Source organism: Oryza glaberrima, chromosome 1 (assembly GCF_000147395.1).
Source record: "Oryza glaberrima chromosome 1, OglaRS2, whole genome shotgun sequence".
Taxonomy (NCBI): domain Eukaryota; kingdom Viridiplantae; phylum Streptophyta; class Magnoliopsida; order Poales; family Poaceae; genus Oryza; species Oryza glaberrima.
In genome coordinates this window covers 27530180-27798725 of record NC_068326.1, presented here as the reverse complement: position 1 = coordinate 27798725, position 268546 = coordinate 27530180, and the positions used below count along the sequence as shown (strand labels likewise).

The 268546-nt window shown below is 42.7% G+C and overlaps 33 protein-coding genes, 2 long non-coding RNA genes, 3 other non-coding genes and 1 pseudogene across 60 annotated transcripts; 12 read left to right on the top strand and 27 right to left on the bottom strand.

Moving 5' to 3' along the window:
- The first annotated feature begins 4446 nt into the window (after positions 1-4446).
- Positions 4447-5843, top strand: LOC127752713 (uncharacterized). The gene is made up of 2 exons (XM_052278147.1): positions 4447-4833; positions 5619-5843. Exons 1-2 carry the CDS (start codon positions 4744-4746, stop codon positions 5841-5843), a joined length of 315 nt encoding a protein of 104 aa, XP_052134107.1. The 5' UTR covers positions 4447-4743.
- Positions 5844-11507: 5664 nt separating this feature from the next.
- Positions 11508-14187, bottom strand: LOC127754505 (uncharacterized). 3 transcript variants are annotated; one of them, XM_052281071.1, is made up of 4 exons: positions 13819-14186; positions 13446-13709; positions 12221-13289; positions 11508-12098 (listed from the first exon to the last, which is right to left on the bottom strand). In XM_052281071.1, the coding sequence occupies exons 1-4, from the start codon at positions 13985-13987 to the stop codon at positions 11768-11770; spliced, it is 1833 nt and encodes a 610-aa protein (XP_052137031.1). In that variant the 5' UTR covers positions 13988-14186; the 3' UTR covers positions 11508-11767. The 3 variants fall into 3 exon arrangements, with proteins under 3 accessions (XP_052137031.1, XP_052137533.1, XP_052136342.1); XM_052281573.1 differs by having other exon boundaries at positions 13602-13709; positions 13819-14183; XM_052280382.1 differs by having other exon boundaries at positions 12221-13709; positions 13819-14187.
- A 16009-nt stretch (positions 14188-30196) lies between these two features.
- On the top strand, positions 30197-32694 carry LOC127760601 (MADS-box transcription factor 32). Its single transcript, XM_052284882.1, has 7 exons — positions 30197-30555; positions 30673-30739; positions 30862-30923; positions 30995-31136; positions 31282-31323; positions 32279-32354; positions 32442-32694. Exons 1-7 carry the CDS (start codon positions 30365-30367, stop codon positions 32450-32452), a joined length of 591 nt encoding a protein of 196 aa, XP_052140842.1. The 5' UTR covers positions 30197-30364; the 3' UTR covers positions 32453-32694.
- Positions 32695-36958: 4264 nt separating this feature from the next.
- LOC127756321 (non-classical arabinogalactan protein 30-like) lies at positions 36959-38180 on the top strand. The gene is made up of 2 exons (XM_052281695.1): positions 36959-37347; positions 37436-38180. The coding sequence occupies exons 1-2, from the start codon at positions 37008-37010 to the stop codon at positions 37747-37749; spliced, it is 654 nt and encodes a 217-aa protein (XP_052137655.1). The 5' UTR covers positions 36959-37007; the 3' UTR covers positions 37750-38180.
- An 8445-nt stretch (positions 38181-46625) lies between these two features.
- Positions 46626-47575, top strand: LOC127784656 (non-classical arabinogalactan protein 30-like). Its single transcript, XM_052312001.1, has 2 exons — positions 46626-46919; positions 47018-47575. The coding sequence occupies exons 1-2, from the start codon at positions 46715-46717 to the stop codon at positions 47320-47322; spliced, it is 510 nt and encodes a 169-aa protein (XP_052167961.1). The 5' UTR covers positions 46626-46714; the 3' UTR covers positions 47323-47575.
- Positions 47576-47683: 108 nt separating this feature from the next.
- Positions 47684-52775, bottom strand: LOC127784610 (protein SPA1-RELATED 4-like). Of its 2 annotated transcripts, XM_052311950.1 has the most exons (7): positions 52147-52775; positions 51888-52045; positions 50097-51039; positions 49872-50018; positions 49432-49743; positions 48732-48791; positions 47684-48205 (listed from the first exon to the last, which is right to left on the bottom strand). In XM_052311950.1, the coding sequence occupies exons 1-7, from the start codon at positions 52738-52740 to the stop codon at positions 48017-48019; spliced, it is 2403 nt and encodes an 800-aa protein (XP_052167910.1). In that variant the 5' UTR covers positions 52741-52775; the 3' UTR covers positions 47684-48016. The 2 variants fall into 2 exon arrangements, with proteins under 2 accessions (XP_052167910.1, XP_052167919.1); XM_052311959.1 differs by lacking the exons at positions 47684-48205; positions 48732-48791 and having other exon boundaries at positions 49461-49743; positions 49849-50018.
- A 1761-nt stretch (positions 52776-54536) lies between these two features.
- LOC127784622 (ultraviolet-B receptor UVR8) lies at positions 54537-60052 on the bottom strand. 3 transcript variants are annotated; one of them, XM_052311976.1, is made up of 6 exons: positions 59714-60052; positions 59445-59606; positions 58189-58224; positions 57958-58085; positions 56557-57847; positions 54537-55007 (listed from the first exon to the last, which is right to left on the bottom strand). In XM_052311976.1, exons 1-5 carry the CDS (start codon positions 59769-59771, stop codon positions 56558-56560), a joined length of 1674 nt encoding a protein of 557 aa, XP_052167936.1. In that variant the 5' UTR covers positions 59772-60052; the 3' UTR covers positions 54537-55007; position 56557. The 3 variants fall into 3 exon arrangements, with proteins under 3 accessions (XP_052167936.1, XP_052167934.1, XP_052167929.1); XM_052311974.1 differs by having other exon boundaries at positions 54538-55011; XM_052311969.1 differs by lacking the exon at positions 54537-55007 and having other exon boundaries at positions 56383-57847; positions 59714-60050.
- A 128-nt stretch (positions 60053-60180) lies between these two features.
- Positions 60181-69101, bottom strand: LOC127784647 (CASP-like protein 3A1). Its single transcript, XM_052311995.1, has 3 exons — positions 68714-69101; positions 68484-68619; positions 60181-60625 (listed from the first exon to the last, which is right to left on the bottom strand). The coding sequence occupies exons 1-3, from the start codon at positions 68974-68976 to the stop codon at positions 60410-60412; spliced, it is 615 nt and encodes a 204-aa protein (XP_052167955.1). The 5' UTR covers positions 68977-69101; the 3' UTR covers positions 60181-60409.
- On the top strand, positions 60635-62171 carry LOC127784639 (uncharacterized). The gene has a single exon (XM_052311985.1). It carries the CDS (start codon positions 60636-60638, stop codon positions 62169-62171), a length of 1536 nt encoding a protein of 511 aa, XP_052167945.1. The 5' UTR covers position 60635.
- Positions 69102-84240: 15139 nt separating the features above from the next.
- Positions 84241-85627, bottom strand: LOC127771116 (lachrymatory-factor synthase-like). Its single transcript, XM_052296946.1, has one exon. It carries the CDS (start codon positions 85303-85305, stop codon positions 84637-84639), a length of 669 nt encoding a protein of 222 aa, XP_052152906.1. The 5' UTR covers positions 85306-85627; the 3' UTR covers positions 84241-84636.
- Positions 85628-87786: 2159 nt separating this feature from the next.
- TRNAK-CUU (transfer RNA lysine (anticodon CUU)) lies at positions 87787-87859 on the bottom strand. Its single transcript has one exon. It is a non-coding gene; the product is annotated as a tRNA-Lys (tRNA).
- Positions 87860-88036: 177 nt separating this feature from the next.
- On the bottom strand, positions 88037-97168 carry LOC127752617 (ABC transporter G family member 38). The gene is made up of 23 exons (XM_052278056.1): positions 96798-97168; positions 96477-96686; positions 96278-96362; positions 95689-95848; positions 95521-95597; positions 95333-95380; positions 94771-94861; positions 94361-94662; positions 93870-94151; positions 93353-93669; positions 93091-93251; positions 92699-92808; positions 92462-92612; positions 91786-91926; positions 91507-91676; positions 90547-90879; positions 90093-90383; positions 89925-90008; positions 89609-89742; positions 89189-89416; positions 88918-89089; positions 88487-88741; positions 88037-88399 (listed from the first exon to the last, which is right to left on the bottom strand). The coding sequence occupies exons 1-23, from the start codon at positions 97166-97168 to the stop codon at positions 88130-88132; spliced, it is 4443 nt and encodes a 1480-aa protein (XP_052134016.1). The 3' UTR covers positions 88037-88129.
- Positions 97169-104556: 7388 nt separating this feature from the next.
- On the bottom strand, positions 104557-104629 carry TRNAF-GAA (transfer RNA phenylalanine (anticodon GAA)). Its single transcript has one exon. It is a non-coding gene; the product is annotated as a tRNA-Phe (tRNA).
- Positions 104630-111027: 6398 nt separating this feature from the next.
- On the top strand, positions 111028-113929 carry LOC127759964 (uncharacterized). The gene is made up of 3 exons (XR_008015032.1): positions 111028-111114; positions 111232-111484; positions 112524-113929. It is a non-coding gene; the product is annotated as an uncharacterized LOC127759964 (long non-coding RNA).
- Positions 113930-119688: 5759 nt separating this feature from the next.
- On the top strand, positions 119689-125657 carry LOC127775195 (putative ABC transporter B family member 8). Its single transcript, XM_052301521.1, has 9 exons — positions 119689-120073; positions 120238-120292; positions 120392-120570; positions 121756-122213; positions 122306-122846; positions 122929-123108; positions 123210-124490; positions 124620-125026; positions 125125-125657. The coding sequence occupies exons 1-9, from the start codon at positions 119822-119824 to the stop codon at positions 125474-125476; spliced, it is 3705 nt and encodes a 1234-aa protein (XP_052157481.1). The 5' UTR covers positions 119689-119821; the 3' UTR covers positions 125477-125657.
- Positions 124278-129903, bottom strand: LOC127775203 (B3 domain-containing protein Os03g0120900). 4 transcript variants are annotated; one of them, XM_052301548.1, is made up of 7 exons: positions 129479-129903; positions 128182-128583; positions 127402-127714; positions 126936-127328; positions 125795-126852; positions 125668-125686; positions 124321-124412 (listed from the first exon to the last, which is right to left on the bottom strand). In XM_052301548.1, the coding sequence occupies exons 1-5, from the start codon at positions 129542-129544 to the stop codon at positions 125867-125869; spliced, it is 2160 nt and encodes a 719-aa protein (XP_052157508.1). In that variant the 5' UTR covers positions 129545-129903; the 3' UTR covers positions 124321-124412; positions 125668-125686; positions 125795-125866. The 4 variants fall into 4 exon arrangements, with proteins under 4 accessions (XP_052157500.1, XP_052157492.1, XP_052157508.1 ...); XM_052301540.1 differs by lacking the exon at positions 125668-125686 and having other exon boundaries at positions 124278-124416; XM_052301532.1 differs by lacking the exon at positions 125668-125686 and having other exon boundaries at positions 124280-124412.
- A 1050-nt stretch (positions 129904-130953) lies between these two features.
- On the bottom strand, positions 130954-134724 carry LOC127763230 (ribose-phosphate pyrophosphokinase 3, chloroplastic). The gene is made up of 7 exons (XM_052287876.1): positions 134324-134724; positions 133236-133551; positions 133057-133152; positions 132897-132965; positions 132669-132797; positions 132411-132510; positions 130954-131358 (listed from the first exon to the last, which is right to left on the bottom strand). Exons 1-7 carry the CDS (start codon positions 134689-134691, stop codon positions 131225-131227), a joined length of 1212 nt encoding a protein of 403 aa, XP_052143836.1. The 5' UTR covers positions 134692-134724; the 3' UTR covers positions 130954-131224.
- A 696-nt stretch (positions 134725-135420) lies between these two features.
- On the bottom strand, positions 135421-142354 carry LOC127770083 (B3 domain-containing protein Os01g0723500). The gene is made up of 4 exons (XM_052296073.1): positions 141905-142354; positions 141131-141608; positions 136777-137120; positions 135421-136662 (listed from the first exon to the last, which is right to left on the bottom strand). Exons 1-4 carry the CDS (start codon positions 142001-142003, stop codon positions 136366-136368), a joined length of 1218 nt encoding a protein of 405 aa, XP_052152033.1. The 5' UTR covers positions 142004-142354; the 3' UTR covers positions 135421-136365.
- Positions 142355-143783: 1429 nt separating this feature from the next.
- On the bottom strand, positions 143784-149415 carry LOC127777664 (NADP-dependent malic enzyme). 2 transcript variants are annotated; one of them, XM_052304277.1, is made up of 20 exons: positions 149274-149406; positions 148765-149045; positions 148076-148196; positions 147917-147991; positions 147677-147828; positions 147497-147602; positions 147342-147407; positions 147168-147263; positions 147011-147082; positions 146773-146856; positions 146499-146597; positions 145815-145862; positions 145656-145709; positions 145460-145558; positions 145285-145374; positions 145115-145192; positions 144922-144996; positions 144739-144829; positions 144285-144413; positions 143784-144194 (listed from the first exon to the last, which is right to left on the bottom strand). In XM_052304277.1, exons 1-20 carry the CDS (start codon positions 149301-149303, stop codon positions 144106-144108), a joined length of 1935 nt encoding a protein of 644 aa, XP_052160237.1. In that variant the 5' UTR covers positions 149304-149406; the 3' UTR covers positions 143784-144105. The 2 variants fall into 2 exon arrangements, with proteins under 2 accessions (XP_052160237.1, XP_052160244.1); XM_052304284.1 differs by lacking the exon at positions 148765-149045 and having other exon boundaries at positions 149274-149415.
- A 6385-nt stretch (positions 149416-155800) lies between these two features.
- Positions 155801-157633, top strand: LOC127760889 (40S ribosomal protein S24-1-like). Its single transcript, XM_052285198.1, has 5 exons — positions 155801-155983; positions 156082-156123; positions 156211-156381; positions 157163-157249; positions 157343-157633. Exons 1-5 carry the CDS (start codon positions 155900-155902, stop codon positions 157373-157375), a joined length of 417 nt encoding a protein of 138 aa, XP_052141158.1. The 5' UTR covers positions 155801-155899; the 3' UTR covers positions 157376-157633.
- A 70-nt stretch (positions 157634-157703) lies between these two features.
- Positions 157704-160026, bottom strand: LOC127760864 (senescence/dehydration-associated protein At4g35985, chloroplastic-like). The gene is made up of 5 exons (XM_052285189.1): positions 159257-160026; positions 159035-159177; positions 158781-158947; positions 158549-158633; positions 157704-158370 (listed from the first exon to the last, which is right to left on the bottom strand). The coding sequence occupies exons 1-5, from the start codon at positions 159863-159865 to the stop codon at positions 158211-158213; spliced, it is 1164 nt and encodes a 387-aa protein (XP_052141149.1). The 5' UTR covers positions 159866-160026; the 3' UTR covers positions 157704-158210.
- Positions 160027-164286: 4260 nt separating this feature from the next.
- Positions 164287-167494, top strand: LOC127760838 (elongation factor 2-like). The gene is made up of 4 exons (XM_052285152.1): positions 164287-164330; positions 164436-164535; positions 164666-165078; positions 165161-167494. The coding sequence occupies exons 2-4, from the start codon at positions 164445-164447 to the stop codon at positions 167216-167218; spliced, it is 2562 nt and encodes an 853-aa protein (XP_052141112.1). The 5' UTR covers positions 164287-164330; positions 164436-164444; the 3' UTR covers positions 167219-167494.
- A 5833-nt stretch (positions 167495-173327) lies between these two features.
- On the bottom strand, positions 173328-175259 carry LOC127760873 (putative 4-hydroxy-4-methyl-2-oxoglutarate aldolase 2). Its single transcript, XM_052285197.1, has 2 exons — positions 175022-175259; positions 173328-173993 (listed from the first exon to the last, which is right to left on the bottom strand). The coding sequence occupies exon 2, from the start codon at positions 173978-173980 to the stop codon at positions 173474-173476; it is 507 nt and encodes a 168-aa protein (XP_052141157.1). The 5' UTR covers positions 173981-173993; positions 175022-175259; the 3' UTR covers positions 173328-173473.
- Positions 175260-175789: 530 nt separating this feature from the next.
- LOC127760841 (hexokinase-9) lies at positions 175790-179686 on the bottom strand. The gene is made up of 9 exons (XM_052285165.1): positions 179349-179686; positions 178459-178609; positions 178183-178365; positions 177910-177984; positions 177627-177782; positions 177310-177408; positions 177112-177242; positions 176545-176626; positions 175790-176470 (listed from the first exon to the last, which is right to left on the bottom strand). The coding sequence occupies exons 1-9, from the start codon at positions 179624-179626 to the stop codon at positions 176117-176119; spliced, it is 1509 nt and encodes a 502-aa protein (XP_052141125.1). The 5' UTR covers positions 179627-179686; the 3' UTR covers positions 175790-176116.
- A 9262-nt stretch (positions 179687-188948) lies between these two features.
- Positions 188949-190745, bottom strand: LOC127757004 (transcription repressor MYB5-like). Its single transcript, XM_052282404.1, has 3 exons — positions 190454-190745; positions 190002-190131; positions 188949-189893 (listed from the first exon to the last, which is right to left on the bottom strand). The coding sequence occupies exons 1-3, from the start codon at positions 190587-190589 to the stop codon at positions 189263-189265; spliced, it is 897 nt and encodes a 298-aa protein (XP_052138364.1). The 5' UTR covers positions 190590-190745; the 3' UTR covers positions 188949-189262.
- Positions 190746-199826: 9081 nt separating this feature from the next.
- Positions 199827-199899, bottom strand: TRNAV-UAC (transfer RNA valine (anticodon UAC)). The gene has a single exon. It is a non-coding gene; the product is annotated as a tRNA-Val (tRNA).
- Positions 199900-200125: 226 nt separating this feature from the next.
- Positions 200126-204871, bottom strand: LOC127760868 (probable acyl-[acyl-carrier-protein]--UDP-N-acetylglucosamine O-acyltransferase, mitochondrial). The gene is made up of 11 exons (XM_052285192.1): positions 204652-204871; positions 204453-204538; positions 204048-204172; positions 203471-203579; positions 203198-203290; positions 203004-203120; positions 202836-202919; positions 202070-202174; positions 201467-201553; positions 201226-201390; positions 200126-200809 (listed from the first exon to the last, which is right to left on the bottom strand). Exons 1-10 carry the CDS (start codon positions 204713-204715, stop codon positions 201277-201279), a joined length of 984 nt encoding a protein of 327 aa, XP_052141152.1. The 5' UTR covers positions 204716-204871; the 3' UTR covers positions 200126-200809; positions 201226-201276.
- A 4063-nt stretch (positions 204872-208934) lies between these two features.
- Positions 208935-212316, top strand: LOC127754761 (RGG repeats nuclear RNA binding protein A-like). The gene is made up of 6 exons (XM_052280334.1): positions 208935-209370; positions 209736-210120; positions 210206-210344; positions 211259-211417; positions 211504-211560; positions 211874-212316. The coding sequence occupies exons 1-6, from the start codon at positions 209166-209168 to the stop codon at positions 212069-212071; spliced, it is 1143 nt and encodes a 380-aa protein (XP_052136294.1). The 5' UTR covers positions 208935-209165; the 3' UTR covers positions 212072-212316.
- Positions 212317-214528: 2212 nt separating this feature from the next.
- LOC127780672 (putative disease resistance protein RGA3) lies at positions 214529-227828 on the bottom strand. 3 transcript variants are annotated; one of them, XM_052307610.1, is made up of 2 exons: positions 227508-227828; positions 214529-216243 (listed from the first exon to the last, which is right to left on the bottom strand). In XM_052307610.1, the coding sequence occupies exon 2, from the start codon at positions 216206-216208 to the stop codon at positions 214742-214744; it is 1467 nt and encodes a 488-aa protein (XP_052163570.1). In that variant the 5' UTR covers positions 216209-216243; positions 227508-227828; the 3' UTR covers positions 214529-214741. The 3 variants fall into 3 exon arrangements, with proteins under 3 accessions (XP_052163570.1, XP_052163580.1, XP_052163588.1); XM_052307620.1 differs by lacking the exon at positions 227508-227828 and having other exon boundaries at positions 214529-215835; positions 215981-216063; XM_052307628.1 differs by lacking the exon at positions 227508-227828 and having other exon boundaries at positions 215350-215514; positions 215594-216265.
- On the top strand, positions 221212-224021 carry LOC127780717 (uncharacterized). Its single transcript, XR_008018816.1, has 2 exons — positions 221212-222283; positions 223679-224021. It is a non-coding gene; the product is annotated as an uncharacterized LOC127780717 (long non-coding RNA).
- Positions 224636-227511, bottom strand: LOC127780689 (disease resistance protein RGA2-like). 5 transcript variants are annotated; one of them, XM_052307661.1, is made up of 3 exons: positions 227369-227511; positions 226253-226390; positions 224636-226161 (listed from the first exon to the last, which is right to left on the bottom strand). In XM_052307661.1, exon 3 carries the CDS (start codon positions 226104-226106, stop codon positions 224922-224924), a length of 1185 nt encoding a protein of 394 aa, XP_052163621.1. In that variant the 5' UTR covers positions 226107-226161; positions 226253-226390; positions 227369-227511; the 3' UTR covers positions 224636-224921. The 5 variants fall into 5 exon arrangements, with proteins under 5 accessions (XP_052163621.1, XP_052163609.1, XP_052163600.1 ...); XM_052307649.1 differs by having other exon boundaries at positions 224636-226390; positions 227364-227511; XM_052307640.1 differs by having other exon boundaries at positions 224636-226390.
- Positions 227829-227941: 113 nt separating the features above from the next.
- Positions 227942-228922, top strand: LOC127761333 (ribulose bisphosphate carboxylase large chain-like; annotated as a pseudogene).
- On the bottom strand, positions 228888-230781 carry LOC127761325 (putative disease resistance protein RGA3). Its single transcript, XM_052285601.1, has one exon. It carries the CDS (start codon positions 230641-230643, stop codon positions 229120-229122), a length of 1524 nt encoding a protein of 507 aa, XP_052141561.1. The 5' UTR covers positions 230644-230781; the 3' UTR covers positions 228888-229119.
- A 2380-nt stretch (positions 230782-233161) lies between these two features.
- Positions 233162-234803, bottom strand: LOC127760179 (putative disease resistance protein RGA3). The gene has a single exon (XM_052284398.1). It carries the CDS (start codon positions 234801-234803, stop codon positions 233301-233303), a length of 1503 nt encoding a protein of 500 aa, XP_052140358.1. The 3' UTR covers positions 233162-233300.
- A 5374-nt stretch (positions 234804-240177) lies between these two features.
- LOC127760284 (putative disease resistance protein RGA3) lies at positions 240178-241850 on the bottom strand. The gene has a single exon (XM_052284516.1). The coding sequence runs from the start codon at positions 241848-241850 to the stop codon at positions 240321-240323; it is 1530 nt and encodes a 509-aa protein (XP_052140476.1). The 3' UTR covers positions 240178-240320.
- A 2177-nt stretch (positions 241851-244027) lies between these two features.
- On the bottom strand, positions 244028-247779 carry LOC127761875 (putative disease resistance protein RGA3). 2 transcript variants are annotated; one of them, XM_052286213.1, is made up of 4 exons: positions 247425-247779; positions 246427-246687; positions 245497-245737; positions 244109-245286 (listed from the first exon to the last, which is right to left on the bottom strand). In XM_052286213.1, the coding sequence occupies exons 3-4, from the start codon at positions 245568-245570 to the stop codon at positions 244263-244265; spliced, it is 1098 nt and encodes a 365-aa protein (XP_052142173.1). In that variant the 5' UTR covers positions 245571-245737; positions 246427-246687; positions 247425-247779; the 3' UTR covers positions 244109-244262. The 2 variants fall into 2 exon arrangements, 1 of the variants encoding a protein (XP_052142173.1); XR_008015324.1 differs by lacking the exons at positions 244109-245286; positions 245497-245737 and adding an exon at positions 244028-244097 and having other exon boundaries at positions 247425-247760.
- A 1746-nt stretch (positions 247780-249525) lies between these two features.
- Positions 249526-255581, bottom strand: LOC127778200 (uncharacterized). Of its 7 annotated transcripts, none has more exons than XM_052304804.1 (3): positions 255317-255581; positions 251332-252545; positions 249526-251196 (listed from the first exon to the last, which is right to left on the bottom strand). In XM_052304804.1, exon 3 carries the CDS (start codon positions 251180-251182, stop codon positions 249716-249718), a length of 1467 nt encoding a protein of 488 aa, XP_052160764.1. In that variant the 5' UTR covers positions 251183-251196; positions 251332-252545; positions 255317-255581; the 3' UTR covers positions 249526-249715. The 7 variants fall into 7 exon arrangements, 4 of the variants coding, with proteins under 4 accessions (XP_052160764.1, XP_052160765.1, XP_052160767.1 ...); XM_052304805.1 differs by having other exon boundaries at positions 251332-252157; XM_052304807.1 differs by having other exon boundaries at positions 251332-252151.
- A 4849-nt stretch (positions 255582-260430) lies between these two features.
- LOC127764135 (probable disease resistance RPP8-like protein 2) lies at positions 260431-263130 on the bottom strand. Its single transcript, XM_052288968.1, has one exon. It carries the CDS (start codon positions 262201-262203, stop codon positions 260725-260727), a length of 1479 nt encoding a protein of 492 aa, XP_052144928.1. The 5' UTR covers positions 262204-263130; the 3' UTR covers positions 260431-260724.
- A 3499-nt stretch (positions 263131-266629) lies between these two features.
- LOC127764208 (probable serine acetyltransferase 1) lies at positions 266630-267900 on the bottom strand. Its single transcript, XM_052289061.1, has one exon. The coding sequence runs from the start codon at positions 267827-267829 to the stop codon at positions 266918-266920; it is 912 nt and encodes a 303-aa protein (XP_052145021.1). The 5' UTR covers positions 267830-267900; the 3' UTR covers positions 266630-266917.
- Positions 267901-268546: the final 646 nt, after the last annotated feature.

Genomic DNA, 268546 nt, shown 5'->3' with positions numbered 1-268546 from the left:
TGTCCTAAAATGTTTGCTACGTTACCTCCGTTCTAAAATACTACAAATTCATTTTCAGTAAACTATTCTAGTGTTGTTTTCCCTTAAAAAAAATTTCACCTATCTCACACATAACAATAAAAACAAAAAAAAAACTATAATGCACCTACTTTATCAAATACTAATGCAAATATTTTTTGCTTTATATACTCTTAATACTACTGTTTTTTTACTTTCACGAACATTGATACCATAGTTATTTTAAAAACATATTTTGGAACAAATAAAATAAGCTAAAAAATAAACTTATTATGATACAGTAGGTGATATTTAGTTTTTTATTTGAAAGAAGCTAAAAATAAACTTATTTTAAGATAGAGATAGTAGCTAAGATTGTGGTTCGTGTGTATGTAACTATAGGCTCCGTTGCTGGTCCTGTAGGATTTAATGGAGACTGAACTTGGATTTTTACCGTACCAGGGACCAATGTGGGCAAAATGCTGCCAAGCGTACCCGTGCATCTAGCCTAGCCTGTTACCAAACTGCCCCCACCGATATCAATGGATAACGGTGACGATCTGTGGAGTGTGGACATCACTAGCCGGGGCCAGCGTCAACAGTGAATAACAGCTGATGGGAAGATCAGTAGAGCAGGTACAAAATAAGCTGACTAGTCAAGCTTCAAAATATGACACATCATTTAATTTCTATATGGAGGAGAGAGAACTTAGGAGAGAGAAATAAGCCGACGCTTATTTTACTGTCCGGTTACAGCGTAGCTTTTCACACATTTTGTGGGGCCAACCTAACACCACCCAATCACGTGATGGACTGATCTAGTAAAAACTGAGCTTTTAGTATTAGCTGCACTATTTGACATGGGCCGTTTTACCGTCCGTTGTTAGCTGTATTATTGACTTTGCTCTAGTAGTCATGTCGTTTCAGCTTGCTAGTACTTCAAGCAGGACTCGGTACTTTTCTCCACTTTTAACAGTACACCTAATGTCCTAACACCTAAACATCCTCGCTTGTGTAGTTGTGTTAGTAGGAGTACCTAGGAGTACCATATACTCCTTGACAGCATCCGCAAACTTATGCCGTGATGAAGGAAAGGATGGAGCAGATGTAAAGGATATCTGTGGCTTTTTTGTAGCGGAAGTGCGGAGCTCTGTAGTCTGTACTCCCGTAATTTAAGATGATGAGTACACGTAGCTCACAAACAGAGTCTGTTCCTGTAATAAATTGATACTAGTACAGTAGTACTGTATTGAATTCATGAATCGCTCCTTTTTCGACACCTCAAACGATGACTTTGGCGTGCACATTACTTGGTGATCTGTTACCTCACCGCACTTGTACGAGAGTGAGGCCAGAGCTCCACAAACCTGCAGCAGATGTTGTCGTGGCGCGCCCATGAAATGGGCCGGCGGTGACAACGCATGCATGCGCGCAATACAGGTGGAGTACATCAAAAGATAACAACCACGGTTTGACATTCTGATGGGGGTCAATTTGCCAAAAGGAAATCCAAGTAAAAAATCATCCACTGATCTGATTCGGCACCGGAGCTTTTCGATGGTTGCGCTTGCGCGCATTGATGATTGCGTGAGCAACAAACTACAAGGGGACGACTGGTTTGTAACGACGCTAGTAGTACATTCTTCAGTTCTTTCGAACAGGGAAAACCCAATACAGGATGCAGCTCGTCGGTTGACACTTGTCTTTTCTTTTGAACCTCAGCTGGTTCTGTCTGCAGGTCAGTTGCATCTGTAACACTTGATTTTTGAATTATCGCCTGCTTGTAGCCGTAGAAAAAAATAATTTTTAAATTTAAGTTTAGAGTTATATTCTCTTTGTCTTAAATAATTTATTTTTCACATATCCTACACATTAAAAAAACTAGAATATCACCACTTTATCAATCCCGATGAAATTACCCTCTCCGTCCTAAAATATAATAATCTAGTCACATACGCCCTCTGTCCCAAATATAACATATCGATTCATAGTACTGTGTCACATTCCTCCAAACCCTTATCATATTATGGGACGGATGGAGTATTAGACATGCTATATGCCCTGTTTAGTTCACACCAAACTTCCCCCAATCTCTAAACTTTCCATTAGATCACATCACATCCAAAACTTTCCTATTCACATAAACTCCCAACTTTTTTTCCAAACTACCAAACTTCTCCCCAAACTTCGGAACTAAACACAGCCATAGTTCAATGAATCAACTCCATATTTAGATTTGTAGTACTAGTAAAAGTCTAATCTATGCCTACATTAGTATTACTCTCTCCATTTCAGAATATAATAACCTAGGATTATTTAAAAGTCAACTTGTTTTAGGATAAATAGGAGGACCAAAAATAAAATTATTCTAGAACAGAGAGTGTATTAGTGTATTTTTCATTACTAGCTATATTTAGTTATTAAGCCAGAAACAATTCAAATACATATAAAAAATTACCTATAATTTTTTTGGTTGTTTCATTATCTTAGCTCATTAGCCGTACCTCAATCTCTAGCCTTCCTCCAAAGTCTGAACTCGGAAGTGTCGATCTATGGACTATAGGAGGTACAGTACGTCTATGGTCCCGCTCTCTGAACTGTCCTGAGCTGCGAAAGGAGAAGCTTTTGTCAAAGCTAATGGGAACGAATTGCCAACAGATCGATCAGAAACAAGGATGCCTCAGATTTTCAGTGCGTCGTACATCCAGTCCAGCAAGTGGGCTCTTTCATTCGAAGTCGTGAATCAACCGAATGTCAAACCAGGGGGACACAAATGCGTGCGATCCATATCTGAGCTGAGCTTGAGCTTCTGACGAATAAATGCAGACGATTTATACGGTTGTTGCGCGAGGGCTCTCGCACCGGCCGGCCGTATAGCCGTATTGAATTGCCACCGCAACCCAACTACGACGCCTGTAAGCTGAATGGGGACTACGTATAGTCTTCAATCGAACCATTGGCTGTTGCAACTTGTAAACTTTCACTACTGACGGATGCATTTTGATATGGTAAACACTAAACTACGTGCTAGTTTTCCCCTTAAGTCGCACGCATGCACGAATGGCCTAATTGTTTGGCAGGAGGCCCGGAGGAAAAACAATGTTTGGCAGGAAGGAGATTTACATCTCTGGCCGTTGGGCTTCAATAAAGATCAAAGATGGATATGACCTGTATGAGAACTCTAGTAGTGCGCCTGGCCGGTTCAACAGTTTGGTACCGTCAAGGCGTCAACCAAAGTGGCTGTCAAGAAATCTAGCTGAAGTGAATGGATGGAGTACATTCTTACTGGCTGCACGCGCGGCACTTTGCTGCATCGTGTAATATTGGGCTAGAAAGCTAACCAGCCCAAGAGTGGAATTGGGTTTGGGCTACACAGGCCCGCGTAAACTCATGCATAATAAGTCCACTTTTATTCCCTCGAAATGTAGGTGTAATCTAATTCGTATCATTTATAAAAATATATTGATCCCACTATTAAATTGGACAAGTTTACTCAATCAAATCTATAGAAAAAAAAACAACATCCACAAAAAACTAGTTCCATTAAATCTGTTTCTATAGTATGTTTATTTTGTGTTTGAAATGTTACTATGTTTTCTATAGATTTGATCAAATATAAAGAAATTTGACTATAAGAAAAGGAAAAACATCTTGTAATATTAAACAGAGGAAGTATGATATAAAATTATCTATATTTTTTTACTTGAAATCCTTTTTAGAAAATTGGAATAGTCGACATGCTAGCTATGTTTGCCGTTAATTATATCACACTACCTACTACTACACAGTAAAATACCCATGCTCTGCTATAGGTAAAAGAAAATATATAACGATTTGTCATAGATAGAAAAATATTTCTTATTAGTATTGTTTGTTTGTTTACTTGTTTAAATACATGGTATTTATTTGATTCAAATAAATATTAGAGTATTGCATAATATTTTTTTTTCAAGAGATAGATTCATAAATTTTTTTAAGAGGTTGGAACTCTTGCTAAGTTTTCTCTAAAATCTCTATTTGGTACAATCCTAATGATTTTTCAAGAAAGCTTTAAAGTTTTTTTTATAGGAATTCAATCCTTTAAAAATCTTTTATTCCAAAAGAGCCCTTATCAAGAGGATTATGTGACATTTGCATTGATCCGACATCCATTGTTCACTAACCTGTCCACCGGACGACGGGGAACGGGGGAAGGCTGATAGAGCTTATTAGCTCCGCCGCCGCCGCCGCCACCGTACCTCGGACTGTCGGACACTAGGGTTTATCACAGCATTTTTAGCATCTCAGGCGCGAATCGATGGAGACCAGAGCATTGCTGGGACCCTCCGGCGTCCGACAGCACGACGGCGCGCGGCCAATCCATGGTCCGCTACGGCGGGAGCAGCGGCGATGGGAGGGGAGGAGTCCGAGGAGCTGACGTCGGCGTACGCCAGCGAGACGCCAGCCACTCCATGGTCAGCTACTCCGGGAGCAGCGGCGACGGGAGCAGAGGAGGGAATGTGATTCTACGCGGTCACCTTGAACCCGCGCTTCGTAAGTGAATCCGTGAAGGTGTTGGAGACAGACTTGGAATCGGAGAGGCGTGCGCGTAATTCTTCGTTAGTGTTCGGAATCGGAGAGTTCTCCATCTCACATATTCCCCAACGAAGCCGCCGTAGCGCGCATTTGTAAGATCTGCAAGAAGCTCTCGCCGCCTTACCGAGGAGAGCAAGACAGGGAATCTCTAGGCAATCTCACAAGGATTAGATGGAGCTTCCCAAGCCCGTCGATTTTGAGAAAGGGGCAGAAACAAAACCAACCGAATTCGTCGATCTTGAGAAAGTCCAGGATCCCCCTTCCTAATTTCTAGCTGTAATCCTGCCTCCCTGACTGATGTTTTTGGATCGAAGGCTACGGCCCGCTTTTTATTTCAATCCCTGTCTGATGTGTCTCACCCAGCACGAATTTTTTGGTGTCCCTATCTGGTAAAACTGTTCGATTCAATACAAACTGATTGCGGGCAGTTTGGCACCGAGCAATCTTTCCAACAGTCGGTTAAAATTTGGACCTTTCTTATTTTCCAAACTAATAATCACATAAAATTCAAGCTGAACTTTGCATTGCCAAATCCATGCGGCAAGATCTGCTAAGTTTTGGCCATTTCAAATAGAGAAACAAGCCAAATTTGGTCTCGTTTGGACATCAAACCAAATAGCTATTTTGTTTTAGCAGTGTGCCAGTGTCGTGCTTCTATAGTATATAATATTTGTATTCGTATCTGACAGAAGTCAATCAGTATTACCATAACGGAACCACTGATTCTGTCTAGGTTTGTTTCAGAAACCTATTTTGTATAAATCAACCCAATTTTGAGTCTTAGTTACCGATGTCTTATTGCTCACCATGCTGAAAATTTTCACCACCAATGCAGCAAATTCCTAGGTATACATAGAACTTTACTTTCATGTCACTCAACTACTCAGCCTTATTTCTACAAAACAAATCAAATGTATTGGTTTTTTTTGTTTATCCACTACAAACAGCTATTGAATCCAGCCATTACACCATAATATCATTTTTTTCACCCGCTGAAACTTATTTCCACTTACTAACCTTTTTCTGGTTGATATTTGTTTTTGCAGAAAATTAGCATGGTGATAATATTGGCAGTGTATATTGTTCTTGTAATCATTTGTTTCAAGGGTATGTCGGTCTGGGCAGCTGTTGGAACAACCATCTTTATCACGCCTTCCTACATACTGATGCTAAAGACAATACCATATTTAAGAGACGTCTCCATGGAAAGGTTTGCATCGCACCCTGCAGCTGGTAGAGATGGCAGCAATCTACAATCTGGAAATGTGTAAATCCATCAAACAAGGGGCACTGTACAGTAGAAAGGGCACCTTCTCTATTAAGGTGCCCGACTAGTCCTACAAGTCCTATATTATGGCTTTTTAGTAGTGCGCCATAATAGAAGTTTGAGTTCTATAAAGAACTAGATTCCTCTCTAGTGTCAGCTTGCACTGTAATTGTTACCCTTCGCTAGAATAGTGCTATGTTTATGCATAAGGTGTTATGCCCAGCTAGTTTTTTTATAGTTACGTTGATACCTTGTTTGTTCCCTGCAAAGAAATGTCTCAGTTTTGTGTTTGCAACGTTATATGGTTTTGGGATCTGCTCTGGTTCATTCCCAGCTCTATCCATTGCCTCGGCCGGCGCTCGTTACTTTTGGTTATTTGTTGCTACAGATTCTTCGAACTTACCACGCGAGTGGTGGGACTGTGTAGTATGCACATTTTTTTTTCAAAACAAATCTAGTACAATCTAATTGAGCATTTGAGTTGATCGCTGTTGGCTGTTGTGGCCTTTATGCTTGTCATTTTGATTTCCGCAGTGCTATCAGCCTGTTATCGAACCATTGGCTGTTGCAAACTTGCAGTACGTGCACTATGCTATTGATTGTTGTATTTTGATACGGTAAACAACGCGCTAGTTTTTCCCTCGGCCAAAAAATTTTAATACTGTTTGCCAGGAAACCGGCGAAAAAATTGTTTGGTAGGAGACTGATATATCTGGCTTCTGGGCTCCAAGAAATATCAAATACACTCTCCGTTCTAATTTAGGTGCAGCTATAATTTTCCTGCACAACTTTGACCGTCTGTCTAATTTGAAAAATTTTTGAAAAAAAAATTAAAACATAAGTTTCGTATAAATTACTATTTTATGTTTTATCATCTTATAATAATAAAAATACTAAAAATTTTTTCAAATAAGACGGATTATCAAAATTGGGCACGAAAATTTATGGTTGCACTTAAAATGGAATGGAGGGAGTATATAGATGGCCATGTGGGGCCGCCCGGCACTGCACGGCCTGGGCTGAGGCTTGTCGGGCCGGCACGGCCCAACCGACGCACTGGGCCGTGCCGTGCAAGCCCACGTGCCGCACTCACGACGCAGGCAGGGCCCAACACGCCTCGGAATAAGTCTAATTTCCCTCCCTCCAATTGGGTGGTGACATATATATATATAGCTAAAAAAGTCTATTTTACCTCCCTCTTCTTTGGGCTGTGGTATATAAATAGCTAATAAGTCTATTTAAGATCCCAATTCTTTGGACAACATTTATATGTCTATTTTTAGTCCCTATACTTTGTGTGCCGGCCGGCCCGACAGCGTGCCGGCGGGGAAGCCCAGGCACGGCCCAGCGATCAGGCCGGGCTGGCACGGGCCCGACCCAAGTCGGGCCATGCTGTGCTTGGGCCAGGCCAAAAAGTCATGCCATGGGTCGGGCCTTCGGGCCTCGGGCCTTATGGCCATCTATAGAGTATATAGATACGAGTTGTGGGCGGAGCTAGAAAAAAAATATCATTGGGCCACTCTTCACATACCATGGTGCAAATGCTTAATTCTAAGAGTGATTTATTAGTTCTAAGCATATTAAGTAGTGTAATTAGCAAAAAAAACATTAGTGTCCAGAGTATTTATGTCTTGTCAAGAAGCAGAGCAAGCCATAAGTAGTCTAGCCGAGGCGTCTAGCTGGGCCTATAGATGTCCATATGGCCCGAGGCCCGACGGCCCAGCCCAAGGCACGGTAATTTGGTTCGGTCCAAGCACGGCACGGCCCGACTAGGGTCGTGCCCGTGCCGGCCTAGCCCGACAATCGTGCCGTGCCTGGGCCTCTTCCCTCGGCACGATAGGCCGGCATAGCCCGGCACGATGGAAGAAAAATAATAGAGGGACCCAAAATATACTTAATCAACCATATAAGGCAAGGCCCAAAGAGAAGAGGAATACAAAATAGACTTATTTTCCAGCAATATAGACATAGCCCAAATAGTTGAGGGACGAACAATATACCTATTCTGTGGAGAAGCACGATGGGCTGTCGTGCCTTTGGGCCGGCCCGGCACGACCAGAGTCTTATTGGGCCGTGCCTAAGTCGTATGTGCAGCCCGTGGGCTAGCGCGGCACGACCCGACGTGTATGTTGGGCCATGCCGGCCCAAATGGCCTCGGCCAGGCACAGTCATGCCTGGGCTGTGCCGGGGCGGGCGGCCCATTTGGAATCTATAGCTAGGCCTGGCCTAGCATCTCTATCTTCGCTAGCGCTGCTACCTATTCCTTCCGCTTCAGCAGGAAAAGACGTCATGCCCTTTTTAGAATAGCTTAAAATTCTAAGCCCCATTCTATCTTTCAACTTTAAATTATAACTTCTACGTTTTTCGTTAGTAGACTTCCCAAACTACCAAAGGGGTTGTTTTTTTGCAAGAAAAATTTTTATAGAAGTTGCTTTAAAAAAATAAAAATAAATCATTTTTTAAGTTTATAATAATAATTATTGATTAATTATCTGCTAATGGTCTGTCTTTTTTCACGTGCTACGAAAACTAATCTCTGACTGCATTTGTTGAACGCAGCCTAAGAACCAGTTGTTTGATAACAAGTTTCTATAAATCTAAAAAACGGAGAAAGCTAGCTTCTAATTTATTTTCTAAATTCGATAATTACAATTTCTGATATATATAGGAGAAATCTAGAAGTCCTAGTGAGGAAAGACTTAAAAGTCATACTAGGGAACTAATCATAATAGTCAAGTTCTATTAGGAAACTTATTTGAATATATTGCAAGCCTAAAATTCAGATCACATATTTAACAGGCCTCTACCCCTTTCACTACTACAGAAATCCCCTTAGGTGTCGGTTTTCCCAACCGGCATCACGAGGGCGGTACTGATGTGAAAATCAAATAAGTGCCGGATCTGGTGTTGGTTTAGAACCGACACCTTTGAGGCTCCACGAATAAAAAAAAAAAGCTGGTTCGATGCATCGGCTCGACGCGAGCTGATGCACCGAGCCGAGTAGCTTCCCTTCACCCCGATCAATCCAAGAAATCCAAAAACATTCAAGAACACTAAGTCAATAGTCACATACCGATTCCACTTGGAATCGAATCAATCACACTTTGCACCCCTAAAATAAACCACAATCATCATCACATAATCACAAAAGGAATCATGGAATCACAACATCAAAGAACTTCCAAGAACTTCACTCCCGCCGGCGTTGGATCTGCCCTCGGCCGCCGTCACCGCTGACGGATCCACCCATGGCGGCTACCACCACCGCAACAGCCGCCAGATCCACTCGCGGCTACCACCAGCGCTTAATCTGCCATGGGAGGGTGGCGAGAGGGGTTGGAGGGAGCCGTCGCCACAACCAGATCCACCCACAGCTGCCATATTCGTGCTACCGCCTCCAGTCCAGCTGCCGCACGCCGCTGCCACCTCCATCCCGTTGCTACCGCGGAAGAGGGTGTTAGGAAAGGGCGTTACCGCGGGTGTGGAGGACACTGCTACCGGCTCGCGGGTGGGGAGGAGAGGTAGAAAGAGAGAGAGTCGCAAGAGAGGGGGAGAGAGAGTCACGGGTGAGGAGATAAGGACAGGTGTGACCGGATAAGACACAGTTGGCTCGGCTCGATTTTTTCGGATGTTGGCTTTCTAAAAAGCCCTGGACATATAATTTATTATAATAGGTGTTGGTGTTTTATAACCGGCACCTACAGTAAACTAAACTAAAGATGTCGGATTTTTTTATAAAAACTGGTATTTATAGTATTGATGATGGTTTTTCTTTAGAACGGCACCTATTTCTTTATAAAGGTGCCGGTTCGTGCTGACATGCACTCCTATCGGTGGCAAGGGCACTGTAGGTGTCGATTTTACCACTTCCGATACCTATAGAGCCGACATGTATTAGGTGTTCTACGGAACCGGATCTTTGACGTTGGGAAAACTACGCCAGAAGCCAGAGGGCAGTAGCTCTTCGATCCATAGGCCCCCAAGCATCCAACGCTCCTGATGAATAGCGCAATGTGGTCCTCATTTGCAGCTGCTCTCGTTTGCTCGTGAGGGGGAAATATCGGCAACGCCGGGTGCCGCTACTTGCTCGCCATCGTCCACCACGTCACTGGCTTTGTTCGCTCGCGAAGGGAAAAATGGGTGTCGCGGAGCCACTACTCGCTCGTCACCGTCCACCGCGTCGCCGACTACTACTCCTCTCTCGTTGCCATTCATCACGCTGTCGGCTGCAGCGTCTCTCTAGCTTGCCGCTGCTGTTTGGGCACCGCAGTTCGCCATCGTGCCCGGCCATGGCCACTCCTGGCTGCTCTACAGATTGCAGGTTCATCAACACTTGTGCATGCGTCTGGCTTCTGCACCAGGCATGAAGCTGCCGTCGATTCGTTCCCTGCATAGGTGTGTAGCTCACCAACATCAATGGTGGAAACTACACTTTCTTGCCGACCATGTTGAAGAGTGACTAGCATGGTGTGGTTGTTGGACCTGGCAGGCGGCGTCCTCGGCGATGAGACCAAGCAGGCGGAGGCGGCGGCGGCGACGACGACTGAATGGTCTTCTGGGTCGAAGCTGGAGAACGAACTGGCGCTACGAACGATTGGTGCCGTCAGATGCGCTACGAACAGTGATCCCGCATTAGACGTCCCTCTGACGTAGGATCTCGTTCCGTGTTCTATGGTAGTCTTATCACCGTCTCTAGCCTTGAAACCTCAATCCTAATATGAAGGAAGCCTACCGAGGCTTGCAGAAGACATCGCCGTTACAAGTTCTCACTTTTCACCGTCTCCTCTCGGTGATCATTTGCAGCACAGGACAGAGCTGATCCTGTGTGAACGGCATTATGAGTCTGCTACAGTAACTACTGCATGGCACAGTAGTACAATTCCTGTCAATACAGAGATTTTGTGTGTGTTTAGTTCACGTTAAAATTAAAAGTTTGATTAAAATTGGAACGATGTGATGAAAAAGTTGAAAGTTTGTGTGTGTAAGAAAGTTTTGATGTGATGGAAAAGTTGGAAGTTTGAAGAAAAAGTTGGGAACTAGGCCCGGTTTAAATCCCACCCAAAAATTTTTACCCTGCCACATCGAACGTTTGGACGTATGCATGGAGTATTAAATGTGGACGGAAAAAACCAACATAGTTTGCATGTAAATTACGAGACGAATCTTTTAAGCCTAATTACGCCATGATTTGACAATATGGTGCTAAAGTAAACATTTGCTAATGACGAATTAATGAGGCTTAATAAATTCGTCTAGCAGTTTACATGCGGATTATGTAATTTGTTTTATTATTAGCCTACGTTTAATACTTTAAATGTGTGTTGGTATATCCGATGTGACACGCCAAAAATTTTCACCTCTGGATCTAAACACACCCTAAACAACCAAACTCTTTGGTAGTGTAGCCAACCAAACTCTTTGGTAGTGTAGCGATGTAATCTAAACCGTTAGATTGTGATCATGTGGTTAGGAGTTGCTCAAATGCACATAACTGCTCATTCTCAACATTCTCTACATAGTTTCGAGTATTCAAATCTCAATGTATATGGTTTCGAGTATTGAACCCTATGGAAGAGCTGAGTAAATTGAAAGATGCCAGTAGTTCATAGAACTAGAAATACTAGAACACGTCTGATGCTTAACGCCACAAGTACATACTGAATTAAAAGGCCACAGAGAACACTCCTGTAGTCATTCCGTGCGGCCATGCGCTCTAAAAGGATAACAAAACATACGTACTTAACTCTCCTATAGTTATTCCAGAGGCCATCCGCTCTAGATCAAACATAATGCAAAGTTGCAAACACGCCGGATTACTCCAAACCCCACCCCGACATGAACCTGCACGCATGCTCGCGTGTGCATCGCATCGAATCCGCCTCACGTGGCGAGTACGTTCAAGTACAGAGGATCGAGAGGCCGCCTAGCCTAACGCATGACGTGGCCTTCGTTGGCCTTCTTGAAGAGCTGCGCCTGAGCCGCGGCGGCGTGGTCGCCTCCTGAGCTGAGCGCGGCGCTGAACGCGTCCTTCACCTGCTGCGTGGTGAAGGGGAACCTGCTGTTCACCATGGAGTTGAGAAGCGACGCCGTGCCCTCGCGGTAGAGCTCGCCCACGCCGTCGGCGCGCGTGTTCGCCAGCGCCTCCGGCACGGTCAGGTCGTGTCCGAACGGCGCCGCGGCGGTCGGCCCGAACAGCCGCGCCATCGGGCACCAGAACCCGAACAGGCCCCATATCACGCCCGGGTGCGACAGCCAGTATCTGCAATCAGACAGAACGCACACGACACGTGCGCTAGATTAGTAAATGCACCTGATATACTCCATATTATGCACGACGTACGTGTGGATATGCGCGGCGCTAAGGTTGACGAAGTAACGTACGAGCACGGGAAGGGTGCCGTGTTGGGGTCGAAGGGCGTCGGGGTGGTGCTCGACGGCGGCGTGGGCACCAGCGGGGAGTAGGGGCTCGACGGGGTGCTGATCGGAACGTCCGGAGTCGGCGTGTAGCCGCCGGTGGAAGGGGAGGGAGGGTAGTAGCCTCCGCCGGTGCCCGGTGTGGATGGCGAGGTGCCGATGGACGGCGTGGGCGGGTAGTACCCTCCACCCGGTGTTGTCGGGGAAGTGTCACTGGATGGCGAGGGCGGCGCGTCGCATGGCGTGGGTGAGGATGAGCAGCCACCACCCGGTGTGCTCGGGGAGGTGCCGCTGGATGGCGATGGCGGGACGTTGCCAATGGTGGGCGCGGGCGGGTAGTTGCCGCCACCAGGTGTCGTCGGGGAGGTGTCACTTGAAGGGGAGGGCGGCGCATTGCACGGCGTGGAAGGAGAATAGCCTCCACCCGGCGTGGTTGGGGAGGTGCCACTTGAAGGCGACGGCGGCGCACTGCATGGCGTGGACGGAGAGTAGCCTCCACTACCTGGCGTGGATGGGGAGGTGCCACTGGCCGGCGAGGGAGGCACGTCGCCGACGGATGGCGTGGGCGGGTAGTAGCCTCCACCTGGCGTGGTCGGGGACGTGCCACTGGACGGCGAGGGCGGCGTGTCGCATGGCGTGGACGGGGAGCCTCCGCCCGGTGTGGTCGGAGAGGTGTCGCTGGACGGCGAGGGTGGCACGTCGCCAATGGACGGCGTGGGCGGGTAGTAGCTTCCACCCGGTGTGGTCGGAGAGGTGCCACTCGACGGCGCGGGCGGCGTGCCGCACGGCGTGGGAGTGGAGCATCCACCCGGTGTAGTGGGAGAGCTGCCACTGGACGGCGAGGGCGGCGTGTCGCTCGGTGTCGGCGTGTAGCCTCCACCTCCACCCGGCGTTGTTGGGGAGCTGCCACTGGACGGCGAGGGCGGCGTGTCGCTCGGCGTCGGCGTGTAGCCTCCACCTCCACCCGGCGTTGTCGGAGAGGTGTCACTGGACGGCGAAGGCGGCGCGTCGCTCGGCGTCGGCGTGTAGCCTCCACCTCCACCTGGCGTTGTCGGAGAGGTGTCACTAGAAGGCGAGGGCGGCGCGTCGCTCGGCGTCGGCGTGTAGCCTCCACCTCCACCCGGCGTTGTCGGAGAGGTGTCACTGGACGGCGAGGGCGGAGTGTCACTCGGTGTCGGCGAGTAGCCTCCACCTCCTCCCGGCGTTGTCGGGGACGTGTCACTGGACGGTGAAGGTGGCGCGTCGCACGGCGTGGGTGAGGACGAGCAGCCGCCACCCGGAGTGCTCGGCGAGGTGTCACTGGACGGAGAGGGTGGCGTGTCGCTCGGCGTCGGCGTGTAGCCTCCACCTCCTCCCGGCGTTGTCGGAGAGGTTCCAATGGACGGCGAGGGTGGGTTGTAGCCTCCACCACCTCCCTGTGGCGGCGTCGGCGCGCAGGGCGGAGCCTTGTGCGAATCTGCATGGGAAACACGTACACGCACGAACATTACGTCGTACGTTTGACCAGTTGACGTAACCGAGCAGTAGCAAGATAAGATATGGAAGAGACTGGGTAATGTACGAACGACTGGGACTAGAAGAGTGGTGCTGGCCAGTAGGACCGGGCGTGTAGTAGTCCTTCCGGCCACCGAACGCCCCGCCGATGACGTCGACGAGGCTACGCGCCGCGGCGGCCGGCGCCACAAGAAGGCAGAAAGCGGACACGACCGCGAGAGCCTTAGCCATCGGCACCATTTCGCGACTGCTTGCTGATCTGATGGGATCGCGAGCTGAAGCTTGAAGTGGCAGCCCGCGTGCTGGTGGCCTTTATATGAAAAGCTCCCATGTTATGCTTTGCCTTCCATTCCATGCACAACGGCACACAACTCTCCGCAGGACACGCACATGTTACAAACTTACAGCAGCGATCGATGGCACTACGATGCTTGCACGGTTACACCGGCCATGCCCAAGCGTAAATGCGCTGTGAAGGAGGTTAGTTGGGCGGCCTGTGTACCTGCTTACACTCAGCTCATTAAATACGATGGGCCGGCGTGGCGTCGAGTTACACTGGGCCTGCACAGTACGCTGCAAATCCCACGATTGCCAGCTAGCAGCGAAAATCGCGCACACAAGCAGAAATACAGTAACCTTTTCCTTCCAGGTGCATGACGACACGAGGCTGCACTGCACTGCACTCTCTTTACTGATCGATCCGGAGGCCGGCGTTGCGTGTCAGCTAGGTAGCCATCTCGGGGCGTCGTGTCGGCACGGCGCTGCCCATCGCCGCGAAGAGCGGAGCGGGACGCTGGGACATGGTGATGGGCTCATTTTTGCTACGCGCAGTGTGTGCTCAGTGGTGTTAATGTTGTTTCCTCACCTGCTTCCTCCCTTAAATGAACAGCAACATTGCTTTGGTCTTCTCCGATACATGTACAGGCTCTCGTCTTCAACACACTCATGGGTCATGGCTCGTGAGTTCATATCTGCTATAGTTCATGCATTCTTTGTTTCACCTACCATTGGTCTGCTCTCATAATTCGCATACATAGGAATGGCATGTACCTGGATCAACCACGCGTCGTTCAGCAGTGCCATGCCACGCAGACGGCAGACACCGACAATGTACTTGGCTACTGGCCATTATTCAAGATTTCAAGTTGTGGTAGAAATTTATGATCGTTGCGCAGAGGTTGTTTCCCGAAAGTATCCATTCTTGTACCCCATAATATGTAGTGTATATATTATATAGTATATATTTGCTCGACCTGGCCGGTGGACCGATCTTGTGGACATGTACTTCACTTAATTTCCTTCTTAACTGATTGGTAGACTTTCCAATTTTCCTTTTTAAAAAAATCGCATATCGTCCGCTACTTGACTTGAGAGCATCACCAACAGTCTACATATCTGATTCCCAAAACTGATTTTAAGGGATTTTAATCTAAAAAATTGCTCTAACAGGTCCCCTAATCTTCTACCCGAGTTTTGGAGTTCCCTTCTCTCGATTCATCACTCCGTTTATATGCGGGCGTGCATTCTCGCGAAAGTCGCTCCCAATCTCGCACTCCCGCCTCTCTCCTCCCGTTCCTGCACGTGGGAGATAGCGATTTTTCTGCGCGTGGAAGAAAAAAACTTTTAAGTTTTAGGGAATGAATTTAGGCTATCTATTGGAGGGGGGGAGTTTTTTCCCTTCCTTTTTTCAGTTTAGGAAACCAAAAACAATTTTTTGAGGGAAGATTATAGATAATCTGTTGGTGATGCTCTCAGACCAGTTGGTATTTCATTGGGTAACAAAGTTTTTTTTCCCTGAAATACTTGCTGACCTACTGACCTGATTGTATTTTTGCTACTAGCTTGGTCGCTATATTAACATGTGTCAGTTAGTCGGCATTGTCAATACTCTATACAGATTGATCACACGAAAGAAATTTAATATACCCCGAAACTTCAGGATACAAGAACCGATATACCAGGTGAAAAGATGTAGAATTACCACACTGTAAAATACAAAACAGTACTGACGATGGTTAAATCCAGTCCTGTACAAAGAATTGTGCTTCAAACTGCACCGCTCTTTCATACTTTCAGTTTCAGCAGTACGCTGTTGCTTACAGTCCTCAAATACTCGTCATGTCTCACATAGCGATTGTTCAAGAACCACGATTAGACAGTCTTGAACAGGTTAATAAATGAGACTACTATAGTAGAACCTAATATGAGCTCTTTATATTAATTAATACCACTAGAGACTACTCCCTCTGATTCTATATTAATTGACGTTTTGAATAAGGTTGAGATTAAACTTTTATAACTTTGCCCATCAATAACTTTAAAAATATTTAGTTTAAAAAAACTAGAAAAACATATATATATATATATATATATATATATATATATATATATATATATATATATATATATATATATATATTTGTCTTTCAAAACACTATAATAAAAGTAAACATGCATTTATTTATTGTATATATTGTAATAGAAAAATAAGGTTAAAGATATATCTTGTAGAGCGTGTCATTGTCCAAAGCGTCAATTAAAATAAAACCGGAGGGAGTATCCTCCTACAATAGTAGAGACAAGAAGATTTCTAAACCATTAATGCATAAATATTTTTTTATTATATTTCTTTTCTTTTCTCCACCCTCATGCAATAAATTTTCCGTTAATAAATGCTAAGAGTCGATTATGAGCCGTTGTCATGCGTAGCAACGATGTTTCTCCTTTCTTCTCTCTTTTTCTTTCACGTCACCAAATTTACTTACGTGATAACAAAGAGAGCCTACTATTAAACACCATTATATGTGCCCTAATATCCACAACCAAAAAGAGCGCCAAACCTGTCCACGAAACGAATCATATCGCCCAAATCGAATACACACGCCGAGAAGAAGGAACTCACCGGCCCAATGCAAAACGTACTCCCACGGCCCAAATGCAACGTAGCAACGAGCCCAACCAAGTAGCCCAAATGCGATATTGGAGTACTATAGAATATAGAAATAAGTCCACTTCAACTCCCTTAAAGTGACGGGAATTTAATCCATGACCCTCAACCACAAAATTGGAAAGGATGACTCCCTGAACTATTGAAACCAGTGCAATTTAATTCCCTCGGAGATTTTGGAGGACTGTTTGGCTGACGTGGTGGCGTTGACCTAGTCTTCGTCCCACGTGGCGCTTATATAGTATTAGAATTAAAATAAATATTTATGGGACCCATTTGTCATTCACACACTAGCCGTGTCAATGGCACCCAGCTAGTTTTATTTGGAGAAATTGCTGGCAGTGGCTTCGTAGTACTACCTCCCAAAATTTTGTTGTTTAGGATAGGATTTTGTTCATACTAAATAATAAATCTGGACAGTGCATCCAGATTAGCAGGGGCGGATTGGAGGGCGCCCGGGGGGGCCTTGAGACGCGGTGGTCCAGCGCCTGCGCTGCCACGCTGCCGGGGAGGTGGCGTGCCGCTCTTCAACGAGGCGCTGCGAGGGCGCAAGGTGGCAAGGCAGGCAGGCAGCAAGCCAAAAACTGGTTGTGATTGTGATTGAAACTCTAATACTAATAGACAAGTATAAGATTGTGTCTCAATAGTTCAAGTTCAATGAGGTTGTGATTGATACTTATAATTGTTTTCTATATCTATACATCTTTAGATTGTCTAACATGTCAAAAAGAACATTGCTCGCGTATCTATTATATTATTAAGACAGCTCGAAAAGAAGGCACCACGTTCGCTGTGGAGGCTAGAAATTCCCACATTAATCGGAGAAAAAAAAAGAGTCCAAGTAGAAATACAATCTGAAAAATAACTGAAATTTGGAATTAAAAATAAGCAATATTGAAAGAGGAGTCCATATAAGAACCCAATACGTGATTAATTAAAATTCAGAATAATAAATAAATAAATTTCTGAAATTAGAAGAAAAGAAAAAAAGAGAGTTCGAGTAGGAATACAAATTTAAAATTACTAAATAGATTTACTGTACAAAAGATAATCATATTAATCTAATTATGGATCATACCATCCGTACTAGGAGTCCTTGTCCATTTAGAAAAATCAATTGCAGAACTATACAGTATAGAGTTCTAAACCAACATACATTCCCGCACATATATAAGGTGGAGATACCAGGCCAGCACGCTTAGGCTGCAGCAGTAGAAAAATAATACAGTGCCCTCATTTCATACAAGTCCATATATAAGAACCCAATACGAGATTAATTAAAATTTAAAATAAAAAATAAAATAAAACCCGAAATTAGAAATAAGAAAATAAAAAGAAGAGTTCAACTTGAAATGCAATTTAAAAGGAACTGAAATTCGTAATAAAAAATAAAGACTATTTAAAGAATACACCATCTAGAATACATAACGAGATTAATTAAAATTCCAAATAATTAATAGAATAAATTCTGAAAATAGAGTAAAACAACTAGGAATATAATTTATAAATAAAATCTATCGGAACGAAAAATATGGAAATTTCAAAAAAAAATCATCTAGAACACAACGATGATAAATGATAATAAATATCGAAGAAGTAATAGGGTTGTAAAGGGTTGTAAAGGAGTAGAGTGGTGACAGTTGATGAGACATCTAAAAACTATTAACAAAACCCCATATAGAATCCCAATGATAATTAAAAGGAGTGACGACGGACATGCCGTTAAGCAGAATGGTCACGACGGTTGGCGGGATTTCCAAAAAATTAAAAAATAAACCTCAATGATAATCACATTCGATTTTAAAATCTCAAATATAATAAAGAGTGGGAAGAAGCGGACGAGCCGTAGAAGAGTACAAACAGTTTGGTGGGACTCTAGAAAGTAAAAATTAAACTCAAACGATAATTATGTTCGATTATTAAAATCCCAATGACAATAAAGAGAGGAAGCAGCGGATGAGCCATAGAGAAGTATATTGGCAGCTTTTAACGGGAGTTCTAAAAATAAAAAAAATTAAACCCAATGAGACAATAAACTAAAAAAACTATAAGATCCAATTTTTAAAGGTTAAAAGGAGAATGAATATAAGCCATGGTAGATCGAACAAACAAATAAAGAAAGGGTGACAAAAAAAAGTAAGGGGTAACAACTGATATGACTTTTATAAAAGTTACAACATTAGAAATACGGGAATGATATGGTTTGGTCTTTCAAAGTCTTAAGACAATGAAATATCTATTGAATAAATTATAAGTAAAATCATATTAAAAATAGATAATTTTGTATGGGTGCTAGCCGCGCAATTGCGCGGGCCACCCAGCTAGTTATTCTAATTCTAGTTCAAGCAACAAAAAAGTCAGTGATCCTGCACCTAGTAACGAGTGTTTAATTCAACCAAAGAGACCTCGGGCAGAGTTTAGTCTAAATTATTTGAATTGAAAATAAGTCTGTTTCAATCATTCATTAATTTGCCTTTTTCTTTGTATAGATTACTACTCATGAAGAATAATAGGCGATTGGGCATGACATGTCATCTAATCGACATTGGTTTGGTATGGACAAAATTATCGACGTATCATTAATTCAATGTATGTGTACTTTAAACTAGATATTTAGCCAATTTACACGTGATACATGTTTTGATTTATGTTGGATTGCTGCGTATTTTGTTCCGCCTCCACTACTATATTTTCCTGATCCACCCCTGCAGACTAGTTATCTTAGAATAAGTGACATCCTATCCTGATAACAATATTTTGAGACAGATGAACACTACTACTACTCCACTACACTGCTATCAGAAAACAACTCAATTATTCCACGTAGGTGACGATGTCTACAACTCTACGCTCTACAGTGCCCCCCGGACCAGAACCATGATCCTTGAGTAGCTAGTTATCCTAGTCCGACGTTATGGGCTGAGAGCCTGTGATAGAGATGAGCCGGAGCCGTCCGTCCACAAGATGCAGGGAGGATAGGTCGTGTCAGGTGCAGTCCTCGCGTCGCCATCAGTCACAGTAGTGGCCGGGAGCTAGGAGCTAGCCAGAACCAGTGCTGCACCTGCACAGCTGAGAGAGCTCGACTCGTCGTCGTCTTCCGGTCTTTCCCCTGTAAAGCTAGTGCTAGCAAGGGCCACGGCAGGAAGCTACAGTAGGTAGCTAGCCTGTGAGGAAAGGAGCCACCAGCCCACCATGACGCCGCTTCTGGCTGGCTTCTCACCGGTACTACTCAGTACTCACCACCCATGCCCGGGTAACCCGGCCGAATCCTACAAAATCCCATGGAAAGACACCCGTGGGGGGCGTTGATCAGCGGAAGGTCGCGCCATCAGTTTTCGGTCCTCTAGTCTCTCCTCTCTCATCAGCCTCCTTTGTGCTCTTATTTAAACCGTTCATCTCATTTAATTGTAAAGTTTGGATCTATCTATCTATCTATCTATCTATCTATTATATTATTAAAACAGCTTTGAAAGGAGTCACCACGTTCGCTGTGGGGGCTAGAAATTCCCACATTAATCGGAGAAAAAGAAAAAAAATAAAAGGAGAGTTCAAGTAGAAATACAATCTAAAAATAACTGAAATTTGGAATTAAAAATAAGCAATATTGAAAGAAGTTTCCATATAAGAACCAATACGAGATTAATCAAATTTCGAAATAAAAATAAAATAAAATCCAAAATTAGAAAAAAAGTCCAAGTAGAAATACAATTTAAAAAAAAGCTGAAATTCGGAATTAAAAATAAGCAATATTGAAAGAAATTTCCATATAAGAACCCAATACGAGATTAATCAAAATTAAAAACAAAAATAAAATAAAATCCAAAATTAGAAAAGAAAAGGATAGTCCAAGTAGGAATACAATTGTAAAATAGAAGAAATTCGGAATTAAAAATAAGGAATATTAAAAGAAGAGTCCATATAAGAACCCAATATGAGATTAACTAAAATTGGGAATAAAAATAAAAATAAAATCCGAAATTGGAAAAAAAAAGAAGAGTTCAAGTAGGAATATAATTTAAAAATAGCTGAAATTCGGAATTAAAAATAAGTAATATTGAAAGAAGTTTCCATATAAGAACCAAATACGAGATTAATCAAAATTCGAAATAAAAATAAAATAAAATCCAAAATTAGAAAAGAAAAGGATAGTCCAACGAGAGTCCAAGTAGAAATACAATCTAAAAATAGCTGAAATTCGGAATTAAAAATAAGCAATATTGAAAGAAGTTTCCATATAAGAATCCAATACGAGATTAATCAAAATTTGAAATAAAAATAAAATAAAATCCAAAATTAGAAAAAAAAGAGTCCAAGTAGAAATAAAATTATAAAAAAAGCTGAAATTCGAAATTAAAAATAAGCAATATTGAAAGAAATTTCCATATAAGAACCCAATACGAGATTAATCAAAATTGAAAATAAAAATAAAATAAAATCCAAAATTAGAAAAGAAAAGGTTAGTCCAAGTAGGAATACAATTGTAAAATAGCTGAAATTCGGAAATAAAAATAAAGAATATTAAAAGAAGAGTCCATATAAGAACCCAATATGAGATTAATTAAAATTGGAATAAAAATAAAAATAAAATCCAAAATTAGCAAAAAAAAAAGAAGAGTTCAAATAGGAATACAATTCAAAATTAGCTGAAATTCGGAATTAAAAATAAGCAATATTGAAAGAAGAATCCATAGAAGAACCCAATACGAGATTAATTAAAAATCAAAATAAAAAAATAATATCCAAAATTAGAAAAATTAAAAGAGAGTTCAAGTAGGAATACAAGTTTGAAACAACTAAAATTAAAAATAAAAAATAAAAATATTAAATAACACAATACGATATTAATTAAAATTTGAAAAAAATTCTGAAATTAGAAAAAGAAAAATAAGATTTCAATTAGGAATACAATTTATAAATAACTAAAATTTGTGATAAAAATAAAGACTATTGAAAGAAAAGACCATCTAAAACACATGACGAGATAAATTAAGTAATAGGCCTATAAAAGAGTAGAGTGGTGGCGGTTGATACGACATATAAAAACTGTTAATAAAACACCAAATAGAATCGTAATGACGATTAAAAGGAGGGACGACAGGTAGGCCGTGAAGCAAACGAGCAAGGCGATTGCCGGGACTTCTAGGAAGTAAAAATATTCGATGTTTAAAATCTCAATGACAATAAAAAGGAGAAGCAGCGGGCGGGGTGTATAGGAGTATAGTTGCATAGCAGCCGACGGTTGACGGGACTTCTAGAAAATAAAAAATGAATTCCAACGATATTTATGTTCGATTTTTAGAATCACAATGACAGTAAAGAGTAGGCGGCGGATGGGCCGTAGAGGAGCATAGTGGCATTGTTTGACGAGACTTCTAAAAATATAAAAAATAAAACCCAACAAGACAATAAACTCTAAAAACTATAAAGTTTAATTTTTAAAGGTTCGGAACTTCTAGAAAGTAAAAAAAATAATGATAATCATGTTCGTTTTTAAAATCTTAATGACAATAAAGAAGGGAGGCAACGGGCGAGCTGTAGAGAAGTATAGTGGCAAAGCCGCTTACAGTTTGGCGGGACTTCTAGAAAGTAAAAAATGAACCCAAATGATAATTATGTTCGATTTTTAAAATCTCAATGACAATAAAGAGAAAAGACAGTGGATGGGCCACAAATATAATGGCAACGTTTGACGGGACGTCTAGAAATTATAAAAACGAATCCCAACATGACAATAAATTCTAAAACTAAAAGATCCAATTTTTAAAGGTTCCAAAGTGAATGAATAGAAATAGTGGTAGATTGAACAAGCAAATAAAGAAGGAGATGACATAAAGGGTAGCAACTGGTGTGACTTTTAAAACTATATAATTAGAAACACGGGGATGATAAGGTTTGGTCTTTCAAACTCTTAAGACAATGAGATAGCTATTTAATAAATTTTAAGTAAAATCATACTAAAAAATATATGATTTTGTTTGGGTGCTAGCCGCGCAATTGCGCGGGCCACCCAGCTAGTTATATTATTAAAACAACTTTGAAAGGAGACACCACGTTCGCTGTGGGGGCTAGAAATTCCCACATTAATCGGAGAAAAAGAAAAAAAAAGAAAATAAGAGTCCAAGTATAAATACAATCTAAAAATAGCTGAAATTCGGAATTAAAAATAAGCAATATAGAAAAGAGTTTTCATATAACAACCCAATACGAGATTAATACCAATTCGAAATAAAAATAAAATAAAATCCGAAATTATAAAATAAAAGGAGAGTCCAAGTAAGAATACAATTTAAAAATAGCTGAAATTCGGAATTAAAAATAAGAAATATTGAGAGAAGAGTCCATATAAGAACCCAATACGAGATTAGTTAATATTCGGAATAAAAATAAAAAAACTCGAAATTAGCAAAAAGAAAAAAACTTAAAATAGGAATACAATTTAAAATCAACTGAAATACGAAATTAAAAATAAGTAATAGCGAAAGAAGAATCCATATAAGAAACCAATATGAGATTAATTAAAATTCAGAATAAAAAATATTCAAAATTAGTAAAAAAAATAAAAGAGAGTTCAACTGAAATTCAAAACATAAAAAAAAATAAAAGTATTAAAAAACACTATACGGTATTAATTAAAAAATAAATTAGAAAAAGAAAAAAAAGATTTCAATTAGGAATAGTGGTGGCAGTTGATACGATATATAAAAATTGTTAGTAAAACACCAAATAGAATCCTAATGATGATTAAAAGGAGGGACGAGCAAGACGGTTGCCGGGGCTTCTAGAAAGTAAAAAAAAAACCCAATTGATAAACATATTCGATTTTTAAAATCTCAATGAGAATAAAAAGGAGAAGCAGCGTGCAGGGTGTATAGGAGTATAGTTGCAGAGCCGCCGACGGTTAGCAGACTTTTAGAAAATAAAAAATAAATTCCAACGATAGTTATGTTCGATTTTAGAATCCCAATGAAAATAAAGAATAGGCGGCAGATGGGCCGTAGAGGTGTATAGTGGCATCGTTTGACGGGACTTCTGAAACTATAAAAAATGAAACCCAACAAGACAATAAACTCTAAAAACTACAAGGTCCAATTTTTAAAGGTTCGGAACTTCTAAAAAGTAAAAATAAAACAATGATAATCATGATGCATTTTAAAATCTCAAAGGAGGCAGCGGGCGAGCCATAAAGGAGTACAATGGCAAAGCCGCTAACGGTTTGGCGGGACTTATAGAAAGTAAAAAAATGAACCCGGACGATAATTATGTTCGATTTGTAAAATCCCAATGACAATAAAGAGAAAAGAGAGTGGACGGGCCTTAGAGGAGTATAATGGCAGCGTTTGACGGGACTTCTAGAAATTATAAAAACGAAACCCAACGAGATAATAAACTCAAGAAGCTATAAGATCCAATTTTAAGAGGTTTCAAGGAGAATGAATAGAAATAGTGGTAGACCGAGGAAACAAAAGAAGGATATGACAGAAGTAAGGGGTAGCAGCTGGTGTGACTTTTCAAAACTATATAATTAGACATACGAGGATAGCTATTTAATAAATCTTAAGTAAAATCATACTGAAAAATATATGATTTTGTTTGGGTGCTAGCTGCGCGATTGCGCGGGGCAAAAGGAGGCACCACGTTTGTTGTGGGGGTTAGAAATTCCCACATTAGAGCATAATACAATTTAAAAATAGCTGAAATTCAGAATTAAAAATAAGCAATATTGAAAGAAGTTTTCAAATAAGAACCCAATACGAGATTAATCAAAATTCGAAATAAAAATAAAATAAAATCCAAAATTAGAAAAGGAAAGGAGAGTCCAAGTAGGAAAACAATTTAAAAATAGCTGAAATTCGGAATTAAAAATAAGGAATATTAAAAGAAGGGTCCATATAAAAACCCAATACGAGATTAATTAAAATTTGAAATAAAAATAAAAATAAATCCAAAATTAGCAAAAGAAAATAAAAGAAGAGCTCAAGTAGGAATACAATTTAAAATTACCTGAAATTCGGAATTAAAAATAAGCAATATTGAAAGAAGAATCCATATAAGAACCCAATACGAGATAAAAAAAATAAAATAATATCAAAAATTAGAAAAAACAAAAAAATAAAATAATATCAAAAATTAGAAAAATAAAAGGAGAGTTCAAGTAGAAATACAATTTTGAAACAACTGAAATTGAAAATAAAAAATTAAAACATTAAAAGAACACGATACGGTATTAACTATTTTTTTAAAAAAATAAATTCTGAAATTAGAAAAAGAAAAATAATATTTCAATTAGGAATACAATTTATAAATAACTAAAATTTGTAATAAAAATAAAGACTATTGAAAGAAAAGACCATCTAAAACGCATAACGAGATAAATTAAGTAACATGCCTATAAAGGAGTAGAGTGGTGGCGATTGATACAACATATAAAAGTTGTTAATAAAACACCAAATAGAATCCTAATGACGATTAAAAGGGGGGACTTCAGGTAGACCGTGAAGCAAACAAGTAAGACGGTTGATGGGACTTCTACAAAGAAAAAAAAAAACCATTGATAATCATATTCGAATTTTAAAATCTCAATGACAATAAAAAGGAGAAGCAGTGGGCGGGGTGTATAAGAGTATAGTTGTAGAGCCGCCGGCGGTTGACGGGACTTCTAGAAAATAAAAAATGAATTCCAACGATAGTTATGTTCGATTTTTAGAATCACAATGACAATAAAGAGTAGGTGACGGATGGGCTGTAGAGGGGCATAGTGGCATCATTTGATGGCACTTCTAAAAATTATAAAAAATGAAACTATAAGTCCAATTTTTAAAGGTTCAGAACTTCTAAAAAGTAAAAAAAACAATGATAATCATGTTTGATTTTAAAAATCTCAATGACAATAAAGAAGGGAGGCAGCGGGTGAGCCGTAGAGGAGTACAATGGCAAAGCTGCTGATGGTTTGGCAGGACTTCTAGAAAGTAAAAATGAACCCAAACGACAATTATGTTCGATTTTTTAAATCTCAATGACAATAAAGAGAAGAGACAGTGGACGTGCTGTAGAGGAGTATAATGGCAACGTTTGATGGGGGCATCTAGAAATTATAAAAAGAAACCCAACATGACAATAAACTCTAAAAACTATAAAATCCAATTTTTAAAGGTTCCAAGAAGAATAAATAAAAATAGTGATAGATCGAGCAAGCAAATAAAGAACGAGATGACATAAGGGGTAGCAACTGGTGTGATTTTAAAACTATATAATTAGAAACAAGAGAATGATAAGGTTTGGTTTTTCAAAATCTTAAGACAATGAGATAGCTATTTAATAAATTTTAAGTAAAATCGTACTAAAAGATATGATTTTGTTTGGGTGCTAGCCACGCAATTGCGTGGGCCACCCAGCTAGTTATAGTATTAAAACAGCTTTGAAAGGAGGCACCACGTTCGCTGTGGGGGCTAGAAATTCCCACATTAATCGGAGAAAAAGAAAAAAAAGAAAAGGTGAATCCAAGTACAAATACAATCTAAAAATAGCTAAAATTCGGAATTAAAAATAAGCTATATTGAAAGAAGTTTCCATATAAGAACCCAATACGAGATTAATACAAATTCGAAATAAAAATAAAATAAAATCTGAAATTTGAAAATAAAAGAAGAGTCCAAGTAGGAATACAATTTACAAATAGCTGAAATTCGGAATTAAAAATAAGGAATATTGAGAGAAGAGTCCATATAAGAACCCAATACGAGATTAGTTAATGTTCGGAATAAAAATAAAAAAAACCAAAATTAGCAAATAGAAAAGAAAAGTTAAAGTAGGAATATAATTTTGAAACAACTAAAATTCAAAAAAAAATATTAAAAGAACACTATACGGTATTAATTAAAATTTGAAAAAAAATAAATTCTGAAATTAGAAAAAGAAAAAAGATTTCAATTAGGGATATAATTTATAAATAACAAAAAATGATGATAAAAAATAAAGACTATTAAAAAAAGACCATCTAAAACACATGACGAGATAAATTAAGTAACATGCCTATAAAAGATTAGAGTGGTAGCAGTTGATACGACATATAAAAACTGTTAGTAAAACACCAAATAGAATCCTAATGATGATTAAAACACCAAATAGCAAGATGGTTGCCGGGACTCCTAGAAAGTAAAAAAAACCCCATTGATAATCATATTTGATTTTTAAAATCTCAATGAGAATAAAAAGGAGAAGCAGCGTGTGGGGTGTATAGGAGTACAGTTGCAGAGGCACCGACGGTTGACGGGACTTGTATAAAATACAAAATGAATTACAACGATAGTTATGTTCGATTTTTAGAATCCCAAAGAAGAATAGGTGGCGGATGGGCCGTAGAGGTGTATAGTGGCATTGTTTGATGGGTCTTCTAAAAATTATAAAAAAATGAAACCCAACAATACAATAAACTCTAAAAACTACAAGGTCCAATTTTTAAAGGTTCGGAACTTCTAAAAAGTAAAAAAGACAATGATAATCATGATCGACTTTAAAATCTTAATAACAATAAGGAAGGGAGGCAACGGACGAGCCATAAAGGAGTACAATGGCAAAGCCGCTGACGGTACCCGAACAATAATTATGTTCAATTTATAAAATCCCAATGACAATAAAGAGAAAAGAGAGTAGACAGGACGTAAAGGAGTATAATGGCAGCGTTTGACGGGACTTCTAGAAATTATAAAAACGAAACTCAACGAGATAATAAACTCAAAAAACTATATATAAGTTCCAATTTTTAGAGGTTTAAAGGAGAATGAATAGAAATAGTGATAGACCGAGCAAACAAATAAGAAGGATATGAGAGAAGTAAGGGGTAGCAGCTGGTGTGACTTTTAAAAATTATATAATTAGAAATACGAGGATAGCTATTTAATAAATCTTAAGTAAAATCATACTGAAAATTATATGATTTTGTTTGGCTACTAGCCGCGCAATTGCGTGGGTCACACAGCTAGTTTATATTATCACACCAATTAACGTTAATAGAAATGTGGAGGGATATTACTGTCAAAATAGGTGCAGAGAATATAATCATCATTTAACAGTAACTAAATCTTCTTTTCTCTTTTTTTTTTTGCTTTTTCGATGAATATTGAGCAATCCCAATGTAATGGATGATCGTAGATCGATTTAGTTAGAAAAAAACATAAATAACAAATTAACTTCTAATCATTGTATTAGTAAATTACTAATTTACACTTAATAATATTGGTATTATAATACTAACAGTAGACAAAAATATGTTTTTTATACGTGTGTGTCTATACCTTTTAATGTGTAAAAACGAAAAATACTAAAAAAAAAGGAGAAAAAAGAGGAAAAACTGCCACGTGCCCTCTTTCCCCGCGCCCTTCCGCCGTCTCCTTTCCACGCGTGTCATGCGGCTGAGCTGCGTGGGGGGAGTGCGCGCGGATATCTGTCCTTAGAGCATCCCCAGCAGCTCCTCTATCCGGTCCTCCATCCTCTTTTTGGCGCATGGAGGTGAAAAACAACGCTCCAGCAGACCTTCCATCACACACGCCATTTTTAGAGGACCTCCAAACCGCGTCCTTCCCAAGCTAAATATGGAGGTTCTCTCCCCTCACACCATCCTCAACTGCCGACCTCGTGCCACCATATGAACTGCATTCCGTGGGAGAGAGGAGGTGCATACCGGATTTGGAGGTGGAGATCGCCAGAGTAGAGGTGGAGAGGCAGCAGATCTGGTAGTGAGGTCGCCGCCGTCCCCGTCGCTCGGGGTCTCCGCCGGCACTGCCGCTCTTCTGACCCCACCGCCCCTCTGCCCCACCGCTCCTTTGTTGCCCCTCTGCTGCCCGCGCCACTCCTCTGACCCCGCCGCCCCTCTGCCCCGCCGACCGCCACCCCTCCGCCGCTCGCGCCGCCCCTTCGCAGAGACTGGGTGGTGGTGGCGACGGGCCATCGGCGGGAGGAGGAGGGAGATGGACCCGCCGGCCACCCCTCCGGTCGGCCCTCGTCCTCCCCGTCCTCTCGGCGCCGGCGGTAGAGAAGAGAGAAAGGCAGGGAGATCGGCGGTGGAGAAGAGAGAAAGGTGGGGAGTGAAGAGATAAAGGTGGGAAATTTTGTTAGAGTGGTGATACATATGTGGTAGTTGTAAAAATTAGTAAAATATAGGATATAATATGGATGATCTGTTGGAATGAAAAATAATATAGAGTAGGAATTTTTTTGGATGACTATCTAAATAAGAGTATGGAAGATGGAATTTAGATGAGCTGTTGAGGATGCTCTTATCAATTTTGCACCCAGGTGTGCTCAATTATTCACCCCCTCAGACCTACCGAAACGGAGTATAGCAAATAGTATACGACTATACTTAATACTGAGTGTGCTTAGGAACTGAAAAACGTATTTATGTTCTATGTGAAAATGTAACGGTCTACACGTACAGTGGCATAGCTCTGTTTAGTTACCAAAATAAAAATTTTCACGTTGTCACATCGAATGTTTGGACACATGCATATAGTATTAAATTTAGAAAAAAACCAATTACACAGATTGCGTGTAAAATTGCAAGATGAATTTTTTAAGCTTACTTGCGCCATGATTTGAAAATATGGTATTACAGTAAATATTTGTTAATGATGGATTAATTAGGCTTAATAAATTCATCTCGCAGTTTTCTGGCGAAATCCGTAATCTGGCGAAATCCGTAATTTGTTTTATTATTAGACTAAATTTAATATTTTAAATGTGTGTCCGTATGTTCGATGTGACAAACAAACTTAAAATTTTCCTCAATTAAAACTTTTGGATGTCACATCAAACGTTTGATCGGATGTCGAAAGGGGTTTTCGGACACGAATAAAAAAAGTAATTTCATAACTCGCCTGGAAACCGCGAAACGAATCTTTTGAGCCTAATTAAGCTGTCATTAGCACATATGGGTTACTGTAGCACTTATGGCTAATCATGGACTAATTATGCTCAAAAGATTCGTCTCATGATTTACATGTAAACCGTGCATTTAGTTTTTTTTATTTATATTTAATGCTTCATACATGCATCCAAAAATTCGATGTGATGTTTTTGTGAAAAGTTTTTGAAAAATAAACGGGGCCTAAACAAGGCCATACTGGGATGGCTCTTCAGCGCGCTTGAGGGGCTTTGAGCCGATAGATAGTTTCGAAACCAACAAAATGCAGTAGAAGTACTCTCGAGCTATAGTCGCGACGTGCTGCCCCGCAGGAGTACAGTAGTAGTACAACGTAAGCGGGAGCAACAGACTCCCCCCCTGCAACCCACTGTGCCTGTGCCCTCGACGCGTCTCCGTCGCTTTGGCAAATGTCACGTACATATTACCGTCTCAGGCTCTCAGCCATGCTCCCTACCACCCCTGCAGCGAAGCAAAAGCCACGCACGCGGCGCCTGACATGTAACAGGACTAGACCATCTTGTCCATTTCCCGCACCCCCTCCTCTCCTCTTCCTCCATCTGCCTCTTTAAAACAGTAAAAATAACCGTGCATCCCCTGGGCAAAATCTCTCCCATACATACACTACAGCGGCGAACCTTTCCTTATTCTCGCAACGCCTCGGTAACGGGCAGCGCCTGCTCCGCGCCGCGGTTGCGAGTTCGGGAAGGCGGCCGGAGTCGCGGGGAGGAGAGGGAGGATTCGATCGGCCAGAATGGGGAGGGGGCGCAGCGAGATAAAGAGGATAGAGAACCCCACGCAGCGGCAGTCCACCTTCTACAAGCGCAGGGACGGCCTGTTCAAGAAGGCAAGGGAGCTCGCCGTCCTCTGCGACGCCGACCTCCTCCTCCTCCTCTTCTCCGCCTCCGGCAAGCTCTACCACTTCCTCTCCCCCACCGTCCCCTCGTAAGCTGCCCTGCCACACATCCGCTTGTCGATCCGTCACGTATGTATATGCGCGCGCGCTGTCTCCTGACATTGTTGGTTAATCCACGTTTCGTTGCTGCTTCTTTCTTGGCGCAGCGTGAGGGAGTTTGTCGAGAGGTACGAGGCCACCACGCACACCAAGGTTTGGGCAGATATCAGGCAGGTACGTAGCACGTAGTACAACGCAACGCGCGTAGTAATCAGTTGTTTGAGCGTTTTCTCACCAGTAAATAAACGTGCGCCGTTTTTTTTTTTTCTCTTCCTTGGCACCGCGCATGCATGTAGGAGAGGCGCGCCGAGCTGGAGAAGGTGGGCAGCATGTGCGACCTCCTGGAGAAACAGCTGAGGTAAGCAACTCGATGCGAGCTGATCGATGTCACTCGTCATGATATCGTGTGTGCTTTTGTGTTTTTGGCAGGTTCATGACGGTGGACGACGGCGAGGAGTACACGGTGCCGTCGCTGGAGGCGCTGGAGCACAATCTGGAGGCCGCCATGCGCAAGGTGCGCTCCGAGAAGGACCGCAAGATCGGAGGCGAGATCTGCTACCTCCAGAACATTGTACGTCTTTCGTAAACACGGCCCACTTCTGATACGATTCATACCTGTGCCGTCAGGACACTTGTACAGATTTACAGATTGCGTTGTGAACCGAGACCAAACATCACTAGTAATATACATGTGTTTTTCGATTATCTGCGTGCAGATTAGGGGGCGACAAGAGGAGCGGTACGGGCTGTGCGACAAGGTAAAGAATATAATCATTCTGGCTATTTATCAAGTTGTACTATCTTCGTTTGTTAGTCAGTTCATTATCATCGTCATCATCAATTTTTCCTTTCAAATGGTCAAAAAGAAATCTTGTGTAAATGTTCTTCATAGGCAAATGTTGACAGATGATAGGCAAACACTCGTGAGAAACATAGCACTTGGCAGCAATTTCATATAAGTATTGAACCCACAAGTGCAAAGAAAGACATTGATCCAAACAGGTAGCTAAGTTCTTTGGTGTTCTTGGTCCTGTAGTTTTGCCTTCAGATCTTAATTCATCTCTAAATTAGAGATAAACAAGCAAATACTAGCCTATAAGAATGGTTAGCTGAGAAATCATTGGTTTATTTTAGTTGACGGATCAAGATACATAGCTTTCCCTCCAAAAATAAAAATAAGACAGAAAATAGATCGAAAAACCATGGTAGATTTGTCTTAAATTTATTCCCCTTTTGTTGCTGTGCCTGGATATTTGGTTCTCTTTTTCAGACTATAGGATACAGTATAAAGATAGACGCAAGTATAGGACTATAGAAGCACCATTCAGAGGAAGCGTGCATGCCCTACTCATGGTACTACATACACAGGCACAGTAGACCGATGCTAGACAAGAGCAGTGCTCCATTACAAGGCATAAAGAGACACAAAGTATACTAACCTAGAACATATAGACCCTTTCATGGAACTCCTTTACCATGGAAGTGGAATAGCTTTCAGTTCGTGAAAGCAACTGCATCAACCTACATGAAACTATGCAGGGTAGCTCATGAAGCCTACCTACAGTGGCCGCTAGTAGCTTACTATTGGGTTACGTGGGTAGAGAAAGTGACCAAAACTTTTTGTTTGATTTCTCAAACCCTCCTTTTTGTTTCTTTCTGAGATTTTGAAATGCTTCAGTATTTTAGATGTTGCTCTGTAATTTTCCTGCACAGATTGCTCATGCACAGACTCTGAAGGATGTGGAATGTGGATCCACCTCACTAAGCAATGGCTTGGACCTTAAACTGGGTTAGTCATACGACTGAATCATGTACCTTATGTATGAATTGGGTGATCCGATTGTATTTGTACCTTACAAACCTCGGTCTTATGCAGGGTTCAACTAGGAACAGATGGACGCTTGACGTTCAGATTTCCTTTATTGCTGCTTAGAGCCAGTGTTCTATTATGAAAGATTATGCTGAACTTTTCCGGGGTTGTAACTTGAAAAGAAAGCACTATATCTAGAAGTGTTTGCGGCAAGAGCTCATCTTTTGTTTCCTGATCTCATGGGAACTCTCTGCACGGCGTCATGTATTAGGCGAATATTAGCATCACATCGGAAACTACTGAATATTACCTTCGTCAATCTTGTTTTCACTTTAGACAAAAAGAAAAGGAAAAAGAACAAAAAGAAATCCAGACCGAAGGAAAATCAGTGAGAGATCTCAGCAGAAAATTGCTCGTCTCCACGGACTCAAAGAAGCAACGACAAACAAAACGATAAGAGCAACGAGGAGCTCAGCAAGAACGTAGCGATATAGAGATTATAAATCACATCTCAAAGATCATACTCAAATCTCATCATTGCTCCAAATCGTTGCAAATCAATCTGAAAAAACGGCAAGAGAGGTAAAATCACGCTAAGCAATAGAGCCATCCAAAGCAAAAGGAGGAAACAAAAAAAACGCCACAACGACGGGAGAGAATGGGGAGGCTGCGCAATGCCCTTCCGGATTCACTAGTCGCCCCCGGGCTTTTAAGAGCCGCAATCCTACAAACGGCGGGGCGAAAACCCTAGGCCGCTGAATCGATGACCGTCTGATCAACCGTTGATGGACAAGATTTCGTATCCTTGCACCAAGCCTTAACTGGGCCAAGCCCATCTTCAATAGCCAAATCTAGGCCTCAGTGGCTTCCTCTGAAAAAGGAATAAGTTCACCAGAGGTCCCTCAATTTAACAGCGAGATTTTTTAGGTCCCTTAACCAAAAAACATAAATGTGTATATCTAAACTCACACAAACTGTTCACTCAAGATCTTATGGTAATATATAGGTGGTTTCGTTAACCTGGCACCCTGGTCTTCTTTTTTTTCTTCTCTTTTGTTCTCCTTCTCTTCTCTTTTCTGTCTTCTCTTCTTCAGTGAGGGAGCCGGTGCTCGCCCGCCACACTACCCCGCCCCTCTGCTCCTCCCGTGCCCGGAGCCGTTGCCGATGCTCCGTCCGACGAGGGGGATCACAACAACAACAACAACATTGCCGCGGCCATAGCCGGTGGTGGGGGTGAGAAGAGGATCACACCGGCGCCTGCGTCCTCCACGTCGCCGTCCCTATCGGCTTCCTCCGATAGCTCGTCCGACTACCACGAGGATGCTCCTTCCACGGCGCCGCAGCCCAACTTCTGCAGCCATCTAAAGCGTTGACGGCGGCCGCGGTATGGCTCGTCGCATTCGGGTCCGTGTCCCTGGCTGGGAGGATGCGCATCATGGAGGTGGGACTCACCGTGCGGCAGCGACGGCGGTGACAAGCGCGCCACGATGCAGACCCACCGTGGCTACCGACCGACGGCTCGCGGGCGCTGCTCCCTTTACCTCCCTTCACCGTGGCGATGGGGCGGAGGCGGCTGAGGCGTACGGAGGTGCCTCAGAGGTGGAGGCGGCTCCTCCGCTCTCGGGAGCGGCGGCGGCTGAAGGGGCAGGCACCGCCCGCCCTTCGCATCGGGCAATCTGGAGGTGGAGGTGGCTTCCCTGCCCTCGGGAGCGGTGGCGACTGAGGGGGCAGGCATCGTACGCCGCCGCGCTCGAGATCCCTGGGCAGAGGGAGATGGGGGACGGGTCGTGGAGGTCAGGAGCACTGTCGGTGCCGACGGCCCGGATTTGCCGGTGCTCACCATCAACGCCAGCACCACGCGGAGCGGAAGACGCGGCCCGACCACCGCCTTGCTCGCACCATCGTCTCCGTCTCTCCAGTGACGCTCTACCTGAGCCACCACTTTGACTACGGCGGCGGCGGCGATAGCAAGGACGCCACGGCGGGCGAGCGACGGCTCTCTCACTGAAGAAGAGAATAGAAAAGAGAGAAAAGAGAAGAAAAAAATTTGTAGCTGACATATGGGCCCCACATACTTTTTAAAAAAAAATTCTAACTAGGATGCCACGTCAGCGAAACCACCCATATATACTACAATTGGACCTTGAGTGCACGGTTTGTGTGAGTTTAGGGTTACACATTTTTGGTTTTGTGGTTAAGTGAACTCAAAAAATCTCGCTGTTAAGTTGAGGGACCTCTGATGAACTTATTCCTATGAAAAACTTTAAATCTTTGACGGGCCGAAAACCAGTACTCTCTTGATTCCAGACAGGCTGAGGTTGCATACCAAGTTGATGTTTTGGGGTTATTTTGGGCTATTTCTGATTGGCGGTTGTTTTCAACTTGTTCAATGCAACAAGTTGAGAACAAACATTACTAGTGTTTGGAGGAAGAACATAAGTTATGATTGGGAAAATTTCATGATTTCCCAATCAGAATTTAAGTTCTCCCTCCAAACACTACTAGTGTTGCGGCCCTAGGGCTAATGGTTAGGATTTCGCTGTGAGCATTAGACACTAGGGTTGAACACTAGTACCGAGGGTTTGAGCTTAGATGGATGACTGAGAGATGACAAACCAACGGTGGGGCAGCAAACATGGGAGGGTGGCAACTGGAAAGGCGGTTGCGGCACCACTAAAGCTATGGGGTTGGAGAAGGCCAGTAAGCGGCGTCACTGGTAGAGATGCATTACTGTGAGGGGTTAGGAGGCGGGGATAATGATGGCGTCATTGGCGAAGACGTACGCAAATAACTATGAGAGCAAGAGCATCTTGTTGCCATTCAGATAAGTAAGTACTCCCTTCGGGCTGATCATTTTTAAAATATTTATCTTTTAAATATAGTGACTACATGTATTGATTAGTCTTAAAAAGTACTTTAATAAAATCATATATTTGTTAACAGTTTTATACGTATTATAATGAAAAATAGTGGTCAAAGTTGTTTTTTGAAAACCGTGTTCTTGTCCAAAACGACTAGTATTATCAAACCGGAGGGAATAGGAGCACTCGTGACAGGGGACGGGGAGAAAATGGGCATGGCGAAGGCCAGTTTGAGCAGGTCTTGGTGGTGCCGCTAGCATAAGTCGGTGATCGGGTTAGAGTGTGACAGTGCGAGCAGGTGTCACGGGGAAGAAGAGGATAAAATGTTATTGTATGATCATGACTCATGGTGTAATCTGATCGTAAAAAGTCTCTAAAAAGAATGACTGAATTTGTACCAAGGAATAGATAACCCCTAGATTTTATTATTGGCATGCATTTTCATAGCGTGCGTACAAACGTACATTTATTTATATGCACCATCAGACGTTAATGCACTCTGATATTGTTATATGCATTGTCAATTATACTTTTTTTCTTTAACCACGTGAGGGGGAAAAGTTTAGTACGAAAGTGGAAGGGAGATAAGAGTGAAGTGCATTATCAGTCCGTAATCTCCCGGTCGAGTGGTAATCACGGTCGGTCTGTAATTTGGTCTCCTTTCCTGGTGTGCGCTACATGTGGACAAGGCAGGCAACGCATGATCGCTACCTGCACGGCTGCACCTGCACCGCACTGGATGCAAAATCCCGTTGCGCTCCTTTGTCGGTGGAGGCAAAACGCGAAGCTGCAGAGTTTGAGAGTTGTCAAATGTATTTTCCCACGCTGCATACAGAGTGGCTGCACGCAGCTGGAACATCTCTGGCTCTCTGCCGCGGAAGACCTTCTATCGCTCAGTTCTCCGGCGTCAGACTCAGACTGACAAGTGACAAGCAGAGCGCATCTCAGTACGCGCCGTGAAACGGTCAGCGCTGCGATCGATGGTGAGGCCTCTCGTCCGCCGCAGATCCGATCGGTAGCAATAGCACATATCACCTGACGCAGTAAACCGGAATCTGATGCAGCAAGTTGCGGCAGATTAACCCCAGCTCCCCATACAGGCAGGATTTCATATTACCTGGACTAATGGTGCATTTATCGCTCGCGACTAAACAATCGGCCGGGACGCGAGGCTGCCGCCGGTGTAAGGCGCAGTCATCATTACCCGTGAAGTCAAACCAGGTCGCGCCCCCCGCTCAAAACCACGTAACCGCGCGCATCCTCACGAACGGGTCGATCTCGCTTCACCGAGAACGCGACACTTGTTCAGAAAACTCATCTTGACACGCTTCCCAAATCTAGGAAGGGAAGTGATGAAGTGAACCGAGAAGAACGTTTATATTACCTGATGCAATTTGGAGCTCTTTGGGCGTTTCATTTGGAACTTTGGATCACACGCTGAGGCATCCAATTGAACGGAAACTTTTTTACGGTCCTAGTATGTTGTTGTACAGCTGCCAAGAAGGCAGGACTGTAACTTTCCCAATGCACTCGTCCCCTGTAATACATCACCGGGCTCCCCAGGCTACTCTCGTAGACGGGAAACGCATTAACTGTGAACGGAATCTGATTTAGCCGGGCTGTTTGTTTGGTCAAACTGCAAATTAGTAAAAGGCCAAGTCGAGACCCAGATCGCCCTATAAATTAGCCGGTGCCGGAGCAACGCTGATCACACACTGCAACTTAACTAAAATTAGCGCCAAGCAAAAGAAAGTCAAGGAGTTCAGCAAAGATGAGGAGCCACACAGCCGTAGTCTGCTCGGCACTGCTCGTGCTTGCCGCTGCATTGCTGCTCCCAGCGCACCATGCGATGGCCGAGGACGTCGTCTCGAGCAGAGACAACACGGCCAGGGTGCCGTCATCTTCGCCGTCCGCTGCTACGGCCACGGCGCCGGCACCGTCGCCCTACACCGACACGGCCATGGCGCCGGCCCCGTCGTCCTCCAACGACACGGCCGTAGAGCCGGTGGCCCCGCCGCCGCTGCCGTTCATCATCGTGGAGGGCGTGGTCTACTGCAAAACGTGCAAGTCGAGGGGCTACAGCAGCGACATGGACGCGTCACCTCTCCCAGGTGCGCATCCAGGATCCTCTTCTCCCTCTGTCCCCCATTGCTACACATTTCTTTTCTTTTTTTCTGACCGTGTCGTGGTGCGGTGCAGGCGCGACGGCGCAGCTGGTGTGCTACGGGAAGAAGGTGGTGAACGTGACGGGGACGGTGACGGACGCGAACGGCTACTTCCTGGTGATGTTCTACGACCTGCGCAACTTCAACCCGCGCACCTGCAAGGTGTTCCTGGGCTCGTCGCCGACGTCGCTGTGCGACAAGCCCGTCTACCCGCCAAACAAGTGGATCGGCCTCTCGCTCCTCAAGGAGACCAGGACCGTCCCGCCCGTCGGCCTGCAGGCCATCTACTGCCCCACCAGCGTCCTCTTCTACGGCCCCGCCAACGCCGGCCAGTGCCCCTCCGGCTAACCAGCTGGCTCTAGCTACTCCGGCAGCTCATGGCCGGCCGTTACGCCGGCGACCGGGCATGCGGCACGCGCGCCGAGGTGCGTGACTGCGCGGGATCGATCGATCGATCAAGGAAGGAATAATTAAAGTAGGCAACTAGACATACGTATTGTCAACGTGTGTCATGGTGTTCCACTTGCAGTAGCGACTAGGTAGCGAGACTGTGTGTGTACGTTCAGTTCTAGTTTGAGAGGTAGCGCGGCTGTGATGTTTCGATCGCTTGTTGTCAGTGTAGCATTGGTGGTTTCTCCATTGGTTCTCTGTTCAAACTTGTATGATTTGTCCGCTTGCAAATTTTGCAAATTTTTTAAGACGTTGAAATCTAGGCCATCCGGTTCACTCGATCCAAAGTTCCAAACACTGGCCACTGGAACTCTGGAAAGTAGGAATCTTACAAGTCGTCGTCCATGGATCTGTAAGCCTCTGATTGCACACATTGCTAGAGCCTGGAGGGAAATGGTTACTCTGCCAATGGACTATATAATGCAGCCTCTGACCACTTGATCTTAATCACAGTTGCAGATAGTACTACTACTATACACCTTCCGGAATGTATCAGTAATATCCTATGTGAATGTAATTATTTCGTCACTGTTTATTTAGAACAGAGAGAGGTGGCAACGCCAGGTTCAGTAACAAAACCAAAACAGAGTACACTCTGGAACGCTGCAGTATAGATGTCCAGTTTTACGTCCGGCTTTGACGCTAAATATTGGGTGCTGTGCAAAAAAAAAAAGCAAAATGAACGAGTAATTCACAGCAAAGAGAGCATTATAGTATGTTCACATTGACCAATTCAGTTCTTGCAAGAATTGGAAAATAGTCTTGCATTCTGTTGGTTGATTTTATCAGCTAATGCCGGTTAGTTAGGATAAGGTTAAAATTCCACCGGTTTTTCTAACCTAACAAGAAACAAACTAAGAGATAAATCTGTTTTGTGTGATCGGTAAAAAATAGATTCGAATTTTAGATTGAGATAAACCCCCGAGCCCCACCAGTGTCGCTATATAAAGAAAGAGAAGGATGGAGGCTGCGTGACGACTCAATTCTCTCCAACCCTAAACTCTAAATCAATCGCCCGATCGATTAGACACTAGAAGGGGTTCGTGAGGTATCTCACAACAGAAGAAGAAAAAAGAAAAGCAATGGCTTCATCTCAGGTCAGTTAGATCAATTAATTTCTGCATGAGCAGAAGGTGATCATGTTTAGGCTAAGATTCAATTAATTAATTGGATTAAATTCCAACATTGTGGTATCAGAGCCTAATCTTAGCCACTTGATCCCATCATCCCTGATTGAAGCCACTGTGCCAATGAAGTGATGAACCCTAATCTGTTAAGCCCGGCATGATGCCATGATTAATCTGTTAAGCCCCTTATTCTGTTTATTAGTTCTTAAAGTTGCTTTGTGTTGAGCATTATGTCATATTTAAGTTAATTAGATCGAATTAGGGTTCATGCTTAAGTAAATCATAGCTTCGGCTAGAAATCAGTAAGGGAAGGAGAAATTCAATCAGAGAGAGATTTTTTTTCTCTCGAATTTTACTAAGCGGAGAACGAATGAGATAAACCAGATTGAAACTCTCGTTGTTCCCAACTCATAAACCCTAGGTTCTTATCATATAAGAACAGTGGATTAAGAAGTAAATTGGGGAAAACAGGGGATAAACTAGATTGAAATTCCCCACTGTTAAGCAAAAGGGAATAAACAAGATTGAAATTTCCCGGAATCCCCAATAAGCCAGATCCAATCGGCCTAAAATCCCCAAATGAGGAACCCTAATTTTTTGGGGGGAAGAACCCTAAGTCACAAATACCAGAATTAAATCCAAATTCAAGTCAAAATTAGGTTTGAGTTTGGGTTAATTACTGGATTTAGACCCCCTAAGCTTGCCGCAGCTCTCCGGTCTCCTCGGGGCCGCGCCGGTTGACCGCCGTGCGCGCGCCGCCTTGGAGCTCGTCTCTCCACCGTCCCTCACCGAGGACGGGAAGCGTCGGCTTGGCGGCTGCCTTCGGGCTCCGCACCCCCGTTGACGAGGTCCGGCCGCATAGACGCTTGCCGTCGCTAGTGCGCCGCCTCGCCGGACCGCCGACGCCGTAGCACACGGCTTGGCGCCGTCCTTGGGTGCGCCCCCCAGCCAGCCGAGGTGGAGCCGCTGCGGCGCTCGCCGCCGCACGCGCGCGCCGCCTCGCCGGACCGCCGTCACAACATCGCCGCCGATTCACTCGCTCGCTTGCCGAACGCCGAATCAGGAAGAGAAGGGGACAAGAATGAGCTAGGGTTAGGGTTTACACCCATTCCCCGTGGCACGCGATTTCTTCGGCGCGGGCGAAATCTTGGCCGTTCGTTTGATCAGACGGCCGTCCTCGCTCCCGCGTCGGGCCATCGCCGTTAATGGGCCGAGCCGATCTGGGCTGCGGCCACCTCAGCGCCGCGCACACATAAGTGAGCCGGTCCATTTTGGGCCGGCCTCACCAATAAGAGTGGGCTCTTATTAATTTTAATCTTAAGCCCGCGAATTTAATGTTTTATTTATTTTCAGAAATTTATTTATGTGCTTTCTTAGCCATTTAAAATTTCTGGAAATTATGATCAATTATTTGGTCAGTCAGAAAGAAATTAATGATATGATATTATATTTGACCAACGTTAATATGATTTCATGTCAATATTTATTAAGGTTATTATTTCCTTAAGCCATTTAATTTATCCCTAGTTAAATGGAAATTTAACTAGAAAGTATTTATGATTTCATGTCAACATCATTATGATGGTCATTGCCTTAGTAACTTAATTATTTATAGTCGAATGGAACCAACGAGAAATTCGACTAGAAAGTATTAAGATCTGAAGTTATATTTAACCCACGTTATTATAATTGCATGACAATTATAATTTTTATTCCTTATTTATTTTCTACCAAATGGTGATATAATTAAGGAATTAATTTTAAGATTATTCATAATTATTTATGACCAATGGTGCTTTGACTATGAAATTCTAAGTTTATTTTGCATACGATTGATTAAGCTATGGTAAACTAATTATATGCAATCAACAATTCTTATTATTTAAGATCAGTTGCAATACTGAGTAAATTATTTCTAGATAAATGGAACCAACGGGAAGTTTATCTACAAAGAAAGATGATTTCATTAAGATTGTTATTTCCTTAATTATTTTCTGCCCAACGGTGATGTAATTAAGGGAAGAAATCTAAGTATTGTCAATCATTATTTTAATTTTCTCTGTCATTTTGGCCTTAATGGTGATATGACTTAGAATTTTATTTATGCCATTAGTGCATTAATTCCTTTTATCACTTCTACCTTACGGTGATGTGATCGAGGATATAATCTATCAGTAATCTTAATTCCTTTACCATTTCTGCCCAACGGTGATATGGCTAAGGATTTTAATTTTAATTCTATAGCATCACTAATGGCGTCATTTCCTAATCATTTCTACCGTATGGTGATTTGATTTGGGATTTTAAATTATTTACTTTATCACTTCTACCTATTGGTGATGTGACTTAAGACATTAATGTTTATTCCCTAATCATTTCTGCCCAACGGTGACTTGATTTTGGATTATAAGTAATTCCTTCATTTTGTCTCTGCCCAACGGTGATACAAAGCGAAATAAAGATTAAGTTATTATTGTGTAAGTTAATGTACTATTGTACGTAATTTGCACAAGCAACCACAATAATAGTGCCACTTAATTTTATTATCAGTTAAAGTCTATGAAATTATTATTATTTTTCCTCATTGACTTAACGGAGCCTAAGGCCTATTTGAGTATGACTTAGCATTAACAAAGGATCCCTTGTGGCTCCCGCAGCTAATGTCACTAATGTTTCCTAAACTCAAGAGGCATCTTTAGCCTGGGAGAAGGCCAATATAATGCTATGTTTTGCATGTCACTCACAAATATTGAGATTATCATCCCTGTTAGTGTTAGGGGAGAATTTTGAGCATGACATTGTGAAATTGTATCTAGCAAACGTTGAGATGAACTTTAGAAGTTTGTCAAAACAAATGCTTAGTACAATTTTAGTGCCTATGCACATTTGCCGCCATAATTTAAAAGGTAGCACAAGAAATAAATCACATGGCATGCAAACTTTGTGAGATGGATATCGTACATTTCATATGCGCCACTTGTCCATTTCATATGATTCTTCTCCCATTAGACTACGGTCATTTTCAGAGTTGTAATACTAAGACAAAGTGGACCATAATTGACTTGGTTCATCATTCTGCAAATCAATAAGAAATATAGAAGACTAAGAGGCAAACTAAGTAAGATCCTTTTAATCTTGTCATTTGATGGAAAAGATGAAGCTATACTATGGGGTTGTAGCAACTCCAAATTTAATAATAATAAAGCTCACTTTCCTCGCAAGGGGAAATAAAGTTGCCTCTATGTCCTATGTATGCTACTCTTGAAATTTCCTTGTGTAAGTTCTTTGCAAGAAATAGGGACATGCTTAATGTCCTGATTCAATAAAGTAGTTAAATAAGAAGATTAAGGGCATTATTTTGGGTTGAATCATTATGAGACGTTGTCGAAATTATGGCCTTATTATTCGGCCACATTTCTAGGGGAGAATGGACGTCTCATTAAGGTCGAGACACTTCACCCTTAGAAATTTCTGACATCTATTATTACTTAGATGATAATTCACTAAGTAAAATTAAGTGATTTAAGTTTATGAAAAATAAGATATTATGCTTCCATTAAATAAATAATACAATCAGTGGGAGCTCATCAAGAGCTCTAATAAGAGAAGATTATTCTACCTCATTTATGACTCATAGCTCCATTATGTGGATGCTAGAAATTTGTATCTCTTAATTTGTGACTTACACAATTAAATATACATAACATAACTTGAGGGTTTTGTTATGGAAATACAAGTCATATATAGGGTACAGACTTAAGAAATCCATTTGTGGACTTAATCAAACATTGATGATGTTTTAAATTCCGCTGCGTCATTAGTGAACTAATCTTAAATAAGAATGAGGAGAATAATTATTCTATAATGATGGAAGTAAGACGTCATTGAAATTGTGTCATTGTCGCTTATGTCACATACCTAGGGGAGTTTGGAACGTCTCATGAGAGAGATATTATTTCCCTTAGATTTTAATGGTGTTGTATAGCTTTAAGTGAAAATTTCACGAAGTTAAGAGATTAGCCAACAAATGATTTTTTATGGCTATGTTACCCATAAGCGACCTCCGATTTCCTTTAAGAAATTTAAGACACTAATGCTAAAATCATGATTGAAGTTATGAGATCGGATTATGGTGGTAAACACTAAATAAAGCTTGTTCACCTTATAAGACATTAAAAATAAGCATTCATCCAAATGGTTTTTGAACCATGTAAGAATAAATTGATATGGATGAACAAAATAAAACATTAAAGTGTTCATCTAAATGGTTTTCGAACCATGTAAGGATAATTGAGATTGATGAATAAAATAAAGAATTTAGTAGAAGTTTCTAAATGAGTCAAAATAGTGGGCCATTTAAGTGGGTTAATGAAATTAAGCCCGACTCTGATGAAAATTTCGAATAATTCAAGTGAGGTGGATAGCTGTATGGAAATTAAAGGTGGGAATTTCACATCAGTACTCCATACTAATGACATTTTATTGTCAAGCAATACATATTGCCTTTAGAAATTAAAGGAAATTTTTCCACGAATTATTTTGGTCTGAAGGAGTACTGGGCTTATATCAGTAAGTCATATATTGACATAAAGAAATAATTTCAGAGAATTCAGTTAAAGATTAGTCAAGCTGAAATTAAGTTATAAAGATAATCATTTATGATTCAGCTGACAGAAGCTTGAGATTAGCTCAAATCTGGATGCATACAGATTTGGCATACATTTTACTGAGAATCTTGACAGTATTAATTAAATCCAGACTAGACCACTGGTATTAAGAATGTTTTGTATTATTTGCAAAGCAATCTTAAGTAACATGCTCATATTTCTAAGGTCCAATGATCTCAGAAGTTTAGAGACATTTCGACACTTATTTTGTGAGATGTGTGGATATATATAAAGATTATTAAGTTAACTAAGATTAAGCTATGTCCACACATAGGGGAGCAATAACCATGGAAAAGCTCCAAAAATAATCTCTTACTGCATAATCGAAGATGCAGTTTAGATTTTAAAGCATGTTATAATTAATCATAAGAATATTTCCCAGAACTAAGAGTGGTAAATAGCGCTCATAAACCACTCAAAAGGTGTAAACCACCCAAAATATACTGTGTTATAAGTTGTGCACTGATTAAACACAGTTTTCTATTCTAGTAGCAACATGTTATGTGTTTTCTGCCTAACACATTGATATAGTTGTGAAAGATATGTCCCAGGATTGAATTATTATTAAGCTAAGCTTTTGCTCATGGATCCATACTCTAAAGGCTCATAAAGTTAAGATTAATTAAGATATGTTCTGGCCAGTACATGCATAAATAATAGCCTCACTAAGATCCTGGATGAGGGGGACTTAATTTTTCAATCAACACCCACTAAATTAAGCTTGAGTTTATTTGGGTACTATAGTAAACTATAGGTCTTGTTGTCTCGGTGATGCATAATGTTGTTGAAGACATATTGCCTTGGGGAGCTAGTTTATGTGATAAACTCGTCAGTTAGTCTCAAAATCAAGGGGAGAATGTTGGTTGATTTTATCGGCTAATGCCGGTTAGTTAGGATAAGGTTAAAATCCCACCGGTTTTCCTATCCTAACAAGAAACAAACTAAGAGATAAATCTGTTTTGTGTGATCGGTACAAAATAGATTCGAATTTTAGATTGAGATAAACCCCCGAGCCCCACCAGTGTCGCTATATAAAGAAAGAGAAGGATGGAGACTGCGTGACGACTCAACTCTCTCTAACCCTAAACCCTAAATCAATCGCCCGATCGATTAGACACTGAAAGGGATTTGTGAGGTATCTCACAACAGAAGAAGAAAAAAAGAAAAGCAATGGCTTCATCTCAGGTCAGTTAGATCAATTAATTTCCACATGAGCAGAAGGTGATCATGTTTAGGCTAAGATTCAATTAATTAATTGGATTAAATTCCAACACATACCAAATGAGGTCGAATACTCTACTTAAGCATGCATTTTGTGACGACTGACTAGTAAGTATATTCGGAATTTTCCAGCACCTTTATGCTCCGTCTGCATTTTGGCCTGTTTACTATAGCCACTAATCACTCTTCAGAATACAAGAGTCAGAGCTGCCCTTGGATGTTGAGATACAGAGTACTGAGAGTAGCGTGAATAGTTAATAAGTACTACCACCCTCCCATGAACAGTACCGTGTTTAGATTCATTAATATCTATATAAATATAAATAAATGCTAGAAAGTCTTATAACCTGAAACGGAGAGAGTAATAATTAAATCGTCTTAGTATTCTCTCACCATTAAACAAAAGAGTTTCACTGATAAGTGATGACAGAGCACTTAGGGCCAAGTAGTTGCTAACTTGCTGATGTCCTTGTCCATGGCTTTGATGGGCCATGGACAAGGGCAGGAGGCGTGGGAACTGGGCCACTGGACGGACGGTTTGCTTTGGTCTTGTCATTACCGGCCCAAGCAAACGCCCATCACAGCCCAAGAAAACCAAGAAAGCAGTTTCGAACTTTGGCAGAACGGTTATGCAACGTGAATCTTCAGGAATGGAACATGCCGGTGTTTTGTTGGTTAATCCTTTCCATCCATGACAAACTGTTGGCCGGCAGGGATACGCGCGCACACATGACGAAGTTTCCGTGTATACGATGTCGCGCGCGGCTGAAATTGTTTGGGTTTTGACCTGCGTTGCGTGCGTGCGTGTGTCGTGGGGCGGCGATCGATGATAGATGTACCGTGAGGACGCCATCCATCAAACAAATCAAGAAGAAGAAAGACATCCCTTTGCATGCAAATTAAAGTATCCGCGCCCCTTTTATGCTAGCTGGAGCAAAAGCGGAAGCGAATTCATCATGCGTGCATGATGAACCGTAGCTGCGTTGCTAGATGCCGTGCCTGCTGATTTTGTGCTCTAGGTGGTTCTCTGATGTTTAAGCATCAGCTTGAATTCTGAACAAACAAATCCGTGCGGAGTTCAAGAAATGACTTAATTAGAAAACCTCTTTGGAGCACCCAGATTTTTTTAAAGAAGCTAGTCTAGATTTATTGCATTGACATAGATAGCATGCATGGCTTCTCCTAGCTTGCTTAATTGCAGTGGTTCACTCAACATTTTATTTTTTCGAACGAACGTTCACTCAACACTTAATGTTACGATAATCTGTTACTTGTATGGGGCTCAAACTGTTCTCATTTTGTCAAAAGAAAAAAAAACTCTTTTGTTTGGTCTGTTCATGCATGGTTAATTTGCAGGCTGCAAATTTGCCTGGTAATTAATTTGTCGAAAATGGTTAATGCATCATGTTCCACACCACTTGATGCATCGGCCAATCGATCGACCAGGTCGTACTAACCAGTCCACAACATGATTAACCTGGGCCGGCCTCTAGATTATGCTAACATTTTGAACAAGTGGATGTACTCTGTGCCTATCAAAACAAGTAATTCGATCAACATTATCCATTTTAACGAGTGCAAGCGGCGCTACCCGGAATCCGGATGCGCGCAGGTAGCTTGCAACACCGAAAAGGCCACGTACATGCACGTGATGAGCTCCGTTTCCCCCATATAAGCGATACACGCATCATCATCATCATCATCCGTACAAAACGGTATCTAGCCTAGCTAGCTGATCGGCCCACCTACAAAGCCTATAAATTGCGCCATCTTTGCTCATCCTTTCCATTATCATTGCGACGTACTAAATTAATATAAGTATAGAGCTTCATCATTTGACAAACAACAATGGCTAGGTTCGCGGGATCCCTTCAGCTGTACTGCCTCTCCGTCCTGCTCGTGATCCTCACCCAGCTTGGAGGAGGCTCTGCCATGGGGCTCCCCCGGCCGCCACCCAACGTGAACTTCACCATCGGCGTCGAGGGCGCTGTCTGGTGCAAGACCTGCCGCTACGCCGGCTACGTCAAGTCCAAGGACGCCTCGCCCCTCCCAAGTATAGTACTCGTACCACCACCACCACCCACCTGCGCTCGATGGCCTCGTTTTGGCCGCTGAAAAATAACGTGTGCCTTTTGCTGCGTGCGTGCGCAGATGCGGCGGCGCTGCTGCGGTGCAGGCGGGGGAAGTGGGCGCTGTCGGTGTGGGGCGCGACGGACGCGCGCGGCTACTTCCTGATCCAGACGGGGACGCAGGTGGCGGCGTTCACGAGCAAGGACTGCAGGGTGTACGTGCCGCGGTCGCCGTCGCGTGCGGCGTGCGGCGTGGCGCTCCAGCCTGGGCGGAAGACGGGTTCGCCGCTCAAGTTCCGCAGGTTCGTGGCGCTCCCCGACGGGCTGCAAGGGCGCTACTCCGCCGGCAACTTCGTCTTCGGCCCGCGAGACCCCAAGAAATGCTGACTTTCTGATTAGCGGTAACGTGTTTGGGACTTTGGGGCTGGGGGTGGTGAGGCTGTGCACTTCGAATTCTACAACTTGGTCACAGTTTGTGTGTGGCGTGTGCCCGGTGGATCGACGTGGACGTGCATTTCCGCATCCAGCAAATAATGATGATAAAAAAGTGTTGGACGTAGCCCCAGACCTAGTGTGTTGTGTTTAGTTCCTTTCAAACTTCCAAAAATTTCGTCGTATCAAATGTTTCGATATATACATGGAGCATTAAATGTGTACGAAAAAAACCAATGTGGTTCTTAAAAAGAAATAAGGGAAACGATCAATTGAAAGGGCACTAAAAGTTCATATTTCAAAACAAGAATAGCAATGACTGAAGCTTGGATTGATTGCCTATACAAGTATACCTCAAACCAATGATGTACAAAACCCCTCTTGGATCCCCAGCGTCACAAATACTTTCCCTATTTATGCTACGTTTTCTATCTAATCCTATGCTAACTCTGGTACAGCTACCACTCTGTCCTATCAACCTCCTAACTCCAACTCTAATAAAGTTACATCGCGCCCTATAGACCTCTCTGCATTTGAAGGCAAACTTCCAATGCACTATGCCAGCCCCGGGCACGCGCATTCCCTTGGTGTCAAGTCAGTTCATTTCTATTGGAAACTGGACGCGCACAAGCTGCCCATTTGTGCACGGTCAGTCCATTTCTAAGATTTTAATGTTCCCGCTGGAATTAGCAGAAAGAAGCGTTGAGGACTGCCCTCTCCAACACACGCATGAAATGAACTGTGATGGATCGTCAATCTCCTGGCCTGATATTGGGTCTGTGACACTGAATTTATATGCCAAGACTGGCATTGGAAATGCTTTGTGGTAGACAAAAACCTGAAGTAAAACGAGATGGAAAGGAAAGTTAGATATTTGAATTAATATTAAACCCCAAGCAAGAATATACAGGCACGTATGGTATAAAAAATAATTTCTATGCCTATGTTTTCAAACCAAATTTCATCTTACGGCACAAAATACCTTGCGCACTAAGGTAAGTGAGCCAAAATATTCCTTCACATGAATTCGGCAAACATTAATTCAACTGTTACATAGAAAATGCAGGTTACAAAACAACAAAAAAAAAATCATTTTCCATGACGCCCTCATCTTAATACCTGATTTCTTTCATCTCAATATTGGTTTCTGAGAGATGCATGGAATTGAAATTTAAGCACAAAGGCATGCAAAGAAATGGCCAAACTATCTATCAATAATAAACAGCAGCATGCTTGCAACAAAGTTTACTGCATTAGGGCAACTCCAATGATTAGCTTTGCACAAAAGCTGGTGTCGCTGTATGACATTGAAATTAACCTTCAAATAGTCGGCAGAGAATTTGGTGGAAACTTAGAAAACATACCTCATTTGTCTCTGAGCCAGTAGCAATGTAACCATCAGATATAGAAAGTCCAACAAAATTCTGTTCAACAGGTTCAAGAAATAACTAAATTAAGCATAAAACAAAGTATTCTTTTGCCTGAAAGCAACTAAAGGAATATGAAGAAAGGGCTATACTAGAATCTTAATCTCGAAAATCAAGTGTCATTCTCAAAAAAGCAGGCAAGTGGCCTTAATCATATCTTTCTAGCCAGCCCAGACAGTGTTTAGGTGCTCGGTGAACCCGTCCGCCTAACCATTTGGCCACTTATCAATGATTAGGCACTAGAGGATGCCCTGCTGCTCCCTCAACTACCACCTAGTACCTTGGTAAACACATTTTGCTTGGGGTACTACCACCTATAAGGCATGTTGAAAATTTTAATACTACCAAAGTTGGAGAGCAAATTTTGTGCAGGTGCACAAGAACTAATTAGGGATTACACTGAAGCTTTATGACATGTAATTCAAAGACTGAACATATATAACAACAACATGCTGAGGGAATAAGGTGGTAACTAGGTGCACAGAAAACTGACAAAATGAATAACAATTTAGGGTTGTGCAAAAGCTACATTTACACAGGATGATTGTTATATTAGATAAAAAAGAACCATATCCAGAACAATACCCCGAGAAAGGTTTATGCAACGTAACAAAAAAGGTATGCAGGATATTCTAACCTTAGTGTTTGTATGACCTGTAAATGTCTGAAGCGGACTGTCAATTATCCTTGCCTGACTCATGGACAAGTCCCAGAGCTTCAAGGAGTTGTCAGTAGATGCGGACACTATAGTTGATGCATCCACATACTTAACATAGCTAACTGTTTTTGTGTGGCCAATTAACGTACAATAAGGAGCTCGTATGTTTCGAAGATCATAGCAGTAAATTTTGTGATCTGCTGATCCAATTGCAATGGAACGAGCAGAATCAGGTTGAAACTGCACAGAGCATACATTTGCTCTTGTTCTGATAGTGCCAACACTCCCAGCCTGCAAAGTTCATGAAAAAGTGTTACCATAGCAGAGGCAAGTTAGTCTACTATTGCAGACATAAGCTCGATAACCATGTTATCGGTAGTTCAAAAGCTGACATACACCAGGTGCAAGAATAAAATTGCCTGATTCATATTCCACAGCTTCACTGAACCATCATCACTCCCGCTAACCAATTTTGTTGGGTCCGCAAGTGAGAAGTCCACCGACCACACACGCCTCTCATGTTCCCTCATTTCAACAAAAACTTGGCTCCTAGTAACATCCCAAACCTGAAAAAAGGGGGATATTTAATAATGGCCATTTCATCAAATGCAAATCTGAAAAATGTTCCTTAGAAGTGAGCATACCTGTACAATACCTTCAAAGTCGCTAGATGCTATATGGCTCTTCATGTAGCTGTTCCAGCAAATACAACTTAATTTTGATCTATTAGACATCTCAACCACAGGATAGTGAATATCACGATGTTCATTTACAATCATATTATATTCAAACACTTTTATCTTCTTATTTACACCAGCAGTTGCAAAGAACTCTTTATCCCGGTCGAAGCCTACAGAGCATACTAAGTTTGATGAGTTCAGCAGATCACATTGCTTCAGTTCTGCCTTAACTTTCAACTTACTGAACGATAAGTAACTACACAATCCCTCAAGAAAAGAGTTCATCCAACCTCTTTGCTTTGTACCATAATGCCCTTCCAAAGCAAAATCATCTATTGAACTTCCCTCAGTCACAACAGGTGACCCAGTAGTCCTTTTCACGACTTGATGGCAACTGCTTACAGGATTCCCAACTTGCCTTGCCAACTTGGATCTTGTGAGAAAGTATGCTGTTTCAAGTTTTTTGAAGTTCTTCATCAGTCTGGAGCTTTTAGACAACACACTTTCCTGGATCAGCACAGATGATGGAACTGTTCCCGAACATTCTTCAAGACTACGATTCTGTTCCTCCATATCAACAGCTGGTAGCTCAGGTCGGAAACGCTTTCTGGATCCACAATCACTCTGATCTTCAACTGTTTCAGAGCACACCTCTTTATCCAACTCAAATGAGAAGTTTCCACACTGCCCCAGAGCTGACTGCTGGTGCGCTTCATTGATGTCAGAAGAGAGAAATGCAACTGTGTCCTGCAAATTGTCTGCTATATCTTGCTTTCTTCTCTGTAGTTGGAGAAGAAAATCCAGCAGTAATTCTTGTTCTTCTATCTCTTCGCGTAACCGAAGTGCTGCTTCACGCTCCTCCAGACTATTTCTTGACCGATTAAGGAACTCACTTTGTAGCACATCACTGTCAAACAAAAAGAAGAATACAGCCTCACCCACTGGGAAAAAAGAAGAAGGGCTTTTTATGGTTTTCATAATTAACCTACCAGTCCACAACTTAACTAAATGTTGTCGCGTTCTTAAAACAAATCCTAACTTAAATTCAGCAAAAGAAAGGGAGTATCAAGAAACATGACATATTGACATGAATGGCAATTGGCAATTAGTGGCACTTCTTTTGTTACTTCAGAAAATTAGTGGTGTCGTGTGCAAAAAAAAAAAAAAAATCCAAACAAATGAATACATTGCATATATAAAAAGAGGGACAGAACCATGCAGGCACATACTTCAATTGTAACAAAGCTAATTTCTTTTATGTAATTAAAAATGAAGTACAAGTACCCATGAAGCTATGATTCTTGAGTATTTAAAATTGGATTAACATGTTCTAATCGTGCAATCGCATGCGTGCTTGGCTAGTTATTTTATCCTTTTCTATTATTACATAAGTTTTCACATGCATTACCAATCTAGACTTGATCTAATGACAGTGCTAGTGAATATTACAGAGCATTGCATCTGCTGAGATATATACTTAGTCATTTACAGATAACCTTCCCTAGCTCCTTGCCAGCAGTAATGGCCTAATCCTTATTCCCTTTTTATCAGACCAAAATATCATAATAGTTTTATCATGCAGTGTACGATCTTAAGCTATCTTCACTAGTAGGAAACAAATGCAGTGCCAACTTGTCGGAGAAGTATACTAGTAGGAATAATAAAGTACTACTTCCTGCTGCCCAAAACGAGAAACATACAGCTTCTAGTTCTAGTGTTAATTTTATCGCGCATATGGGCAGATGACACACGCACCTCATCTTCGGTCGGGTCTCCGGCACAGGGTGCATCAACAACTGACAGAATGATGCTTCCTTGGGCCACTTGAGCAGCAGCTGTGGAGGCAAGACGCGGTGCCGTAGGTTCGCCATTGCTCGCATCTTCTCCTCCATCGTCTCGAACGTACAGAACAACTGAAACAACAGCCGTAGACATAAAATCAGCGATGAGCTGAGCCGATGACAAGCAGTGCATGCGGAGAACTAACAGCGCATTTGATCTCAAGCACCCGCACCTCGAACAAGAGCACTCCTAACCTATACACGTCGGAGGCGAAAGTAGCGCCGCCGCGGTCGTCGGCCTCCTCGGGGCTGGTGTACCAGGTGAGCTCCATCGCCAGCACGCTCCTCAGCGGGAACGTCTTCCCGCCGCGGTCCTCCCCACCGCTGGCGCCGTCCCGTCGCCGCCGAGGAGGCGAGGATTCCGGGTCGGCCTCCTCCGAGCCGTCGGAGCCGGAGCAGGAGCCCGAGACGTCGGAGCCGGAGGCGGACTCGATGAACGCGACGCGGGCGAAGGGCGGCGACACGACGAAGCAGGAAGGGCGCGCGCTGCCGACGGCCACCCCCTGCGCGTGCGCGATGGCCACCGACTCCGCCACCTGGCGGAACACGTGCAGGCACTCCGGCGCCTCCACCGCCCGCCCTGGCCGGTCCAGCCACTCCCGCAGGCTCACCTCACCCCCGTCCTCCCCGCCTCTCCTCCCTCCACCACCACCACCTCCTGTTCCTCCTCCTCCTCCTCCTCCTCCTCCTCCTCCGCGTCGTCCACCCTCCTCCCCTTCCCCCCACCGCCGCCCGCCCGCGACGGCGTCGACACGGGAGCCCTCCATACCCGCCGCGCACCCACCCACCCACCCAACCCACCCAGGCTACCCCATGGCCAGATCACCTCCGATTCGGCGCGCCCTCCGCCTCCACCCGCTGCTGCCGAGACACCATCCAGGCTCCGAATGGCAGAGCAAAGCACTCCACTCCAAGCAAGGAGATAAGGATCTGGAGAGCCGCGGCAGCGACCTGACCTGAACCCCTGAACTTGGTGGCAAGAGGGAGACGAGGCGACGCGAGAGGAACACAGTAGCGGCGAGCAGCGAGCCACACAAACCCGCTTTAAAATCGCGGGGCCTTCGCTGCTTTAATTTCTCGCCCAGCTTCGGTAGCCGCCTCCCAGCCGCACAAACCCCCTCCCCGCCACACCACCACACCTTACCCTCGAACCGAGCAAGCAGCACAGACAGCACAGGTTACTAGTAGTTCCAACTCTTCAATGCACAGCGACCAGCAAAGCTCTCCCCTGAAAACTGCCTAGCTACCGCCACAGCCCACAGACCACACTGCTCCTCTGCTCCTACTATGCACCAAAACTCACCGGAAAGCTCCAAAAGCGCGCGCGGAGAGATATAGACGACACGAAACAACGACTCTTGACGCCACATACAACACGTCCCCCCCTTGCTCATCATCACCACGGGAAAGAAAAGGGAGGAGAAGGCGATGGAGTAGGCGCGGCCACTGGCCACCAGCTAGTGCACGCCGCTACCACACCACACACGCCATTATGCTAGCTACTTCTCCCTTCTCCGGCGGTACACCTTCATTCATTTTATTTTAAATATAGTCGTGGATTTTCGTGTTTAATGTTTAATTTTTTTATTTAAATATTTTATAGAAAATATAAAAATAACCATATATAAAATATTGTTCATGTTTTATCATTAAATAAAAGGACTACCCTGTTGCCAGTATTCAACACTCGCAGGCGATTCCGAAGAAGATTTGCGCCGAACACGAGGGCGGAAAAAACGAAAGCATCGCGGAGTAAAAATTAACAGCTGAGCTGACCCGAATGACGTGGAGCTACCAATAATGGAAACGGCCGGGCCGCCGAAGACACGGAGACCCGGACGCCCGTCTGTTGACCGCCCACCGTCGATGACAGCTCGGCCCGCGCCTCCAGGGTGGCCCACTTGTCAGTGACCTTCTAGCACCTCGTTGCGCGTGAGAAACCAGCGGGGTAGGAGCGGATTAGGAAAGCCGCTTGGTTTATCCAAGAGAGTGGCGACTTGCTGGCCTTTTTGTTTAATAACCACTCACTCCGGCGTGTACGGTGTGCAGTGTTGATTAGCCAGCGGAGTGTTGAAACCCAACTTAAATTACCCATCGATCGGGTGACGGGTCACTGCCGGTGGGGCCGGCGTAACGCACGCCACTCATGGGCCCACCTGTCAGGAGCGCTGGGCCGGCGAGCAGCTAGCGCGCGCCTTTCGGACTCGTCTTCGCAGCGGGATACGTGGCGCGACGGGGGCCGCACGTCAGGGTTGGGGGCTTCGAGGTGGCTCCCATGCACGAGCCACGTATCTACGTTTAAATAAGATAACGTACGGTTTAAAATATGGCGTGCAGGGGGAGCAGATGAACAGGGCATTCGGCGTGAGTTCTTCGAGCTCGTGGGTTCATGTACCTCACGTACTTACCCTTACCCGTGCTCGGGATTAGATTAGTTTAATCGCGATCTTTGACAGAAGGTACTTACTAGTTTAATCTTCTGCCGGCTTATGCAAATTGCTGGGTGACAGGGTGAGTGGACTGGACAGTCAATCATACTGGGTCGTAGTACTGCCCTCCCAGTGGATCGGGCCGGACAGGCCGGCCGGGGCCCGTTGTGCCACGTGAACTGAACAGTGGCGCCGCGCGAGCGGGTCAAAAGGCGGAGCCGAGTAGCCGACTGGCGACGGCCACTGGCTCGGGGAGCAAGCGCATGACACGTCGGCACAAGTGGGGTGGGCGTGTATCGGTGGATGATTTGGGGCTGAGACTTTTCAAAAATGTTGGAACTACGGGGTAACGGAGTAGAATTTAGATCACTCACGTCGGCCCTACAAGGGAGAGCGATGCAGCGTTGGATCTGAATTAGATCACCAGGCCACCAGGGTCCGCACAAGACAGCAGGGGGAAATGGGGGCCCAAGCAATTCCATGATCTTCTTCTTTTTTTTTTTTTGGAGATCTTCTATGGACTTGAACCCTTCCAGCCGATTAGTTACTCAGATGATGGCAGCATACTGAATTACTGATACCCCTCGTGCCGCAACGATACGCCCCTAACTTTAAAAAACGAGCTGTTCAGGAGCTGATATAAGACCATTTATATGAACTTTACACGTTTTTTTTATTATAGAGATTGTGCTTGTCTCACTACGTAATTTCTACATCAAGAATGAACACATATCATCAGAAATTCGCATCAGATTTAGCAACGTATTTCCAATAAACGAAGGAAAGCACATGATAGAAATCATACTAGGATTACATTGTACATTAACAGTGTTACGTAAAATATTACTCCCTCCGTCCCAAAATATAAGTATTTATAAGTATTTTTAGACTCTGACAGTCTCCAAGATGCTAATTTTTATAAGTATTTTTAGACTCTGACAGTCTCCAAGATGCTACTTTAACTAACAATATCTAAAAATAAGATATTTTAAATAGAAAGAATTATATATTATGATAGTTTGTTTAATAATAAATCTAGTAACATCAATTGTACATAATTGATATTTGTTACTTTTTTTTGCTATTAATAGTCAAAGTTAAAAATGTTTGACTCGTCACAATGCTAAAAATGTTTATATTTTGGGACGGAGGGAGCACTACTTAGGGAGGATATCTGATGCTCTACCGGATAACTCCAGATCCCTCCAAGTTAATAATACTTGTCGTGTTGGATAAGTGTACACGGTTTTAAAAAAATATCAATCATTTTATTAAGTATTTTGTAGACTAATCCATACATATAATCTTTAGATTTAAGACAAATATTTTATAAATTATTTGTGATTGAAAGATTTTAAAATTTAGCCTTAGTCTTGTCCAAAACAATAAGTATTATTAACTTGGAAAGAGTAGTACCCAAGCACCTAAAACTCACTCTTGAGACATGGAAAATTTTGAATAAAAGTTAATAACATGCATCTACAATAGCACGAAATTTCCAATCCAAGTTTTATCTGCATGTCGAGAACGCCTGAATTGGTTCACTTGAAGATTTAACATCGAAAAGCACTGCCGATTTATCTAGGCTTAGACTGTCTCCAACAAGTGACCCATAAGGGCACCCAAACCCAAAATGGGTCTCCGATAGTACTATTTCAGCCTCCAACAGAGTACCTATACAGAAGACCCATTTTGCGTGCTATAAGAGGCATAACCTAAATTTGAGTATCCTCTCTCCTGAAGACCTATTTGCAGTAAGGGTTCTCTTTTAGGTCTTATTGTTAGAGAAGACAAAAATAGATATTGAACTCTTTGACTGTAGCGCTATGCAAACGTGAAATGGGTCTTGTATTTTGGGTTTCATTGTTGGAGATAGCCTTATAAGTTCCTGCTGTTACACTACCATACCATATTGCACATGTTTGACAACGGATAAATAATATATTTCATGGAAACAAGAGAGGCTACATAATGACGGAGTGACCATAACTGATAAGTTTACCAAAATGGTTAGATTATTTTGTATTATAATTTAACTTTGATAAAAGAACAAGCTGGCAGCATCAGAGCTTATTACAATTTTAATGCACAAAATTTGATAGATGCTGCACAACAGGAATTACAATTTGGTGATTAATCATCTAATTTACTGACCTCATGGGGTTTGTCTCCCTGAAGAGAGCGAAACAATGCACTCTTGGACCATTTCCTGGACTCTTCTCTTCAAAAGCTTATCCTTCACACCAGAAAGCATGCTGCGGTAGAAGATCTCCAGGCGATTGAGTTCATCAGTACCTGCTGTATCCAAGATGTTCTCAAATTCCTTTCTAATATCAAAGACAGGAGATTCTTGAAGGGAACGTGGAAGTGTTCGTTCATCTAGAGGTTTACGAAATATTGAAATGTGAAGTATGTTGGCATATCTCTCCATAAGTGTCAGTTTTGACCGAAGAAACTCCAGCTCTTCTGAGGCAGCAGATAGCTTTTGTTCCAACTCAGCGCTATTCCGGTCATTCACTCCCGATGTTGATGCCTGTGCTCTATCCTCATGAATTTCTTGGAAGTTCTCATCAAGAGGAGGCCACATCACAACACATGGTATGTAACTGTCAGCAGTCTGGTTTCTCCCAAGCACACCACTGCGGCCTCTGCCCCAAGCCCACATCCTATACCCATCACCAGCAACAAGAACAGTGTGAGCAGCTCCACAAGTGACCTGCACTGCACCAAGAAATTTGAACCCATTTGTCTCAGGAGACTGAACTCTTATCGGGCGTAGAGCATCCCCTGAATCAACTCCTGAAAAGCTGGCATCAGGGCACAACCCAAGACCTCTCTCCATTCCCCAGCACCAAACCTCTCCATCAGAAGAAACTACAGTTGTATGGAACAATCCACAATCAAGAGAAATAAGGAAGGAACCAGTTGGCAAGCCATCAACAGGTTGAGGAGAGCAAATGGTGGCAGTGGTCCCATGGCCAAGCTGCCCATTATCACCAAGGCCAAACGTCCAGCAACGAGATTCAAGATCCACGTCGAAAGACTTCTTATTGGTAAGGACAGCGGTGTGCCAAGCTCCGCAGGCAATTTCATACACCTCCCAAGAAGATCCTTCGCTAAAAGCTGAGATAAGCACAGGACGGGATCTACTTTCCTTGTCACCTAGACCCAACTGGCCATGGTTGTTATTGCCCCAGGCATAACAAACAAGGTCACCTCCTGTATAGGTCTCTCCAGCACTGACTGCAGCTACGACATGCTCATTACCACAGGCAACCTTAACAACAGTGTGACCATGGAAATCCCACACAGGTAGTGGGACACAGCTAGGTGCTATACAAAACTCTCCAGCATCAGTCTGCTGCGGGCAATTTCCCCACATCCACATAGCTCCCAGAGTGTCTATGGCAAATGACATCATGCCCCCAGCTTTAACAGAAGACAACTGCAACAAAACATACAGCAGGATTGGTTAAGCACAAAGATGAACTTTTAAGTAGTATTACAAGTTTGCAGCTTTGGTTGTTCTTATAAGAAAGGGTGATCTATTTGTACCTTCAATGAAGACTGTGTGCTACTGTTCTGTGCTTCAGACTGCAGCGTTTCAGGTGAACCCAAATCTTGAAAACGCTCAACCAAACATGGGAAAAGAGAATTCTCTTCCCCGTAGCCAAGCTGACCATCCGTTAAATAGTCAAGAAAGAACATAACAGGCGCTGACTTGGATATTAGTAGAATGGTTTCAAGTCGCCAAAGCTCAAATTACATAAACTTTGTGAAGGATACAGATGTTGTAACCCCATGACCAGAGCGAACCTTCATCTGCAATGTTGGACAATATTCAGAACAAAGCTTATATGTATTAATTACATATAGGTAACGCATTTGATTAACATTTTGGCTAAGAAACCATTTACAGTTAAAACTAGTAACCTGAAGGAAAATTATGTATTATTTTTTCTTACTGAACTCTTAGTAACACTGATGTCTAGATTTTCTTTAACTTCCATCTAGTTAAATCAAACAGTTGAGATCATTGTTTGTAAGAGTTTTGCTTTGATCTAAACTGAACTATTCATTTGCCCATTATTTGCCATTGATGTCACAACGACATGTGAGCTATATGTTAATTTGTTTTAGATAAGGCCATAAGGGAAGTGACAAGCTCCCAGCCTTTGCATCATCTAAGGATGCACACAGCCATTACATCACCAAATGCTAAGCAATTATATAAGTTAGTGAAATAATGAGTCTCGAAGAAGGGATTGGGCAAATTCAATGCTATACAGTATGGGAAAGCGTAATAAAATACAGTGTTCTTTGCAATGAACAATTTGTCGATTTCACTTATTAAGCAGTTCAACCATTCCAAGCAAATTCAGGGGAAAACTCATACCATATCAAAAAGGCCCGTAGTAACAGCACAAAAATTCAAGGGAACGGAAATGTTCGCATGGTCTGTGCATATTGTACAGGAATAACCCCACATACCAAATGCTCGTCAGGGATCAGGACCATAGGAGCCGCAAAGTACAGCACCGGTGAATCTAATCTACTCTCTCCATTTCAGGTTATAAGACGTTTTGACTTTGGTCAAAGTCAAATTGTTTTAAGTTTGACTAAGCTTGTAGAAAAAAATAATAGCATTTTTAACCCAAAACAAATTTATTATGAAAATATATTCAAATATTGATTTAATAAAACTAATTTGGTATTGTAAACATTACTATATTTGTCTATAAACCTAGTCAAACTTAAATTAATTTGACTTTGATCAAAATCAAAACGTTTTATAACCTAATTTCAGAGAGAGTAACTACCAGTAGATTGCACTAGAAAATTATGCACGCATTGGGCATTTGGGCCACAGCAACTCAGTAAACTAAAATTCAAGTTACCAGTGGCTAGTCGGTTACTCGGGTGGGCGCTCTCCACAAACCGCAAATCATAATTCTGCAACTACTTCAGTACTTTCAAACTACAGTTGCCTACACAGCCGCACAGAATGCTATCACGAAGCGAATGAAAGCAAAAGCACTAACCGTCCAGCGCAAGGCTGTGGTAGGCGCCGGATGCGACGGCCACGAACCTGGGCCGCGGCCTCCCGCCGGCGGCGACCACGGTGGGCACGTGCTCGTCGGCCTCGCGCCCGGTCCCGAGGCGGCCGAACATGCCCCGTCCCCACGAGTACACCTCACCGTCACCTGCAACGCACGCACGCCCAGCAAAACCCACAAAAGCCACGCTCTCAGATCCCGAATCCCGCCGATGCCTCGATAATTCGCCCCGGGAGCAAAGCGAGCGCCGTTACCGGTGAGGGCGAGCGTGTGGGCCTCGCCGGCGGCCACGGCGACCACCTTGGGCGGCATCTGCGGCGGCAGCGGGGAGCAGCGGTGGAGTGGACGAGAGGGCAGATGAGGAGGAGTGGGAGGAAGAGGAGGGCACGAGTACAACTGGAGGCATTACCGCGAGAGCAAGGCGGTAAAATGAGCAGCGGAAGCGAAGGCGATAAGGACTCGAGAGAGTCGGTGTGCAGCACGGCAAGTCACCGCTTGCGGAGGAGCTCGTCGACGTCGACATTGACTTCATCCCGCTTTTCCCCCAAGAATGATCCGGGAGATGGCTTTGGGACGCGTGTCGCGGCGCTGCATCACCGGAAAAAGAGGTGGTTGGAACTTAGAATTGGCAGGTGTGCTGCTGATGGTGCGAGTCGCTAGTGAGATTTGGACAAGTTTGGGGAGTACATTACTCCTGGATGTAGAGTTGTAGACACTGGCAACCAATTCAGATATCTGATGAACTACTACACATTCTGCATCTAGGAAATGTTGTGCATTGCAGCGAGAGGGGATTCCTTTGTACAAGCAGCAAACGTCATATGTTCTACTAAGTTCTAACACATTTTGGGTTCAGTTGATTATCTCACATACCCACGGTGCAAGTACATACAGCACCCTGCACCCTGATGGTTCCACAAAGGAAAAGGAATTACGACCTTCTCAAACTCTCACATAGTTGACAGCCAGATGACATCGATCACAGCAGATGCCGCAAGGAAGATGCAACTGAGAAAGGCACACGCGATGGAGGCCGCTGACAAGTCGCAGAAACGTGGCAGTGGCTTGCAGAAGTTGGGGAGCGCCGTGTGCCGGATGCCGGTGCGGTTCAGATTCGCGACTGCCGCCGCTGCTGATCCAGCACTCATCATTGCATATGCGAAGATCTGCACGCGAATGAAAAACAGCAGAAGTCAGATGTTAATCTTGCATTCCACGGGAAATGTCAGGCCAAAGCCAAATGTTCAGCTGTTATTTGTTGAACTAAAGAAAGTTGTGTGGTTGCAATGGGAATGGAAAGTAAAGCAGCTTAATGACAAAGAGTTTTTAATCAACTTTCCATCGGATGATGTGAGAAGTAAAATATCCACTTGCAAGAGCTTTGATTTTGAGACCTCTCTAATCAAGGCTAGTGTGGTGGAGACAGGTATGACAGAAGAGGCTGTTGATGAGCTAGTTGCTGTTTGGGTCAAAGTATATGGCATACCAAAGATTGCTAGGAATGAGGATGCTATTAAGTCCATTGCTGAGTTGGTGGGGGAATTTGAAGCTCTAGATGGTGCTAGTATCAGAAGAGATGGTCCAATCAGAGTGAGAGTTGCTTGTAAGGACCCTAGGGAATTACACTTCGGGATGCATGTCTATATCAACAAAGTGGGATACTTAATCAGATGGGAGCCAGAAGGGTATTCGTCTATTGAGAATAGACCAATTCACCCTGATGACGATGACAAAGATGACAAAGACGAGAATGACGGCAATGAAGACATGAATGTTGATGAGGATTACAAGATGCAAAGCCCTACTAGAGGTAGACAGAACCAGAATACAGGTGCTTCATCAAGGGGTGGACACTCTGCGCCACCTGCTTACAAAGGCAAGGAATATAAGGGTGGTTATGTCAAGAAGATTGCCTCTAAGAAAACCTCTACTATCTCATCCTCAGAACTGGTTTTGGAGAAAGAAAAAAAGAAAGAGTTAGTGTCACTACAGCAGGAACCAATGCACACAGAGTCAACTGAGCTGGTGTTGTGGGAGAAAAAGATGGAGATAGTCCCTATGGAACAAGAATCCCAGGAAATTGACTTCTCTCTATCTGCTCCTCTGCACTCTCAAGAGAAGGAGTTTTCTGGGCAGATTGATGCTGCTTTGTGGGATGATGAGTTGGAGAAATGTGCAATACCTACTGATTCAGATATAGAAAGACTAAGAGAGGAAGAAGACAAGGAGGAAGAAATCAGTTTTCAAGAGGTTTCACACAGAAAGAAAGGGAAGAGCAAATCAACAGAACCTGCAATCTCATCTAGGATGAGCCTCAGGAATAGAGAGATGGCAACCATTCCAGTCACTAAGAGAGCTGAGATCCTAACACAGAAGAAGAACTTGGAGACACCAGGTAACAACTCAAATCCTTTTGCAATTTTCCAACTTATTGATGCAGCTGAGTTGAATGCTATAGCGGTAGCTGCTAATATTAATCTAGGTAATAGTGATGCTGAAATAAATTCTAACATTGAGACACTTAGAGCTAAGGAGTTAGTGCAGGCCTCTCTAGCTGCAGCCAGATGGAAAATAGAATCTGAGGAAAAAGAGTTGAAAGAGAAACAGTTAGAGGAGATGGTCAATAAAGAGATATCACAAATAGAGGAGAACCCTGATGAGGTTCCTGCGCATAAGAAGAGAGATGGTACCAAAAAAACAAAGAAAAAATGAAAATTCTTTTTTGGAATGCAAGAAGGTTAGGGGGCAAACCTAGGAAAAGACAGCTGAAAGAGTTGATATATGAGAGGGGTCTCGATATTGTTTGCATACAAGAGACTAAGAAAGAGAGTTTTAATAGTAGAGAGCTGAATTCTTACCAAGGGGCAAAAGAGTTCTTTTGGTGCTGGAAAGCATCCAGAGGGGCGTCAGGAGGTATTCTTATAGGAGTTAATCAAGAGGTTGCAGAGGTTACTAATACACATGTAGGGGCTTATTTCCTGAGTTGTGAGATAAAATGCAAGAGAGATAATGAATCCTGGGAAGTGATTTCTGTTTATGGTCCAGTTGACAACAGTTTGAGAGATAGTTTTCTAGAGGAGTTAAATTGGCATTTACAATTCAGACAGCTCCCTGTGGTTGTAGGAGGAGATTTTAACTTGTATAGATTTGCTAGTGAGAAATCAAACAATAACTTAGATTTTAGGTCCATGGAGAAGTTTAATTCTTTCATTGCTAACTTAGAATTAAGAGAGCTGTTTAGAAGTGGTCCCACATTTACATGGACTAACAAACAAGAGATTCCTGTTCAAGTGGTCTTAGATAGAGTACTGGTCAGCACAGATTGGGATGACAAGTTCCCTACCTCTCTTCTTTCCTCTATCTTGAGAGTTGGTTCTGATCACACCCCACTCCTTTTAGATACTAATGAGCTAGATGTGAAGAGGTGTAGTTATTTCAAATTTGAGTCAGCATGGCTGATCCAAGAAAACTTTGTGGAGATGGTGAGATTGAAGATGACCCCCAGAGATGACTCTTACATTTTAGAATACTGGAACAAAAAACTGGTTGCTCTGAGGAGATTTTTAAAAGGCTGGTGGATAAATGTACAAAGAGATGCTAGGATTAAGAAGGTAGTGCTGAAAAATCAGTTAGAAGAATGGGACTTGCAGGCTGAACAAAGAGATTTGTCATGTGAAGAATGGAATGAGAGATATGCAAAAGAGACTGAACTTGAACATATATATGAGTTGGAGGAGCTCTTATGGCATAAAAGAGGTGGAGGCCAATGGTTACTGGAGGGAGATAGAAACACGGAATTTTTCCACAGAGTTGCTAATGGTAGAAGAAGGAAATGCACTATTGTTTCATTAGAAGAGGATGGACGCTTGATAACTAATAAAGATGAACTCTCTGATCACATTGTGGGTTACTATAAAGAGCTGTTTAGAGCTGATACTCCATCTAACATACACTTATCTCAAGGGGTTTGGGAGGAGAGTTTTTCACTTACTAATGATGAGAAGCTAAATCTCATCAGACCTTTTACTAGAGTAGAGCTGGACAAAGTGATCAGAGAAGCCAAGACTAATACTGCACCTGGCCCTGATGGGTTCAATGTACACTTTTATAGAACCTTTTGGGCTGAAGTGAGAGAGGACTTATTTGAGATGCTCATTCTCCTCTACAATGGGGAACTTGATCTAAAGAGATTGAACTTTGGTGTGATATCTTTGATTCCCAAGAAAAGTGACCCTTCTGACATTAGACACTTCAGACCTATATGTGTGCTGAATGACTGTTTTAAATTCATTAGTAAAGTGGTTACCAATAGATTCACAGAGGTGGCCAACTCCGTGATCTCACCCACACAAACAGCTTTCATTCCAGGAAGGTTTATTTTGGAGGGATGTGTGATTGTTCATGAGGTGCTGCATGAGTTAAAACTTAGGAGCGATAAAGGGATCATTTGGAAACTAGATTTTGAGAAAGCATATGATAGAGTGTCCTGGAATTTCCTCTTTGAAGTCATGGAGAGGAAGGGTTTCCCAGATAGATGGCTGAAATGGGTGGAAGCTTGTGTCACTGGGGGTAAAGTGTGTGTCAACATAAATGGGGAGAGAAGTAATTTTTTTAGAACGTATAGGGGTTTGAGACAGGGGGATCCCCTCTCCCCATTGCTGTTTAATATGGTTAGTGATGCTCTGGCAGTTATGCTTGACAAAGCTAAAGGTAATGGTGTTTTGACTGGTTTAGTCCCTGAAATCTTTCCTGGGGTTATCACTCACCTACAATATGCTGATGATACTGTGGTGTTTATTCCTTTTGATGAAAATCAAATCCTAGCAACTAAATTTATCTTATACTGTTTTGAGGATATGGCTGGTATGAAAATCAATTACCATAAAAGCGAGGTGTTCACTGTGGGGTTGGAAAAAGAGGAAACAGATAGAGTTGCGCTCAGATGTTGAACTGCCCTGTAGGTGCTTTTCCCATAAAATACCTAGCCCTTCCAATTAGCCCAAAAAAATTCTTAACCATGATTTTGATTTTCTGGGACAGAAATTGGAAAAGAGATTGGGAACTTGGGAAGCAAATACACTTTCACATGCTGGCAGAGATGTCCAAATTAATGCTTGCTTATCATCCATCCCCTCCTATGCAATGGGCTTCTACCAATTACCTGAAGGTATTCATAAGAGGTTTGACTCTATTAGAGGGAGGTATTACTGGGCTGGAAACAAAAAAAGAGGGAAATACCATATGGTGAAGTGGGATGACATGGCTTTTCCTAAGGATTTTGGTGGGCTAGGATTCACTGAAACCAGGAAGATGAATGCTGCCTTAATTGCTAAATGGATCATGAAACTGGAATCTGAGGACCATAGCCCATGTATAGAGTTGCTGAGGAGGAAGCATTTACAGAATAGTGGGGTGTTTCAAGTTAACCTAGGGGACTGCTCTCAATTTTGGAAGGGGGTTCTCAATTCCAGGAAATGGTTCATTTTGGGGGCTGAATGGAAGCTAGGTAAAGGTGATCATATTTCTTTTTGGCATGATTTTTGGGTTGGGTCATGTCCTCTGAAAGTGAGATTTTATAGGATCTTTGAGATCAGTAACCAACAAGACATTCTGGTTAGAGAGGTGATAAAGGAAGGACATAACTGCTTATCCTTTAGAAGGTCTTTTGGTCCAGATGAAGTAGAGGAGTGGAATGAGTTGAGAACTGTTATTTTAAATACTAAGTTGGAAGATAGGCAAGATCTGCTCTGTTGGGGCCTCAATTCAAACAAGAGTTTTACTACGAAATCTATGTATAGAGCTATGTGTTTTAGAGGGATTGTTGATAAGGAGATGGAGAAAATTTGGAAAGCGCCATGTCCAATGAAAATCAAACATTTCTTATGGCTGGCTCACAGAGATCGTATTCAATCTGCTGAACAATTGCAAAAGAAAGGATGGGGGGGGGGGATGTTAATTGTGGCCTATGTGGAGATTTTGAGTCTACTAATCACATCCTTTTTGTATGCCCTATGGCTCGCTTTGTGTGGTGTTGGTGCAGAGATGTTCTGAACTGGCCTTACCCTCCTAAAAATCTTGATGAGTTTTTTCTCTTATGCAACCACAGCTCTGCATTTATTAATGATAGATTACATATTATGTTGCTGGCTGCCATTTGCTGGTGTTTGTGGCTGACAAGAAATAACATGGTTTTCAGGAAAACCCTGCTTTACTCACCACTAACTTTGCCGTTTCAAATTATTTCTCTGTTTGTTGCAGTGGAGGAAACTCTGTCGTGCTGAGGAAGAAGGGAAACTGGAACAATTTGCTGAAAAGATGAAGGAGCTGACCTTTAATCTGAAACCGAGAAGAACTGGAGTAGGGTGAATTAGTTTTTCTGTTGCTTTCCCTTTTGAGTTGTGCTATCCTCCTTCCCAGGCCAGTGTGTGGCCATCTGAACTTGCACTATATTGTAAGCTGGTTTCCCCAGCGCTACCACTTTAGCTTTCAGTAAAAAGCCGGGTCCCTAAGGACCTTTTGTCTAAAAAAAAAAACTAAAGAAAGTTATCATCTTGTAAAGCCTCAACTGCCGAGATTATATTTTACTCCTTGGAACGATGCGTTAGTCTGAGATTGGACAAAAGGTTACACCTAAGAACAATTTTGGAAGCAAACACAAGCTCGAGGACAAAGAAAACTCAAATCCAGTCCTAGCATCTTAGTCCACTGCTATGAATTATGAACACTGATTACATGGTTCGATGTTAGGTGGGGTACATTCGAATTCCCGTAGCCACTTGTATGTGATTTGTGAGATGTTATGATGATAATAAACGATAGTATGTTCCGACAAAATAATACTTCTCTATTTCATATTACAAGACATTTTGACTTTTTTCTAGTCAAACTTTTAAGAGTTTGACCAAGTTTACAAAAACATAGCAATATTATCAACGCAAAATAAATATACTATCAAAATATATCCAATATTAGATTTAATTAAACTAATTTGGTGTTATAGATGTTGCTATATTTTTCTATAAATTTAACCAAACTTAAGAAAAGTTTGATTAAAAAATATCAAAGCATCTCTAATATGAAACAGAGGGAGTATGTAAATGCTCGAAACATACGATGCATCGATTTTACCTGCAGGACCTATCTCTAACAGGGCCACACTACACAAATACAGTGCTTACTAGGTAGTTCCCCGCGCTTTGCTGTGAGGATTATTAAGCAATTCTCAATATTTACTTTTACAATCAAGCTAAGAGCAAAAAGAAAAAAAAAGAAACATTAGGATTTATCAGTCAAATGATGCCCATGCTTCAGTGTGAAACATATTGACAAGTATATGTTAAATATTTTAAAAGTGATAGATAGATTTGTTAAAATATTATACAAATGATATGAGGGGTGATGATTGGATATGCTTGCATTTTGATTTGTAGAATTAAATAAATTGTAGATCATGTTGTATGCTTGCATGAAACTAAATATGTAATTATTGCTAGTGGGTGATGATGTGGCATAGTTGCATGTTGAGTTTTAGACTTAGGTGGTGTTTGGGAAGGAGGGACTAAACTTTAGTCCCTCTCACAGAAATTTTAGTTCCTATGGGAGGGACTTATGCTTTTGTGAGAGACACTAAAGTATAGTCCCTCCTTCCCAAACACCACCTTAGTGGGCTTTAACTTTATAGAAAGAATAGATAAGCAAGACGCTTCTAATGACAGATACTGCACAAGATTTGGACATGGAAGCACAAAATTCCAGTACAACAACATGTCAATCCCTCTGTGCCCACTTTTTGGAAGAAGATTCATATATTACATTTGGTGCCTTAGAAAAAAAAATCCTGAAAGAGCTACGTCACATTTATGCATTTTACCATGGAAAATCCATTCACAAAAACATTAAGTGGAGGTGCCCTCAAGAAATTGTGTAAAATGCTTGAGCTCTGTGTACTCAGGCTCAAGTGTCATCACTCTCATCAGCTATCAACTGACAACTGCTACGAGGTTTTGGAACAAAAGACCATTGTTGTGCATCAAACTTTTTATTTTTGCACAAACTGTGTAGAACCAAAAAAAAAAAATCCCAAGAACATTTTCTATAAGAGGTTAGGACCACTATCTTGCACAAATATGGTTGTTTTTCTCTTTGCTTAGTTGCCTGTTAGGTATGGAGTTTGCTTAAGAAGTTCCCGACAGTATTCTGTTCTTGCAAATCCCAGCTCTTTTGGTGCTTAGGGATTTGCTTGGTTTTGGCTCTATCACAACAAAACCACATATTATATATCTGTAGAAGTATTGTTCAAATATTGCAAGTCTGTTTCAAATACGAATCCCACAAAAACACAAGAAATAATTTATCCTAAATGAAGTGATTATATTCCGCATATTTCTTGCATATATTAGGTTATCAAGTTCAATCATCTAGAAAGGATTGCAATTCCATATGTAAGTCCACAACCAGATGCACAAGAATCAGAATAATTCCAATGATTTCTTATGGCTTGGGGAAAAACAGTAAATCTAAACCAAGTTGCAGAAAGTATTTTGATGTAGCATGCATATGGACGTGGCAAGTTGACAACAAGAAGATTAAATAAACTGTTCCAAGATACCACTTGCCAGCAAGAACTTGCTCATCTTTTATTAGAACTAACCCCAAACACCCAATCAATACTGCCTATACTAGTACTGGTTACTGACTGTTCCATAAAATACAAAGAGGAATCCTGAACGGGTCATTGATGTACCACAAGAAACATGAAAATAAAGAGTATAAAATATGCAATCTAGCAAGCATCACAGCATAAAAAACCAAGGCAACCTATTCGTCATTGCAAAATCAGATCAAAATGGGCAGGAGCAGACCCACCAATTGGGCGAAGTAGGCCAACCCCCATACCTACTCTACCGGTGCCAGCGAACACCCCCTACTCTACCGGTGCCGGCGACCCCCCCATCCTGCGGCCGTGGCAAGCGCCGGTGATTTCAGAGAGTTAAGATCAAGCCAAATGGACAAGCATTGACGAACCTGATCACCAGTAAACAGAAGCCAGGCATAGTTCCTGGATTGAACCACAGGGGCATTCTTCACGGCCTTGTGTGCAGTCAATAAAAGTTGAGCGAGACAGTAGGCAGCTGAAACTGCAGACATCCCAACCAAGTATCTGAAATCCCGAACAACACCATCAGAAAATCAGAACGACTCAGTACTCTGTATGAGCTTAACACATTTCGAAATAGAGCAGCTTTGATACTTACTCTAGGGAATCAGAGAAAGACCAATTGGCATAAAGCGGGATCTCGATGCCGAAGATCTTGAGACTACCCCGCTGCTTGGCAGAGATCATTAGAGCCATTGAGAGCACTGCCATCACCAGGGCAACAGCTCTAGTTGCCACCATGACGACGCCTAGCCGTGGCCATCTTGGTATGGCAGGTCGCTCCAGCACTTCCTTGTTCCCCATCGCTGGGATCTGTATGCCAACCTCCGAGCCATTCCGGCCGTTGCCAATGGAGCCCATCAGTGTTGCTCCTGGTTAAGGCTTTCTGTTGTTCCTAATAGAGGGTTTTGGCTAGGCTGTTCTTATTTTAGCATGGGGATGCAACAGAAGGGGAAGTTGGAGAATTCTAGTGATAACAAGATGTATGCGTAAGAACCCATGTTATACTATCCTCTATGATGCACCCGTGAGTGCTTTCTATACTACTCCCTCCGTCTCGAAAAAAAGACAAACCCTGAGTTTCCGTGTCCAACTTTAACTGTCCGTCTTATATGAAATTTTTTTATAATTCATATTTTCATTGTTGTTAGATGATAAACATAATTAATATTTTATGTGTGACTTGTTTTTTTAATTTTTTTATAATTTTTTCAAATAAGACAGACAGTCAAACATTATACACGGAAACCTCCTCTTCTTCTTCTTCTTCTCTCTTTTTTTTTTTTTTTTTTTTTTTTTTTTTTACTACGGAGACAGTACTTGACAGCAGTGGGTACCAGGCCATGCTTTGCCAAAAGCTGCACGGCTTTCGAGCTACTCAAGACCTGTGTATTGTTTTTTACTGCGAAGAAAGGATTGCTACTGACGACAGCACTCATCGCTAAGTGCCACGAGAATGCGTAATTTGCTCATTCAAAAGATTATTAGTCTGGAGTAACCAACTAACTACAGTCAAAACAAAATCATGTGAGATTCTGTGGATAGCTACTGTTGTGTGTGCTGCCAAATGCAATGGAAGAGATAGGGGAAGGCAATAGAAGACTGAATATTTTACAGTCAGATGTGGTTTGTTCTCTGAGGTAAAATATGCTTGTCCAAATCTTAACCTAAGATTTATTCTTTTTTTTTTTTGCGGGGAACCTAAGATTTATTCAATGTGGACATTTTACTAAAAGATTTAATATCTCACACACTGCAGAATATTCTATTAGTACTAGAATTTGATGGAACATATCTCTAGCAGTGGACAGAAACATAACATATTAATCTAATTTGAGTAAATCAAGTGTTGAAAGAATTGTAAAAAATGATATAGCTGTCATATACAGCATTTGAAACAAGCAGCAAGCGCCTAATGAAGGATAACTGTTATCTGCCACTAGTTAAAAGTATTATTCATGTAACTAATTTTCATTCCATAAAAATCAGCTATATCATGACTATGTCTATATTATCCAAAGGAACTAATCAATTTAACCTACCACACATCTTATGCCAGTAAATTAGACTATCATAATTTTGATGCGCCATCTATACTATCAGCAATTGAAAATGGCACCATAACGACAATAGGCATAAGATTAATTACTTATTGATTTCATAAAATAACATTTGTCTACTAGTTACTGCAAATGAATCAATGAGACAGAACAAACTTCAACTGCAATCCCTTTGTAGATTTATAGGCTACAGCTGACAGACTTCGCCATTTTCCTCACTGTCATCCTCCTCCTCACCCTCTCCACACCACACCAGATCCTGGCAACAGCCTATACGTTTGAAAGCACCACATAAACCCCATCGTTCCATCGCTCGGCCTCTAGGTACTCTCTGCCGCTCACTGCCCAACTCTAACATTCTCATGTCTTTCACATGCACCAAGCAATGTTCCCCATATCACCACATTTGCCTCCATTAGCATTCTTTGCTCCATCAAAGCATGTGCCTCATCCACCTGCCCAACTTTACCAAGCATATCCATCACACATGACACAGCCATAGTGTTCAACAGTTAGTACAACTCTGATATCCCCGGGTTCCATCCGCTTCAACAAACTCATCCCCGTATCCACCAACCCTCCATGCATACAAGCAAAGAGCACGGTCATCATTGTCACTATTTGGTGGCACCCTTCCCTCGGCATTTCATCAAACATGTTCACTGCATCCTGCTCCTCACCATGTGTAGCAATCACAGTAATCATGGTTGTCCACAATGAGGCATTCCGACAGGCATACACTCAGAATACTCTTCTTGCAAGATCCACTTGGCATACTGTGAAACCATGTGTGGTTATAGTTCTTTTGTGATGGAAAATTGACAAGTCCCGGAAGTGCAAGATGTGCGTGGACTAACATTGGCCAGGTTGCGATATCTGTGCCAAGACAACGGTTGTTTGGTTCATGTGTGTGCAGGTGATCGATGTCAATCTTGGTCAACGGCGGATCGGGACTAGACTCAGGGAGGAGTTGAGGTCCAGAACGATCAAGGATGCCGGGTGACAAGATTGGACACAAGGTTGCACAGGGTGGATGGACACCGTGTGAGAAGGTCTTTGCAACAGGTTTCGCAAGGTCAAGTGCAAGTGCCGGGATTCGCGAAGAAAGCTGACGGAGGAAAGGAGCAAGCAGTGCTACAGTACCTGTGGTACTGTAGCATGCAGCCAATGAGGAAAGTGCACGTGCATGCACTTGGTTGGAAGACTTGGTCAAGCAAGCTAGCATGCGAGCTGTGCATTAGCTTGAGCAGTGCATGCATGCACGAGGTGATGTGCATGTGTGCTGTGATTGGTTGGCAGGGAGGCCACCAATCCATCGTGATCATGGGCTCGGCCAGGATGCCACACGGCTGGACCGGACTGGCCCAGTCCAAGATGGAGCAGGACAGCATGATCCAAGCAACGACGGCCCAGCTTGGCAAGCAAGGGCGTCAAGGCAGGAGGTTTCGGCGACGGCGCGCGTGAGGGACACGTGGCAGGCGCGGACTCGACCGCGCGCTCTCACGCGGGAGATCGACTACTCACGGGACCCACGCTAAATTCGGACGCGCAAGGGAGGAGAAGGCGCGCGCGGGAATTGGTGAGGGCGCTCTCCAAGACGACGTGGCGCTTACTGGTTCGATGCGGAGGAGTCCCGCGTGGGACCCACGCGGTTTCGCGAGCGCGCGCGGGGCAAGGCACGGTCTTGCGTGGCCGCGTGGCGGTTTCCTGTTGGTGCAAGTGATGAGCACGCGGATCCGCACAGCGTGGGGAGCTCGGATCGACTACGTGGCAGCAATCTGCACTACTTCCTTTGAGTCTAAGGAACAGCGGATGGTTAAGATCAAGTCCAGGGTAGGGTTTCACCCTAGGGATATTTGAGACAATGTCTTAGGGGTCTTAGGCTATAAATAGAGAGATGGATGCAAGGGTGGAGGTTGCTCCTTTTGTAATCCTTTTGAGATGCTCGGTGAGAGAGTTTCGGTGTGAGTTTGGAGTGTGTTTGTCCGAGAGATTTTAAGTTTGTGTTAATATTCCTCTGAAGGTGTATGTTTGCTCCTAGTTGAGCGGTTATTTTGCATCACCTATGAATGAAATGATTTGAAGGATTTCGTTTTTGCCTTGTTCATTTAAATTCCGCTTGCAATTTGAACTTTGCGATGATGAGTTTTGCTATCTCCTCCTCACCTCTCTTCTAGTTTCGGGAATTCTTTTTCTCTTCCTCTTCTAGTTTCGGGAATTCCTTCTCTCTTCTTTTTTAATCCGGCTTCTCTAATAGCTGCGGTTCTAGTAAGGATTTTGAGAAATCCAGCTTGATGAGTATTTTCGGGGGCAAGATTTGAATTGCTATATTCACCCCCTCCTCTATAGCTGTTCTTGGTCTTTCACATACATATCGACCAATGCATTGGATAGCGTCACGTCAAGGCGTCCTGTCGATGACATTGCAGCACGCACCTATACAACTGCTCCATAAAACGAATATCCCCTACAGAACAGCACGCTGATTGCGACCCTGACCATGGTCAGATCATCTGGCAGCACGAGTATGCCATACCTTCGCAGATCGAGAAACAAGGCCAACGCCTCCCTTGACTCCCCAACTTGAGAGAGACCATGGCGTTCCACGAACCCAGGCCCCGGTGGGGGTTTTCATCGAACACCCTGCATGCAGGATCCAGGTCGAGAGCCTTCGCTTAGTAGCTGATGAGCGCGCTCTCAGTGAGGGGGTGGCGCGCAGCGCGCTAGCCCACCCTTGACGGCGGCGGCGTGTAGTTGTCGGCAAAGGTTGGCGTCTCGGCCTGAGCCGCGGCCTTGAGCGCCAGCGGGAGCCGGGAAGGTGTAGGCGCGTAGCGGTCGGGGGAAGGCGCCATGGTGGGGCATGAGCGTGGAAACGCGGAGGGACTCAGCTTCGGTGACTTAGCATAGGCAAGTCACAACGTGACATACCATGCATCTCGGGCATCCAGAATGAATCCAACGGAGATGGCGTTTGAGCCCGCACGCAGGCAAAAAGAATCTCTGTTTCAACCTAACAGGAGGCCCGCACGCGCACAGGACGCACTTAGCCTCGTCCTCGTCCGTGTACGCCGGCGCAGCCTGAGACAGACTCAACTTCGCCTCGCCCTCAGGTCCGCGTACGCCGGCGCTTCACCTCGCCCTTGTCGGCCGCTCCCGCGAAGCCAGCCGGGAGGCGCGCCGCCGCGACCGGAGAGGCGCTAGGCCGCCCTGCCCTACCGCCGCGACCGGGGGTGCATGGAGGCGGCCGGCCGCCGGGCCTGACGGCACGGTGGTGCCGGCGGGCGGCCGCTCAGCCCGAAAAAATTGCTCATTCTCATTTCATGCACAAAATTGCTCTCCTTGGATTTTGTCAACCAAAACACAATCCATCCATGTCGTATCAAGAAATGAAGAAGACATACGGGCTTGTTTGCAACGCATGAATTCGTACTAGGAATTTTGCAGGAATATCGCATAAAAACAGCTCCAGAGATGTCCTACCACCATTGATCAGGGCGACCATGCACAGGAACTACTGACCATGAAATTTCACGATAGCACTACAGCAACGACGACACTCCATTCAGCATCATCAGAGAGAGATTCAGAGCAACATTGCTGCATAGGACAACTGATCATAACAAGACATGAAACCTCCCACCTAGAATGAACTAAGGCTGCGTTCGTTTGTGTGAGATAGGGTGAGAAAACACCTCGTTTTCCACGCGCACGCTTCCCAAACTACTAAACGGTGTGTTTTTTTGCAAAAATTTTCTATAGGAAAGTTGCTTTAAAAAATCATATTAATCCATTTTTGAAATTTAAAATAGTTTATACTCAATAAATCATGCGCTAATGGCTCACCTCGTTTTGCGTATCTTCCCAATCTTCTCAATCCCCTATCTCTCAGACTCACCCTAAAAATTTAGGGCAGAGATAACGAAAAGGAGGAAATGGCAGCACAACTCATGTCCAGTATAAACCAGATAATACCATAAGTCCATTCTAGACTTCAAACCTGAACAAATCATGGATCTGGGCAACATCTCAAAAAAATTTAGAAAATATCATCAGAAGTTACTGATTCATTCATTCAAATTACAGCATATATGAGTCATACAACCAAATTACTCTCAAGATTACAGAATCAATTTGCCCAATCTCACAAAGCCAAACAATAACAATTCACTTCCAATTAGGAGTTTGCATCATCCCAGGTGGCAGGGCATTTCCACAAACACCTCGCGAGCATGGGAAAAGGTGCGGTGTTCTCCACAAACTCAACCGCCAATAACTCCTACCCTGGACGAAGCCGGGCGGCGGTGTCACCTCTCGCTAGCGACGAAGTGGGCAGCCGACCTGTGCGGGCTCTGGATGCGGGCTCGGACGCCGAAATCCATCGTGGAGTCGAGGTTGCCGAAATCGGGACGTGTGGCGTGGCAGGAGCAGTGCGGTCTCCTCCACACGCCGGGCTCGGGCTGCGCAGCCACCCACCTGCACCACCGCGTTGTTAGGCTCGGCGGCCGGCCGCCTCCACGCAACCCCGGTCGCGGCGGTAGGGCAGGACGGCCTAGCACCTCTCCGGTTGCGGCGGCGCGCCTCCCAGCTGACTCGCGGTGGTGGTCGGACGAGGGCGAGGTGAAGCGCCGGCGTACGCGGACCTGAGGGCGAGGAGAAGTTGAGTCTATCTCAGGCTGCGCCGGCGTACGCAAATGAGGGCGAGGCTAAGCGCATCTTGTGCGCGTGCGGGTCTCTTGTTAGGCTGAAACGGAGATTTTTTTTGCCTGTGTGCGGGCCCGAGCGCCATCTCCATTGGATTCATTCTGGACGCCCGAGATGCATGGTATGTTATGCTGTGACTTGCCTACGCTAAGGGTGAATTTGAGAGGAGGGGAAAAGAGAATATTAGGAAGATACGGAAAACGAGGTGAGCCATTAGTACATGATTAATTAAGTATAAACTATTTTAAATTTCAAAAATGGATTGATATGATTTTTTAAAGCAACTTTCATATAGAAAATTTTTACAAAAAATACACCGTTTAGTAGTTCGGGAAGCGTGCGCGTGGAAAACGAAACAAACTAACTCACAAACTCCTCCTGCCGAACGCTCCCTAAGTCATCGAAGCTGAGTCCGGTACGGAGGCAGGAGGAGATCGGGTATTTGGGCCAGGCGGGATCGCGACGCGAGGACAGAGGCAGCTTGATCCGATCCCCCCCCGCTCGGCCTTGACGCCATCACACCATTCTCCAGCCCGCCTAGCACCACAATGTAACCATGGTGACTACAATAAAGTGTAGATATGTAGAGAGATGATGGTGGTATGGCTATAGACTCGTAGCGGCTAGGAGCTATATTGGTTTTTTTAGAAAATGGAATGAAACATCCCGGCCTTTGCTCAAAAGAGCTGCAGCCAATTATTATAATCTATCACTCTAAAATAGTGTAGTCCAAAATAAAGCGAAACACACCAAACCAAAATAAAAGAAAACCAAACATGACAAGGAGAATATTATTCCAGTCTATTGGTGAATCTCCATCCATAATTAGCAAAAAGTTGCATAACATCGTTTCAAGCTTACGACATGCAACAATTAGGAATTCTCCATCTTCATCACATTTTCGTAATTGTGCCCACTACCGGAGCTAATATGTTGCCCTGAAAATTACCTGCATATAGGAAACATATGGTGATTTATCAAGAACCCTATCATTACTGCTCAACCATAGAGCCCAACATAAGGCAGAGGCTCCAACAAGTATAAGTTTACTCTTTTTCTTGTCAACCCCCAAAAGCCAACCATCAAAAATATCATATATGCTACTAGAAAGGTATAGTCCAAAAGAGAACTGAACTGTTCTCCAAATAAACTTTGCATAATGATATTCCATAAAATAAATGTTGAATAGTATCATTTTTCATACAGAAAAACATTTTAGACTACCATTCCAATTTCGTCTTGCCAAATTGTCCTTGGTTAACACCACCCCTTTAAGTAAATACCACATAAATATCTTGATCTTAAGCAGCAACTTAAGCTTCTAATAATCTTATTTCTGTCAATGTAACCATTATTAATTAGAGATAAGTACATTGACCTAACAGAAAAACCAACCACTCTGATGATAACTCCATCTAAAACAATCGGAAGAGTTATTCAACTGGATATGAACAATAGAAACACACAATTCATGTCAATATGTTAGATTCTGACCAACTAAAACTATGCTAAAAGAAATGTTAAGCGGAACAGAACCTATAACACTAGCAATAGAAGAACTTCTCCTTCTAACAATAGCATATAAAGATGGATATTTATCTCTAAAGACCAAGTTTCCTAACCATTTATCTTCCCAAAATCTTATTTGTTCCCTATTATTCACAATCCAAGAACACATACTTAAGAAAGTATTTTGACTTTCATGAGTCCTGACCAAAAATGAGAATCACATTGTTTCCTATCAACTTGAGTTATAAACTTATTATAAAGATACTTTCTCTTCAATAAGTCTTGCCAAACACCATTCTCGTTTATTAACTTATACAACCACTTACTCAAAAGGCATTTATTTTGAATCTCTAGATTAAGTACCCCAAACCATCCTGGTCTTCGGGTTGGCAAATAATATCCCATCTAGTAAGTCCAGGAGCTATATTGGTTGGGGAGAAGCGCCCATAATCAGAGCCCCGGGGATGTAGGTTTCGGCTGAAACTCGTTAACAAATATCATGTGTTCCTATGTCGTCATCTGGCATGTCTTGAGTGATCAATGACTGAAACGATCGGAAAGGGTAGTCGTCGTTCTCCTATATCGACTATCTTTTATGACATAAAATAATACTTCGGGTGTCCATTAGTTAATACGTTTTATTTTGCTGCCCTTCAGCAAAAGAAGCGTTTCCTGTACACTAGTATAAGTTGTTTTGTAGTGATCAGAATGCTTAAATGCTTAGCTGCAGATGGGAACGCAGGGGACGATGAAAAATCTGTTGAGGACAACATACACGTTGGAAATTTGAACGGAGAGGTACCCTCTCTCTTTCTCCCTTCAAAAGTCAAAACTTGCTATTTCAAAAAAAAAAAAAAAAAACAATAGCCTGTCATACTCTGGTTACCGAACTTATTGATCTATTGGATGAGTGGTGCTATCTAGGCAGAAGTTTGTTGAACCTCAAGAGAAAAGAGGTCAACAAACTGGAACTCCTAACGATTATATAGAGCTTGATCTTCCTGTTATGCCTTCCACATAACCTGTTGGCTTAACTGCTTTGAATGAAGTACAGAACATGATCAAATTTCTGATGCTATTATTCACATTTCTGAGTATGTTCAGTACTGTGTTGAAGAAGGTAAAGAAACTGAATACGAGACATGTTCCACGACCTCTACTACGGAAATAGGTATTTTCTGTACCCTTTATTATAACAGATAAGTTGTGTAGTTATCCGAATACTTAATTTTTTATCTGCGGATGTGAAATATAGTCAAATTAGTTTATAATATTTATAGACAAATAATTGAATATATTTATAAATACCAAATTAGTTTCATTAAATCAATAATTGAATACATTTTCATAATAAATTTGTCTTGAGTTGAAAATGTTATTATTTTTTCTATAAACTTAGTCAAACTTAAAGCAGTTTGATTTTGACCAAAGTCAAAACGTCTTATAACCTGAAACGGAGGGAGTACTAGTTTGAAAGCTTGTGGATAAGATTTTTTTTATTTTGAAAGGAGGGCAAAAGCTTTGGCTTATATATTAATAGAGTGGGTAAAAATTATACAAAGTATATACAGGGCCAATCTAAGAAAACCAGCCCACAAGAAGGAAAGCTCGTTAGGTGATATCTCCTAAAATTCCAAACTCCTATAGCCTAGTCGCTCCGGCTTTGACCCAAGCTCTACCTTCTTCTTTGATCTTTGCAAGAATTGAGGCCGGGGTTGAGGCTGTGCTTCGAAAGATCCTTGCATTACGATCCCCCAGATCTCCCAAGTGACTAGCATCAGTAGTGTTTGCAGAGGGACTCTTGGGGTGTTGGGGGACTCGACAACGAGATTCCACCGATGTTCGATCGAGGGGCAATCATTTCATTTGCCCATTTGGAGGTCCATGTGCGTCCATATCTGGATTTCCGCCCAAATCCTCTTAGTAACCCTACATTTGGCCAGGAGGTGAAGTGTTAGATTCGTCGTTTGTGCAGCACAGGGGGCATACCTTTTGATTGAACTTGTGGATAAGATTGAACTTCAAGTTGAAGGTCATTTCAGTGGTTATGAATTGCAGCTAGCACTGTACTACTGCCACTGCTGCTCGTTTAGACAACTACATTCTGGAACAGCTTATGTGGTCAGATAGTTCGATCATCAAGAATGCATTCTGACTTGAAGAAAATTTCAATGTTCAAGTGTGATTTTCTGTGAGCAACAAAAACTTTTTTTTGCCCGAATGACTGAACGAGATCATCCAAAATGTCACTAAGATTTATCGGTCGAGGCAACTGAGGGATCTTTTTGCGGCGGCAGCGTGTAAGGGGAGGATAGGCCGAGGCGCAGATCGCAGGAGGCTCTCGTCGGAGCAGGACTCGAGCCATGCCGCGGCGAGGTTGGCGTCGCGTACTTGGGCTATGGCTGCTCCCAAGGGCTAAAGCCTCAAGCTTATCCATGGCTGATTCAATACAGCCTGATTGGCAACTCAAACAAGAACGGAGGTCAGAGGCTCACAGGGCACAGGCACAGCAATACAGCATTGCCAAGAAAGACGCGCGCCAAGAAGAAAGCCCCCGACGAACAGCGGCAAGGGATATGCTGCTGCAGTCGTGTTCCGGTCGGCAGCTTGGGGCCCCACTGTCCAGCGGCCAGACGGACCGCATCACGTTGGTTTTCAACGGAATCGGATACGTGATTACGTTGCTTGCCGATTCGAACTTTATCACGCTCGCCTCGCTACAAAAGATCTTCATGCACCGCGCGCCTGTACGTAGGCCGTAAATACAAATCATCAGTCAAATCGAAGTACAGCTCAAACCCTGCAGTACGTGTTGTTAATTACGTCGTCTTCACACACCGGTGGACGAACCCTTTTTAATAACAGTTCACAACCCCTATATTCCCGGTTATACAACCGGGACTACGAATCCGGAACTAAAGATGCATATTTTTAGTCCCGGTTAGTGTTAAAAACCGGGACTAAAGATTTAGTCCCGGTTAGAATTAACAACCGGGACTAATGTTTTTTTTTCTTTTTTTTCCTGCTTTCATGATTTCGAGCACCACCATTCATATTATCCACGAATCATTTTAACACCACAGATCATTCGCAAAATCCCCAAATACATCAAGCTACATTTTTATCCCCAAATACATCACAGATCAATCACAAAATCCCCAAATACATCAAGCTGCATTTTTATCCCCAAATACATCACAAATCATTCGCAAAATCACAAAAACATCTCTACAAATTCATTCACACATCACACAGATCAGAAAAAAATCGACATCGCACAGATCGGCTGCACATATCACACAGATTAGGAAAAAAAACCACATCACAGAGATCGGGCGCCGGCCGTCCGCCGCCTCACCGGCCTCCCGCCAGCCGCCTCGGGCTCCGCCGCCGCCTGGGGAGCGCCGCCGCACCGGGAGCACCGCCACCCGCCGCCTCGCGGCCCGCCCGGGGAGCGCCGCCTCACGGGCCTCGCCGCCCGCCTGCTCGGCCGCCTACCGCCTCGCGGGCCTCGCCGGACTCGCCCGCCCGGCCGCGCGCCACCTCGCGGGCCTCGCCCGCCCGGCTGCCCGCCGCCTCGCGGGCCTCGCTAGACTCGCCTCGCCGGCCGCCCGCCGCCTCGCTAGACTCGCCTCGCCTGCCGCCTGCTCGGCTGCCCGCCTCCCTGCCGCTGCCGCTCGGCCTCACGTGGTAGGAGGAGGAGGAGGAAGAGAAGAGAAGGGGGAGGAAGGTGAGAGGAGAATGGATGGAGGAGGTTGAGGCTGAGAGGGATAAGCTAGCTAGCGAAGGGATGGAGAGGACGGTGGGATCGAAGGGATAAGGGATAATTAATGAGAGGGGAGAGGACGGTGGACTGGTGCGCGCGGCTCAGTTGATTTTTTGGTCCCGGTTGGTATAAACAACCGGGAGTAAAGATCTATTTTTAGTCCTGGTTGGTAACTATTTTTAGTCCCGGTTGTTTATACCAACCGGGACTAAAAATGAGCTGGGAACTAACTCGACCCGACAACTTTTTGAACCGGGACTAAAAATGATCTTTAGTCCCGGTTAATGTTACCAACCGGGACTAAAGGTCAAAAAGTTTTTAACCGGGACTAAAAACATCTTTAGTCCCGGTTTCTATTCGAACCGGGACTATTGTAAATTTTGGGTAACCGAGTAAAGATGGTTTCTCTACCACTGACATCTGATTACGGTCCCGTACTTGTTACCATGGCGACAACGGCGCCGCCGCCGCCGCTGACCGTCGGGGAGGCGTGGCCGGACGTGTCCTCCGACATGCTGTGGTTGCGCTTCGGCGCTGTGCCATGCATGATAATAATCTGCTGCTTGGGCCTTGTGCTCCCCGACCCTCGTTTCTTCCTCGCCGTCCCGTGGCGGCTGCCGCTGCTGATCTCGTGGGCCGTCTACATGTCGCTGGTCTCCTCCGTCCAGACGTACACGACCCTGTTCCTGCCGCTCACGCCGGCGCCCCTGCATGAGGCCATCGACAACGTCGGATACGCTGGGATCGGCGGCGCTCTCGGGGCCATCTACAGCATCGTCTTGCCCCTGGGGGCAACCTGTACTTGTGGAGAAACCATTTTTAATCGATCGACCAAAATTTATAATAGTCCCGGTTTCATTAAAAACCGGGACTAAAAATGATTTTTAGTCACGGTTTATAAGAACAATAGGACTAGATGATCTTTATTCCCGGTTTGTATTAAAAATCATCTTTAGTATTTTTAGTCCTAGTTGGTTCCATGTCAGACTGTGTCAGGCGTCTAGGATCTTTAGTCCCGGTTTGTAACACCAACCGGGACTAAAGATCACTTTAGTCCCGGTTGGTGTTACAAACCGGGAATAAAAATCAACACGTACTATATAATCCCTATTACTTATGCTCTTCTCTCGTCCACGCAACAAACTCTATCTCTTTCTTTCTTTCTTCCTCTCTAACTCCTGCCTTATCTCTTTCTTCCTTCCTCTCTTTTTTCTTTTGGATCGAGCGAGATCGAGGGCTGGCCGGGCGGCGGGCGGCACGGCCGACGTGGCAGCGGCCGGCGCGGCGGTGGCCTGCGCGGCAGCGGCGCGCAGGGCGGCGTGATGGCGGGCAGCGCCGCGCGGCGGTGGCCGGCTAGCGCGGAGAGGAGGCGACAGCGGCCGGCCGAGCGGTGCCTCTGTGGTTTTTTTCTCTTTTTTTTAGAATTTGTGATTTATTGCATGATTCTGTGATGTATTTGATTTGTGTGCGATGTGAATTTGTGATGTATTTGCGATGAATTTTGTAGAACTTGTGATGTAATTTGATTTGCGTAATTTTTTTTTAGGATTTGCGATGTATTTGATTTATGTGTATAAGTAACTTAAAGATTTGTGATGTGGATTTGGGATGTTAATTTGATTTGGGATTTGGGGATATGCATGCCACTTGATTGGGGAGAAAATAAAAAAGAAAAAAAAGAAAAGAGGACCATCTGTACTGCTATTATTCCCTCTTTAGTTCCGGTTGGTAACTCCAACCGGGACTAAAGATCCCTATCTTTAGTCCCGGTTGGTGTTACCGGGACTAAAGATCGATCTTTAGTCCTGGTAACACCAATCAGGACTAAAGATATTTCACCCGGGACTAGAGATAGCGATTTTTAATCCCGAATTCGTAGTCTAGGTTGGACAATCGGGACTAAAGGGGGTTACGAACTGGGACTTAGAAAAGCACTTCTCCACCAGTGCTGGTAGCGATGGCCTTCACTTGCGTCAATGCCGTGTTCATCGTCGTCACACTCGTGCTCTGGGCATTCCTCGTCGGAAGGTACAGCCGGCCGGCGCCGGAACATCGATCACACTCCACGTCCACATCCAGATCCGCCGAAGAAATCACATGGCGTGACATACATTGTGTGTACGCCGAAACGACACAGGTGAAGGCACGTAGAAATTCCATGGCGTGACATACATTGTGTTCACATATATATATATATATATATATATATATATATATATATATATATATATATATATATATATATATATATATATAATATAGTTTATCATTCGATCGAGGAGATATCTCCCGTTTCTTATAAGTCAGTTATCAACTTTTTTTAAAAAAAATAACAAGATAGATTAATACAAGATATATATGTATACATAAGTACTATTCTCAGATATTTACACACTGCTGGAGAACTGATATTTGCTGGGTCAACCCAAAACCACAATAGTCCCAGTTTCAAAAACGAACCGGGACTAAAAATGATCTTTAGCCCCGGTTGAAAACCCCACAGCCATTCTATGATCTTTAGTCCCAGTTCATTCCCTGTCACAGGCATGTCAGCGGGCCGAGTATCAACCGGGACTAAACATCACCACTTTAGATCATCTAGATTTTTGCTCTTGGTTGGTATTTACCAACCGGAACTAAAATTCAACACGTAGTATATAATCCCTAGCACTTATCCTCTCCTCCACAATCGCAACCACTTCCTCACACAGATCGATCCTCCCCTTTCCTCCCGGCGGGGCCACAGGCGGCGGCAGCCGGCAGCCGGCGTTGTTTTCTCTTTTTTTTTTTTGATATTTTGTGATTCACTGAGATGTATAATTTTGTGATTCATTGTACGGATCTGAGATGTATAATCTGTGATGTATTTGATTTGTGTTTAGAAGTAACTTTAAGATTTGTGATATGGATTTGGGATGTTACTTTGATTTGGGGATTTGGGGTTTGATTTGGGATATGCATGCCACTCGATTCAGGAGAAAATAAAAAAAGAAAAGAAAAAAAGAAAATGGACCATTAGGACTGCTGGGAGAAAATAAAAAAGAAAAAAAAGAGAAAAGGAGACCATCTGGACTGCCGCTACCCTCTTTTTAGTTCCGGTTAGTAACACCTTATTACCAACCGGGATCTTTAGTCCGGTTATTTCAACCGGGACTAAAAATAGGTATCTTAAGTCCTGGATTCCTACTTCCGGTTGAAAACCCGGGACTAAAGGAGATTACCAACCAGGAGTAAAAAATATTTCTCCACCAATGACATCAGACAGTTTTTTTTTTCCATGATGATTCTCGATGCTAAGCCATCTGAAGATAACCTAGAATGTATAGGTTTTGGCCGCGCTCTTCTCGGCTTTTCAACAGATATGAGCAGCATATGAGATGTTATAAGTGACACAAGCCTTTTTACCATTGGGCCAACAGGTACACTATCTTGCATAATTATGTCCATTATATATAAACAGATAAACATGACTATATGAGTCCATTGGCATGTATTCTGATCAACGTATGGCCAATTATCGTTGGCTTGAAATAGGATTCTGATTGGCGTGCGGCCCATTGCAGTTAGGGGTGTAGATTGGTAAAACTTTTAAACAAAAAATTATTTTTGTAAATATTTTAATAAATAAAATTAAAAATTAAAAAAATTCAACTAACTTCTGTGTGTATCCCATTATGGTTGGCCCAGAATAGCAGAAATGCACTAGCGAGCTCGTATCTTTCTTTGTGAGGCTGCGAGTAGTTAAAAGTGGTGGATGCTGGGCTAACATAGTAATTCGGGCCCAATGCGAAACATAAAATGATACTCTATATTTAGAAAATATTAAAAACAAGAGAGCAAATTTTGCAGCTAAATAATAAATTACGTCAATGGTTGTGGCGTCGGTAGGAAAAAATAAGTGCTTTCTGATCTGGTTATTTAATTTTCTTTACCAAGTAAAAAAATAAAATATTTAGTATGTGAGTATGTTTTTTTTTAAGTATGTGAGTACGTGTTGTATCGTTGTTATAAACTATATTTATTTATGGTTACCATAATTATTATCTAACATTTATCGAACCCAAAGAAAACAAATATCCAGTAGGTTAAGAAAAGTGGAACTTTTGAAAAATACAATAACTACAATCGAAAATATATTAAAACACGGTGGCTTGTATTGAAATGTGGGAATTTCGGGACCCTTAATTTTGAGGAGCCTATACGGTTGATCAATTGGCACATGGCCATGAACGGCCCTGGGTGGATGTTATGGACGAAACGGAGTTGACTTGCTGTGGACAAAGTTGTTCCGTGGCGAGAGGAAGGCAACACTTTGGAAGGGGAAATGGGAAATGGACGATTCCGTTTTCACGGAGATCAAACCCATCGCACGAGTTTTTTCTTGCTATTTCATGGTGATGGATGTGCGACGTGCATAGAACACAGCGAAAGCAGCAAAGGAGAGCTCGCAATCTTTCAAAGCAAGAGCGTCATCCTGGCATCCTGCTAATTCCGCGACATGATCTCCTCCTCGAGCCTCCTGGCGACGCCGCGCGCGAGCTCGTCGAGGAACCCCACGAACCCTTCCAGCGTCCAGCCCCGCACCGGGTCGGCCTCGAACGACCACGCGACGGCGCACCCGGCCGGGTCGGGCTCCACCCGGAGCGTGGCCGCGTACCGGCCGAACCCCTTGTTGGTCTCCACCACCTCGTAGCTGTACCGCCGCGCGACTGGGTCGAACTCGACCAGCCTCTCCTTGGACCACCCGGCCACAGCCTCCGCCGCCTTGTTCACCGGGCCGGCACAGTAGCGGACGCACCCGGGCTGGCCCTCGGCGCCCTCCACCCTTCGGCACGTCTGCACAGAGGGTACCCACCGGTGGAGGGAGCAGAAGTCCCCGAGCAGCGCCCACGCCTGGTCCGGCGTCGGCCCCTCCACCGCGGCGCGAACCGACCCGTGCCACGCCGCCGAGACTGCTTCCTCCTTCCCGTCGTCAGCCATGGACGCCGCCGGGTGACCGGAGCCGTGTGCTTCGGCTGCTGCTGCTGCTTGTTGCATCGTGCCGGTGGAAAATGGAGATTGGACATTGGAGACCTCTGACTGTTCTTGCTTTATGCTTGACCTTGACCGAGTGTTTAGCGTGAAGCCATATGTGACACGTGTATCCGTGTGCATTTCGTCGTCGAATGCACTGTTTTGCTTGGCGTGACACTGTGACAGCGCTGGATCGAGAGAGTCGAGACGAGATCTTGGGGAGAAGCTTTGTACTTTTGTGGTGTAGCCGTCACCCAGTCCAAAGAGATGTGATCGTTTTGTATCATTGTGTGTGTGTGGAGTGTACAAGGTGCTTCAGCCCGTGCCCCTAGCGATGGCCGTCTCCTTTTCCGTCAGCGTCGTCCCTCTGCAGACCCCCCCCCCCACTCCCCCAGCTCCTTTTCGCACAGGCGCTGGTGGAAGGAACCCGTTGTGTTGGTACGGGTACTTGAGGCGACCCCCCCCCCCCCCCCCCCCCCCCCCCGCAAGCGAGGATTTCCTCTTCCACCCCTCTCCCCTCTCCTCCTTGGTGACACCGATGGAGCTCCTCGTCGCGCTCAGTCACGGTCGCCAGCGACGGGAGAGAGGTGTGGCTCCGACGGCGGCGGCGAGAGGGAGAGGGAGGCGTGGCGGGAGAAGGAGAGGGAGAGGCGAGAGGCGGCGACGACCTGGGACGGTGCTGGGATGCCAAATCCGCGGCGGGGGCGACGGATCTGCAGCGAAGTAGGCGGCTCTCGTCTCCCTTGCCGACGGAGCTTCGTCCGTTCGCCTCGAGCTCGCCGAGTCCGCCGCCTCAAGCTCACCATCCGCCGCCTCGAGCGCGAGGGCTTGCCGTCCGCCGCCTCAAGCTCGCCGCGCGCTCACCGTCCGCCAACTCGATGCGGCGCGGCTGACGCCGCTCCATCCGCCGGGGGGCCAGATCCGGCCACAGCGGCGCCGGATCTACCGCCTCCGGGGGTCGCCGCTGCCACCTTCCACGGGAGAGAGAGAGAGAGAGGGAGAGAGTGGTGGGAGAGAGAGCGGCGACGGCGACTCGGTGCGCTCTCGCGTGCGTGCGTGTGAGAAAGACAGTTAGAGAGGGGGGAGGGGGAAGAGAAGGGTAGAATAGGAAAGAGATGAAGAGGAGAGAAATGGGTTTTTTTGGTTGGGACACTCATTAGGCTAAGGTGAGTACTCTTAGAGTACTTTTAGTTAGTGAGGGTATTCTGTAAGTGTCTCACATCATGGATGCCCTAACGGTGATTGGGGCACTCAGGCAGGCACATGTAATGTGATGTTATGCTTTCCAGCAGGGAAGAGGAATCAATGGACGCCACGTTGAACTTTCCTGCTCTGATTTTGGCTGCTTCCGGGCGTAGGAAAAAACAAAAAGGCATATTGCCATGTGCATGCCAGAATGCGTAACTTGTTTGGTTCACGTAATTTTTGTCTATCCTAGTTAACAAAAAATAAACTAAAATTCACTTTAAACCTAAAAATAAAAGCTATTTCATCTAATTGAACTAAAATAGACCAATCATTACGCATAAACAAATCATGCCCGTTCTAGTTTGACCAAGTAAGAATAATGTTTATTCCATGGTATTACTGTGATTTGTTCTAGTTTTTATGTCAACAGGTCAACTAATTATGGACAAATTTCTTTTCCACTAACTAGCATGGCGCAGATTGTGCGGCTACTATCTTTATTTTCTCTCTTACATAATATCATATTATTTTTCTATATTTCATTATTAAAATATATTGAAATGGTAACATGATTCTAAATTTTGTGCTTACCTAACCAAACTAACCAAATTGAATTGTATATACGTGATAGTCATTAATTATATTTTAATTCGAGTTATTTTTAAATTATATTTCTATGTGAACCATAGACACCTCTTCCAATATTATGTGTTTCTTAATTCCGAATTTTTGTTATTTATAAATTTTATTCATACTTAGACTCTAAATTCTTCATTCAATATTTATTATTTTAAATTATGAATTCCAGTTAATTATATATTGTACTCACATATGGACTTTGGACTCTTATTTCAATATTCCTTATCTTCTAATTTCAAATTTCCATTATTTTTAAATTTATTTCTATGAACTTTAGACTCTTCTTTTAATATTCATTATTTTTCAATTCTAATTTTTCATTATTTCTAATTGTTATTTCTAAGTTGAATTCTTATATGGACTCTAGAATCTTCCTCCAATATTCTTTTTTTAAAAAAAAATTAATTTTAGTAATTTCAAAATTGTATTTACTCCTGACTCTACTTTTAAATCCCTTAATTTTATTGTTTTCTATTTTCGAATTTTAGTTAGTTCTAAATTTCCACATGGACTCTAGACTCTTATTCCAGATATCTTTTTTTTATTTTAATTTGTCGTTATTTTTTCCTAAATAGCTATGGTGATTGGTAAACAATCAATGTAAAATTTGTCAGACTAATTTCAGATAAAAAAGAGTGATGCTCTTATTCCAATTATCTTATTTTTTTTAATTTTTCGTTAATTTTTTTCCTAAATAGCTATGGTGATTGGTAAACAATCTGATGTAAAAATTTGTCAGATTAATTTCAGATAAAAAAAAGAGTGAAAAAAAAAGAGTGATAAAAAACCAGAATTCGCCCACCGTGGGGCTCGAACCCACGACCACAAGGTTAAGAGCCTTGCGCTCTACCGACTGAGCTAGACGGGCTTGCACATCTCGTAAATTAAGGAATACTATATATACGACACGAAAACAAAAGACAGTACCCTTGAATTTTTGTTATAAATTTGTCTCCTTATCTTGTCTTTGCACGTTCACTTACATAAACTGATGTAGGAGAGATTAAGCAGGGGACTGGTTGCATTAGCTTCAGCCACGCATTCGTGCAATCAATAAGATAGAATATATACCTGGGTGAAAACTAGCGTTACATCTTACATGTGAACTGCAACACACAGCAATACATGGGAGGATTTTCTATCTCTGCTGGAAATTTAAGGTTCTGATGGAGTAAGCATATGTAAAAGCGAAGAAGACAGTAAAGCCAGCCAGCACTGCAGCCACGACGCCCATGAAGTCCGGGTCATAGCCAAAATAGTCCTTGATGAAAGGTCTGACTTGCTGATCAGATTGTCCAGGGACCGTGATAAAATCCTCCACATCTCCGTACTGTGACACAATAAGGCCGTATACTGTCCATGCCACTGGACAAAGCCAATAGTACCAAACCCACCATTTTGGGATTTTCTGCAGAAACATACAAAACCAGATCAACCTACAGAAATTGTACAGAAAAAGGTTTAGAGCTTAAATATAGACAATTAAGGGACTTACCGGTCTTGGGATGAAGAATCCTGAAAAGAGATTGAAAAGGGTGTAAAAGGCAGCACCCAATATGGAAGCAACCTGAAGGTTTGGTGATACGGAGACGTTCATCATGCCATAGTAAGTGAAATAGAGGAAGGTGAAGAATGAAACATAGAAGAACCAGAAGAATTTTGCTGGTGTCCATTGGAACGACATCATTGGGTAGACAATAAGTGTGTAAATGACAGTCTCAACGAACACATACGGTATCTCCACAACAACCTGACAAAAATTCAACAGATTGGTTATAAAAAGTTACTTATATATTGAAATGAATTTATATCTCATTTCTACTACATGATTGTGACCTTCTGTTGCAAAGTTTCCATAATATTCCATTGGTCTGACATTTTTAAGGTGTTCTGGGTTCAGTTGAGATACAAAGTAATATCACTGACCTGAGCTAGAGCATATGGTATAGCCGAGTACATTCCAGCTGCCCGCTCTCTGTAAAATACAGTCCTTTCCACAGCAACAACGGGTTGAACAGTTACAGAATTCTCAAAACCAACAAACAAGACGGCAGCATACATTGATCCAATGATGACCAAGAGATCTTTTGAACTCTCCCTGCATCAAATAAGAAACATTTAAGGAACCAGTGATAGGTATTCATGAAAATATTCAATGACTCTGCGGATAATAACTTAGCCTGATAAAAGTACATACATCTTGTGACCAACCCTCCAAAATATAGTCCCCAACATTAAAGCAGTAAATAATGCAAAGAAAATCCTGACAAGGTTATAATCAGGGCTTCTCCAGTAAGTCCACCATTGTTTCCAGAGGCAGAGCTTGAACTGATTAAAGGTGCTCTGCGAGTATTGACTAGGGAAGTAGAGGTCATCGGAACCAGGAGGTGGATTGCTCAGTTCTTTTACCAATGCTTTGGTTCGCCTGAAAATAATTAGCCATAGAAAAAAGGTCGCAGTTATCTAAATGCCTTAAGAGTTAAAGATGCAAGAGAGTAAGCCCATTTTTCGCTTCAATTGCATGATCTAAACTTCAAGGTTGACAGTGCATGCTAACAATATAATGCTGCCTCCACTCCTGGAAGAAATTGAATTGTGGAAAGAACACTGCACTTACTGGTGCATAGTCGATGACCTGTAATATTCAGCAAAATCAATTTCCAATCGAACTTCTGATGCAGCTGAGCTTACATCCAGCATCCATGTAGCTGGGTTGCGATTCTCTTCGATCTTTGGGACTCCAGGAATTGCCTAGTTTGATAAAGCGGGCAAAAAAATGAACATTTCGAGATGCAGGCTTCACAAAGAAGGAACTTGAAATCATATCATATACATGTAATTGCAGAGTCTCTTACAAGGTACCACCACAAGATTATAGGGGAATTTAAGCTATGGGGATAAGTGAAATTTAGTTTGGGTGTCAGACCACAAACCTCAAAGTACTCAACAACTTTATGAGAATTTGTACCCAATGGTCCAGAATATATAACCTGGCCTCCTCTTTTTAGTAGCAACAACTGCATGGTGAAAAATCAAGATCTTCAATTAACAAAGAGCAGTAAAGCAGTAATTTTGAAAATAATGTATACAGTAGACTATACCTCATCAAAAGCTTCAAAAATGTCAATGCTTGGTTGATGAATAGTGCATACAACGGTTCTTCCAGTATTGACAGTGTTACGTACAGTTCTCATAACAATAGCAGCCGCTCTTGCATCAAGACCAGAAGTTGGTTCATCCATAAAGATAATTGAGGGGTTTGCCACAAGCTCTACAGCGATTGTCAGCCTCTTTCTTTGTTCTGTTGACAGCCCATTCACACCAGGGAGGCCCACAATAGCATCTTTCAGACCAGTAAGCTCAACCAGTTCCATAACTTCATCCACAAAGATCTACATACAAAGGTCCACCTTAATCAACTTATCCATCCCTCATTAAAAAAAGGAAATGTTCATTCAAGATTTTATCGCAGTAAAGTTAGTAGCATAAAACTCACTGCATATTGACACAAGTTGATAGTTGATATTGTAAGAAGGGCATAACACAAGAACAAACCTTCTTTTCTTGATCATTGACCTCCTTAGGCAGGCGCAGGAAAGCAGAGAAAAGTAGGGACTCCCTTACAGTAATCTGTGGGGAGTGGATGTCATTTTGCTCACAGTAGCCTGATATTCTAGCAAATGTTGCTTGGTTCTTTGGGTAACCCGATATATAGATTTCCCCTTCAATATATCCACCTGTCTTTCTCCCAGATAAGACATCCATGAGGGTAGTCTTTCCAGCCCCACTAACACCCATAAGAGCAGTCAGAACACCAGGTCGAAAAGCTCCAGATATCCCTGACAGCAGTTGAAGCTTATCGGCAGTTACTCCCTGACTCTTCATTTCCTGACATACTCACAGTTTGGAAAATAAGATTACAGGTTATGAAAATTAACGTCACTACACCACATGAAAAGTTTGAGTTCAGGAATATATGTATCCTGCACACTCAAAAAACAGTAGCATAAAAATATGTTAACTCGCAACACCAAACCTCTACAAACTACTACTCCCTCTATTCCATATTGTAAGGTGTTTGAGTTTCGTCATAAGTCAAAATTCCCTAACTTTGACCAAGTTTATAGAAAAATATATTAACATCTACAATACCAAATAAATATGTTATAAATACATATTTCACTGTGGATTTAATGAATTAATTTGATGTTGAAGATGTTAGTACATTTTTCTACAAACTTAGTCAAAGCTAAAGAAGTTTGACTTACGACAACTAAAACGCCTTACAATATGAAACAGAGGTAGTAACTACACTCAAGCATTAGCTGATAAGCTCAAGGATACAATGCGAGGAGGTGTTTCTCCAAGAAGCCAGTATTAAAGAATAAGAAATCCAAATGTAAACAAAGGTTTTAGTTATTGCATGATATGGAATGTCCGTGGTCACAATAACTATATGAAACAGAAATGCAGGTCAGAAAAGGAAGAACAATGAATAGGGATAAACATACACACCAAAGGCATATCAACATAGTAATTTATCTCATTAAAGGACATGTAGAGCGGTTCAAATGGAAGAACCATCCCTCTTCCTGGAGCAGTTCTGCCAGCAGCATTAATGTATGAGTGCGACCTATCAGAAGTGTTTGCGGAATATCCACGCAATTGTTGAATCACCTTATCCACTAGAAACAGTTGAAAACATCATTTCAGAGAGAGTGCTAACGACAAAAAGGTATATTTATGAGAACATGAGGAAGAGAGAATATGATGACAAATCAGAAATATGCTTACGGGTGATAATTGAGTTCGGGGATACAGGTTCTGGTGTTTCAACTGTAATTATCTGTTTTATATGTGCCTTGTTTTTTCCTTCCTGAATGTTCTCCTGACTATCGGTTTCTTCAGGGAGGATGGATTGTGGTTTTCCAACAGCTAATTCAAGGAATAGAATAAATGGCCGTTACAAAATGTCAAAAATATGTCATTGAAATTGAAGGACAATACCTATTTATCACAGACATTGGATATATTATACGTATCAAATGTATTTATTTACAGCTGATAAGAAAGGACAAAATGACCAAAACATTCTTTTTAGGTATATAGCTGGAGAGAAGTATCTAAAAAAAGAAGTGTGCTAATGAAAGAAATACTTCCCAAGAACTGTAAAAGAAATAAAAAATGGAATCAAGAATCCAGAATTTAATTGGGCTTGCAGAATACAATCTTATAATTTGGGCATCTATGATTTTAAATTTATGAAGTTAAAAGTTTTAGATTTTCAATATCTACATGAATCAATATTTGGAATTGCAGAGAACATTCATACAAAGGCACTATATATGTAATACTATACTAATTGCACTACCTGCTCACTTGAAAAGGCCAATCGGCGAAGTTAAGGAAATAATCTGTTGTCAGATGCAACTCATAACAGGTTATTACTAAGTACAGTGTAGCTACTTACGGTTCAGGTACATAAGTGATAGCGAGAATAACACGTTGAACAGAATGGTGAACCCTAGAAGGGCGCCAGTTGCAATCCAGTACCATTCCTTATTGGTGAAGACACCTGAATTTTCTAGAACTGCCACTCCCAATCTCTTTCCATCAGGTACCTTGATACACAATCAGAAAGTCAAGAAGACAAGAACCACTATTACCTGCAGGAACAGAATAATAAGATGATCAAGAGTCAACTTACAAATTTGTCCATCCACCTTGGAGAATGCATTTCATTGGAAGAAAAGGCAATGTATGCATAAGTAAGGGGTGAACACCAGTAAGCCCACACCCACCATTTAGGGATTGCATCTGTAACAATCAGAATTTGAATGGTTCAAATTCAAGTAACACGTGAAATGACTAATATTCTAATTTACAGTGATCATTTCAACAGCCACCTCAATATTAAACATTGACAAGTGTCCACTATAAAAAAGTTACTAAAATGTTCTTTGCAGCAAGAGTACTAATATTTGTGTTTCATTTCAAAAGGTATCTCCCTTTTCTGATTTTTAAGAATCACCACATCTCCTTATACCCATGGTACCATTGCAAAGACAACCATATGTGTCTGAAAATATGAGCGGCTACCTTTTGGTAGGATGAATCCTCCAAGCACAAACATGATCAGAACTGCAAGAGACCCTGCAGTGTTCGTTACCACAACAGTCCTGCATAACCCAGCGGTGACTCTGAACAGTCCTGCAGCCATCTGCTGAAGCATGAAGACTACAAGCAGGTGTTTGAAGAACCTAAGGCAAGATGAACATCGGGATGTTAAGGGCAGAGAGAAATCATATAAATTCGAAATGGTATAGAACTTTAGTAGATTTGAATCACTCAGAAGGAGCACCTGCTAGCTTCAGGGGCAAACCCCATGGTGTAGTAGGTTATTGCAACCCAAATTATCGACTCAAACAGGGAGCTAGGGATTCTCACGAGAACATTTGGAAGTGCAAAAGTCCATGGCCTATAAAACAGGAAGTCCCTATGTTTGTAGAATACCGGGAGCCTTGCCAGAGTTAAAGATAAATCAGCAAAACCACTGAACATATTAGTTATCATAACAAAAATAAGGGCTCCTATATAGATTTGGCCATCGCCCTCATCTCTTGTGTTGAGCTGGGTCCGCAAGAAAACTGTTGATGCTATCAATGCAACTAGGATTCCCTTCAAAAGAAAGGAGACAAAATTAGATATGAACTCAAACGCCTTAGTCCTCTACTGTGGACAGTAAAGATTTTTTTTTTATTTCACTAAATGATGGCACAACTATATGATTAAATAGTTTAGATCATTCCACTACTATATACAGTAGAAAAGACACAATTCCTTCATTTAAAGCTATCAAGGATGTTGAGTCTAGATACCTGAACTGTTTTGAAAATGTAGACAAATGAATTCCGCTTCATGAGAAGCCATTCCTTGGAGCACGAGGTCTTGAGAAGCTCCAAAGTAGAAACAGACTGCTTGGAGAATACCAGAGCAGACTTGTGGATTTTCCCCTTGTTGAAAGGAACAGAAAGCTGCTTTTTTAGGCTCTTCCCCATGTGAAATTTCTTAAACTTTGCAACAAATTCAGGTACTGATACGTAGCGATAAGGTTTCTCGCTCTGTATCCAGTACTGCTCCTGATCTTTCTTTGATGTAACCTGCATAAATTACCATTTTTTATCAGAATAACTGCATTAGTGCCTAATAGCATCTCTATTGGTCATATCTTGGACATTTCAGTTTGTTAAAAAAAATCATGGACATTTACTTATAAAGGACCATTGCTTTGCAACAGGCTTAATATAGTAGGAGTTGGGAGTTTGTACTGACTTCACAACAAATAATTTTTTGGGAAAAAAAAACGAACCTCCTGCAAGAAGTCAGCAACACCTTTCCTCTCGGGGCAGCGGAACCCACACCTCTCGAAGAACTCAAGCACATGCTCCCGGGGGCCCTGGTACACGATCTGCCCCTCGGAGAGTAGCATGACGTCGTCGAAGAGCTCGAAGATCTCCGGCGCGGGCTGCAGCAGCGACACCAGGACGGTGGCCTCGCCCATGTGGACGATCTGCTGGATGCACCTGATGATCTGGAAGGTGGTGGAGCTGTCCAGGCCGGTGGATATCTCGTCCATGAACAAGACCTTGGTCGGGCCGACCAGCATCTCCGCTGCCATCATCCACAGCCGATTTCAGCCAAAGGATCGGAGGGGCGAACGACATCAAAAGCTGAGGCGGGGTGGAAGGAGGCACCCCGCGCGCGCGAGGGCCTACGTACCTGTGGTGAGGCGCTTCTTCTGGCCGCCGGAGATGCCGCGCCGCAGCTCGTCGCCGACGATGACGTCGGCGCACATGTCCAGCCCGAGGATCTGCACACACCGGCGCCATCAGATTCATCCGATCCAGCTGCGTCGCGATCCGCAAGGGAAGCGAGACGAGACGAGCAGCGAGCTCTCCCCTTCCTCTCTGCGGCAAACAATCGAACGCCTCGCCTGCAACTTCCTCACTCCCTCCTGTAGAATTCGCGCTCTGCTCTAGCTGAAGCGTGGAACGGTGGAATCAACCAAACGCCAACGCTCTAGTTCTTCTGTGTGGCTATCAGCTATGTAAGATGGGCTTTATTAGGCCGTAAGTGGGCTGCTAGCTATCCATTAGGGCCAAATATATGGGCTACGTAGGTGAATGTGGCCTTGTTTCCGTTCACTCTCTTATCTCTTCTGAGTTTATAGGCCAACCAGTTCATCGATTAAGCATATTTAGTACGGAGTAAGAAAAAATTTCACAGAAAAAAAAGAGAGGTTAATTCCTGTAGGAAAAGAGGATGGGAACCTGATACGTACCCTGAGAATGTAATCTGTCTGGAGAGTGCTCCCCTCAACTGAAGTAGCCTACACATCGAGCAAAAGAATTCCAGACCTCGTCACTTCGTCAGTATGAACGAAATACACAATATAATCAGGTAGTCCAGGGTTGAAATATGAAAATGGTGAATTGGTCTGTGAAAAGGATGAAACAAAGAACTGCACACCTTCATGAACAGGTCGACTTCTGGATCTGGGTATATGCCCAGCTGCCTCTCCTTCTTCGCGAGCTCCTTGAGCAACTCTGCACGCGCACTCGTATGTACGGGAGACGGGTTACGTACGTACGAATATTTCCAGTATTTTGCCACGTCGAAAGGGCGATCGCGACTCACCATATCTCTGGCCAACCCCCTGACACTTGGCGGAGAAGTCGAGCGTCTCCTTGACGGTCATCTCGCCAGCGTGGACGTCGTGCTGGCTGATGTACGCCGCCGTCTTCTGCGGCACGAACTCGTCCAGCCCGTAGCCGTTGTACGTCACCTCACCGCTCGTCTGCATACGCCGACGTCACCAGGTTAGTATTGGAAAGTCGGCTGTGTTCTTCTCTCAACTTTCCCAACCTCTACACTTTCATTTTTCACACGCATTTTTTCTAAACTACTAGATGATGTTTTTTTAAAAATATTCTATAGAAAAGTTGGTTTAAAAAATATATTAATCTATTTATAAAAAAATTAGCTAATACTACTCCGTCAAAAAAAAATCCAATTCAAGCAATGAATCTGGTCATCTGGTCACACATGTTCAGATTTATTACTAGGATTGGTCTCTTTTTTTTAAAAAAAAACGGATGGAGTATTTAATTAATTATGTACTAATCTTTTGCTTTATTTTTTATGCCGGGAGGCAAGGTTATCAAGTCAATCGACATAATGGTTGCATGGGTCAAAAGATCGATGACGAGATCATGTATATATTCACCTCAAGAGTTGGGTCGAGCTTGCCGGCCAGGGCCAGCAAGAGCGTCGTCTTGCCGGAAGAAGGTGGGCCCAGCAGAAGCGTCATCCTGTGTGCGAGTATACGATTACAATTTGTAGCTCAGTTCGTCGAACATGTGGCTGTGTCGAGGCTTGTAGTTCAGCTCGTCGATCGTAATTCGTATGCGTGTAGGTATACGTACCTGGACGGCCTGACGATGCCCGAGACGTCCTTGAGGATGTGGAGGGCCTTCCTCTTGGCGAAGTTGAGGCCGACGAGGCCCAGCAGAGACTCGCCCACGTCCCGCGACACGTTCGCCAGCGTCGGCAGCGCGCGCGTCCCGACGTGGCACTCCGCCTGCACGTTCACGTTCCTGAACCTCACCTCCACCGTCGGCATCTGGATCCCCGCCCTACCAACAACGATCGAGCAGAATCAATCAATCACAAGGCTCGAGCCGTGGCGTCCATGGCCATTTTCACTCGATCGGGTGGTTGTTGGTTCGTTTTTTTTTTTCTTTTACCGGTCGATGCGGGCGCGGAGCTTCTTGAGGAAGCGCTCGTTGTCCTCCTCGGCGACGTGGAACACGCGCTCCACGAAGGCCTGACGCTGCGCGAGCTCCAGCGTGCGCACGTCCACCTCCCGGTGCGCGTACCACCTGCGGCCGCGGCCCACGGCGCCGACGCCGACGCCGCTGCTGTCCGCGTCCGCCCGCATGAGGCCCGTGCGGAGGCGGTCGAACGACGGGAGCCGCTCCAGCGCGGCCCACCGCAGCGCCTCCTCGTCGTCGACCTCGTCGGCCGCGCTGGGGCGTCGCGACGACGCGCCGGAGAAGTAGGCGCTCACGTCCGGGCTCGCCGGCATGCTCTGCAGGCTCCGGCTCAGGATCTCCATGACGACGGCGCCGTCGTGTCGGGCTGCGTGTGCGTGCACCGCCTCGGCTCCGGCTGCCTCCTCTTGTACGTGCTGCGGGTCAGCCATGCTTGCACGGACGTGCATGGATTTTGGTCAGTGGCCGCCAGTGTGGTGTCAAACATGCGCGACAAAACTCGCGTTTGGTTACAACATGCCGGCAGGTTAAATAGCCTGGAGCTAGCCATTTGTCTCCTTTGATGTGGATGGATCACAAGGAATTTTGCAAGGGTTAGTTTAGTGTCTGGCTCTCCTAACTGAAATGCAGTGCCGAAACTGAGTGATATGTTCAAGAACATGAAGTTGGCACATAGTTATTTTTGGCATTTTTGCTTGACAGCTCTGATACACCAGTGCACGCACGGACGCACCCAGTGAACTCTGAAGCTTAGAATACTTGTGCTGCGTTCAGTGAGATTCTTCGAAGGGAACAAACGAGTGCAAGAAAGCCAAATGGTAAGGCCTAAGCATCTTGGCATAATCGCGGAGAAATATTCCAGAGTCTCATCTCGGTGTCATCACTGAATTCCTGGCTGATTGGAGCATTCCCTCTGAAGCTTTCAACGCATTGGATGAAACATTTAGCATGTATAAGCGGCCGGCATGCGTATGTAAGCCTGATCGGCGACAAAAGAGAATCAGATGGAGCAGCCTGAAACAATATTCCCTATATCTGTTGGAGATTGGTGCTCTGCGAGACTGGGTTTTTTGGAAAGCGGCGGTGAAAGAGTAAGAGATCAATCTCCTATTATGTACATCCACGATGTGACCCAACTTCCATATAATGTCCCTCGACTTTGTCTTCGAGCTTTTATTCCTCAATCCACTTATTCGTTCCCTTCTTTCATATACCTCCCCACCAATAGATAGAGACAAATGGGAATAACCGAACCACGTCTACAAAATGCCAGTACCATGCAGCTGCTTCAAAGCCAACGTGATGCTTCTTGGTCAGATGACCAAGATATTGGCGAATACCACATACGATCAAGAAAAGAGTACATATAATCACATGAAAACCATGAAAGCTGGTTTTTTCTTTCGGTTTCATTGATAGCAGAAGAGTACGCTAGCTAGCGGAGCCTGAAAACGCTTGCTTGCGCCATTCAGGTCGCTTAGTTAGGTATTTGAATCAGCTGGAACGATGTCTCGGAACTCTTCAAGGAGAGGTTTCAGCTCTGCGGGGACTTCGAGGTCTTTGTTTTGAGGGGCAGATTGAGATTGAGGAAAGGAAGTTAACTAAGTTTTTGAATCACTGACTCAGGCCCATTGTCGAATCCTACTCAGCCGAAAAAGGGGGTACTTATTTATGGCGGAACGGGCACGATCCTCAGTCAGTAGTGAATGAGTCCGACTCGAGTTCGTGAGTCAAAGGCGTGGCAAGAGAGCGAGTTCGACTCGCGAATGACCCGCAAGTGAAGGACCGATCCTTTAACGCTAGTACTGTTGCGAGACTGGTACTTGGGGGCTCACGAGCTTTTTTCTTCAAATCCAAAAACTTTCTCCTTTTTTATACATAGGTCGTCGATTCGGCATTGGATAAAAAAGGGCAGGGTGCCCCTTCTAGTAAATAGTTCAAACCATTTTATCGATATGAGTGTTCTATATCAGATAAATTCTACATTAGCGGGGCCGATAGAGCATATTCCGGACAAGTTGGTTCGATTCGCGGAACGAAAGACCAAGGAAAGGAAGAAGAATGCACCAAAATGCAGGTGCTGCACAGTACCTCATCAGATCACACGAAAGGTATTGGAATTGTGCAATTGCTTAGGGGCAAGAACTTTCTGATAACTGGTGCAACTGGTTTTCTTGTAAAAGGTGACAGCTTCTCTGAATCTTAGCATTTGATTTTGTTCTCCCATCAGTGTGTGCTATCATTATATGACTTGCATTCGAGGGTAGTGTTAAGCAACTTCCGGATATGATCGATAGGTTTCACCGTCAAGCAAAGCAAATAGGAGAAAGAAGAGAAGACAGCAAGCACAGACTGGCATCAAGGAGTCCAAAGCATCGGTTGCTTCTACTGAGTCCAAAGCATCGGTTGCTTCCACTTGTTTGTTCCTCTTTTCCTCTCTGTTTCAGATGTCAACCCAATCTCTGATTCAAGTCCATAGCCTCGATGCTGTAGAGATTGCGTAGTTCGCCGGCTCCCCATCCTTAAGCAAACACACCTTCCTTTTAGCCAGGGTCATTGAAATTTCATCTTACTTGATCCTTCTAAATCAGCTTCAACTTGAATAGTCTAGATTTACGAGATTCTTCCTTCTATTCTCACAAAGGGGGTTCATTTTAGGTATGAAAGGGAAGGATTTGCTTTGTTCAGGGAGATAGCATCGCGAAAGAGAATTTTAATTTTGTACTACTTCAGTCAATTAGGCTATATGATCAGTCCATTGTGGAATGTATGGTCACAGAATAGACTCATCCCCCGGCTTATAGTATGCAGCTTGGAAGGCCTTGGATTCACACGTCTAGTGCTGCCCCGTCTTCTCCGCATCAAAGAGTAAAGTATGCTGTTGAGGTGGTAAAAAATCGACTTTGTTTGTCACTAAACCTGCAGCATTCCCGTATATTGAAGCCGCTGAAGAAGCTATTGAGACTTCCTTCCAGTCACTCGAAATTTGGAATGCTAATTCTGTTTCTGAGAAAATTCTATTGCTTCATCCGACCCGGGGAAATTGCCAAAGCATTTGACGATTGACACATTGCAATATAAAGGACTAGTAAAAAAAATCCTGGATAGGAAGTGGGTCGGTGTCAAAATAAATGAGTTGGGAGTCCCGAGCGCACCCTTCCATCCCAAGCGTCCTTCCTTTTTTTTTCCCGGTTCACCACCCACTCATTAAAGTGGCTACGTCCGGGGGGCTTACTTATCGACCACATACCCACTATTCTTTCCCGACGCCTCCTTTCTCTTGCTTGATGGAATAGTTCAATGCCCGAGCTCCTGCTTTGCTTGCATTCTTCACCGGCGCTCGCCAGATGTATCACTCATCCCGAAAATAAGGCAAGGAGTCTGCAGTTTGCTATAATCATTACGGGAATGAATCGCATATGTTGGTTTAGAATTGCTCGGGAATTCATTGATAGTGACTTTTTTCAGTTCTAGGGGTGTCTCTGCTTTTCAACAACTCATAGAAAGTTTAGTTTTCGTTATTCAACGAAAAAGTACTTTTTTTGAATATCATATTTAGTACTCTTTCTTTATAAAGAAACGATTGGTTCGGAGCTGGGCATATTCACTTAATAGAAAAAGAAAAAGCATAGATAAACGTTTTTGGTCTTATTCTTATTGTGCGCCTTGTGAGCATGTTTGTATCCGCGCCCCAGTTGTACACCCCCTTCGTTCGGAGAACCTTTGTTGATTCTGAACTTCGTTCGCAAAGCGTCCTTTTAACGGGCCAGCCCTTTTTAATGCGCCGCTTGACCCTGTTTTGAAAATGAGCTTTGCTCTTTTGGGCGTTGGGCGCTCCCGTGGTTCGCGAGAAGGAAAAAGGACTAATCTTTTGTTACATCTGGCACGAGATGAAAAAGAGAGAGCTTCGTCTATCGATGAACAGCAGATTGACGGAGCTCTTGGCATTGCTTTGTTTTTCTCTTCTTTCCTATCAGCGAGTCGGGAGGAAACTTCGGAAAGAAAGCCTACTGGTTGTCCCCCTGGCGGTGCCCGGGCGGGTGACAGATGCTAGGGGGAATAAAAAGACTGGGGCCTCCGCAGGTTGTTTGGGGTAAATAAAAGGGCGGTCTCGTCTTTCTCGATATGCTGCTGAAGCAACTGCAGAACATGTCGGGCGATCCGCCAGAAAGATGGGTTTAAAGTCAGTTGTCATGAAAGTGAAAGGATCTACTTATTTCCAGAAAAAGAAGAAAGTGATCTTGAGCTATAAAAGGGTTAGTCCTGTTGTTAGGGAGAGTTAGCGGTGTTTCCACCGGTGTCACGTGTACGGGGATACGTGTATTGAGAAAAAAGGCCCAGAAGGCCTGTTTTCGAAGCTAGAGCATAGGTTTAGTGAGGTTTAGGTACTTTGACACCTAAACAGGAGTTTACTCACGAAAGTCAGAGGCTGCATCATCAAAGGGGTATAGAAATAATTGCGAACATAAAGGGACTAGGTCAAACCTGCGAAATAGAGAAGGCCTACAAGGGGTACTTCTCTTAACAGAAATGCGCTAGAACACCGGCTCCTCTGGAGGCCATACAAGAAGGATCCTTAATTCATTGCAAGATTATTCTCTCTAAAAAACTTTCTCCCTCGAAGCTAAAGACTAGATTGAAGTAGCAACATCAGAGAAAGGAGAGCTTTTCTTCACACAAATCCCGCGATCAACGAGTTCATCGAGTGGATGGCACCACTCGACCGGGATTTTGGTCTTTCTGCACCATATTTAGATCTTCCCTTTCTACGATCCGGAATTCCTAGTAAATCCTTGACTCCTCGAATATGATGGGATTTCACACGTGGCGAATCTTTCACTCTACCTCCTCTGTTGGAGAGTGCGGACTACTAGGTAAGAAGTGTGGCACCGTGCTTCCCTCCTCCCTCCTCGTCAATGCTCCAGCTGTGAACGCCGTGCCCGTGACGCCTTCCTCCATGATGCCGGCGACCCGCGCTTTGCGCTGCACCTCCGATCCGCGCCACCCCGGCCGGATCTGGACGGCTGGCGTCACGGTGGTGGCTAACGGTGGCGGCTGGACGGTGGTGGCTGGACGGGGGTGTCCGTGGCGGTGGCGGTGGCGATGGTGGCTGACGGTGGCGGCTGGCGACGGTGGTGGCTGTGGTAGTGGCGGTGGCGGCTGTCGACGATGGTACCTATGGCGGCGATGGTTGAAGGCCATCATCCGGCTGACGGTGCGTCGTCGTCGGCGGCGGTATGTGGAGGCTAGGAAGGGGTCTGGCGGCGGGGAAGGAGGAGTCCGGGTGCGGGCGCGCCGTCGACGGTGGGAACAACTGTGGGCGGTGGCCTTGGCCGAATCGCTGAAGGGACAATGTTGTTGACCGACGACGATCCTTCTTGTGCGGATTGGTGGTGTGGGTTTGGATAGGGAATCGCGGGCGAAAGCCTTGCCGAGCCATTTGGCTGGTTAACAACGGCGACGCCGTTTGGCGTCGTTCCCCTCCTTGGAGGTGTTGTTTTAACATACCCCTTTCCTTTCCCTACCATATTCTCCAGGTGAAAACCTTGCTTCGGTTCTAAACGAGCGGTGGCGGCGATCCACGTCGCATCCTCCTTGGGGGCACCGCTTTGGAGAAACCTCTTCGTGCAAGGATATTGTCATTGGTCTATGCATTGGATTCGAACTTCAGTCCTAGGCCTTGACGAGGCCTTCTAGCTCCATATTTTGTTTTACTTTTCTCAGTTTGGGTCCTCTCTTCTCTTGTTTGGTGTGTTCAACTTGTCTTGAACTACAGTCTCTTCTAGAGTGGATCTTTATAATAATTGGCTGTAGTTCTTTTTGAGCAAAGGCCGGGATATTATATTCTATTATCTAAAAGAGAAGTGTGGCACAGCTGTGGCATGATAATGATTTTGATCGTGCATTGAACTACCCCACAACAGCACCCCTACCCCACAAACAGCACACACAGTTACAATAATGGATAATTTCGTTTCTACCCCTGTTTTAATGTCAAATATTGATTTTGCTCCTACTTTTTAGGGTTTTCGTTTTTCCCTCACTTTTTTGAACCGAAAGAGGCGTTTGCCCCTAGTTTAGATAGAAGTGAGTGAGACCGGGCTTATGGAATTAAATAAATAGAGAAAAAAAGGAAATAAACATTTTTCATATTGTTGATGGACTCTTTTACCCCTAGGAAATATCCAATAGGGAAACTATTCCAGCCTCTCATGAAAACCCCATCCGACGACATTCGGTAGCGCGGTAGGCAACGGCGAGTAGGCGTCGACGGGTGGCGGTGAGCGGGCATCGGCAGGCGGCGCTTCGGCGCAGACCCCTCCCGCCGGCGAGCAGGAGTGGCCCTACGCGGGATAGGTGACTGGGAGAGGGCGCGACAACGGGGTGAGGAGGCTTGGAGGCGGCGGTGGGGAGGGGGTTAGGTGGCGACCAAGAGGGAGCTTGAAGGCGGCGGCGGGCAGAGAGATTAGAGGCGGTGGCAACGACTTTGCGTGAGTGAGGAGGCGACGACGGCAGTCAGGCGACAGCGGCTCAGCGCGGAGAGGAGGCGATGGTGGCGACAACGGCGGCGGCAACGGCTCGACGTTGGGAGGAGGCGGTGGTGGCGACGCGGCGTGGGGAGGAGGCGACGGTGACGGCCCAGCTAGGGGGCGACGACGGCGGCTCAACACGGGGAGGAGGTGGCGGTGGCGACTCGGCATGGAGAGCAGGCGACAGCGGCAGCCCGACCAGGGGTGACGGCAGTGGCGGCCAAGATGCAGAGAGGAGGAGGCGGTGGCGGCGGCCAAGAGGCGGCGACTTATAGCAATATGACATTTTGTTTTGCCAAATTTTGTTTTTTTTTTCAACATTTGTCCAGATTTATCACATTTGAATGTCAAATTTTGAAACAATATTTTTACATTTGTCCAGATTTATCAAATTTTGGAACAATATTTTTTTTTGATATTATGTCAAAATTGTCATATTTGTAAAAAAAAATTGATTTACGAAAATCGCCAGATACGCTATAGGGTAAATACAGAACTAATGAACAAAATAGGGGAAAATGTGTAACAACACAGTGAGGCTATGGATGTCTTTTTGTCAAAGATTTAATATGTCCATCCAAAGTAGGGGGCAAAACTTAGTTTCGTTTAAAAAAAAAGGCAAAAACGAAAATCTTAAAAAGTAGTGGCAAAACCAATATTAGACATGAAAGTAGGGGTAAGAATGAAATTGCCCTTACAATAAAGTGTTGAGTTCGAGTTCTCAGCTTCGCAATAATGTCCGTACCTGAGAAACAATGAATGAAAACGAAAGTTACACCTGAGAATGAAAAATGTAAAATTCATCGATCAATTGCAAACCTGAGAAACAATGAATGAAAACGAAATATACACCTCCTGAGAATGGAAAACGTAAATTTCAGAGATTAATTGCAAACCTGAGAGTCTTGTATAAATTCAAATTCAGAGATCAATTGCAAACCTGAGATGGAAAACGTAAATTTCAGAGATTAATAACCTGATAGTCTTATGTAAATTCAAATTCAGAGATCAATTGCAAACCTGACAGTGAAAATTATATAAATTCAGACAGAGATCAATTGCAAACCTGAGATGGAAAACGTAAATTTCAGAGATTAATTGCAAACCTGAGTCTTATGTAAATTCAAATTCAGAGATCAATTGCAAACCTGAGAGTGAAAATTATATAAATTCAGACATCAAATCGCAAAAAGGAAATAAAGTGCGGTGAGCGTGGATCGAACACGCGACCTTCAGATCTTCAGTCTGACGCTCTCCCAACTGAGCTATCCCCGCATTTGTTCAAAAGGTTCGAACACATTTAATCAAAAAGGTGTGCAAGCCTACTATTTGGCAAAGTTTTGACATTTTTTTCTTGCTCTTCGAATACCCGTTAAACTAATCTAACAAAAAAATCCATTTTACTCCTTCAAAATATTTATTTGGATCACTTAGGCCCCTTTGGACTCAGAATTTGGACCGAGCTTATGTTCGGCACGAAAAAAAAGCCATGTCATTAGCAAGTGATTAATTAAAGCATTAACAACAATAAACTTAAAAACATAATTTATTTGATTTTTAAAGAAAATTATTTTTTTCATAAAACGTACCATTAGCAATTCAGGAAACACGCTAACGGAAAATGAGGAAGTTGTTGTTTTGAGTTGGTGAAAAGAACTCAGTCTTAACCTGTATTTTTTTGAGTCATTTTACTCTTTAAACTATTGAAATTGTCCACTTTTTACTCCTTCATACTACCTCCGTCTCAAAATAAGTGTAGCCGTAGATATCCGTGCCCAATGTTTGACCATCCGTCTTATTTAAAACATTTGTGAAAAATTTAAAAATATTTAGTCATGCATAAAGTACTATTCATGTTTTATCATCTAATAGCAATAAAAATACTAATCATAAAAAATTTTCAAATAAGACGAACGGTCAAATGTTGAACATGAATAGTGCAAAACTGCACTTATTTTAGGACGGATGGAGTAGTATTTCATTCCTTTTATTTATACAAGTCACATTTTAAGATGATATTTTTTTTAAGCCGTGGATGTTACCATTATCAAAGTTCAAAACGGTTTCTTCCTTTTTCATGAAGGTTTGCTTAAACTTTAAAATCTCGATGTTTAAGTCAATCTTAGATGCTTTCCCAAACCTACAATCAGTGATAAAAAAATTCAAAAAATGTTGAGACATAAGCTATAATTCATCTACCAGCTATAATCCTAGCAAATTCCAATGCAAACTATGACTAATATAGAGGAAAAAAAGAACTGAAATACCATTAGGGAGTTAAGTAAACCTTTTAGGTGTAAAATGAGTAAAAAATAGTTTAGAGGTTAAGGGCTCCAACAAAATAGTTTGATGGAGTAACAAGTGATTTATTTCTAATCTAAAACAATTAAAATAAGAAATAGAATTTCGCTTGAATTCAATATCCTGCAACAGAAATTTTAGGGAGAAGCGTGAAAAGCGTCATTTCTAAGGGGTCGTCTAGATTAATGTCATTTCAAACCATTTCATTTTTGATAAAATTAACAAAGATATACATTTATTTAGTTTTTTACCAAACTTTAATGAATATATAAAAAATCATGCTAAAACTTGGTAATTTTGATATTGTCAAAATTTGGTAAAGCTTATTTTGGCTAGCAGCCTTTAAGTCAGCAGGATGCTGAAGGCCTCTGTGCAATTCGACCGCAGAAGCACGGCCTACAAAAAGCCCAAAAGACCGAGAGACCAGAAGACTTCTTCGGTTAATCCACTACATCCGGCCCAACCATTGCCACGGACTCACACTCACCCGTCCGCCGAAAGCCTAATCCTCGCTCCCGCCGTCGCGCGGCGTCCGCTTGACGGCGGTTTTAATTTGCGCACGTACCACGGCAGCCGCCGCGCGGCCGCGGCAGATATCCGGGGACCGTGGCCGTGGCCGTGGCCACCGGGATCACGCGCGGTCTCGCGGAGATCGTCGCGGACTCGCGGTGCGCGGTGACGCCGGGATCGCGACGACACCGGGCCGCCCGTAGTGCGCGGCGGCGGCTGAGGCATGCAGCGAGGGGGACGGCGCCGTGGCGTATGATTCATCCTCCCGCAAACCTGCCACGCACTACGCAAAAGGTAAGGAGCTCTAAACCAATCGCTATTAACGCACTGATGGTTCTCGTGCCTTCGTGCGTGCGAACGTGCCAGTTTTATACATTAGTTAAATTTAATGTTTACGCACGAGTTTAATCTGCGCCGATGGGGAGATATCTGGTGTCTTAAGGCTCATGTACCTGTAGTCAACTAGTCACTCTACTGCTTTTCTTTTTAATCTACTTCGAGAAAGGTGGTCTGACCCCAGATAGTAGCTAGGTAGTATATTTGTAAGCAGTTTTACCTTTATTTTGTTTGAATGGGTAGGGATTAGGGAGCATCAGGGGCACTACTCATTCATCCACTTTAGTTCTATGAAAAGTGGGGAAATGATATGATGGTATCAAGGTGGAGTAGGAGTGTTGTCAATTAGCTCCTACCTAGGAATCACATTTTCAGATACTCTACTATACTACTAGCTAATAACCAGCAAAAATATATAATGAGTGCAAAATGTGCCAACTTTGAGCGTGTTTCACAAAGTATATTAGAAAGGATTAGTGTGCGACTTGCTACCACATACTAGCCTTTTCTGCCTCTTTAGGAATAGGGACATACTGTAGTAGCCACCATATGAAAGATTCAGTCTTACTACTATCTTCTATGGGCCCTTGGTCTTTAAGAAAAACTTCTGCTAGGAAAAGGAAGAAGACATGCCCATACATTTAGTGCGTGTATTGGTATCTAAACTAACTAGCTAGATTTTGCATCTACCTCAGCATTGCATAGAACTGCTATATGGATTACTACGTTTTGGTAGGTGCGCTATCTTAATCTCTTTTTTAAGAGATAATATGAATCTCTGTTTGAGCAGGTACTATCTTTAGTCTTTCTATTAATTCTGAACTATTTGAAAAACGTGATCAGCTGAATCAAGAAAATAAGCACAGAGTAGCTTATGGCCTACTGAAACCGTTATATATCCTATAAATTTGAACTCTCTTTATTCTTTCATGTCTACTTTGTGACTACGTCCTATTCTACTTTTAGTTAGTACGGTTTATCGATATTTTAGGTTTGTTGGTTCAACAACTGAATTGGAAGGAATCACCGGATACGTACGTACACGAGGTCCCAATAACTAAACTCTAGCTTAATTGTGTATTCAGTTTTTCTATATAGTTCAGTTGTAATCCTCATGATAGGATCGAGTTGGAGTGGTCCTGTTTATTCCCATTCTAAATTCAAGTTGCCCGGCCGGAGTGGCATGGCCATGCTACCACACAAAGTGGGCAAATCTAATTGAATCTCTTTAAACGATTAGGCTTTTAAGCTTTTCTATACGTTTCTAAAGCACTGCAATTTGCAACTCATGCATGCATGAAAGGCAAAAAAAAAAAAAGCAGTACATGTACAGATTCAGAGCAACTGGATATCAAATAGTATATGTTCTGCCCTTTTAAAGCTGTTATGTCTACGTACAGCTCGTTTTCGTTCCGTCCTGAATTCCGTGCTTTTACACCAGATACGTACTCTTATTCAGAGCATGTTTGCCATGTTGCTTAATTTATGCTCTGTTGCATCATAAAGCACAAATCACTTTGATTATCTTTGGCTATGTTGGCTATCGAAGAAATTTCGTAGTTGTTCGTATACTGGTATCATAAACATATACATAAATATCGTACAGCTACTGACCTCAACAATGACTTGTTGTGATCGCTTTAGTCTAGCTTTTGCTGGCTATTTTCTGCACTGTGGCATGCTGCTCTTTGCCTTGGTTGGAAGGAATGCGCATGGTTCATGCATACAACGTTGTTCAAGAGTCCATCTCACTTTATTTTTTCTTTGGAACGACCGAGACTATTCAGATCAGTTCATTGCTGAATGGGTTTGAGAATTTAATAATTTGTTTGCAACGGAAGAATTTGAAGGAATTATGAAGGATTTGCGTTTTTGTTTTTTTGCTACTACAAAAAGTATCAGTATTGCAAATTGGCAACGCCATTCAAATGGTTGAGATGTGTTCAAGAAAGGGTATCTGACATGATAGACACGCATTTGTGTGTGCAAGACTGATGAACATATGAAGTAATTTGGTTTGTTAGGATGACTTCCAAGTCAGGGAAAAAGGAGGCGGCATCTTTTGGCTTTTGGACCATACTTATCACAGTCCTGTGACGATATATACAAAGGAACAAACATACCATACAAGAAAATAATGTTTGTTTCGAAAAAAGATCAATCGTTTTCTGGAAATGGAGAAGAAAAGAAAAAGGAATCATAAAAGCGAAGGACGGGTTATCTCTAAAGCACATATGTACGTGCCACAGCGTCCACCAACGCACAAAGGAAGAAGGCGAGATTCTTCGTCTCAACAAAAAAGCTGATGTCTACACAAGAACTAAGCCAGATCTTTTGATTACTAATCATATTTTGAATAACATTTCGTATTCTTTTTAGAATTTTGATTTTGACAGCTGGAGGCAGCTATACATAGAAAATCAAAGTACTAAACTATAATCCCAGAAAAAAAAAGTAATAAATTATAATACGACAACAAGCTAAAACACATTTACGCAGCGTTCGAGAGGGTGAGAGTGAGTTTGTTTCGTTTTCCGCGCACACGTTTCCCAAACTACTAAACGGTGCGTTTTTTTAAAAAATTTTCTATAGGAAAGTTGCTTTAAAAAATCATATTAATCCATTTTTAAAATTTAAAATAGTTAATACTCAATTAATGATGAGCTAATAGCTCACCTCGTTTTGCGTATCTTCCCAATCTCCTCAATTCCCTTCTCCTCAAACACACCTTTATTCAACAAAAGCACGTATTTCTGCCTCTAGATAAAAATTATATTAATTTACACCCACCATATAAGTTTATGCATCGTGGATGCAAATTACTCTTTCTTTAATCCAGAGGAGCCCCTATGGTTATTCACATAGGGTAAGGATAGAGGTAAAATAAATGGTTACTCTCTATTAATTGTTCTGTTTGGTAAGAGGTGGACGGAGGGTTTTGAAGATGGGGAGTATTTTGGAAATTTCCTTGCTATAAACACCCTGTGGGTACTCTAGAAGCAACTATATTTTTTTAACAAAATTTAAATGCTAGAAGTAATTATATTTTGGGACGGAGGGAATAACAAACTATTGCTCCTATTTGTCATCCGTCCATAGTTTAGAACGGCTTTGTAAAGCGTTTTCTCGTGCTGACAGAGTGATTATGTGCAAGCAAAGATGCTTATATTCATATTACCATAATATTATTTATTTTAGATTTACCATTAGTAATGGCCGGCTCTCCCACTGATTCGGTTCAAGTCAAATATCCCTCATTTGCGATTTATTCGCACAAAAATGAAAGGAGTAAATAAGAGCACCTAATTCCAGAGCGTAAGCAAAAGGGGAAAAAAGGAGAGAAAATCTCACCACGCGCATTTCTCTAATTCCCATAATATTTATTTTAAGATAACGGAAGTGACGAACAATTCCCTAACATTGGAGATGAGCTAGATACTCCACATAACACTTCCAAGAACGTAAAAACACGAGGCATCAATCTCAAATACAATAATCGGGGTAATTAAAGATAGGGTGGATCTGCTCTCACCAGAGCGTTTCATGCGACTTCGGCATGGCGTGTTCACTCCCGCTATTATCCACGTCGTCCGGTTTCTCCTTCGGGTCACTGGGGTGTGGACCAACATAAAACTGTTTACGACGGCAATCGACTGCTCTGTGCCGCTTGACCCCGTGGCTGACGAGTGGGCCTAATTCTTCTCAATCGACCTTTCTTTGATGGGTATAGGCGCGGGCCTGTAAAGAACGGCTGCTATGCCGGCCCCTCGTGCCTGTAAAAAGCTGCTTTGGTGCCTTCTTATTTGGTTCGATGGGCCTGGTCCAGGGTGCATAGAGAATAAGTGGGCAAGAAAATAATATGCTCTCTATGGACCGGGAGCACACATAGCGATGTGCCTATTTACCCGCATACTCCTTGCCCCACCGTCCGAGCTGTTGGAGCCACTGTGTATTTGATAAAGAGAGTTACCACTGACATTTGGGCTCCCCTATTGGTATGGTCCCACCGATCAGCCAGTAATTGTCGTTGCCCATTGGGTGGATTTACCCTATGTGTTTTGCGCGCCCAATGGGAAATCGACATTGGGTATAGGCGCGGGCCTGTAAAGAACGGCTGCTATGCCGGCCACTCGTGCCTGTAAAAAGCTGCTTTGGTGCCTTCTTATTTGGTTTGATGGGCCTGGTCCAAGGTGCATAGAGAATAAGTAGGCAAGAAAATAATATGTTCTCTATGGACCGGGAGCACACATAGCGATGTGCCTGTTTACCCGCATACTCCTTGCCCCACCGTCCGAGCTGTTGGAGCCACTGTGTATTTGATAAAGAGCGTTACCGCCGACATTTGGGCTCCCCTATTGGTATGGTCCCACTGATCAGCCAGTAATTGCTGTTGCCCATTGGGTGGATTTACCCTATGTGTTTTGCGCGCCCAATGGGAAATCGACAATAGTTTCTCCGTTTCCCCGTAGTGCTCTGGAACCCATTAATGCCACCGAATGCCCTTCTCTCCTTTTCCCCTTTCTTTAGTTCTTTTCTCCTTTTCAGTGTGTGAAGTGTTCAGAGTGCTACAAGCATTATCCATTTCACTCTTTGGTTCCTATGAAGATGGCTAGGTAAATTTCTCCATGCGCGTGATGTTCTCAGCATTCTTGTGCAATGTGTGAGTGTCCTTAGCTTATGCGTGTTTTTATATCGATGTGTCTTATGCATTCGTCGTCACCTTCATATAGGAATCAGGCTTGACGTCACCTACAGATCGCCCGTAAAGCAAAAGGTAGGGCCTGGTTGGTTCCTTGCACTCATTCGTGAGCTTTGATGGTAGGCTTACTCCTCTTCATGGCGCCCCGGCGCAGTGATCGAGGCAGCGAAGTCGTGCCTCGATCCCCAAGACATCGTCCGAAGCCGTGCCTCCGGCAACAACACCTCAAGCGCTTGAGGTCAATGCCGGTTATCAGCGCTCGGCGCTTTTAGTTATTTTCTCATGTGAGTAACAACCTCTCCTCTATTGTCAGTTACTTGCCATGCATGGTATCCCTGGTTCTGACTGCTTACCAACCATCTCAGCCACTATCTCAAATTACTACCTCTAATGATAGGATTTTTCATCCATATTACCCCTGGCTCTGATTGCTTGCCACTTTCTCAAGCATAATCTCAAATTGCTAGCTCTAATGATACGATTTTGCGTCCAAGTAGTTATTTTATGGCCTACCCAAATATCTACCAGGATTCACCAGTGTTATGAGGGATTCTGCATTTTGGTACAGTAGTCGGATGAGATCAGCAGAAAGTGAATCAACTATATGCTTCCTTGAAAAGAAAATCTCCCAGTTTTTGTACGCTGAAGCTTCATCTGTTATGTGTTAATTACATAAAAGGAAGTGACTGCTAGGAGCCACACAAGCTGTGGCGGGCAAACTAATACACTTTTGAGCTGTGAGCCAGTGATGCTAGATTGATTGAATATATGTGGAGAAAACTGCCCACAATATGTATTTTAGAACTAGCTGACAACATGCTGACATTACCAACTAATTTCTATCATGGTAGCACCGTGGTCAGGACAGAGCTTTGGAGTTTTTAGGTCCCCTCTATGTAGCAACAAGTGCAATGCAAAATTTGAAGGTTCACGTCCACTTTAGATTTCAGGTCGGTTTGAGGTTGTGTCATTTGTGTGCCATGAGGTTGAGCACCCACCACCTTGCCTAGGAGATGCAACTTACTTTTTTCCTGAGTCATGTCTTTTATATCAAGCTAACTCTGTTAAAATTATCATCCTCATTGACTAATGCAAAAGCAGATTACCAGATTTGGATCTACATTACAATTGTGTTTCTGTGTTAAAAGGATAAAAATTGCTAATATTTATCTTTCTTTCTAGTTTGCCTTCTACTCTAATTGGTATGTGAAATGGTTGTTAATAGACAATGGAATCTTTTTTTTTTGAGAGAAATAAGTGTAATCTGATTATAAATGTGAATATCAAATCTGATGACTCCTTTTGTTTTGTCCACGTAAAAAGGATCGGCTACTACCATAGAAGGTGCTCAAGTTTGTCAAAATTCCAGGAGTTTCTTGAAGTTGATTTTTGGTTATCTATCAACCTTGTGGCTTTGCTTTCTCATGTTATACTGTGCTAAGCAGCTGCATTGCAGTTCAAGATGTATTATTTTATACACAATCTTTGGAAATGTTTGAATTGCCACTTAGATTCAGTTTTCCTTGAATGCCATGACTAAATGCATGTCTTTAAATATAGCGGGGTATCACTGCTTAGTTGCCAGACAAGAACAAATAACTAACAATAGAACTTGCTGCACTGATTATTATCTCATCTTCCTATTTTGTTTGATATTAGTTTTTTCCTTTCTAAATTAATGGACAAGAGGAACAAAACCAAAGTCAGGAGTTCTTTTTTGTTTACTCTGTTTTTCTATATCAAATTTAAGTGACAATGCTGTGACACTTCTTACCGACAATATGTACTATAAAATGATTAGAAAACCTATCAATTGACCTCCATGACTATCTTTGTACTTAATATTACTCTAAATGGGATATTAAAAGGCAATGATGATTTGCTCTATTTTTTTCTCAAGATTTGAATGAAAGTGAAGTTATATACAATTATAGATATGGTAACATACCCTATAATATCTTAATAGAGCTTTGTGAAGCCTATGCCTAATGTTTGTTGAAATAATCTACCATATTCATGTTTTGCCTACTTGCCCGTTGGCTATGTGACTCTTATTGTCTAGACTACTACCCTTCACACTGGTTAAATTGGTCAGAATTTTGCTTTGCTTTAGATGCTCTTAGCAACTATCGCATAGTCATGTTATTTGCTTTTCTTTGAATACTATTCAATGCTCTCCTATAATTATATGTAAGCTACATAGCTTTTGATGAACGGTAGGGTGCTGCGAAGCGTGCCTAAAGTTCTAGTGTGACCCTTAAGACCGAGATAGATCTTTCGATCGATCTGTGGCGCCTCTGCTTTTGTTCTTTGGGATAGTGCTGACTTTGCCGTTGCCAACCGCGCGCTGAACAGTGAAAAGCAGGCAAACACAGACTAATGGAGGACCCGGCCTACAAAGATGAGAAACTCAGAAACAAAAGCATTGATTCTCCCATGAAGACTGGCTGAAAATTGTGATCAAATCGTAGCTCCATCTCCGCCTGAAGAAACACGTACGTCGCCATAGTGGCAAGCAGATTTCACCGAGGCAAATCTCGCTGCTCCTGCTGGATTGGTTGTCGTAATGTAGTTGTTTTGACTGTCAGGAGAAGTGTGTGCCAGGTTGCTGCCCCTACTGTTATTAGGATTGTTCGGTTCTTACTTTCCTGTCTTTAATTTACTACAGTCGTAATGTCTCATCTGCTCCTTTTATCCATTGGAAAACAAAATAAAGGAAGAGTTGAAGATCGGCCACCTTTTGTTTGTTTTAAGGGTTTAATACTCCGACATAATGTGGTGGTGTTGGTAATGATTTTTTTAAGCTAACGTCTATGCACAGAAAATTTTCGTGCACACCAACTAGCAAATGTCATAGAAAATTTTAGAAAAAATTAAACACATACTTTCAATGGTATTACATCTACGTGTAAAATTTTATCTTCAAATTCATTACATTTTAGTTGTAACAAAAAAGACAAAATTCTTATAGATTTTTACTCTTATAACTGTCAGCTTTTTCATTTTTTTTACGGCTAAAATATAATGAATTTTAATATGAGATTTTGCATATATGTGTAATACTATTATAAGTAAATACCTATTCTTTTATAGAACTTTTCGTGACATCTGTTAATTGGTGTGCATGGAGTGTGTATAGGATATATTCTTTAGATTATCATGTCTTTATTTTAACAGAAGTTACAACCACTCATTAAAATGTTCAACTAAGTGCAAATGGGGTTACTAATAAAAGATGACAAGAAAACAATCTTAAACCACACTAACATAAAAAAAAGGAGATATGTTATTTAAGAAGCAATCCTATTCGTAAAAATCGTCATTCGAAATTAGCAAAGATCTGTATGACGTTGTCTCCGATGTTGTATATGATAACTTGAACTTATCCGATGAAGGAATTTGGCACAACCATTGGACACGCCCCGCTTGTGTTGGTAATATTCGGAAAAAAGAAGAAGAAATGAACAGCAGTACAGCACAATCCGCTGTGACGCCAAATCAAGGATAAGAAGGCAATATCTTCTGCTGGATTTCTACCAAAAAACAAATTAAAGGCTTTACCAAAACCCAGTGGCGTATGGCCCTCCATGCAACCAAAAGCTGCCATGTTTTAGCTTTAGTGCACTGTTGCACATCCCCTTTTTTTTATTTTTCCCTTTGAGAGATATTTCATGATCTTACAAATCATTTTCCTTTTCCAATCTCTGTACAAACTCAGAAGTGCTTCTTCTTTGCTTTACAGAACCATGAATTGTCAGTCACACATTATTATTACCAAGCATATTTATTTAGGATTTGCAGACTGTTGTCTTATATTAAGCATATAGTGCGTGCTGTTCATTTCAATCCTCCGCTTTTTTTATATACTAAGCCGTTACTTTTGAACATATATTTCATTCTACTTCTATCTTATTAAAACAATTGTGTAATTATCATTTATTTTGTTGTGGCTTATTTTAATTAGGGCACCAATAATGTAAGCTACCGAGTTGACCATTAGTGTGGGACTAGATTACACGCAGTAGTAGAAGACACACTTCATATTGCTTATATATGCGAGGGTGGGAATAAGGTGAGATCCACATGTTAAAAAACCGGTCGGCAAGAGCAACGGTTGGGTGGATCAATGGCCACATCCTTTTCTCCTATTTTTTTTTATTTCACTATGTCAAGAAATATTGTGTTTGCTCTCGATAGTAATGCTACAACCTGGTATTACTTACATACCACTCTTACAAGGTACGATGACATCCAATGCTTAATTACTACCTAATTTCTTATAGGGCTTGTTCAGATAAGTGTCATTTATAACATATCGGTTTTTTATAAAATTGATAAATATATGGATGGATTTAGTTTGTTACCAAACATTGATAATGCATAGTGAATTTTGGCAGCAACACATTAGTCAAAATTTGGTAATGTTGTCAATTTACCAAAATTTTAGCATTGCCAAAATATGTAAAGGTTCATTTTCGCAGTAATCTGAACATGCCCATAATATTGTGGGTGCCCTTAAATGTAACTTTAAGCATGATATATTTTTTTCATATTTGAAAAAAATAATAAGACAAATTGTCAAATGCATAACTAAAAGTTTCATATATTAAAGGGAAAATTGCCTATATAGCCCCCCTAAATTTTGATTGAAAGTTTATCTAGCACGCTAACTTTAAAAGCCGATATTTAATTATCTAAACTTTACAATACGGTATTACGTCCTCAGGTGATTTTGGACGGTGGTTTTACGTATTTGGAAACTTAAATGGGCGATTTTGAATTACTCTTATAGCATGTTTATATATCGTCAATCATCAGTCATCAATTTATACTCTATATTAATTTGTCATGCTAGTATTATATCCTCAATTTTTAAAAAGGTAAAAAAATTGGAAGGTTTAGGTAGACATTTCAATAAATATATGTCCAAATCATATGCCACCTAGTCAAACTCATCCAATATATATTCAAATTTAATAAAAACCACTTTTCAAAACCATCTTACGGTGTTGGAGGAATGATATTGTATGGTTTGAGGGGTTGAATGTCCGGTTTGAAAGTTTGGGGTGCTATATCGATGGACTTTCGATTATAGTGTAAGGGCAGCATTTAGACTTTTTCGTATATTAAAAATGGCGGGAGCAAATCTCGGAGCATGCGTGTAATTGATTAGTAAATCCTTATCAAAAGAATGCGATTAGTAAATAGATGATATGATAAAAACCTAAGTATGTGAACCACGACCTCGTAACTTCTTTAATTCGAAGGATGCACTAGCAAAATTAATGAAATTTTTAACTGCATCAGATCGATGATCTGGTCATGATTGAGTAATTGATATGACAGCCTTCTTTCCTTCATCCCTTTTGAAGTGCCCTCCAAAGCAGCTAATTGCATATACTAGAAGAGCTTTGCAGTCCTTTTCAAGAATATAGAATATGGAAAAGAAACAATAAAGCTAAAGCAAGTCTTTCTCTTAACATAGCATGTCACTGCACGCTTGCTCTGTCAAATGTTAGTTGCTTTTGAATTTTGAGACTCGAGAGAAGTCACAGTTGCTAGTGTACAGCCTATCTCGAAATACATTAGATTGCCGCAAAATTCAAACACGCTCACACACACACACCACCACCAACAACATATAACAGCAACGGCAACAACAAAATAATTAGCTCATGGTGGCCAACATACCTAATTAGTTGATCACTAACCTATTTCCAATAGCCAAGAGGTGATATATGGTGCTTATTCTTGCTTTCTTGTACGTGGTTAATTAGGTTATCATGCCAATTGACCGAATGCATGTGTCAAACGGACTTACCACCATGTACTATTACAGTCCATCATTATATAGAATTATAGACTTGCACAGTTGCACTCTGCAGAAATATATAGCTATATATTGACGAGTCTATGATGAACAATTTGATTAAATTTGACGTTTTTAAAAGATTAAGTACATGGTATCTAGTTGTTGACTAGAGTATGCATGTGCATAAATTACAAAGTAAACTACGGTCAGTTTAATTATGGCACATGCTCAATTGAACCCAGGGAAGCAGGGAGCATGGTTCTTTGTGTAGTCTGCATGTGTACGTCGTAATAGGTTTAGCATTAGATTGTACTCATGCTCTTAAATGGGCATTATTTTAGTACCATCCTCAAAAAATCTTTACTACAAAAGTAGCCTCATTTATTTCATTTCGATCTACAGTGAGATAAAAGAAGATTGTACGGCTTGAAAACTTTGTAGCATATATCATCTAGTAGTATATTATTTGTCAGGTTACCCACTCGTACAAAACAATATTCATAACAAAGATGAATAGATAGATGATTGGTAACACGACAAAACAATGTTCTAAAAAAACACGACAAAACAAAGAACAACATGAGAATAATGAAATGGTTAGCTTTTGTGCAATTGGAGGCTCAACAATTCTTTTGATGAAGATATATGCCCTTCGTTTGCGTGCTTCTACATGTTGTCACGAATTATGATGAGCACCTGTCGAATCCAGATGCAATTTGTTTATAAACAATTTGGACCTTGGTCGGACAAAAAAGCCATGAACAGAGGCTCTTCTCAGTGGAAGCAAATTCAGCAATGCTAGCTACCAGTCTACCACTTGATTAGTTGATTTACATGGAGACCCAGCTGATCCTATCATGGAATAAACAAATCAGCACGTGCAAATCATCGAAGAGTATAGTTTACTTCTTATTATTACTCCTACAGCCTAAGTGATTAGAACATACTAGTAGTTGATAATTTGACCAGTGACATCTGGAGACCATAGTGTTGTACAGTGTACACGGTTTTAATTTCTTAATGCAGCTACATACCCTTCCTTGAAGCTGCATCCTCTAGCAGTATTAGCTAGTGAATGTAGCCAATAATTAATGCATAACTATGTCCTGATTCCTTAAGCAATCCAGAAGACAAACTAACATACTAACACGTTGCTATTTTAATCATGCATGGCTGCGAAAGTTTACTGTACCAGAAATATAAAACTGGACAGATCATCTTCACTAAGATTCCTGGCGATCTAGCAACGTGGTAGCATGGTATTGTTTTTGTGTGTCTGGAGTGAGAAGAAATTGATTCAGATTGACTGACCAGTCTAGTGTGTATTCAGAAATTCAGACATCAGGGACGTATAATATGAATAGACATGTGTAGTACTGACTTAGACCACCGTCATTTCTAATGCCCTAGCAAACAAAGAAGCTATATACCAGTTGCTTTCGATGTACATCATGTACATGTTGAAACTTGCAGCTACAAGCTATCAGAGAATTCATCAGTGGGTTGGGTAAAGAAGCAAATATTGTTTAAAGTAAAATTATTTTGTAAACATAAAGTGCTTTCAATAAGATTTTGTGCTAGCTTTTACGTCCCACCCTTTTGTGATTAGTCTACTCGATGACCGGCATGATTACATTGCTATTTCCAAATGACAAGCTAGCTAGCGCTATCTTTTCTTGATTAGTCTACTCGATTAGCGGCAGCATCACTTGCAAATGATAAGCTATCTGCACGCAACACTTTTCATTCATGGTAAGTGTGCATGATGCATGTATATGCTTTGAAGGTTAGTATAAGTTGTGCAGATTAAAATTATGTGCAGTCAAACACTAATCTCCAAAAATTCCGTGTTAGTGGTCAAACATTTTTAGGTTTTTCCATAAATCTCCTAACATATATACACAAAATTTAATCTGGTATTTAGCATACTTCCCATGAGATATAAACAGCAATATAAAATTTAAGAAGTCAAATGTTTTTACTTTTTAGTAGGCAGAAACAGAATGTAGAAAATGATGTATTAGAATGATTATTTGATCTCAAGTTGTACATCAGTGATAATGAATAGAAAATGAATTTAACATTTAGGAGTAGCAGAAGAAAAATATCCTAACTGGTCAATAATTGAAGTATATGTGTTACACTAATTATAATTCACCGAGGAATTAAATACTAGATAGGGTTGAAAACACAGCTCCTTTGTCTTGTCAACTTTACCTCCCAAAAAGCAACGTCACTAATTAACTGATCAGTTACCAACCCTGTACTTTTATCATAGACAAAAACCAGCCAAAAACACTACCATACCACCGGCCGCTAGCTCCAATTGGCATCAAAAGTCTAACATGATTAAAGATAAGGTACACATATATCTACTAACAAAGCATTACGGAGCACATAATGGAAAATTAAAAGTTAAAAAAACCGCTGTTAATATTATACGCATAAACAAAGTCATCAGCCGCCTCACTGGCCAAGCCAATGGCATCTCTAGTTGCCTCTCAACTTTGGTCACATGCTTTGAATTCCAACTCATCATCGACCCTTATGTTGCAATGTGATGCAGTGTGCACCCTCATCATGCATGCAAAGCCAACAAGACAAGGAGAAGAAAAAAAAAAGCATGCGTGTGTTAGTGATATGTTACTACTATATAAACCCCTAGCATAGAGTGCCAAAGGCCATTGCAGCAGCAGCAGCACAAATCAAGTGATCCGTAGTTGCTGCTTCTTCGAATTCTCCTCTCAATTCAACCTGCCTCGATCTCGCTCTCGCTCTCGCTCTCTACCCGAGTGCACCATTAAGGAGGATGAGTGCCGCGGCGACCACCGGCGGCGGCGGCGAGCGGCGGAGCCTCCGTGGCATGTTCAAGTTCGCGGACCGGGTGGACGTGCTGCTCATGGCGCTGGGCACGCTGGGTGCCATCGGCGACGGGTGCTCGACCAACCTGCTCCTCATCTTCGCCAGCGACGTGATGAACTCGCTCGGGTACGCGCGCGCCGGCGCCCACGGCGGCGCCGCCGCCGCCACCGGCGTGGACTTCATGCGCGAGGTCGAGAAGGTTCGTCGTCACACAGTCACACTCGCGGTCTAGTGAATTCGTCGATCACCTTGTCTGCACAGAACACACACGCATGCATGTATATTTGTACACTCGCCCGATCGAGCAACATTTCTGTCTAACTTTTTGCTGCTCTTTCTTTTTTTGACGTCCTGTGCGTGCAGTCTTGTCTGAATTTCGTGTACCTGGCGTTCGCGGTGCTGGCAGTGGCGTTTATGGGTAAAAAAAAAAAAGAAAAGAACATCACTTACTGCCTGCTAATTAATCACACGTACGGATGCATTTACCTAAATCATGTGGCTTAATTTGTTTTTGCAGAGGGGTATTGCTGGAGCAGGACGAGCGAGAGGCAGGTGCTGAGGATCAGGTACCTGTACCTGCAGGCCATACTGCGGCAGGAGGTGGGCTTCTTCGACTCGCAGGAGGCCACCACCTCGGAGATCATCAACAGCATCTCCAAGGACGCCTCGCTCATTCAGGAAGTTCTCAGTGAGAAGGTTAGTTAATCTCTGATCCGGCCTTTCACTTTACTCTATCTGTTCCTTAGTATAAGGATTTTTACGTTGTTTTGCAAATTTTAAGATGTAAGGGGAATTTTTTTTTTCTTTCAGTAAGCTCAGTGGTCAAATTTTAAATTTCAAATTGCTTGGATTCCTCGCCTAAATACCTGATTGGTTGAAAATGCTGTGATTTCCATGCATTGAAATTAGTGTTACAGAAATGTTTATATCGTGTAAAAATTTTAATTCTAAATGTGTCTATATTTAAGAACAGAGGAAGTAATTAATCTCCATCACAGTAGTAACTTAAGCCCCATTTGACCCGGACTTACGTTTTGTCTGTCTGACCCCATGCCTTAATTTGTATATGTTTTGTTTGTCAACGACCCTATGCTTCAGTCTATAAGTAAACACAAGTACAGTACTTACTTGGAAGTTTATTCCTTCTGTAGTATAGAACTTCTACCACTATTTTTTTAAGACGAAGGGGATGGCACGTGCAGAGCGATGCAGGTCTCCCTGTGCCGGTGTGAGAGATATGCTAGTCCTAGATTTATAGGTCGTCACTGAATCAGCAGTGAATCAAATAGTTTGACTAATGATACCTGGTCATGAAAACAATTAAACTGTAAGAAGTCTTAATTTGTTGATCTACACCTCACTTGATTTGGAATCCAGCATCATGAGGGATACTATTTTATTTGCAACAACTGTCATGACAATAATGCACTTATAGACTACACAAATTGTAGGATCACATGCATTTGTTTTTTTCTCTCACAAACGTAACGTAAAAGAATATGGACACCTTGAGCCCATGATGAGTTTCTTATATATTTATGCAAAGACAAAATGATTGCATAATAATATACGAACAGTATCCTAGTAATTCTGACGGGAGCAGATAACAAGGCAAAATATTCAGGTTGTGGCGTTATTCACAAGTTCAGTAATCGATATGGGATTGGTAATTAATGAAACACCGAAGCAGCAAAAAACAGTTGAGGAAATTAAGACAATTATAATTAGACATTGCAAAGTTAACGGAAAACACATTGGAAAAGAAAAGGTTAATTACCTACAGCATGATTCAGCGTTGAGGATTTGTTATTCAAGAATAAATAACAGCAGAGAACTGAACTGATTTTTTCTCTTTGCTTCCATTTTTTTCATCTGGAACAGGTTCCACTCTTTCTGATGCACTCTACAGTTTTCATCTCTGGGCTGGCATTCTCCACATATTTCTCCTGGAGGCTGGCTCTGGTTTCTTTTCCTCTGGTCCTGCTCCTGATAATTCCAGGGCTCATCTACGGCAAGTATCTCCTGTACCTCTCCCGACAATCGCGCCACGAGTACACAAACGCAAACTCGTTGGTTGAGCAAGCTCTTGGCTCTATCAAGACTGTCTACTCTTTCACTGCTGAGAAAAGGATAATCCAGAGATACACAGCAGTTCTTGACAAGACGATCAAGCTGGGGATTAGACAAGGTATTGCGAAAGGTTTGGCTGTCGGATTCACGGGCCTTTCCTTCGCCATCTGGGCTTTCCTCGCTTGGTACGGCAGTAGACTGGTGATGTACCATCATGAAAGCGGAGGAAGGATATATGCTGCAGGGATTTCCTTCGTTTTGGGCGGCCTGTATGTTCTTCTGTTCTCTCTTCCCTTTTGAACTCATGAATCCATTTGGTAGACAGAAGATTAAACATGACCATACTACTAAAATTTTGCAGATCCCTTGGAATGGCACTCCCTGAACTGAAGCATTTCACAGAAGCGTCGGTTGCTGCCACAAGAATTCTCGATCGGATAAACCGTGTGCCAGAGATAAATGCTGATGACCCCAAGGGACTTATTTTGGATCAAGTCCGGGGAGAGCTTCAGTTCGAGTCTGTCCGCTTTGTTTACCCATCGAGGCCTAACATGACGGTCCTCAAAGACTTCAACCTCCAGATTCCTGCTGGGCAAACTGTTGCCTTGGTTGGATCCAGTGGCAGCGGCAAGTCAACCGCAATAGCATTGGTTCAACGGTTCTATGATGCCACTGAAGGAACTGTCAAGGTTGACGGTGTCAACATTAAAGAACTCCAGCTCAAGTGGATCAGGAGCAAGATGGGGCTTGTCAGCCAAGATCATGCACTCTTCGGTACATCCATAAAAGAGAACATCTTGTTTGGCAAACCAGATGCAACAATGGATGAACTCTATGCAGCAGCCATGACAGCAAATGCTCACAACTTCATAAGGGGGCTTCCTGAGGAATATGAGACTAAGGTATGTGCATCACAAGGAAACAAGTATTATGGCACCTATCCCTGTGTCTGATGCTCTATGGTTGCATGCCCTGCCCTTGCAGATTGGCGAGCGTGGAGCACTGCTATCTGGTGGCCAGAAGCAACGTATTGCCATTGCACGGGCAGTCATCAAGAACCCGGCTATACTTTTGCTCGATGAAGCCACAAGTGCACTTGATTCAGAATCAGAAAAGCTGGTGCAGCATGCACTTGACCAAGCATCTATGGGAAGAACAACACTGGTAAACATCGTCACCACCTCCACTGCCCTACTTTACAATGCTAAGATTAATTGTACAATTGTTTGGCACCGTGGCGCTGATTATACATTTAAATTGATCAGGTAGTAGCTCATAAGCTTTCCACAGTGAAGAATGCCGATCAGATTGCAGTGGTTGATGGGGGCACTATAGCTGAAATTGGCACACACGATGAACTGATTAATAAGGGTGGCCCATATTCACGACTTGTGAAACTGCAGAAGATGGTGAGCTACATCGATCAAGAAGGTGGTGACCAATTTAGGGCCTCTTCAGTGGCAAGGACCAGTACCAGCCGTCTCAGTATGTCCAGAGCAAGTCCAATGCCACTTACACCAGGTATTTCAAAGGAAACCGATTCCTCTGTTTCTCCCCCGGCACCATCTTTCTCCAGGCTTCTTGCGATGAATGCACCAGAGTGGAGACAAGCAGTCATAGGAAGTCTCTCTGCTTTGGTATATGGTTCCTTGCAGCCCATCTATGCTATAACCATCGGAGGAATGATTGCTGCATTTTTTGTTCAAGATCTCAATGAGATGAATGCAATTATCAGCCGCTATGCCTTGATTTTCTGCTCATTGTCGGTGATATCCATTGTTGTTAATCTACTTCAACATTACAATTTTGCTTACATGGGAGAGCATCTAGTAAGGCGTATCAGAGTCCAAGTACTTGAAAAGATCTTAACCTTTGAGGCAGCATGGTTTGATGAAGAAACTAATTCAAGTGGTTCACTGTGCTCTCGGCTTAGCAATGAGGCTTCTCTTGTCAAAACCCTTGTTGCAGATAGAATTTCCCTACTGCTTCAGACAGCTTCTGGAATTATAATTGCAGTGACAATGGGCCTTATAGTAGCTTGGAAACTTGCTCTTGTCATGATCGCTGTACAGCCAACTACGATGATATGCTACTATGCCAAAAAGATAGTTCTCTCAAATGTGTCAAGGGACTTAGCAAAGGCTCAGCACCAAAGTACTCAGATTGCTATAGAAGCTGTTTACAACCACAGGATGGTGACCTCTTTTGGATGCTCATCAAAGGTTCTTCAGCTCTTTGAGCATACACAAGAGGAACCACTGAAGAGAGCAAGGAAGAAATCATGGGTGGCCGGGATCACCACTGGACTGTCACCTTGCCTTTCATTCTTGTCATGGGCTCTTGACTTCTGGTATGGTGGGAAATTGGCACAATCTGGGGAGATCTCCGCAGGTGATGTCTTCAAAACATTTTTTGTCTTGGTGAGTACAGGAAAGTTGATTGCTGATGCTGGCAGCATGACATCCGACCTGGCTAAGGGAGCAAATGCAGTTGCTTCAGTGTTTGAGGTGCTAGACAGGAAATCTATCTCTCCACAAAATTCACAGGTATCATATATTCATGACCACTTTCATGAGCATTGTATAAAATATTAGAAAAGAGATCGGCAGCCTAGCTAAATAATGACCTTGTTGTGCTAGATTGTATAAGAATAAAATAACACAGCTAAATTGCAGGTGGAAAAGGACAATCAGAAGAACAAAATACAAGGAAGGATAGAGTTCAAAAGGGTAGATTTTGCATATCCGACAAGACCACAATGCCTTATCCTGCAGGATTTTAGCTTGGATGTGAAAGCAGGAACAAGTATTGGTCTTGTTGGGAGAAGCGGCTGTGGAAAATCTACCATCATTGGTTTGATCCAGAGGTTCTATGATGTTGACAGAGGGGCTGTAAAGGTTGATGGTATGGATGTGAGGGAGATGGATATCCTTTGGTATCGAGGATTTACAGCCCTTGTTAGCCAGGAGCCTGCAATATTTTCTGGTAGTGTCAGGGACAACATTGCTTTTGGTAAACCAGAAGCTGATGAAGACGAGATCGTGGAAGCTGCTAAAGCTGCAAATGCACATGAATTCATATCGTAAGTTCTTCAAGTTTTCCTTTCCAAATATACAGTGCAGCAATGTTCCTGTTAAATGAATTCCAGTTATGAATGTACTAAAGTATATTCTTTTTCAGATCTCTAAAGGACGGATATCATACTGACTGTGGTGAGCATGGATTACAACTATCAGGAGGGCAAAAGCAACGAATTGCAATTGCGAGGGCAATAATCCGGAATCCAGCAATACTTCTACTTGACGAAGCAACAAGTGCTCTCGATGCACAGTCAGAGCAAGTTGTGCAGGAAGCCCTTGATAGAATCATGTCAGGAAGGACTACAATTGTGGTGGCACATCGACTGAACACAATCAAGAATGTAGATTCGATTGCCTTCTTAGGAGAGGGTAAGGTAGTGGAACGTGGTACTTATCCACACCTCATGAGTAAGAAAGGAGCATTCTACAACCTAGCGGCTCTTCAGAAATAAACTGCTTGTATAATGTAAAGTACTGCCATAAGTGACATGACAACTTAATATAGCATAATATCAGTGCCACTTAACAAGTTTTGGGGTAATTTCTTCTTCTTCTGTCATCAGAAGATGTATCTTACCTAGAACTTGTCTTTCAAGAGGTCTAAGATATGAATAAATGCAAACTAGTACATAACTGGACTCACCTATCAGATAGCATAGTTTCTGCAAAACAAACCAATATGTCCATTAATGGCCCTATTGTATTTCTGCTTCTGCTATGTTGCTTTACATATTATGGGTTAAAACTTTCAAGATAACAAAAAGGATTACCATAATGTAGAATGCCGTCAATAGAAGAACTACTTGCAACCGAACATGATCATGACATCACCATTCTGGTCATTAATGGAAAGTGATGTTTAGGAGGCTTTCCTTAGACAGTTCAATTTCCTTGGTCATGTTATCCATCTCTACCTTCACCAATGCCTCTATATCAATTGATCCAACTTCAGTGGAAGTTAGCTGAACTTTAACTTCAGCAAGAGTTTGCTCATAACCCTTCATAACTTCCTTAATCCTTAATCTTTCCATTAAAGACTTCTGAAATACACTCTCATGCTCAGCAACTTGATGAGCCAATTTCTGCATTTCATCCTTCTTCATCTCCAACGACTGCTGCAAGCCAGTTATCTCATCCTGAAGATTGTGCAATTTCTTCTTCTTATCATGCAGCATTGAGAAAGCAATATTATCATCACTCGTTGCTTTCTTGTAATCTAACTCCAATGAGGTATATGTAGTTTCTACTTCTTTGAGCTGCCACTTCAAATGAACCTTCAGCTTTGCAGAAAACTCTTCCTTCCGCATCTCCGAGTTAAAATTGTGCATCTCCTTGATTTTTCTAGCATGTTCCAGTAACGCATTCACTATCCTTTGAGCATCCCTATCCTTAAGACAACAATTCCATTTAAAAATTTCTTTCTGCACAACAACTGTAATTACATCAGCAGTCAGTAGGTCTGAAGGATGATTTCGGATGATTCCCTGAACATGTGAGATGGTCTTCATGAAATTGTCTCGTTGGATATCAAGTAAAACTTTCTCAAGAGGGTTGACATGTTCAGCGGGCTTCCATGTCAAAGATAACTCGTTTATTCTCAAACATGCTGGCACCTCACAACTGGCTGGCGATGACTTGATGCAACCTCTCCTTGTGAATGACTCAGAGGTCTCCACCGCATTTCTTTCTATTTGCTCTTCATCAGTTTCTTTATTATTGACTTGATCTAAATTCCCTTCATTTTCTCCTTGATTATGTTGAGGCTCTTCACATAAATCCACCTCACCATGTGCTGGTTTAACTTTCTTAGAGTCTTGAAATAATGAACCTGAAATGAAACAAACAGATTTAACTACAAACTACAATATCAATCATTACACAATACTTCTAACAAGAGGAGCCTAAGAATACCACTGTCTGTTTTATCGTGGCATAAACATGCTTGCTCTGATCTGCTCTCTGCCTGATATATCATGCTGGCTGGTGATGGTTGTCGCTCTTCGGATCTTTCTTTCAATGTATTCTCTGCACTGTCATGAGAATTATTCTGGCGTGCCAGTCTTGGTGATCTTCGTGGAGTTTCAGGACTACAAAATGAACCTCGCTTCCTTCTCTTTTTCTGAGAAAAATTACATAAATCATGCTCATCAACTAGCCTACACTTCTTTGTTGTCAAGTCACATTGCAGTGGTTGGTTAGACAACTTAGGTTCCTCAAGGCTGCACTTCCTACTCTCAAGTATTGGAGAAGAACAATAATCATCTGGAGGGAAGAACTTTCGTAGTTTCCTCTTTACAATATCAACTGAAATACAGAAGGATGTGTTGTCAATGCTAGCAGTGCAAGAATGACAGAAGACGAGGCGATAAAAACTTACATTGAAAATGAAGTTTGTGCTTCAGAAACAGGTTCTGAATTTGCGGTTTGCCCCTACATATGTCAAAGTCTTCTGCCACCGCATCCACATTCCATTTATAGAAAACAAGCATTGCACAGAATAATTCAACTGTCACTTTGTCAACATCCAATATGCTCATTACTTCAGCTATCGCATTAGCTTTATCATCCTCCATTGGCCCGTTCAGTGATAAGTGTTCATCTAACCCATCTTTCGAGCCGCATACTTCATGTTGATCAGGGAAACTTTGTGGTGAAATAAGCTCATGGCCTTGAGTTGTCCTTTGCAATACCTAAAAGTTGTATAAAATTTTCAGTTCGAGACAACATCACTACTAAGGTACAAACCAACAATTTTATAATTCATATCCTGCCTGTTCCCAAGGTGGAACTTATTAAACGGAAAAAATCAAGTTAGAAATAGTCATTTCAAAACGTCAAACCTCCTAAAGTTACTTGAAATAATTGTTCTGCACCTTAAGATTCCCAAGTGAACAGTAGTTTTATTGTGTTTTTAGAGAGTCAGGTATTCTGGTATTCCATATTGATTCTAACAGACTTGAAAAATCAAATGTAAAGCTATTTTCAAACAAAGTGATTCCATATGAACTACGTATAGGCAAAAAAAATAGTTTCAAAAAAAAATTTAGTTTCAAAAAAAATACAGGCAAAAAAAACGACCTGTATGAAACTGATTTAATTATTTGAGATTACACTATAATATTACCTCATAACGGATCCATTTGTTATCTCAACCTACCTGTGAATGACTAGGCGTGAGACTGTTGGCTGCCTCTGTTAGTCTATCACCATCCCGACCCCTCTTAGTACAGCAGAATATATCACATGGAAGTTTTCCTTGTGGACTTCCTGAAGACCGAATTACTTTCTCACAAGCATTCAGACCAAATGGCAAAACCATGAAATGCATGTTATCATCATATCTGAAGAGAAGGAACTCATATTCCCTCAAAGAATTGTCCTCCACAAACTTAGCCCATCCAGTGGTCAGAAATACATGGCCATCAAGTTTCTCTAGCTCAACAGGCCAAGTCTTCCCTTCTGAATTCTGAAGCGTGCCTTTGGCAGATGATGGTAATGAAGCATCAAAAGTACTGTGGTCCACCTCTGGAATGTGAATAAGGAAGCCTTGAGGTATCTCCTACATATAGAGGCTTTAGGAGTTAGGGCATATTTTGAGCCGTTTCTGCATGATTCGAGATAGCACCTTGGCCGTCAAAGCCATTGCTGAGAGGAGATGAAATGCAAATGCAAGATGCAACTCTGTGTGCTTTCAGTAAATTGTTCACATATAGTAGGGGTACTTGTATAATACGCACAGTCGCACAAGCATAATATCAATGCTCGTAATCTGAAACTCGAATTGCATTATCAGACCACATGCATCATGCATGCACAAGGAAATGAATGTTAGTATGCCACCAACAATTTATTTTTCTTGCCTAATACTCACTCCGTTTCAAGTTATAAGATGTTTTGACTTTGCTCAAAGTCAAACTACTTAAGTTTGACTAATTTGGTAGAAAAAAGTTGTAATTTTTTTAACCCAAGACAAATATATTATGAAAATTTATTCAATTATAAATTTAATGAAACTATGTTGGTGTTGTAAATATTACTACTTTTTTCTACAGAGTTAGTCAAACTTAGAGTAGTTTGACTTTGATCAAAATCAACACGTCTTGTAACCTGAAACGGAACGGAGGGAGTACAACAGTTAGTATACAAATATAATCATGTTATCAGACACTACAAAACTATTTCCCCCTTTATATATTTACCAATATCCATCTCGTCTATTAGAACAAAGACCACAAATATATGACACCAAATGCATCATCCATTATCAATGAGCATAGCATATGGTTGGCTAAAAATAGATGCATGTATATGTTAATTAATGCATCATCCATTATCAATCTCCGCCAGATAAGATGCCACAATTTTTGCAACCATACTAGTACTCCATATGTCAATGTTTGGGGGGCCCCTACGGGTAGGCAGGAGAGAGGGAGAGAGGGAGAGAGAGCACTCACGAGGCGGCGGGCGAACTCGCCGACCATGACCTTGATGAAGTGATGATGCCTCCTCACCTCCTCCATTGAGACCGCGGGCGAATACAGATCTCTTCCCTCGGTTCGGTTCCTGAGAAGAGGAAAGTAGAGGAGACGAGAGGGGGGGAGGCGGCGACGGTCAGTGGTGGTTGGATGGGGGGTGCGTTGATGGCGGAGTGAATGAGGGGGGAGGCGGAGCGAGCGGCTCTCTCCTCGGCCTCCTCGGCTTGTCGTCGTGTGCGGCCGCCTAAATGCAAGGCGCGCGGAATCGGCGCCCGCCCCGCAGCCGTTTCTCCCTCCGCTTGTCGAGCGAGAGAGCGAGGGAGAGGGGGCGGTCCTTCTTTATCGGCACGTGGCGGCGCGCGGCGCGGCGCGGCGCCTGCGCCTACTTGGGGGGAAGTGGGGAGCGCTCGATGCTGGGCGTCTGTTGCGTCCAGGGCGGATGCGACTTGTCACGGTTAAAAAGTAGTCCACGGAGGAGGAGCACACGCTTCCCTTCACACGTCCGCTTTCCGCTGGCGTTGCGCTCGGTCGTTTCGATGGTACAGCGCAAGAGTTGTAGGGGTTTTTGGTTGATGGTGATAAAGAGGATCACCAAAAGTCCACCTATCTATTCCTAAAACTGATTTAGAGGTATTATATGATCTTTTTTTCTTATGTTTATCGGTCAAAATTTATTTTTTTCAGCTTTAAATTTAAAACTGATTTTGAGGTTTTTCTTGAAGCTTATTTTTCAGCCTTTACTTTTAGATCGCTAAAAACAAGTCGCTTATTCCATGAATAGCAACGAAGCAAAGAAGCCCTTACATTGCCCTTAACTTTGGCTGTGTTTAAGTTCGTGTGCCAAAAAAATTTTAAGCATACGGATACACATTTGAAGTATTAAACATAGACTAATAACAAAACAAATTACAGATTCCGCCAGTAAACTGCGAAACGGATTTATTAAGCCTAATTAATCCGTCATTAGCAAATGTTTGTTGTAGCATCACATTGTCAAATCATAGCGTAATTATACTCAAAAGATATCTCGCGATTTATATGCAAACTGTGTAATTGGTTTTTTTTCCACATTTAATGTTTCTTATATGTGTATGTACATTTGATGTGACGGAAAAGTTGAAAGTTTGAAGAAAAAATTTTAAATCTAACCACGGCCTTTGATAACGCCAAAAATTAGAAAGATTAAAAATAGCAACGAAGCAAAGAAGCCCTTACATTGCCGATTGTCCAATCGCATTGGGCATCAAGGGAAAGAGGGTGAGTGAATGACAGCATTTCAACTATCAATGTGTGGTCGACCTGACAGACCACAAGAAACAGTACGTTCAACTAGCCAAGGCACACCGCACATTACCAGCGGTTCAAAAAAACAAGGCGGCACATCACTTGGCGACAGTAGCAGGCACAACTACACAACTACAGTGATAAAATATGGCACAGGCTGAGAAAAAAAATGCAAGAGAAAACTCAGCAGAAAGTTTATTGGACAGTTTTATTTATAGAACATAGCTCGACTCGTTGACTTCTTTTCAGTCAGATTATTAAGCAAACTATCCTATGAATATCCTTGCCGTTTAACCAATTCATGGAATTTTCACCTGAGGTTTCAATAAACATTAAGAACATATCCTTTCTAGAAAGAGAAAAAAATCCAAGAGCCTGAAAATGTGGGGGAAGAATGAACTAAACAATATCCCGGTTGGCCAAGCAAACATAGTGAATTTGCTAAATCTGAAGAGCAGAAGCAATAGGTCCTGCCAGACTGAGAATTTCAAACGGCTGCCTGTCCTTGACCGCATTGACTGTGAGAGGGCATGAATCAGTAATCCAGAAGTGGCTTAGCCCATGACCCGGACCCTCTGAAATTTTACAATACACAATGTAGTTAGTAACTATATCAGTCGAATAAACAACAGATTTTTCAACAACAATAGGTGCTACAATAGCCAAAAACAAAAAAAAAACAGAAATTCATTGGTCTCAAAAAGAAAAGAAGAAGAACATTCGACCAGAGCATGATTATGTTCTTGTTTATGTTGTGTTAGAAGTTGAAGCCTCCTACGCAACTAGCAAAGTATCAACAAAAACCAAATACTCCATCCGTCCCAGAATATAAGAAGTACTAAAGTTGGACACGGTTATTAAGAAAGTAGGTAAAAGTGAGTGGTGGAGGATTGTGATTGGATGAGTAGTGGAGGTAGGTGGGAAAAGTGAATGGTTGAGGGTTGTGATTGGTTGGGAAGAGAATGTTGGTGGAGAAGTTGTTATATTTTGAGACAAATCCTGAGGACTAAAAGTTGTTATATTTTGGGACGGAGGGAGTAGGATTTTTGCATGATGTTCCCATACAAAACTGTATGATGATTAATGAGGGTTATGACTCAGTGACTGCATTATTAAGGTATTTGATGAAAATCTATTTGGTTTTCACTTAAGAAGTCCTTATGCATCTCTCACTGCAGTATTATTACAATGGTCTATATTTGATGTCCCAAAGTTTTATTCCGTACAAACAGCTAAAAGTTTGGCCAATTTGCAGGTAGAAACTAGAAGCTATCTTAATAAAAAGATAAATATGACCTAGGTTTCCAAGATGAAGGGTAGTCTCTCTTGATTGGAAAACGTTACTTGATCAATAAAAAGTACAGTAGCAGGCAGGTGAATTGGTAAAAGAACAAATGGTTAATTATTAAACAAAGAAAAACAATTCAACCTACCAACTCTACCAGGGATCTATGCCATTCATTGGAAAACATATAAGTTCCAATGAATTTACGGAAAGGTGTCAAATGAGAAACAAACAACTTTGTTTGTATTAACGCCTCTAGATTCAAAAAATTCTTAACAAGGAATCATATAAAATATATAAGAAACTTGCTACAATGCTAATATTAAAACTTTGTGTACATACCTCCATTATCAGGCTGAAATTTCTCCCACGACTTGTTGGGGAAAATGCCATGTGTCACGTATGCACTAACCTTTGCTGCTCCATGCTCTGCCAATACTTTCTGGAAAGAAAATTGAATAAGTTAGCAATCAAAGGAAGACAGGAGAACTACATAGTTACAAACAGTTATGAAGTACACTAAAAGGTTAACTGCTGTGAAATAAACTTCCTCAATGACAAGACCAGATGAGCTGATGATTTATCAACAAATTTAATTACCTGGCATTCAATCAATGTACCACCTGACTGTACCAAGTCATCAACTATAACAACATGGCGGCCTCTAGGATCCCCCTCTTTTATCCGTACTATTCTCTGTTCCCCTTCTCTAACTTTGTTGCATACAACCTACCGAGACACGTTTAATGAAATCAGAGGGTCAATATTCAGTACATAGGAACACCATTTCTTGTTGGGATTTGAAAGTGGTCAGACAAAAATAACTACCATTGGGAAATGTTGAAGTTGCTTATAGAACCGTTTCCATGCACCGTCATCAGGAAAAGCTATGGTTATCTGATAAAAGTATAAAGGAGTATATCAGTCTACGTTTCATCAACGCTGTCAAGAAAAATGAAAGCTTTAATCATGTAGTCAGAGAACTCACATTGTCAGAATCAGGTAGTTCCTGAAGCCTACTTTTGAGTAGGGGAATGCCACTCTCAAAACATGGCAAGACTGAGTCTCCAAAGTAGAATCTCTCCTGATATGTTGTTAAGTACAAGTTATTTTCATGTTGCCGTCTAAAAAGGACAAGTGCATTTGATATGGAAGAATTTTACTTACTTGCAAAGCATGAATATCAAAGATCACTAGACTTGAAGGACCGCCTCTTGATATTGGTATATTTGACAAAATTCTAGCAAGTGTGAAGGCTGTGGCAACATCTCCTTCATCTTCCATCCGCTCAGACGTCCCAGTAGGGAAAAATGGGAGTATAAGAGTGAATGACGAAATAAACAGCTTTGGCAGAGCATATATAATTGATAGTTGCTCAAATATGACACTTGGCGAACTAAATGATGCTAAGAAAGCAACATGTCGTCCGCGGATTGTGTGGGCATTCGAGATGAATAAATTTGGAAACCCATCGGCAAATGTCCTGAAAAATGGTACCAAAGTAAATGTAAGAGATAAGTTTGGACTAATTTTGATGAAGTATAATAAGTTTCTCTGAGATAGATTTTAGGAAATAAAAAGATTGTTCCTACCTGCAAAATTACCAGTCAGAACATCCTAATGAGTTATCATTCCAATTCTAGGTCCCTTGATAGAGGTACTACAGAATTAAAGTATTGACCTTTAAGTCAATTTCGATAATGTATACTCGTTTTGCTTATATGCTGATCAATCAGGAATGGAGGTAGTACAATGGAACTAAATTTTGAATGCAAAAATGTAAATATCAGTGCGCTGACTGCAGCAAATTTGTGTTTTCCCACAGGTCCCAAGCCCCCAATAAAACACAACAGGCGGCTACCAGATCATATTAGAGCTGCAGATATATATAGCTTCACTTTTCATATTGACCTTTCCCTGTTCCATTAAGGGCCAAGGTTAAAGGTAGAGCTTTGTAATCCCGACGAACTAATTGTGAAACAAAGCAAAAATTGTTCAGCGCCGATGTATCAATTCGGGAAACATTCAAGAAAACTCCTTCCAGTTCAGATATCCTTTCCCACTGAGCGCTCTTTCATCCATGTAGCGGGAAAGATTCCCATTATGTACCAAACGAATTAAGGAGCGGTTGAGATACTTGGTTGGCCAGATGCAAAATTCGGGCAACAATTAATGGTAAACAATCGCAACATTAAGGACTCCAGGGGAAAAAAAACAACGAGATGGTAGTAACAAAGGGCGGGTAAGAATCGGACCTCCATGAGATGGAGCGCAGCTCGATGTCGTCGTTCCGGGCGACCACCTGCTCGGCGAGCTCCCGCATCTCCTCGCAGTGGAAGAGCAGGACGTTCTTGTGCGCCCCGACGGCGCCGGTCATCTTCGGCACGGCCAACGGCGCGAGCACGGGGGCCGCCAGGTGGATGCCGCTGGCGTTGCTGACGATGCTGCTGCCCGTGGCGCTCGCGCCGCCGAGGTGGAGGCTTGCGTGGAGCCTGCCGGCGGCCGAGGCGCGGGGGGAAGGCCTCGCGAATGCGGATGCGGGGCTCGGGCTGGGGCTGGGGCCCGGGCGTCGGGTTTTGGCGCCGAACGCCGCGGCGGGGGAGGCGGAGGCGGCCGTTGCCATCCCTGCCCGCGCCGCTGCCGAGGCCCGGGGGGGGGGGGGGGGGGGGGGGGGGGTCGTTGGGACTGATGTGGTCGAGCCGCGCGAGTCCCCGCGGTGCGTTGCGTTACATACGCGTGTGGCGCGTGCCGGGGAGATGATGCGTTTTTTTTTTTTTGCGAGATTTCGCGTGATTTATAGCCTGCTTCACGGAGCGGCGTACGCGCACCGGCGGTGTGCGGGTGCCGGGCGGGTGGGCGCGGTGGATGACAAGGCGGGGTGGCGTATGCCCGAACTGGTCAGCCGATAAGGATGCGAATCGCCCGAGTTTTGTTGGGACGCATGACGCTCTCCGGCTCGCCGCTCGCGTCACACGTGTTTAGGTGCGCGTCGCTTTTTAGGGTGTTTGCTTTGTGAATTTTGTCCGAAACTCGGACTAAATTAAAATGGTCTCCACAGGTGTTGGGACTAGATATAGTAGTATTGCATTATTGCTAGTACTACTACTAAACTTTTAATTTAGGTGGCACAAGGAGCTAAAGTGAGAACCCATAAACGCAGAATGATGTAAGCATTTAGAAAATGAGTATTGCTATATGTTTAACTCAAATTTATAGTTGTAGATCAATTAAATAAGAGAATGTTCATATACATTGCAGTATTTATAGTCGTTGATTAAATTCGTACATGAGTCGGATGACTGAGTTGTATGCATAGCAATTGTCTTAGAAAATTTAGTGGGCTGATGTTGCAGTATTTGACGGATAGGACCCTAATTAAACAACACAAATGATCACAAACCGGCATCTGTCGTCATCCAAGAGAAAAGGAAAAAAGCTTTGGTTTTGTTAAATTGCCCAATGGTTAAGAATCAATTTGGACAAAATAATGCCCTCTAAACAGTAAACAGTCAACATCAACGTGGGGAAATGGCCTCTGAGATGTTCTAAAGCCATCTAATAGCACTCTCTAGCTTCCACCAATGCCGTAGTAATATGCCGTCAAGACTGATGGGTGAGAGTGAGACTGCCAGCGTTGGCGCCCGTTCTATACAAGAATGTCTACCACCTGACGAGTTTTCTAAGTTAGAAACGAGAGAAATGAGGTAGAGAAATCAGAAATTACTTTGGCCGCGGACACCCGATCAAACTTTCCGGGAAGCGAAGTTGGCCTCCGGCGGGGGCACGGTGTTTGGGGGTTTGGTGGGATGGGCTAAACGGTACTCGAATTGTCCACATGATGACGTACACATCGCTTCCATCAGGCATCATCGTCTAGTAGCAGCAAATTTCCAGTCAGGCTGCGGTCAGTCTGCTGCACGATTTTGCGACGAACGGCGTCGATTTCCACGTGCCGGCAAAGCACCTGTCGCCGTTATCCACGCGAAGATTAAGCTAATTAACTACTACTAGTAAGCTGCACGCTGGTAGTAGCAAATCTGTCGATACGCGAAGTCGCGAGAGCTCCGTTGTTCCAAATCTCCAGTACGGTTGGGGTCTGCGGCCAGGGGTACGTGTTGGACCAACCATCTGCAGTCCTGCACGCTGACAAACACGACCACACGCCCACACCAACCCGAACAAACAGAGCAATACCGAAGACAGCGATCCAGCTTATTTTGCCCTGTTCTGAATCCTGAATTATTAAGTTTCATTCATAGGGCTTGCCAATCCAAATTGCTCTGTTTTTCTTCCCCAACTACGTGGGGCCGCGGCCACAGGTGACGGTGACTCTCCGGAGCCTGACCGCTGGCACGGCCGGCTCGACCACCCGGAAGATGTGGACCCGGAACTCGGCCGCGGCGACGAGCTCGAACACGCAGTAGTCGCCTTCCTCGAGGCAGTTCCCGCGCGCGAACGCGCACCACCCGCGCGACAGCCGGTCCCGCGTGTTCGGGATGTACAGCACCGACCACACCTTCCCCCCCGGGTCTCGCAGCACCACGTCCGTCCTCTCCCGCGGCAGGTGCTGCCTCGAGAACCCCGTCGGAAACCTCTGCATATTAACATTCGCGCACACACACACACACAAAATCTGCTCATCAGGCTGTCACACGATTCAGGTGTTGTGTGTGTACATACGATCGATCGAGTAGAGTTGTTCGCGCACCATCATGAAGGAGTAGTAGACGTGCATGGTGCTCATGCGGATGACGCAGTAGGGGAGCGGGGACCGGAACGCGTGGGCGATCTCCGTGGCGCGCTGCCGCTCGGCGGTGGCGACGGCGCGGCGGCGGGACACGTACCCCTTGTAGCGCCGGATGGACGGCGGGATGCTGGCGAGGGCCAGGTCGTCCTGGAGGCTCCGCGTCTTCGCCGCGCCACGCCTCGCCGCGCCGCCGTCGGCGTCCAGAGCCCCCTCGGGCACGTGCCTCGGCGGAGACGCCGACGATGCGGGGAGCTCGCACACTGGGAGCTCGTCGGCGTCTTCCTCGTTCTTGACCGCCGTTGATCCTGCAGAAGAGTACTTAGGAGCTTTTGAGTAACGTATAGTTGTGTAATACTAACAACAAATTAAAACAGTTGGCAACGAAATCGCACAAGCTATATATATATATATATATATATATATATATATATAGATATATATATATATATATATATATATATAGATATATATATATATATATATATATATATATATATATATATATATATATATATATATATATATATATATATATATATATATATATATGGGCTGTGTTTAGATCCAAAGTTTCGATCCAAACTTCAGTCTTTTTTCATCATATCAATCTGTCATACATACAACTTTTCAGTCACATCATCTTCAATTTTAATTAAACTTTACGCTGAACTAAACACAGTTATGGTTCAATATAATTTTGTCATGTCACTGTCAGCGCAAACCCGGGCCTTTCTGCAGCATTAGGCTGCGTGCCTGACATATAGTGACGTGATGTGCGACATCGGTAAATTTGTCCAGGGATTTGATGATTTGATATCGTCTAAAGTGGAGTACGTACCAATCACGGGCCGGTGGGAGTGGGAGTGGGCCTTGGATGTTTCTCTTTGTGGGGTTTAGTAGTTGGACCCTCATATAGGCTGTTCCCTTCACCTTCGTTCTTCAAGCCCATCTTTCAAATGGAGTCTTGGCAGGAAATTCAGTGATGTTGCGACTTTGGAAGTGGAACCGTATGAAAAACTTGTCTTGTACATGATGGTCAAGTTACCCACTTGCCCTAAACGTTAAGGGCCTGTTTAGTTCGTGAAAAGAAAATTTTTGGGTGTTACATTGGACGTTTGACCGGATGTCGGAAGGGGTTTTCGGACACAAATGAAAAAACTAATTTCATAACTCGCCTAGAAACTGCGAGACGAATCTTTTGAGCCAAATTAATCCGTCATTAGCACATGTGGGTTACTGTAGCACTTATGGCTAATTATAGACTAATTAGGCTCAAAAGATTCGTCTCGCGATTTCCCCCTAACTGTGCAATTAGTTTTTTAATTTATCTATATTTAATATTTCATGCATGTGTCCAAAGATTTGATGTGATGTTTCTGGAAAAAAGTTTTTGGAACTAAACAGGGCCTAAATATTTATAACTGAAGGGAATATATGAATTCATTGTACCAAATTATCTAATGGTACGATTTATTTAACACAAATTCTTGATACAATTCGTGGTTATGATAATATGGTATTCTTAATCATCTTTGTAGCGCAAGAACTTTCTTAAGTGCCCAATTAGCTCAACTCGCGCCTTGTAATCCCTCCGTCCTAGAATATAAGAAGTTTTAAAGTTTAACTAAGTTATTAAGAAAGTAAGTAGAAGTGAATGGTGAAAAGTTGTGATTGGATGAGTAGTGGAGGTGAGTGATAAAAGTGAATAGTGAATGGTTGTGATTGGTTGGGAAGAGAATGTTGATAGAGAAGTTGTTATATTTTGGAACAAATCCTGGGAGCTAAAAGTAGTTATATTTTGAAACGGAGATAGTACATATTATTAATGTTTATTTTTTGTTGTAACCAGAGTATGCACTCCATGACTATGCACATACACTACACGCATGTCCATAAGGGCGCCCTCCTATTAGCATACTCTTAGACAGACGGGTCTAAGTGGCAAATCACTGGCCTCGTTGAATTTCTATTACTAGCGTATTATCCACGTGTTGCAAAGGGGTTCTAATTAATAAAAAAATATCATTAATCAGTTATTACCATTATTTTTATATACATTATCTTTTAATTTCTATATAAATTGTTACCGACATGTGAATTTTTTGACCTCACACTATCATTTTTCCATTCCCATAAGTAGAGAGTTGGTGGTTATCATGTGGGTCCTCTAGCCCCACATGTCATTTCTTTATTCTAAAATAATAGGGAGTTGGTGGTTGGGGTGGTGGCAGATTCATCACTCACCACCACATATAACTACTACTACTTTTTGAAGGAGTATAGATTTTAAAAGCCAACTCATATGGTTTAAATCGTCTCTTCTTCCTTCTCTCGTAAAACCATACAATCTTAATGATTTTTAGGTCAAAATTCATTAGTATCAATTAAACATAAAATATATTCACCTCGCACTATATATGCAACCATATGCAAACTATATAAAACACAGGAAGCCTTTTTTGGTTCTATTAAACATATTACATCTTATTTATACATATACATAGTGTAACTTAATTTTCCGCAATAACACGATAGAGTCTTCATGCAGTTTGCAATATTTGTCATCATCAACATCTGATGATGATCAATGACCATATCTTTTTTGTGGTTAACGGGAGAGTTTCTTTTGGAGGCTAGCTAGCTATAGATAGATTAATGGATGTACACTATTATCTATATCTATATATCTTATAACGTCATTAATTACTATTTCTCTGCACTGTGAGTTAGCCACGTCATTACATTTAGCTACAGTCGTTGGATTACAATTAAACGCCATTCATTTGCACGAGCAAAGTTGCTATCTATCTCCCACTGTTCATGTATGTAGCTGGCGCCATTACTACGTTGTTCTAAAACGGCAGAATATGTCCATAAATCCAAGAAGCTAAGAGGCCATATGCATGAAACTTAATTATCAGACAATTAGAAGGCTTAATTAACAGACAATTGTTATCATTTTTTTTCTCCCCACTAAAGCCACTATATAGCACTCTGCCATTTAGGCACTCTTTTCTTTGTGTTGTGTATGTCGTCCAAAACTTCCCTAGCAACAAGATAGAATATTTGATCCCTCCTGCCACGCCTGGATTATTGACACCACTGCAGCAATTTGGGATCTCCGAGAAAAGGAAAAAGAAAGTTTCCCTTCACCGATTTGAATTGTTAATATTGGTCATTCTCAAATCTTCTACAAGGTATGATTGTCGTTCTAAAGCCCTTTATGTTTGAAGCTTAGCTATATAGCAGCACTGCCAGCACAAGTACTGAACATTTCTTCTTTGGATAGTAATTATTTGTTAGTTCTGAAATATAAGTTCCTATCCTGAATCCTGCGTTTCTTTTCCTTTAATTAGAGATGGTCTTTACGATCCACATCCTCCAAGTTAAACCTTCTTATTTTGATTTGATGTTGTATTCTGCTTGTGGTGCAAAATACATATATTATTTTTGTTCTACGATATGTGATAAATATCATACTTATCTTATTGCTAAAATTTTCGCTGCAACGCGCGGGGAATCTTCTAGTATAATAAATAGATCACTACTCCTCCCATTTCATATCTTGTCATTTTGGATCTAAATCAAACTTCTTTAAATTTAGTTAACTTTATAAAGTTTACAGGAGGATTCAGCAACACTTTTAAGACGAAACGAATATTTACTAGTAGAATTTATACATTATTAATTCAGTGTAGCATATATTACTATACTTTTATATTTGTCAACTGAGTTACACAAACCAAAACATTCTGTACCGCGAGACGGATGGAGTAAATTAATACTACCTCCGTCCCATATTACTTGTCGCTTTAACCATTTGCTTGTAACATTTGACCATTCGTTTTATTTGAAAAATTAGTGCAAATATAAAATTAGATAAATCATACTTAAAGTATTTTTGATAATAAAACAAGTCACGGACAAAATAAATAATAATTCCAATTTTTTTTAATAAGATGAATGATAAAACATTATAAACAAAAACTCAAAGCGACAAGTAATATGTGACGGAGATAGTATATACTCCCTCCGTACCCGTAAAGGAAATCGTTTTGGACAGCGACACGGTCTCCAAAACACAACTTTAACTTCTTGTTTCTATAAAAATATTTATTAAAAAATGATATATGTATATTTTGATGAAAGTATTTTTCAAGACAAATCTATTCATGTAATTTTTACATTTTCAAACTCAACAACTTGAGAGTTATTTATGATTTATATTTTTAAGGTTTGACTTAAACATTGTTCCAAATAATTTTTTTTACTATCATGGAGGGAGTATACTGTATAATAGTGGTTCTTTTCTTACCTGGTTCCGGTGTCCAACTGGAGTCCACGATTTGCAACGGCTGGCCACCACTAGGCGACGCGCGGTACGTCACCATCTCCTTCCCAACCGAATCCTTCTTGGGCCGCGCGGCATCACGCGAGGCGGCGGCCGTCCTAGGGCGACCCCGTTTCTTGCGCGGCCGGTCGCCGCCGCCGCCGCCGCCGCCGCCCATCAGGTCCTCCCGCTCGCACGCCGTCCTGTCGAACACCATCGCGGTGAAGCGCGTGTTGCCGTCGTAGCGGAACACGACGAACTCGAGTTCGCGCAGCGCCTGGTCCTGCACGAACTTGGGCCAGCCGGAGGTGAAGAAGGTGCCCTCGGCCGTCCGGCGGATGACGACCAGCCACGTCCGGCCGCTGGGCCCCTCCAGGGTGGCCGCCATGGACGCCTCCTTCAGGCCCTTGGCCTTCCTCGACTCCTCCCAGGGGATGTGCTTGCAGAAGTTTGGCGGGATTTTCTGCATTATTCACACATGCATGCATGATGCATATATATATACACAAATGACATTATTTCGAGACTTGCATGGTGCATATAAAAGATTGTTTCGAGACTACGCAACGCATGCAAAGCTCGCTTTGCAGAAAATGCATGCATGCATGCTAGCGTGACGAATTCTCTCTGCGCAAAGTATTGGCTAGCCATCGTCCCGATCCAAAATTGTGATCGCCATATTTCGCACGATGGCAACAAGTGTAAGCTAAGTGCACATATGCCAGACAAAAGCTGGCTAACCGGCACTCGTGCACTCACCAGGCGCTGCTTGAAGTCGCCGACGAGCACCTTGAAGAAGTGCGGCCGCCTCTCCCCCGACGCCCACGGCGACTTCTTCTTCCCTCCCGCCCCCGGCATCGATCCCTCCTAATAAAGCTTCTCCAACTCTCACTGCTCGTGCGCCGATCGATCATGCACGGATGCTCACGCAGCAGCAGCAGCGGTGCGCGCGCCGCCTACGCGCTCACTCTCACGGCGAGGAGAGCGAGAAGCTTGGCGCGCGCCGCGGGGCGCGGGGGGCCGGGAGAAGAGAAAGGAAAAGAGACGCGAGAGCTCGGCTTTTGAGGCCGGGGCCTGCCAGTTTTTTGGCTGTCGCGATCGATCACACATTCGCACACTCATCACTCACTCAGCAGCGTCGCGTCCGCCCGCCGCGGCGCCGCGCCGAGTGGAGGGATGTATCAAGCGTCGGTCTCCTACTCTCCTCTCCCCCTCTCGTGGCTAAATATCGCCTAAACCCCCGGATATCGCGGGGGGCGGTGGACGCTCGGTGTGCCCGTGGAACGGAGGGACAGAGGGGGTAGGTCGCTGCCATGTGGGGCCATCAGCGCGTTAGCGTTAAGCTGGGCCCACATGTCTGTGACAGGTAGCTGGTACTGCCCGTTCCGTGGGGCCGGTGGATATTGCTGCATACACACGCTGTGTTTCTAATCTAATTTGATAGTATCACACGGAGGCGCGGCTGCTCATGAAAACCATGCTACATGATTGATGCATGGGTTGATAAATGATAAACATGTGCGATGGCTATTTATACGTGCTAATTATATAGTAATAATGTGTGATATTCTTTATGTACAAAATATGCTCTGATATCTAGTGAAATATTGGATACTGTTATCGCGAGAGGACGTGTACATGACACCAAAATAATGGATGCGATGCGTCCACAATATATAAGCCATAACATATACTGTTGTCACATGAAAGCGTGCCTGAGGCATCATGATATCACTGTGTAAGAGCTCACTTTTTTTGGATGGAAGTGTATATTTCAATTTGTTGTCACATCAAAAGCATACCACCTATCATTGGTGGTAAAAAAAATTGATCAGAGCAAAAGTGCCCAATAATGGAGGTTATGCAGTGGTTTTCCCAGAGTTGAATAAAGGTTAGGTTAAACAGGTTGTCCACTTATTGTTCATAGTAGATCGTTGATGCTTAATTCTTCATAGACCATTTTTTCTCAACTAAGATTTTCATTTTCAGTGCCCTCTAAGTCTAAATAAAACTTTTACACTATTTTCTACCAAGTAACTTGATCACAACATGACAAAAGACCATCTATTTGAAGAATGACCACATATGTCGTCGTACCAATATGCATGTAGTACTAGTACCTTTCTTTTTCCAATGTTAGAAATAGTGTAGTACATTCGTACGGGTGGCCGAAATTGCAACAGTTCCATTTCTGTCTCCTTTATCTCACTTTATCTAATCTAATTTGATGTAGCTGTAGCTAGGTCCCTGTTCAATCAAATGGAATTTGCTCTTCAGATCTTCTCGGTGATTGTTCTCAACTTTAGAAGCTACAGTAAAGTGAAGAATCGGGGCCAGCAGCCCAGCACCAGCACAGTGTCAATCGGATGGACGTAATTTTAACACCCTCCAAAGAGAACCTGGTCATGTACTATAAAATCACATTGGATCTTTGCTTTTGGAAACATATGCTGTGGCCAAAGCCATTTCAAGCAATGCCCCCCTACTATGAATGCCAGCTTTTCCCAATGGTTCCTGTCTGGGCATCGCACTCACGACCCCCGGGAGAATCTTTTCTGGTGTCTGCACCAAAGAACCAAACATGCATACGGCCAAGTACGTACAGAAAACAATAGCAAATGTAGCAAGAGCATCGAGGTGAACATAGAAACAGTACCGAGAAAGGAACTGTAGAAACTTTATTCCAGATTTATCATTTATTACCCATCCCTAGGACGGTAACATTCTTGTGATGAAAATACATATGCCCATGCTTAAGGTAACTGGATACAAGGAACTTCACGTCGAAAAGGAAATATTACAATACAGGCATGAACGACACGGGGAAAAAAGGGCTTGAAGTAACTCCGGTAGACTCATCAGAATTACAGCGTGCAGTACTGAACAAGTAGTAAGATTTTGCAGGAAACAGTTCATAGATATACATGACTGGAATAGATCCGGATACCGGATGACCAGATTCACCGGTAGTTGCGGTAAAGTGGGCTGTACATGCAGCTCTCTGCATACTTAACCAGGTCCTTTGGCCGAGGGCGCCTGCTTGCCAAACCTACAGTCAGGAAGAACAAGTGATAAGCAAGCTGTAAAAAGGAACCATGGACTTATCTTTGAGGAAGTGAAGATAAATTAGGATGCTGACCAAGTTCATATGCCTTTGCTGCAACGTTGGCTGCAATGTGGGCAGAGATCTTTCTGATGTTTGAGAAGGGAGGATAAGTAAGGCCCTTGTCGAAATTCTCTTGTGTGACCTGCTGAGCCAGTGCTTCCGCTGTACCAGGATCAGAATGTATCATCAGTGTTAACTTGCCAGTTCAACATATATGCCAAAGAAGATCTAAGGATGAATCAATCCGCGGAATTACGCTAGAAGGAATTCATTCAAATAATTCATTACAGCTTGCTTATCACTTGTTCTTCCTGACTGTAGGATCAGAATGAATTATTTGAATGAATTCCTTCTCTACTCTTACCACCTCATTTTGTGACTGATTTGGACTAATGCAAATAGTACTGCATCGAGAACAATGTAATCTCGGTAAAAAGAAAAGGTACTTGTGGCATTAGTTATATAGTATGGACTATGGAGCACTTACAAGCTGCAAGAAGCATGTCATCATGAACACGGATTGCACCAGACATCACCACACCAAGGCCAAACCCTGGGAAGATGTAGGCGTTGTTTGCCTGTATGACAGACCATGATCGTATTTTTAGTCCAGAACAGTTGCAACTGATAAAATCTTCGCAATAAAGTCAATGGCGTTTATTGTTAAGACCTGGCCAGGCACGTATATCTTGCCATCATACTCCACCGGATCAAATGGACTTCCACTTGCAAACACTGCGCGGCCCTGTTATTTCAGATTGTTATAACAAAACTATTGCCCATGATAACATTGTAGTAAGCACTAGGGATAACAAATTCCGAGAAAAGAAAAAAAGCAGGGTCATTACTGATAGCGATCATACCTTGCTCCATGTGTACGCTTGTTCAGCGGTGCACTCAGACTGAGATGTTGGGTTGGACAAGGCAAAAATGACAGGCCTCTAGGAATTTGTGCAAAAAAAAAAAAACATCAGCTGCTAACTTCAGTGGTTCAACAGACTCAAAAATATTAAATTGACATGGTGAAATTTACCTCATTAAATGAGGAAATGGCTTCAACAACCTCCTGAGTGAAAGTTTGCCCCTTTCCAGATGTGCCAATCAATACTGTTGGTTTGATAGTCTGGAAGATGCATTTGAGTTAGAATAGAGCCTTTCATAGTTATTCATAGTAAATGCAATGAATTTTTACATGGGTGTATTCATACTTTGACTGCATCTAAGAGATTTCCAACAGGTTCATGCTCATGGGCCCATGGTTTCTTGAAGTGTTGAAGGGTCTCCTTTCGTGAACTGACAATCAAGCCCTGTCAATTTATTAACATCCACAGTTAGCAAGTAGGAACAAATAAAGTTCTGAACCCAAACAGTGAAATTAAGCAAGGAGATCTGGTTCTTTTCAACCTTTGAATCAACAAGCCATATTTTCTTGCGGCACTCCTCAATTGGTGCTTTGGTCTGCATGTGCAAATAATTATTAGGTCATATAGATATGTGTACAAGCCAGCAAATGACACCACCCCCCCCCCCCAAAAAAAAAAAAAAAAAAAAAAGATGCATCACCTGTCTTGATATCTCGAGAGCTATAAGTTCTGCAATGCCTGTCCCAGCCTGCAAGCACAAGAATGAAGATATTGTTTGGGAGAAAATGTAAGTCAAATCTATATCGATGAATACACAGTCAATTAAATGCCATTGAGAAGTACATGCCACAAATATATTGTGTAATATCTATATAGCTCATAATGAGAAAATATATATAGTTAGAAAAATGGAAGAACTTATCCTGATAGAATAAGCATAATACAGTATTTTAAATACAAAATTGCAAATAACTGTCGCACGAAGGATGCACCAGCACCAACTTATAAAATAGATGAAAATGGTCCGTAAAGAAGCAGATAACTACACTAAGATAGACTCTGAATTGTACAATTGATGGCATTTGGAGTTCTTTTCAGTTAATCTAGCAAGTCCACTTCAGATATTGCAGCTCCACAAATAACTTGCAATCTAGCATTACCCAATCAGATGCCTTTTTTTTTCTAAAACAAGATGGACAAGGTATTTGAAATTCACTTAAGAAGGAGGTGGCGAAGGGGAAAATGCCACCTCTTTGGTGCCCAAACAGAGAAATAGTAATGCGCTAAGCCTAACATAGTAACACAAACAAATGATGTGTGTGTGTGTGAGAGAGAGAGAGAGAGAGAGAGAGAGAGAGGGAGGGAGAGAGAGAGAGAAAGAGACCTCTCCAGCTCCCAGGAACAGGTAACTGTGCTCCGACAATGAACCACCAACTAATTTTAGTGCTGCAACAAGCCCAGAAAGGACCACGGAAGCTGTTCCCTGTAAAATATATAGCAGTAAAAAATAATATTGGTATGTCTGCATACTGGCTAAAAAAGGTTAATGGAAGTTCGTTGCTACAAGCAATTAACTATATTCTCCGGATATTGACGTCAATGTAAAATGAATGCCATCCCCAGCAGGGTAACAGGCATCCAGTAAAGTAGAACAATACCTGAATATCATCATTGAATACAAGGTGAGTTGTTCCATATTTTGCAAGGAGTTCAAATGCATTATGGTTTGCAAAATCCTCAAACTGCATGACAAACAGTCTTTAGATCAACTTCAGTACTATATGGCGATTTTCAAACAGAGGCAAATCAGATGAAAGTCATTTCACATTTGCAAGTTTTTCTGTTTCCATACTTTCTTCTGGTTTCTAAATGAAGCCATTTTAGTAGGCATGTTACCTGAATGAGTACTTTCTCCCCATAGTTTTGTTTCACGGCAGTCATGAATTCATGAAGAAAATCAGCATACTCCTGATGGCACAAAAATGACAATTTAATTCAGGCCATAACTAGAGCGAGTTAGGAAAATAGTCAGAATCAAATATAAATGTCCAACCTGAGCAGTGGCCCTCTTTTGTCTTAAGCCAATGTAGAACTCATCATTCAGCAGCGCCTCGTTATTTGTACCAACATCCAATGTGATTGGCAAACACTTTAGGAATGTTAGTTGATGCTAAAGCCTAAAGGTAGTCTGACAAAAAAAGGGTTGATACTGGATATGGCAACTTACAGCAGATGGACGCACTCCTCCTAGAGCAGTGTAAAGGGCAAGCTTACCAACAGGGATCCCCATTCCCTATATAGAATTCGTTGTAATCAACACAAGATCCTAAGAGGTGGTATCATAATTTGTTATAATAGTTCAAGGCACATATGCTGAGTTACCTGGCAGCCAAGATCTCCAAGCCCCAAAATTCGCTCACCATCAGTAACAACGATAACCTGAATGCTCCTCTCTGGCCAGTTTTTTAGCACCTCAAGGATCTTTCCCCTGCAGCAAAATTACAGATGCACATGAACACGGGAATCTCAAAACAATACAACAACCCAGGTAGAGAAACTTACTTCTCCTTCAAGCTGATATAAAGACCCTGAGGACGGCTAAATATGGATCCATACTTTTGGCAGGCCTCACCAACTGTTGGAGTGTAAACGACAGGAAGTAGCTCCTCAACATTGTCAATGAGGAGCTTGTAGAAAAGCCTCTCATTCCCCTCCTGCAATATGCATTGAAAGAACAGTGTAACCAAACTGCGTAACTCACATGAGCTGTAATGCTATACTATGAACAATAAGGAAAGTCACCTGAAGGTCCATCATAGCCATGTATTTCTGCAGAGGCAGCTGGTATTGTCGGATGTTATGCATGATTTTCCTTTCCTGATAAGATTAGAGCATAGTGGATCAGATAGCTGAACAAATATGAAAAGGCTCATTAAAGAAAAAAAAATAGGATCACTGAACCTGGAGCTCCTGGGATACGATTGCTGGTGGCAGAAGCCCACGGAGGTAGTGCGTTTCGCGCTCCCTTTCGTTGAAGGCAAGCCCCTTGTTGTAGCGAGGATCCCTCAGCAAATTGTAACCACTGCCCCGCGCGCGCGCGCACACACACAAAAAAAAAAAAGTCAAAATTTTCGGACACCAAATCAAGCTAAAAAAAATAGCTTTGTTCAAGCATGTATCCAAATTCTCCTTTTCTAAGCGTGATCTCGCACTTCTGTAGATGATCCAAATTCTGCCCTATCCTCTGATGGCAACGACTAGCCAAAATAGCGCACTGTTTTCATCTCAGCTCCCCATAGACCAAATTAATTTGGCAACATTCCGCGATTGAAACGTGAAACATAGCGATGTGTTTGATCTGATCGAAACCTGAAGCATCTTATCGAAACTCTACTTTTTGTGCTGCAATATGCTCAACATGCACAAGCTTTACTTTTGCACTGCAATATGCTCGACATACACCAGATGCGGAAAACAAAAAAGAAAAAAAAAAGAAAGCTAAAATTACGTTCAACACTACACCAGAAGTGACAAAACCCCCCACCGAGAAACAAAAACCCCAGGGCCAGGTGGCCCCAGCGCATGGGCGGATCAAAAAGCTTATCCTCTCCTACCGACACCGAGCCCCTTCTCCCCACACCGGCGCTCACCTGGCGACGGAGACGGTCCACGGCGTGACGAGCTGCTCCTCGGTGGCGCAGTCCTCGCCGTAGGTGTCCCCGACGCCGCCCCCCACCGTCGCCGCGTCGTCCAGGTCCAGCACGCACGGCGCGTTGTCCCCACGGATCCCCTTCATGGTGCTCTCCATCTTCCCCTCCTCCTCCTCCTCCTCCCGCGCCTCCCCGCACAATCCGCACCGCGCTGCTCTACGTCCCTGGAACTCCCACTGCCACTGCCACTGCCACTGCCACTGCCACCGCCGTGCTAGTAGCTACCGGAAGCGGGAGTAGTATTTATCGATCGGAAAGGTGGCGTGGTTAGTGCAGCGCGCGAGATATTTTAGTTTACAAGTGGCGGCGATGATTATTGTAAAGCTAATGACGCCCCCCCAGCCCGGCGCTGTGGCTGTGGCTGATTGGGGAAGGTTGACCGGAGAGAGTGACGACGACGCAGCACAGTGTGGTGTGTGAGGAGAGAGAGAGAGATTTAGCGAAAATACCGGAAGGAAGCGGGAGCGAAGGGCGCGCATGGCGGGCGGGGGGGCGGCGGGCCCCGCCGATGCGGGAAAGCTAACGGGGAGAAGCCGCCCCTGGTCGCCCCGGCGGCGCGAGGGGGAGAGGGTGAGGGGGGCAAGTGGAGACCAAGGGGAGGCCGCGAACGTGGTTGGGGTTGGTGGCCTCGCCGCTCCGTCCACGGCGCGGCTGACGGTTGTCCAGTTGTCTCCCGCCTGATTGGTTCTTAATTTTGTTTTCTTTCTTTCTTTTTCTTTTCCCTTGAGCTGTTATCGTCGTTTGCCGTTTGGTGGTGAGACAAGTCAAGCCTCTTGGCTAGACTCACACACCGACACACGTGTACAGCGTACTGATGGGGGGGGGGGGGGGGGGGGGGGCGCGGGTTTAAGTGTAAGAGTGCGTTTGGATAATAGAAAGTGTAGGGTGGGATTGGAAGTAGAAAATAAATAAAGGGTTAAGATTAAATGGAAGAGGGAGAATAAATTGTTAGGATTTAGGGCATGTTTACTTTGATGCCAAAAAAAAACCTTACCAAAATTTGGCATTGCCAACTTACCAAAATTTTGGCAGAATTTCTTATATAGTTACCAAAAATTGACAGCAAACTAAATGTAGTTACTTTTTTTTGTAACTTTACCAAAATTTAGTAAGGTTAAAAATGGCATTAAAGTGAATAGTCCCTTGAAGATGTCTTTTGGTGAGTGGGAAATCATTTTTCTATCCCATTCATGGACTTTCTTTCTGAAACGTGTGTAGTAACTTAAAAAATGTTAGTATAAAATAAAGGTAGTACTACTACATACTCATTTAAAATAAATCTTACCCACATATATGGCCCAGTTTGTTTCAACTGCAAACTGGATGAAGTTTTGAATTTTCGTGACACGCTTTTTAAACTGCTAAACGTTGCGTTTTATGCGAAAACTTTTTATATAAAAGTTGTTCTAAAATATCAGATTAATCCATTTTTCAAGTTTAATTCATTTTTCAAGTTTATAATAATTAAAACTCAATTGAGCACACGTTATTACCACCTCGTTTTGCGTAAAACACTTAATCTTCATCTTCATCTTCATCGAAGATTCAAACACCACCTATACTATCCCTTACTCCCTCTATTCCAAAACAAATTAATTTAGTACGGGATGTGATACATTTTAACACTACGAATTTAGACAAGCACGTAACAAAAATAATAAAAGGACATTTGTTAGTTACTATGAAAATTGGGAGTGCCTTTAAAACTTACATATTACTTTCTTTATATCCTCAGGTTTTCTTCTGATCATAGCCTGAATTTCCCTTTGCATACCCATCGTATTAGTTAACCATGAGATTTTCTAAAAAAAAATATTCATATTACCCTAGCTTGTAATGTAATGATTTGTAAGAAACAATCTACTAATAGTTAATCATGATAAACCGACAGTATGGATATATAAGGATCAAAATGAAAATTTAAAGGTATGGAACTGATTAAGGGAAAAATTAAGATTATAAAGATTTTCTCGATTAGTTCATCTCTGGCATCGAAGTGACTGTGCGAAAAATCAAGAGTATGACTATTTTCTCTATTAGTTCATCTGTATCCGATATAAAACACATTTCTATATCCGATATAACGACACCATATATGTTTCTTTCACGCTCGAAAACGAAAGCAAGGCTGTTTCCTAGGGGAAACAATTGCCCCCGGACTGTTTGGATTTGAAATTTGAACCCACTACGGTGCTTGTGAATTATTTTTCAGGATTCCATGACATGATTTGTGAGCTCCAAGTCTTAAGGCAACTGTACTGTATATAGAAGTCCTTTAGAATTGTACTGTATATAACTATTTACAATGGAACCTGTGGACGAGAAATAAATTTGTGCAACCTACCATCTTGTCGTAACCATAAAAAAACAGAGGAATCTGAATGTTAGTAACAGAAATAGGCAACGTGACATCGATCGATGAGTAATGTTCACGGATGAAGAGAAGAGGAAAAGAAAATAAAAGACCAGATCAGATCAGGTAAACGTGGTCTTCAGGCTTTCTTTCTTTCTTTCTTTTTTAATTTTTGAGAACCACGTGGCCTTTAGGCTTGATGCGCCAGCAACTCACCTGGACCATTTAAAATTTTAAACGAACAGTAATTTCACGCTGATTTGCTCAGTTGCTCTATAGTGTGGGCTGCTCAGTTGTTAACGTATTACCAACCTCAGAAGTATATATCCAAATCGATAGACAGTGATCTTTTGCTTTTGTGCGTGTAGTTTCACTGTGATTTTAGGGATCTCTCAACACCCGACTTGACAGTGCTTCTTCTTTTTTTTTTCTCCTGGACTCCCAACACATGATTTGTGATTTATAACCAGTGAGTGAGTCTTAAGGTATTAACAACCAGAGCTGTACGTCTTAAACAAGATTTTATACCGGGTTTTGTGAAGCGAGAATTTGACACTTCAGCCTAATAATTATCTATCTCAGGTTGCAGCAGCACGAAAAACATTAAGGGGTTTTCCGGCTAACTTCATAGGGAGATGTACTAGTTGGTATAGGCTCAATGTCTCACATCTTCTATTTATTTGATATTTAGTACTTTCGTAATATTCGCGTTTTTGGTTGCAGCAGTAAACCGTAAAAAAACAAAGAACGACGCGTTAACGTCGAGAGAAACGTTCGAGATCATACAGCCCCATCGTTTGGCCTAAACAGCCAAAGAATAAGCCAAAATTTGAATTTTTGAACTTGATTTTGAAGTTGATTTTGGAATGCTTTTAACGTAATTTTTGTTAATGTTGGCTTTTAAGTCGCTACGAACAAATCTACAAAAGTTTTACTTATAAATTAATTTTAATTTTCTAATAAGCCAAATAAGCCATTTTGGGTAAAATGGCAACCGATAGGAGCCATAATCGAAGGTTGACGATATTCACGTGGTGTCGTGGTCCTTAGCGAATAGCGATCGAGCTCGATGCCAGCCCCGACATCCCATCTCTCGCCTTCGCTAAAATCAAATCGAACGAGGAGCAGTTTCAGAATCCAGAATGCGCAAGCTCAACCACTACACATGGCACATGGTACAGCTGTGTACGTTAACTTGAAAGTTGATACGGAGTACATTCCTTCCGCGAGGAATAGTTCCAGGGTGCAGAGGAATAATTCCACATCACCTTTTCATTCATGATGCTGTATGTTATGTTAGAGGAGCTCCAGATTACTACTCCCTCCGTTATATAATATAACGGATTTTGAGTTTTTGTTTGAACTGTTTGACCACTCGTCTTATTCAAATTATTATTTATTTATTTTGACTTGCTTTATTATCTAAAGTATTTTAAGCATAACTTTTCTTTTTTTATATTTGCATAAATTTTTTAATAAGACGAGTGGTCAAACAGTTCAACCAAAAACTCAAAATCCCTTATATTATGGGACGGAAGGAGTAATAAACAGCTGATTATTAGTTACTTTTGGATAATCTGAAAAGGCTGCAAAACATAGCTAGTTTCTGGCTTTTAGCTTATTTTTTTGACTTTATATAATTATTGTTTCTTTATAAGCTGGATGAAAAAAATTGTACTGCTTAAGGGAGTTTTTTTTATTCTGAGAGAAACCATAGCTATCATAACCAGCGTTTGTAGCATGTGTAGAGTATCATTGTTGCAGCAACAACGTCCATTTCTTCCCCACGAGGCCACGACGGAGGACCTAATCCGTTCCAATCCACCACCAAATTTACGGTTTTATGTTCTAATCAGTTGCACAAAAATACTCGGCTCCTTTCAAAACTTACGTGTACCTCTGGCACTGTAGTACTGCATGTTCCCGCACGTACGTACCTTTCAGTATAAATATAGTGTATCAACTGACAAGACTTAAAAAAACGATAATCTTAATTTAATAGTCTTTGGCCCTGTTTAGTTCACACTAAACTTCCAACTTTCCATCACATCACATCATATTTAAAACTTTTCTATTTACATGAACTCATAATTTTTTTTTCAAATTACCAACTTCTCCCAAACTTCTCTCTAGTTTCAGAAAATAAACACAGCCTTTTCGGATAAATCGGTTAACGGATTGACGCAGCAGCCGTTCCGCGGGAGAGAGAGTCAAGCTAAATTAATCATCTCCTTTGCAGCACGCAACAGCCAACAGGGACGTCTTTGTGTTTGGCCTGTGTTGCTCTCCTCAAACAGGGACGTCTTGCTTGACCGCTTATGCAGCTAATGAATCCTGATCATTAGGGACTCTTGTTCCTCAATCATTAACGCCATCTCCGGTCCTTCGCTGGCTAGATATTTGTTTATTGAGAATATTTAAAAATACCATTAACAAACGTCTAATTTCAAAAATTAATATCGTTAATACGAGTTTTATAAAATATCATCGTACAAGCGATTTTGTTTTAGAAATACCATAGACAAATACTAGATACATAAAGTGTCATCGTGCAAATGATTTTGTCCTAAAAATACCATTACCGTTACTTCGTTAGGGTTTCGTTAGTAGACTTTCGTTGCATTTAACGGGGTGAGATGGATGGAAATCTAACGACTAAGACATTTTTAGGATAAAGTTGGCTGAAGCTCGCAGTTGTCAATGGTATTTCTTAAAATTGGATGCTCGTTGATGAGATTTCTTTGATTTTCTCTCATTTATTTATGTGAAAGGTGATCATAGATTATTGCTACCTATAGCTCAATCCAAAATTACAAGATGTGCATTATGCATGTATTTTTATTAAAAAGTCAATATTGACAACTTTTATTAATAATCAAGTTGAAAAGTATAACACAACAAAGAATCGTATCAGGTCATATATGATAACTTTTATCGTGAGTTCTGCTCTGGGTCCCTCTGCGTTTTAGCTACGATCTATCACAACAAAGAATCGTATCAGGTCATATATGATCAAAAGCTGATTATTTTATTTTGCGATTACAGGATTACACGACAAGGCATGCATGCACCAATACGCATGCAACATTGCACTTACATCTTCACGAATGCATCCGCCAATGTCACTAAAATCTTATTAAAAATCCATCTCTATATGTGTAATATTATGTTCGTGAACATGTGTGACCACGATTTTACCACCACACCAAAATTATAAGGCTAAATAAAGTATGCGGACGTTTGTGGTGTGCTAAGCTTACCTTTTAAGCTGACGTAAAAATGGCTCTGTTCAAATCCTATGCAAAATCCTCTGTTCAAATGACGTTAGGTAAAAACATTTTTTAAATTAGATAAGTACTACCTCCGTCCTAAAATATAATAACTTTTAACTATGAATCTGAACACATTTAGATTTATAGCTAAAAATACTTATATTTTGGGACGGATGGAGTAGTTTTTTTCACATTAGGTTTCATACATTACAAATTTAGAACACAAACAATCTATTTATTAGCAATTCAATTAAATAAATTAACTAGTCAAACATTATATCAACCCTCCTTAAAAAAATTATATGACAACCCAGGTTAGATTTTTCATATTAAAATATAAAAAAGTTGTCCTAATCCCCTGCAATCACAAACAAAGCGTACATCAATACGAAACTACTAACGAGCGATCAGTCGCGCGCCCCCTCCCCCGCGCGGCGAGGCACGTGGCGCGCGCGGAGAGGAGGGCGCGCGCGTCGCGGGATTTCCTTCTTTTTTCTGTTTTTTTCTTGCGCACGATTTTTTCGCACGTTTCTTTTCTTTTTTTTCTTTTCCGTATCATTTTTTTTGGCGCAATATTTTTTTTCTGTTTTTTTCTTTCTGTATCTTTTTCAGTTTTTCGGTTGTTTAATATGCACGTAAACAAAGATTGTATACACGTATATAAAGTTTGTCTACGCATATACAAAGTATGCGTATATAAACTTTGTATACGCGTATACAAAGTTTATATATGTATCTTTTTATATTACACATACAAACTTCGTATATATATGTATATAAAGTTGGTATATTTACATATACAAACTTTGTATACGTCGTATATAAACTTTGTATACGCCGTATACAAACTTGGTATATGTGTATATATTTTTTATAATAGAAAAATACATATTTAAAACATACGTATACAATATGTATACGTACATATATATACTTTATATACATATATATAAACTTTGTATACACATATATAAATTTTATATATGTATATACAAAATTTATACGTATGTATATAAATTTACATACGTATATAAAATATATACTATACCTGTAGTAGAGGAGAGAGACTAGAGGGCGTAAACTGACCGCGCGTCCAGCGTGAGGCGCGACTGATCGCGGGCACCCACATCAATACCTACAGCCTTATAGCAGTCAAGAAAAGAAAAAGAAAAGGTACTCCAGGCATCATTTGGGCCGAGAGAAATAATGTCTCGTAACGTAAACCTCATAGTGGGCCCGAAGCCCATCAAGGCAAAGAATCAAAGTATGGGCCTCCGGATACAAATCTCAAATCTCAAAGCTCCTCCGCCTCCAGCTACAAGCCCACCGTATATAAGCGATCGCAGCACCCTCGCCTAGGGTTTTCGTGCCGCCAGCCAAACCTCTGCCGCGCTCCTCCTCCTCCTCCTCCTCCTCTCCTCTCCCGGCGGCGGCGCGGCCAACTCCAGCCATGTCGGACTCCAAGGCCGCGGCGGCGGTCACCCTCCGCACCCGCAAGTTCATGACCAACCGCCTCCTCTCCCGCAAGCAATTCGTGAGCGCCTTGTCCATTCTCAAAGCTCTTCCTCCTCCTTGCCGCCATGGCTCTGTGATTGATCTCTCTCTCTCGCTGGATGAATCCTTACCTTGCAGGTGCTCGAGGTGATCCACCCCGGCCGGCCCAACGTCTCCAAGGTGAGACCTCGGTGTAAATCTTACATGTGGTGGTGGTGATGATTTGCGGGGGGTTTGGATCTCAGCGGCTGGGGTTTTGCTGTGCAGGCTGAGCTGAAGGAGAAGCTGGCCAAGCTGTACGAGGTGAAGGACGCGAACTGCATCTTCGTGTTCAAGTTCCGCACCCACTTCGGTGGAGGCAAGTCCACCGGATTCGGCCTCATCTACGATAACCTCGACGCCGCGAAGAAGTACGAGCCCAAGTACCGCCTCATCAGGGTATGTATCATTCTAGCCCTTGCTCGCCATTTCCCTGCTTTGCCAGTGCCCTGTGTAATTTGTAGTAGTTGTCAAACCATTTCTAGCAACGCACGCTAATATTGATGGTCTGAGTGTGGGACTAGTATCATGAAGAAATGTTCAAGGGCAATGCATAACCACTGACGTTTCGTGATCTCTGCTGCTCTTGCATTGGTCATTCAGTTGCATTTGCAACATATTGTGGGTATTAAGCTTTAAAAAACATGTTGTGGCCTTGTGGCTATGGACTATGGTGGATTTGATTTGAGGACCTAATAGTACAAATTTGAGTATCCAGGCTACATCTCTAACATTTTTGTATTGTGCTTCTTTTATCTGCAATATTTTGTAGTGTGCTTCTTTTGCTTCAATTGCATCAGCGTGATATTTGAAGCTCATCAAAATATACTTTTAATATAGGCAAAATAAGCTCGTATCACAAATCTTCATTCAGATAGTGCTCCAATGAAATGCCATGCATCTCTTTTGATGAGATGCAACAACACCAACCAATCGTCGCCTTCTCCATTGTTGATCTCTTATGTTAGGAGTAATACATGATTAGAAAGGAACGGTGAGATTTGATTTTGTGACTTTTGATTAAGCCACTAAAGGTGGACTTGTCATGTCTAGTTAGTTGTCTATGAGTTGCACATTTCTTCGTTGTGGAGAGCAATTAACTAGTTGTATCTGTGTCCAGCGCCATATTCTCCTGTATGTTGTTCCTGTAAATTTACTTCATTTTGTTCCTTTTTGTCAGAATGGTCTTGCTACCAAGGTTGAGAAATCTCGCAAGCAAATGAAAGAACGCAAGAACAGAGCTAAGAAGATCCGTGGTGTCAAGAAGGTGAGCTATTGGTTACTGGAGTCCTGCCATTTCTTGATGCAGGTTATATTGGTTGCTTTGTAATACTAATGGGCATGTTGGGTTTTATTGCAGACCAAGGCTGGTGATGCCGGGAAAAAGAAGTGAAAACTCATTTACATTTGTACTACTGGCTCTGGGAACACTGTTGGGTCTAGTGGCAATGGCGTAATCATGTTCCTGTTAGTTTTTTGTTGTTTTCCCTCGTCACTGAAGTCAAGTTTTGTGATTGTGGATGGAACTTAGCTAGTTTGGCTATAGCATGTTATGATGTTAAATTTATGCTAGCGTTAGAGGTACTCATTGGAAGGCTGTAACTTGTAAGCCGACCTGTTTTATCTTGCAAATTATTATGTGGTTTGATTATCCCTTTTTCTCCTCAGCAAGTCTCGATGTTCATTGGCCCATGCTAAAGGTGGATTCCTTTTTTATGTTAGGATGACACTTCCTGCCTTTGATTTGGTAACCCAATCTAGTGCGCAAGTTACTGGGCTTAAACTAGACTTTCATAGTGAATTTATTTACATATAAAAACTTAGTGGTTCTGATCATTTACATATCAAAACTTAGTAGCCTTTCTTCAGTATTATGCATTAAATCTTATCATGTCAGCATTTCAGCATGCTTGTCCAATGACTCCAGTCTATCCTAGCAAGTTTCTCTGGCCGTTCTCTGTTAAGTCCAGACTGCATATCGTGGAGTGGTAGCAAGCACTCACAAATGGGAATATCTTTAGCAGCTCAACACAGGTTACTGAGACATTTTGTATAGTACTTAAGGTGTAATGTTGGTATACCCTGATTACTTCATCAGGTAGTGAACAACTGAACATGCAAGAGGCAGGAGAGTTTAACTTGGCAGTACATGATCAGCCTACGCGACACACTCGAGGTGGCTTGTAGCACACGCCGCTGTTCTCTGCAGTTGCAAGACGGGCGGGCCGTCATTTTCTGTTCCTGACGGCGCTCTTCACCATGTTCCCTGGGAGGGAGGACGACGGCGTGACGGCCTTCCGTATCTTGAAGAGGTTCCAGGCCGTCCCCACGGCGTGGCCGGCCGTCGCGAACGCGTCCTCCGTCGCCTCCCCTGCGCTCTCTCCATACCTGCGAAACACAGCACAAGCTACTAATTGACAACCGATGTTCCCAATGCTGAATCGATGCTAAATTTGCTGATGCAGAATCTGCTATATATACACGGAAGAATATAGCCAAGAAATTTGAAGCGTGCGGATCAACCTCTGCACCTGATTTTCAGTCTTTCAGATATGGATTTCCTTACCTTCTTGACACTGCACCAGAGACAACATTGGATGTGGCAGCGAGTGACCTCCTCTCAGCAGCCTCCACCGCGTCCATAACTTTATCTGCCAGATAAAAGCAAGCAATTCAAATGGTCGAGCATCAGCTTCGTTATTCCGAGCATCAATGAGAATTCGTTTATTCTGATTAACGTTGGAAAGCCTCGATCTGTTGAGCACTTGCTGGTGAAGCATTGACAGCAGGATACTCACTGATAGCATCAAGCGAGGCCAGGATGACCTCCCCTGGGACGGTGGCGAGGAAGGCCTTCCCTTGCTTCGAACGAAGCAGCGGCGCGGCCATGGACCCCGTCACCGCGATGACCGTGTCGAGCAACGACTGGCTCATCTTCTCCGTCATCTCCGACAGCTTCCTGACCCTGAAGAACAAACCAACACAAGTAGCATCATGCAGTACAAGTAGTAAAAATTCACGCAAAATTAAGCTAGCTTAACTGATCACTTGCCTCTTGAGGCTCTTGTTGACTCCTCCGGGCTTCGCGTCCGGTTGGCCGGTAGTACGGCTTGCTCCGCCGCCACCTGCGCCGCCGGATCGTTTGGTCACGCTGCCGGCAGCTTGAGGACGAATCAGGTCGGCTCCGCGTTGAACCTGCACGCGAGGCTGAATCAAAATCTACGGATTGAACAGAGAAGAGGTTAAAGGTCAGTGATCGATCAGAAGCACGTGCCTGGGTGGCGTACGCCTCGCTGCACATGAAGATTCCCCGCACGAGCTGGCCGGTGCCGGCGGCGATCGCCTTGGCGAGCACGTTGTTGTAGCTGTCCATCCTCGGCGCGAAGTCGTTCCAGTACCCGTCCGCCGTCGCCGTCGTCGTCGGCGCCGGCCTGGTGGTGGTGGTGGCGGAGCTCCTCGACGGCGCGGGCGAAGAAGGCGTGGAGAAGCAGGCGTTGGCCTTGAGGAACGCGTCGAGCGAAGCCAGCAGCGCGTCGTCGGGCGCGGCGAAGGAGACGCCGTAGTTGAGGAACAACGCGCCGCCGCCGCCGCCTCCGCCCGTGCTGTCCGGGAGCGTGAACAGGTAGTGCAGCCGGTCGAGCCTCACCACGGGCTCGTCCCTCGTGATCGGCCACCCGAGGCCGCGGCCGACGCGCGCCACGGTGGCCACGGCCACCCCGTCCTTGGCGATCCGCACGACGGCGAGGTCCCCCCGGGCGAGCTCGACGGGGCCCTCGGCGCCGTCGAGCAGGTGCACCGACGCGCCCGGGACGCGGAGCAGCGTCTCCTCCCGGATCCCCCTCGGCGCCCTCGACGTCGACGACATGCCGCCGCAGCAGCCCATGCCGAAGCTGCTAGGTGACTAGTGACAAGTGACAAACAAAACGCGAGTCGGCGAGCGATTCAGAGGCGAGGCTGCGATGAAATGAACTATTAATAGAGTATAAAGGCATTCTTGAGGACGTAGCTTTCTCCCAAAAACATTTTTAAGACAGACGAGAACTCGAACAAATTAAACAGGGCGAACGGAATAATTCCATTGCAGCAGGACCGTGCTTTCTCATCCCTTTCCGGCTAGAGACGGGTCTTTATTCCATTCTTCGTGGCTAATACATTCTCTCGCGCTCGAGTGGATGACATTGGAATAACCAGGTTCCAAACATTCGTTTTGTTGTAAATATTTACAAATGTTGTACTAATATATACTACTAGAAGCCAATAGTGGTTATATTCAGACTACTAGACTTAGGATTCTAATCTTTAGTCCCGAAGTCTTAATCTGTTAGGCATGTGGTTTAGCTTTTGGTTCATGGATTGCTCATTGGGCCGAGTCGGCCGACCAGAATAATGCTGTTGCTCGGCAGTCGGCACCGTGCTGGGTAATTAACCTTCTCTTGAAAGGCGCCGCCCTGTATGGGTAAACAATTCGATGGTTCACAAAGTTATTTTGGGAGACGGCTTTGATACCTCGAGGGAATCTCGTTTGCTTAATAACCATACACATATACACATAGTTATACAAAAACCTTTAAAAACTTGAAAACATTCATACAAAGTATATACCACTTCTGTGAATATAACAGAAGATCTTAGGTTCAAAATCAACTAACACATGGAGATATATATAAAAAAAGATAAAGAGTAAATTTCATAAAACTACAGATACTTTGCACAATCTATAACAAAATTACAGATTTTAGAACTAGTTTCACAAAACTACAGATTCAATGTCTTCGTGTATCACAAAACTACATGTACTTTGAACAATATATCACAAAACTACAGACTTAAGAACCTGTTTCACAAAACTACAGGTTTAATATCTTCATTTATCACAAAACTATAGATTTAGTGTCTCCATTCTCATAAAACTACACGTTTTAACAATGCTAAAACATGTAGTTTTCTGATAATGGAGACACTAAATCTGTAGTTTTGTGATAAATGAAGACACTAAATGTGTAGTACTGTGATAAACGAATACACTAAATCTATATTTTTGTGAAACAATTTCTTAAATTTGTAGTTTTGTGATAGATTGTACAAAGTACCTCTAGTTTTGTGATAACCGAACACACTAAATCTTTAGTTTTGTGAAACAAGCTCTTAAATCTGTAGTTTTGTGATAAATTGTGCAAAATACATATAGTTTTGTGAAATTTACTCAAAGATAAATTTAACGTTTGAATAGTAATGGTACTATTTATACTTGAATTTGTCTTTTTTTAATGTATAGGTCAAATTTAAACTTGATTTTTGATGGAGCGATAGATGCCTCTATACTCTTACATTGTTAATTTCTTTCGCACCTATTTGCATTGAATTTGCAATAAAAGATACACGGCGGGACATCCTCAAGGGATTAGAATCCATTTCCAGTTATTTAGGCTAATCTATGTGGACTATCTATTATTATTCTCTCCGTTCCTAGATAATTTATAAGTTGTTAAACTATGATGAACGAAAGATTAATGTTTATGTTTAGAATGTACTTCATCCATTATTTATTATAGTCGTTTAAGTTTGTATCAAGCCATTTTTTTCTAAAGTTTAACACAGTTTTTTAGAAAAATAAATTTAGTGTTATAGATTTTTTTACGTCTTTCTACATAAGTTTTGTCAAACTTAGAAAAAACTAACTTAAAACAAATCGAAAACGACATATAATATGAAATAGAGAGATATATACTTTGATAACATTATATCCTTTTAATGATCTAATAATATTTTGTAAGAAATATGAGTGGCCAAAGTTGAAATGTGCATACTAACTAGGGACAAGTATATTTGGAAACAGAGGAAGTAAAAAAAAACTCGATATCACATATCTATTTCTTCTATCTGGGCCTCATTCCTTCTCCGGCCCATCCGATCCCTTCCTTTCCATTCTAGGAATAAGTTCACTTCGTGACCCTCAAAAGTGATCGAAATCTAATCCGTGACCCTAAACCATAAAATCAGATATCTTGACTCCCTAACTTTTAAAACCGGTGCAATTTGACTCCCTCGGCTGTTTTGGAGGGCGGTTTCGCTGACGTGGTGCCTACGTGGCATCCCAATCATCGAATAAATTAAAACAATAAAGTGGGGGCGCACCTGTCAGCGACTCCCTCCTATACTGTATCCTCCTTCGTTGGCAGCGGCGGTCGGCGGCATGGGGGCGCAGCGGAACCGGGGGCGGCGGCTCGGCTGCGGAGGCTCGCGATAATGGGAGGACGAAGGGAACAACGGCGGCAGCTCATGGCAGTGGGACGACGAGTGGAACGGCGGCGACGGCAACGGCGGCGGCGGCTCACAGCAGTGGGAGGACAAGTGGAGCGGCGACGACGGCCGGTGGCGAGCTCCCATCCGGCAGCCCCGCCTCGTCCACCGCGTCAAACGCCGCGGCGTAGTACCGTAGCGCGCGCGAACCGCGCCTTCCACCGCCTGGAGTTGAGGCCGCCGCCCTCGTGCTCGTCGAGGAGGAGGATGGTGGCGCCTGCGCTGCACGCTAGCTGTGCTTGCCAAGGAGGAGGATGGACGTGATGGCATTGAGTATCCGCAGCGCCATGGCGTCGTCGTCGCCGCTGAAGGCGTCGTCGGTGAGCGGGACTATCTAAGCAGAGTCATGGCTGAGCGGGGACGAGGAGCCTTGCCCTCCTCGCCTCAGCCTCCTCGCTGCCCTTCTCGTCAGTGCTGAACAGCGCGGGTGGACGGAGCGGCCACTGGAGGTCCGCCACCGTTCCTCTCATCCTCCCACCACCGCGAGCCTCCGCGGCCGAGCCGCCGCCGTCCTAGCCGCCGACCGCCGCCCCAGTTCCGCTGCGCTTCGATGCCGCTAGCTGCCGCCGCTCCCCTCGTCCTCCCGCTGCACGCTGCTCTACTTCGAGCAGAAGAACGTCACCCACGGCGCTGCTGGCGACACCCTTAGCGTCGGCGCGGCGGGCTCGACTTCTTCCTCACATCGCGCTCCCACGCCACCCGCCTCGTCGACCTCGTTGTCGCTAGCATCGGGAGGAGATGAGCTGAGCTAGCTTGCTTGCCTTAGCTTAGCTATGGCGCCTTCTTGCCCAGGGTGTGCTTGTTGTTGTGCTCCTAGATGATGTCGGCGTGGATGGTGCCGTTGCCCTTGCGCAGCCCGTCGGGGAAGGAGAAGAGCCAGGGCCGCGCCGCTGCACGTACCCGGCGCTGCCACGCGGCAAAAGCGGCGGCGGTCTCCGGGTGGAAGTAGGTCATGTAAGGGACGGCGAGGTTGTTCCGATTCCATGGGCTCGCCTCGACGAGGATCGCCATTATGTTCTCAACAGCGGGGTAGGTGAGCAGCTTGCTGCCCCACTCCCAGCCTTCATCGCGGTGTCGCCGGAAGTCCCAGGTGGTGCGGTCGGCGACGAAGAAATGGTCGCGGCCTCCCATGGCGTGCCATTCCAGCGGTCCGGCCGCCGCGTCAGCCACCCACTGAGGTCATCGAAGAGCGCATCCTTCACCGATGCGTTCCGGTGGAAGAGGTACCTCCCAAGGCCCACATTATATTTGTGTGTATGACAAATGGGTCCCGCTTGTATTTTTTTTATTTTTATACACGTAAGCGCCACGTCAGCTCTACATGGAACGAAGACCAAGTCAATGCCGTCACGTATGCGCCACGTCAGCAAAACCACCCTGCAAAACCGCCAAGGGAGTGATATTGCACCGGTTTTAATAGTTTGGGGTCGAAATATCCAGTATTGTAGTTTAGGGATATGATTCAGATTCGACCACTAATTAAGGGAGTCAAAGCGAACTTATTCGTCCATTCTACTATCAGGCTTAAGCCCAAACCACCTACAACCTGGCTGCCGTTTGTGCTGTGGGCTGTGTCTATGCATTCCACCCACCTCGGTCTATCTCCTGCATCGGCCCACCAGACCAGACCGCTGCACCACTTGACCCACTCCCACATTCCCCCAAACGGCTTGAATTTAGAAGTAAAATCTTTGGATAGTTTCTTGTTCAAAATTTTGTTTGGAAGTTGTTCAAATTTCTAGGACGATTCTAACTTTTCCTTGTTTTCCACGTCTTTGGGAAGGGAGATTCAGCATTCTTGTGGGCCCGAGGTGGGACCGGACGAGATCACTGGGATTTTGAAAAGCGCAAATTCTCTTATCTGAGACCGGTCATGGACGGCAAGGATTTCTCCACGTATCCCCAGTTGCCGACGTGGACGGTCAGATCGAATTTTCGTAGCCGTCAAGAAGCCTCGAGCTATAAATTGGCAGCACGCCTGACGCATTCCTGCCCCTCCCTGACATCTCCTTCCTCTCCCCTTCGCCTGCGCCTCTGCTCCTCGTCAGGTTTTACTTTTTCCCCTTTCCCCATCTCGATTTCTGATTTGCGTTTGATTCAACTCAAGTTTCATCGCTGAAACGCCCGTGTGTTTGCTTGCGAGTCCCCTCCAGGTTGCCAAGATGGTGAGGTTTACGGCGGAGGAGCTCCGCGCGAGCATGGATAAGAAGGACAACATCCGGAACATGTCTGTGATCGCGCACGTTGATCATGGTGAGTGTTTTTTATCAAGCAAAATTTGGATTCGATCGATCTGTCGCTTTGGATCTCTGTGTGTGTGAGTGGGGGATGGATAGTAATGTGGATCGATGTGCGTTTTGGGGTGGGGGTTGGAATTCTGCAGGGAAGTCGACGCTCACTGACTCGCTGGTGGCGGCGGCCGGCATCATCGCGCAGGACGTGGCCGGCGACGTGCGGATGACGGACACGCGCGCGGACGAGGCCGAGCGCGGCATCACCATCAAGTCGACGGGGATATCCCTCTACTACGAGATGACGGACGCGGCGCTCAGGAGCTTCGAGGGCAAGCGCGACGGCAACTCGTACCTCATCAACCTCATCGACTCGCCCGGGCACATCGACTTCTCGTCCGAGGTGACGGCCGCGCTCCGCATCACCGACGGGGCCCTCGTCGTCGTCGACTGCATCGAGGGCGTCTGCGTCCAGACCGAGACCGTGCTCCGCCAGTCGCTCGCCGAGCGGATCAAGCCCGTCCTCACCGTCAACAAGATGGACCGCTGCTTCCTTGAGCTGCAGGTACGCACGCACTCCTCCTCTCCTGCCATGATGGTTCGCCTGTTCTGTTGTGTTCAACAACCTCGTGCGCGTGCGTGTGCAGCAATCCGGTGAGGAGGCGTACCAGGCGTTCTCCCGCGTGATCGAGAGCGTGAACGTCACCATGGCGCCCTACGAGGACAAGAATCTCGGCGACTGCATGGTGGCTCCGGAGAAGGGCACGGTGGCGTTTTCGGCCGGCCTGCACGGCTGGGCCTTCACCCTGTCCAACTTCGCCAAGATGTACAAGGCCAAGTTCAAGGTGGACGAGGCCAAGATGATGGAGCGGCTTTGGGGCGAGAACTACTTCGACCATACCACCAAGAAGTGGACGACGACCGCACCATCGACGTCGTCCAAGACGTGCCAGCGCGGGTTCGTGCAGTTCTGCTACGAGCCGATCCGCCGGATCATCTCGGCGTGCATGAACGACGACAAGGAGAATCTGTGGGACATGCTGACGAAGCTCAAGATCACGCTCAAGGCTGAGGAGAAGGAGCTGACAGGCAAAAAGCTGATGAAGCGCGTCATGCAGGCGTGGCTCCCGGCCAGCGACGCGCTCCTCGAGATGATCGTCTTCCACCTGCCTTCCCCAGCCAAGGCGCAGCAGTACCGCGTCGACACCCTCTACGACGGGCCCCTCGACGACCCCTACGCCACCGCCATTCGCAACTGCGACCCCAAGGGACCCCTCATGGTGTACGTGTCCAAGATGATCCCGGCGAGCGACAAGGGGAGGTTCTTCGCCTTCGGCCGCGTCTTCTCCGGCACAGTGGCCACCGGCAACAAGGTGCGGATCATGGGCCCCAACTTCGTGCCCGGCGAGAAGAAGGACCTGTACGTCAAGACGGTGCAGCGCACGGTGATCTGGATGGGCAAGAAGCAGGAGTCCGTGGACGACGTGCCTTGCGGCAACACCGTCGCCATGGTCGGCCTCGACCAGTTCATCACCAAGAACGCCACGCTCACCGACGAGAAGGCGGTGGACGCGCACCCCATCAAGGCCATGAAGTTCTCCGTGTCGCCGGTCGTGCGCAAGTCGGTGGCCTGCAAGAACGCCTCCGAGCTGCCCAAGCTGGTGGAAGGGCTGAAGCGCCTCGCCAAGTCGGACCCCCTGGTGGTGTGCACCATTGAGGAGTCCGGCGAGCACGTCATCGCCGGCGTGGGGCAGCTCCACCTGGAGATTTGCATCAAGGATCTCCAAGAGGACTTCATGGGCGGCGCCGAGATCATCGTTGGCCCGCCGATCATCACCTACCGTGAGACCGTCACCAAAAACTCGTGTCGCACCGTCATGAGCAAATCGCCGAACAAGCACAACAGGCTGTACATGGAGGCCCGGCCGCTGGACAAGGAGGACCTGCAGCAGGATGAACCGTCGCTGTGCAAGGCGATTGACGACGAGCGCATCGGCCCCAAGGACGACATCAAGGAGCGCGGCAAGATCCTCTCGGAGGAGTTCGGGTGGGACAAGGATCTGGCCAAGAAGATCTGGGCCTTCGGCCCGGAGACCAAGGGCCCCAACCTGCTCGTCGACATGTGCAAGGGCGTCCAGTACCTGAGCGAGATCAAGGACTCGGTGGTCGCCGGCTTCCAGTGGGCGTCCAAGGAAGGCGCGCTCGCGGAGGAGAACATGCGCGGCGTCTGCTTCGAGCTCTGCGACGTCACGCTGCACTCGGACTCCATCCACCGCGGCGGCGGCCAGCTCATCCCTACCGCGCGCCGCGCCATGTACGCCGCGCAGCTCACGGCTTCGCCGCGCCTGATGGAGCCCATGTACCAGGTGGACATCCAGGTTCCCAAGACGGCGGTGGGCAACGTCTACGGCGTGCTCAACAGCAGGAACGGCGAGCTGGTGGAAGAGAGCGAGAGGACTGGCACGCCCTTGTCCAACCTCAGGTTCTACCTCCCCGTCGCCAAGTCGTTCGACTTCACCGAGAAGCTGCGCGCCGAGACGTCCGGCCAGGCCTTCCCGCAGTGCATCTTCCACCACTGGCAGACCATGCGGTCTGATCCGTTCCAGGAGGGCTCCGAAGCTGCCAAGGTGATCACCGACATCAGGAAGAGGAAGGGTCTCAAGGACATCATCACCCCGCTCTCAGACTACGAGGACAAGCTTTGAGCTGCCTCTCTACATACGTATCCTAGTTTTGAGTTTTTGAGTTTTGAGTTTGGTCTAATTTTGAGTTTTTGAGTATGGTCTTGGTCTTTCAAATGAAGTGTGTCTCCTGTCTCTTCCTCTGCTAACTGTCTCGAGTCTGATATTGGTTAGCCAGCCTTTGTGCCAGTCAGTTTAGGATGAAATGGTGAGTTAAGTAGTTGCAAGTTATGTTTACCTTTCAGCAAATTTTGTTCTGAACTTGGTGTCATTGCGGTTCTGCTAATGCATCAATGGAAGTGTTAATCCTTTAACAAATGTTGGCTGCTTATGCTTATGTCTCAGTTACTATGATTGTTCATGATAAGAAATCAAAGAAGCTCGCAATCGATATAGTAGTACTGTATAACCACGCTGCTGCTGAGCGGCTGAAACACTGAGCAGATATTGCACATAGAGTTATCAATTTAGCCCTTAGGCAATTGTATCTGCAAATCGCTTCACAGCTTACTTTCAGAATAGAATCCATACACAGCTTATTTTCAGAATAAGTGCACCACGTGTATTTCGATGCGAAAACCAAATAAGATCATTCAGTTGTGGGAATTGAACAAATGACAGTATTAGTGAAGGCCCAAAGATGAACATACCCCCAAGATCTCTTTCAGCTTGTTGGCAACTGTTCTGAGATAAGGTGATGTATCATGATGCATCATCGGTAGGATTGCAAGTGGGATGGGTTGTGGGCCGTCCTGCCCTGCCCCATACCAGCCGCAAACTGCATGTGCGGGCAAACGGCAGCCCGCCCCACACGGCTTGGCGGGATTGCTCAGCCCGACGGGCACCGCTGGACAGCCCACAATGTGCACATCTCTGTTTAATTAGGTTCATCAATCACACAAGCACATAACTACTCCATATCCCAAATTTAGCACATGAAAACTGTATTATTTTCATGTGAAAGTATTCTTTTTCAATGACATAACAAGTATAGTACTGAATAAGAACACCATTCTTTCCCTTTAACATCATGACTAAAGTTAAAGTGATGATGATGCATTTTCTCTTCATGATAAACCAACTGTCCCAATTGACAAAGTGACAAACAACTGCTTCCAACTCCATGAGCTCTTCCGGTCTTTTTCTATATTACCTTCAACACATTAAATTTAATAAAGTTAGAGTGGAGAAACTACTAATCGAAAATTAGAAATGAATTCATCAACCGACTGATCACAACGTTATTCCATATTGTAGAATGGAGTAAATATGTACTAAGTTTCATAAGTTTCATCAATTAAGAATGCATCCAAAATATGAATTAAAGGACATAATTGACAATAACAAGCAGTTATCGAGGATAGTGAGATATATAACCTGCTGCTGGTTGTTGTGCTGGTACTACATGTTACTAGAGGTGTATAGGCATTTTCACCTGTATAGGAAGAAACAATGGAGTTAATAAAAAAGAGTACATGCTGGACTGTTGGATGTTAATAAAAAAGAAACAATGATGTTAGTGGTGTAGTATACAACTATACAAAAATATAGAATAGCCAAGTTAATTCAAACGAATCTCAATTTAAATACCTGAATGTTGCACATTTTGGTCATCACTCTCAGCAAGATCACGTGCAAAGAAATCACCCAAACCTTCTGCCCTCATCCAATCTTGAAGGCAAATCAATGCCTCTACAGTACTGCTCGAAAGTCTACTTCTATAGTTACTAATGATCCTTTCTCCAGTTGAAAATGCTGCCTCTGATGCCATTGATGTTGCTGGAATAGCCAAAACATCACGTGCCATTCGTGAAATCACAGGGTACTTTGTTTTGTTTACCATCCACCAGTTCAAGATATCAAAATCATGCCCATCTTGGAAATCACCTTCCTGAGGCATATCAGCAAGATATCGACTAAGCTCACTCTTTACTTTGCTCCTGCTTTTGTCATGTAGAAACTGTCTCCAATCAGCGAATTGATTATTTGCATCAACATTCTGCTCAACACTTGTTTCGGGCTGAGAATTGATGTTGTTTGAGCCCCCATACTTGGCAGAATATTCATCAAACAATTTCTGCATATTACTCTTGATTTCCTTAAGGTAAGGAGTTGCAGTAGCTCCAAATGCAGACTTCAAACGAAACTCAATGAATTTGTACTTATACCTTGGATCAAAAATAACCGGGAAACATATTTGCAAGTATTGAGCGTCCCAGTACTTCTTAAATTTTTCTTTCATTTCCTTGACAATAGATGCAATGGTGACATCTTCATTTGTAGCCTCCTTGTCCAAAACCATCTTTTATCTTCAAAAGTTCATGAAAATAGCATGTTGAAGTTGGGTACAACGTACCAGATACTGCAACAGTAGCTTCATAGAAAACTTTCAACAAAGCACAAAGCTTCTCAGCCATTGTCCATTGATAATTGAAGGGTTGATGCAAATAATTTATGTCATGCCGATCCAAGGCTTCAAAGGCCATTCTGACCAATAAAGATGACTCGAGCATTAAGTATGTCGAATTCCATCTCGTTGATACATCAAGCGATGGTCGTCTGTTAGTTTTTATTCCCACTTGAGCAATCATCTCTTTAAACCTTTGACCACGTGATTGTGAACTCCGAACATATTTAACACTTTCTCTTATACTGTTAATGGCGTTGCTCATGGTTTTTAGCCCATCTTGGACAATTAGATTGAATATATGGGCAACACAGCGAAAATGCAACAACACTCCATCACAAGGCAACATTGTCTTACCAACAAGATTGGTTTTCAGATGAGTCATCATTGTATCATTCACACTTGCATTGTCTAAGGTAACACTGAATAACTTATTTTCGATATGCCACTCCTGAATGGCCTTTAGCATTTCACTAAACATAGTGATGCCATCATGTGGGGTCGGCACTAGAGCAAACTTTATAATTCTCTTTTGCAACTTCCATTCATTATCAATGTAATGACAAGTAACACACAAATAGCCTAAGTTCTGGATGGAAGTCCACATGTCGGCAGTAAGAGATACTTGAGAATTTGAGCTCTTCAAGACATCAAATAAAGCTAACTTATGATCCTCATAAGCAGCCATACAATCATTTCTCAGTGTGGTTCTTGATATCACCTTAAAATATGGATTTAAACTTGCAACAAATCTCCTAAATCCAACATGCTCAACAATGCTAAAGGGTAACTCTTGCAACACAATCATCCTAAGAAGTTCTTTCTGTGACACTTCTTGGTCAAATTTCCAATTCTTCATAACATCGGCGGTAGGGGACAAGTTGGCATGCATATGCTCAATCAAATGGTGCATTCTAAGCCTGACCTTACAAACTTTCAAATGTCTAAGGCACTGACTAGTCCCAGAAGATCGGCTAGCCACGAAAACCTTATTGCAGTGGATACATTTAGCATGTGATAGTTTATCATTAGTACGTATTGGATCAAATTCTTTCCACATTGTAGATTTCAGTTTTCTTGCTCTCCCTGTGGCTAAGCACAAAAATATTGCTATAAATACACTAGTGACAAGTAAAGTAAAAATACTGCACTGACAAGTATTATACTACACTAGTGACAAGTAAAGTAAAAATACTGCACTGACAAGTATTATACGAATATTATAAGTATACCAGCAACATTTCGACAAGTACTCTATGTTCAGTTTATACATATTGTGCAATTGCAGTACATGCACACAATCAATTAATATAAATTAATTCATAGACATGAATAGATTACAGTAACAATCAATTAATGGCTATTGCATACATATTATATAACTACAGTACATGCATGCAATCAATTAATGTAAAAATAATAATTCATAGACATGGATAGATAACGACAAAAATCAGAACAAATAATTTCAAAGAAAAGTCAGCAATTTCTTACCGTGACTCCCACAAGGAGTCGCTCTTGTCTGATTTGTCATATCGATATCATTAGAAGTTGGGGCTGGTGATGGAGTTCTTTGCCTTGAAGAATTGATAATTGCCATTGGAGATCTAACAGATGGAGAGCTCACTTGGGACATCATGTGTCTCACCCCTGGGGACCTTACTAATGGCAAAATAGGTGACCGTGGTCGCTTGGCTGAAGGAGGATCTAAAGAAGACTTCCGCTTTGCCCCTAAAAGGGCTGCCTCTTCAGTAGCTTCAAACGATGATGGGGTCGACATGGAAGAAAATTTGTGCTGAAAAGAGCAAAATTGTGAGCATAGTAAAATTGTGAGCACTTATGAAAAGAGTAAAATTGCGAGCACTTGTGAACTATATAGCACTTCAAAAATCAAAACAAATAGACTATATATCATGAAGGGCAAATAATAAAAAGAATGCGTAGCACTCTACTATCAGCACATGTGCCTGATTGGTCCTCTATTAGAACAGTACTCTGATAGTCTGATTGGGCCAACAGTTGTGTAAGTGTTCTGTTTATTTCACCAAGATGAAATTCTGAATAACTAATGCAGATGCAGGGAAAACATGAAAAAATAATTATCCAGTGTAACATCTGGGGTGAATATTACTACTACATGTAACTGTACTTTATATACTATAGAACAAGAAAAAAAAATCTGAAGCTAATAATTAAGAAATTAGTCTGAAGGAAACTTCTCTGAATGAGCACCTATCAATCTTGTTATGTCAATCCAGTGGTAGCTGATCATGCATCACATTAATTAGATAAAAAAAAAGATGCAATAGATCATTTGCAGACGCTGATGTCCAGTATAACAATGGCTAGATCACCAATCACACTCAAAGTTTAACATATACAAAAACAAATAGAGTGAGTGAGACAACCTGCTGCCATTCTTGGAGAAGCAATTCATTGATTCACATAAATACACAAGAAACACATGAAAGGTTAGTTTGATCTTGTACCTTAATTAGTGTGTAGAGATCTGGAGGCGGCAACGCAGCGTCGCAAGCTGCAGGATTTGGATTGGATGGATCTATCAAGAACTATCAAGAACTGAAGTATGAAATGCACTGGATTCGCTATTTCGCTGGATCAGGAGACTGGAGGGCGTCGGCTGCTGGATTTGGATGGATGGGCGACGAGGAAGACGAGAGTAGCGGCCGCTGCGGCGCCGTCTCGCCGCCGCCGTCTCCCGTCTCCCGTCTCGGCTGCGCCGCTGCGGCTGCGTCTCGCGTCTCCCAGTCTGTGCCCTAATGCCGTGGCGCCCAACGGGCTGTGCGGGATGGGCCAAACAATTTTGCAAGGTCCACGCGGGATGGCCAACCCGCAAATTTGCGGGCTTTTTTGTGGGGCGGGACTGCGGGCCGAAAAAAAAGCCCGCCCCACTTGCATCCCTAATCATCGGCATGTCAAGTGTTCTTGAGTGCAACAAAAAAAACTGACTATTGTCGGAAAGGTAAATGGTTCGGTTTAATTTGAAGAGCTGCCAAGCCATGCAAAAAATTTAAAACTTTATTTATATCTATCAACTTGCACAATCTTTTTTTTATTTCTTTACGCAGCAAAGTTTCTGCTGTAAGCTGTGTAAAATCTGAAATTTCAACAGATAAAATTGCTTCTGTTAATTGGTAGTTTAGCCATATCACTACAGGAAATATCAACCTGCAGGATGTTAAGACATTCCTCTATGATAGAATTCAAATATTCAATAGCTAACTTGAAGTTTGTAATAGGGCCTAGGAACTAGGAAGGCAACTACAGATTCCTTAGCAATTCTGCTGGATATTTTTTTCATGCTGGATTAGTGAATGATAACTACAAGTGTCTACGTCCTTTTCATGAGCTTCTGGACAAATATCAATCCAAAAGGAGAAGGAATAGAAAATAAACAAAAAAGACTGAACAACATACCTTCGGGGTATTCAGATATGGTCTCTCAAGTTTTGGAGGTATATTATCACCAAATATGGCAGCTTCTCGAGCCATCTCTAGCAAGATTCTTCAGACAGTTTCTTCCATATACATACCAGAAATCAACTTCTCGTAAATTTGGGAGGGCAATATCCTTATCCTGAGTCATTACCCACAAAAGGGCGAGAAACTACAGAGAAGTATTGTCAACCAGGAAGGATTTACAGTTAGATATAAATTCATAATGGTATACCCACAGAGAAGTATTGTCAACCAGGATCCCCACTCTAACAACAAAATAGAGGCATCAATTATTCCAGGTGTTCATTTAATTTAATAGTACATTATTACAGTTGTAGATATTACACACAAGAGAGCGAAAGCAGAACTCCTTTTTATGCTCTGAATTGTCATACACAGACACACAGAGAGGTTTACACAGTCAATTCAGTCCTCGAGATGAGAATGCCATCGGTATCTGCATAGAGCCACTCACCGTCGCAAATCCTGGTCCCTGCGATGGTCACAGGCACATGCTTCTCACCTATTCCCTTCTTGTTTGCCTTCATAGGATGTGAGTTCAGAGCCCGGACACCAATGTCACAGCCATTGATTTCATCCACGTCCCTGATGCAACCATTGACGATGATGCCAGCCCACCCATTGTTCTGTGCCTGCTGCACAGGGTTGCCACCCAAAATGGCACAGCGCAAGCTCCCACCACCATCAACCACGAGAACCCTTCCATGACCCTTCTCCTCAAGGAACTCACGGATAAGAACATTGTCCTCATAGACCTTCAGTGTCACAATAGGGCCAGCAAAAACCTGCCGCCTTCCATAGATTTGGAAGATGGGCTGGAGAGCACGAAGCTCACCATTCATGATTAAATCTGCATTTGCATCACATACTTCAGCGGTGGCTAATGGCAAGGCAGCCATATTGGCTTCGGTTCTGTTGTCATTAGAGGAAGAAAAACATTATTGAGCAAGAAGTGGCTTAGAAGTAAAGCTATTCAATAAAAATTTAACAATACAAGCTATTTTCATGATTAACTAAAACTTTTTAAGAAAATGCGCATTGAACTTGTATACAGCAAATGAGGAAGGCGAATATGATATGCTATAACACTATTTCTCATGCCTGATCTCAATGATGTACTTAGAACAATAGGAAAAGTGTTAGAGATTCCATTCAACAAGAAATGGGAGATTTTCCATGACTAAACTTATAAGCAGCATAACTAGAGAACTTTTTTATTATTATCACAGCAAGGAACAAAATAAAAATAAATATGGTGTTCCATCTTCCACATAACAACTAAACCGCCAAATCTATCTTGTTGAGAAGCGTTAACATGCTTTAACTAGAGGAGAAGTAACTAAAAAGGGAAAAGCACGTTTAAGAATGTGATCTAACATGACATTTCGTTATCCATCATCATATATCAGTTTTCATACATACATACAAATACAGTATAATACGTGATACAATGAGCAACCAAGGTGTGTCAAGTTACAAATGCTGTAAGCAGTAAGCACAAAAAAGACAGCAGCTAATCCAGCAACTAGATATGGAACTAAAGATTACTCAGTATCGTAGTTGCCATTTCAAGGAGAAATAAAGGTTTTGCTGTCGACAGGTCCAAGTCCAACCATACCAACACGAGACAATACCGTATGGCTTTAAAGGTACATCAGACGATCGATATTAGATACGATTTGGTCAATAGTATAATAACAGATCAAGAACTATCCTACGATTTCCTTTCATCCAGGACGTACAAAATGCAACGCAACAATTAGAACAACATGCCTAAACAAGGAGCAAACGGCTGAGAGTTTGTCAGTACAACACGCGGACTCCTAGAACTCCACCCGATCAGGCAGAGAGATTAAGCGCGCGGGCGCCGCTAGAAACCGCATGAACAGGAAACAAAAAAAAAGGGGCGAGGAAGAGGAAGATGAGGGGCGCCTCCCTACCTCGCTCGCGGGGTCGGATCGGCCGCGGCGGCGGCGATGTGGTCGGGGCAATCGGGTGAGGGATTCGATTAGTGGGGGTGGTTGGTTTGATCTGTCGCGTGGATGCGAGAGAGGAGCGAAGGAAGAGGGGAGGTAGCCGCGGCAGCCGGCGGCGGAGGGTACCCACCCAGTCCCAGCGTCTCCTCCTGCCTGCGGAAAGGGAGAATCCTGTGTGACAGTGTGAGACTCTGAGCTTTTTACGCACAACACCCTGTCTTTCACTAGTATTTCGCGGCTTCCACCTCCACTGTCCACGCCCACGGGAATGGTAATTATGGTTACGGGTTTGATTTGTCTCTAAACTGGAGTACAGTAGTTAGTTTGTGTCTTGGTCTCAATTTTGTGATATTTTTTTTTTGACAATAAGTCACTAAATACGCGCGTATTTGCAAAGTTTGCAAAGCCGCGCTTATTTAGTGGCTTGTGCAGCTTGCTGTTAAGTCACTGATATTTAAGTCCCACTTTACTACGATCCTATATCAGTGACATAATTTTAGCCTTTGGGTCTGTCAGTTATACTTACCATTCAGCAGATTTCGCTCTGAACTTTGTGTCATAGCAGTTGTGCAGCAGCATCAATGGAAGTGTTAGTCCTCTCTATTTGTTTGCTGCGTGTGTCTGATCAGTTTATTTTATGATTGTTAAAACAGGTAGTATAGAACAAGAACTCCCTGAAAATGAACAGATTTCCAGTGCAGAGTTGAACTAACATAGCAGTACCTCATCAAGTACCATAAAAAAACTCGTAATTGATATATAACCACAGTGTCTATGACCCACTGAAACACTGAACAGATATTGCAGATAGAGTTCATGTACAATTGACATTTGCAAAATACAAGATATTTAGCCCTTAGGCAAACTGTATAGCTGCTATTGCTCTAGAATCTCGTTTGGATGTAGAGGCCGGTTTAATCCATTATCTTAAAAAAAAATTGCTCCAAAACCTATTGTTTATCACCTTAATACAAGTTTTTTTTCAGAATATTATTTTTTGACAGTTTTTTTCAGAATATTAAGAGCTATCTGCAGATTCAGCTTTTTTTTTTTAGAATATTATGAACTATCTGCAGATTCAGCCTGGTGGTATTGAGAATAAGAGGCTGCCAGGAGAGCTGCCCCAACGCCTGAGCCATCATTGACATGCTTGATCATAACAGAGGGGGCCAGCTCCTGCCCAAGCATGTCACTCAGAGTGCTCTCCATGCACTGGCTGAAGAAAGTGTAGTATTTATAGACCCCTCCATCCACAGCAATCACGGACCTTCTCGTACTGGGGCTGTCAGAATGCTGACCAAGCTTTTGGATAATGCCATATATCCCAGCAGCAGCAAGCCGTGCACCGCGTGTCGCAATGGCCTCACAAACATCCAAAACCAGTTTCCTCGTCGTGAAAGAGGTATATTCGATCTGAAAACCAACTATGATCATTGTAGGGATTGAACAAATGACAGTATTAGTGAAGATCGAAAGATGAAAAATACCCCCAAGACTTCTTTCAACTTGTTGGCAACTGTTCTGAGATCAGATGATGTATCATGACGCATGATCAGCATGTCAAGTGTCCTGTAATGCAATGTAAAACGACAATTGTCGGAAAAAGTAAATGGTTCAGTTTAATTTGAAGAGCTACCAGAACATGCTTTAATTAAGGACAAATGACAAATTAGTCACATAAAGCCTAGAAAAAAAAATTCAAAACTCTATTTATATCTATATCTACTACCAACTTGCAGAATCTTTTTTCTTGCTTTACTCAGATAAACTGCTTCTGTTTATTGGTAGTCTAGCCATATCTACTACAGGAAATATCAACCTGCAGGATGTTCTCACTTAAGAAGACATTCGTCTATTTCTATTATTGTTGGTACCATTTAGTTCTGTACCCAAATAGCGACAGACTTGATAGAATTCTAATGACTTGAAGTTTGTAATAGAGCCTAGGAAGGCAACTACAGATTCATTAGCAATTCATCCTTTTCATGAGCTTCTGGACAAATATCGAAAATGATTAATAAAAGAAAATAAAACAGAAATACTGAACAGCATACCTTAAGATGTATGGTCTCTCAAGTTTTGGAGGTATATTATCACCAAAAATGCGAGTTTCTTGAGCCATCTTTAGTAAGATTCTTCGAACAAGTTCCCCCATATACATACCAGAAATCAATTTCTCGTAAACCTGGTAGGGCAATATCCTTATCATGAGTCATTACCCACAAAAGGGAGCAACAACATAAGGGTAATACCTGTTTGCCAGGGTTCAAACTTTCTGCATCCAACTCTTGATCAAATTCAGTAAGTGGAAGATGTGAGGACTTAAAGTTACCCCATTCCATGTTTATTACCTTTTACCAAAGCAAAGAAACTAACAAATAAACACGTCAAAATTATCAACAATGCAAAAGTCCCTCTTATACTTTATTGTTGCCTTTTCTTATTCGCGCAAGACTACAAACAATATAAACTGCTAAGCATGATCTTTTGCATGCCTTGTACCTTGGGATAATGGAAGACGGACTAACTAGCAAACAGAACTACAGAAGTATGGACTGAAAAAACACACCATATTTCCAGACTTGGGCAGGGCTCCATGCCATTTTGGAATTGCATCTGCATGATCTATGTACGCTGCATTACTACCGGTTCCCAGTATAACAGCAGCAATAGTATCATGATCCACATATCTCCCAGCAGCTAATGTCCCTACTGTATCATTAACCTGAAAGGGTAGTGTTTTACACTTCAATTTGTATGGCCAGTGCAATAAAACATGACAATAGCCACAACATTATCTTCTAGCAGTGTTTCTCCTATTGAGCATAAGATGGATATCAAAAGAAGCTAACCAATGCTGTGACTTTCATATCAAGTCCTTGACGTCTGATAGCCATGTTTAATTCAGCCACAACATCCTTGCCGACCTGCCTTCAAAGCAACAAGTAAGTATGTTATACACAACTAATTGGATATATAAGATATAACAGAACTAAAAGAGAATTCACAATTGGTGAATTTCCATCCAGGACGACATGTTTTTTTTTTTTAAAATTCACAATGAAGCTGGATATCCTTCCTTAGGATTTTCATTTGGTTTACATATGTGAGGTAACAAAACTGACCATTTCATCAATTGCAAAACTCTTCGTCCACTTGATAAGAGTGCCAGATGCCAATGATTTTTGTTTCACTGGAAAAGAGAATGTAAAACCTAGTTCTCTTTGGGTACCCTCAGGAAGATGGCAGTCTTCACCTTCAGAGGCAACAAATTTTGCTAAAGCCGCAGCAACAAAATCAAACAACTCCTAGAGCAAAATCACACCAAATGTGCCAGACTTAGTATAGAATCATAAAAATGATTGGAACGAACAAATTGCAGAAAGTGAGACATGATTTACATGTGAACTGCTGGACATTAAATGTTGTGGAATGGATATCCCTTCTGAGTCTTGCTTGATAATTCGACGTTCTTTGCCTCCTAATTGAACTCGTAAAACGCGGAAATTTGTTCCTCCAAGGTCAAGTGCATAAAACATCCCTTTCTCACCCCTTCAATAATTTTCTAACAGATATCAGATTACTGTGTGCTGAAAATGCAAAATCCATGCAACAATTGAAATGTAAGATAGCCATGGATACACAGTTCAATAAGTCATGTCCATTTTGTGAAATTCAGACACAGACAGATGTAACCTCTACTGTTAGACAAGAGCAATAATACAGCCGTGCGCTTGCAATTGTACAATATCTTTGTGTTTTTTCGCGTACACGCAAAAGGATTGCACGACAATATATTAGATACAATATCTTTGTGTAATAGCTCTGCCACACGATTGTGTCAGCATGCTTCATATAGCTTATGTTAGTTTTAAAGCCAGGACTCCCAAGTCAATTCGATCAGCACATCATATGCGCGTTTCCAGGATACCTCAAATCACATTAACCTCCTAGTAATGCAGGACAAACCATTCACTCCCTTCAATTTCATCGAAAGACAAGGAAGCCAGCCATAATATACCTCTGATTGACTTAATTATAAACATCAACTTCTAGACCAAATTAGCATGTGAAACATCCTTAACAAAATAATCCATTCACGCAAACCAGAAATTTTCGCCTACTGTCCACAACACTATCATCAACGCCATCCGACGTAGAAAGCGACATAGCACAAGCATTAAGTACAGAAAGAAGTCCCTCTCTTCGATCAGGAGGACCAATCGCTCTCCAATTGAATCGAAGAGGTGGGGTTTAGCACTGGGGGTGGGAAGGGGACTGGGACTTTTACCCGGAGGGGAGGGAGTCAACGTAGGTGACGAGCATCTGGAGGTCGCTCCCGCCCTCGGCGGCGAGCCCCGCGCGCATCTCCGCGGCCATCGCGTCCGCCACCTGCCGCAGCAGCTCCACCGGCGCGGCGCACCGCTCCTGCAGGTCCCGCAGCAGCACGGCCTCCGCGCGCTCCGACCGCTTCGCCGCCTGACGTTGCCTCTGGTGCAACACCGTGGAGACTACCGCTACTGCTGCTGCGGCTATCGCCGCGGACGCCAGCGCCGCCGCCTTCCTCATCGCCGACGACGTCGGGTTCGCTCGGCGAGACGGCGACTCGAGTCAATAGGTCAACGCGAGTTCGGACTCATCACGGCGTTTGTACTGACGAGGTGGTGGGGTCAAAGCAGCAGTAATTGAGAATAAAAATTAATTTATTGGTAAAATTTTTATATATTTGTTTGTAACTTAAAAGCTAATATAAAAAATACGTTAAAAATATTTTAAAATTTAATTTAAAATTAAATTTAAAAATTTAAATTTTAACTTTTGTTTTGGTTTATTAGTCCAGAGGATGGGGCTCTTGGTATTGTGCATCATCCAGCCGTTGAGTACGCGCAACGGACGAGAAAAAAAAAAAAGAAGGTGATTTCGTTGGGCTGGTTGCTCCTGAACATACTTTTCTGAAACGCTACTAAAGATGAACTCAATGCCATATAAACAAACTCAAGCCAATTAAATTATTAATTACATTGTTCGTATACAAATTACTACTGTAGCTAGGCGATTTTGGAACACTGACACGATGTGAACTAGACAATTACTACACAAAAGGGATCTTCGTGTCAATTCTAAACCACCACCACATGCTTCGATGCCGGATCGACCGGCTTATTATCACCGTACTTGCGAACGAGCCACGCCTAGTACGCGAGCAGCCCGGCGACGAGGACGGCGAGGACGCTGGCACACGCCATCACCACACGCTCGTCTTTGACGGGAATCCCCAGGACGAAAGACGTCGTCACGATAGCAGCGCCACCGACAGCGCAGAGACCGAACATGAAGAGGTACTCGTCGGCGACCAGCGGCGCGCGGGGCAGGTACATGAGCGTGTAGAAGCGGATCACCATGGTCAGCGACAGGTAGGTGTCGCACAGGACGCGCACCGGCAGCCGCCACGGGACGCGGGCGAGGTAGAGAGGGTCCTTGGCTATGAGGGGCATCAGGGTGTAGAGGCCACCGGCGAACATGCACGACACGAGGAGCAGCGCCGCTATCCACTTCGGCGTCTCTAGGTGCCGTGCGTCCGGGAACGCTTCCCCGATTGTCAGTGGTGGCGGCGGCGGCGGCAAGGACGGCAGCCACAACATGGATGGTACGGTGGCCTAGCGTTTCCACACCCCTCTCTTTCCTTTTTTGTAAATTGATGGTGGCTAACCTGAAGAATTTAGAGTATTTATCATCAAATTCGTGTGTCTTAACTTTTTTTAAGTCTAATTTCTCGCTAACCTGAGACGAGCTACTACTGTACACACAAATCCGTATCTATAAATACTACTAGTAGTATTTTCCTATCTGGTTTAGGAGACGTGAGAACACCAAAGTCCAATCGTATTCATATTCAAGTTGTATTCGTGGGAGATCAATTAAATCTCGGATTTACTCTATAGATGTGTGTCCAAGAGCAAAAGAATCACTTAGGGTGTGTTTGGTTAGGTGGATGAGTCTGGATGGGAGATGGCCGCCCGATTTTCTGTGGTGTTTGGTTGGGTGATAGGGTGGATGGGGCGGCCCAGAATAGGGCATATTCCCTCAATATGCTGGATGAGTGTATCCGGCCGATTTTGCTGGATGAAGCCATCCAGTTTTGGTCTGGGTGATGTGTCCTGTTCTGATTGGCTGTGGTTGGTTTGATTTTCTGGTAAGCAAGCTCCAAATGATTTTTTCTCATAAACCGTTTATCTAATTTATGATTTGATTACACCATTATATTTGTTACAATTAAATCTTTAAAATAAGATCTCGGATGATTATATTTTAATAAAAAAATATATATGACAAATGGGTCCTACTAACTTTTGCCTTTTTCCATCCATGCTATATCCTCCAACCAAACAAGAAATTGGATCGTCGTATCCATACAAACTAAACAAAAAATTGGATCGCCATATCCAACAAAATATGGATGGCCATATCCCATCCATACATGACCGTAAACCAAACACACCCTTAGTATACTAAGGAGGAGGAGCCGGATCTGTAGCTTGAGGCCTCCAATAATGCAGCCGATGAGGACCTGCGCGGCCTGGGGTCCTCGCCAATGTGCCGCCGCTGCTCCCGTCGACGCTGACGAGGGCTTCATGTACAGCTCCGACCATGATGTGTACAACAGTACAAGGTGTTCGTTGGGTAAAATTGGTGCATCATGATGCTGCTAAGTATTTATGTGAAGAAAATGGCAGGCAGGCAGGCAGGCCATCCTCCATGCTTGATTGTCTGTACAAAGGGATCGATGCTAGCAATTTCACCACAGCAGGGCAAGTGGAGGATGGACGGCAACAATGGGGGGTATATTCCCTTGTCATGACACGCAATTCTTCACCAAGCTCGACCTCCGATTCGGCTATCATCGGGTCCGCATGCAGCTAGAGAACATCGCAAAAATGACATATTCTGCACACCCGACGGCCTCTACGAGTTCCTTGTGATGCCCTTGGGCCTCACGAACACGCCGACAACATTCCAAGCTCTGATGAACGAGGTGCTCGGTGAATAACGGGGCAGCATCGAAAAGCTGCATCCGCGCATTGGACAAATCTAAGAAATAATCAGAAAGGTTTCTACGAAAGCTCAACTCAAGCCAATTACATTGTCCATGCACGAGTACGAGAAGGGAGAATTTCGGAACCCGGTGTAGCAAGATCAGATAATTGAATAGAAAAGTTGAACGAGGAACAGGTCGTGTCAGTTCCGATCACCCTCCACGAGCTTTGGTGCCGGATCGACCGGCTTGTCACCGTACTTGCGAACGATCCACCGCCAGTACGCGAGCAGCCCGGCGACGAGGACGACGAGGACGCCGGCACATGCCATCACCACACGTTCGTCTTCAACGGGGAGCCCCAGGATGGTAGACGTCGTTACGACAGTGACGCCACCGATAACGCCGAGACCGAGGAGCATAAGATAGTCGTCGACGACCAGCGGCGCGCGCGGCAGGTGCATGAACGTGTACGCGCGGATCACCATGATCAGCGACAGGTAGGAGTCACACAAGACGCGCACCGGCAGACGCCACGGGACGCGGGCGAGGTAGAGAGGGTCCTTGGATACGAGGGGCGTCAGGGCGTAGAGGCCACCGGCGAACATGCACGACACGAGGAGCAGTATCACTATCCACTTCAGCGTCGCGAAGCCCCGTGCGTCCGGGTACGCTTCCCCGATCGTCGTCGGTGGCGACCGCCTCGGCGGCGGCCGCAGCGGCGGCAACGGCATCGTCCACATGGATGGGCTAGCTAGCGTTGCCGATAGATGGTGGCCGACCTGAGACGAGCTGCTGCACTCGTGGGTAAAATATGTGTTTTATGGACAGGTACCAAAGCACGAGTTCGTATCGTGTACAATGTACATTTTTTCGTAGCTAGGTAGGAGACGTAGAAACTAGGAACACCAGAGTCCAAATATATATTCATATTGCATATGCGAGATCAATCAAATTTCGGATTCGCAATAGATGCGTTTGCACGAGGGCATTATATGCGAGATCAATTTGCAGCTTAACTATGCAATACATATATAGTAGTACTACTAGATTAATTTGCAGCTTAAATTTGCGTACGGTAACCATTCAAAACAGGGACATATCAAATCGTAGCACCGCAGTCCTGATGCATGCAGCTAGCGCGTAGTGAGCCGGTGGTGCGTCGCGCCGCGCGGGCAGGAGGCTGCCGGATGGGGCCGTGTAGAGGTGTGGCGGCCTAGTTGGGCATCGATGACTTTTGCGGTCTGCAGCGACGGTTCGACCTTGCGTATTCCCACGTACTGTATGTTAGTAGTTCGGCCGGTGCTTTCCCGCAGCTCGCTACGACTGTGGGCCTTGTATTTTTCCCGTTGTTGTAAAGAATAAGTTCACTTGAGGTCCTTCCATTTGTCGCCGAGTTTGAATCATATATCTGAACCACAATACCATATATAGCGCATCTCCCAACTCCCAAAAACCAGTGTAAAAGAGATCACAAGATGTTTTAAACAGTAGTTTCGACTGACATGGTGCCTACGTAGCTGGTTTGACTTGGTCATCGTCCTACACGACAGTGAGGTGACATTAGAAGCAAAATGTCTCTACTACTTAAAAAATAAGAGGTGCTTCCATCATCCGTAAAAAAAACTGGACAAAAAAAACCAAATCTGTCCTAAAAAACCGGGCGGAAAAAAAGGAAAAAAAACCAAACCTATCCGATAAAAAAGGCGAAAAAACGAAAAACCGGGCGAAAAAACCAAATCTATCCGATCCAGAAAAAACCGGGTGAAAAAAAAACCTAAACCTGTCCGATCAAAAAAAGGGCCAAAAAAAGGGGGAAAAACCGGATCTGTCCATTAAAGAAAAACGAATCCGTCTCTGGGTAAGAAGGACGAAAAAAAATAAAAAAAAATATGTCCGATTCTCTATCTCTAAACGAAAAAAATCTAACTCTAGATCCGATTCCTCTTTAAAAACGAAAAATAAAATACACCTCTCCTCTAGGCTTGAGTCCGAGATCCCACACACCACTCCGCTCGGTTTTAATCTCCCGTGATATCCCATACATCTTGGTGAAAAAAATTGATGCGTCGGATTGGAGATCTGTTTGTAAAAACGGAACCTACATGTCGAGAGCATTCTATTTTTATATGATTTTAATTTTTTGGTATGTACTTTTGCATTTGAGTCCCTGTAATTTTTATATTTACATTTAAGTCCCTATAATCTTGCAATAAGGTATTTTGAGGTCTTTTTTTAAAAAAATAATAAAAGGGAGATAACAAAGACAGAAAGGTGCATAAAAAAAAAAGAAAAGCCGCAAAAAAAGGAAAAAAGAAAAACAACAACAACAACAAAAGTCTGTTTCCCCTAGATGGCCAAAAAAACCATAGATCCGAAACAAAAAAAAATCATATTCCTATAAAAGGCAAACAAAAAGTGGTGAAAAAAGCTAAATCCAATTCCTTTAAAAACGGAAAAAAAGTCTAATTCCTATAAAGGCGAAAAAAATCTAAAAAAAATATCTAAAAAAGTTCGTCCGATTCCCTAAGAAAGTGGCAAAAAAATGGTTCGTAAAAAATAAAAACTCGGTTCGTATGAATTAAAAAATGCTCGCGAGAAAAAAATAGAATGGGTGAAACAAAGTCTGATTTCTAATCAGTATATATCTCTTCTCTATCTCTAATCTAATCTAACTATTTAAAAAGAGAAAATGCATGAGAAAATAAAAACGGTTCAAAAAAACGCGTGAGAAAAAAGTCAGAAAAAAGCGCAAAAAAGAACACTCTAAAAATGTTTTCCATCTTCCATAAAAAAATAAAAAAAATGTGCGAGAAAAGTTATTTCCATCGTCGGTAAAAATTTTTTTTAAAAAAAACATGCGAGGAAAAAATTGCCAGAAAAACGTGCCATTTCTAAAAAATGGTTTGAGAAAACATCGCAAGAAAAAAAAACACAGTCTATTAAAAAAACAAATCGCTCTAAAAAAACTATTAGAAAAAGCTAAATTGATAGACACTTGAGTCAGATAGAATCCATCAATTTTTTGCCATCTGCTACACGGCTTTTATTTCGTCATATATTCTCCCGTATTGGAAAAAAGCAAAAAAGAACATTCGAAAATACAAGCAAAAAAAACATGCTAAGAAAAAATATTAGAAAGAAATACGGCATTTCTAAAAAATGGTTTGAGAAAATCGCGAACACCGTTTATAAAAAAAACAAGCCGCTCATTAAAATACAAACATTGTCATTGAAATCATTATGCATGAAAAACGTATATTATGATTATAATTTTTTCGCCCGTTGCAACGCACGGGCATTTTTGCTAGTAAAAATTAAAATTAAAAGAAAATGTGGACCCCTTCTCGAGCTCCCTCACGCCGTTGTCGGTGCCAGGGACGGCAAGCCAACGGTGCTAGCCGTCATGGTTAGCCCGCTCACCGCGGCGGCGCTGCTCCCGGCGTTGACCGGCCAATATGTCTGCGGGTCGATGCCTCAACTCAGGAGCTTGCGCTTGATGTGCATGTTCCAGTAGTTCTTAATCTCGTTGTCCGTCTAACCGACGGTGAGCGAGAAGGAGGCAGCGGCGAGGCGGACAGTGACGGGCACTTGGACAGAAAGGGAGAGGAGGCGGGTGCAGGTGGGGAGGAGTGGGGTCAGGGCCGAGAGCTAGAGGACCGGGTGTTAACAACGGAATTTGGCATCAGATTTGGAGAAGAAGAAGAAAGATCGAAGCGGATTAGGTGTAAAATCTAGTTGATCTCTAAGTCAGACTGCACATCAGTTGAATATCGTATCGGCTAAACACTAGACAAAGGCTTGACTTGGCCGATATGGCAAGCTGCCGATATGGTATAATCTAGGCTCGGCATAGGCCTAGATCAAGATAACTGTCATTGTCAATCAGAGATAGAGCTCGTGTATGGCAATTGTACCTATTAACTAGGTAGTTATGTCGGTTTGAGTTAGATTTGGCAAGAGACCGCTGTATATGGTCTTGTTTGTATTTATCTTTATAAAGGTTTGAGTCATGTCCATAATGGACTATTTTGTACTCGGGATATAAATATGAACCTTATAGCATTGTAATACGAGGGACAATCCAATACAACTTCGGCGCATCACCACCCTTTTACTTTTCGACGAGTTCGCTTCGCAAGAGGTAACTCGTCTCGATGGCTTGTACTATCGGGGCTACTATGTCGTTTTAGATATTCTAGTCCTTGTATCATAACCATTGTTATCATATGTCTTTGTTATTCTAGTCTTAGCATATCAATTTAGCTCTATCGGCTGCTTCTTGCTTTAGGATTTCTGCCAGTATTGGCTAATTCGTCTTACTAGATTAGATTAGCTTAGACATCTACCATCCTGAAAATTCAGTCAACGACTTGATTGTCTAGATATCATATTTCTTTTCATACTTAGTGTTGCATTAGTACATTCGACCTACTAAGTCGTGTTCAGAACCATGATCTCTAGCTTGCTTCTTGATTGTTAATAAGGGTAGTATCGAGGTTTTAGCCAATCTTACCTAATATACATGCTTCTTTACTAAAGTTTTATGTATATTTTCCACTTATATAGACAGATCTCCCTATATAGTTATATCAAGCTAGATTGGTATCGGCTGGGCTATCTAAACTACTAACCAACCACAATTTGATATATTTATATAGATTGATCTGCCTATATAAGTCTGTACTAGAGTATTAGCTAGTACATTATCTCTCTTACCCTAAATATTGTTCCATCGGCTACTTTTATAATACTGTCTTAAACTTCTTTATTAAACCTGATAGACAATATTACAGCCGATGAGGCATGTTTAGGGTTTAATATTCACCGATCTACCCAGTCTATAGCCGATTTGGTCTAACTACATCGGCTGAGACCACTAACGATATGCTATCGGCCTATTGGCCGATCGACTGTCGGCTGACTAACTCTACTTTTTGTCTTTCTTGCTAATTGCAGGACCAAATCAGTTGGCACGCCTTGACACACTTAGGCTAGCTTTGGACATGCACTGAAGTTAAGCAGATCTCCCAGGCCGCCGTGTTTTTACATCAACACTGGGGCAAGGAGGGTGGTGAAAGTTTCATTGCCGACGGAGGAGTCACGGGTGGCGCACCATCACCAAGAAGGACTCGAGGCCGATGAATGCAGCCGCCGTGGCGGCGAGCGTGAGCAAGAACGAGATGAGGAGTAAGGGGAGGAGGAAGGGCTTGGCTCGAGCCATGGTTGGTAGTCGGTGAGCGAATTGGAGCAGACGCCACTCGTATTCCTGTCAGACATCGACTTTAGTCTTCACCACGCTGATTTCTTCCTCCAATGGCTCTTCTACCTTTGCCCGTCGACTTTGGTATCCACCGCGTTGATTTTTTCCTCCACTGGCTCCTCCGTGCTATTGATTTGCGCCACCACCACCGGCCTCTCTAGCGGTGGCCAGCTCTAGGATTCATCATCGCCGGTGGTGAGCGCGAAGTGGCGCGGGGAGCCCTTGTGCTCGCAGAAGACACTGCAGGAGGTGAGCAGGCGGAGGAGGCGCTCGAGGACAAAGGGGTTAGGGTGTCCCGTGGCGAACGGGGCATTGGCACCTCTAGCCCAGAGCTTGGCTGGGACGTCAAGGCGGATGGCAGCGGTGAGCGCCATAAGGACGGAGATCATGTTCACCAGCTCCATCACCGTGAGGCAGGCGTCCGTCGGGGAGAGATCACCGTCTCCGCCAAGCGTTGCGCCATTTTTGAAATTATCACTGTGAATAATTTGGTTGGAGCTCGCCTCTATCCTCTTCTCCGTCGCCTCGGAACGTCATGGCTCCCTCCTCAATAGACACCTCCCGCCAACCGCCGTCGCTGCCTTCTTGCTGGCCGCCGTTGCCACTGATTCCTCATTGCGAACAATGGGAAGGAGGAAGTAGAGAGGAGAGAGGGGTGAGGTGGAGGAAGTGGGACCACCGACATGTGGGTTCCACTTCCTTATTATGTTTGTATTGACTAATATATGGGCCCATATATTTTACTCTTATTTTAATTTTTTTTAATCTTGATTATAACGCCACGTGAGACGATAACCTAGTCAAACCATTCACGTAGATGCCATGTCAACTGAAACCGTCATCCAAATCATCTTGGGGTCTTATTTCAAGTGGTTTTGAAAGTTGAGGGACGTGTTATATCTGGTATTTCGGTTTAGGGATGAATTTCATATTGGCCAACAAATTGAGGGGCCTAAAGTGAACTAGCTTATCCCGTTTCTGTAATGCTGGTGCTGCTCGTTGGCCCAAATGAGCGGAAACGTGTCGTGACTCGTGAGCCGCAACTTGGTCCAGCCAAATTTCACTTTTGGCCCAGCAGTAGAGCAGACTCGCTCACACACCACAAACAGCCGCTCTTCTGATGTACACTCACTCTATCAGATGGCGGCATGGCGCATTGCTGGCATGGAAGGACACACGCTTCAGGATTTGTGCTGCGTCTTATGGCAATAACAATGCTGCGACGACGGCGTCGTTAGGCGATGGCATGCATTATTTGCTACTCTCTCCGTTTCACAAATGTAAGTCATTCTATCATTTCTTACATTCATATTGATGTTAATGAATCTAAAAATATATATATATATATATATATATATATATATATATATATATATATATATATGTTTAGATTCATTAATATAAATATAAATATGAAAAATATTAGAATGATTTATACTATGAAACGGAGTAACTACTTTAGCTAGCGCGCGCGAACAAGATGAAAAGGCAATGAGACAGTGCAAGGTGTTGTGATGAGGATGATTCAATCTAAGACTTGACGACGACAAACTAATTGACCTGCCAATAAGATAAAATTTTTAGTGCCAAGTCAATAGATTCACCTTAGTACACGGCTATATGTTGGGGCGACCCAGCACGCGCGATGTCATCTTCCAGTACCGCATGACTATTTCTTACACTTCTGAGACCATATATATACAATCGTGTCACACACACACGTACGTTTACGCGCACTCACACAGTCATAGTTGATTTGCACGCTTGCACGGTACATATCATGACGTCTCGTTCCGTCACTAGCTAGCCAATGCAGCATACTTATAACTTAATTGAGATAATTCAATTACCACTTTGCTAGCTAGACTAATGAGATAAGCAAACATTAATTTCTTCTTATTAATCCTAGCTAGTAGTACAGCATCTCTTGCGACAGCATGACATCGTCGAAGGAAGCTGCAGAGCCGAGCAGGTCTTGGAACGAGCCACTACCGAACGCGTGAGAGCCGAAGAACAAGCCGCTGCTGCTGCCGCTGGACTCCGACAACGGCGGCATCATCGTACTGTCGTGCACGTCCACGGCCGGCCACGGCAGGTTGCTGCTGCTGCTGCTGCCGTCAGTACTGCTGCTAGCGGTCGGACTTGTCGTTCCCGTCGACGGCGACGACCACGACGTCGTCGTCGTCGCCGCGTCGACGGCGGCGGCGGTGATCGTGGAGTACTGCTGCTGCTCGATGAGGCCCATCAGCTCGGCGTACAGCTGCTCCGACTTGTGCAGCAGGAGCTCGTCGTTGTCGCCCACGGCGCCGTCGAGGCCGGCCGCGTCGAGGTTGACGAGGGGCGCCGGAGGAGTAGGAGGAGCGGGTTGGCTGGAGGCTTGTGTCGTTGGGTTGTTGTCATCGTCGCCGGCGGCAGGAGGAGGAGGAGTGGTTGCTTCTGTTGCGGCCGCGGCCAAGTACCTCTTCTTGAGCTTGGTGTTCCAGTAGTTCTTGACGTCGTTGTCCGTCCGGCCGGGGAGCTTGGACGCGATCACCGACCACCTGTGCACATCCACCGCGACGCACGCAGAAGTATAATCAATATACTCGCACAGAGGTAGAGGTCATGTGAATGCAGGTAGACTAGAGCGCACGCATGCATGCACGTACTTGCTTCCCATTTCGCCGTAGAGCGACAGGATGAGGTTGTCCTCCTCGTCGGTGAAGCCGCCGTGCCGGATCGCCGGGCGGAGGTAGTTGAGCCACCGGAGGCGGCAGCTCTTGCCGCACCGTTTAAGCCCTGACGATGACAATCAAATGGCAACACATTAACGACGTCATCCTTACGTGTGCATACATACGAGCGAGTTATCAGTAAACTCACCCGTCCCTACGCTGACAGACCGAGCTAGATAAAGTCACAGAGAGAGATACAAGTATACAACTAGCAATATTTCAGAGAAGCTAAGTACTCCATATACTACCAAGCTGCCGTTAAAAAGTTGCAAGTGACAGAAGCCTTTGACCACTGTTCATCGAACCACGCACGAACTCGTCTGGGACTCTAGCGTAGCACACGGTTTTCAAAAAGAAAGAAGCAGCGGACGCATGCAGACGCGCACCTGCTTTGTGGGGCAGCGCGATCCAGTTGCCGGCATTGCCGAACCTCTCGACGAAGCTCCTGAGTATGGCGTCCTCCTCCTCCGACCACGGCCCCCGCTTCACGCTCGCCTTGTCGCAGCACGGCGACCTCCCCATCGTTAAGTTCTCTCTCTCTCTCCCCACCACCACCACCGCTCCCGATCGAGCACTTCGCCTCACCCCACTCTGATCAGAGGAAGAAGCGAAGCGCGGCCGTGGTTGGTGAGGCCCCGGCGAGGCCGGGGGTTTATAACGAGCACAGCGTCAGCGTGTGGCATCGGGAGCGAGAGCTGAGAGCAAAGTTGACCTAGCTAGCGCTCGCTCGCACACACACACATCGCCTCTCACATCGCGAGACGTCAAGAAAAGCCATAGAAAACTTCAACCACCACCACCGGTCAGCTTCGTCTCTCTGTGTATTTTACGAGAGACACCGATGGTGAGACAACCGTGTCTTTCGTTGTTGTCTTTAGGATGGAATAAATTAAAAATGAGATGTCTAGTTTTTTTAAGAATGATTATAATTGTACTTAGTCCGTCCCTGTCGCCGACTAGTTATTTATTTGAGTTTGCAGGATTTAATTTCAAGATCGACTCGACGGTTTTTTCTTGTAGGGAAGGTGTATGTGCGGCATAGAAAAATGCTTTGGTCAAGCGACAGAAATAATGTCCATGGGCGGGCGCTTGCTTGTGCCCTCTGATCAGCGATCATATATTCTACAGGCCTAGGAGGACCTAACTTGATTATAACTTGGCAACTACCGCAGTTCGTCGTACGTATATGCTCCTATCTAGATGAGCATATAATCCATTGGACGTTGCAACCAATTTTTATAACCAGTTTTATATTTTTTTTCTTGAATGGTAATTTTGACTTCCAACACAAGAACGCTAGTTCCAGTGATCCAGTCTGATGTTCTTCTCGGCCACATGATCTTTTCTTCTGGGGATAACTAAACAGATGCTGAATTAGCTGCATGCGTATTAGACTTCCAAACTGTTGTCGAATTATTCAGGAAACAAAAAAGAAAAGCTGAAAAATAGTATTTGTTTTTCTTTTCCGTTTTCCGCTTGTATTAAGAATTTAAGACTATTACTAATTTTTTTTTCTGAAATGAAATGCAGAAATGTGGTAGAAATGGTCAGGTTCAGGTTCAGTAAAACTACTGAATCTGAACTGGTCTTTCACTCTCCGCTACAAGTAAAGCCAGCAAGATAGCAAGATAAGTGACGCTTGCTTGCAGTCAGTGCCTTTTCGGTAGTGTCCATCGTCGTAACTTCGGTCTACGATGAGCAGAAATAATGCATATGTGCACTTGATACGGACATTAAGCACGTATATTGGTAATGTCGCAAGCCAAATGACTACTGTAAACAATTGGAAGGATTAATTAATCTCTGTTGATCTGGTCTCTGTGAAACGAAAACAGTAGCATCTGATGACCTACGTGATTATCGTCATCTATATGCTAGCTCTACGTATATCTAACGTAGTTGGAGAAGTTCGTCAGGTAAAATGGGGACTGACTCCGGTCTGGTCCCGTTAATTTCATCAATCGATATTGATCTACTAGTAAAACATGTGGTGCATGTTAAAACATTTTCTGCTGCTGTGTTCTTCCTTGAAGTGATCCGTAGCTGCAAGAGTAGAATGTTCTGATTAAGATTCTTACGGTTCCTTCTCCAATTGGTTGATGCAATGTGTTTCATCCACACACATAAACATAGAGTTAATCAATAACCATGCATGTTGCTTGTGTAGTTTGTATATGCTCATGCACACTAACCATATCTGAATTTTTAGTTTAGTAGATAGATACGAGAATATAGTGCATACATATGTGAATGCTGTATGCACGCACGCAAGCGATTGTAGTACATGTATATATGGATCCAATTATATGCCCTGCGATTCCTGACCTTTCTCACGCGCACATTATTGTATACACTGTCTGAGATTTCTGATGCATTTGCTGTATATCTAAAACATTTTGGTTGATCATTAATTAGCTGTCTTCTTGTAGTCTCTTGCCTAACATCGAACTTCCAAGCTGCTTCATCGTACAGGAATACAGGATGCTGCTAGCTGTTGCGGCGCATGACCAATATGCAATTAAAAAAACGGTAGAATCTCTCTAATCTCTAATCATGATTATTGTTTTGATTCAGAAACCGTACAGGAAACCTATGACAGTTCAACTGCTGAAGATGTAAAAAGAAAAAAGAAAATTCCCATTTGACAATGCTATCCGAAAATAAATCAAAATCTTACCGGATAATGCTTCCAGCTGCTGGGTATATAATGTGGACCGTCCAAGTGATAAGAACATGAAACAAATCCTTAAAAGGATACAAGCAAGTGGCCAATTTGAACCGAAAAGTTACTTTCCAGTTAGATAGATAAACAGAGCATGTTGAAAGCATATAATCTGTTTCCACTATCTTGCCAAAAATCTGCCAGTTTTTTTACCTTTTTTTAACAAATTGGTCCTTTTCAAAAACTTATTTCGAAACTAGTCCCTACAAAAAACTTCAACCAAAAATAGACCGTGAACTCAGCGTCATGGACCTTGGCGCTGAGCTATAACGTCTCAGCGCCATCAACGTTGGCGCCAAGCTCGAATCCGAGGTGGCATAAATTTGTTGAGTTGGCGCTGGGGTCCTGATGATTTAAATTGCCGAGGAGGCATTCAGCTTCAACAACCCACCGATAAAATAGTGGTAGCATGATTCTACTCTAATCCTATGGAGCAGGGGGAGATGGCGATCTCCCATCTCCCCCATTTTTTTTTCTTTCCTTCTTTTCTTCTTTTCTTCGTTTTTTCTTTTTTTCGATCCCCCATCTCTCCCCATTCTTTTTTTTCTTTTCTTCTTTTTTTCGTTTTTTCTCTCCCATTTTTTTTATTTTTCTTCTTTTTTTTCTTCTCTCTCTCACTCTTTATTTTTTCTTTTCTGTTTGTCTCGTGATACTATCTTCAAAAGATATGTTTAAATTGCAATTTTTTTGAATTTGGAAAAAATATTAAAGTGGTATATTATATGGAAATTGATAACTTAAACTGAAATTTCAAATCAAATTCAAAATAAAAAAAAATTACAAACGAAACTGTCATTTTGTAAAGAATAAGAGTGAGTAGTCGAGAGAAAAAAACCCATTTTTTTCATTTTCTTTTTTTTCTTCTCTCTCTCACTCTTTATTTTTTCTTTTCTGTTTGTCTCATGATACTATCTTCAAAAGATATGTTTAAATTGCAATTTTTTTAAATTTGGAAAAAAATATTAAAGTGGTATATTATGTGGCAATTGAGAACTTAAACTGAAATTTCAAATCAAATTCAAAATAAAACAAATTTACAAATGAAACTGTCATTTTGTAAAGAATAAGAGTGAGTAGTCGAGAGAACTAAAAAGAGAAAAGGAAAAAAACCCAAAATACAAAAAATTACAAAATAAGAGAGTAGTCGAGAGAACAAAAAAGAGAAAAGGAAAAAACCCAAAATAAAAAAAAAGGGTGAGGTGGGGGATACCAGGATTCGAACCTGGAACCCTATGCCTTACTTGAGACAATAAGATGCTTGCGCGTCTATTTGAATCGTCAGGACCTCAGCGCCAAACAACTTTGCACTGAGCTATTTCATGCCACCTCGGATTAGATGTTAGCGCTAACAACGTTGGCGCTGAGGCGTTATAACTCAGCGCCAAGGTCTATGGCGCTGAGTCCACGGCCTATTTTTGGTTGAAGTTTTTTGTAGGGACTAGTTTCGAAATAAGTTTTTGAAAAGGACCAATTTGTTAAAAAACCGGATTTTTTTTAAACACCCCCCCCCCCCCCCCCCCCCCACCCACCCACCCACACAAATGAACGTTTCTGTCGTTCTTAACTAATTCCCACCTTTTAAAACAACATGTGTTTTGCTGTTCTTTCACAAACAGCAGCCGCCTCGGTTTCTCGACCAAAGACCGTGTTCCTTTTTCGTTGTGAGTTACTACTGCGAGAACAAGCCAATTAGCCAATGGAAGTAAGGTTGTTGTACTAACTGTCCGTGGAAATTGCTGTTGTCTGATTGTCTCATGTTTCATGTTTTGGCTATATACGATCAACCATCAATTATATAATTAAGGTGCCAAGCACCAATTTGAATTGTTATAATTTACTAGAGTATTTATTAGTTAATTTCATCTCACACCAACCACCAGCTAATCAGCATGCACGGCCGCCGCTCAGCTTAGCACCGAGTTGACCATGTATACGACCATGCTGCTTGTGATGTTACAAGATAGATAATGTTCGTCAAAACTCGTACACCAATAATGTTCATCAAAATGCATACACGAGCTGTGTGATTGTGATGCATGCGAATTCTTGCACATCGTTTCTTTCCTATATGTTGCTGTAGCTGATGCTATGGCTAATTGGCTAGCATGTCACAGCAATGTTAATTGCATATTTTTTTTGGGGAGACTAGCATAGAATGGTTAGTTGTGTACTGCATAAATATTAGGCAGCATGTTCCTTGCCTAATCCATCAAGTCCATCTAACTTCTTTAGGTCTCAAAATCTTGTGATCTTATCTCCAAATCACACATTTTGAACAGGTGTACTGCTACCGTTTTAATTTATGTGTCCACTAGAAACCATATACGAAGTTTCAGCAAATCTTATTCAATTGCCGTGCAAAGTTGCAACTGCAGATGTATAAATAATAAATAAGGATGGAGTAGATAGATAGGATTAGCCCTTCGAAGAAAGAATAGTGATATATGATATTTGAGGAGTTTTACCTTTATCTTGAGATACCTAAATTTATATTAAAATCTTTTATACTTAAAATACTTAGTACCTAGAGATGTGTACCTCCAGGTATACTTCTCAAATATGGTAAAATTACCCTATAAGATTATGTCATGGTACATACCATACCTTATTAATTGATGCTTTGCCTCATCTTTTTTGAATGGCACTTATGTTTTGGACATGTATATATTTACATGTTATTGACAATTTAGCGCATGCTGACAAATTAAGGAACCTAATATTAGTGGGTCGCGGCTATATGTTTAGTTTGGCCACTTTAGCTTTAATTGCAGACATAATATTAATTTCCAAAAAAAGAGAAAAATTTCAATTTATTGTGCATCTTATTCACATGTTCATAGTTCCTCCTCCTTTTTTTTTGTTATTTGACATTAGTTAGGCACTGTTTGTTTCTGCTTAAGATTATTGTAATCTAGATTATTAAATCAGATTACTCTAAGCTGGATTATAATAAGCTGATATAAAATAAGCCACGAGTTATTTGTTTCTCTGGATTATTAGAGGCATCTAAGAGTAGTGGGTCTTTAGCCACTCAATAATCTGGAAAAAGCTCCTCTAGAGAAGATTATTGGATTATAGTAATCTAGCTTATAGATTATAATAATCTAGCATAATAATCTACTTGTTTATTTCAGTTTACAACTAATAATCTAGATTATAATAATCCTAAGCTGAATCAAACAGGGCTTAAGTTCCATTTTGAATTACCAATGTCAAATGAAAAATAGAAGGGCTGGGTATGTAGTCCTTGATATGATGCAGCGACATTAGGTTTCTTGCGATCGAACTTATATACTCGGGTTGACTTGATGTAGGTGCTCGGCTAATAACTCTTAATTACAGTTTTGATACCAGTGCTCTCGTTTATAGATAAAATGTGCTCGTAGAGCGCGATAGTGTGTGCATGTACATGTTCATAGTAATAAGTGTGTGTAGGGTGAGTATATTCACGTGTATATGAGCGTATATGTTAATTTGTGGTTTGTTCCGAAAAAGAAAAGGAAAAATTATGGCTAGAGGCACACAATAACAGGTTTGTTGGACCAGGCTATCACATGGCCATCTAGGGATGAAAACGTCCGCTCCGGATAAAAAACAAATACGGATACTTTTCAGAGTAGATAATTTTTGGATAGTTCAGATACGGATATCCGGTGAACAATGCTATTCGGATATTCGCTGAAGCCATAAGACATACTCCATTTCTTTATAACTCTGTGACCCTCAATATACCTTTTTAGATTTTAATAGTAGCACATCTCTTAACACCAATCCATATTATTAATATTATTTAAACTTTTAAATATTTTATAAAGTATACTATATTTTTTATAAACAAGTTAATTATATATGATGATATTTGTTTCTACTGGAAGCTGAGGTGGCTTTTGTATTCTAAGAAAAAAATGTTTTTATCCGTGTCCGATCATATTTGATCCTTATTCGTATTTCGTATTTGAGATAATTCGTATTTGTTTTCATATCCAACCTATTGGTATTCGTTTTCGTATCTAACAATAAATATAAAAACGAATATGGTATAAGTATTACCAGCTCCGTTTTCATCTCTAGGGACATCCAGTCCATACTCATTCCGGATGATGAGGCGATCTGCCAATTTTTCGTGGACAATGCGTTCGCTAAAGGCTTATATGGTTTACTATTGCTAATATTTTAACAACATACATGTAGTATATATAGATAAGTATTGATAGCAAACTAAACATTGCTAAAATTACTGTCCAAAATGGCAACATTTTGGCAGGGCAAGTTAATCTGTCTTCACACTAAACCGACTATAAGAAGAGCTGTGGGTTTGGCTATGGAAGAGACTTGACAACGGATGATAACAAGCCATAGCACAAATCGAACATCATGTTAGGAGTTACTTCTTCTATCCCAAAACATAAAAAATTTTAGCTTTTAAAATTTGTGTAAAATATAATAATTTCTTCACCTATATTTTTTCTCAAATATTCACAACATTTCATCATTTAAATTCTCCATATACTTCATCTTCTCAATCAATCACAATCATTTTTTATTTAATTTCACCTACTCTTTAATACCCATGTCTAATTTTAAAACTTCTTATGACTACTGAGGTAGTAGATGGTTTTGGATCAATCGATCCATCAATCTTAACAAGCCTTAGAATAGATTAATTGTCAAGGGAGTCTTCATCCGCTTTATGAGATGTGCTAAAGCGTATACTAGCTTAATTAATTTCATTCTTCAGTATCTCATATGGGTTTTGTCTGTTCTGAATTTTGCTTTGTCAAAACGTATAGTAATGTGATGTGCATCCTATATGATAAATGCAAAGGTCAAAGATGTAATGTCCTCCTCTTATGTAAAAAATGAATTAGTGTGGTGGTTACTATATATATTAGTATGACAAAATTCATATGTTCTAGGGCTGAGGCAATCCGTAAGTGTCAGAATGTGTGGACCGAAAACTCCAGATAAAAGGCACAAATCGGCTTGTTTGTTTAAAACTCAAGATCATATCATGCATACGTTTAGGGCGGCTAATAAATAGCTGATCATATTTATTTGCTGGTATATCCTCCCAAAACTTACTTTAAGAAAATCGATGCCTTTTCCGGTGAAAACAGTTAACTAAAATGGTACCGGATGGCTGCATACTTGCATGTCTGATCATGGCGTAAAAGCTTGAGCCATGAGCCAAAAAGTTTCTTATATTCATTGAAAACAATAAACCACGGCTTAAGATCAGTTCTCTTCTATTTAATTGGTGTTTCTTTAAAAAATTTACATAAAAAATTAATACAGTCCTTTATAAAAACTTTTCCACCGAACTAATGTTTATGTAAAGATTTTCTAATAATTACATAAACAAATTTCAAAAAAGTTGGTTTACATATCCGTATTTGCCATAAAACACACCACCAATGAGTTTTAACAGAAAAAACATAAGTTATTGGAACAAACCCTCAACTTTCTCTAAATTATGACTAAAAAAAACATTCTTTCCATGATACTCCTTCCGTCCCAAAATATAACAACCTTATACTGGATGAGACGCATTCTAGTACAACGAATGTGGATATACTCCCTCCGTCCCTTAAAGAATCAACCTAGGAGGGGTCACATCCCCTCCTAGGACAATGTATGTGGACATGGGGGTGTCCACATACATCAACCTAGGAGGGGGGTCACATCCCCTCCTAGGTTGATTCTTTTTGTGACGAAGGGAGTACCTCTCTCCACATTCATTGTACTAGGATGTGTCATATCCTGTATAAGGTTGTTATATTTTGGGACGGATGGAGTATTCTATAAATACTACACCATCTAAAGTGAAATAAAAGACATATAATTATCAATTTTAATAGTATAGCACCATTGCACACAATATTCTGACCCACCTATGATATCAAAGTGAAGTCAGCTAAAAGACATGAAGATAACTTGCATAGGGTTAGATATTTTTTATTATTAAAATGTACTATTACAGCAACTCCAAATTAACAACACATTACACTAGCTCCCCAACCAAACTCAATTTTCTTATTGACCTAGGCAGTCTCAGTAGCCAACTACAATGATATTTTGAGCATTGCAAGGAAGGGGGTATTAAAAAGAAAAATATAAACATCATCAAACAAAATGTGCAAAAAGATATGTTGAATAGTTTCTTGCCCGTTACTAGCTCTCCTTCATGAAGGCTATAAATTAACATATTTGTTTATGCTTCTATGGCTATTGTCAATTAATGATGGAAAATTGAACCAATATAAAGAAAAAAGAAGACAAATTCATAATCGAAAAAACTTATATTCCCTTTCGATGAACATTGAAGTTCGAGTACCAACATTTTGTGTAATATGTATCCGGTACTTTTCAGTATATCAAGACTAGACTAATGCAAATTGTATGTACAATATTTTGGTTGAGAAGAGAGAGCTCAAGAATAAATAATAGTAGTAGTAGTAACCATTCTATTTTGTTTATTCTAGCATGGACTGTTTTTATTGGTAATTAATTAAGAAAGAGGTGACAAATAGATAGTCATTTTCATATTGCTAGGTCAGCATCGGTGTCACTTATAGCTAGGTCAATATATGATCCGAGTTGCTTAATCTTGGAGCCAAGCAGGGTATATATTCGCACAAATTCACCTGACCAACAGTCCAGGGACTAACATTGCTTCTTTAAGCTGCCATCTAGCGGCGGTGCAAGCATAAGATATGTATTTTATTCTTTTTTAAAAAAGAAAAAGAAAACAACGTTGAATTGAAAATTATTTTTATGGCTTTCATATATTGGTAAGGGGGTAAATTTTAACAGAACTCAAGATAATAAGTAATGAAGTCGAGATTTTTTTTTATCATAATTTATGAAGTCGAGATTCAAGACAAGGTTACGGTAAGTAAGCATGAGATATGTTTTTTTTTAAAAAAAAGGTAAAGATAGTATAGATGATGTTGGATTGAAAGATTATGCGTTCATATATTGGTTAAGGGGGATCTATGACAACAAATAAACATTATTGGAAAAAGTAACAAAAAAATTGTTGCTGCCCAGGATCGAACTGGAGACCTTCAGTGTGTAAGACTGACGTGATAACCACTACACCACAGCAACTTTCATGTCATATGATGGCAGTTTTATGTTATTGGCCTTGTTTGGATCCGCTAGATCACTGACAAAACCATTCCATAACCACTAGCCTATTTTGCGAGACGAATCTAACGAGGTATATTAATCCATGATTTGCTACCGTGATACTACAATAATCAGCCGCTAATCATGGATTAATATACATCATTAGATTCGTCTCGCAAAATAACCTAGGGGTTATAGAATCAGTTTTATCGGTAATCTACGTTTAATACTCCTAAATAGCAAGATTCCGGAGGGCTATTTAATAGCTCGGAGGATCCAAACAAGGCCATTATCTGTATTGTTGTCGCTGATTATATCAAATGACAAATGTGTACGGTCGAGAGCTATCATTCATTTGAACCCGCACGACCTGGAATGACAATATATACGGTCCATAGGCCCTGGAAGGTTTAGAACTGATATTTGGGTCCGGCACATCTGATGATCTGAAGGTTTCTGAAGCAAGCAGATTCAACATTAATAGTCAAACTGTATGTCGTCCGAAGAACACCAATGCAAATTTTGGACCATCTCAGCACTAGCAGTAACATCGTTCAGACAATACAAATTCGAGCCTGAGATCCAGGAGGCGACATACATACACTGTAAGGAGCATTTGTGCATCCACGAACACCACTACTCATCTCATCTCAAGAGAAAATAAAAAAGAAAAAGAAACGACACGCAACTTCCAAGTGTCCTATATCCAGATGCGACAGTATTTGGTCAAATCTGGAGTGAAGGGGCATTCAACATCTGTATGATGTATTCCTGTGTTCAGGTATTAGAATATCAACGAGAAACTCTTGCTTTAACAGTCAAAGAATGGGCGACTTCTTTCAAGAACACGATGTGAAACATGCCCAGTCCAAAGAATGAGCGATGCTTCCTGCAACCAGAAACATACAATAAACATGAGGACCAAAACAACCCAACCAGAATCAATCCAAAACTTATTCTAGAAATTATGAAACACCAGGAAGCAACTTTTTGGGAAAAGAAGTGTATCTCCACATGTTTATGTGAGCTCATGCACTTCCCTAAGCAGTAAGAGAAGAAGTTGGTTTGGTTGGTTTCAACTTTCACGATTGAAAGTCCAGGTCAATCTTCAGGCACATTTGTGTGCAGTTTTCAATTTGTTGGTTGTGTTCAATCTTTCTGGAACGATATTTCCTCGTTCTGGAGTTGGATTGTCTCTTCCATGATTATATTTTGTATAAGTTAGTTCTTATGACATCGCATTTGCCCAAAAATATTATCATCCACCTCATATAACACAAAAAGTTTGATAATTGAATGCATTACCTAAGTGATGTCTCGGAAATTGCCAGTAAAACTTGAAAGTTTATAGAAATTTCAGCGGTTCCAACTTCTAAATTTGCAAATTCCACGACGTCCTTGGCCAAAGGACATGCGAATAGATTCCACCATATAGGATACATGAGTTTCTGATAACTCAATTTCCCGTTCCTGTTACACAGATTCCCAAATAAATAAATACATGGAGTGGAAGTAACAACTAGAAAGATGGCCAATGTGTGTTTACCAGTTCAGCAAGTCTCTCATCAAAGCTACTCTGACTATTAATAGATGGCATAAATACTTGTTGATAAGCTTTCCTCAACATCCGTACCTTCATTTATGAAGTGAGATAAAATTATATAAGACAGAAAAAATTATAATTGGCTGCAGATATCTAGTCACTAAGTTAAACTTCAAGCCTAATCTCCCAAAATATGGGGAATCCTTAAACGGTGCATAAAGTACTTAACAACACATCATTCTGTTGGTAACATAAAAAAAATCATCATGGTTCTTCATGACTGTTGGCATACTTGAGCCTTGTATTAACAGATCAAATTATCAGCTGATGTATCAAAGTGTGTGTGTGTGTGGGGGGGGGGGGGGGGGGTGAGGGGGGTTATATAGTTAACTAAGAAGGTGCAGTACAATTGAGGTTGGCTCCAGATCATCCTCGCTATGCTTTACCAGTAAATGTGATAAGATGACAATATGTTTAAACATTACCATATTGGTAAAGGAACATCACAACAGAACTTTAAGTACCCTCGCACAACTACTAGAGGAACATAAAGAAGTGCACTCATGTTATGAATAAAGGCTACATATTTCAGAAGTATATGGAAACCTCTTGGTCTGAGAAACCATTGCGCTTAAGACCTTCAAGATTCAGCCCACGAAGCTCTGCTCTATCACCTGCAACCATCATGTATCTTGGCACATCTTGTGCGATCTGATTCAAATTGAACTGAATGAATTTCATACTCTCGGACATCATATTCAGAGTTCAAAGACAAGAATTCATTCCCCCCAAAAAAAGACTAAAGAATTGCAGTGCCAGTACAAATGGACAGCCTAGGTGAGAACTGCAATGCCATCAGCATCAAATAAGAATGTTGTTGGAAAGAAAATATATGCAAAAGTACTGACACTTGACATGATTGACCGCATACAAGTCTAGGCCTCTGATTGGTTGAGCTACAGCTCATAAGCCATAGAAATATGAACGATGCAACAAAAAAAATATGGGTGAAACTTCTGTATATGCATTATTCGTGGTTTAAAAGCCAATGCTGCAAAGTAGGCTATGATAAAAAAAAAACACTATTGACTCTAAAATTAAGTTTCAAAATTCAAATGTTGGCTGCAACTAATAAGCTAACAAACATAAGTACCTAGTAGTAGTGATCATGCACCTATTCCTAGAAAAGTATCACCAGATGAAGTGCATGCTAATTCTATGACTTCAGTTCACGAGGCCTGCTTCTTATGTCTTATTTGCATCATTATCATTCCTTGAGAAGATCGATCAAGATTACATGCAATGTAATTTGTTGGCATAAGAACTTTGTAATTTTACAGAATTCAGATGAAAGCTTATCGACACAACATACCACAGAGCCTCCACCTAGAAATGAAAATGACCCAATATGACAAAATTGATGGACAACAACAGCCCCTGCAGTATGGGTGCAATCCTGAAACAATGAATTCCATCAATACACAGATGGGTTCTTGACCAAGAAAATGGATGAAGATTATCATGGTAAATAATCACCCACTTCAACAACAACATGGCCAGCAAATAGAGTATTGTTAGCAAATATGTTATTGTTGCCAATCCTGCAATCATGTGCTATATGGCATGAACCCATTATAAGATTATTGTCACCAATAACCTACAAAAATACAATGATTGTTAGTAAGAAGGCAGAAGTGAGTTCAGTGGAAATCTTATCACAAGGGATCTGAATACCGTGCAGTCACAAGATTTAGAAGAGCGATGAATAGAACAGTACTCTCTGATCTCATTATTGTTACCAATCTGTAGAAAGCATTCATCTCCTGACTAAGATGGGGGAAGGGCATTAATGTTCAGCAGAAAGTATAACAATTCAAGTAGCCAAATGGCATATTAATCATCTAAATTAACTCATGGACAGATTTTACATTAAAGATAAGCAAATCACTGTACCGTGTGGCATCATCACACTAAAAATCCAGTGATAAACAAAAAAAAAATTCTAACCTTATACTTGAGATCTTGGCACTTAACACCAACTACAGCGTGGTGTCCAATGACATTGTTTTCACCGATAATGGTCTGCCCAGGAATGTCTGAACCAAGGATAGCGCCACTGCCAGAAAGCTAAATTCCACATTAAAGTTGTTCACATGTCATATAGTCAGATTTCTTGACAAACATGCAATATGATGCATTGTTCTCCAATATTGCATATTTGAAGCTTAGAATGCTGCTGGCTATGGTTCAGCTGTTGATAGAAAAGTTATTGCAACAAATTAGCTTGATGCGGCGAGGAAAGAAATTAGAACTATTGTCCTGGTAGATAGCCTAACAGGGGATGTGTAGTATTCAAAAGTACCTACAAGAACAACATCTTAGCTCCACATAGCACCAGTGATAATCCAAGCTTAGTAGCTTACTTTCACTAGAATTTCTATTGGTGGAGAATTGTTTTTTTTCCCATCATTTTTCAATTTCGATATCACCCGAATGTTCTATTATCATATCAGAAGAATGCAAACATTTCTAGATCCATCGATGGAGCCGAAAACAGAAAGTGGGGGAAAAAATTATATCTTACGTGAGAACAACACATCTCTCCCCTAGCTCGGTATCTCCCATGACATGGCTCCCAGCGTGTAACTGACAAGCGTCACCAATCCTCGCTGAAGCTCCCACGGTGCAAAATGGGCCTATCGAGACACCCTACAAAAAGTGGTTCAAGTTCAAGGCACATATGCACAATGATTTACTACCAGAAATCAATGCATTTTTATTTCCTATGAAGCAGAAAGTAATCATCTCAGATTATGAGCATCTGCACCAAGCAGGCGAAGGCTAGCACGCATTCGACATTTCCGCATGGACCAAATCCAACAGCCAAGCGCAGAGACTCCACGACAAGTTCGTTGGCCGATACAGCAACTCAACTCAGCCAGAGCCGCGGCTGGTGAGTGGGAGCAATCGGAATGGGGGAGATCTTTACCTGTCCGACGACGGCGTCGGGGTGGACGACGGCGGCGGGGTGGACGAAGCTCGTGGCCGCCTCCCTCGCCGCTCCCTCGGAAGAGACTGGGCGCGCGGGGGGAGGAAGCAAAAAAAAAAAAAAAAAAAAAAAAAACCAAAGGTGTGAGAGCGAGCGGTGGCCGGTGGAGGTCAGAGTTAGTGCGCGAGAGGTGGCGTACTTGCGTGGAGACTCCGCGAGGCGATGAGGAGGCGGCGGACGGCGCGGGTGGCGGCGGCGGCCATGGGGAGCGGTAGGAGGAGGGGAGAGAGGGGGGACCACCCGGCGATGAGGTCAGCTGGGGTTTTTGCGAGTGTGTCCCCCCATCCGTCACGTCACGCAGCAGCAGCGCTGCAGCATCCAGCGACGACGCGGTTGCACGAGTGCACCGCACATCGGTCGGCACATGGGACTCTGGCTATTTCGTCCATCTTCTCCAGTTCACGCACACGTGACAGGGAAGACGCACATGACGCATATACATACCGGAGGACGGTTCTATGCAGAATAGTACTACGTCCGGCTCTATTAATATGGCTACCTTCAACATGTTATTAACGTGTTATTAATTGAAGAGCATCTCCAACAGTCTCTCTAATTGACTTTTCAAGTTAAATTTTGGCTATTCTATCAAAAAAAAACATGCTCCATCAGCATCACCAACTCATTGGCAAAGCTATTTGGCTAGTCAAACCCTCCTCCTCACTAGTTAAATTTGACTAGTCTATTTGGCTGGCCATTGGTGGGCCCTACACTACCAATCTCCTCCATCCCCCCTCTCTCGTATTCGTCGTCTCTCCCCCATCGACACTGGCGCACTGCTACGGAGGCGGTGAGCTCGAGCACGGCCGCCCCGCCGCTCGCCCCAGCCCGCTGCAGCCGTCGGCCTCCGCCTGCCCCGCCGCTCGCTGCAGCCGCGCCCTTCGCTCGCCGCAGCCGCAGCCCCGCCTCCTCCGCTCGTCGCAATCGTGGCCTTCGCTTGCCAGAGCCGTTGTCCCGCCTCCGCCCGCCCCGCCGCGGCCTTCGCTCGCCGCAGCCCGCCGCCTCCGCTCGTTGAAGGCCGTGCCGGCCTTCACTCGCCGCTGTCGTCGTCCCGCCTCCGCCTACCCCGCGGCCTCGCTTCCGCCCGTCGGCCCGCTTCCACCTGTCACCCTGCCTCCGCCGGTCGGCACGCAAGTCGTCGTCACCGTCGCCGCACCGAGGTAGGGGCGCCGTCCGTCGGCGCCGTACCGAGGTAGGGGCGTGAGGAAGGGGCAGTAGCACGGGAGAGAAAAGGGAGATGTAGTATGGGTGGGAAAAAAACAAGATTGAAGAAGGTTTGTTGAGTGACATATGGATCCCATTTGTCATAGACTTGTAATAGGGATGATAGATGGAGAGACTGTTGGAGTAAATAAGAGTTTGACTTGCCAAATTAAATGAAGAGTTGGCCAAATAGATATTTGAAGAGCTAGATTTGGAGAGACTGCTGGAGATGCTCCATGAGTACCCAGAGAATCTAAGAGATAGATCAGATAACTAACCTTATTTTTTTGATAGAAATAAGCATTTTTAACACAAAACCGTCCTCTTTTACTAAACGGAAATTTAACTATTCGTCACTATTTAAATGCCCCTCTTACACTTACACTTAATTTTTTTTTGCCCTTTTTAAGAGGTGATATCTTAACTATTTATTATTTTTGTCTACGTGGCATACCAACACGGTAATTCTGGGTGAAAATCGGTGTGGGACACACTCGTCAGTCTCTCCTTCCCCTTTAACATACGGATGATTTTACATCTTGTCCATTAATCATTTAATCGGAAGGCTTGCAACCGCATGTGATATTGCTTAGTTAACTGTTGTAACAAACTACGCTAAAATCCAGGCTTCCACAGCCAGGATCAGTTCGCACCTAAATGAACACTAGAGCCTGGGGCGCGCCGCCTATATGCAGTTGGATTGGAAATAGAGTCAGAAAGCAAGAAAAGCAGATAAATGTAAAAGAAATTAAGATTATATTATGTCTACTAATAGTTAATGGTCTTTACCGAAAGTTACATGCATAGATGGTATTTTATACGTACAAGAGAGTTCAGTACATAGCATAAGCACCAAAGATGTAAAGGTAATCCTATCTTACTATAAAGTTATCCCTCACTAACTACTTAAGCTTAACATGCAAAAATATTACATCATCATTCAATAATTAACAAAATGCCACATCATTATCTACTAACAATCATCACATTTAAACATTATGTAAACATGCTATATCTTTATAGTTTTTATAATTTAAGAGCTTTTCAAATACAAACATGCTAAATTATCATCCAACATAGTTCACATAATGTTTCAATGTATATTTTTATTATGTTTTATGATATCCTATATATTTATATAGTTCATCCTCACTTAGTTAGTGCTTAAATGATTAATCTATGGTCCAAATTATCTTTCTCCTTTTTCCCTCTAATTAAGTCATATCACATCAATTGTTTTTAGCCTTTAGATGATTAATCTACGGTCCAAATTATCTCCCTACTTTTCTTCTTCCATAAAGTCATACCATCTTACTTTTTACGTTTAAATCACCATTCTACGTACTATTTAAATTTAAATTATCATAAACCATATTAATTTACTTAATTAATCTGATGTTATCTAGCTATCTTACATGTTATTTTTTTATTGTTATCATAGTAAATTCCCGCAGCAATACGCGGGGTTTCACTAGTTATCATAGGAGTTGTAACAGAGAGCATAAGCGGTTCATTTTTATAGAAGTATATATTACAGTTCAATGCTAACAAAAGGGCGATCACAGCATAGGTTTAGGTATTGATATGCTCATCACAGAACATCAATTGTTACTTGCACGTGATTCATCTTGTAGAAGTGGAAGATGCAAACTGGGTCGATATATATATCATTATCTGATGCAAAATTTGTCCATCCTTTTTTCAAATTGCAGCGACCATCAATTGAGACGTGAATGATCATGGTAGTTGGAGGACCTCCTGCTATTTGCACTTGTGAGCTGATGGTTTTGTTGCTTTTCATGAGTGGTGGGTCACATCATTTAGGTTGAGTTATTTTAGAACGGAGGGAGTAGGCATCTGAGAATTGTCTAGCAAAGTAGTGTAACTAATAATGAGAAGACTTGACTGAAGGAAATTCCCATGAGTGGCGCTATATAGGAATTTCAAGATTTGACTGAAGTAGCAGCCATTGTGACTATGGTTTAGAGCAGGTACAATAGCAGGCTATAAGCCGGCTGTAACTATATATCGAGAAGAAAAGAGAAGAGAGAGAAGAAAGCGGGCTACAAATTTGTAGCCGGCTGCAACACGAACTCCAAGATGTTATGTGTGTATGAGAGGTGGGACCGTGTATTAATGGTGTAGTATATTTTTATAGTTAACTAATGTATGAATAGGCTATTAGATTGGCTATAGATGTTTTGGAGCCAGTAGTTGGCTATACTATTGACCTTGCTCTTAGTGTCTAATAATGAGAAGAGTAAGGACTCATTTGAATCGCATGAATGGAAAAAAATAGAGGAATAAGAAAAATATATGATTCTGACAAGTAAATACAAAACAGAGAATTACAAAACACATAAATGGCCATTAGATTGTATTACAGGAAAAACACATAAATTGGATGAGAGAATAGACTCAAAGGAAATTTTTGTAAGAGGTTGGATCTATATCATTCCATATGAATTTCAAAAGATAAAATATGATTTAATCATTGCTCCAAAGGTTTTTATAGGATTATTTTATAAAACTGAAATCCTCCAAAATTCTTATATTTTCATACAAATAAAAGAGGTTCTAAATACTACTCCATCCGTAAATAAGAAAGGTAACCTAGGTTGTTTTTTTTTTTTTACAGAGAGAGTATGTCGTATAAACCGTGATTTAAATTTACTAACAACGAGAAGAGTGTTAGAGAAGTGACAGGGAAAAGACAATGTGTAACACGATGGATGCAAAGGTGTAAAGGGTTGAAGGTTCGATCGAGATATCGAAAGCAGTGGTTCGACCGATCTGGGTCTTTTTTGGAGAGGTGGCGTACTATGCATTAGTGGCAGCCATTTTTGAAGGGATCGAATAATCGGACGGCTGAGATTGGAAATGATCGAATTGTTCCGGCAGCGTGGCAGCAGGGGAGCCCATTTTGCTCCTACCAGCGAATCTCAGCCGTCCGATCCGCATTCCCCAACCCCATCGGTCCAGATTGCCATATTCCTAAATCCACGAGCGCCTTCACACCTCTCGAGACCACCCCACCCAAGGAAATCCCCAAACTACCCCTATCAACCTCCCGCGTGGCTAACGTCACCCAGAACCCAGCTCAGCAAATAGTCGCTGGGCTCAAGGCTAATACGGTAATTTCATCACCTCCGAGAAAAAAAAGTAAAAAAAATAAATCCACTAATCCGACACGAAGGATATGAGCTCGCGGCTAGGGTTTCTCCTCCTCACACACTCCCCCCTCCCCCCACTACTCCTTTCGTCTCCAACCCCTCGCCGCCGCCGCCACCCAAAACCCTACCCTTGCTCTCCCCGTATTCTAATGGCGCTGCAACCAATCCGGCACAGCTGCTAGCAATCGACTCCCATCATCCGCGCGCGTCGAGTAGCTCCGTGAACCTACCGCAGCCTCTCCTCTCTCTCTCTCTCCGGCGCCCCCCCCGTCTCGCCATGGCGACCCTCAACATGTTCGACATCCTCGGTGCGGACGACAACGACGACCCCTCGCAGCTGCTGGCCGCGGCCGCGGCCGCGGCGCAGAAGGCCGAGGCGAAGAAGGCCGCCGCCGCCGCCGCGGCGCCCGCTGGGAAGGCGGCCCAGGCCGCGTCGGCCGCCGCCAAGTTCCCCACCAAGCCCGCTCCCCCCACCCAGGCTGGTGAGTTGTGGTTGCCGCGGAGTGTTTAGATCTGATATTCGTCGTGAGATGTTTATACTGAATGATACTTAGTTTTGTATGATGAGTTTTTTTTTTACTATGGTTTAGTGGTTGTGATTGGATTGTATGTTGCTACTTGCTAGGAGATTATTCTTGTAGTTCTTTTTGCTCAATCTTGGAGTTAGGAACATGTCGGCTGTAAACTTTGTTGCTATGATCTGTAAAGGCGTGAGCTTTGCATTGCTGGAAAGTAGAATTTATTCCCCTCTTAAAACCTGCTGTTCGAATCTTCGATCAGTTTTTAGAATTTATTCCTGCAAACACCACTGGTTCTGATTTCAGCGCCTGAATTGTATTTGTTTCAGCGCGGGAGGCACGGGGTGGTGGTGCACCATCACGTGGAGGATTTGGCCGTGGTGAGCGTGGCCGTGGCAGAGGTGGACGGGGATATGGCCAGAACCGTGATTTTGGTGGAGACAATGCCAATGGCTACCAGGGTGGTTACGGTGGAGGCTATGGAGATGGGGCTGTTGCTGCTGGTGGAGAAGGTGACAGGGAGAGAGGCCCTCGAGCTCCATTCCATGGAGGTAGGCGTGGTGGCTACCGAAATGGTGAATATGGGGATGATTCTGAGAGGCCGCCCCGGAGAAATTATGAGCGCCACAGTGGTACTGGCCGTGGTTATGAGATGAAGCGTGATGGTGCAGGGCGTGGGAACTGGGGAACTGCTACTGATGAGGCTCTTGCACAGTAGGGGAATTTTATCTGTTTATGATGCCTCTTGTCTTGGATAGTGAAGGCACAGATAACTCATAGTGTTATTCTTGGTATGTAGGGAGACTGAGGAAGCCTTGAAGGTTGAGGAGAGTGCTCCTATTGCTGAGAAACAGGGTGAGCAGGATGATGCTCCAACTGGAGAGAAGGATAACAAGGAGGGTGCTGCAAATGAGGAAGAAGAGAAGGAAGAGGATAAGGTAATGATTTTCATCTGTTCTCTACTCTGTCTAAATTGAGGAAACTGCACTGCTATTTTAGAGGTTTGCTGAAATAAAAAATTTATTCTTGTGTCTAATAGTACATTTTGGAACTATTTTTGCTACGTCACTTTTACGAGTCTATTGTTGTTCTGTGTTGCTGGTATTATTTGGCATGTCGCTATCATATTGCTTACTATATGATACTTTTCTACTGTCAAAATGATGCAATTCCATCACCCTGGATGTGACAAGTAGTTGCAAATTCAGTTGGTGGTTGGGTTACACATGAGTTATCAACCCAAGTTAACTACTATCTGCACATGCATGTTCACATATCATGTTAACAGGATTGTGCTGGGCTGATGGACTGTATATTTTTCAAGTCAAGCGATACTTAATTTCAACCACAGCATTCTTAATCAATTTGCGTGTAATACAATGGGATAAAAGTGTTTGTGTACACTTTTGATGTGCGGTATTATGGGTTCCAGAATATAGACGTTTTATCTTACTACACTTTTTTGTCTATACATCTTGCTTGAAGCCAATTTGCTGGTAATGTTTTGTATTAACACACCCAGTAGATGTATGGTAGATTGGTAGTTGTGTATTATGATGTGGTGATTTCATCTTACTGTCATTTTTTCCTGTGCATTTTTCTAGAACTAATTTACTTTGCTAGTAATGTTGCTACCTTATTGTTACCGCTTATTTCTTGAACTTGGTTGCTATACTCTATCTGTTCAGCCCATGGAACAAGCTATATATAGTTACATTGAAAGCTTTGAACAGCTATTACACTTTTCTGGTTTTCCCAGTGTATTTAATTGTGATTATTGCTTCTGCTAATGCATTTGCTGTATAATAAGATCAGCACTGACCTCCCAATGTTATTATATTCTACTATCTAGGAGATGACTCTTGAGGAGTTTGAGAAATTAAGGGAGGAAAAGCGGAAAGCTCTTCTTGCTTTCAAGGCTGAAGAGAGGAAGGTTGAGGTCGATAAGGACCTGCAGTCTATGCAGCCACTTTCTACCAAGAAAGGAAATGATGAAATTTTCATTAAGCTGGTATATTTCTCAGTGTGCTCTATTTCAATCCCTACAGTTGTCTGATTCTAGAATTTTTTTTTTGATTAAATGTATCATTTTCTTAGGGTTCTGACAAGGATAAGAAGAAGGAAAATGCTGAGCGCGATGAGCGTGCCAAGAAGGTATTTTAACTTACATACGTAGTAATTGGCAGACCTTTACATATTCTTCGTAGGTCAGTCTGGATGCCAAAATCTTGTAAATTTGAGGTTCTTGTACACATTCGTTTTGGTTGTGAGTGTTGGGTAGATGGATATGATAGTAAGACATCTGTTTGGAAGAACATGGGGATGCCTTGGTAAAATGACTACTAATAAATTTTCAAACAAGCCTATGGTGTAATTATTGGATGTTCCTAGATTTTGCGATTGATAGCAACTCAATTTATCTTGGAAAAAAAAACTCAGGTTTCTAATCTGTTAAATTTTGTTCCAGTCTGTGAGCATCAATGAGTTCCTGAAGCCTGCGGAGGGAGAAAGGTACTATGGCGGCCGTGGTCGTGGAAGGGGGCGTGGAGATCGTGGCGGTCGTGGATATGGTGGTGGTTACCAACGTGGCCCATATTCTACATCTGCACCATCCATTGAAGATCAGGCTCAGTTCCCAACCCTTGGTGGGAAGCCGCGTGCGTGAACGGTCTAAGAGCATCGCAGCATTGTTTTTACTGGTGTCACCTTTAAATTTTGCCCGCAGTTGAATCATATTGTCACGGTTAATCGGAACAAATAATGGTGTTGCCTGTGCCTTTTTTCCATCGTGTGTTGGTCTACTTTGTATACCGGAGTTGCTTGTCAGAATTAGCCTCTAATTTTGTAGGCTAGCTTTTACCATTTTGTTAAAAATCTGCATTCCTTGCATGTTTATTAGCTGCTGTTGCCGCTGGCTTGTGTTTGCGTGTGATGATGTCCTACGCTGTGTGAGACCTCAGCGTACAACCATGGTGCGCTCCAGGAGCCCAGAGCTATGGACAGCCTGAGCTCAAGGACAAACTGCAGAATGGTCCGTTCTCTTCCGCAATTGCACGAGCTATCTGGGGTGTCTGGTGGTACGCCGTGTTTAGTTTCAAAATAATTCTTCAAACTTATAACCTTTTCATCAAATCAAAATGTTCTTACACAAACTTTCAACTTTTTTATCACATTGTTTCAATTTCAACTAAATTTTCAATTTTGGTGTGAACTAAACACAGCCGTACGAACTGCTGGTTTATGACCCAAACAGGAAATCTTGAACTAAACAGGAAGAAGCATGCTCTGCTCAAGTTACAAAAGCCAACATAAAAACATGGTCCGTAACAGAGACCTTCTAGCTTGCTATATATTTTTAGTTCACACCTACGGTCGTGTTTAGTTAACACAAAATTGAAAATTTGGTAGAAATTGAAACGATGTGACGGAAAATTTGGTTGAAATTGAAACGATGTGATGGAAAAGTTGGAAGTTTATGTATCTAGAAAAGTTTGGATGTGATGGAAAAGTTGAAGTTTGAAAAAAAACTTTGGAACTAAACACGGCCAACTTGTACTCCGTCCTAGATGCAGGCTGTGTTTAGTTCCCGCCAAAATTAGAAGTTTGATTGAAATTGGAACGATGTGACGGAAAAGTTGGAAGTTTGTGTGTAGGAAAGTTTTGATGTGATGGAAAAGTTAGAAGTTTGAAGAAAAACTTTAGATCTAAATACGGCCGCAATGTACAATAGTAGCGCAAATTCGAAAAGTGGGAGACTCCATGCTAATAGCTAAAACATTAGCTATAAGAAGTAAGAAGTGAATCAATCAAATTACTTGACCCTTGTCTGTTGCCATTACGGTATCGTATTGTTTTGTTGTGCCATATGAATGGACCTACTCTGGATCTTGACAATACCAACGCTGAGACCCTGTTCACATTCCACCCCAAAATTTTACACCCTGTCACATCGAACGTTTTAACACTTGCATGAAGTATTAAATAATAAATTTGCGAGACGAATCTTTTAAGCCTAATTGCTCCATGATTTAACAACATGGTGCTACAATAAACATTTGCTAATAATGGATTAATTAGGCTTAATAAATTCGTCTCACGGTTTACTGACGAATTCTGCAATTATTTTTTTATTAGTGTCCAAACACTCTATGCGACACCCTATATAATATCTGATGTGATACACCAAAACTTTACACTCCTGGATCTAAACACCCCCTGATTCCAAATCAAACTAACCCTTCTGAGAGCGCCTGGGAATAATTGTTTTGTTGGTGAACTATAGATTTTGTGAATGATTCTAACTCTCTCTCTCTCTCTCTCTCTCTCTCTCTCTCTCTCTGAAAAAAATGTGGTGTTCAGTCTGGTGAACTTTGTTCTAACATGTGAGCATCAATGAGCTCTTGAAGCCTACTGAAGGACAAAGGCAATATAATCCTTGGTGGGAAGTCAAGGATGTTTTCTTTCAAAAAAAAAAAAAGAAAAGAAAAGTCAAGGATGTGAACGGTATAAGAGCATTATAAGCATTGTTTTTACTGGCGTCACCTTTAAATTTTGCCCGGATTTGAATCATGTCATAGTTAATCAGAGCAAGTAACGGTGTGTTGCATGTGGTTTTCTTTCATCCTGTTTCTCTACTTTGTATACCGAAGTTGCTTGTACTCAGAATTAGCCTCTAAATTTGTAGGCTAGCTTTTACCATTTTGTTGAAGATTGCTATTCCCTGCATGTTTAACTGTTTGTTATCACTGCTTTGTGTTTGTTCGAGATGCATGTGAGACGGCTAAGCTCAGGCACAACCATGGTGCGCTCCAGGAGCCCAGTGCTGTGGGCTCAGCCTGAGGCCCTCCCCTGAGCTCAAATGCTCACCAAACAGGAGGCATTCTTGTTGCTCCTGTTCAAATATAACCATGCAAGTTCCATTCATCAAAATCTAATTGTTCAAATATAATTTGCAGTGAGTGAGATGTCAATAGTTGACAATGTTATTCAGACAGAGGGGGTAATATAGAGATATGCAGATTCAACTTTTATAAATTTTAGAAATGTATAAAGCGAAAAAGGTACATCCAACCTTCAGAAAAGAAAACAAAACCATATGGTTAAAAGATCGGATAACGGAAGATGACACAGCATTCCTGCAGAGGGATGTACATAACTGTTGTAAGTTTACATCATCAAAAGGGGGGAAAACATGGGGCAAACAACAAGTTAAAATAACTGGATAAGAATGGACTAACATATTTGCTAAACTGTTGATGTTATAGCATCCAAATTGTTTGCTTTGCCATATGGATGGACCTACAATACAGTTTGACAACACCAATTCCATTCCAGATCAAACTAACTCTTCTGAGAGCGCCCCGGATCGCTTCCTTTTAGGAGGTAGCATGAGTTTCGGTTGTGCAAGTATCTCGTATTGCGCGATGTAGCTATAGTATGGAGGTATGCTGGATTGCCATTCCAAGACTTCATATTTCGCTCGAGGCTTAACATTTCGAGAAACCATATCAATTGATCGTATCGTTGGTAGATTATTTTGACTTATAGAACTTGCTTGAAAAAGTTTGTATGTCGCTAGGCCACTGCAGCCATGTTTGTTTTTATGCATCCAAACGTAAGTAAGTCCACCGTTATTTTTATTTGTGTCTCTTGGGTGTTCACCAAACAGACGGACATGCTTGTCTGTGTAATATTTCAGACGTTTGAGATAACTGTACCAGAATTGAGCACATATATTAGATCTTAGTATGCTCCCATGGACGTTTAATCCAATGAATGATCTATTCACCGAAGCCGCGATGTCCATACATATGGATGCTAGCTTAGGCTCCTCTACAGGACTTGTGCTCCCAAATGCAATCGTCTTGAAGAAATACCAAAAAACTTCTTTTGGGAGAAAATCTAATTGGAGTGCCTTTGTTGTTCCAAACAATTCTATCTTGTTTGATCGGCTCATTATTATGATCTTACTCACAGGTGCTATGTGGTCTCCTCTAAGGCTGTGCAATATCTTCTTCCATGTTTCATCATCCATCTCATCAACAAGTTCAATGATAGCTAATGACTGTTTGCCTGAGACAGGATTTCGATATTTGACTGCGCCGGTATCTGGAAGAAACGCCATGTCTCCATTATTCTCAATGCTACCAAGGCCATAGAAAACAATTGTAGAGAAGTATTTACGCACCCTTTCATCATGGCAGACATGCTCAACAAGAGTGCTCTTCCCAACCCTGCCTGGGCCAATTATCGGAAGCACATCAATAACTTCTTCACCGCCCGGAGGATGTCGTGCTAGCAGGAAGTTGATGACCCTTTCCTGTTCTTCTTGGCGACCAAACATGCAGTTCTCTAGCAACAAGTAGCTGCAATAAGGTTGTCGACTCATACGAGGGTAGCTGCTCACAAACACAACAAACTCCTGCATGTCTGAAACAATGCTTTCCAGGTGACCAAGCATCTTATGCAGCTCTTTTCTCTCCGAAACTTCAGATACCATTTTCCTTGTTGTAGTGGAGAAGCAAAACTGCTTTAATGGATTGAAAGAGGACAGGGCAAGAGAGTGATCACGCACCTCATCTTGAGCATGCGCTTGAACGATTCGGCACCTGAAATTATCAAGGAAGTAGTAGCCCCTGTACATCATATTGCTCAGCATTCTAAGTTGCAGCAGCATAGCTTGATTTGTGATGTGCCTACTGTCAGCCTCCTCAACGATGGCTTGGATCCGGAGCAGCAAGCGATGTAAGCATTGTAGATTCTCCTCAACACCCTGATGCTTCTGGTAGTAACTGTCAACCATGAAGGATATGGACCTGCTGAGAAGATCACCAAGAACTGCAGAAAAGAAGGTATCCATAGTGATATATCTTGTGCTTAGAAAAGGCAAAGCAATCAGGAATGCAACTCAACAGCAAAATGCCAACTCTGAAAAGACAAAGCTAGCGAGGAGTAAAGGGTTGTCATGTAGCTGAATTGCATCGTAAGGCCGCTGTCTAGGTGCAATGCACGGAACGCTTTGCACAGTGGGTCATTTATTGATGGCTCAGTTGATTTCTGCACAATTAGCCATAGGTGGCCAGTGAAAAGGCTTGTAAGAGGCCACGATTTTAAGAGCATGCGTCAAACCTTAGAATTAGCCAACATCTGGAACCAGCACAGCTTGAAAGCTTCCATTGACAGCAGTGCCGCAATGTAACCATGTCAAATTCTCCTTCCACAACGCTGCTTGATTCCAGTAGTACATATCAATGAGGAATATGTAGGATATGGATCTGCTGATAAGATCACCAAGAAGTGCAGGGGGAAAAAAACAAAGTCACTATGGTGAACTGTTGTGAAGGGAGTTGTAAAAGTGGTATTTCAGGCCGTATTGCAAGAGCTAGTGGGACCTGTGACAATCAGGCAGGTTAGTCAAATATCAATTCAGATCCTCTGCGTGTGCACATGCACATGCAAGTACTGCAGACTGACATGTGAACCCGAGGGTCCGTGGGACCCACATATCAGTGAGCAACACTATATGTGCAGTACTGTAGAGGACCATCACTCGTCAAATACTACTATGATGTTGATCCATGGAAATAGTTGGATGGCAGGCTGCTATCTAAATGCAACGATTCTTCAAAGGCACGTGGGTCACTTAGGACTAACTGAGTGCTTGTTGATTTCAGCTGTTGACTAGGAACATTTTGAAGAACACACGGAAAAATCCACACCCTCCACACGGAAAACTCTGCATGGATTAATTGGATTTGGGAACAATTCCGAGACGAAGCCCTCCAACCCAGCAGACTCCTCGGCACTCATTGGAAATCTATCGCAGACAAGCTCCCCGAGTACAGGCGAATCACCAGAGTAATAATTAGAAACGGGAGAAGATCATCCTTCTGGCTCGATGTCTGGCATGGCAACGCCCCTCTTTTCCAATCCTTTCCGGCTCTGTTGTCGCACTCAACTAGACAACACTGCTCAGTCCGCCAAGTAAAGCAAGCGGGGCTCCCTCTGGGACTCACCCCTCGTCTCTCTTCAGCCGCCCGAGAAGACTTAGCAGAAGTGCAGGATATCATCCAACAACTGGAGCTCTCAGGTGGTATGGATCAGCGGATCTACTCCCCAAATAGCCACTCAGAGACCTTCTCCTCCAGCTCCCTATATCAATTCCTTTCCTCTTCCAATCTACCTAATTGTGCCAACTGGGATTTCGTCTGGAACAACGCAGCTCCGCCAAGAGTGCAATTCTTCGCCTAGCTCATGAAAAAAAACAGGCTGCCCACTTGCGCAAACCTCTACAAGAAAACAATAGTGTCAACTGCTGCATGCGAGCTGTGCCTCTGCCAAGATGAAGACGAAGATCACCTCCTTTTACACTGTCCCTTTCTTTAGCTTTCTGGTCTGTGATCCAAGTTCATCCGAATATCCCCTCAGCACAACTCCTATTTCAGCTCAAGCCGCCTCCGATAATCTCGACGTTAGAATTCAAGTGCTTCTACCTCCTCTGCTTTGGTGTCTTTGGAATCACCGACACAATGTGGTCTTCAGAAAAGAATCCCCCTCCCTCCAGCGGATCCTTCGCCGATGTGTTGAAGATGCATCCCTCTGGTCAGAACGATTGAAATGTAATGTACGTCCCATAGTTTCGCAGTGGAAGCGTTGCTTCGCTTCTGCCCTTTCATCCCTGTAAATTCAGGTGGGGAAGCTCCCCCCCCCCCCCCCCCCCCCCCCGCGGCGTTGAAAATTCAAAAAAAAAAAAAGAACACAAGGTCGATTTGCCATGATCATACATAATTTTAATGAGGCTTTGTCGAAGAGAACAATTCATAGCATCAAGAATGGGAAAGTTTCATATATGCGTGCTAGCACTCAGGTACAGTTAGAGAACAAGGCATTCGATGATAGCACTGAAATCACAAAAAATTCCAGCTATTGTATCGGACTATTCAATGATATTATTAAAGTGATAGAAAAAGGTGCCTCTATGTTCCCTCTCACGGCTTAAAAATTCTCATATTAATCGAAGGAAAAGGAAAAATAGAGTTTAAATAGGAATATAATTTAAAAATAACTGAAATTCGAATTTTTTTTAAAAAATTGAATATTGAAATAGAAGGCTAGAGCCCATATACGTATACAATTATAAATAATTGAAATTCGAAATTAAAAAAAAAGAACAAAAGTAGAGGTTAGAGTCCATATAGAAATACAATTTATAAATATCTAAAATTAAAAATTAAAAAAAAATAAGGAATATTAAAATAAAAGTATAAGAGTCTATATAGAATGTAATTTAGACATAATTAAAATTTCGGATTTAAAAAAAGGAATATTGAAAGTAGAACTAAAATGCTCCCCCTCACATCCTACCCCCACCCCACCCCAGCCCCCCCCCAGGTGCACCCCAGCCCACCTGCGCCCCCTCCCCTCCCCTCCCCTCCCATATTTGAGAAAATGGGGATTATACCATCCTCAAAATAGGGCTTCGCTGAAATGCCATCCTACAATTGGGATTCGCCCAAATACCACTTTCAACTGAGCCCAACCCGCTGAAATGCCATCCCAAATCATTTTAACCAAAAATAAAAGATTTTGCTCTATTTTTCACATGAGTTGACGAAATTACCCCTCAGTCAATTTCATCGTTAGAAATCAATCGGCTGGGAGAGCGAGACGCATAGGGTTAGGGTTTCGTCCGCCGCGCCGCCCTGCCCTTCCCTCCAGCCACCGCTCCGCCGTGCCCTCCCCTCGCGCCGACGCCTCCCCTCGTGACGACGCGGCGCGCCTCCCCTCGCGCCGCCGCTCCGTGTCGTCGTCCTTCACTAGCACCGCCGCGCCACGTTGCGGCCGTCCCATGGCGCCGACGAGGTCGCCGCCCTCCCCTCACGCCGCGGCTCTCCCCTGGCGCCGACGAGGTCTCCCCTCGCGCCGCGGCTCGGCCGGCGCCCTCCCCTCGCACCGTGGCTCGGCCGGCGCCCTCCCCTAGCGCCACCGCTCGGCCGGCGGCCTCCCCTCACGCCGCCCTGCGCTCGGCCGTACTGCGGCCCCTCTCCACGCCGGTCTGTCGCCGTCCCGGATCTACTTGCAGAAGTGATGTAGATGGATTGCAGTTGGCATAAGCTCATCACCGGGTAATAGTTGGAAGTCAGGCCCTTAGTAGTTCTGATTGTGCACATTTGTGCTTTGCATGGAAGCTAGTTGTAGTCCTAGGGATTGCTTGCATACAAAGAGTACATTTCATATCTAGAAACATGTAGCACTTTTCGTATCTGCTTGTGTTGGATTTATAGCCTAGTATATAGTTTTAAGCACACTGAAATTCCAGTTTAAAAACTTTCAGATTACTGTTCGTCCTAACCAGTGCATTAATTTTTTTTTCATTCAGGCTCGATGGGGAGCCTGGGCTTAGTTTAGCTGTGGATGGGGGTGTGGATTTGGTTGGCGGGGTGATGTTGGCTGGGGGTGTGGAACAAAGAAAAGGCAAGGCTGCAGCTTTTATTTCTGTTTTTTTCACAATTTACCTTTGTTGACTTGATTTACTCCTGCTTTTACTAAATTTGCAGGAAGAGAAAGCCACATGGAATACCACAAAGTATGGAAAGGCTCCTGGACCACAAGTTTCTACTCCAACAAACCCAACCAGAGAAAGTATATTGAATGACAGCCCTATTCGAGCGACAAGACGGTTAGTATTATTTCTGATCCTGCCTATCTAAGAGTTATATTTCTGAACCTTACACAATACCTAGACATATTTTGTACTATGTTGTTAGTTGTAGTATTTAGCTATATGTCTAAACCTATAAATTATATGCTAATTACATTTAGCTATATTTCAGTTTTACATGTAGCTAAGCTTGATCTACAGTTGTATATTTATGTTCTCACATTTTGCTGAACTTGTATATTTTTAGCTCCATATTATCTTGACCTATATTTGTAAACTTGTAGCCGACTTGCTATGTTGTTGGGAGAAGGATCAAGTTCTCAGCCGGCTATGGGACAAGGAACAAGTTCTCAGCACACTTTGACAGCTCCTAGCTGCTCTCAACCCACCATGACAGAAGCTTGTTCCTCTCATATGACCAGTAGGCCACCTGCAGAAAAAAAGAAGAGTGCTAGAAAGCTTACACCAAAGAAAAGGAAGACCAACTAAGTTGATGTGTGAACTCTATATTTACCTTTTGTGAACTAAAAATTATGCCTAGTTGAGGTGAACTCTATATTTACCTTTTGTGAACTGAGATGTGAACTCAATTATCTAGCTTATGAACTGAGATGTGAACTCAATTATTGTGTCTCCAATGTTTATGATATATGAACTCAGTTTGAGTGATTATGTATTTTGTGGTTGGGAGTGATCTGCGAATGATCTGGGAAGCATGCTGTTAATGATGCTTAACTGGTGTTGTTTGAATGCTGTTAATGATGCTTAATGAGTGATGCTTACATGGTGTTGTTTGAGGCACGCTTGGTTTGGTAGTTCCTAGGATGTAAAGGTCCTTTTTTCATATGTTTATCACATCCTGTGTATATGGTACTCTATATCCTCTAAATCGAATGAACCAGGGGTATTTTGGTCATCAAAGTTGTGAGAAAAGAGAGAAAGTGATTTTGATTTACTACAAAGGAAGAGAATGACATTTCAGCGGGTTGGGCTTAGTTGAAAGTGGTATTTAGGCGAATCCCAACTGTAGAATGGCATTTCAGCGAATCCCTGTTTTGAGGATGGTATAATCACCATTTTCTCCCCCATATTTACTATCAAATCTATCTGCTGCCTATATTACTCACTCCCTGTCTTGTAGTAGAAACCGTCCACCACTTTCTCCTTTCTCTCCACTTTTTACGGATCTGGTGCTCCTCCCCTGCCCCACCGCCGCCGCCGCCTACGGCCAAGGAGTGGCGGCGTGCAGGCGACGGGCGGCCGACCTAATCACCGCCCACTCCCACCGGGGGTCGTCGTCGGGTCGTGGCCGTATCGGCGTGCGGCTCCGGCAGCGGCAGTTCAGGGATGAGGAGGAGCGGCGGCGAGGCGCATCCAGCCACGGCTCGGAGACGAGGAGGTTCGGGCGGTGAATCCGGTGATGACGAGGCGCGTGGGCGGCGTGCGGCTATTGGCTCGGGCTTCCTCCGGTAGCCAGCGATGGCGACGCCTTGCGGCAGCGGCGGGCGCGGCCGGCGACGACGACGGCCTGCGACGGCGACGGCTTGCGGCAGCGGCGGGCGGCCGTCCTCCGCCCGGATCCGGTGGCGGCGGGAGGAGAGCCCAGCGGAGGAGTCGGCAATGGTGTGGCCGGCGACGGCGACGGCTTGCGGCGGTGGAGGATGGGGGAGGCGAGGGGGAAGAGGCTTCGTGCTCCTCCAGTCGGGCGCATTCGCCGCCATTCCGCCCGCGCTCGCCGAGGCCATCGGCGCCGCTGGGTAGGGCGCGAGCGTCTTGGAGGTGATGGGCGGGGCGCGCAGACTGCTCGTGCCGGACCCGACCGGGACCTGCTCCCAACTCCCGTGGCATGCGAGTTGAGTGGTGCCAGATCCGGCGGCTACGACTGGGCAACGGCTGATCCGGGGAAGGCTTCGTGCTCACTGGTGCTGCCTTCTCCCATGACTCCGACCTCCCTCTCTAGCCGCCGCCGGCGTCCCCCGCTGGATGCAGTCAATGTAGGCTCGGGACTCGCCTGATCTGGGGTGGATCGACGACCATTGGGCTGTCGAAGCATAGCAGAGACCCAGGCAGAGGTGTAGGTTGCTGCTTGCAGGTCCGCCACTGCCCGTGGACAGACAGTGCTCGTCGATCGCATTGCTGTAGGCGCCAGCGACTAGTCCTGCCAGGCCTGACTGGAGAACGGTGGGATTTGGTGCTGCTGCACCCTCAGCGGCGCTGGTTAGTTCCTTTTTTTTATTGGATCGATGGAAGTTCTGAGCTGAGCTTGTTACTATTGTGCTTTTGGCTTTTTGTGGTCTCGATCTAGTTGAACAGAGCTGTTCTAAGAGCATCTTAATATTATTCCCTTGCTTAGCAGTAACCAAGTATTACAAATCAATAGCGATAAGGGTATTAAATGAAAAATTTGCCCCTTTATATCTTTGTAGTTTGTAATAAGCCTGCTAAATTCTCAATGTTCATGTGTTCTGTTCAAAATTTATATGATTCAGAAATTATCCAAGCCACTTGTGCTAGCGTTATTCATAAATTAAGATGTCATGGCTGATATGATCTGTGTATGTTTGAATTTCGACAGTAATCTCAAATTTATACAACTCAAAACTTGTATAAACCACCGGTGCTATCTGTTAGAGCTTGCATTTTCAGAAATAGCTGTAATTGGACATATTTTCATAAATGATCATGTATTCTTAGTGAATTTGGTTCTATGTATTGTTGTGATGATTGCTGCTTTTGCTGGATCAAGCATCATGAGTTAATAGCCCTGATACCAGAGGTTTTTTTTGCAACGCATGAAGAACCATGCTCTCATCTTAATTTTCATTTGTTCAGTCATGAATTGTTTGTGCAATATATTCAGAAAAGTGTTCCCATGTGAATTTCATTTGTTTAGTGATATATTTGTGCGTGCAATATTTGGAAAACTGCCAATAGCATCATCATCAGGTTCTCTGATATGTTTGATAAATGAAAACTCTAGAAGCTCAATTCGGTAGCAGTTCTATGAAGTTTTGTGGTTCAACAGAGCATATCAATTGATTTTCTCTGAACTGCTCTCTGAAATTTTGTGGTTCAACAGAGCATAGGTGTTTGAATAAAATAATCTACAACCTATTAACGTGATGATGGTAACGTTTTTTATCAGTGAAGGATTAAAACTCCTTGATTCCCATTTATTTATGCGAAGGAAAAAATGAGCCATTTTTTATCCCAGTTTTGCATCGCGGAGGAAAAAAATCTATCTTTCAAATGTTATTTACTGATGTGTCATGATTCATGATCTGAGAATTTATCATTGTTTTAGACGGATCTATTTGGTTTTACTTAAATGCTCACCCTCTAGTTTTAACCCTTCTAGAACTGTGCCATCTGCCCATTTGTAATATAGTGCAGCGGAATGATTCATTCGGCTCAGTTGAACTAGAAAATCTAGAAAATGAACCTTGCAGCTGAATGATTTATTCCGATCATCTTGACCAAATAGATTTATTTCTGGATTTGGTATTTGTTTTCTCATTCCGCTGAGTTGCACAATGTTCAATTGTAGGCTGGGAGTAAGGCGAGCCCAAGAACACTATAGTCCGGATTTAATTTTTGCTTTCTCATTTTCAGGTATAGCAGAGTACATTATGCTCATGTGAATACAACCAAGTACATTTTCAGATCCGGTTGCTAGCCAGTGCCATGGAGGAGCAGCAACGACCACCTCCATGCCGCGACGCCGTCAATGTCCAGCCAGCGCCAGTCATCTCCGCCACCAACCACCGGCCGGTCTCTAGATGTATGTTATATTGTCATGGAGTACAATGTTTACTCACACCGTATGATTGTTTCATGCCGTGTAGGCTTATTGTAAAAAAGTTACTATTCTCATATTTCTCATTGTATTCATATCGTGTAGGCTTATTGTAAAACATTTACGTGTCCGTGAAAAATACTTGAGTCTATTTAACTATATTTAACTAGATAGTAAAATTATTACTCAACAATAACGAATTAATCTAACAATATGTTCACGAGTAATTGATTTACTTAGTGAGGCTCCAGTGTGAACAAAAACCAATAACTTATTGACGAAAACAATATTGGGCGCGGACGTAATCTCCTAGTAATTCTTTTACTTATGGTTCCACATTGGAAGGAAAACAACAGAAATCAATTGGGTGTGCAGTAGTGTTAGTAACTCGTTTACTTATAGGTCTTTTACTACCGTAAGTAATTTACTTACTAAGAAAAAAGAACGTGGCAACAGAAAGGTGCGGGTGTGGGGCGGTTGGGGGTGGGGGAGTAGAGAGAAAGGTGGTTTTTCTGGGTGGGAATGGAGGTGGGGTGGGGTGGGGGTGGGTGGGGGGGGGGTAGGGTACTGAGGCATGTGAGGGGAGCATTCTAGTTATTACACACCCTGGGTGCGGTTTAACGCTGCTCTATATATATATATATGTGTATGTATGTATGTATGTATATATGTAGCATGTATATATATATGTATATATGTATGTATATATATATATATGTATATATATATATATATGTATGTATATACATATATATGCTATTATATGAGAGAATATAAGTATGCTAGCCGCACAATCTACGTGGGCCACCATGCTAGTTACATCATAAACTTCCAACCATAGATGGACACAGCTAATAATATCAGTCAAAAAGGGAAAATACATAGTTGAAACTCCATGCTAATTGCTAGAATAACTTGCTAAGAAGTGAATTAACAAAATTGCTAAACTCAGTCTATTACTCTATTGCTGTTATAACATCATGGTTGTTTCCTGTGCCATACTGATGGAGATATTCCGGAGTATGTCTCAAAACTAGTTCTAGATCAAACTAACCCTTGTTAGATCGGCCGGGATCGCTTCCTCTTAGGAAAAATAATTGGCGGTCGTGCAAGTACCTCGTGATGCGCCATGTAGCTGTAGTAAGGAGGTACACTAGATCGCCATTCTAGGGCATCAAATTTCCCTTCAAGCTTAATATCTCTAGTAAGAAGTTCGCTTGTTCGTATCACGGGCAGATCATTCAGATTCGCAGAACTTATTTGATAAAGATGGAATGTCGCCGTCACAGCAGACCAATTTTTATACGACCAAATGTAAGTAAGTCCACTTCTTTTCTTAAACATGTCGCTCTGATGTTCACCTTGGAGGTGGATATACCAGCCTGTGAAATATCTATAGTATTCAAGAAAGGTGTACCAGAATTGAGCACTAAGATTTGACCTGAGTATTCCACCAATGACGTGTGCTCCAATGAACGATCCATTCATCAGGACGGCGATCTCCATACATACGGCTGCTAGTTTCGGCTCCTCTTCAGGATTTGAGCTCCCGAATGCAATTGTCTTGAAGAAGTACCAAAATGCTTCTTTTGGGAGAAAATCTAGTTGAAGTGCTTCTGTTGTTCCAAAAGTTGCTATGTTCTTTGATCGACTTGTTATTATGATCTTACTCACAGGTGTTATGTGGTTTCTCAATCTGTGCAGTATCCTTCTCCATGTTTCATCATCCATATCATTGGAAAGTTCAATGACAAGCAATGATTGTTCAGTCGATGAAGGATTTTGATGTTTGATTACAACGGTGTCTGTAAGAAGCGCATGGTATTCACCCCCAATACCATCTGGGCTGTAGAAAACAATTGTAGAGAAGTATTTACGTACCCTTTCATCGCGACAGACATGCTCTACAAGAGTGCTCTTCCCAACCCTGCCTGGGCCAATTATCGGAAGCACATCACAGCCTTCTGCACCAGGGCGGCATGGTTTTAGCAAGAAGTTGATTACCCTCTCTTGTTCTGCTTGGCGGCCAAACATGCAATTTTCTAGCAACAAGTAGCTGCAGTAAGGCTGGCGACCCATACGAGGGTAGCTGCTTAGAAACACAACAAACTCCTGCATGTCAGAAATAATGGTTTCCAGGTGACCAAGCATCTTCTGCAGCTCTTTTCTCTCCAAAACTTCAGATACAATTTTCCGTGTTCTAGTGGAGAAGCACAACCGCTTAAATGGACTGAAAGGGGACATGCCAAGAGAGCGATCACCCAGCTCATCTTGAGCATGCGGTCGAACGATTCGGTACCTGAAATTATCAAGGAAGTAGTAGCCTCTGTACATCATATTGCTCAGCATCGTAAGTTGCAGCAGCATAGCTTGATTTGTGATGTGCCTACTTGATGCCTCCTCAACGATGGCTTGGATCCGCAGCAGCACATGGTGTAACTTCTGTAGATTCTCCTCCACACCCTGATGCTGCTGGTAGTAACTGTCAACTATGAAGGATATGGACCTGCCGAGAAGATCACCAAGAACTGCAGAAAAGAAGGTATCCATAGTGATATATCTTGTGCTTAGAAAAGGTAAATCAATCAGGAAGGCAACTCAACAGTAAAATGCAACTCTATAAACACAAAGCTAGCGAGAAGGAGTAAAGAGTTGTCATGTTGCTGCTGAATTGCATGGGAAGGCCGCTGTCTAGGTGCAATGCACAGAACGCTTTGCACAGTGGGTCATTTATTGATGGCTCAGTTGATTTCTGCACAATTAGCCATAGGTGGCCAATGAAAAGGCTTGTAAGAGGCCACGATTTGCAGAGGACGTGTCAAACCTTAGAATTAGCCAACATCTGGAACCAGCACAGCTTGAAAGCTTCCATTGACAGCAGTGCCGCAATGTAACCATGTCAGATTCTCCCTCCACACCGCTGCTTGATTCCAGTAGTATATATCAATGAGGAATATGTAGGATATGGATCTGCTTATAAGATCACCAAGAAGTGCAGGGAAAAAAAATGTCACTATGGTTAACTGTTGTGAAGGGAATTGTAAAAGTGGTATTTCAGGCCCTATTGCAAGAACTAGTGGGACCTGTGACAATTAGGCAGGTTAGTCAAATGCTATGATGTTGATCCATGGAAATAGTTGGATGGCAGGCTGCTATCTAAATGCAACAATTCTTCAAAGGCACGTGGGTCACTGAGGACTAACTGAGTGCTTGTTGATTTCAGCTGTTGAATAGGAACATTTGGAAGAGCACAAGGCGGATTTGCCATGATCATACATAATTTTAATGAGGCTTTGTCGAAGAGAACAATTCATGGCATCAAGAATGGGAAAGGTTCATAGATGCGTGCTATAGCACTCAGTACAGTTAGAGAGCAACGCATTTAGGGCCGCGCCAAAGCCCAAAGCCAACCCTAGCTATTGTATCGGCCTAGTCGATGAAAGCATTGAAATCACAAGAAATCCAGCACCCAATATGCATCTATCTACCCAAGATATTTACCCTACCAATCGCGCCGTCGTGGAAGTCAGGCAGCGAGGATTAATCCGGCGCAGCAAACCAGGGGCAGCACGGGCGGCGGTGGCGTGGATACGCGGACGAGCTCGAGCGGCGCGGCCGGCGAGTTTGTGCGGCAGGAAACTCTACCTGCCAGAGGACGGTGGAGGCGCGCCGGCGGAAGATCTCCCCGGCGGCCATCGCCGGACCTGACGCCGTCACCATGAGCCTGTGACGCGGCCAGAGAACCCAACCGAGCCTTGCAACGGGAGGCAGGAAGGGAAGAGCCCAAGATATATGGGCCAGTTTTAAGGTTGGGCTTTTAATCTTAAGCGGGCTGAATAGTCATACCGTCCTTCTGCTAGTGCTTCCCCCTCAAGGCCTCAAATTTCCTTTTTTTTTTTCTCAAAATAAGATAAAGAAGCTGCACATGTTCTGAAAACACTTTAAAACAAACCCATGCAAGTATCAAGATAGTTCCAAAAGGTGGGGAACCCGGCTATACACAACTTTCAACATTTTTTTTTTTAGAAAAACTTTCAAATGTAACTATAGCATAAATTCATGAACTGTGGGATGGATGTATGTCACCGGAAACAGAAACTAAAGAAAATGTTAAATTTCAAGCTGGTGTCAAGAATTATAAATTGACTTACTACACCCGAGACGAGAGTACGAAACCAATGACACCGATCGACAGCATTCCGAGTAACTCCTCAGACGGAGGGTTCCGCCCAAAGGAGAGGCTACAATAGCTACCAAATCTTCTACTTGTACATGGACAATTGTTTGGATTAATGGACTTACTAGTCTTGATTGCTACAAAGGCTTATGCTATCACATCAAGCCCATTGTTGGAAAGGAAAATCAATATATCGCTTATATAGCTTATCCATTAGACCTATTTTGAAGAGGGACTCGTCCATTTGGGTAATGTACTCCCTTCATTTTTTAATAGACGACGCCGCTGACTTTTAAATATATGTTTGATCATTCGTCTTATTAAAAAAACTTATGCAAATGTATAAGATATAAATCACGCTTAAAATACTTTGAGTGATAAAACAACTCACAACGAAATAAATTATAACTACGTAAATTTTTTGAATAAGATGAATGGTCAAACGTGTGACAGGAAGTCAATGGCGTCATTTATTAAAAAACGGAGATTGTATTTGGTTTCAAAGCCCCACGTGCTCTAGTGCTTTACGTCCAGAGGATTACGAATTCCCTCTACTTATTCAAAAACTTTCCAAGGACCACCTCATGGTATCTAAGTTGCAAGGGATAAGTTCAACAAGTACGATTGTCCTTTATTAGAATGTATTAGTAAACTAAAATTGAGATTATCTGCAAAAAAATATGGTAGAGCACGATATGAGTTTCTATGTGGTGGACTTGATTTTAACAAAGACGATGAAAACATGAAGTCACAACTATTTATGCGTTGGAGGGACCGTTTTGTCTTTTCTGTCAAAGCTATTTATAAAGCACAGGCCGAAACCGGTTAAATTAAGGTTCATTACTTGAATGCGACTGAAAAAACCATCTGGAACGAAGATTAGATAAGGGAAGATGGCATTACATCCATGCAAAGAGATGTACATAGCTAATAGTTTAGTTTACAATGTCAAAACGGGGGAAACATGTGAGCAAACTCTCTGTTGAACTAAACTATCAGTTGTTGTTACGGCATCCATACTGTTTCCTGTGCCATATGGATCAACCAACTCTAGACTCTAGTGACCCCAACGATTTCAGATCAAACTAACTGTCCAGACAGTGACCGGGATCGCTTCCTTTTAGGCGGCATATGCAGCGGCCGTGCAAGTACCTCGAAATGTGCCATGTAGCAGTAGTAAGGTGGTATCTTCGATCGCCATTGCAGGACATCAACTTTCCCTTGAAGCTGAACATTTCCAACAAGAACATCGCTTGCTAGCACCATGGGCTGATCATTCAGATCTTCAGAACTTGCTTGATAAAGAGTGTATGTCAATGCATATGTCGCTTCAGTAACACACCGATTTTCAGGCGTCCAAACGCAAGTGTGTCCACTTATCCTTTTATATGTTTCAGTTGGATGTTCGCCTAGCTCACGGATATGAATGTCTGTATAATATTTAAAGCATTCGAGAAACTTGTACCAAAATTGAGGATTGAGATTAGACCTGAGTATGTCACCAATGATGTATGTTCCCATGAATGATCTATTCATCAAGGCAGCGATCTCCATACATATGGCTGCTAGCTCCGGCTCTTCTTCAGGATTTGCGCTCCCAAATACCATCGTCTTGAAGAAATACCAAAACTCTTCTTCTGGGAGAAAATCTAGTTGAAGTGCTTCCGTTGTTCCAAAGGTTGCTACCTTGTTTGATCGACTTGTTATGATGATCTTACCCACAGGTGTTGAGTGGTCTCCTCTCAGTCTGTGCAATATTCTTGTCCATGTTTCATTATCCATATCATTGACAAGTTCAATGATAAGAAGTGATTGTCCAGTTGATGCAGGATTTCGATGTTTGATTACACCGATTTCAGTAAGAGGCACCAATTCTCCACACTCAATACTATCTGCGCCATACATAAGTATTTTAGAGAAGCATTTACGAACCATTTCATCATGGCAGACATGCTCAACAAGAGTGGTCTTCCCAACTCTGCAAGGCCCAATTATTGGGAGCACATCAATGCCTTTTGAACAGTCAGGACGATGTGTTTCTAGCAAGAAGTTGATGATCCTCTCCTTCTCTATTTGGCGGCCAAACATGCAGTTTTCCAGCAACAAGTAGCTGCCATAAGGCTGGCGACTCATACGAGGGTAGCTGCTCATAAGCACAACAAACTCCTGCATGTCTGAAACTACGCTTTGCAGGTGATCAAGCATCTCTTGCAGCTCTTTCTTCTCCAGGACTTGTGACAGAATCTTCCATGTTCTAGTGGAGATGCAGAAACGCTTTAATGGACAGAAATGGGACAGGCCAAGAGAGTGATCACCAACCTCATCTTGAGCATGTGCTTGGACGTTTCGGTACCTGAAGCTATCGAGGAAGTAATAGCCTCTGTACATCACGTCTCTCAGCATCCTGAGCTGCAGCAGCATCGCCTGGTTTGTGATGCACCTCCGGTCGGCCTCCTCGACTGTGGCTTCGATCCGCAGAAGCACACGGTGTAACCGCTGTTGATTCTCCTCGGCATCCTTCTGTTGCTGGTGGTATCTGTTGATCAGGAAGGATACAGACCTGCTGAGAAGATCACCAAGAACAGCAGAAAAGAAGGTGTCCATGGTGGGGTGTTGTGATTGGAAGAAGGTGTGCAGTGAGGCAGGGAAGCTAGCCACATGCTATCTTGTCGATGTTGAACTGCATTTGCAAGAGTCTTTGATGGAAGAGTCGGAAAGAAGAAAAAGAAAAAAAAAAGAAGGAAGAAGTGGATTGCAAGACCCGCGGTCTAGAACTCTGGAGTATATGCAATACAGTTGTTCATTCATCATTGACGGCGCCTGCAATGTCGGTTTCAGACTTTCCATTGTGACTGCACAATTTGTCCTGTTAGACTGGCCACTGATTTTCATAGCATGTGTCAGACCTTAGAATTACTGCCCTCTCCGTTCGTTTGACTTTTTTTTAAGTTAAATTTCTTTAACTTTGATTAAATTTATAGGAAAAACATAAGATCTACGACAACAAATTAGTCCCATTAAATTTGATATCGAATATAACTTAATATAATATTTACTTTGTATTAAAAATATTATTATATTTTGTTACAAACTTAATTAAACTTTAATAAGTTTGACTAATAAAAAAATTAAATGATTTATAATATGAAACGGAGGGAGTAGCAAATACCAGCTCACTTTGGAAGTAAGCAGTTATCTAGCTTAGGTGACAAATAATCCTCTACTTCCTACCATTTACTTCTGTCCCTTTTTAAGTGCAGGTGTGTGTTTCCGTGTACTACGTTTGACCGTCTGTCTTATCTAAATTTTTTTATGATTAGTATTTTTATTGTTATTAGATGATAAAATATAAATAGTACTTTATACGTGACTTTTTTTTATTTTCTCATAAATTTTTTAAATAAGACGGATGGTCAAACCTTAGATACGGAAACCCACAACTATACTTGAAATGAGAGGGAGGAGTATGTTTTGGGCCTGTTCACTTTGATGCATTTTCAACCATGCCATTTTTTGGTAAAGTTGCCAAAAAAATATCTATGTTTAGTTTGTTGCCAAATTTAGTAAATATATAAGAAATCGTGTCAAAATTTTGATAATATTACCATCTTACCAGGTAAGATTTATTTTAGCAATTTGACCAGTCCCTCCATGTTTCCTTGACTGCCAGAAAAGGCACTTGCGTTTCATGTTTTTCTTGACCACATTTCATTACACATACAAATGCCAGCAAGGCTCAATATATAACCAAAGGCAAAAAAACACTAAATTTCTTTTTCACCACCAACGACCACTGAACAAACTTGGTTGACTAACATGATTTATGCGCCGCTAACTTGTTGAGCATTTGACAAAATCTTTATATTTAGTCCTAGTTTCTTATATAAATTGAAGTACCAATATAACTTTCAATAGAAAAACTTTCAAATGTAACTATAATTATAAACTAGTGTAATTACATTATAACTTGATTATAGTTATATTGTAACCGGTGTATAACTTGTACGTAGTTATATTGTAACCGGTATATAACTTGTACAGAAGAAATCAAAACGAGATGCTGGTTCACTTGTGAAGGCGCACGCATGCAAATCTTAGGTTGCGTGTTCTATTCTTCCTGGCTGCCCCATTGCATTTTTTCGGACGCCCCCATTTGCATGAATCTTGGAGCAAATTCAATGGCCCATAATTCGAAAGGTTTAGAGTTAGGGTTTAGGTGTTGATTCCCCCCAAAAAAAATTGCCGACAAAAAAATAGTTATACTATAGTTCTTCCAATTATATACTCCACATTTGGCAAGGACACTTGTTACATATTATTTTATTCATTTTGAGTTTTAATAATTTTTAACTTGGAATTTGTACTGTAATCAAATTGATGATTTTATTATATTTTTATTCCGAATTTCAATTAATTTCATATTGTGTTCTACGTGGACTCTTCTTATTTTTATTTGTTATTCAAATTTCAGATATTTTAAATTGTATTTCTACTTGTATTATATGTTGGGTTCAATATGATTCTTTTTATTTTCTTTATTTTAATCCAAATTTCAGTTATTTTAAGTTGTATTTCTACTTAGAATAATTGATGAGTATATTTGGTGGCATCCTCGTGCGGAGCGATGGGCGGCTGGCTCGAGCGGAGTGAGCGGCAACGGGGACCTTGAGCAGGAGCGACTGACGGCGGGCTCGAGTGGGACCGGGCAGCAAGGGATCGGTGGTGAATGTGGCGCCATGATGGGCAGATCCAGTGAATCCATCGGGGTGCGGAGGGATAGTGGTAGAGGCGCAAGGAGGAGCGACGACGACAACAACGATGAGCTGGCGGGACTCGACGACGGAGACGACGAGCAGTGGCAGACTACGACGACGGCAAGCACCCGCTTGCCAAAAAACAATTTTCCCATGCGGGTGCGCCACTCGCATGAAAAAATAGCGATTGCAATCATCTCCTGGCAGACGGACGGTTCAACCGCATGTAAAAATAGCTTTTGGATGCATGCAAAAATACCATTTTAGTAGTGGCCAATATAAGACATGGAAAAAAAGGGGTTGTGCTTCAGTCCTGTATTTTGAGATGGTGAGATGGAGGGAGTACTACACATCAACTTCAAAAGTCATAGAAGTTTAGTTTAGTTTACATTGTCAGAAAGGGAAATTACATTGGACAAACTCCATGCTAATTGCTAAAACAACTGGCTAAGTGAATCAACAAAGTTGCCAACTCCGTCTGTTGCTTAAACTGCATATGATTCTAGATTAAACCAAACCTTCTGAGAGCGACCGGGACCGCTTCCTTTTAGGCAGCATATCCGGTGGTTGTGCAAGTATCTCGTAATGCGAAATATAGTTGTAGTAAGGAGGTATGCTAGATCGCCACTCCAGGGCATCAAATTTCTCCGGAGGCTCAACGTCTCCGGTAAGAACATCATTTGATAGAATTGGGGATAGATCAGCCAGCTGAGCAGAACTTGCTTGATGGAGGCTATATGTCGCTGCGACAACACTCATATTTCTAGATGTCCAAATGTAAGTAAGTCCACTTGTTTTTGTATACGCGTCGCTTGGGTGTTCTCCTAGCACGGAGATATGCATGTCTGTGTAATGCCTGAAGCATTTGAGAAACCTGCACCAGAATTGAGCACTAAGATTAGACCTGAGTATGCCACCAATGACGTGTGTTGCCATGAAAGATCCCTTCACCAAGGTCGCGATCTCCATACAAATGGATGCTAGCTTTGGCTCTTCTTCGGGATTCCTGCTCCCAAAAGCAATCGTCTTGAAGAAATACCAAAATGCTTCTTTTGGAAGAAAATCTAAATGAAGTGCTTCTGTTGTTCCAAAAGCCCTTATCTTGTCTGATCGGCTCGTTAATATGATCTTACTCACAGGTGTTATGTGCTCTCCTCTTAGGTTGTGCAATATTCTTGCCCATGTTCTGTCGTCCATATCATCATCAGCAAGTTCAATGATAACCAATGATTGTCCAGTTGAGGTAGGATTTCGATGTTTGATTAGACCGGTGTCTGTAAGAGAACCACCCCCAATACTATCTGCGCTACATAAAACAATCATGGAGAAGTATTTACGCACCCGTTCATCATGACAGACATGCTCAACAAGAGTGCTCTTTCCAACCCTGCCCGGTCCAATTATCGGAAGCACATTAATGCCTTTTGCACTAGGATGATTTGGTTCTAGCAAGAAGTTGATGATCCTCTCCTGTTCTATCTGGCGACCAAACATGCAGTTTTCTAGCAACAAGTAGCTGCAATAAGGTTGACGACTCATACGAGGGAAGCAACTCACAAACGCAACAAACTCCTGCATGTCTGAAACAATGTTTTCTAGGTGACCTAGCATCTTCTGCAACTCCTTCTGGTCCAAAACTTCGGATGTAATTTTCCTTGTTCTAGTGGAGAAACAAAACCGCTTAAATTGGCTGAAAGGGGACAGGCCAAGAGAGCGATCACCCACCTCATCTTGAGCATGCGCTTGAACAGTTCGGTACCTGAAATTATCAAGGAAGTAGTAGCCTCTGTACATCACGGCTCTCACCATCCTAAGCTGAAGCAGCATAGCTTGGTTCGTGATCTGCCTCCCATGTGCCTCCTCAACGATGGCTTGGATCCGCAGCAACATGCGGTGTAACTTCCGTAGATTCTCCTCCACACCCTGATGCTGCCGGTAGTATCTGTCAATCGTGAAGGATATGGACCTGCTGAGAATATCACCAAGAACAGCAGAGAAGAAGGCGTCCATGGTGAGATTTTGTGATTAGAAGAAACCAATTAGGTGCACCTGTTGTCTTATACAAAAGGCTAGCCACAAGGAGTTGCCACTTGCCGTGTTGCTGTTGAATTGCATAGTATTGCAAGGCCGCTGTCTAGGTCGTTCATTCACTGCACAATTAGTACTCCCTTCGTTCCTAAATACTCAACGTCGTTGATTTTTTTTAAACATATTTAAGTGTTCATATTATTTAAAAACTTTTATAAATATTATTGAAAAACTTGAGTAGTAGTAGTATATTTAACAATGAATCAAATGATAGAAAAATAATTAATAATTACTTATTTTTAAAAATAAGATGAATGGTTAAATATATTTAAAAAAGTCAACGGTAACAAATATTTAGAGACGGATGGAGTATTAGTCATCGGTAGGTGGTCAACGAAAGGCTCGTTATGGGTAGGTGATTTTCAGTGCATGTGCTAGACCTTAGAATTACTACTTTCATTTTAATTAATATTTTGAACAATTAATACGGTCTACCTTATTTTTCTATTATAATACATACATTAAATAAATGTATGTTTATTTTTATTGTAGTGTTTTGAAAGATAAATCTATATATGTTGTTCTAGTTTTTTTAAACTAAATATTTTTAATATCATTAATGGTTAAAGTTATAAAAGTTTGATCTTAACTTTGTCTAAAACATAATTATTATAATTATTATAGAATCGAAGGGAGTAGTAAATGTACAAAGGCCGAGAGACATGCAGTTTTCCAGCAACAAGTAGCTGCCATAAGGCTGGCGACTCATACGAGGGTAGCTGCTCATAAGCACAACAAACTCCTGCATGTCTGAAACTATGCTTTGCAGGTGATCAAGCATCTTTTGCAGCTCTTTCTTCTCCAGGACTTGTGACAGAATTTTCCATGTTCTAGTGGAGATGCAGAGACGCTTCAATGGGCAGAAATGGGACAGGCCAAGAGAGTGATCACCAACAAGGCAACAACGTACGCCCCTCCAACCACAAGCAACGGTTGCCCATTAACAACTAAGAAACCATATTTTCGAGCACATGTTACATACGTAAACCATTATAAAATCATAAACATTAAAAAATAGCATTTTATCAACATCTCGACCAATTGTTAATCGTAACTTAATCACCATGATTTTACAAATAAACATATTTTAATAGATGATTTGAAAGCTAAAGTTTATATTTAGATGTAACTTGACGATAATACATGATTAATAAATTCATTCTTGAGAATAATATATAATATACACATAAAAACTTGAATGATATTATATATAAGAATTTTGTGTCCTCTTCTCATATACTTAACACTCCTTTTCTGATACACTATTTTTCATGCATTCTATATTTTAAATTGTACGTCAACTTGGATTATACATTGTGATCAATATGGATTCTTTTTAATCTTATTTTAAATTATATTTCTACTTGAACTCAGTTTTAATCTAGTCCGTCATACTCTTGACACACTTTAATCAATGACTTAGATTTTTTTTCCTTTTCTCTGATTAATGCATAAATTTCTAAGCTATAAGAGCAAACATCGGTGACTTTATTTTCTATTACTTTATCAAGATAATAAATTCGTGGTCTACTTTACATCGGTTATTTTTAAATTTGGAGTATAGATGCCACTGACATATAGAAATCATCACATGTCGAGAAGGCTGTGGAAAGGGGAAGTATTTGTAGAAGAGATGCATGTCCAGTGGCAGAGGTCCTGAGGACTACAAAGATTTAAAACAAAAATCTGGACCAAAACAGCAGTAGTACAACCACATGGATGTGCGGAAATGGAAGGTGGAACTTGCCGGAGGTTGACGATATTTTTTTTAGGCAAGAGTTTTACAATATCAATAGATATTGCAGATAAAACTAACCCTCTATGGCAGTTACCGTTCAAAACTATTGAAGGGTGTGTTTAGTTCACACCAAAATTAAAAGTTTGGTTGAAATTGGAACGATGTAACAAAAAAGTTGAAAGTTTATGTGTGTAGGAAAGTTTTGATGTGATGGAAAAGTTGAAAGTTTGAAAAAAAAAGTTTAGAACTAAACTCAGCCTGAGCTAACAAGCCACTGAACTCCGAAGATCAAGGAGGAGACACCCGAGGCAGTTAGTTTGTGGAGATCTTGGAGGGCGGCAAGCTTGAGGTTGCAACTGCAATAGAGATATTTAACTATTTACCATTTTTACAAGTGGCAATTAAGAATTTACCACTGAATCCACATGTATGTCATAGATTGTGGGTGGTAAATAGTCAAATGCCCTAGGATCTAGACTGCTAGAAGGAGAAGAAAGATTGATGCATGGGTCCTATCATTTATTTAAAATTTTGTTGCCTGATTGGACCACCATATAAGCACCACGTAGATGAAAACCGACCATTTCTTTAAAATATTATTGGCTGACTGGATCATCATGTAAGCATCACATAGACGAAAAATTATAGGGTTGGTTTGAACCAAGGGGATGGGTAAAGTAAGGGGCTGTTCAGATTGATATCCATTTTCAACTATATTATTTTATTTTAAAGTTGTCAAAAAAATGTATGCGTTTAGTTTGTTGCCAAATTTGGTAAATACATAAGAAATCTTGCTAAAATTTTGGTAATATTGCCAACTTGCTAAAATTTTGGCATAGATTTATTTTGGCTATAATCTGAACAAGCCCTAAATGGTTTCAAGACAAAAGTGGCAAAATATGATATATTAGATGGTAACTCGGACTTATCCCTTTATTTAAAATTATTTCTTATACATATGTAGCGATCAATCAATCCACTATAATTTAGTCCCATCAGCATAGATTACACATATATTTATTTTTAATTTATTTAACATGGTAAATTTTTTAAGCCTCAAGAATGAACATAGTGGCTCCTTTTAGCCATATTTATAACTAGCATGGTGGCCCGCGCAGATTGCGCGGCTAGCATCATTACATTTTCTCTCATATAATAGCATATATGTTTTCTCAATATATTATTCAAATATATTAAGAAGACAACATAATTTTAAATTTTGTACTAACTTTACGAAACTACTAATGTGTAATATTCATATTGTATTTTATATATGTGCTAGTTATTAATTATTTTTAATATCAAATTTTAGTTATTCGTAAATTATATTCATATAGACACTAGACTCGTCTTTATATATATATTTTAAATTCTGAATTTTCATTACCTGTAAATTGTATTTCTATATAGACTCTAGGCTCTTCTCCCAATATTATTTATTTTTAATTCTGAATTTTTATTATTTCTAATTGTATTTCTATGTGGACTCTAAAGTCATCTTTCAATATTCTTTAATTTTTAATTTCGAATTTCAGTTACTTTTAAATTGTATTCCTATAATGACTTTAGACTCTTCTTTCCATGTTTTTTTTTAATTTCGAATTTTAGTTATTTGTAAATTGTATTTTTATGCGAACTCTAAACTAAATTTGTAATTTTATTTTATTTATTCTAAATTTTAGTTAGTTTTAAATTCCTATATGGACTCTATACTCTAATTCTAATATTCCTTATTTTTAATTCCGAATTTCTATTATTTCTTAATTGTATTTCTATATGAACTCTATACTCACTTCTAATATTCCTTATTTTTAATTCCAAATTTCTATTATTTCTTAATTGTATTTCTATATGGACTCTATACTCTTCTTCTAATATTCTTTATTTTTTAATTCCGAATTTCAGTTATTTATAAATTGGATTTCTATATGGACTCTAGTCTCCTCTTCTAATATTACTTATTTTTTAATTCCGAATTTTAACTATTTCTAAATTGTATTTCTATATGGACTCTAGTCTCCTCTTCCAATATTCCTTACTGTTTTTCTTTTTCTCCGATTAATATGAGAATTTCTAAGCCGTGAGAGAACGTGGAGGCTCCTTTTTCTAGGGAGTGGATTCTAATCCCTCGACGGGATATCCCCTCGTATACCTTTTTCTTTTAAATTCGATGCAAATAGTTGTGAAAAATTCTGAAAACAATTGACAATATAGAGTATAATGGTACCTACTAGTCCACCAAAATTCATGTTCAAATTCGATCTACACATCAAGAAACATAAAAGATAAATTTAGATATAAACAGTACGCTACTATTCATACGCTAAATTTGCCTTTTTTTTATATCTTGACTTGTGAGTTAAGTTTGGACTTAATATTTTGTGGAGTTGTATATATGTGTTGTATGAATGTTGTCAAATTTTTCCAGAATTTTCATAACCGTTTAGATGGTTTTTAAGCAAACGAGGGAACATCCCCTCGAGGGATTAGAATAGTTTTCTCTTTTTCTGTTACTTTAATAAGTTAATAGATATCTCTGTTCTTGAAATAACTGTTTAGTTTTGAACTCTTTTTAGCAAAAATAAATAAATACTTGAAAAATATGTTACATTATTGAAGTATGTAACTTCACAAATATAAATATGCAACTTTCATTCATAAAAAATCTAATAGTTAAAATATATAGATCAAAGTTTCACGAACTCTTTAGAAAATAAATCAAGACAAAAGATATGTGCAACAAAAAAAAACCATATGACTTGTTGGGGAAATGGCTCCGGGTAAAGGAGCAAGCCTCCGAAAGACGAACCGAGCTTCAACGGAGCCATCCACCCTAGGAAAATGACTAAAGATGGCTACTACCCTAGGCTCCGGAGCAATTTAGAGGCTCCGGGGCCAACCAAGGCTTCCGGAGCCCGCTTGAGGCTCCGGAGGCAGCCAAGGCATCCGGAGCCTCCCGTAGGCTCCGGAGCTGTTTGAGGCTTCCAGAGCTACCCAGGGGCTCCGGAATTGACCAAGGCCTCTGGAGCGCTCCGTGGCCTCCGAAGCCGTACAAGGACTCCGGAGGCCTATCAAGGCCTCCAGGGCTAACTGCTGCCCCGGAGGAAACCAGGCTTCAAGAGCCCTAGGCTTGAGATGGAGGACTGGACGCTCAGTGGGATGGCATAAATACGTACTACACGCCGCCAACCACCTCTGACACCACTGACGATGGTGAGATGGCGCACGCTATTACCCGGAGCATGGCTTTATCCGGGTAATAGCGGGCACCCTCGGGAACATGCGCCGCTTCCTTAATGGGCGCAGCCCTCCTGTCACCAGGGAATTTACCCGATGGCCGTCAAGCTGGCCCACCGGCCAACCACTTAGATTAGCCAGCAATGTGGGTAGCAATGTAATTTCCTCTTTGTACACTCCATATAAATGTGTAAACGTTGCCCGCGGTTGAGGCATCCAATACAGAAAGAAATACACGCATACTTGTTGGATTTTGTCCCAACATGACTAAAAGATTTGATACCGAAGATGCACACAATTGATTAATACTAGTTAGTTTACATCATCAAAGAGGGTGGGAAAGAGAAGGGGGCACACATGAGTAACACCATTTGAAAAATAATTGGATTGGAACGAAATGGAACATGTTTACCAAACAGTCCGTTGATGGACCTAATCTAAAGTTTGACAACACTAATTCCATATCAAACTAACTCTTCTGAGAGCGCCCCGGATCGCTTCCTTTTAGGAGGTAGCATAAGTTTCTGTTGTGCAAGTATCTCGTATTGCGTGATGTAGCTAATGTATGGAGGTATGCTGGATTGCCATTCCAAGACTTCATATTTTGCTGCCTGAGGCTTAACAGTTCCGGTTAGAATATCTCTGCTTGTTAGTACCGTTTGTAGACCATTTAGCCTTGCAGAATTTACTTGGTAATAATTGTATGTCACTAAGTCACTGTCACCACAATAGTTTTCATGCATCCAAATGTAAGTACGTCCACTGTTAGCATTATACAAGTCTCTTGGGTGTTCACCTAGCAGATGTATATGCCTGTATGTGAAAAATTTCAGGCGTTTGAGCAAACTGTACCAGAATTGAGCGCTGAGATTAGAATTGAGTATGCTCGCAACGATGTTTAATCCCATGAAAGATCCATTCAGAACAGCTGCAATCTCCATACATATAGATGCTAGCTTCGGCTCCTCTTCTGGATTTGTGCTCCCAAATGCGACCGTCTTGAAGAAATACCAAAAATCTTCTTTTGGCAAAAAACCTAAATGGAGTGCTTTTGTTGTTCCAAAAGTTGCGATCTTGTTTGATCGACTTGTTATTATGATCTTGCTCACAGGTGCTACATGGTCTCCTGATCTTAGGCTTTGCAATATTCTTCTCCATGTTTCATCATCCATCTCATCCACAAGTTCAATGATCGCTAGTGACTGCTTGCTTGAGGCAGGATTTCGATGTTTGATTGCACCGGTGTCTGTAAGAGGCGCCAGGTCTCCATCGCCAATGCTATCTGGGCCATAGAAAACAGTCGTAGAAAAGTATTCACGAACCCTTTCATCACGGCAGACGTGCTCGACGAGTGTGCTCTTCCCAACTCTGCCCGGTCCAATTATCGGAAGCACATCGATATCTTCTTCATTACCGAGAGGATGTGGTGCTAGCAAGAAGTTGATGATCCTCTCCTTCTCTATTTGGCGGCCAAACATGCAGTTCTCCAGCAACAAGTAGCTGCAATATGGTTGGCGTTTCATACGAGGGTAGCCGCTGACGAGCACAACAAACTCCTGCATGTCTGAAACTACGGTTTTCAGGCGACCAAGCATCTCTTGCAGCTCTTTTTTCTCCAAAATTTCGGATATTGTAGTTTTCCTATCTCTAGTGGAGATACAGAACCGCTTTAATGGACTGAAAGGGGACAGATCACCCACCTCATCTTGAGCATGTGGTTGAGCGATTCGATACCTGAAACCATCGAGGAAGTAGTAGCCTCTGTACATCATCTCTCTCAACATGCCAAGCTGTTGCAGCATCGCTCGGTTTGTGATGAGCCTCCCGTCGGCCTCCTCGACGATGGCTTCGATCCGTAGAAGCACGCGTTGTAACTGCTGCAGACGGCTCTCCTCCTCCACGCTCTGCTGTTGCTGTTTGTATCTGTCAATCATGAAGGATATGGACCTGCTGAGAAGATCACCAAGAACAGCAGAAAAGAAAGTGTCCATCATGGTTAAGATTTTTGTTATGATTGGAACAAGGGTATAATCAGGGCAGGCATGCAACTTATACTGAAGCCTAGCCACAGGGAGCTGTACATGTTGTTGTTGAATTGCTCCAGGTCAGCCCTTAACAGCGATTTCTTGCTGAGTTGTTGGTTTCAAACGTTTTAGTTGTTGAGTGTTGACTGCACATTCAGTCGCCGATAGTGACAACGAAGGGCTCATAAGAGGCGATGATTTTCAGTACACGTGCTAGACCTTAGAATTAGCAAACGTCAGCTCCCTTACGTTTTCAGAATTAGGTAATTAAGCCAGGCGTTTGATAAGGAGTAAAATACATGGAGGGTCATCCAACTTGCTTAGGTGTATCATATAGGTCACTCTACTTTTAAAATGCACATCTGGGTCATTAATATAAGTTAAGTGAGTTATTTAGCCATTTAACTATTCACATGAGCACACCTCATACATATAGCATGTCACCTAGGGTTGAAAAAAATGTTTGGGCATCCACCGCCATTGCCTAATAGGATTTTGCCTCTGTTGTTGTTTAAGATTGTACAATAACTCATAAAAAAGCAAAGTGAAAATGATTTGGTTCTCCTAATTTCGTATATTTTCAAGTGGTCATGCTGTGAGAATGGGAAAAAAATACATATGTGATTTTCTACATATGTCAAAGCATTTTTTTCAATCATAGGTAGCATGTCATGCGTACAAGGTATGCTCATGTGGATAGTTAGATGAACAAGTGACTCACTTGACTCATTAGTGATCTAGATGTGTATTTTGAAAGTAGAGTGACCTACTTGACACAACTAAACAAGTTAAGTGATCCTCCATGCATTTTACTCTTTGATAAATTACCCTCCACTTCATATTATTGTTTGCTTTATTCGTAGAAAAGACTGTCCTGTTCCATGTTTCCTTGACTCTTGGAATGCTGGAGAAAGCAATATGTGTTTTTATTTATTTTAGAAAAAAATCCATGCAGGTGTCATACGAGAGAATGTGATGCAATATGTTTCTTACGTATATTTGGAGAAAACAGAAGAAATGGTATGATCATCAGATTAAGCCATAGAAGCATGAGGAACCTTCTTGTGTTCTCTCAGTGTCAGAACTCATGAGAGAAAACAAGCATGGAAGTCTGACGAAAAACGTACAAACAGATGATGTGAGATTATGAGTGGTAAAGGCATTGGATTGCTTGATACTTGAGTCGCCACTGGAATTATGGTTCAACATGCTTTCATATGGTCATGCTCTTCTAACTAGTACTCCCTCCGTTTCATAATGTAAGTCATTCTAAGTCATTCTATTTAGATTCATTAACATCAATATAAATGTGGGAAATGCTAGAATGACTTACATTATGAAACGGAGGAAGTAACATTTTGTTACAAATATATTTAATGTCAAAGTTCAACATAAAAGACCATGACAAATCAAATTGGGTCTTACAAAAAAAATGCACGAGGGAGAAATTTAAAAGCCAACTTGTCTCTGTTTTAAGAAATGAACAAAGACCCACATTTTACTGCAGCCAAAAAAAAAAAAAGAGAGGGATTTCTTGTTCATCCTGAGGCAACTGAAAATTTGCTACATTTCAGTCACTATCACTCCACACTTTTTCTTTATAAAACAATCCCTCCTTTGACAAAAGGTTGAATGAAGAATTATCTAAGCTAAACATAAAACGAACCAGTTGGGCAGTGTTATTTGAAGTAAATTTGCATGTTCTACACCACTCTTCCTCTCCTTTTTTAAAATAAAACTGTTTCTTATACATCTGTGGCTATCAATCTATACTATATAATGTTCCACTTTGATGGATAGCATAGATATTTCTTTTTTATTTCATTTAACATAATAATTTCTAAGCCTTGAGAATGAATATGATGGCTCCTTTTAGTCATGTTTGTACTGTTCAATTTCAAACTTAGACCACTTCTTTTTTAAAAATATATATAAATACCTAAATATGTTAGTTAATGTTACATTATTAAAGTGCTATGCTTCACAAATATAACCATACAAGTTTCATTCATCAAAATCTAATCGTTCAAATATAATTTGTGGTGAGTCAGATGTCAATGTTATTCGAGAGAACAAAGGGAGTGATATAGAGATACAGATTCAAATTTCATAAAATTTTATAAATATATAAACATAAAAAGATATGTCCAACCTTACAAAAAAAAAAACAAAACCATATGACTAAAAGATTATATGACGGAAGATGGCACGACATTCCTGCATAAAGATGTACACAAGTAATAGTAAGTTTACATCAAAATAACTGGATAAGAATGGAGTCAAACATATTTTATAAACTGTTGCTGTTATAGAATCCATATTTGTTTGATGTGCCATATGGATGGAGCTAAACTACAGTTTGTCAACCAACATTATTTTGGATCAAACTAACTCCTCTAAGAGCGCCCGGGATCGCTTCCTTTTAGGTAGCATAAGCGGCTGCCGTGCAAGTATCTCGTATTGCACGATATAGCTATAGTATGGAGGTATGCTGGATTGCCATTCCAGGGCTTCACATTTCTTCTGAGGCTTAACATTTCCGATAAGCATATCGCTCATTCGTATCATTGGTAGATTATTTAGTCCTGCAGAATTTGCATGGTAAAGATTGTATGTCGCTGCGTCACCGTCACCATAGTAGTTTTTATGCATCCATATGTAAGTACGCCCACGGTTAGACTTGTATGAGTCTCTTGGGTGTTCACCTAGCAGACGGAAATGTCTGTCAGTGAAATATTTCAAGCGTTTGAGAAAATTGTACCAGAATTGAGCACTAAGATTAGATCTGAGTATGCTCCCAACAACATTTGATTCCATGAATGATCCATTCACCAAGTCTGCGATCTCCATACAAATGGATGCTAGCTTCGGCTCCTCCTCAGGATTTGTGCTCCCAAATGCAACCGTCTTGAACAGATACCAAAAGGCTTCTTTTGGGAGAAAATCTAATTGGAGTGCTTTTGTTGTTCCAAAAGTTGCTATCTTTCTTGATCGACTCGTTATTATGATCTTACTCACAGATGTTATGTGGTCTCCTCTCAAGCTGTGTAATATTCTTCTCCATGTTTCATCATCCATCTCATCGACAAGTTCAATGATAGCTAACGACTGTTCGCCTGAGGCAGGATTTCGATATTTGATTGCCCTGGTGTCTGGAAGAAGCACCATGTCTCCATTATCAATGCTATCCGGGCTATAGAAAACAATTGTAGAGAAGCATTTACGCACTCTTTCATCACGGCAGACATGCTCAACAAGAGTGCTCTTCCCAACTCTGCCTGGTCCAATTATCGGAAGCACATCAATACCTTTTGCACCACAAAGAGGATGTTGTTCTAGCAAGAACTTGATGACCCTTTCCAGTTCTGCATGACGACCAAACATGCGGTTTTCCAGCAACACATAGCTGCAATAGGGTTGGCGAGTTATACGAGGGTAGCTGCTCGCAAGCACAACAAACTCTTGCGTGTCTGAAACAATGGTTTCCAGGTGACCAAGCATCTTTTTGCAGCTCTTTTTTCTCCAAGATTTCAGATGCGATTTTACTTGCTCTAGTGGAAATAAAAAATCGTTCTAATGGATTGAAAGGGGGCAGGTCGAGAGAGTGATCACCCACCTCGTCTTTAGCTTGAGCTTGAAAGATTCTGTACCTGAAATTATCAACGAAATAGTAGCCTCTGAACATGACATCTCTCAACATCCTGAGTTGCAGCAGCATCGCTTGGTTTGTGATGCACCTACTGTCTGCCTCAACGACGGCTTTGATTCGCAACAGCATGCGGTGTAACTGCTGTAGATTCTCCTCCACACCGCCCTGGTGATGGTGATGGTATATATCAATCACGAAGGATATGGACCTGCTAAAAAGATCACCAAGAACAGCAGAAAAGATGGTTTCCATGGTGAGATTTTTGTGATAGGAAGAGGGAGAGCAATCAGGCTGGCAATTTAAACAAGTTGTCCTGTTGCTGTTGAACTCATTGCAAGTGTCTTCAAAAACAAAATTGCATTGCAAGACCGCTGCTAGGAGCAATGCTTTGGCTTGTTTTACACAGTGGATCACTCATTGACATATGATTGTCCGTTTCAAACATTCAGCTGTTGACTGCACAATTAGTCATGTCGACAGGTGGCCCGTCGCCAACAGAAGGTTCGTGAGGACTGAGAAGGTTCAGAGAACGAGTCACACCTTCAAAACATTTCAATGCTTTGGCTTCTTTTTTTTCTTTTCCTTACACAGTGGGCCATTCAGAAGGCTGAGAAGGTGATTTTCAGAACACGAGTCATACCTTACAATTAGCAAACATCAACTCGATTCAGACTCAACCAATTAACGTAGGTTATCAATAATCCTCTACTTCATACTACCTATGCTCATTTGTAGTAGAAAAGACTGCTCTATTCTATGTTTTTTCAAGATACCAACCATCTTTTGCATCTCTTTTATCTCTTCCCCTTACAGAGTATTTCCATTGTTCCAGTGGATAAATAAAACCACTTTGCTGAACTAAATGGGAGAAAGCGATCAAGAGGTCAACCAACTCACCTTGGAATTTACCTGTGATGATTTGGTAACTGAAAGATTCAGACATGTAGTAGCCTTTGTACATCGCTTTTCTCATCATTTGAAGTTGCAGGATCATTGCTTAGCTTGTGATGTGTCTCCTATCGGCCTCCTCAACAACGGTTTGGATCAACAGACGCGCGCACTGCAGCCAATGCAGATTCTCGTCCACACCCTGCTGCTTCCAGTAGTATCAAGTATCAATGAGGAAGGATATGGATCTGCTGATAAGATCACCAAGAACTGCAGAAAGGAAGGTCTCCATGGTGAACTGTTATAAATCATAGAGGGAAAAGAGGTGTTTCAGGCCGTACTGCAGGAGCAAGACTTACGGCAATCAGGCATGTTTCTTAAATAGATTAGCGACAAGGAATTGTGATGTGGACACATTGAAATCATTGGAGGTTGCTATCTAGATACAATGATTCTACAAAGGCACTGCTAGGCCGGGGCATTGAGGGCAAGTGATTGTGGATTTCAGAACGTGTATTAGCAGTTTACCACTTAGCAGTGCAAGAGAGCTTGGTGGCCTAATCTCACTGGACCGACACTAGTGCACCAATCGAACTTTTTATTAAGTCATACTCCCTCCATCCCAAAAAAGAAAAAAAAAAGACGACCTCCTAGTACAACGAATCACTAGGTTGCCTTTTTTTGGGACGGGGGAGTAGAGGGTAAACATGTACAAAGTCAGCAACAATGTTACTAATTACAGCCCCCAAACCCAGCCCACACTCGGCAGTCGGCACTGAGACCTGGACTACTCAACAGTTACATCGAATCATATTGTAATTTACTGAGGAAAGTACCCCAAGCAGCCATTCATCCCCAATATCGATAGCCAACTCGTCAGGAGATCTCCCTACATGCTAAGCGTTTAGAGAGCACGACATTTAGGACAACAAAATCAATCTATCCAATCAACCTATCCGATGAGAACATGGAAATCACAACAAATCCACCACCCAACGGCTACCTACCTAGCTATGCTATTTACCCATCACGGCGGCGTGGAAGTCAGGCGGCGGGGAGGAGGACGGGGCCGGCGGCGCAAACCGGCTCGGCATGCAGGTCCGCGGCGGGGATCGCGCGGGCGGAGAGTATGGGCGGCAGGGACTCCACGCGCAGAAGCAACCACTGCCGGCGCCGGTACCACAGCGCCGCCGCGGACGCCCGCGCCGCGCGCCCGCCGGCGGAGATAGCGCCCGCAGCCATCGCCGGATTTCCCAGCAGGACGCGGCGAGGGAGAGAGAGACCAACCGGGCCTTTGAGTGACGGGTGGGCTTGGGAATAGATGCAGCTTGTGGGCCAAATTGTGGGCTTGGATTTTTAATGGTTCGTGGGCTGAATACCACGCCAAGAAGGGGTTTTGGATTGAAGGGTTTTTTAGTAACTGAACAAATTCCTGAAAAAATCGTGCTTTTTGAGAAGTACTCCCTCCATCCCATATTATAAGGGATTTTTTATGGACGTGACATATTTTAATACGATGAATTTGGATAGAGATGTCACATCCACCAAAAATCTTTTATAATATGGGACGGAGGGCATGTTCATAATTAGATGGGTAAGCGAGATGTAATGCCAACTACTCATACGGTCAGATATGATAAAACCCAGCCAAATCCTCGAGTACTGAAAACTGACGACCTCCACCTCAAGGTGAGGTGAGACTGAACATTGATGGTGCTTTCTATGAAGCTAGCAAAACTGGTGGCTGGGGATTTGTGATTCGGGATCATGACGGAAATGGCGTGCCAGCAAGTGCAGGGAAAATTGAATTTGTGCATGATGCTCAGAGTGTCGAAGCTGAAGCTTGCTTGTATGCTCTGCTTACTGCAACAAGTCATGGAATCTCACACATCGCCAATTCGCCATAGGAACATATTGTTCTATCTTTTTTTTTAACGCGCAAAAGAATTGTACGTCAATATATTAAAAGATTTATAGTTACACAAACAATTAGCCAAACTGGCTTATGCCAGGGGAAGGGAGAAAAAGCAAAATAAAAGCCTGAAGCTTAGAAAACTACGGCGGCTAAAACAAAACTCCAAACAGCGGGAAGGGGCCGAGCTACGCTACACTCCCAACAAGTCCCCAAAAGCGGCAACGCGTGCTAAAGACTACAGATGGTCCTCCAAGTGGATAGACTCCAAAACCACTAAGATTGAAGAGATCGCAGAGTCGAAAACCCTAGAGTTTCGTTCCTTCCACAATTGCCAAGAGATTAGGAGCACCAGGGAGTTGAAGCCGGCACGGAGATGCTTAGGTAAGCAGGCCCTGGAGGACGGCCACCAATCCTGGAACCGGTTGCCACAGGGGGGAGAGAGGGTAGCCTAGCCAGGAAGCGGCAGCACACAGAGCCAAACCTGCCGAGCAAACACGTAGTCGAGGAGCATGTGGTTCGCCGTCTCAAGATCCTGAGCACAAAAGGGGCAGACCGAGTGATTATCGATGCCACGCTTCTGGAGGAGATCAGTTGTCTAGCAGCGTTGCTGGAATGCAAACCAAAGGAAGAACCTGCATTTAGCAATACCCTTTTTCGTGCTAGAGAAGATCGGTATAGGCAAAGGAATGCTGGCCATAGAAGAATGCTTAGTACGCCGAACGCGCTGAGTAGCGCTGGTTAGAGGTCCAACGCCAAACGAGACGATCCTCGACACCCGGCGAGAGTTGTACGTGAAGCACCGCATCTCAAATAAGAAGAAACTGGGACATGACCAGGACAGTGAGGGCACCGTGAATGTCAGAGACCCAGGAGTTGTTCGCCAGGTCAGAAGCAACCAGATTGTTCAATCCTGGTGGCTGCTTTGAAGTCAGATTGTTCTTCAACGCCAGATTGTTCTATCCTGGTGGGTGCTTTGAAGTCAACTGACTATGATCATGCTCCTGCGGGCGTCATCTTCAGGCAAATTAAAATGATGATCTATGTGGATTTTGACAAGGTCGATGTGTGTACACGCGTCAGATGTCCATTGGGCTGATCCCCTTCCGGAGTTTGTAAAGTCCCTTGTTAATAAAGAGCACGGTACGATTAAAAAAAAAAACTCCTCATACGGTCATAAGCATGGCAGGATGCTATTTAGCGCAACTTCGTTGTTGGCGCCACAGTTTCAATCCACAGGTTGCATTGGGAGGCGGAGGAGTTTGATTCAACTACACATTACGTGGGACCACAACTTAATGCAATGTACAATTTCGCGCACAGCCGCTGCAGAGGATCGGATCTACATACACCATGACAAGATGAAACGAGATGATCAGTTGCATTTCATGTAACCAGCTGCCTAAGACGCTTCTTCCTATCAAGGACACGGTGCGGGCCAGGCGGCGTGTCCAGCGAGCAGCTCATCAGGTAGCTCCGGCAAGGGGGTATCTGCGACGTCCACGCCAGGACCTCGAACCTCCCGTGGGGCGTCACCCTACCGGACAGCACCTCCTGGAACGTCACCCTGGGGATCTCCTGCTTGGCGGGGCACGCGGTGTAGAAGCCGTGGCACAGGAAGATCTTGGAGCTCTCGGCCAGCCTCCACAGGTACACCGGGTGGTTGTTCCGCAGCAGGTCGTGCGGGTGCTTGCCGAACATGGCGCGGTGCTTCCGCGTGTACTCCCTCATGTTCTTGAGGATGAGGGTCCAGTAGTGCGCGTCCGGGTTGGCCCTCATCAGGCTGCTGGCGATGGTGGCGCCTATGAAGCCGCCCTTCTGCTCCGCGGAGATGTCCATGGCGATGGACGCCAGCCTCGGGTGGTCGTCCGGGTTCGCGCTGCCGAACGCGAGCACCTTGAAGAAGTACCAGTAGACGTCGTCGCGGAGGAACTTGAGCTCGATGGCGCGCGCCGCCGGGATGCCACGGACCGTCTCCGGCGACCTGCTCGTCACGATGATCCTGCTCCCCCGCGCCCTGCACATCGCCGACGACCGCAGCCGCCTCCATGCCCCGTCGCCCACGGGCTCCTCGTCCTCGGCTAGGTCGACGACGACGAGCGAGCTCCCGTGGGAGGCATGGCTGCCGTGCTTGACGGTCAGAGCACGATGGTCTCCCATGTCCTCAAGGTCTTCTCGGCTCAAGCACACGATGGAGGAGAATCGGCCGCGGACCCTCTCGTCGTGGCAGACGTGTTCGACGAGGGTGCTCTTCCCGACCCTCGCGACGCCAACTATGTGCAGCACGCCGGCGCCGGCGCCGGCGCCAGCGCCGCAGACGTCCGGCTGCAGCAGGAATCCAACGACCTGCTCCACCTCCTTCTGCCGGCCGAACATCAGCTTGTCGAGGAGCAGGTGCATGCTGTAAGGCTGAGTACTGATGCGCGGGTAGCCCTTGAGGAAGACGACGAACTCCCTCATGTCGGCGATCGTCCGCCCGAGGCTGTCGACCGTGCGGCGCAGCTCCGCGGCGCCCTCGTCGGCGGCGAGGAGGCGGAGGCGCTTGGCGGCGTTGAGCCTGGACGGCGCGAACGAGAACGACGCCCCGTCCGCGTGGGCTCGGTACGTGAGGGCGTCGAGCATGTGGTAGCCGCTGTACATGGCCTCCCTGAGCACGTCGAGCTGCCGGAGCATGGCCTTGTTGGTGATGTGCCGCGCCTCGGCCTCCTCGACGGTGACGTGCACCCTGACCAGCGCGAGGCGCAGCTTCTCGAGGTCGTCCTGCACCGTGCTCTGCTGCCGGTATCGCTGCACCAGGTAAGAGATGGACCTGCCGAGGAGGTCGCTCAAGATCGCTGGCAGGAATGTCTCCATGTCGGTCACCCAACCTTCAGGAGAGAAGAAAAACTGCATGATAAATCCCCTTTTTTGCGATAAGTCCACAGGATTTGGCTACAAAAGCAGGTCTATTATATATAAGTAAACAGAGGATGGAAAAGAACTGCAACTGAAACTGAACTTACAGTGCTCGGTACTTTTAGGGTAAAATCCTCACTGGATTCTCCAGGTATCTCAAGCTTTTTGGCTGCAGGTGAGTGTGATGAACAGTGTGGCAGTGGCAGATTGCTGAATACACACTATGGGATACACATGTTTTTGGCTATTCGATGCTTCACAAAAACCAGGAAAGGAACAGCGAGATGCGGAGCTCGCCACGCAGCAATCCAGGCGGCGCATTTATTCGTTGCGCATCCACATCGGCCGGCGGAGAGAGGGACGCTTCCCCAGCTCCCAGGGTGCTGCTCAGTTGCTTCCCGAGCTCGCTGACAAAGCAAGACAAGGACCGGTGCAGATGAACCTGATGGGTGATGGCAGATTTCACTTTCCAGGTACTAGGCCAATTTATAGAAATTTGTCTCTGCTTTCTTGTCTTTTCTTGTGTTCTCGATTGAAATCATGTGGGATACTTGTAATCTTGCACAATATAAGTATATAACGCCAGTTTTTTTTTTTTACCACTATTTTTTTCACGACTATCATTCAAAGAGGTTGGACTTTCAAGCACTACAGATGGTACAGATTGCAGAATTTCCACAAATGACGTACGGGTACAAGCTCAGGAAAGAGAGGACAGATTTCAGAAATCGCGGTCACAGGCACAGAGAGGACAAATGAGCATTACCTTCCTTACACACTTCGATTTGTTTTGAAGCAGTATCCTTCACTTCATTCTGTACCGGTGCTTGATTGAAACAAAGGTATAAGAAGAGTCTTTGGTGCCTTGATCTCATGTTCAACTTGAAATCAGAATGACAGATTGGCAAGGAAAAGGAGCAGCTTGACCTGCATCTTCAATACAAAGATGTCAGTTTAATGGAGAAGGGTCATCTCGCCCTGTTAGGATAAAAATTCTTATATCAAAATAAGGAAAAGCAACAGTACATAACCTGTGGAGTCAATTGTGCACAGAGGACCCTTGGATTAAACAGTTCACAGTGGATTTGGTGCATGATATGTTTGGCTAGTTTTTGCTGCTTCTTTTGGCTTTTGCCAGATTCTTACTAGCATTTCCATATGATGTGACCCTTACAGAAATGTTTAGACCAAATAAAAAAGGAGCAACTCTCTTGGTTGGCATTGGTACCAATATTGGCCCAGCTGAACTATGATAATGTGAGTAATTAAGGTCTTATGCAGAAGTTATTCATACATACCATCATGTGCCTTTCGTAATATCCTGCAGTCTCACAGACGTACACACCATCAATATGGAGTATGAACCTTTAGATGCTTGAATCTAGAAGTTGCCCGCCAACAGATTGTGCTACTTTTTACAATTTTACTGATATGTATTAGAGCTATGATCATTGCATTAAGATGAAGAAAAAATATACAGTTCAGATAAATATGCTACACAACATGAGGACCACCTTAAGAAAAAACCTATCACATCAACTAAACCGTCCTGATCACATTTGGCGACAGAGAGAAATAGAGGCCATGCATGGGCATGCTTTTCAGGAAGATAGTGCCACTGAGAATGTAAAAGAGAAACATAAATATGGACATGTATCTCTTGATAACAAAAATTTTGAAGGTTGATCAGGCTTAAGATGATGAGAAATTCTCGAATTATTGTTTACATAATCACATCTGATATAAAAATATTGAACAGACAATTGAAGAAACATACATTATATTCTGAAAATGGACAAGATTATATATTTCATTGAAGAAATGAGAGATGCCATCTTACATATTATTCATACACATTATAGTTGTTCCTTCATAACTGTCTATGAGTTGAATATACATGTGAGGAGACTAGATTAAATGATTGATTCTTTCATATTGTTTGCTTAACAAAAATAGATACAACCCATCCTTATGTGGATCAGATGGCTTGACCTCCAAAACGCTTATCACTGGCAATTCAGCCTAATTAGTTTCTAACATAACAACCGTTGCTAGAGTACCAGAACGTATCCATTCACGCGCATGAACAGTGTGCACAGGTAGTGTATCATGCATGTGGCAGATGGCCTACTTAACATTATCAACTGGTCTTAATAATTATAATCCATGGATGACCTGATACCAAGTCAAACTCCCCTATGCCAAAAACCGCTTCCTCTTGAATATTATATGCTGCTGTGCTTGTGCTTCACAACTCATTACGAACTCATGGTAGGGAGGTATGCGTGATCTCCATACTAGGACCTCAAATTTTCCATGAGCTTTAGAAGTTCCAGTATGGACTTCATGTAGCATTACCTTAGGATCATCATTCCTGAGACATGTTTTATAGCCATTGACTAGAATGAATTTTGGATCCCTAAAATTTTCAACAAGATATATACCGTGATTTTTTTGAACAAGAGTGTATGGATGTTCACCAAATAGAATGACATGTTTCTCAACGATGTTTCTGTGACATCTAAGGAACAAATGCCAAAACTGGGTGCAAAAATTAGCTCTGAATAATGAAGCGACGAAATTAGCAGCTACAAAACATCTGTACTCTGCTGCCATTTCCATAGCTGCTGATTCTAGAAATGGGTGCTCCACAGGGTTTGTGCTTCCAAAGGCAAGCACCTTGAAGAAGTACCAATGGGCCTCCTGAGGCAACAAACTTAGTTCAAGAGGTTGAGTTGTTCCAACATTCCTGAACCTTTCAGATCTACTTGTAATAATAATTTTACTCCCATGTGGTATGCAGCTTCTTGAAGAGTACAATCTTCTCCAGTTTTCCTCATCTACATCGCCATCATCAATAAATTCGATGATGATAAGTGACCGTTCATGTGCAACACAACTTTGATGCTTGACTATGCCACTATCTCTGAGATCAGCAAAGCTTTTGCTTCCGATATCACTTCCACTACAGAAAACAATAGAAGAGAAAAAACTGCGTACCCTCTCATCATAGCAAATATGCTCAACAAGAGTACTTTTCCCAACTCTTGCTGGACCTATTATTGGAAGAACTCCCAAACTTTCTGCCCCAAGAGATTCTCGCAACAAGAAATTGGTAATCCTCTCTATTTCTGCTTGGCGACCAAACATGCATTTTTCCAAAATTAAATGTTGGCTATAAGGTTGGCGGTGTATGTGAGGATATCCCTTCAAGAAAACAAGAAACTCTTTCATATCGTCAGTGATACTCAGTAGGCTACAAAGCATCTCTCCCACCTCCTTCCTATCCTCACCTTGAAAAGCCATGGTGAACGTCCTAGTGGAGAAACACAACCGCTTGGTAGGTCTGAGTTTGGGAAAGGAAAATGAGTGATCACCAACCTCATCATTGACCATCTCATGCTGAAGCACTCCATTCTTGATAGTATCAACCAAGTAGTATCCCTTGTACATGCCTTCTCTTAGCATCTGAAGCTGCTGGAGCATCACTCGATTTGTGATGTGCCGCCCCTCGGCCTCCAGGACAGTTGCCTCGATCCGCAGCAGCAAGTGGCGCAGGCATTGCAGATCCACCCCCATGCCCATCTTCTGCTGGTAGTATTTGTCAACTAAGAAGGATATGGATCTACTCACAAGATCACCAAGAACTGCAGACAGGAGCACCTCCATTCTGAAGCTCCCACAGTGGAAGAGGGACGGTTTCTTGGGGGGGGTACTGAATTAATTCAGGGATCAGGACACAGCTGATCTCTGGCTGGATGAGTTTAAACACTCGCGTGCAACATTTCAACGGACAATGTGGTTTTTTTTTTTTTGAACGAATCAATGTGGTTTATTCAACCCCGTGTGTTTGACTATAGAAATTTTGGGTGCAGCCTAAAGAGAATTCTAAACCATCGTGACCGTGGATAGGCTATTTAATTTACGATACGAGTTGTCAACTAAGATGTACATAGTCTACAATTACCGCAAGCTTACGACATCGTTCGACCACATTTGCGTTCCCCGACCTCATTGTGTCCATCTTGACTTGTTAAGGAAACTGGAGGATTCGCAAAACTCAAATCGAATCAGGAGGAGTTCGTTGCTTACCCGCAGGCTAGAGAGTACGGACGCGGCCGCGCGGCGCCGCGGAGCAGTGTGCCGCACCCAAGGCCCGCGCGCACGCCACCGCGGTGGGAGCGGCGGCCGTACGGCGGGGTGTGATGTCCAGGGCGCCGCACGAGAAGCCCACGCGAGAGGTCCGCGTCCGCCCGCCCGCCCGCCCGCCCGCGGCAGCATCCGCGACCGCCACGCGGCCGAGCATCGCCGCCGCGTCGGCTCCGCGCGGAAGCCTTTGGTCGCGAAGTGGGGATACGGGGAAGAGAAAGACCTGAGAAAGCGAGCAAACGTTGCACGGGACGGGGGTTATTAGCGAAAGAAAACCGTTCGTTGGTGGGGGACTGGGAGGGAATGCACTGCCTTTTTTTCACGCACACATTTCCCAAACTATTAAAATATATTTGTTAAAAAAATCTATAAAAAAGTTGATTTAAAAAACATATTAATTTATTTTTAAATAAAATAGTTAATACTCAATTAATTATGTGCTAATAGCTCATCTATCTCGTTTTGTGTATTCTCTCAATCTTTTTTTTCTCTCCTCTCAAACACTTAGGCTGCGTTCGGCAGCTGAAGAAAGTGAGTGAGTTTGTTTCGATTTCCGCGCTCACGCTTTCTAAACTACTAAACGGTGTATTTTTTGCAAAAATTTTCTATAGGAAAGTTGCTTTAAAAATTCATATTAATCTATTTTTCAAATTTAAAATAGTTAATACTCAATTAATCATGCGCTAATGGCTCACCTCGTTTTACGTATCTTCTCAATTTTCTCAATTTCCTCCTCCACAAACTCACCTTAGGGTAGATGAGTTACTGAACTTAATTAGATCATGATTACAGAACTAGATATGCTCCAAGAGGATGATGATCCTGATCCATCAAGGTAGCAGCTTTGTCAGGGAGAAACACGAATACACAATAACTAGTGATACTGAACTGCTGTAGTTTAACTATTGTAGCTCAGATCTATCTATTATATTATTAAAACAGCTTTGAAAGGAGATACCACGTTCATTGTGGGGGCTAGAAATTCCCACATTAATCGGAGAAAAGGAAAAAAAGAGTCCAAGTAGAAATACAATTTTAAAATAGCTGAAATTCAGAATTAAAAATAAGAAATATTGAAAGATGAGTCTATATAAGAACCCAATACGAGATTAATCAAATTCGGAATAAAAACAAAATAAAATCCGAAATTAGAAAAGAAAAGGAGAGTCCAAGTAGGAATACAATTTAAAAATAACTGAAATTCGGAATTAAAAATAAGGAATATGAGAGAATCTCTTATATGCCACTAAAAATTGATCTGATCCCTTATATGCCATGAAATTTGGTTCTTCCCTTATATGCCATTGATCCAAATTTGCACACCCTCTTATGCCACTCCCGTCAGTTGACCGTGTGTTGACCGTTAATTCTCAAGGAAAAAAACGTATTTACCCTTCTGAGTATAGGGTATACCTAACAACTCAGATAGGGTAAATGTGTCTTTTTTACTTTAGAGTTAACGGTCAACACACGGTCAACTAACGGTAGTGGCATGAGAGGGTGCGCAAATTTGGACCAATTGCATATAAGGGAAGAGCCAATTTTTAGTGGCACATAAGGGAACAGACCAATTTTCAGTGGCATATAACGGATTATCTCAAGGAATATTGAGAGAAGAGTCCATATAAGAACCCAATACGAGATTAATTAACATTCAGAATAAAAATAAAAATAAAATCCGAAATTAGCAAAACGAAAAGAATAGTTCAAGTAGGAATACAATATGAAATTCGGCATTAAAAATAAGCAAATATTAAAAGAACAATCCATATAAGAACCTAATACGAGATTAATTAAAATTCAGAATAAAAATAAAATAATATCCAAAATTAGAAAAACTAAAAGAGAGTTCAAGTAGAAATACAATTTTGAAACAACTAAAATTCAAAAATAAAAAATAAAAATATTAAAAAGAACACTATACGGTATTAATTAAAATTTGAAAAAAAATATGCAATTAGAAAAAGAAAAAAAAATCAACTAGGACTACAATTTATAAATAACTAAAATTAGTGATAAAAAATAAAGACTATTGGAAGAAAAGACCATCTAAAACACATGACGAGATTAATTAAGTAATAAGTTTATAAAAGGAGTAGAGTAGTGGCGGTTGATACGACATCTAAAAACTATTAATAAAACACCAAATAGAATGATGACGGGTAGTTCGTGAAGCAACCGGTCAAGGCGGTTGGCAGGACTTCTAGAAAGTAAAAAAAAACCCCAATGATAATCATATTTGATTTTTAAAATCTCAATGACAATAAGAAAGAGAGGCAGCGGGCGTGTCGTACAGGAGTATAGTTGCAGAGCCGCCAACGGTTGGTGAGACTTCTAGAAAATAAAAAATGAATTACAACGATAGTTATGTTCGATTTTTATAATCCCAATGACAATAAAGAGTAGGCGGCGGACGGGTCGTAGAGAAGTACAGTGGCATTGTTTGACGTGACTTCTAAAAATTATAAAAAATGAAACCCAACAAGACAATAAATTCTAAAAACTACAAGGTCCAATTTTTAAAGGTTCGGAACTTCTAAAAATTAAAGAAAAAAACCCAATGATGATCATGTTTGATTTTAAAATCTCAATGATAATAAAGAAAGGAGATAGTGAGCGAGCTATAAAGGAGTACAATGGCAAAGCCTCTGATAGTTTGGCGGGACTTATAGAAAGTAAAAAATGAACTCGAACAATAATTATGTTCGATTTGTAAAATCCCAATGACAATAAAGAGAAAAGACAGTGGACGAGCCGTAGAGGAGTATAATGACAGCGTTTGACGGGACTTCCAGAAATTATAAAAACGTAACCCAACGAAATAATAAACTCAAAAAACTATAATATCCAATTTTTAAAGGTTTCAAGGAGAATGAATAGAAATAGTGGTAAACCGAGCAAGCAAATAAAGAAGAATATGACAAAAGTAAGGGGTAGCAGCTGGTGTGACTTTTAAAAACTATATAATTAGAGATACGGGGATGATACGGGGATAGCTATTTAATAAATTTTAAGTAAAATCATACTAAAAAGTATATGATTTTGTTTGGGTGCTAACCGCAATTGCGCGGGCCACCCAGCTAGTTATATTATTAAAATAGCTTTGAAAGGAGGCACCACGTTCGCTGTGGGGGCTAGAAATTCCCACATTAATCGGAGAAAAAAGAAAAAAAGAAAAGGAGAGTTCAAGTAGGAATACAATCTAAAAATAGCTGAAATTCGTAAAGAAGTTTCCATATAAGAACCCAATACGAGATTAATCAAAATTCGAAATAAAAATAAAATAAAATCCAAAATTAGAAAAAAAAAAGAGAGAGAGAGTTCAAGTAGAAATACAATTTAAGAATAGCTGAAATTCGGAATTAAAAATAAACAATATTGAAAGAAGTTTCCATATAAAAATCCAATCTGATATTAATCAAAATTCGAAATAAAAATAAAATAAAATCCAAAATTACAAAAGAAAATGATAGTCCAAGTAGGAATACAGTGTAAAAATAGCTAAAATTCAGAATTAAAAATAAGAAATATTGAGAGAATAGTCCATATAAGATCCCAATAAGAGATTAATTAAAATTGGAAATAAAAATAAAAATATGAAATTAAAAAAAATAAAGAAGAGTTCAAGTAGAAATACAATTTAAAATTAGCTAAAATACAATTAAAAATAAGCAATATTGAAAGAAGAATCCATATAAGAACCCAATACAAGATTAATTAAAATTCAGAATAAAAAATAAAATAATATCCAAATTTAGAAAAATTAAAAGAGAGTTCAAGTATGAATACAATTTTGAAAGAACTGAAATTCAAAAAGAAAAAATAAAAATATTAAAAGAACACAATATGATATTAATTAAAATTTAAATAATAAATTATGAAATTAGAAAAATAAAAATAAAATTTCAATTAGGAATACAATTTATAAATAACTAAAATTTGTGATAAAAATAAAGACTATTGAAAGAAAAGACCATCTAAAACACATGACGAGATAAATTAAGTAACAGACCTATAAAGGAGTAGAGTGGTGGCGGTTGATACGACATATAAAAACTGTTAATAAAACACCAAATAAAATCCTAATGACGATTAAAAGGAGAGACGGCAGGCAGGCCGTGAAGCAAACGAGCAAGGCGCTTCCCGGGACTTCTAGAAAGTAAAAAAAAAACCCATTGATAATCATATTCGATTTTTGAAATCTCAATGACAATAAAAAGGAGAAGCGGCGGGCGGGGTGTATAGGAGAGCCGCCAATGGTTGGCGGGACTTCTAGAAAATAAAAAATGAATTCCAACGATAGTTATGTTCGATTTTTAGAATCCCAATTACAGGCGGCGGATGGGCCGTAAAGGTTTAAAAATTATAAAATAATAAAACCAACAAGACAATAAACTCTAAAAACTACAAGGTCCAATTTTTAAATCACAATGACAATAAAGAGTAGGCGGCGGACGGGCTGTAAAGGGGCATAGTGGCATCGTTTGATGAGACTTCTAAAAATTATAAAAAATGAAACTACAAGTCCAATTTTTAAAGGTTCGAAACTTCTAAAAACTAAAAAAAATAATGATAATTATGTTCGATTTTAAAATCTCAATGACAATAAAGAAGAGAGGCAGCGGGTGAGCCGTAGAGGAGTACAATGGCAAAGCCAATGACGGTTTGGTGGGACTTCTAGAAATTAAAAATGAACCCAGACGATAATTATGTTCAACTTTTTAAATCTCAATGACAATAAAGCGAAGAGACAGTGGACGGGCCGTAGAGGAGTATAATGGCAACGTTTGACGGAACATCTAGAAATTATAAAAATGAAACCCAATGTGACAATAAACTCTAAAAACTATAAAATCTAATTTTTAAAGGTTCCAAGAAGAATGAAAAGAAATAGTGGTAGATCGAGCAAGCAAATAAAGAAGGAGATGGCATAAGGGGTAACAACTGGTGTGACTTTTAAAAACTATATAATTAGAAACACGAGGATGATAAGGTTTGATCTTTAAAAGTCTTAAGACAATCAGATAGCTATTTAATAAATTTTAAGTAAAATCATATAAAAAAATATATAATTTTGTATAGGTGCTAGCCGCGCAATTGCGCGGGCCACCCAACTAGTTATAGATGATTACAGAACTGAGATGTTGCAAGAGGATTATGATACTCCATCCTGATCCATCAAGGCAACAGCTTCTCAGGGTGATACACAATACACAATAGTAGTGTCAACAAATGCTTGTTCAGCACAAACAAAAAAAGGAGAAAGAAATGCTTTGCTTCACTTAGTACATACAGCAACTCTGTTGCTAGCCTCGTTCAGCCATGCAACTGACCATTATCACAGAACTAACCTACACCAAAAACCGGTCGTAGCTGCGCTTCTTCCTGCCCACCGCATGCCCTGGCGCCTCCGTGCTGCAGCATATCATGTAGCTGTAGTAAGGCGCCATCCTGGACTTCCATCCTAGAGCCTCGAATCTCCCGCGAGGTGTGGCGCTTCCCAGCATGATGTCCGAGATATTGGGAGCCTGGTCCGGACAGGAGTCCGTCTCATAGTAATCAGACATCCACGGAGGATTGCTGGCCTCTGCAAATCTCAAGCAATGCACCCATTGGCCCTTCAGTAAGAGATTGTTAGGGTGATCACCATGCAAACGGAGCTGGTTGCGTATGTATGCCCTCAGGTACTTCAGAGTAGAGCACCAGAACTGGGCATTGAAATTATCCCTCAGTAATCCACCAATGGTGTATGCAGCCAGAAAGGACCCGCTGTACTCCGTTGCAATCTCCATGGCTACCGAAGCAAGCTTCGGGTGCTCATCCGGGTCTCTGCTTCCAAATGCAAGCTTCTTGAAGAAATACCAGTAGGCTTCTGGATGCAAGAGGTCCAGCCGAATAGCTGCTGTTGTTCCCAGATTCTCGATCTTATCTGACCTGCTGGTGATGATTATTTTGCTCCCACGGGCCCAGCAACTCATCGAAGATTTTAAGCTTTGCCATGCTTGTTCACTGATATCGCAAGCTAGCTCAATAATTATCAGCAACCTTTTGCATGAAGAATAGTTTTGGTGCTTCACTACACCATTCTCTCTCAGATTTGCCACTCTTGCATCCTTCAGGTTATTTCCTCTAAGGAACAAAATCAAAGAGTAGTGATTGCGCACCCTATAATCACGACAAGCATGCTCGACTAGAGTGCTTTTCCCACATTTTCTTGGACCAATTATTGGAAGCACAGGAAAATCTTCATCACCAAGACCATCTGTTTGCAGCAAGAAACTGAGCACCTGCTCATGTTCCATTTGACGGCCAAACATGCAATTTTCCAAAACTGAATATGTGTCACGAGGCTGGTGGTGCACTACTCGATAATTCCTCAAAAATACAACAAGATTCATCATGTCAGAAATGCCTTTTTCTATGGTAGCAATCATTCCTTGTAGCTCTTTTATGCTGTTACTACCAAAACACAGTGTTCTTCTATGACTGGAGAAACGAAGACGCTTGGCTGGATTGAACTTAGAAAATGAATAGACATGACTCACCTCCTCATCCTTTCTGTCCTCTTGAAGGGCTGGATATTTATACCTATCAAGCAAGTAGTGGCCTCTGTACATCCCCTCTATTAACATCTGCAACTGATGGAGCATCCCTTCATTGGCAATACACTTTCCCTCTGCCTCCTCAATGATGGTCTGGGCTCTTAGTAGCAGTCGGTTTAGTGTCTCCAGAGCCACCTCAGCATCTGGCAGTTGCTGATATTTCTTGATGGCAAAGGTTGTAAGTCTATAGGCAATATCACTTACGGCTGCAGGAACCAGCATATTCATGGTGATTGGTGAACCTCCCCAAAAGATGGTGCAGTGAAACAAAAATATAAGGGAGAGATCAAGCAGAGCAGTGGTGCTCTATGATGCTAATGTTCTGTTTTTCTACAGTACTTCACGCATCGCACTTTCCTCAGTAACTTTCTTATCACATCACTCTCATGGCCGTCCAAAATACATTTAACTCGCTTACAAGGGAGCACTGTGGATAAACTAACAAGTATTTCTTTAAAGAGAACTTCTCGGCTGAGAAATTAACAACTTCTCATCGAGGAATGATCCTGATTTTCCTGCATTGAGATTTGACTCGAGGGTCCATATCTGTTTAGTAAATGAGGCGCAAGATAAACTTGTTTTCTAAATAGAGAATACATTTCCTACAAGATTTCTCTTTAAAGTTAATTTAAATATCATCTCCTACAACAAATATGGATTGATATGCAGATAGATGCCATGTCAGTATGTCACATCATTCCATGGTCAACTATAATACTATACCCAATAATTGAGCATTTTTTGTTTCTAGCGTTTTAACCGCAAGAATCAAAACGTGCTATGATGTGAACATCCCCAATCGCCATCCAGGTTAAATCCAATACAATCCAATCAAATAACGCCGTAGGAGAGCAAATCGATGAAAGAGACAAACTTACGGGCCCTATACGCTCGTTGATCGTCTCTGCCAGTAATTGATTAGTTACCAGTCACATCGGCGCCGCCATCAGGTGGGGTGACGCCGCATATGGGAGACAGGTGAAGGAAGCTTCCGGGCACGGGGAAGGAGAGGAGGCGGGGATTCCACCTGCGGCGGCGCCGGCGTACGCGACCACCGCGCGGCCGCGGGTACCCGCGCGCCCGCGCCCGGCGACGCCGGACGCTGTCACCGGTCGCGAGCATTTGCGGTGCGGAAGGGAGCGGAGGCCGGAGGGGAGGTGAGAGTCTGAGAGACGAGAGAATGAGCGGTCGTAACAGAGGGGATGACGAGAGAGAGGGATGGACCTTCTTGGGCCGGAGAACTTGTTAGGTGAGCTCTTTTCGCTAGTTGGGCCGGGATTCCTCTCTTGAAGGAATAAGTTCACCAGACATTCCTCAATTTTACGTCGAGTTTGTATGACATCCCTAATCCTCAATACTAGAAATCTTCACCCTTATACTATACAAAACCGTACAATTTAGGTCCCATAACAGTATGGTTCTCTGGTTTCACTGATGTGGCATCCTAGTCAGCAAACTAAAAAAATAAAAAAATTATGAGCCCACATGTAAGTGAGAAAAAAAAGAGTAGTTAACTAGTTGGACCGGATCCTAGGGCCTGGAATCTCCTGCCCAATAGCTCTCCCTTAAAATGATGCGGCTCATGGGCTGCTTTGGTCGACGGCCGCCGTTCTCCTCACCACCCCACATGGAAAGAAGAGAGATATTGGTGAAGGCAGAGATAGGTGAAGATGTTCTGATATGTAGAACCCATGTTGACTCAACGCTGATGACTTGGGTCGAATTGTGATGCGGGACAAAATCGCCTCACTGTATTGCCATGGGACCTATATTGCACCGGTTTTTGATAATTGAGAGACCCGTTGTATTTGGTATTTTGGTTGAAGGATGAAAATCGATATCGTTGTCGAGTTAAAGGGACCTAAAATGAACTTATTCCAATTTTTTTATCCCATCAACTATTTGAAAATTTCAATTTGTTAGGGTTGTGTTCAACAGTGATAGCTGAGAACTAATCCCTCGTGCACGCAAAAGGATAAACTTATTAGCATACGATTAATTAAGTATTAGGTATTTTTTTAAAAAAAGGGATTAATTTGATTTTTTTTTTAAAGAAAATTTCCTATAGGAAACTTTAAAAAACATTGTGTAACAGTTTGAAAAGCATGTGCGTGGAAAAAGAGGAAGATGAGTTGGGAAAGAAGGGGGAAGAACACAACCTATATTGATAACCCACTCCATATAGGGCACTCCCCTAATAATAAGGTAAATGCCTCCAATACTGCTGGAACAAAACAAAATATTTCTGCCGTAGTTAGCAGTCAAACCAACTCTACCTTTGATTCCTCAATATTTTTTTATTAATTACTCCATAATCTTTTCCATATAAATATTATTTCCTTCGTGGGTCTGTTCCCCTACTCCGCGATACGCCATCATGAGCTTTAGAAATATTGTTGATTAATTCCATATTTACCAAATCAACCCTCTATAGTCTATCCTACCAGAAAATTGGTGAATCTTTCACAATACCAACAATTTGGTAGGGTAGAGAACCAAACTTGCTCGATAATGCGCATCATATTTATCAATTCCTTTTTCAAAGAAATTAATTAGGAGCATGGAAAAAATCAGCATGCATTTGGCAAACCTTGTCCATATGGAACTAAACTCTCAAGGATTTTAGTTAGTCCTCCACAACTTAGTAAAATTTTGAGAGCCTCCTCTGATAGGTTGAGCTAGAGATAATAAGCTGTAGAAAATTGAACAAAGCAACTAAAATAGTGTGTATGTAAAATTTTTAATATGTATTATTAGCATTTTAAAAACCAATGCCGAATAATAGTCTATCATGAGGAAAAAACCCTAAGAATCAACTATAAGTTCTAAAATTTAAATTTTTGCTGCATATGCCAACAAACAGACGACGAGTATGCAGGTCGGTTTGAACATTTGGAAGGAAATGGAAGAAACAGGCGAGGTTTGCAAAACGAGGTAGGTAGGGATGCACAGCAACGGCCAAAACAGAAGGATGATCATGCCGACTGTCACCAAGAGCCTACAACAATCGAGCATCAAGATGGGGATAGCCTTTAAGTTCGTCGGTGAAGCTCTAGACCCCTTGGGAAAATATTCTTTAAAAATGCAAGTTGCGACGCTATTAGAGTATGTTGAGAGAAAGGATCCATCGAACAAAGGTTCCATTTGACTTAGTATATATTCAGCCATTCAGGCCTTCAGGGTTGCAAGCAAAGCAGTGACGAAAGCAGCACTGCTTTCAGTTGTGTATGGATTCAAGCGAAGCACTGACGAAAGCAGCGGCGTCTTCAGTGCGACGGGGTCGAGACGGGATCACTCAAAAATCAAAATGGTTATCTACGGCATGGTCGGCTAAGATGGATAATAAACTATGGTGGAAACTGGAAAGCATCAGTCGTTTTCGAGAAATCTATCATGTATATGAGCAATTCTACGGTACTTGAGGAGGTATCATGAGGTATCAAAATTCACAGTACCTAGGTATCATGAGGTACCAAATTTATAATAGAAAAAATGGTATTTCATGGTACCTCCTCAAGAACCGTAAAATTGCTCCATGTATATAGTCTTCGAGACAGCAGCGACGAACAGCAGCACGCCTAAACGGAAGCGATTAAATTCAATTGCCCTGAAAAAATAAATTAGTAAAGCTAGTGCATGCGAAGACATCTGTCACTGTTTAGTTGCGAAAGAGGCATATCTAGTAATGGCAGTGTCAACCCCAACAATGATTTGCATTATTGCTGTTTTTAGAATAATAAAATGTTATTCTCAACACATATAAATCACGTCAGCAGTTCAGCACTGTCCCATAAGGTCAAACTCTCAAACTGGCCGAGAGGCAAAGTCTGACGATCGCTTGAACAACTCTAGCTAGGCAGCAGAAGATGCCCAATGTTGCCAATATGCCATCCAGCAACTGCTCCGGCCGTCACAGAGAAGCAAAAGCTGTGTTTCCTTCTCCTAGGAGAGAGCCAAGCGGACAAGCCTGGAGGTTGGCAGCTAATGCTGTGGAGCGTCCAGTTGCCAATATTTCTGCTAGGCACTGTAAGCGGCCATGGGCCGGTTGGTGTGAAAACGCAAAGATCCCCTTCAGGGTCGCCCACAGGAAAAACATAAAAACCATGTGCTCAAAAACTACACAGCCATGAGCAGATGCGCTACTCATTCGAGGAAAGTAAATTCAGTGCAACAAAAGGATTCATTTCGTTAATTCATTCCTGAAAAATTTGTTGCTGTGCTGAATTAGTAATTGGACAGCAGACGCTGCTTGAGGCTTGACAATCTTTACTCATGGCCGCCGAATTGCCAATGTACGTTTTCCCTGAAAAAAGTGACCACTGACCATGCTAACATGCAGCTGTAGATCCTTTCTTGAGGTTCTGGACAGGACAGATCCAAAGATGTTTCACTGAAGAACATGGAAGAGATCGACTAGCAAGTCTCAGAAATGTTCACTGAAGAATATGACGAGTCCCGTGAGTTCAGAATTCGGAAATGTGTTCACCGAAGAAAAGCGAAAGTTCAGAATTCAGAAAAGCTGACTATTTTATTTTTTGAACGACTCGCACGAGACGATACGAGGTTCTATTGATAGAGCGAAGCTGACTATTTTATCACCTCCTACGTTGTTATTATGACTAGATAAGCAAACATAGGAACTACTAATGCCATATGAGCTTTCAAATGGGGCTATTTTAAGGTAGTGGATAGTATTACATTCCACGAGACCTTCGCAAAATTACAAAGTGAACATCCAGTACAAGTGTCCGGAGACGAGCACGACAATGTGCAGTACGGTTCACCTTCAGCTCGCCGGAGCAAAGCTTACAGCCATTACAAGCAAAAAAGAAACACATTGTGCTACTACTTGTAGTGTTATTAAGTAATAACACCACTAGTACCAGTTCAAGCACAGCTCGAAACAAGGAGAAAATTTAGTAGCGCATACACCATGTCCTGCTCAGATGCTGTAGTCCGACCATTGCTGGATGAAGGAGGTGTGGTCCATGGATTCACCCGGCATGTCGTCGCCCTTCTTCCCGCCGAGCAGCCTCGCCGGATTCCCCACCGCCGTGGTCCTCGGCGGCACGTCGATGAGCACCAGCGACCCGGCCCCGATCTTGGCCCCGGCGCCGATCCTGACATTGCCGAGGATCGTCGCGCCGGCGCCAATGAGGACGCCGTCGCCGATCTTGGGGTGCCGGTCGCCCACGGCCTTGCCTGTCCCGCCCAGCGTGACGTGGTGGAGGATGGAGACGTTGTCGCCGATGACGGCGGTCTCTCCGATGACGACGCCCGTGGCGTGGTCGAGGAGGACGCCCTTGCCGATCGCGGCGGCGGGGTGGATGTCGACGGCGAACACCTCGGCGACGCGGGACTGGAGCGCGAGCGCGAGGGCGCGGCGGTCCTGCGCCCAGAGCACGTGCGCGACGCGCTGGGCCTGGATGGCGAGGAAGCCCTTGTAGTTGAGGAGGCAGTGGGAGAAGCCGACGCAGGCGGGGTCCCTGGAGCGCGCGGCGAGGAGGTCGGCGACGACGGCGGCGCGGAGGGTGGGGTGCGCGGCGAGGGAGGCGACGAAGAGGTCGTAGAGGAGCGTGGAGAGCAGCGTGGAGGAGCAGAGCTTGTTGGCGAGGTGGAAGGCGAGCGAGCGGTCGAGGGAGGGGTGGGAGAGCACGGTGGCGTAGAGGAACGACGCGAGCGCCGGCTCGGCGTCGGCGTCGCGGCGCGCCTCGGCCTTGATCTGGGACCAGACCCACGACTCGTCGGCGTCCGACTCCGGGGGCGGGTACGCCGGCACGACGGCCGGGTGGAGCGCCGGCGGGCTGTGCCGGCGTGGCTGGGGATCGTCCCGGAGAGGCTGGCCCGCAGTCATCGTCGCCGTCGCCGTCGTGTCGAGGTGTGTGGATATGTGGCGGTCGGCGGCGAGGAAGGCGTGTGGCCCGTGCCGAGGCGAGAGCGAATAAATAGGCGTGGGCCGAGTGGGGACACGTCAGCCAACCAATCGAAAACAGGTAAACTTTATCTCTGCGTGGGCCCGGAGTTAAGCTGGTACACACGATGAGCACGAGCCCGAGTTGGCGCGCCGTGGACGCGTGGGCAAGCGCCAAGGCGGATCGAGCGGCGACGGGCCTGGCCCACGTTTCGTGGCCTAGCTTGGCCCTGCACAAACACCGGATCGAGCGAACTGGATCCACGCGGATAACCGCGGGTGGCGGCAGGCGGTGTCGAGTTTGTGCACGTCCACGTCGTGATCCACCTGACCACCTCTAGCCAGAAGGCGCAGGTTGATCGAGCCGGAGATACCTGCGTTGACGAGTACGCGACGCTAAGCTGGTCGTACTTGGTTAGTTGAATACGATCTGATCGCAATATTGTTGCCATCGATGGACGAAAATCACACGATTACACGAGCAATTATTTGGTTGTGAAACCGTGAAAGCATCCAAATGTTCCATATAACCGTTGGATTAACGTGCACGGGACGGCCCGACGGGGAGAGTGCATCGATAAGAGCAAGTTTAATAGTATAGCCAACTACTCACTCTAAATCATCTATAGCCAATTTAACAGCACATTTATACAATAGTTA

What these genes read in the sequence shown, in the direction of transcription:
- LOC127757004 (XM_052282404.1), bottom strand. Translation starts at nt 190,589, where the DNA reads ATGGGGAGGTCGCCGTGCTGCGACAAGGCGAGCGTGAAGCGGGGGCCG. An exon ending in CGCGCTGCCCCACAAAGCAG is followed by an intron (nt 190,132 to 190,453) that starts GTGCGCGTCTGC and finishes TGTCATCGTCAG; the next exon opens with GGCTTAAACGGTGCGGCAAG. An exon ending in TACGGCGAAATGGGAAGCAA is followed by an intron (nt 189,894 to 190,001) that starts GTACGTGCATGC and finishes GGATGTGCACAG; the next exon opens with GTGGTCGGTGATCGCGTCCA.
- LOC127780689 (XM_052307649.1), bottom strand. Translation starts at nt 226,229, where the DNA reads ATGCTGCTGCAACTTACGATGCTGAGCAATATGATGTACAGAGGCTAC.
- LOC127763230 (XM_052287876.1), bottom strand. Translation starts at nt 134,691, where the DNA reads ATGGCAACGGCCGCCTCCGCCTCCCCCGCCGCGGCGTTCGGCGCCAAA. An exon ending in AACTTCAACATTTCCCAATG is followed by an intron (nt 132,798 to 132,896) that starts GTAGTTATTTTT and finishes GTGTCTCGGTAG; the next exon opens with GTTGTATGCAACAAAGTTAG. An exon ending in ATTTCAGCCTGATAATGGAG is followed by an intron (nt 131,359 to 132,410) that starts GTATGTACACAA and finishes GTAAAATTTCAG; the next exon opens with AGGGTCCGGGTCATGGGCTA.
- LOC127764208 (XM_052289061.1), bottom strand. Translation starts at nt 267,829, where the DNA reads ATGACTGCGGGCCAGCCTCTCCGGGACGATCCCCAGCCACGCCGGCAC.
- LOC127784647 (XM_052311995.1), bottom strand. Translation starts at nt 68,976, where the DNA reads ATGGGCTCCATTGGCAACGGCCGGAATGGCTCGGAGGTTGGCATACAG. An exon ending in TCTTTCTCTGATTCCCTAGA is followed by an intron (nt 68,620 to 68,713) that starts GTAAGTATCAAA and finishes TCGGGATTTCAG; the next exon opens with ATACTTGGTTGGGATGTCTG. An exon ending in TTCTGTTTACTGGTGATCAG is followed by an intron (nt 60,626 to 68,483) that starts GTTCGTCAATGC and finishes ATTCGCGTGCAG; the next exon opens with ATCTTCGCATATGCAATGAT.
- LOC127778200 (XM_052304804.1), bottom strand. Translation starts at nt 251,182, where the DNA reads ATGGAGACATTCCTGCCAGCGATCTTGAGCGACCTCCTCGGCAGGTCC.
- LOC127760841 (XM_052285165.1), bottom strand. Translation starts at nt 179,626, where the DNA reads ATGAGGAAGGCGGCGGCGCTGGCGTCCGCGGCGATAGCCGCAGCAGCA. An exon ending in GTTTGAACCCTGGCAAACAG is followed by an intron (nt 177,243 to 177,309) that starts GTATTACCCTTA and finishes TTGCCCTACCAG; the next exon opens with GTTTACGAGAAATTGATTTC. An exon ending in AGTTGAAAGAAGTCTTGGGG is followed by an intron (nt 176,471 to 176,544) that starts GTATTTTTCATC and finishes GTTGGTTTTCAG; the next exon opens with ATCGAATATACCTCTTTCAC.
- LOC127761875 (XM_052286213.1), bottom strand. Translation starts at nt 245,570, where the DNA reads ATGTCATGTTCAGAGGCTACTATTTCGTTGATAATTTCAGGTACAGAA. An exon ending in AAGCTCAAGCTAAAGACGAG is followed by an intron (nt 245,287 to 245,496) that starts GTGGGTGATCAC and finishes ACCCTATTGCAG; the next exon opens with CTATGTGTTGCTGGAAAACC.
- LOC127760601 (XM_052284882.1), top strand. Translation starts at nt 30,365, where the DNA reads ATGGGGAGGGGGCGCAGCGAGATAAAGAGGATAGAGAACCCCACGCAG. An exon ending in CTCTCCCCCACCGTCCCCTC is followed by an intron (nt 30,556 to 30,672) that starts GTAAGCTGCCCT and finishes TTCTTGGCGCAG; the next exon opens with CGTGAGGGAGTTTGTCGAGA. An exon ending in GGTACGGGCTGTGCGACAAG is followed by an intron (nt 31,324 to 32,278) that starts GTAAAGAATATA and finishes TTTCCTGCACAG; the next exon opens with ATTGCTCATGCACAGACTCT.
- LOC127760179 (XM_052284398.1), bottom strand. Translation starts at nt 234,803, where the DNA reads ATGGACGCCTTCTTCTCTGCTGTTCTTGGTGATATTCTCAGCAGGTCC.
- LOC127784656 (XM_052312001.1), top strand. Translation starts at nt 46,715, where the DNA reads ATGGCTAGGTTCGCGGGATCCCTTCAGCTGTACTGCCTCTCCGTCCTG. An exon ending in GGACGCCTCGCCCCTCCCAA is followed by an intron (nt 46,920 to 47,017) that starts GTATAGTACTCG and finishes GTGCGTGCGCAG; the next exon opens with ATGCGGCGGCGCTGCTGCGG.
- LOC127775203 (XM_052301540.1), bottom strand. Translation starts at nt 129,544, where the DNA reads ATGGAGGAGGTGAGGAGGCATCATCACTTCATCAAGGTCATGGTCGGC. An exon ending in TCACGCCTAGTCATTCACAG is followed by an intron (nt 127,715 to 128,181) that starts GTAGGTTGAGAT and finishes TACAACTTTTAG; the next exon opens with GTATTGCAAAGGACAACTCA. An exon ending in GCACAAACTTCATTTTCAAT is followed by an intron (nt 127,329 to 127,401) that starts GTAAGTTTTTAT and finishes TCTGTATTTCAG; the next exon opens with TTGATATTGTAAAGAGGAAA.
- LOC127770083 (XM_052296073.1), bottom strand. Translation starts at nt 142,003, where the DNA reads ATGCCGGGGGCGGGAGGGAAGAAGAAGTCGCCGTGGGCGTCGGGGGAG. An exon ending in CAGTTGGACACCGGAACCAG is followed by an intron (nt 137,121 to 141,130) that starts GTAAGAAAAGAA and finishes ACTCTTCTGCAG; the next exon opens with GATCAACGGCGGTCAAGAAC. An exon ending in TCTACTACTCCTTCATGATG is followed by an intron (nt 136,663 to 136,776) that starts GTGCGCGAACAA and finishes GTTAATATGCAG; the next exon opens with AGGTTTCCGACGGGGTTCTC.
- LOC127784639 (XM_052311985.1), top strand. Translation starts at nt 60,636, where the DNA reads ATGAAAAACAGCAGAAGTCAGATGTTAATCTTGCATTCCACGGGAAAT.
- LOC127760868 (XM_052285192.1), bottom strand. Translation starts at nt 204,715, where the DNA reads ATGGCCGCCGCCGCCACCCGCGCCGTCCGCCGCCTCCTCATCGCCTCG. An exon ending in GAGAGATGTGTTGTTCTCAC is followed by an intron (nt 203,580 to 204,047) that starts GTAAGATATAAT and finishes GCTTTCTGGCAG; the next exon opens with TGGCGCTATCCTTGGTTCAG. An exon ending in ATGGTTTCTCAGACCAAGAG is followed by an intron (nt 201,554 to 202,069) that starts GTTTCCATATAC and finishes TCATAAATGAAG; the next exon opens with GTACGGATGTTGAGGAAAGC.
- LOC127780672 (XM_052307610.1), bottom strand. Translation starts at nt 216,208, where the DNA reads ATGGTTGACAGTTACTACCAGAAGCATCAGGGTGTTGAGGAGAATCTA.
- LOC127754505 (XM_052280382.1), bottom strand. Translation starts at nt 13,987, where the DNA reads ATGGTGCCGATGGCTAAGGCTCTCGCGGTCGTGTCCGCTTTCTGCCTT. An exon ending in CCACTCTTCTAGTCCCAGTC is followed by an intron (nt 13,710 to 13,818) that starts GTTCGTACATTA and finishes TTTCCCATGCAG; the next exon opens with ATTCGCACAAGGCTCCGCCC. An exon ending in ACGGCACCCTTCCCGTGCTC is followed by an intron (nt 12,099 to 12,220) that starts GTACGTTACTTC and finishes GTCTGATTGCAG; the next exon opens with ATACTGGCTGTCGCACCCGG.
- LOC127760838 (XM_052285152.1), top strand. Translation starts at nt 164,445, where the DNA reads ATGGTGAGGTTTACGGCGGAGGAGCTCCGCGCGAGCATGGATAAGAAG. An exon ending in GATCGCGCACGTTGATCATG is followed by an intron (nt 164,536 to 164,665) that starts GTGAGTGTTTTT and finishes GGAATTCTGCAG; the next exon opens with GGAAGTCGACGCTCACTGAC. An exon ending in GCTGCTTCCTTGAGCTGCAG is followed by an intron (nt 165,079 to 165,160) that starts GTACGCACGCAC and finishes GTGCGTGTGCAG; the next exon opens with CAATCCGGTGAGGAGGCGTA.
- LOC127760889 (XM_052285198.1), top strand. Translation starts at nt 155,900, where the DNA reads ATGTCGGACTCCAAGGCCGCGGCGGCGGTCACCCTCCGCACCCGCAAG. An exon ending in TCCTCTCCCGCAAGCAATTC is followed by an intron (nt 155,984 to 156,081) that starts GTGAGCGCCTTG and finishes CTTACCTTGCAG; the next exon opens with GTGCTCGAGGTGATCCACCC. An exon ending in AGATCCGTGGTGTCAAGAAG is followed by an intron (nt 157,250 to 157,342) that starts GTGAGCTATTGG and finishes GTTTTATTGCAG; the next exon opens with ACCAAGGCTGGTGATGCCGG.
- LOC127777664 (XM_052304277.1), bottom strand. Translation starts at nt 149,303, where the DNA reads ATGCGCGCCCTTCGCTCCCGCTTCCTTCCG. An exon ending in TTGGAGATCTTGGCTGCCAG is followed by an intron (nt 147,408 to 147,496) that starts GTAACTCAGCAT and finishes AATTCTATATAG; the next exon opens with GGAATGGGGATCCCTGTTGG. An exon ending in AGCAAAGGCATATGAACTTG is followed by an intron (nt 144,195 to 144,284) that starts GTCAGCATCCTA and finishes TCCTGACTGTAG; the next exon opens with GTTTGGCAAGCAGGCGCCCT.
- LOC127775195 (XM_052301521.1), top strand. Translation starts at nt 119,822, where the DNA reads ATGAGTGCCGCGGCGACCACCGGCGGCGGCGGCGAGCGGCGGAGCCTC. An exon ending in CTGAGGAATATGAGACTAAG is followed by an intron (nt 122,847 to 122,928) that starts GTATGTGCATCA and finishes CTGCCCTTGCAG; the next exon opens with ATTGGCGAGCGTGGAGCACT. An exon ending in TCTCTCCACAAAATTCACAG is followed by an intron (nt 124,491 to 124,619) that starts GTATCATATATT and finishes GCTAAATTGCAG; the next exon opens with GTGGAAAAGGACAATCAGAA.
- LOC127761325 (XM_052285601.1), bottom strand. Translation starts at nt 230,643, where the DNA reads ATGGACACCTTCTTTTCTGCTGTTCTTGGTGATCTTCTCAGCAGGTCT.
- LOC127754761 (XM_052280334.1), top strand. Translation starts at nt 209,166, where the DNA reads ATGGCGACCCTCAACATGTTCGACATCCTCGGTGCGGACGACAACGAC. An exon ending in CGCTCCCCCCACCCAGGCTG is followed by an intron (nt 209,371 to 209,735) that starts GTGAGTTGTGGT and finishes TATTTGTTTCAG; the next exon opens with CGCGGGAGGCACGGGGTGGT. An exon ending in AAGAGAAGGAAGAGGATAAG is followed by an intron (nt 210,345 to 211,258) that starts GTAATGATTTTC and finishes TCTACTATCTAG; the next exon opens with GAGATGACTCTTGAGGAGTT.
- LOC127760873 (XM_052285197.1), bottom strand. Translation starts at nt 173,980, where the DNA reads ATGGCTGCCTTGCCATTAGCCACCGCTGAAGTATGTGATGCAAATGCA.
- LOC127752617 (XM_052278056.1), bottom strand. Translation starts at nt 97,168, where the DNA reads ATGGAGATCCTGAGCCGGAGCCTGCAGAGCATGCCGGCGAGCCCGGAC. An exon ending in GAAGAAGCGCCTCACCACAG is followed by an intron (nt 94,663 to 94,770) that starts GTACGTAGGCCC and finishes GGATGATGGCAG; the next exon opens with CGGAGATGCTGGTCGGCCCG. An exon ending in TGGAGGGTTGGTCACAAGAT is followed by an intron (nt 89,090 to 89,188) that starts GTATGTACTTTT and finishes TATTTGATGCAG; the next exon opens with GGAGAGTTCAAAAGATCTCT.
- LOC127784610 (XM_052311950.1), bottom strand. Translation starts at nt 52,740, where the DNA reads ATGGAGGGCTCCCGTGTCGACGCCGTCGCGGGCGGGCGGCGGTGGGGG. An exon ending in GAGACCCGACCGAAGATGAG is followed by an intron (nt 51,040 to 51,887) that starts GTGCGTGTGTCA and finishes TTTGTTTGACAG; the next exon opens with TGATGTGCTACAAAGTGAGT. An exon ending in CTGGCTCAGAGACAAATGAG is followed by an intron (nt 48,206 to 48,731) that starts GTATGTTTTCTA and finishes GTTTTACTTCAG; the next exon opens with GTTTTTGTCTACCACAAAGC.
- LOC127764135 (XM_052288968.1), bottom strand. Translation starts at nt 262,203, where the DNA reads ATGAATATGCTGGTTCCTGCAGCCGTAAGTGATATTGCCTATAGACTT.
- LOC127784622 (XM_052311976.1), bottom strand. Translation starts at nt 59,771, where the DNA reads ATGCCGCCCAAGGTGGTCGCCGTGGCCGCCGGCGAGGCCCACACGCTC. An exon ending in CCACAGCCTTGCGCTGGACG is followed by an intron (nt 58,225 to 59,444) that starts GTTAGTGCTTTT and finishes CCAACATTGCAG; the next exon opens with ATGAAGGTTCGCTCTGGTCA. An exon ending in GTCATGGGGTTACAACATCT is followed by an intron (nt 58,086 to 58,188) that starts GTATCCTTCACA and finishes ACTATTTAACGG; the next exon opens with ATGGTCAGCTTGGCTACGGG.
- LOC127752713 (XM_052278147.1), top strand. Translation starts at nt 4,744, where the DNA reads ATGGAGCTTCCCAAGCCCGTCGATTTTGAGAAAGGGGCAGAAACAAAA. An exon ending in AGAAAGTCCAGGATCCCCCT is followed by an intron (nt 4,834 to 5,618) that starts TCCTAATTTCTA and finishes TTGTTTTTGCAG; the next exon opens with AAAATTAGCATGGTGATAAT.
- LOC127760284 (XM_052284516.1), bottom strand. Translation starts at nt 241,850, where the DNA reads ATGATGGACACTTTCTTTTCTGCTGTTCTTGGTGATCTTCTCAGCAGG.
- LOC127756321 (XM_052281695.1), top strand. Translation starts at nt 37,008, where the DNA reads ATGAGGAGCCACACAGCCGTAGTCTGCTCGGCACTGCTCGTGCTTGCC. An exon ending in GGACGCGTCACCTCTCCCAG is followed by an intron (nt 37,348 to 37,435) that starts GTGCGCATCCAG and finishes GGTGCGGTGCAG; the next exon opens with GCGCGACGGCGCAGCTGGTG.
- LOC127771116 (XM_052296946.1), bottom strand. Translation starts at nt 85,305, where the DNA reads ATGCACACGGATACACGTGTCACATATGGCTTCACGCTAAACACTCGG.
- LOC127760864 (XM_052285189.1), bottom strand. Translation starts at nt 159,865, where the DNA reads ATGGGCTGCTGCGGCGGCATGTCGTCGACGTCGAGGGCGCCGAGGGGG. An exon ending in GCGAGGCGTACGCCACCCAG is followed by an intron (nt 159,178 to 159,256) that starts GCACGTGCTTCT and finishes CCTCGCGTGCAG; the next exon opens with GTTCAACGCGGAGCCGACCT. An exon ending in GTCAACAAGAGCCTCAAGAG is followed by an intron (nt 158,948 to 159,034) that starts GCAAGTGATCAG and finishes TTTGTTCTTCAG; the next exon opens with GGTCAGGAAGCTGTCGGAGA.